At 29.2% G+C, this 279,168-nt stretch overlaps 2 protein-coding genes across 2 annotated transcripts; one reads left to right on the top strand and one right to left on the bottom strand.

Moving 5' to 3' along the window:
* Nucleotides 1–12,727: 12,727 nt before the first annotated feature.
* On the top strand, nt 12,728–14,119 carry LOC123303986 (trypsin-1-like). Its single transcript, XM_044886323.1, has 4 exons — nt 12,728–12,807; nt 13,228–13,547; nt 13,612–13,725; nt 13,789–14,119. Exons 1-4 carry the CDS (start codon nt 12,756–12,758, stop codon nt 14,083–14,085), a joined length of 783 nt encoding a protein of 260 aa, XP_044742258.1. The 5' UTR covers nt 12,728–12,755; the 3' UTR covers nt 14,086–14,119.
* Nucleotides 14,120–46,017: 31,898 nt separating this feature from the next.
* LOC123293439 (high affinity cGMP-specific 3',5'-cyclic phosphodiesterase 9A) lies at nt 46,018–234,138 on the bottom strand. The gene is made up of 12 exons (XM_044874266.1): nt 234,080–234,138; nt 171,898–171,970; nt 127,269–127,918; nt 76,006–76,172; nt 64,334–64,493; nt 58,872–58,986; nt 52,970–53,207; nt 51,832–52,218; nt 47,935–48,024; nt 47,433–47,872; nt 46,695–47,353; nt 46,018–46,571 (listed from the first exon to the last, which is right to left on the bottom strand). The coding sequence occupies exons 3-12, from the start codon at nt 127,420–127,422 to the stop codon at nt 46,018–46,020; spliced, it is 2,964 nt and encodes a 987-aa protein (XP_044730201.1). The 5' UTR covers nt 127,423–127,918; nt 171,898–171,970; nt 234,080–234,138.
* Nucleotides 234,139–279,168: the final 45,030 nt, after the last annotated feature.

Genomic DNA, 279,168 nt, shown 5'->3' with positions numbered 1-279,168 from the left:
ATTGATGCTATGAACAAAATTTTGGTATAGGTGTTTATATAATCACCTAATTAGTCCATTTTCGGTTGTTTGTGTGTCGTCTGTCGTCTGTCCGTCTGTCTTCACGATTACTCAAATGAACAACATAGGTCAGTGGGGTCTTGGGTCCGTAGTATCCCTCTTGTAAACCGTTAGAGATAGAACAAAAGTTTAAACGTAAAAAATGTTTCTTATACAAAAATAAAATACTTTTGTTTGAAACATTTTTTTCGTAAACATTATCTGTTTACCCGTGAGAGCGCAAATCATGCGCAAATTGTATAGTATGTATTGAATGGGTTTATCAGTTATATATGTGTGGCATGTATGTATGTGTAATGTGACAGAGTAATCAACATTGTCTATACATGGTATTTCAACAATTAACTCATTCAATTGTCTGTTTTCTCTTGTTTTATATTAAAAAAAACGTTGTATACATATTGAGAATTAAAATTTACAGTAATGGTCGAGGATATAAAGTTATGCTAGATATTGAAAATGTACAATTGCTCTCAATCCAAAATTTCGAAGTTTTTAGGTTTAATGGTTTTTAGTTATTCGAAACACATAAATCGACTCGGGTTTGATACATACAAATAAAGACGTACGCATGAACTTCAAGCCAAAACTAATTAAAATGGATGTATGAAAAAACCTTCAATTACAAAAGTCAACAAAAGAGCATGTCAAAAAACATCCCATTCTTTTTTATGGATTATTTCGTACGGGAGTTCTGGCGGGTTAAACGGAATTACGACGATGGCGACTTAAATTCAACTAACGAAAGTACACGAACAGACTACAAAAGTGCCGACATTATAATTTTTTTGCTTGGCCTTTACTCACATTATGAGAAAAATTTTCACAATTTCTCACAGGACTTGAAGAAAATGTATTTTTAAAAACGGTAGAAAGATTGAAAAAATCAAAAATTATCATAATTCAAAAATAAATAAAATTATATAAAGATAGAAAATGTTCAACCACATATGACAATTAAAAAATAAAAGTCATTTATGTTTTAATTGTAGCGTGAGGAAAATGCTCATAACGGGAGTGCTGGTGGGTTAATAGAGGAAAATTTAATATTTAAATTGAAAAACAATACTCATAATTACATGAGGCTAATTAATTTATCATGCAATATTATTATTACATTTGATTTTATAAAATAAATTCAGAATGGTTTTTGTTTTTAGTAAATTTATTTAAAACAAATTAAATTAATTATCAGCAATCACTGCCTATCTGGGTTTCATGTAAAAACGATTTAAAATGCATTTAATTTCCATATTATTAAATTTTGGTAATTTGTTTCATAATTTTGTGTTTATTCATTCTAAAATAAAAATCTATTTAAATCATTTATTTATTGAATAAAAACATTTTATTCAAACATTAATTTATTAAATTATCTCTGATTTAAACAATTAATTTTAGTCTAAGAGCCAATGGTCGGCAGTTATATGATATTTCAATAAAGCCTATTTTCCTGCTCGGCGGTACCTACGGAATAAGAAACGTTGTAAAGGTAACACTTTGACCAAGTTCCACGTTGTAATAAAAGAATCAAAAATTTATGTGTGAATTAAGTCTTTAATTTATTTATGGGATATGAACTGTTCCTAATGTACCTAAGATCATCTCCATCTCTAGGAACAGAATTATACAATGTATGTTATTGAAACATTGAAAGTCTCCAACTTTTCTCTTACAGGCATTCATTACTTTGAGCATCCAGCAACATTAGAAATAAATATAACTCGCAATTTTACGTTTTTTTGATGTGACTCATTCAAAATTAACCCAGCATACGTAAAATGTGACCCTGTTTCTCTTTTCCGGCATATAAAAGATAGTAAAATGTTGCTTTTATTAAAAAGTGGTAAAAGTTTTCTGGCCACTAGCTCTTAGACCATTTTTTTAATTGGAGAATACTATGAAGCATACTTTATTTACCAGTGTTATAAATTATAAAATTATTTTATTTAAGAAGTTAATTTGTTATAATACAGCGAAATTTAGCCCGAAAAATGAGTCGAAATTCTGATATGGATGACATTTTTCAATTTATGGAATTTCTTCAAACCTCAATTCCATTATTCCTTGAGAACGTTGTCCTAAAATAATATTCTATAAATAAGTTAGGTGAAAAGATGTTTCTTTTACAAACTACAATAAAAACACAAAATTTTTTTTTCGAATAAAATTCGCCGCTAGCTCGAAACCTACACCAAACACTGACTCGTAGTGTAATGAAATGAGTTTTTCAAGGATTCTAAGCGCCAAAATAAAAGCATTGCATTAAAACTGGACTGCATCTTTAAAAAAGCCTCGCTCAGAAACTACTATCTTTTGGTCCAGCACTCATTATTTTATACTATTAACAACTGTATAGTTTCTTGTTATAAAAATATTACTTTCTATGGGTGTACTAAGCACAAATCAGCTATCAATTAATTGCTATACAAATGTGTTAATCAACATAGTATATTTATGGACCGCAGACATTTACTTCACTTAGTCATTGCTAAATCTAAGCCGCTTTATCGTGAACATAAATATTATTCTGTAGTAGGTACTAAAGACCGGAGATTAAAAATAATTTTCTTCAATTTTATGCGATCTCCAGTCACCAGTAAAAGCATAAATTCATAAATAAAACAATATGTTATAGAATAATAATGCAATCATGTGACAATAGACTTGATAACCCAATTGTTCAATTTATGATAATCGAATTTTTCGGTGATTTTTTGCAACATTTTTTTGTAGTTTGTATATGAAGAGTTATTAAAAACAAAATATACAAAAAAAATGCACGGAACTTTCTTGCTGGACTATGCACTTAGCCTCATCAATAATTGCCAGTATTTCCAAATATTCTCAAGTCAATCATTTTTTGTCATAGAAATCCGGTCAAAGCTTAAGTAGATACGAAGTTTTGTAACGAAAAAGTTAGAGAACTTTTTTTTTATTATTATAAGCTTAGAATCTGTCAGATTTTCATATTAAATTTATAATAAACATATTTTATGTGTTCGTAAAAGTATAGATCCGGTACCTTTTTCTTATTTGTTAGGTATAAGTACGACTTATACGCATTTAAACAGCTCTTCATGGATAAGTAAGTGGGTATAGTAAATAGTTGGTTATACATTGATGGTTAACTATGAATATTTCGAAACGCTTTACTACAAAGAAGCTTTACTTTTAAACAGCTCATAAGATTATTTCAAATAGCATTAAGTAGTCATTACTATTTTAGACGAAGGAAACTAATCTTTATTGAATGTGTCTATTAATTTTAAAATTGAAAACCATACGCAGAAATTTGTTTTGGAAAAAAGTAGATACGGATGTAAAGAAATGCACATACAAAATAATTTTCCATTCGATTAATTTCTTTTTTTAAGGTATCCAATAGTAACTGTGATATCTAGAAATTCGTTCAGTAGCATCGTCTTAAAAACATAAAAACTAATCTGCAATTAATTGGTTAAGGTTGTTTTTAATGAGAATGTATGCTAGAGCAAATTTTATTCTCATAGTTAAGCAGGCCATATGCAACAATATACTTGGATTTTCCAAATGTTTCTCAAACGAAAGTCAGAAATCAAAATGATACGGAAATGGACTACTTTTCCATATAATTTTGTCGAAATAAAAAATTTTATTACTGGGCTAAGAAAATGGTTATATGTATATTCATTTTAAGTTTCTATCGTGTTTGATGTATAAAGAGAACAGCATGTTTTGTATAAGATGACGTGCCTAATTTAACCAACCTCTCTATGAAAAAAAGAAATGGTAAAAATTTATTTGATTTTAGTTTTTAACAATAAAATATTCATTTTAAGTTCAAACAATAAACGCAATAGTTTCTTTATTAGCGAATTACCGAAGGAAATGGAGCTATTGCTTTTGTACTGATGATGAAATTTTGAAAAAATTTCTTCAAATGTTCATCGACCCTACTTAATAGATATACCATATGTATCCGATTCGAATAAAATTTGGTATCAAGAAGTGTTTTGGTATTTGAAAGGTCAAGTTCGGTCAAGAGATGTGCAAAATATAAAATATCAATTTTTTTTTAAATAAAAATATTTTTGTATTTTTTGATCAGTTTTAAGCAAAAAAGTACTCTTGTGATTTTTTGTCTAAACAAAATTTTTGAAAAACTAAACGACGTAAAGAAAAATGTGTTATATTTTCAATCTCTGAAGAAATTCGCTTAGCAATAAATAAAACAATTTTTTTTTTTTGCTAAGTCCACTAAATTATATTTATTTTAAATAAATAAAAACAAATAATTATATATTTGTGACAATCGTTTCAACCTGTACGGCCATTATCAAACAATTGAAGTTCTAAACAAAAAACAGCTATTTATATACAATTTTTTTTGTGACAGGTTCAAACAAAACAGGTTAAACACAGGTATTAAGAATGCAATAAATGATTACTTAACATTAAAATTATGAAGGTCAAGATATTTTTTAAAATATTACATTTTAATAATAAAATGAAGTCGAAATTTCTTAATACCTAGAAGCCAACATTCTGGTCCAGTCTGGTCGTACGTGCGTAGAATAAGTCGTAGAATAAAGCACACAAACGAATATATCACAGAAGATTAGAAATTAGTTTTAATTTTATTGTTTTTATAAAATGGCTGAAAAAAGAATTCGCTTAGATAACGCAGCTCCTGCTCTACGAATTTTTTTATATATTTTTTTAGGTTAAATGTCTAAGAACATAAAATTTGTACCCAAAAAAATAAAATAAAACAACATAATGACAATGAGAGAAAACAAAAAGGAAAAGCAATGATGTGTATAAGGAAGAAAAGAAAATTTTATGTTGTATACCTACATATTACATAAATATCGAGAGTGAGAAATTGATTTAATGTTATAGAATAAGGTTTTAAACTTCCTAACTAATATTTTAGAAAGGTACAATCTAGAAATCCTTTGGTATCTCCAAAAGTAAATTCAGAAGAATATATATTTATTTCCAATTTTATTCGACTGTTCCCACATTGAGTTTTTTAACGCAAGCTGTCCGACTTAATCCATCCAAGATTGGAGTGCTTCCTCCTTTGATGTTTGTTCTTAAATAAATTTCCTCCCATAACAAACAAGTATAACCAGACATAAGTATTTACCCTACTTGCACAGAATTATTTTACGGGATCATTGTTTTCGAGTCATGCTTTGAAAGTAATTTCCGAGAATCAAGCCTACTGGCAATTGTACTCACAGTGAGTTTTGTCGCAGTGTTTTTTCGCTCCTTTGATTCCAACAGCAGTACATTGAAGTAAATTGATACGTTAATTAGTAGGAAAAACCGAGCGTTTGATTTACCATTTATTTAAATTGCTTTATAAACGTTAATAACTTACACATTAACTAATTTTAAAACTGTCTTCCAGTCTGCTATGATATGGACCAATATTTTATTAACCCCCGAACTACAAAAAGGGGGGTGTTATAACTTTGACCGCTATGTGTGTGTGTCTGTCTGTGGCATCGTAGCGCCTAAACGGATGAACCGATTTTAATTTTTTTGGTTTCGTTTGAAAGGTAATTTAACGGGGAGAGTTCTTAGCTATGTTTCAAATGCGAGAAATGGGCGACAATCTTCAAAATGCTTTATGGAAAAACGTTTTTTAATGGAGAGAGTGTTCTTATATGTGTTTCAAGTGCGAGTTTAGGGTTCTGTACCCGAAAAATTTGTTGGGGGTTTTTTAAATTTTATAAATTTCACTTGTCATCCTACGAGCAAACATCTCAATTTTATATACAATGTCTCAAAAAACGTGACAATAAAAATCCCCAAGTGCGAAAGGGCCCTAGCCGGCTATATTTTATGATTAGATTACACTCAAACATTTGCAAACATATTGCAATATAGTATACCTAAGAAATGAAAAACAACCAGTTTTTGCTCCAAAGTTTAGACCTTGACCTCAGTTAAAACATTATATATTTGTCTCACTCTTGTTGGCATGTTGGCACACACATTGCGATCAATATTACATAGAATTCATTCATACATATAATATCAAAACAAGAGAGCTACGATACGATATAGGCGATATAGCTCTACCACACACCAGCCAAACAACAACCTACTAAGTTTTCTATATCTGCTACCAAAATAATTTTGTATGGAAAAAACCTTGTTGTATACTTAAAATTACATAATGTTTTCTTCAATGTTTGTATAACGAAAATTTGTTCGTTTTAGCTTTTCATCATTTTCTTTTAAATCATTTTAGTTAGAAGGAAAGGAGTTTTTAAATATTGCTTAAATTAGAAGACTTTTAACTCCTTACATAAAAAAGATTATGGATCTTTTGCATCGTGTTATTCTTTAGGAATGATTTCTAAACTTAATAATATTCAGAATATCAAAATATAATCTTGAAAATATAAGTTTTACCGATAAACGTATGAACCGATTTTGATTTTTGTTTTATTTCATTTGAAAGGTAATTTTATGGAAATTGTTCTGAGATACGTTTCAAGTGCTAGTTTAGAGATCCGTGCCCGAAAAATTAGTCGGGTGTTTTTTAATTTTGTAAATTTAACTTGTTTAGACAACTAATTTCTTGAAAAACAAATTTTTGGTACTTCACTTTACTTTGGTACTCTTTAATTTACCTACTTACTGTTTTAATCACTTATTGATTTAGAGCAAATTTTTTCCCTAGGAACGTTCGAAAATGATTTGCTGCTCATGTTTATAAAAAATTATATTTTAGAGTTGCTTAGTTTTAGACCTGGACAAATAGAAACTTTGACGTGGACGGTGGAAGAGATAAGTGCCGCATTAGACAGTTTGTAGCAGGTGAAAACGCTGTGCATGACAGAGGGCATCCTGTGTGAGGCCTCTGTATGCAGTAGATGAAAGAAAATGCTGCGTAAGGAGAGTGCTTTAGTGTGGACTCCATGTCGGTAGGATTTTAAACTACCAATTCGCCATAATCAAAGTATACTAAAATGATATTAAGACCCAACTATCCGTTTCCATCGCAATAAAATTTGATCACATGTGGTGAAATTTCATAGTGCCAAAAAACTATGCGCAAAGTTTCAGAGCTGTATCAGCAAGTTCAGCATATAGACTCTTTCTTCATACCCACTTTACACACGACGCTTTAAGGTAATGAGCAGCCTTTCTCTCATATCAGAAAATAGAATGCCTATCTGTCGTCTGTCTGATACCTACTCCATAAGAAAAGCACTTTAAACGTCTGCAACATATTGATAAATTTCATTTTAATTTAAATTAATTTACTTTAATATGTTTTTTTTTTACAATAAAAGTTCAAAAAGTATTTATCTTAATTTGGGAATAAGAAGGAAGACATGAACAGTTATGTAAGTGTTATATAAATGTACGTCATATAAAAAGCTAAAAGTATAAAATAAATATTGCCTGTGGGGAAATTTGATATAATTTCGTTATCTTGACAAGAGTGTATTTTTATACTGAAAAATATATACTTTTCGCTGCTATTCTTATAATATTTAACACAAAAAAATTGTGAAAAGTGTGAGGGAAAAAATGTGGGAAACTTTTTAATTGTGTATTTTATATTAAAACACGTCATCAGGAGTCGGTTGGTTCGTGACGTTAATATTAAATTATTACTTTAATACTTGAATCTTAAATTCGTATTGTAAAATTTTTTTCTGTTTAGAAGGTTATATGCTTTAATAATCTGTTTTTAATATTTACATTATTGATTTTAAATAAGAACCTACATGCAAAATATATACCTACTTCTGACTAATATTATATTTTCTTTAGCTTGTTTTTTCTGTCACTTGGCGATATTTTCCTTATTCCTTTATCAAATTCCATGGTTTATCACTCATTTTCAAGCTGATCGTGCTGGCTGATAAAAATAGACTCAAAACAATATCAAATGTAACAATTAACAAAATAAAGAGTAATGGAAAAAATTACTTTCATCCATGATATTGAATAATTCTGATGGAAATTTATCGGGAACTTAGACAGTGAGTAAAATCAAATGTTAATAAATTTTCATTACAATTATAAAGAGTAATGTTTGTTAGGAGAATATATTTCAAACTGAACTATTTTTAAAACATGTTCTCCTAATACTAATTTAAGCAACGGACACAGGTTAGCTCTGAGTATCGCATTGCGGAATTAGGCACAAGTCGAGCTAGTATTATGAATTTTGGCTAAAATTATGAATGCAAAACTCAGATTTTTCACGAGGCTTGAAAATTTTCAACTGTTCCCCAAGCTTTAAATTGAAATATATTAGTTTTGTACTCTTCTTTACGTCTAGTGTAAAATAAACAAGGCATATTAATGGGAACTCGAACAAAAACACAAACTTTAAACTATTGTTTAAAACGTTTTCACTTCAAGACTTTCTGAATCAACTAAATAATAAAATTCATTGATTTTTCATTAGTTTATATTTTTTAGTGACTTGAAAAAGTCACCGTTACATAAAGACCAAACGTTGCATTTTAAACAATCTGCGTTATTTTTTACAATTTTTGGAAAAGAGTATAAATTTAAATAGACATTCAATTTGAAATGAAAGACTTTTTATTTTCAAATATCCAGTTTAAATGAGTAATTTGTTTCTTTTTTGCAAAGATTTCTATTTAAAATTTTGTTACACTCAAAATTAAAGTTGGTGAGACATTTTGGGAATTGCATTTGATAACACGTTTATTTTAACTGAAAGAATATTTTTTATTATTTTTTTTAATTTAAAGAAATTTAACAATATTTTACTAGTTAGATACTTGAACAACTGAATTTACATATAAAATTTTAACTATTGATTTAGTTTTTGACCTATATTCTATTATACATGTGAAAAGACCTTGAAAGCAGAATGCATATATAATCAATGAGATGAAAGTAAGTAAAATTTAAATACATGATCGCAAAAATTTTACATAAAAATAATTCAACTGAAAGTAATACCCATACCAGAACCAGCAAACAGTGTTAGTGACATTGTTTATCACTTCCAGACTGATGTGGATGCCTGTTGGTGTAGTAGCTTCAAAAGAATCATATCCATTCCAGTGAGTAGCTGGTATTGTTACGAGAAAATTGGATGTTGTAGGTACATACGATGCGGTGACGAGACCGTACAATGGTGATGTAAATAAGATAAAACAAATTACGTGTATAATCCACATTTTATTTGTATAAAGGTGAAGGAGCTACGTATAGTTTAGTGAAAAATCTATCTTTAACAAAGATATTGATAGACATGTTGTGATTAGAATTTTGAATATGTTCTGGTAGGCACTACTTACTTTGGAAAAGACATGAAGAAGTTAACACGAAACAGAAATTGTCACAGACGAACCCGCGATAAATTACTATGGTCTACTCTAATCAAAGTTAAGTCCAGTGGAGAGTTTATTAAGTTATAAGCACGATTTTTCAGCACAGGAGGATAGATTTTCGCTACAAAATTTAAATTATTTACAAGTGAAAACAAACAATTGACTGAGTTAATTGTTGAAATACCATGTATAGACAGTGTTGATGAAGAAATCGTTTGTTTTTTGACGTCACATTAATAAAAAAAATATCCACTTTTAAATAGCTACACACACACTGATATTCCCATATTAATGCATGCTATAAAATTTGCACCTAATAAGTGCCCTCGTGGGTAAACAGTGATGTTTACAAAAAAATGTTTCAAACAAAAGTTGTTTATTTTTTTATAAAGAACATTTTTTACATTTAAACTTTTGTTCTATCTCTAACGGTTTACAAGATGGGTCCTACGGACCCAAGACCCAATTGACCCATATTGCTCATTTACGAACTTGACCTCAGTTTTTAGGTCCTGAGTACGCTATAAAAATTTCATCTTGATATCTCTTTTCGTTTTTGAGTTATCGTGTCCACAGACGGACGGACGGGCGGACGGTCGGACGGACGGACGGACGGACAGCCGGAAATGGACTAATTAGGTGATTCTATGAACACCTATACCAAAATCTTTTTCGTAGCATGAATATTTTTAGGCGTTACAAACTTTGGACTAAACTTAATATACTATGTATATTTCATATATACATGGTATAAAAATGAATATTACCTAATTTATTGCGCATAAAATTAAGTTGAGGCAGTTAAGGTTTGTTCCTTACGTCGAGGATCTTTAAATACACTACTTTAATATTTTTGTGAAAAAACAAATTCTATTAAGTAAAAAGTCTATGATGATGTTTTTACTAAAGATGAATTATATCGCACATAATCTATGCATACAGGGTAATCTTTAAAAATTGCAAAAATTTAATATTTTAAAGTCTTATCGAATTAATAATACTTAACAAGACTTAAGGATTTAGAACGGGAAACTATTTGGTGTTAAAGTCTATTAATCAATAAATCATGTGTTTTTCCAAATTAAAAATTTATGCTACTTAAGTAAACTTCACAAACGAAAATAATATCAGAACGCATAATCCTAGATAAAACAGGATGTTAAGAAGATCAACAGTAAATTCATTTCTAGGAATTTTTCGATTAGTTGAAAAGAAAACCAAATTATAGAAATTAGTAAATTTTATTGCTTAATAATTATGGAAGTATATAAACATCGCTTTTCTAAGAAACAATACGACCGGTTTTGAAAAATGCTATTATTAATTTAAAAATAGTTGCTTAGAAAATAAAAAAGTTTAGAAAATAAAAATTTTTTTGTATTGTTTTATCCGCTGGGAGATTTTATAAAGTTTTAAGCGTTTTAAAATAGAAAGAACTGGAAAATTTAGTAATTTATGAGAGCAATTACAATCGGAAGTCAAAACCGACCGCCTCCTGAGGTAGTAATTAATTTTGAATATTATAAATCACCTTTATGATGAAAAATCATTAACAAAATACCTACTTAAGTGACTAAAAACTGTTGTGTTGTGCTCGTGAAATGTAATTTACAAAACTAATTAAAACGTAATTATCACTTTAGATAATCCGAGAATGAAATGTTTTCGTTCGTAGTCGTTCGTTTTTATTGAAAAGATTTTCTATCTATTGTACGTAGGTTGCTGTAGTACTTTGTTAAGCTTTGGTAAGTATATTTTTTGTCAGAATTAGCTGTTTAGTACATAAATCACACGCTTGTTGACCAAAAATAAATAAATAAAACTTTATATACATGAATTATTTGGCAAAGATAAAAAAGTTTTCTATTGAATGGGGAGAAGATAAAACAAAGAATTTTCACACTCTGATTAATAAAGATAGTAAAAATGTTCATTTACTTTCGTTAATTTTCAATTTTTTTCTTTGTTAGTTGTTTTATAGTCATGTTATTTTTGTCCTGTACCATGATTCGCGTTGGTACTGATAAAATCAAATAATTCCAATCCATAACTCATTCTCACTGCGGCTTCGAACAGGGCTGAAAATTTTTTCGTTTTCAATTTCGCAATGAAAATTGTCTGGTTTTCTTAAAAGAATTTTCCTTGTCAAAGGTAATATTACTTCATAACATTTCTAGACGTTCACATAAACAAACCTCAAGGTTTTCAGTAAATTTTTATAATTATATTTCATGTTTTAGAATGGATAACTTATCTGACTAAATCTGCGGCGTAAAACACTCTAGACAGATGAAGATAAATATATTTAGAGAGCTTGATAAGTATATCTTAAGTGGTTACTATTTGACTAGAAGTTTTTATTTTATAATGACAAATAGAGTTTGTTACCTTGGCCCCCTTCAATATTACAAAATTGCATTTTGTTGCAAACTTCAATCTCGTTAGACAAAATTCATTGCACCTAGATTTAACTCCGCAGAAGTATTATATATTCGAGAACAAGAATATCTTCTTAAAGGCTACCGCTTTATAGCCTCCATCTCACTTGCTCTCGCTTATACTCATTCCATAACAGACGATGAAGGGGTAGGGATTGTTTTACACATCGATTGTATCAGAATAGGTGACCATGAATTGTATCTCGTTCTCAATTTTACAGAAACCTTTATTTTACAATTCAAAATGATGCTCATTGAAAAATTTCATAAAATACATTCGATAGCAATAGCAAAATTTTATAAAATACATTCGATTTTTTTTATTTTTAATTTTTCTAAATATATACATTCGATAGCAATAGCAAAATTTTATAAATTTTATAGCTCATGAGTTAGTCTGATGTTTGAGCTATATTATTGTACAGTTTCATTCAAAACCATTCGCTAGTTTTTGCGTGACAGCGTAACAATCAAACAAATATACTTACTTTCACTTTTTTATTATAAAATAGGTATTTTCCAATAAGAATGTTAGACCTTTGTAACATTGTAAATATTTATTCAATGGGGAACATTTTTACTGTTATTATTATTACATATTTATAAAAATAAATTTTTATTTTTTATTAAAACCTTAATTTTAAATATTTAAGCTCTGATCTTAAATTGCTTCAGATTCTGAAAACGTGTACTGATAAGATTTTTCTAAAAATACTTTATTGTTTTTTAGACGATAAATTCATTTTGAAGAATTTGAGTTATTAAGCTATCAATTTTTTTTATTAGACGTAGTGATTTTATCTTTCAAGTTTCATGATAAATAAAATTAATCTAATCTCTTTTATTAATTTTATTGAATATAAATAAATACAAACTTTCTGTAATGCAAATATTTTACTCGAAAACGATTTAAAAGAAAGTTATCATGAAATTAATAGTATTCACGTTAATTGTTAGTGTTACATTAACAGTAATAAGTAAGTTTTCACTTATTTTAAGAATATCGTTTTAAAACAGTGTGATTAAGGAAACGCATTTTATTGATTCTGAGTTCAGGCATAGTTATTGAAATAAATACGACAATATTCTAAATGAATGAAACAATAAGACAATTGAGGAACTATTTTTCACAAAATTAGTTACATTGTTTCTCGAGAAACGTTTCTAAGACTTTGTTCTTGCATCGTTTTAGGTCAATTTTTTAATATTAATTTTTCTAAAACAGAATAATATAAAAGACAATTTAAAAAATACAAACATTTTATCTAATTTCTGACACGCAAGCAATTTAAGAAACAATTTTCTAATCGATGGATATTTCCGAATATTTTCTTCATATTAATTTTAATCGCAATAATAGTGGATTCAAATTCTTAACCGAATATTATTTATTTTAGCTGGAAAAAGCTTAAAACCGTTAACATATCCAGAAGGTAGAATTGTCGGAGGCAAAAATGTTACTATAGAAGAAGTTCCGTACCAAGTTGCATTAAAAGTGGGTGGCAGTCCCTGGTGTGGCGGTACAATAATTAGCGATATTTTTATATTAACAGCTGCGCATTGTTCCAAAGGAGTTAGTGAAAGAAGTCTTTCAGTTCATGCTGGATCCACTTTCCCGCATACTTATGAAAATGGTAATGTGCACCGAGTTAAAAGAATTTACGTTCATGAAAAATATTCTTCGTCGACCCTGGACTTTGATGTTGCTATTCTTGAAGTATGTTGCCAAAACATTTCACCTTTGAAACAAACTGTTTATTTACGATTTCGTTTTATTTCAGCTGGAAACTCCGTTACAATTTTCCAATACAATTAAATCACTCTCTTTACCTGGCAAAGATGAATTTCTTGAAGAAAACGAAACAGTTCTCATTTCTGGATGGGGAACTTTAGAGGTATACGCCTAAAAATTACTTTGTATTGAACGTTATTGCATTTTTAATTTTATATTCATTCAGGAAGGTGGTCAGTTAGCGACGGTTTTACAAGCAGTTGAGATTCCAGTTGTAAATCAAAATGTTTGCCAGCAATTATATTCTAATTTCTTGGATGTTACGCCAAGGATGCTCTGTGCCGGTTATATCGAAGGAGGCAAGGATCATTGTAATGGTGATTCCGGTGGTCCAGTCGTATCAAATGGAAAAGTACATGGAATTGTATCGTGGGCAAATGGATGTGCACGACCAAATTTCCCCGGTGTTAATACTCGGGTGACAGCTGTTCGCGAATGGATTCGATCAAAAATTGGATTTTAATTGAGTCAATATTTAATAAACCAATATTTTTCAATTTTAGTGTTTTTTTATGAAAATTATGATCTTTGATACAACGTAAAATCTTTGTCAAAACTATATGGTAGATTTTAATTATTTTATGAATTCTACACCATCTGGCTTTTTTCATCTGACTATTTTAATCTTAGAAGTATTTCGAAATTTCTATATCAATGTTTTATCAAACTTTAAAACGGCATTTGTAAATAACGCTATTTATTTCCGTCACAGAATAATTTTCAACTAATATCATCGAATCAAAACAATAAATGAATATATTCTAGTTGTCTAGATTTTCGTAATGACATTAAACTAACTATTTTGTTTGGGTAAGTCACCGTCGTTCAACTCTCTCACCACGACTCAATGTTTCACATTTGTTGCTAAGCAAGCATAAAGAAGCTTTCGTGCATGAAGCCTTAAGGGACCCAGACCAATAGCTTCCAGGTAATTATTCGGGTTTCAACAAAACGATTGTAATAAATCAATTTTCTATACTTTCATTTAGTTTTTGAAATAACAGTATAACAGTAGACTACTCTTTTGCATTCTTCCTTGTGTAGTCATTAATAGACCAATTAAAAGCCTGAAAAATGATTCTTGGCTCTTGGCTTGGTTCTTTGTAGGCCACATAATATATCAAATGTAAAAATCACTCCAAAAAAAATTATAGCCAATTACGATAATTCTTGTTCACGATTATTTCAAAAAGTAACGATTTAACGATTGTTTTTTTTATAATAAATTAATTTTTCAGTTTCATCAGGAAGAAACTGAATTTTATATATATTTTAAGGAGACACAAGGTTTTGTATATTTCTCTAAAATTTTTAAAACCGATTTTTATTTTGTCTTAAGTTTTACGAGAAAGAAATTTAAAACGAAGTAAAGTAGAATGAAAATTATCAGAATAGGCCCGAAATGTTTTTTGAAGAACAACTTTTCTTATTATGAATTTTCAGGATTACAATTTCAAAGATTCTCTATAAATATTAAACTTACAAAATACATGTTCAGGAGTTCATTTTTCTTAAAATTTATTTTCTACTATCGCTAGAAAATTTATCTATTTTATTATTGCTAAGAGGAATTTTACTTCAGTAGCAAAACTCAAACTTTTATTGTTTTCTTCAAAAAACTTAATATTTCAGTAAACATTAGACTCTGTTAATGGTTAATAGATAAATTGTAACAAATATTTCGTTTTTCGGGGCTAGAATAACAACTTTCTAGCCGGAAGTAAACATATACATGTATTTAGTTCTCTCCCTAAATATAATAATAAGTTCACGAACATAGGGTTTGTTTCGTCATACCGTTTCCCTTTGTCAGTAAGTACTGAAAAGTATGAAACAACTACCCACCCACATATATTTATACATATATTCATGTATTATATAACTTCAAACCACAATGATTCGCGCACGTTGTGTGACGTTCTATACGAACTTATTTTCATATAACAATAGTGCATCGTTATCAGATCATCGCCAGTTGTTTGTTACGAGCTTTATTATATTGGATAGGGAAGTTCAAGTTAAAAGTATTCGAGGAAGAATATCATAAGCTAACTATAACTGTGTAGTAGGTGCACTTAAAATCGCACTTATTTAGTCTACAATCCAGCTATATAAATTTCCTGATGAATGAACAAAGTAAACAAGAAATAGATAGTCTCTTTACCTGAGTAGGTGGTTTTACCAGCCATGTTTACCATGTTTAATCTTCCGAATATTTACAAGATTTAAAACTAAATACATATCTATATATACAAGAATGGAAGCTGACTGATCGATCATCGCACAGCTGAAACCGCTGGATCTAGAAGCCTGCAATTTTGTACACACGTTCCTTAAGTAACGTAAATGAGCACTAAGGAGGAATTTTTGGAAATTCTTCCCCTAAGGGGCCCAAAAGAGGATGTGAATTTTGTATATGGGAACTCCACGTTGATAATTTTAGAGCCAAATACAGATCAACGTATGTTATAATGTTACCAAGGTTTTTTTAATATACAATATTTATAATATTCAAAAAATAAACATTCTTCTCCCAAGCGGTGTGATATGAATGCATCTTTATAAATCAAAAATCTGAAACTATATTTAATCGTTGTTCGTTGTAAGAAGAGTTAATCGTTGTAAGAAGAGTTTTGGGAAAAACCACTGAAGATAGAAATTTGAATTGTTTTAGGTACCCTTTTTGAAAAATCGAGAAAAACGCAAAAAATTTTGTTTTGGAATTTGATGAAAATCGGTGGATGGGGTTATTTTGATCCAAAAAGTATAAAAATCAGGTTAATTTAATGATTGGACCTATAGAAAGTTACAATGTCAGCGAGTATCATGGGCAAAACTTCTTTTTCAAAAAAGTTAGACTTCCCCACCAAAAAATTAAATTTCATAAAAATGTGAAAGAAAAACAAATCAAAAGAAAACAACCTTTGAGATAATCTCATTCATAGAAAACGTATTCCAGTTTCCTTCTCTATGTGACAAAATCTGTATGGGTTGATCCCTGAGTTAACAGGCCAATTAATTTTGTACTTTTAATTGGAATTTATACTCTAGAAACAATATTGCCAAAAAACATTACTAGCAACATTAACTAAATACTGTCAATGTTCGACAAGGGAGACATGGGTCGACATTGTCTCATATTATGCCCATGCATCGTTTTAGTTTAATACGGTTGACTCTCCTACTAGCTATTTAGAAGTCATTTTACTTTGCTTACTATTCAAAAACTAATATATTATACATTTTTATTATATTTTGTATATACATAATGTAGTGTGTGGTGTTTTATATTTTTTTATGTAATATGCAAAAAAGAAATTTACTGCAGAAAGATGAATTTTATAGATTAGCGTATTATATTGTATTTTTTTGTATAAAGTCTATTATTTTATTTGCTTACCGTGTACGCTATTTACTGAGAAGGGTGTATGTATTTTAATAATAGGGTTAGTTATAGTACCTAGAATACAATGTATCTTGAATGATTTTATAGTTTCTAGGCAAGTATTTACTGGTAAGCCGTGAGCAGGTAGGTAGAGTGAACAGCGCTTATCAATGTGGCTTTATTTTCGAATAATCCAAAAATAATTTTTTTTTTTTTTGCAAACAAAATAAAATAGAAATTTTGATTCTTCTAATTATCTTGTTACAAACTGCAGACCATTGCATATCCCTCTATTATAAATGTGAAAGTAACGATGTTTGTTTGTTTGTTTGTTACGCACTACAGAATAAATTTGAATGAAACTGTACAGCAATATAGCTCATACATCAGAATAGCACATGAGCTATAATTTATAAAGATATATTTTTTTTAAATATTAAATTTATTCTGACATTTTACGGCTCCATCTATGATAATCATTTTAAACCATAAATTAAAGATTTGTTATTAATTAAAAATATTGATCATTGACCCGGATTAATTTATAATACCAGATGAAGCTGATATTGTGAAAGAACTGGATGCTCATAAAAGTGAATCTGTTCCTTGAGTGTGCTATAACAATTATAGATTAAAGAGATTTCCTTCATATAAAACCGGATGGAGAAAACTTATCGGCCTGTGATTGTTTTTCGTGGTACAGTATGATATTGTACCATGGAAAATTGTGTTCATGCATGTATGGCATGGCGTTAAGAAACAAATAAATGCAAATTTATATGTTTGATTCATGGTACTGAAGCCTCCCCTATAATAATATTACGAATTTTAATTAATTAGTTTATCTTGTTCATTTTTATGAAATATCGTAATTTCTGTTTATAGTGTATTGTTCTTGTACATTTATCGCTTCTTTGTACTAGCTTAGCCTTTTAAAATGCAAAAAATTAGGGGAAAATCCAATTAGATTTAGTGTTTTTTTATATAAGAAACCAATTTCTTATAATGTCTATCACTACCCAAATGGGAATTTGGGTAACCAACCAAGCTTTTACTGTTCTGGTACAAGTCTCAATCAATACTTGGCTAAGACTAAAACTATTTTGTCAATTACAGTCCAATTTTCTTGTTAACAGAAGAAGAATTGTTGTTATGTTATCAGGGATAATAGTTAGCAGCTTAAAATCTGTATAAGTTTTAAAGACGTAAAACATATAATTATTCGACCATGAAAGTTTAATACCGTCTTATGGCATAATCGTTTACTAAATATACATTCTAGTAAGTATAAATAATATTTGAAAATCCTACTACATAATTTAGATCGTCCTTTGTACGAACTGGTAGGTATATGGCAACATTCAAATGTAGCCAACGGTTAAAACGGAAAGTTTTTTATATGTGCACAGAGGCCGGGACGAAGAAAATATACCCTAGCTTGGAATATTATTTGAAACTTAAGCTTAGAAGAATATCTGACATCTACAAGGGGAAGTCTTGGTTTGCAAGCTTATCCTTGTTGTTACAATATGTTACAATTTGTTACAAAGGGCGGGGGAGGGGGTAAAGGTTGAAAAGTCGTTCCAAATGCGTTACGTAATTTAAGTACAGTCTCTTATAAATTGCGAATGATCACAAATATAACCTTAATTTATAAAATCTTTTCAACGCCAAATATTTGCTACCATGTTAGTAGTAGTAGTAGTAGTAAAATTATTTTATTATAATAATCTCCATAGTTGAATTGTTTGGGCATGTTTATTTTTTTTATCCATAATATTCTAATGTTAAGAACAAATATCATGCTAACTGAAATCCTCTATTGAAGGAACAATCTTTGGAATATATTGAACATAAAATATAAACTAGATATGTTTATCTTCAATACTAACGTGTTACATAATAAAATTTATGCTGTAAAATCTCATTACCACGAGATCTCATACACTCATTACCATTTACAGAGAAACGAAGAACAGTACTAATGAAAAACACAATTTTGTAGTATAATTTTCACCAACATAATAGAAACTTTAATTCATAAATGTTACGTATAAATATTGAAAAGTATATGAGGATGAATAATTACCTACCTTGTTATATATAATATGTATCTAGCACAAACCTGGAATATTTCATTAAACCAGGAACGGTAATTATAGTTTATAAACTAAATACATTATGTGTATTTTTAATCGCTTTCAAAATATATACACATACGTCAGTCAATAGAGATATAAAGCAACATTTACCACGCGAAAAGTACATAAACTTTTCTTTGAGATATTAGATACGGGTATTTTCTACAGGGAACATAATAATAAATTTGTCTCATTTTTTACATCGATTTTCTTACATATAGGCGTGAGTTTCAGCCCTTTATTGGTAAAAATTGCATAATAAAATGAAATTGTAATTTTATTCCTGATAATAATGTTATTAATATCTTACATATTTAAACGATCAATTCGTGTATAGTATATGTGTAAATCTTGGAAATGGCTTTAACGTTTTTTATAAAAATGGGTATGTAGGGGTTTTCTGTTGGGACGAAAAGTCGATCCAGCTAAGTTTCATGTTTAAAAAACGTCGTTTTATCCGTATTTTCATGAAAAACTGAAACATACACTGCAAAATATGACTCTTCCTGACATCTATTGGTGTATATCTTAGTTAACGAAATAAAGTGCATTACCGGGACATTCAAATTGGTATTTATGTGGAGTTTTAAACGGTTCTTATTTTAGTGATAAAATTTGTGTCTTTTTAACTTCAAAAAATAACGAGCAAAGCTCGGTCATCCAGATATTGTCTATATAATATGAGAAATTGTTGCTAATATCTGTAACTGGAAGTGTTCATTCTTAACTTATTCTCTTCATTTTAATTTTATACCTATAACTGATAAACACTGCCAAGTAAAACTTGATTGGTTTTATAATAATCCTATTAATTCTAAAGGTCTACTAATTTTGAGAAACTGTTGCCAAAGTCGTGCCCGACCATTTTTTTTACAATCGTTCATATAACTAGAAAATTCTCCTTGTAAAATTCTTCTCTACTTCACTTTAGATCCATATTCTTTACTAAAAGGAAATTATATCAAATATATACAAAATTTGATTGTTTAAGCTTACCAAAACTTTTTCATATTTTAATTGGTGTAATCGAGACTGAACTACCATGTATTCATATGATAAGATTTCGTATTATTCATACCAATAATCATAACTTGGTAACCACATTCATATGATAAGACTTCTTACACTGGTTTTAATACATAATATTTAACTACTAACAGTAAGAACCAAATTTGTATAAACACTTTACAAACAATATTTAAGATTAAACCATTACAGCAAATTTGTTCTTTCAATTTTGTATTTATTTTCTACACTAATATTATAAAGAGATAAAATTTGTTTGTTTTATTGTTTGCATGTATAAGATAATTTCTGAAACTACTGGGAAGATTTTAATGATTTAGGTTCCTCTTAGTAACAAAAATAACAAAGTATACATATTGTCCCCGAAATACAGAATAGTGGCCAAGAAGGTGCCATTTTTGCTTTTGAGATAACAAAAATTCGAAATAAGGCAATATATACCATGTATACTACGAGTTCGATTTCAAAATTATCCTAGGGCAATTAACTGTTTGTTCTACAGATGGAACTGGAAATCACTATGGTGACGAAAATGGATTAGGAGAGACGGGAAAGATTAAAATGTGATAAAGGAGAACTGACGATGGGAGGGAGTATCGTCTAGTATTTTATGTAGAATGAAAAACAGTTAGCTTTCGTGTCTCTATTTTATTATAACTATTTTGACTATATCTGTCTTTTGTTCAGCCAAAATACCATTCAGATATCAGAAAGTTGTACTCTAGTATACAGGCTCGCGTAACGTGCTGAGTCTGTTATTTTAACAAATGTTTCAACGACAGAAACCTATGCCCTGTGTTAGTCGCTTGAAGGACATCCAAATGAACCGATCATCTGACTATAACAATGACCTACATTGATCGTATCAGGATCATCTTTCACCCTCCGATAATTGCACCTGTAATAATTCTAGCACTTACCTATTAAAATTCCAAAGCATACCCCACAATCTGGTTTTGCAAACCACATTCGAAATAATTTCAGTCCCATCATTCTTTCCAGCAGAAATAATAATACTACCTAGTCTCGCATCGAAATTTTTGTTTCTCCTATACTTAACATACCTGGATTAATTTTCTGGTATGGATTAATTTATTATCCATTCATAACTATATCATTCTAAATAGTTAAAGCTGTAGTTCTACATATAAATCTAATTAAAGTATTAGTAAAATATTAGAAATACAGAGTAGCGCAGAGAATTGTGCAATTTTGAAAACGCTGTAAAAAGAAAATCAATCAATTTTTCAAATTATTATTTATGGAAATTAAGTACTGAGGACTGTTAATTGTGTTTTGAGGCAAATTGTATCATTATTGTAAATTTAATAAATTGTATCGGAAATCAGAAAGTCAAGTCCTTTTCTTCGATCATTCATTTAGTCACCAAGGAGTCGTGAATACCTTGCGTTACGCTTGAACTGTGTGTTACTAAGACGATATTAACACTCTGAAAATGCGACAGGTTCTAAACGGAAACCAATTTTAATTTTTAAATTATTGTATAGTTAAAATTAAAAAAAATAATAATTTGAAAATATTTAGGTATTTAATTTTACAGCGTTTTCAAAATCGCACACTCTGCTGTCCCATCCCGTACACCATAACAAAACACCGATGTATATTAATTTCTACCGTAGCAGAGTTCACCATAACAGTAGAAAATTTATATAAATTATTTTATATGAACAAAAGCCTTTATAATATTAAAGTTTTAATTTCATTTCTCATACATACGGGGTGTATCATTAGTCATGTCATGTCTTGGGAATGAATGTGAGAAGTCAAAAAAAGTAAATTACATCATCAAAAGTTTTTCGATCAGATAAACTATTAACGTGACCAGATTCTTACTATTTATTTTTTAAACTTCTCGATTAACATGAAGCACATCTTTTGGTAGATGGTGTGACTTATGATAGCCCTTGTATAGTAAGATGACTAATAAAGTAAAAACGAATGAATTCAACGAATAGGCGAAAACTTCCTCATCCAATACTATGTCAGTTGCTTGCTTCAATTAGGCAATACAAATTGTTTAAAAAACGCTATAAATAGCGCCTATATTTCATTGACTCAACCATTGAACAATTTGATAAAAAAAATAATCTAAAAAAATACATTTTCTTTTTAACATATTATTTAAACATCCAAATAGTACTCTCCTACTTTTGAACAAGCAACTTTGAATCTGTCTGATTGTTACAAATTATCTAACCAAACGGGGGGACCAACTTCAAAGCTGATTTAATTGAGATTAGATGTTGAAAATCTGGTCAAGCGTTTTAAGATTATGTAATATTTTCTTACTAACTTAGAAATCTGTTAAATGATAAAATATAAAGATTTTTAAATTATATTTGAAAATATGTTCTTATCCAAAGCTTCGATAGTATATTTTCGATAATGCTCCAATTATTTCCGGTGAAAAACGTTCCTTTCGTTGCATCTCACTTTGCGTTCGATGTAAACTTAATTTTCTCTACACCTTACTTAAAAATATTCCATCCGGTACAAATACTATTATTATATACCATATTTTAATTATTGTTACTAATTTTCTACATTATTAAAGGAGTGGTAGTTTTGCTATAGTATTCACCAAATTAAATGTGATATTGGGTAAGTTAAGTTTTATGTGTATAATATTTTTAGAATGATACCTGCCCGATTCGCTGGCCAATTTTAATTTTAAGAGTAAAGACCCCTGCATTATAAACTTTACCTTCCTTGTCCTCACCTAGCCCCTTCCATTACACTCGAAATACTTTGAATTATGAAACCTTACTATGTAGTCTTTGCTTTTAAAATATAAATTTAACAGCGGATTCCTTCCAATATCTTTATAAGTTATAGTATATATTTTATTCTGAGGTATGAACTATGTTATTGTAAAGTTTCATTAAAATCGATTCAGTAGTTTGTAACGATATATAATCGAATCAATGTATTTACTACAACAAATTCATGAAACAAAACCTAGGTTACAATAATGAAAATTAACATCAAACAAATCAGTGCGGCCGTATACATCGATATGACATAGTCGCACAATATATACTTCAAATATATATTTTATAATTGTTATTATATTTATGTTTAATAAATTTTTTATCAACAAATGAAATGGTTTCAAATCCTTGAAGCGAATCTAACGTTTGATATATTTAAAATTTAATAAGTGATGATATGATGATATGTATTGTGAGACGCTACTGTTTTTATAATTATGAAATCTGCTTCTTCTACCAATATTAGCTTTTGTTCATATTAGTAAACAAATGTAATCAAACATGCAAACATACCTTTATATTATAAAAGTGAAAGTTATCTTGTTTGTTTGTTAAAAAACTGAGTGAATTTGAATTAAACTTTACAATTATAAAGCTCATACATCAGAATAACATATAATAAAATTTATAAAGCCTATGCTAGGAAAAGAAATACGAAGCTAGGAAAAAATTATGGATCATTTCACTACAAGGTCATTTGCTCTTACCGCGGAAATAAGTCAAAAGTTTTAGAAAATATTGTAGCCCGACAACCACCTTAAGAATCTGGGTATCCTTTTTATTGCACAGATGTTCACCTTTAATCTACTATTATAATTATTCAATCTTTGCTACTTTTACCGCTTCATTGTTTTTGAGGACATTGTGTAAATTGACACATTGAACAATATAGTCCATTGATACAGAAAATCTGTAACTTGAGGACCAAACCTAGACCTTCATATCTGTCGAATTTTAATTGGATATTATTAATAAGAATCGCTTTTGTACCGGTAATGTGTGAAAGTAGTATAATAAAATTCATATAATTTTAAATTAACCCGTTTTTCCTATAACAAACTCCAATCAATAGTCACGTATTTTTAGTATCAATAGTATCAATAAAATGCAATTAGTTTTTAATAATAAAGGTTCATTTATATTTTTTAAATTATACGTTATCGATATTCATCATAACTTGAACAGTTTTTATAGCTTTGAGTATAAAAAAAACTATCCAATATGAGCCAATATTAAAAATTAATTATTAATATTTTATATTTAAATAAATAATTTTACTATGGAATTTTCACAAAATTTTCCTAGCTTGCTTGCTAAAAAAATAACGAAATAATATCAATTGCATTATATTGGGTTTATTGGCTCTAATGGTACCGTGGTTGGGTTCAATAAAGCCAAGGAATCGTCTTAGCAGGTCTGCGTTTTCCGAACTATGCACACTTTACGTTTCATTCGAGCCACGCACAATGCCCTAAGATTCAAAGTACATACCTGCTTGACACAAAGCTCAAAAATACGACTACCAGATTACGCTTTAATGAAGCAAGCCGCGCATTTTCAATTTATATTTTATACCCTTTTAAAAAATTTTAAAAGAATAGGGATAACAAAACAGCTCGTATGGGATAATGAGTTTAAGACATTGATTATTTTTTATTTAATAATACTGTCATAAAACTAGAAAATAATAGTCAATTAAAGAGATAATATTAAATTGAAAATTTAAAGAAACGCTCGACATAAAATCATTTATGATCAATTCGTTCCTAACTTCTAAACGGACAAACCGATTTGAATTTTCTTAGGTAATCGAAAGGGTTCTTAGCTATGTTTTAAGAAAATATATTCAGCTGTTTGAAGAACATCTGCTCTTTTCTAGTTGTTTAACGTTCGAAACCCTAAATTACTTGCAATATAGCTAAGAACACTCTCAATCAAATTATCTTTTAAACAAACAAATCAAAATCGGTTCATTCGTTTAGGAGCTGTGATGTCACAGACAGACAAGTGAAACTTATAACACATAACACCCCTCTTTAATATCTAAAATTATTTAATCTAGACCTAACTGATACACTTTGCTACAGTAATGCATAGGTAAGTAGGTACTTAGGACTATATACAGTAGAACTCCAATTATCCGAATTAATGGGGACCGGGACCCATTCGGATAATCAAATATTCGGATAATCGGAGTTTTTTAAAAAAAATTGCCATTGGAGAGAAAAAAAGCTACGTTTTGATATTGCACTATTTTTTTATTGAATTAAATGAAAGAAACATGATATTTTCACATGTTTTAAATATAAATAAAATGTACTTATGTACAAGTTTAGAAATAAAAATCATTGTTTTTTAAACATCTCTGTCAATGTAGCCAGGTCACGCATTCGCTTGACGGTGAGCAGTTTGCAAGTGGTCACACTCGGGCTGACGCTCCATCCACTTCAAAGCAGTCTCGAGGCCGGCAAATGCTTCACTAGCTGATGGTCCAGCGTCTACTTCAACATCAGCAGAAAGTTCTTCTTAAACTTCCACTTCAACATCTTCTCTCACACTTTCAACAATTTCATCGTCATTGAGAATTTGAAAACCAGGGTCAGACGTGTCACAAGCCATCCACTCTCCTACATCTTCAGCACTTACTTCTGTACAACCAGGAATTTTACAATCATTTTTCTTATTTCTTACTTTTTTTGGACAAATTTTTTTCTGAAAGTGATTCGGATAATCGGTGATTCGGATAGTCGGAGTTCGGATAATTGGAGTTCTACTGTAACTCATTTTATATATGAACGGGGGCACGATAATCAATAAAAACTTTATAGTTTCATATTATTATCAACATTATTGGAAAAGAGGCCACTCGATTCATACTATAAAAAATGTTAAAAACAACATATATACATGCTTTGTATTATTATGTTAGCATAGATATCAATGTCTTCTTAGTATATTTATTATTCTTAGTATATAAATAAAAATTTTTCGATCCGTAGAGAAAATCTCAAATTTAAAGGACAAATAAAATAAGAGAAGAATTGAAAAAAAATGCAAAAATCATTTTGTCCGGTGCTTGAAAGAACAAAATACATATTTCGTGTTCAACATCTTAAAAAAAATGTTTCTTCATCTTTAAATATCATCCTTAATGGATATTTTTCAATTTTAAGCTTAACGCGCAGTTATAAAATTTCCAACCACCCTGAGAAGATCAAGTTGTTAGGATCGATCATCACAATAGACTCTCAAAATACCATCCCTTTGAATATGCTAGCTAGGAGCGTTCTATTTTACTTCTTTTCCATGTATGTGCCTAGACGTATACAGTATTACATGTTGGCTAAGGACTTCTGGGATATCCGCTATATTTTTATACTTAGCCATAAACATTCCGCATCACTTCCGATATAGTTATATTCCACGCTTTGTAAATTTTGTATATATTTTTTTAATAATATTACTTATACTGGATCGATATCATTATTATTATTATTGTTATTATATAAAGTATAATATAAGTAGAATATAGAAAAGTTAGTTACTTTTGTTGTAGGAATGAATATTATAATACATACGAGGTTGAAAAAGCTTTTTCTGACTGTCTGTGTGTATATATTTAGTATCAAGTCACGCAATAGATGATAGTTTAGTGTGGTATAGATTTATATAAAACGATTGGCTTAAATGTGCACATGATACATACAAAGTACCCTACCTTGCTCAGAGACCTTTCTTAAAGAATATTATAGAAAATATAAAGTTAGTGTGAATACAAACTGTATTAGGTATGGTTCAATATTCATAAATGAGCAGTTTATTGATAGGATTTCATTTGTTTTCTAGAAAATGGTAGTTTCACTTTTACGAATAGTTGACCTTATGTTTAAATTGCAAGCAAAGTTGTAATTCATGTTAAAAGATAGTCATTGACCAAACAAAGTTTATAAAAGTTTGCATGTACTGAAAGGAAAGAAACACGGGACACACTTTTAAAAAAGTATTAAACATAACCAAGTCTTTCGACACTTGCAAATATTTTTTCTTGTTTTAAAATATTGCGCTGGCTTTATCGAAAAATATGAAAGATAGTTTTCTTTAATAAGACATTCTTTTAAAATTTTAGTTTTCTTTAGTACTAAACTTAGTTTTCACGTTATTTAAGGCTCACGGTCTATAATGTTTTAGAAATACACCTCAATAAATTGTCTATTAAAAATTGTATTAAATGTTATTTTATTTATATGCTATATTTACATAACTGTTCCATACAAATTTTTGCTACAAATTCTTTAATTTATCAAGAAGTATTTGTCTAGGATATAAAATTTAGTCGTTATAATGCAAAATTAAAAATAAGCATATAATCGAATATTTTTAATCAATATTTTATACATTCATTATAAAACTATTAGTGTTTAGAATTTCGTGGTCATTTTATCGTAATACCGTCTATTAAATGACATCTGCTTAGAAAAACTAATTACTATGGCTCAGCAAAGATTTAAATAAATAAGATAGCACATATAATTTCCGATTAAATGAAGTTCCTGAAGACGTTAATTCATGCCTATGGTTGAAAGATTGACAATACATATTGAAATTGGAAAAATAATTTAACCAATATTTTGGTATTCTAAAAGGAAAAAAATAGTTTTTTAATATTATCAGATTTTTATTTTCATATAATATTTTAATGAAATTGTTGTTGAAATTATATCAAAAATAATAAAAAACATTTGGTGTGACCTTACCCCACAACCTCTATATATATATACATATCGAGCTGAAATTTTTATAGCATGCTTAGGACGTAAAAAGTTAAGTTCGGAAATACTTAATGGATTATGAATATTTTACATTTTAAAAATAAATTAAAACTGTACATTTATATTATCCCTATTCCTTTATCCAGTTTTATGGATGGGGGATGGGGGACTTGCCCTTACTTATCCCCCACCCATAAAACTGGACATAGGGATAGGGATAATATAAATGTACAGTTTTTAATATCTTTTTAAAATGTAAAATATTCATATGTCTTTTCGTTTTTGAGTTGTTGAAAAGCGGACAGACAGACAGACAACGGACAATCGGAAATGGATTAATTAGGTGATTTTAAGATATTACCTCTACCATACGTCATACTTCATACACACATGGTATAAAAATTGTTCTCATCACCAGGACTTAAGTGTTTTCATCTTACCCAAAAAACTACTATAATCTAAATGTTACATATTTGTGACGCTTACATAGAAGTAACCAACCTCAATTTAAAAAAATACAAATTTTTTTTTTTGGTTTGTTTTGTTTTATGGCTGCATCTAACATCCATATGCTGTAACAAAGTAAATATCCGAAATAACTCACTAAAACTAGAACATTGTTATCACTGCATATTTTACTTTTTTTTTTTGCATCGCCTACAATATGTTACACAATAAAAATTATACTTGATGTTTTTCCATTTTGTTTAGAATAAAAATTTCAATAAAAAGTATAGTTTACACCACAAGCTTATATTGCACTAGCAAGTGAAATTTTAAAATTTAGCTATGTTTCAAATGCGAGCTGTGAGTTCCGTTCTCGAAAAAACTTAAAAATTGGCGATGGTCTTCAAAATCGATTCTGTTTGGAAAAGGCATGCACGATAATTTTAACATATAAATAATTACTATGGAAATTATTGGTCAAATAAACCTGGCTCAATTCATTTTGAAAAGTGAATTAGTAAAATAATTAAGTAATTCAAAAGAACAAACTCAATTCAAATATTTCAATTTCAATTAAAATATTTCCAAAAAGTTTGTCCCAAAAAATGATAGTATCTGTATGTATCCTTTTCATCTCATCTGATGTCCTTGGCCACCACTTTGATAATGATTTAAGGAGTGTTATAAGTGTTTATCTGCGCGTCTGTGTGTTTCTCAGTGGAATCGCAGCCACTAAACAGTCGAAACTCCTTGATTGAGAACATTAAGCTAAGTTGCCAAAAATCGGTTTACAAAGAATAAATTGCATTTGCCGGGAGTTTTTTTAATTTTGTAAATTTCACTTGTAATTAAAGCTTATCGCTGTACAAGACAGGAGTAAGAAAATGAGAGTACCTTAACGTATACCATCATGAGAAATGAGAAAATTCCTTTTTTATAATGTTTATTTTGAAAAAAAAAAATTTCTCGGTATTGACCAATCTGGTTTGAAATACATTGTATAAAATAGTTTCAACAATTTTTTGCATGTATACAATGTATACTTTTTGAAATTTTTCTCCAAAATGAATATGACATTACATATCATATTGATGATATATGAGATATGGTATATTTACAATATTTTCTATTCAAGTATTCAACACTGATACACATACACATGAAAATTACTCTATCTATGTTTTGTATACAATATTATATTATATTATATTATGTTGCATAAAAGGTTTTTAACAGACTTCAAACAAAAAAGAGGAGGTGCTTTTTCTATTTGAAGGCTGATGCTTCCCGTGCGGTCCCATTTCAATTTGATCCCGTTTTGCGAAATAATATTCATGAAAAAACCATATAAGTCTTAAATTTTCATTATGTATGTGCGCCACAAATGGGTGAATATCTCAATATCGCGCTAACCGATTTCGATGGTTCTTTTTTTAATGACAAATTACTTAGTGTACTTCAGATTCACTAAAAATCCAAAAATACTTTTAACAACAAAAAAAAGACCGACTTCAAAAAAACTATTTCGAGACAAATTAATATGAACTAAAAAGTAAAGAAATAATTGCTTATTCTTCCGAATAACAAACAATAATCAAAATATTTTCTTCTAGATCAAATTATTACGATAATATAATGTAGATACAATTATTGCTATTTTTGGAGTCGGTGTCAGCCAAGGAAACAAATGTGACAGAACAGTTTGCTACATTTACTTGGCTGACACCGACTACCAAAATAGCAATAATTGTATCTACATTATATTATTAGGAGAAAAAATATTTTGATTATTGTTTGTTATTCGGAGGAATACGCAATTATTTTTTTACTTTTTAGTTCATATTAATTAGTTTTGAAATAGTGTTTTTGAAGTCGGTCTTTTTTTTGTTAAAAATTTTTTTTATGTATGTGTAAGTTGTTACATTGTAAATAAAGTATGTATACTGTAAATAGGACGGTATATCCCTAAAAACGTGGTTAAAATTTTTTGACCTGTCAATCCTGTCACCTCTCTAGAGTTATTAGGATGAAGCATAAATCTTGTCGTAGATCCATTAATAGAATGAAAACTCACAGAAATTACTGCTACTCTAGAAGTAAGCCTCGTATCTATCTGTCTTAATTTCCTTTAAGCCACACAGACATCATAGCTTACAGGATTAGGTTTTCAATACCATAAATTGTTACAAAGGTTGAAATCAACTCGCAGCAAGATAGACTTTTTTCTATGGTTTTTTAACTTGGTTTGGGCGAAAAAGTCGCTTCGTCTATAAATCTGCCTGTATGTATGTATTGTGCTTCCATTTCGACTGAGCCACCACAGTATGTCTTGGTCTAACCACAGCAGTAAATGTGATTAAATACAACCTAAAAAAGTCACGCGTTAAAAAATATTCAGTTAATTACCAAAAAAGCGTGTCTGTAGTAAAGCAGTTTCGTAATTTCAAATTTCTGTCGGATAAAAGTCTATCATCGGATAAAAGTTTATCTTATTAGAATAACAAAATAGCAGATGTTAATCAAGCCATTTAAAATTTTGCTGGGCCCATAGCTTGGTAAGGGTTACTTTCTCAACATATTTCTCATTCAGTGTTCTTAGACTACCTAAGGTCCATACCCACATAACTTTCCAAAGTCCAAAAAAGCCATCTATCAGGAAATTTGTTTTTTAGTAAGTACCGTTCACCTGGTATACCTTTAACGTTATAAAATATTTCTACGACCTATCCTATTCTATATAAAGTTACATGAATGAAATTTAGGTTTTACACGGAGAGAGAGCAAGGTATCTATCTACTGATTTTTTTTAGCTCTGTGTAGAAATGAAAATTTATTACTATAATTCTATTTACATGATGCATACAGTGAAAAACACGATTAAAAAACTCAATGAACAGGAGAACTGCATTATTAAAGTCATATTTTTCCCTGATTATATATTTTTTATGAAGACACAGCTTTTATTTAAATAGGATTTAAGTCTTTTCAAGTTTTTGAAAACATAAAACATTTACATACAAGAGCGACAAGGAGGGCTGAAAAGTTGAGACTCAAAAAGACACGTTTTTGACTAAAACCCAATTTACATACCGACTTTCATTGATTTCTAGGTTAATTTGGAGAGGCTGTAAAGATGCTCAAAGTCATAAAAACCGCGAAAAACAAAATATTAAGGCAAAAAAAAGGCAAAAGTCCTTGATACTAATCCAACCTATTTACCAACCTTAGACCTTCTAGCTCAACTTGTAGCTCAATTGTACTGAGCTTTATAGCCTTAAAACCGTCGAAAAAAGCGATTTTTTCAAAGAGAATTCTCTGCAAATGGAAATCGAATTCCGCTATCATAACATTAATATTCTTTACATACGACCCTACATACCGAATTTCAGCTCGTTTAAACTAGAGAAGGTCGTCGGAGAAGCTCAAACGTTTAGGTGGAAAAATAATGTAACGGATTTATAGCACACACGCACCCTTCCTCTTCGACCTTCGACATAGTAAAGCATTAGTCTATATTTAGGTGAAAATATGACTAAAAATGATACCTACATAACAATATTTAATCATTTTTATAAAAGTTGACACAAAAAAATATAATCAATTCAAATCTAATATAAAAACTAACATGAAGTTCAGTTTAAAAATTTGTTGTAATTTTTTTATTATTTTGTAAACTTTTCGTCTGACCATGTACACACATTCAGAGATGTGATTGACAACGATTTTTCTGTTATAGACAAAAAAGAATATCCGCCATCGAACGATCAACTAATATTTTTTATAGTTTATTTTCTTGAAATATTGATAATATTATCAATGAGACCATGGTTTTGTGGTAACGATACTTGAGGCTTACGTCGAATATCTTCAGGATAGAATGCACAGAATGCATTCAGAATGGATTTTTTTTTTTAATTTTACTTTTCTAAATAACTTCTGATTTTTAATAACTCTTTTCTGATTCTGATCTTTTGTAATTTTTGATTACTGTTCATAGGCGGCTTTTATTAAGTTTATGATTTCTTGTTTATAATAATAACTAATAATAAAATATCTATTTTCACAAGCTTGTAAACGAAAGCTTGAAAAAAAAGTAAATAAAACTTTATTGTCATTCCTTCATTGTGCTTTTTATTCAATAATACATAATTTGTAACAAAAGGAACATACGCCTACCGCGTATTCAACGATACCTCTCGTTCTTTTATTTATTATAATTATTAGGTATCATGCTTGTCCCCAGCATGAAGAAGCCGTGTTAAATACTTAAATACACTGTAATGAAATATCAAGCCATGCTGATCAGACACTCATACAGGAAATTTGAAAAAAGGAACTCAAATGAAAATGTTTTTAAATTAAAATTGGACGCATACATATTTCTGCATCTACTATTTATTAACTGATGCATAAGAAATTGAATTATTATTTAATTCAGTTTTTTTCATTTTAATATACAGCTTTTGTTATTCAATTAAACTTGAAGAATATGATGGATGCAACTACTCGCATTTAGTTATATATGTTTAAAAACTATCAAGTGGATTCCAACTAAAACAAGATTTTTAGCTGAAACCGAAACTTATTTCGACATTTTCAAATTTGTATATTACTTCAGGCAACAGAGAATTTTTTTCTGCATTAAATTGCAGGAGTTATTTTTTTACTTAAATAGGTTAAATATCACGTACTGAATGTAAATGCACAAAATCCTTACAAAAATAGGCGGGGGAAGTGTCTCCATTTTAAGCAAAATCGTTTTAGGCTACATCTCAACAACCGTGCACTTTAGAATATTTTTTTGTATCACTAACCGTTTATGACTTACACGACTATGACGATTTACTTATTGAGTATTTGACCGATATTTCTTCTAATATTTGTTTAAACAATGAAATGATAATAACTTAACTTTTAAATATACAACAAAACATTAAAAATCCGTCCTATTTGTCAATTTATAGAAGGCTGAGTTAAAAATTCTAATTTTGGTACTGTCCGTCTGTCTGTAAACACGATAGCTCAAAAACGAAAAGTGAGTCCAACTCAAATTTTTATAGCGTGGTCAGGAAATAAAAAAGTGAGGTTGAGTTCTTAAATAAACAACATAAGTAAACTGGGTCTTGGGTTCATCTTGCCGCCATAAAAAAAATTATGCAAGCACTGACATTCATCTATTTCTATACGGGTTGTTTTAACAACTAAATCAGTTAATTGGATGTTTTCACTTGTTGTTTCACTTATTACGACTCATTTCAAAGTTTTGGCTTATTTTTAGCCAAACTTGGATGAAATCGAATATTCGATCGATCACTAATTCCTTTTATTTATTATTATTTATTTGTATTATTTCGCATTTCTCAATTGTAAATTTTTTGGTAATAACGAAAAATGAACCAAATATTACCTCCTCTTAACCATTATTTTGATTTTTCCAATTTTTCGGTCAAACTATGAAATCAAAACTGTCGTGATGTATTAAGGGTAATGATATAGTAACTAACTCAATAATTTCTATTATTCCCATATGAATATAATGATATAGTCACCAGTTTTAATTGCATTGTCAGCAATTACATATAAATATTGTTACAACTATGCATTTAATTTAGAAAATATTTGTCAAATTGTGCATACATACCATAGAGAAATAATTTTGTAATCTCCGAGGTAAAGAACTACAATTTTTCTTACTACAACATTCAATTAATTTTTAAAGTGAAGTATTTACTTAGTTATCTGTTATTTTGTTCTCAAAAACCAACCGTGAATTCATGGACATACCGCATTTAGTTGGTTAAATATATGTTTACGACAAAATACTGCATAATTTATATAATTTTAAGCCCATAAATTTTTGATTTGCTCTCCCCTAAACCAAAAATTTCGATGTGTTTTTGACACCCAATAATTTTGGGTCATTCTTTTCAGCAGCGATGTCAGTTTTTCGCTAGCTATCACTTATGTGCCTAATTCCAGGACCATGATTCCACATTCTTGAAACCTATTAGAGCTAGAATAATTTACCTGTAAAGTTAATCTGTAGTCGTCTTGCGTTAAAGACTCTTTAACGCAAAATGACACAATTATTGCTACTCTCCCCGATTTTGCCTTTACTCTTATGTCAAATACTATCCGTATACGAATTTTCAAAATCATTAGAGCCAATCACGATTTATATAAGCTAAATACTTGTCACCGGCGCTATGTTACCTCGTTATGGCCCTGCTGATTGCAATTATATTCAGTAGGACTTTCCAAGATCAAATAATGATAGGTTATTTTCCAAGAACAAGTACTCTTTCCATATCTCAAATTAAATTAAATTCAACAGGGAGTATTGCAATTATTTAAGAAATATCAAGGATAGAAAAGGTTTGTTCAATCTAGCGCACTCCATCCCGCTTCGACTTTTTCAAAATATTTCTAAAAATTATTAATCTTGAATATTTCAAGGTAAATTCGATTATTCGTACTAATGATGAATATTCTTTACCATAAAAGTGCTGTATCGGATAACATAACATTTTGTGCTTTAATTGTTTCTATTCTACGGAGCAGCAAATTCAATATTTTCTTTTTCTTTACAAAAAACACTTTAAAGTATGACTATAAATAAATACATGAGTAAAAAATGATTGATTATATTTTTTATATTTATTTTCTCTTTAATATTATTCACATTTGTAATTATCTATAACATTTCTTTCTGTATCTATGGTAAATTAAAACTAGACAGTCAAATATTTATTTAAAATAATAAAAACAAGCAGACAAATTGAAATGGAAAACTGAATGCATGAAATTACATGCGGTATTTTCCCTGGTTGATATAATGCATGGTATTTTTTGAGTATATTATGGATTTAATGTTGTTATAATACCCAGTACATTATTATACAAAAATATAGTAATGGTTATAAAAAACTTACTACTAATAGTCCAAGAGCTATGTTGACAATAGAGAAGTTGCATCTTTTTTTATTCTTATTTTAAAATTGAAATAGGATTTTCTAAACTAAAAATTCAAACGCTGGTGACGTCAACACATCGCTTTAGTAACGCCATCGCCCGATGAAATGATAAAATAATATGAAGAATGATGATAAATGATGATAAATGGTTTGTCTCTCAACTTGCTTCTAATATATTATAACTATGGAGTAAATATATATATGAAGTAAAGAAGCACAATCTTTTATAACTGTTTGACTCAAAAATTGTCCACGAAATATCATCTAATAAAGGAGCTAGAATGGCGCTCGTGTGGAGGAGTATATGATCTGAACTGAAATGTATGTATATGTATGCATTGTTCTTTGGAACACCAATGCCATCTTAATTTAATGCAGTTTGAGGGTCATTCTTTTAGCACGAGTGTGCTGCTTTATCTCTACACTCCATTATTATAACGTAATTTTCCATAGAAACAAGCCGAAAAATGTGAATTTTGCGTGATTCCGATTGGCTCACAGCCTCAACGAGTGCAAATACGTCACAACCAATAACAAGTCTTTTTTTTATTCAAAAACATTACTGTTTTTTATTATTAATTAATAAAAAATAATAGAATTATTAATTTCAAAAAAAATTCCTTTAGATTAATTATTTTTCCTTTATAAATGAACTTGTGGCAAAAAAATTTAATGCAACTGCTCCATTAAAATCTAATAATATGATAGACAAGTAGAAAAAATTTATGTCAAAAGTGAAACTGATTATAATGCTTGTGGTGACAATACCTTAATTATAATTTGTCTTACTATAAGCGAAAGATTATCTCAATGACGGATTCTATTAAGGTGGCCTACCTAGACATTGGAATGATACTACTTTCGGTTCTACTTCTTGGAAAAATCCTTTCAGGCAGCGACATCATTTTTTACAGCTACATTTTAGATTACATTAATGATTTCGTTTAAAGTATTTTTCTAATAATCTGAATAGATATAGACGGCTTATAAAATCACTTAAACTTTAATTTTGTACTTTAATTGCCTGGTAACACACCAAGAAAAATTTTTAACTTCGATACAGCTACGCAATCGGCATTGGTTACTTGAAATACTATCTATTTCAAATCAATAATATCTAGAAAATTTAAATACGCATTCTTCATCTTTTATTCAAAGTTTTAATGTTTTTCCCGTTATTAAGATTCTCCCTTGGCCTACGATGGTAGTGTTTGCACCGCTAACGCATTCTCTTAGTGTGAGTACTTCTTACCTCAATTTAATATCAAATTTAACCCAGTTACTAGTTAAATTAAATAAATATATATATTTTCTTTTGCAAGAATTTCTGAGACAGAGAATTGAAGTTTAATGCAAGAACGGTTTGATATTAACTAAGCCCTGCGCATCTAACAAACATAGATTAAAAAAAAAACAGTACACCTGTTCTAATACCCAATGAAAGTTGTCTCTTGTACTATATATTTAAACAAATTTTTGATAAGTAATTTATATAAAGGGGTTGAAATAAATGAGTCTAATGACCTTCCTGTAACATATCGTTGTATAATCAATAAAAAACCGTTGCTTAGAAATGTCACGCAAACTTTTAGATATTATGCCGTGTGACTAAAACCTAAAAGCGAAATGTTCTCATATGTCGAAGTCACATCTATTTCGATATAAGTAATTTAAATACAAACGGGCAGTCTTTTATAATTAGGTAAATAAGTAATCAGAGAAAAAAATATGCGCCTAATGAGAAAAATTTTCAGGTAAAAAAATTATTTCGCCAAGTTTCTAAAACAATTTTAACGTCAATCTTAGAAAAAAACTTATCCATTAGGCAAACTTGGAACGTACCTAGGGCCGCGAGTGCGTAGTTTATGGAAAACTACAATAAAAAAACAGAGGGTAATCACAGCCAATATGTTTTTCTATGTCTATCACTTCATAGAAGAACATAGATATAAATCGAATATTCTGCACTTTATACTTTTTTGACAAAAAAGTTATTTTTCTGTAAATTGGCGGTTTATTAATTTTTAAAGAATTTCGATCCCACGATCAAAAATGACCTTTGAGTGTAATAATAATCGATTTTCATTCGCACCAAATGAATGAATAGGGTGAAAGGCCCACAAAACCGAAACGCTTTTACTAGAATTATTATCGAACATAGGTCTACATGGTCCCAATAAATGGCTTCTACCTATCAATTTGTATAAAAATTTGATTTTTAAATCACAACAGACTTTTACGTTCAACAAACTAATTTAAGTGAAAAATTAACTTAAAGGTGTTAGAATTTTTAATAAAAAATTAATTAGAAATTTTTACAAAATTTAATTATCTGCTTTTAATTCTGAATACTTTTAACGTATGTATTTTTTTTTTTTTATAAATTTAATTATCAAGTTACTAATATACAAGCTTTTGTAATAATAGTAGTTCAAGGTTTTTATTTCCGTATCGTAACAACCTTGAACATTTTGTTAAATATTGACTTTCTTACGTAATAAAAATTTAAACCTTGATAAAAATCCATTAAAAAGCTCCCAACTTTGTAAAATTATAACATATTGAGCCATCTATTATGTAATAAATAAAACTACTTGTATATATGTTCTAGTCCACTCTCCCCTTCTGTCTATCGTTGTATAGTGCAGCAACACGTCGTTAGAGGTCTGTAGCAGTGTACCAATGAAATATCATATCATTCATAATATTCATAAATAAAAGAAATTCATAGAATAATCCTATCCTTTTTAAGGATGTTTCGAGTAAATATTAAATCGTTTTTATTGATGACTAGGTAAAACATCAATCAAAAATATTTAAAATTTATTTACCGTCGTTTAAACAGTTGACATTCAATAACGGGAAGCATATCTGAATGAACATTTAAAAAATCTAATGTTCAGAGAAGATGAGACTATTTTTAAGGATACCTTCAATTAAAAATTAAATCGTTGTTCATTGAGGTCTGGGTAAAACACCAATCAAAACCTATTTAATATTCAATCCACTTGGTTCTTCAATGGAACGGTGTACATTCGAAAAATGGATGCAAGCGATTTAAATAGCATATCATTTATTTGCACGACAGCGAATTTGGGGTTTTTTCCGCTAAAATGTATAAGTGATAGTCCGCACGAGTTTCATTCACAATTTTTAACGAATACCGAATTACTTTTTTCTTTCTGTATGATTTTCCGTGCCGCAAATTATCTAATTGCTTAAAGTTGCGACAAATATACATGTTGCACGCAAAGGGTGTATGGTTTTGACAAGTTAATTTGACGCACAGAATGGGGAATTATTGGTCACAGTTGCAGAGCAAGAATGCCTGAATAAATACGCAAAACACATTTTTTAATATTTTAATTACATTTATTATTTTTTACTTGATTTTTTATACATTTAAAATAAACATTGACTGGTTTTTTAAGATGATTAAGATACAAGGAGGATTTTTCTTCTTATTTTTATCTACATCTATATAATAATAGTAATAATGTTAATTTATCATCGGATTTGGCTTACTGTTTAAATATTATGTAAATTACGTAAATAATTTTTACTTTAACATAAAAAAATAATGACTATGATATTATTTTAAAAAACTATATACACAATTAAATATTAATAAACTTTGAAAAATTTGTACAAATAAAATTTCAGTAACATCTATTTTTTTTGAAAAATAGATAAATGTATTTTTGAGCTCTTGATAAAGCGACACAATCGCAAATAATATAGACCGAGTTAGGTCTGTGCGTACGTGATGAGGGATTTTATTTTCGGTGCTACAGAAGGGATTTTAAGAAAACTGTTGCTAAATGAATAGATGACACTGTATATGATCATCTTCGGTTTTTATATATCATACAAAAGAAATTCTCGCAAGCAACGATGTACGTAGCCTTAAGGCGAGAATTTCTTTGTTTTGTTAATTTATTGAGTTTGAATTTCACTTACATTTTAGTATGCACAGCATATATTGATGAAAAGTTATATTTGAACAAAGAATATTATGCGATTCTTTTTTTGAAGAATTCTTCAGTTTCAGTGAATTCCGATTTCTGTATCCGACTTTCATGTTTTAATGATAAGAGGTGTTTTTCAAATGTAAATAAATGACTATTTATATAGATTCAATAACCAAAAGCATACACATAAACGTTTTTTGAGTTTTACTGTATAATTTTTGTTATTAATCTTTACCAGTCCAATCTTTATTGTAATGACTCCATTGATAAATTTTTGATTATTGTTCCTAGTCAAAAACTTTAATACATTTCCCATGGAAATAAATTGAGATATTAATTAAATTTCTGTTTCAATTCTATTAAATCCCATTCAAAATTTAGAATAGAATTAAATCGGAATTGCAGAATTTGCGATTTATTTTAATGAGAAATCTACAGGAGTCTTTTTACTAGGAGTGTAAAAAAAAGTACATTTATCTATGCTTATTTTGTTTAAAACTTTTTATAGTATTTTTGTAAGTAATATCCATTTAATAACAATATGATATAATATGATCTGCTTTAGAGTAAAGATCTTTGAAATTAATTGTAATTTTAGCCGTTTTAATTAATTTACAGTTTTGACAAATGTTTGCATTGATAGTTTTTTATATTCTTATTATGTACAAACTAAATATTTTATGTACAGAAAATTTTTACATACATCTTCATGGTAGGAGATATAATATCTTCAGGAGCAATATTTTCAGATGAAAACTTTTCTATAAAATTCGAGTATAAATTTATAAAGAAGCAGTTATTTTATCGATTTACATTTTAAAGTGGTAAGATTTCAATGGGAAAATTCCATTTATCCCATATAAATAAATATTTGAAGACTATCTTGCATGGGGTACTTAGTTGTCATGGATATCATTGCATTATCAATATCGGATTTTGCTTTTTTACGACGTATTTCAAGTACTAGTGAGGGTCTATAATGATAATAAATTTTCTCCTACAATATGCATATTTTCGAATGGTCATATAAAATTTTTTATATTTATAAATACGATATGTAAAGGATATGCATTTGGAAAACGAAAAGTATATTTGTAGCGAGCAAAATCGCTGATAAGGCTCGTGTAAACTCACCTCTATCTTGTGGAATGGTTCAACTTTATTATAAGAGGTGATCCTTAATATCTATCTAATTTAGGACCATGAAAACGAAGATAAAATTACAATTAACTCACATTATAAATTAGAGCTAAGAATAGGTATGAAAATATCCTTTATGGAATTTTCTCTTTGTTTTCTTGTTTATAACGATATAAATTACATAAAGAGTCATAAGAATATTTGTTTTTAATAATATCGATTTCTCTTCGAGCATTTTTCTTTTATTTTATCACACATTTCAAATTCGATTTGTTTAAACGTACAAACGTACTACATATGAAACTATGATAATCATAAACAGAAAAGGTGTGAATTAAATTATTTCGAATAATGAAAAAACTTCTATTTGCACATTAATTTTTGAATCATTTCAAAATTACTCAAGTTAATCAAGCATAGACTTCTAGATCGTTTAGGCCCTTAATTAGTTCTTTGTTTTTGAATCTTAACTGGCTAAAATTGTTTTTAGTCGCTCAAAACTGAAATATATATATATATATATATATATATATATATATATATATAAATTTTTTTTTTAATATTTTGTACACTTCTAATCCGAGCTACCAAAAAAGGCCAAACGGAGGATTAGCTCAAAAATAAAAATCAGTCACAAGCACTTTTGAATGCTTGTGTATAACTGACATATGTTCATATTTCGCATTTTATTATGATATCGATGATGTATTCCAAATCAGGATACAAATAGACACGGCTTAAAAAATGTAATTTTCATGAATCTTTATTTCGACAATGCAAGTACCTTAATTTATTGTAATTACTGAAAAGTGTATTTGAAACATTTGCCTTAAAACCTTTCTAAAGGGTTATTTGAATTTTCAAAATGAAAAAAACGTTATTTGAAAATAATCAATAAACTCAAAAGAACTTTAAATATGCAAACTTTCAATTGTACTTGTAATGCTATTTTTGCAATATTGACTCTTGATAAAAGAGAGTCACTATTACACAGGAATAACATATCTCACTGTTACTGACGGACTAAGGTAGATGTTAGTATGTTACTACTATCCAGATATAATGTAGATGTCACTGCTGAAATTACTAAAACGAAAATTATTCTAAAAGTCTTCGTGCAATCGTCTTTTGGATACTTAAAGTTAAAATTCATGAAAATTAATTTTTGGCACAAAATTTAAAAAAAATTACATAAATATATCGTATCACATAACCTTTCTTTCCATCTTATCTATACTTAAAATTTTTATAAAAATGACAAATTTAGGGTGAAAGAGAAATTTTTTGATTTTAGTTTTGCAGAATAACATACTTAAATTTTCATAAATTATTTAGAGAATTTTTTTTGTAGAGACAACCTTTAATAATTTCACAGTTTATATTTTATTTAAATATTACACTCACAGTAAATACTAATTATATGTATTTTTTATTTAAATTCATTCTTTAACATGTGATCAGTGGTGACCAGCACCAAAACTGTATTTTTTAATTTTTTTTCTATAATTATAATTGATTAAAATTTTCTAAAATATAATATGCATTCTCATAGATTATTTAGTCCTAAGCTAAGTATATTGTCTATGATAATAAATTTTTAATATCTACGTTTTTTTCTTCAACTTACATTCAATTTTCTAACTTTTTTCTTATGGCAATCTAGTTTTTTTTTTATTTTATTTTTTTTTTTTGAATACAAATTTTTGTAAACATTGAAAATAATAATTTAAGAATACAATTTATTTATTTTTTCTTAAATACATTTTTTAAGCTTTGAAAACCATCTTTTTTTTTGTAATATCTACAGACAATCTAAATTTAGGTGTACTTAAATTATAATTCTTTTGACTAGATATTTTTTAACGGAAAAAATAAACAACATAAAGCTAAAATTCAAACTCAATACTAGAAAAAATGTTTGAACTAAGAATAGTTTTTTATTGCTTCGAAAGAAAAATAGTTTATAGAAATATTCTTCTTTATTATAAGATTTTTTGAGATGCTTTCTTTTCGAAGTAAAGTCATCTAAATGGAATTCAAGTGATCTGATTACGTCTGTACAAATCGTTTTTCTACCGTAGTAAACGACATGTGCTCAAGGAACAACACAGTTCATATTTTTCAAGACATGGTAATAAAAAAAGTTCTAAAAAAATGCTCGACGTAGGAAAGCACGATGACAATTAAACCAATTCAATGATTTTAAATTAAAGAAACTCTTAAACAAACAAAAATCTTATATACAAAGGCCGTATTCACAACAACAAATTTTAACAACAGTGCTAAGTTAAACACTCAGCATATCTAAGGAATCTCTGAAATATAATTATTCCTCAGATATGCTGAAATGCTATACCAGTATAAGCTAGCTTAGCACTATCGGTGTTACTTTGTTGTTCTGAACACCCTCATAGAAAATAATAGTGGAATGTGTTAGTAATTGAAACTAAATGATTATCTGTAAATCATAATGGTTTTCAACTAACGTTATAAATATCTATCTAAGAATAAATATAATGATTCAGATCTAACTTTGTTTTTACTTACTAAAATATTCATTTTACTAGAATTTTTTTTTTTGTTAAATATAATAATTATATGCGTTTATAATATTTTATAAATAATAACAATTATATTAATTAGCATCATCAAATCATACGTGGAAAGAATGTTTATAATTGTTATGAATCGTTAATTTTAATATATACATTATTCCAGACTAGTATTTCAATTTTTGTCAACATTTTATCAGAAAGTTTGTAAAAAAATTTGCTATGCATGCGATAAATTCCGTTTAAAACTTAACATTTGAAGAGGGCGTCACTTGTTGCAAAATACAAATAATTCATAGTTAGAAGTGGTGCCATCAGTGATTATACCAATTTTACAAATCATTTTAAGTATGAAAATGCGAATTTTTCGAAAGGGCTTTTATAATAGATCCTTAAAATCTGTAATTATACTGTAATTTTAATGTTTTATAAAAAAGCATGAGCTTTTCTAAACTTCTAAAAAACGTTATACACCTGCTACAAAGAGAGTAGCGAGTAATCACCGTATTCATTATAACCATGGATACTAAACGCCTTTATACGAAATAAGACAGACATAATGTAAAAGTTAAGTAGCGAAGAAAGAAAGGATTATTTTCTATTTATGGTTTAATTCCGAGAATACAATTATAACGAAACACACCACATGTGAGTGAAACATCAGGAATAAAACTGTTATATTTTAACTTTCTAGCAAATTTTTAGTAGCTGTTGACAATTTTGACTTCTAGACAATTAATTCTAACATTTTCCCCTGATAAAATATTGATATTTCAGAGATTTTTACAGTCAATAATAGTAAAATTTGAATCATGGTTTCGAAATATTTTCATCAGTTTGTGTTGTGATTTACCACAAATTAATACACAAAATTATGCTACAAATTCAAATTTTAGTATTATTAATTCAGGCGTAAACTGTAAAGTTGCGATTTTATGAAGCCGCTTGAAGCTAGCTTTTAGCGTGAAATTTGATCACATTGTATAATTTCGATCAGAGTGCCATCTAGATAAAAAGCAGCGATAAATTTGAGCGTCAAGCGTCAAGTTGACTTATCGATCTATGTTATTCCCTATTAACCTATTGGGATCAATAACAACCACATAGTTATATTGACATAATATGTTTTTTTATTATAATTATCAAATAATATCTAACAAGCGCAACTGCCTCTCTGAAGTATTTTAAAACTGGTTCATAATATCAATTGTATTTCAGTTCGATAAAACAAATAATAGCGTTAATTAATTGAAGCTGAAGTATTTTCAGCTTCTTCAGATTTGACGCTGCTTTTTATCTAAATGGCACTTTGATCGCAATTATATATATGTGGCCAAATTTGACGCTAAAAGCTAGCGTCAGCGTCACCATGAAATCGCATTTTAAGGGTATCTTAAAATTATCCTTAGTTATAATTTAACATTATATAATACAATATAACTAAGTATTTTAATATACTGTTATAATAAAATTCATTTTTACAAAACTTTATATAAATTGGGGTTCAAGTTTCGAATTACTATTACATTTTTTTTAATAGTTACTATTTTTAATTAAAAAATAATTTTTTTTTAAAGATATGACTTTTTAAAAATATATGATAAAATCAGTCGAAAACAGTAGAGTTTGCAATGTTCAGGTTTACTGTTTAAAGAGGTTATTAAAATATTTTTGTGCATTTTTTATGTATAAAAATAGATTTTTGTGAACTATTAAAAAGGAGCTTAAATTGTTTAAAATGGAGAAAGTAGTTAAGTAAATTAAAATTTTTGTTTAAAATTGATCCCAATAAAATTTTCAACTAATTTGAACTAATGTATAATTTTCGGTATGATAAGATAATTACGATATCGCATATCACATTCCAGTTATCTTTATTGTATATTTTACTTTAAAATATCTTCGATTGTGATGAATTTTAGTGAAAAAACTATAATAATTGACAATAATAATAATTAAGTGAAATGTAATAGCGATATCAAGAAGTAAGTATAGTGCTTCTGATTCTGATGAGATAACTTAATTCAGGTTTTTTTTAACAAAAAATTCCAAAATTTACTTATGTACAGCTATCACAGACAAAGGAGTTTTAACATTACAAATTTTAAATAATCAAATTTAATAACCCACAATACTTCTTACATTTCGTCACAAATTATTGTTGATCACGGCCTGATAAATACGAAGCTTGTCTACAATACGGATTTTAAAAAAAATAGAAATTCATTTTTTTCGTATCAGTTTCCAGAATACTTTTTTCAAGTAACGTAAGCTTTGATTGATACAAAATAATAAATTATGTGTTTTTTTAATGCTGACTTGATGTATAGAAGAGATGAGCGTCGAATTATCAAAAAAGTAAGGAAACTCTTTAGTGGCTCTACGTAAAATTAACGCTATCGTTCCGCATATTCAGTAATAGATGGCAGTATGCTCAATATAACTACCAATTTATGGCAGATTAAAGGACATATAAAAAACTATTGAAGTACTGATATAAGGATAAATATATTACTGATTTTAACTAATCAAACAAAAATTTTGATATGATTGAATTGATATAATAACTGAATATGTCGAATAGGTTTGGGTTTATTTGTATATCTTTTCTCAAGGCACCGCCGAAATATTGAACCAAAAGAAATGTTTAGTATTGGATAATAGCTCTGAGACTTTCGGCTTTACATAGCCCATATGACAAAGCTATGAGCTCACACTATAGAGTTCTTCCAATGGAAGCTAATACAACATAAATTTGTATTTTGCCACATTTGATAGTACGAGTAATCATACGACTTATTATTAGCTACTGTTGTGAGCTTTTCTTAAGCTCATTTTAAGTGCTTATTGAAATTGTTGAATGTCCTTACTGATATATTTAACGGTAAGAAAATCATCAAATATTCTGTTTATTAGACCGTGAATTTTTTCCAAAGTAAACATTTTAAGGTTGATATTAAACCGTTCACATTTCTTATCTGTGTTAGCTATATTGACTGCCGTAAATGAAGAATATAAAGGATTTAAAATGTAATTCACATTGTTATAAAAATAAAAATTGTTATTTAAATATTTAAATAAATTTTAAACATGCTCTTTGTTAATATCGTTATGTTTACAACATCTACAAAATATATATGAGGCCAAATTATATTTACGTAAACTATTATCTTGATATGAATTTTTACATATTTCTTGTCAAATATTAATCTTTGTATCAACATTGTCAACATCCGATGTTGTATCTTTAATATGTTGTATTAAACTTATTTTATTATTACCCTGTCCAGATGTAATTCTATTTTTTTGGTCAATTTTTTTACAAATTAATTCTTGTGTTGATGTGGATGTTGACGATTGTAAACCGGATGTAGATGGTGATTGTTGATTGTCTAATTTATTTATTGGTATATTTGATAAACTATTTACTTTCTCCGATGATAATATCGTACGCCATCCTTTTTGTTTATTTATCTTTGGTAATGTGCTTGCTTTTTTATCATTTTCATAATCTACATCACTACTTTTACTACAACAATTACTTATTACGTCATGATGATGATGATGATGACGTGGTGATTTTGGTGGGGGTATTGATGAAGATGATGGTGATGATTGTGTTTTTGATGAGGAATCGATACTTAATGTAAATTTATCTGTAAATTGTCGTAATCTCGACAAAAATGAACGATTATTGTTTACTAATTTAACACTTTCTTGTTGTTCTTGAGGTGAATGCATATTATTTTCATCTTTGTTTAATGTTCGTTCAACAATTTGAATTTCATCAAAATTTGTTTTTGATTTTGACGTTGGTATTGTTTTTATTTTTATTGAATTTTTAGTTCGTGTAATATTTAAATTATAGCACTCACCATCACTACTTTTACTTTTCACACTATTGTCCCTTTTACTTGTATTATTATTAATATTATTACAATCAACTTGTACCGTCGACTGTTGATACGTAATTGGTTCATTTATTTCAATTTTTGGTGATATTAATTTACGTGCTGACGGGGATATACAAATTGGTTTTAATTTAATTTCATCATTTTCATGAAAATCTACTGATTTTTCACTTGTCGGGGAACTAATGTCACTACTATATCGTCCACCACCGCCTGATCGATCAAACGATCGTCCATGATATTTTCTTAATAGCTCAATACTTTCATTCATATCCATTGATAGACGTTTCGATGTGAAACGACTATCAAAACTTAGTGCACCTGTAAATTTACCGCGTTCTTTATCACGTTGTACAGCGCGTGCCACTTCGGAACATGTTAATGTTTGAGTCTTCTCACGACTACCTTTACGAGAACCAGGATAACTTTTACGGCCGGTATTTGCTACACTGCCTTCTGTTGATATTTTAAACTTTAATGTTTTCTCCGAGACTTCAACTTCTGTGGCAGTTTCTGAATCTCCACTTTCGTTATCTTCAAGAACATCAGCAAGGTTTTGATCGTCATCTGAATATACAATATTATCATTACTTTGGTCATATTCTTCGTCTGTTGATCTAGACCTAAATGAATACACAAAATTGCTATAGAATTAATGGGAAAATTATTCGGGAAAACATTGAAATTATAATAAAACGTTACCTAGATCGAAATGAGATACTTTTCCTAGATTTTACACTATGATTTGAAACTGATTTTGGAACATTGACTGTATCACTACCAGAACTCTCATCCGGACTATTTGGATGTTGTAGAAAGTGATGAGAATGTGGTGGAGCACCAACCGATGACCTCGCTAAAGCTGGATGTTCAAGAAGTTCAGCAACGACACTCTTCCTATGCAATCTTTCTTCTTTGGTGGCTTCATTCAACCTTCGATAATAGTCTAAAGCATCTCGTACAGGTTGTACTATCAATTCTTGCAATTCAGTTAAAAGATCACCTAAAGCTTCGAACAATGGTAAGAGCACGAAACCAATAAAACTACATTGTGAAGAAGGTTTTGTTATTTTTTCACGATCCATAAATGGTGTTACGGGAAGACCTTCCAATTTTTCCGCGTCACTTTGTTTAAAGAATTCCTGGATAAAAAAAAACCGCATTGAAACTTTTGATTTCTTGGAATAATTTAAAGCTTACTTACGGTTAATAATCGATCTAGCCATGGTTCAGCAACATCCATTGGTCTTGCTTCGTTCGAAATGTCTGCCACTTTGATGAGAACCATTGTTAACTAAAATATATAAAAAGAACTAACTTTAATTTTTAACCTTTTTCTTTTTAAAAACCAACGTATAGTGTTGAGTCAACCGTCAAGAGGGACATTTTAATTTATAAATGGCCCCAAAATATTCCAAAAGTAAAATTTTATGATTTCACTTAAGAAGGCGGTTAAAAGAAAATAAATTTTTTAATCTACGATGAAAAACAATGAAAAACCACTTTATGTTATATATGGGCACATTAAGAATTTTTCTTACATATGATAAGTAAGAAAGGTTAATAAAAATTAAAAGTGCCCATAAAATGAAATTTAGGTATAGAAATACCTAAAATGTAGTAGAAAGCTTTTTACGTTTTTCGTAAAGAGATTTATATAACCACGATTGCTAACTTATTATTTGATCGCTTTTCTTTACTAGAAACTATTGACAGGAAGCAAAACTAAGAGCTGTTACTTTGTTATATTAAAGAAATAGATAAAAATTCGAGAAAAACATTTGACAGGATTTACCGTGTCCTGTAATCAGGAATTGCAATGTTGTCTTGTTCGAGCACGCGTCAACAATCCAGTTTTTTACCACCATCTATGATTTAGTAATAAAAATTTCTTAAATCAAATCATAAGTTTTATTTTCCGAGGAAATTATTTCTCTTTGCTATTATATAGTAATAACTATTTTTATACCACCCACATAAAAATTTGCTTTTTGATATATTGTATTATTTAAAGAAATATAAATAAATAGTAATACAATGAAATGTTTTCAGGAAAAATTAATATGTTGTCAAATGAAAATAGTATTTCACATTAAATTATTACATTTGCCACTAAAACATATAAAAAGTCTTTCGTTAAGAGTGGTACTTTTTAAAATTTGAAAAAAAGAATTCTCAACATATTAAAGTAAATTGTGCTTTATTTTGAAGCTTGGATAATTAAAAAAAGTTATGTTCTAAACAAAATATTGTTATGAACGGTATTGAAAAAACTGATGCACAAGATGGCTCCAATGGATCGTGTAAAGACGCAGATTTGTGAATTGTGCACCTCAGGTGTGTATTTGTCTTCGGTGCTACATTGTAACGGACACATAAGGTTCTAAGGTCTATGCTACAACCTACAAATCACACTCATTGTAATTTTGGATGTCAATATTCGTTAGATTATTACAGGAGCGTTATGCTAACCAACTACTGTTGGACAGAGTGATGTCTAAGTTTCAAATTAACGCAAATTGTATGTAACGGACCATTTACTTTGAAATGTTGAGTTGTTTTTTTCAAATTTTACAAAGTATCACTCGGTAACTCTTAATGAGACACTTTTTACAATAATATTTTATACTAGGTACTAACAAAAATAATAACAAATATTTTTATGTAATGTTTTAATAATAACGATTGTAGAAAATTACTTTAGGCAATTATTTTGGTTTATTTTTCTTGAAAATTTATTCTAATAATGACTTTAAATGTAAACAAAATGTTTCAAAATAATTAGATTTAGTCTTACGGGCATTGATTGATTTTATGCTATTTCATTTTTGGTTTTAACAATAATGAATAGACGGTGTTTATTTGGTTCATGAACATTCATGAGTTTGAAAAATATCGACTCTCAATATAGAGAAATTGAGAAATATCTCTCTTTGAGAAATATCTCTCTTTGAGAAATGTCTCTCATGTAGAGATATTTCTCAAGAGACATTAAAAAGAGTCATACTATACAAAAAACGGAGGAATTTTTGGTTAAGTATTTATCACTGTTATTGTAACAAGAGATAAAAAAAAATGGAGTGGGTCGAACTCACGGCAGAAGGGAAATTGACTTGCTTTAAAATGAAACAAAAATTTTATAAATTATAAGTATTTATAATTGATTATGAAGAATGGCAATAAATTGCCATCTATGAATGGGAAATAGAACTATTGTTAAATTTTAGTTCACGATCGCTATCTGCCAACGGGAAATAGAACCATTGTTAAACTTTAAAATAGGAGTGCCAGCTGTGGATGGGAAATGAAATTATTGTTAATATAAACAGTGAGAAGAAAAAGGGGCGAAGCTTCAAATGTGATGACGTCACGTATTTTTACCGATTCACTCTTTGTATTTCGTTTTCGTTTTAGTGTGTTAGAAGAAGTTTCACTTAAAAAGAAAATTTTTGAAAAATTGAATTAAACTATCAACACAAAAATAAGAAATTTCTTATTGTCCCTATCTGGTAATAAAAGGAAGACACAGGCCTCATCTTTGATGGTCTTTTATTCCTATCAGTTTTTATCCAAAGCAATCGGTTTATAAAATAATTTTATATTATAGATATGATATTAAATGTACATAAAAATAAAAATGGAAAAGTTAATGAAAAGGAAATTGTAAATAGTTTTGTATGTGAAAATAAAATAATTATTATAACTTATAGGTCCAGGGACAGCCAAAGTAACTGAAAATACTTTCAAAAATGGAATTTTTTCCTAAATCATTAAAATTATCAGATATTAGCTATTTATTCGATATTTATCAAATTATTTTTCCCCTAAAATATGTATCCCTAAAAATCCGCTTTAAAAAAATCACTAGACTTTGGGGAAAATTTCCTAAGTTGGTAACACTGTCTACTGGCCCTTGACTTATAATAGAATATGTTGGCTGTGCTATAACAGAAAATTGATTTATTTAGGATTAATTATTATTCGTTCTCCATTAAATAATAAACTTATATCTACCTATAATTACCAACTAAACATTTTCATTTTAATGTATCTACGGTAATATCATCTACTCACTACATCAAAACATGTTGGAAAGGTCACTAATTGTATTTATGAAGTATAAACTGAATTATTATTTTACATTTTCAATTTTAGATAATTATTATTATTGTAGGCAATATAGAAATGCTAAAAGCGTTTTTTTTGTTATGGGGTAGGCCGTGAACTGCAGGCCGAAAGGAGAGACTTCCAAAAAAAATTATTTTCTCGTTTTTTTGTCTTAAAAAGTTAGTTTAAGTCCAAAAAAATTTTATTGAAACCGTTGAAAAAGGTACTGAAACCGAAAAGCTATTGAAACCGTTTTTTAATCGTTCATTTAATAAAAAATTCAATGTTAAAGTTCAAATTTTTGCAAGGTAATAATATAAACATCTTTTATGAATGGTTTTGAATCCAAAGAGTTGATATATATAGAGAACGTGAGGGATCTGCTACCCTGTAAGTGGATGCGAAATGATAAATGAGAGAGAAGACTGCCAGTGAGTTCCCGTGTGTTCCTGTCATAGTCATATGTCATAATCATATGATGCATGAGATTTTGTGTCTGCTACATTTGTTTTGTGCAAAGAGGTTAAATACAGTTTTGTACTATTTTTTCTGAAGTGTTTAATATGCAGATTTGCATATTCTCCAATATGTGGTCGCAGTTTATACTAAGTACAGAATTTGTTTTTTCAATTCATTAATTCTTTAATTTGATACCAAACAAGCTATAATTAAAACGAAATTTGTTTTTCGATCATAACTGACCTCTAGAAGGCGCCTTATTAAATTTAATGCGACGCCACATACACAGCGGGCGATCAAGACGCTTCTAACGATACCTCATTAGTCAAATTATGATAAGAAGTTTAGAAGCTATTTCCGAACATACATACATATATCGGTCAAACACATAATCCTCGCCATTGTATAGTGAGGGTAAAAAAATGAAAAACGTAAAGTTTGATTATTTGAACTTATACTTTAGCTCCGGGATTTTGTCTCATTCGTCTTGAGTCACTTTGTACGTGTATAAATAAATGAAATATATGGTACTTACTAAATTTAAATGCGATTTATTTGAGTAATCAAATTCAGGTGTAATTTCCTTGAACTGTGCTAATATTTCATTATGCCGTGCCATATCTGTTGCTAATATGCATCGGATCATCCCTTCTCGTACATGTTTAAATGTCTCTTGTGAGAATGTTTTAAATATATTACAATCATCGTTCTCTAATATACGGAATGCAACACTACAATGATGATTCTCTAACGGTGATATATCATTATAACGTATTGCTAATTCTGTTTTAGCATTAATTTGATAGATATTATTATAACCAGGATGATCTAAATCATGACAAACGCATGATACTAATAATATTAATATTTCTAAATCGCCAATTTTTTGTTGTAAATTTGTTGCCCATATAATTGTGTACATCTGCAAAATCAAAAAGAAAATTATAAACTGAAATTTTCTTATTAGTAAAACAAATAGATATTTTGACTCTTCAGATTTTAGGGACTCGATGAAAATTTGGTTATGTGTGAAAGGATGTAAAATTTTGATGTGTTTTAAGAACAAAGCATCTTAGACCCATCAAGAAAATGCAAAGATTACACTGAAAAAAAATAAAATAATGACAACCTCATCCCGAAGTTGGCCGTTTCATATTGAAATAAAGTAAAAATACTTCAATTGTCTAACGATTGGAATAAGTACAGCTAAATATTAGTTTACAAAAGAATGGAATTGAATTTAAAATATGAATTAATTGATGCAAAATCCCTGAAGTTAAATAAACAAAAATATTACTTCAATGAAAGAGATTGATTTTAGCCTTAAAGGCATGCATTTTATTAAAGGAAAATAAAATTGTACTTAGTTGGAATATATAATCGTGTAAATAAAGCGAATCGATGAATTAAAAGAAAATTTGTTTGCATTTTCTTTAAATTGAGTATTTGGTTATTATGATCGCATATCTATCATGTCTAGTCCATATGTGATTGAGCCAACTTCATGAAGGTTGTTGTTACCAGTTAACAAAGAGTTTGAAATAAACATATTGACCATTTTTATAACATTCACCATATTTTTTTGTATATATGTAACAAGCAGCGATAGGACAGTTAGTTAAGCTGTAGACTTAGAACAATAAACTCTATGAATTATAAATAAAATGAATTACCATTTGTGCAACACAGAAGCAATGCCTAAAGTTGTGAAAAGGCACATCATTATAATTTTTATAAACTTCAAAAATAAATGTCCTTAACGTTTTTAATTCAATTCCAAATCGTGAACATAGTCCTAAATCTAAAAACATTTGTTGTAACAGTAATAATACTTCTTCATCCTCCCATGGTCGACAGTCAAATGTTGGCATTCTTATCCATTGTCGAACACGGTCTGACACTTCTGTATCACTGCAAAAAAAAAAAAAAATTATAAACAATTAAAAAATTATTTGAAAGGGTCGTATATTCGGTTTTTAAAGAAATTAGATCAATTTATTATTAATTCCGAGTCAAAATTGTGATATGACTTTATACGTTACAGAAATTCGAGAGGCTGATTTTTAGGTGACGTATTTGATCGAACGGCTACTTTTTAAGTTTGAAAGTGGAAAACTAATCTTTCGGTGTTTAAAAATCGGTTGAAACAGGAACAATGTTACTTTTAAGCCCATTACCCTTATCTTCATTTAGCCACCTATTCTTTCTTTCTACCTCGCAGCGAAGGAACTCCTGATTTTCCCTGGAAATACTTTTTCATGGCATGGCATGGCAGTTCGTTCTTTCTAAATAGCCGAAATAACTAATTGGTCTATCTATTATTCTATTCAAAATCGACTTTCTCACAGAAATAACGAGCACGTGACTAGTGTAGTAAAATGCATGGTAACAGCTTGAGGTATTCTGTTTATTTTTAAACTGTGTTTATAGAATTAGCGTCTCATATTTTTTTTTATGTATCAACATTTACGGATCACCGAGGAAAAAAATTGTTTTAACACTTATTAACACTTTGTACATAATGAAGGGATTTAATCGAAACGAAAACGACTGTAAAATGAATTTATCAACAAGAGAGCTAAGTCATTCGTTTCGTGAATGTAGTATACCTTCAGTTTTGTTAAATTTTTTTTTGAAATGAATAAAACCATAAAAAATTAATCATCCAGCGTTCATTTTTATGAAATGCACAATTTTTATGTATAAAATAATTGTCTGTAAATGTGGATTGCTCATAAATGTAAATAAACATTTCCACTCGAAAAGTCTAGAATTACCTTTTACATTGCATTTAATACTACAATATTGTGAATCGTTTTTCTTTTGTAGTTACACACATAATTCATTCCTTCTTTAATTATTAATTTCGTTTTTGTAATAAATAAAAAGCTGTTTTATAACATTTGTTATAAATTTTAATTAATAAATTAATATTTATTTATGTATTTAAAACATAAAATGATAATTCATGGTTTCCACAGAAAATAGTGAATCTGGAGTCCTTAAATTGCAGTTGACTGACTTTGGTACAAGTTCAACAGAATTGGTACAAAAGCTTTGGTGGTGTTGTAGGATATTATCTCATTGCAAAAACAAGTAATATTAACAAAATTTAAAAAACCCTCGCAAAGTTTTTCGGATACGGAAGCCTAAACTCGCACTTGAAACGTATCTAAGACCACTCCGATTAAATTACCTTTTTCCTTACAGTCTCCTCCAAATTGAACCGATTTTGAGGATTTGAGGGAGCACTCCTCCTTAAACTGTTTTTCACAGACAGACACGGAGACAGACAGACAGACAGATACACAAAGAGGTCTAACTTATAACACCCCTCTTTTTGGTTTGGGAGTTAAAAAGGCTTCTATAAACAATATTATTACCCCAACGGTAAGGAAGAGGAAACAAAAAGATAAAACTCTTTCATATTTGCATCAATAAAAATTGTTAGTATTTTGAAACACACTGTTCTTCAGTCATAATGGTTATTAATTTAATAATAGTTAAGCTGTACAAGATTTACTCAGACCAGTGAACACCATTAAAATTACTAAATCTGTTACTTGAGAATGTTCAAGTTTATTATTATTTATTTTACAGTTTGGCGGTGTAAAATTCAATCACTAACGTCAAGCTATTAGTTTAATCAGAACAATTCAACAATCACATCATACTGTGTCTTTCCTTAATTGGGAAAAGTGTCAAGTTTAACCATAACCATTAATTATTAAATATTATTTGAGTTTGCATATTAATTGTGAAATATCAACTTTAACAGTATTTTGGCCATTAAAGTAGAACAAATGGTTGACATATCTGAAATATAGTGTCAGATACCAAACTAGAAATATCCGAAAGTGGATATTTTAGAATAGAGTGGTTAATGTTTCCATAATAATTAATGAACAATGTAATGAACTTTTTCCTTAGAGCCCGCTCCAAACTGAAACGATTTTGAAGATCATCGCCTATTTTTAATTGTTCCAGGTACGGGACAACTCGCACTTGAAACATAGTTACGACACTCTTAATTAAATTATCTTTCAAACGAAACTATGAAAATCAAAATCGGTTCATCCGTTTAGGCTCTACGATGCCACAGACAGATGGACAGACAGACACACACAAATAGAGGCCAAACTTATTACACCCCTTTTTTTGATTCGGAGTTTAAAATAGTAGTAGGCACCAGCCGAGCCAACAACCATAAGCGTCCGGGAATGTGCTTTCCTACAAAATGAACACGCCATTTTTCTGAAATTGATAGATCAGGTTTTCTGACAACATATCCACAAAAAATTTTGTACTGTGTAGTCCGAAAACTCCAGGTTTAGATGAGAAAGAGAAAGTGATTCCTCATTTTATCAAGGGCACAAACTTGTGAGGGAGTTGTCAAAGTCGTATTCTAAAAAATCGTGTTTTTAAAATTAACAATTAAAATTAATATTTTTCGGATTCCCTACACAACACAAAAAAAATTTGATTCTACGAAAATATCTCGTTATATCATATTTAATAATTTTAATGTGCTATATCCTACTTTAGATTACAGATTATTTAAATATAAATATTAAGAGGAAATAAAAAACCAATCCAATTTCAATATTAATATGAAATTGAAACAATATTTAAAATAATCATATTATTTTCATAATAAATCGTATTCGATTAAAATGAAAAAATATCATAGAGCGTAAGTATTATTATCGATTTATATGTATTGAATACCATTTAATACCACACCACCATCAAACAGACCGAATTCAATAAAATATAACATTATTCATTTATTCAAACATTTTTTTTTTTGGGGTTGGTTATTGTTTTTTCATTCTGCTTTTACTCTATTTTTTTAATTTTAAATAAAATTCAATATATACAATACATATACAGGGTGATGGAAAGTAAAACTTATACAGGGTGTTGGAAAGTAATACCATTGGTAGTCATGGAACATACTATAATAGAAGAAAAGTCATGGGGAGAAAAAAACTGGTTTTCTAAATCGGACGGGAATAATTAATCAATACATAAGCACCTGGTTTTTTATTTTAAATAAATTGCGTATTATCAATTAACAAAAATCGAAATTTGCTGCAAATCCAATCAATCAAAGCGATACTTCCCGAGAATGATTCCCCTTCAATCACTGTATCTAAGTTAACTCGGCATTTATTTGTGTTTCATATAATATGAATTTTTGTTTTATTCCTAACTGTGATTTCTGAAAAACGATATTTTTATAATACTATATTTTCTAGGATTTTATTTCGAAGATTCGCTTTGTAAACGAGAAAAAATATATTTATCTAAATAGTAGTTGTATTAGTACACTAAATTTGTCAACGCTACAAAGAATACTTTCATGAATTTCTCATCTGTGTACATAAGTAAATTGAAGATTGGTACCGCTTCAAGATTAGACTAAATATTCGTCAGAAAGTAATCCTTGTTTAATACTTTTTCGTAAACTCAAAAATATCTTGTAAATTGTATGGATTCCTATCCGTTATGTGTTAAATATCGACCACTTTCAAGGTTTAACGCAGTCAACAGAGACGACGGTCAATGCTTCGATTATAATTACACATTATTTCCCAATTTGATTTGCAGAAGGTGACTCATTAAAAACTCTGTACTTCTGTTTTTGATACAGTCTGTATTTTTTCTCTTGTCATCTTGTATAGAGACTATCTATGAACGTGACAATAATGGCTTTGTATATAAACTTTTATTGTTTTATTATTATACTTTTGGTAAGCTTTAATATCTGGTATCCATGATTATTCCAAATGAAATTGAATTTGTATTGCTATTTTACGCATTGTTATTTTAGATAGCCATCTTGGTGTGGATATGAATATTTTATTAATTTTGAACGAAACCGTTAGTAATTATATTCCATATTTTTCGATATTCAAATTTCAAGCACTTCACTCGGCAAACTTGGAAATAATACAGAGAATTTTGATGTATTGATTATTCTACAATAAGAGGTAATATGTACTTGGTAAAAAATTAATTTGGTACTCTTTAATCTATTGAATTTAAAATAAATTTTTTTTAAACAAATTGAAAATTAAATTAAAAACTTGGATGAAAAATACATTTTCAAATCATTTTTACATAATTAATTTAAAACTAAAATTAATAAACATTTTTAGTTCTATTAAAAACATAATAATATTAAAATATAATTATTTCATAATTTTTATCTCTTTTCTGCATACAATATTTGCACAAATGTAACGTAGAAAAATAGTTTTTTTGACTAGGCTAAAGTTTTGAAAGCAATATATGAAATTTGTCTCAATAATTGGTTCAAAGACGATTCTTCCCCGTAACTTGAGAATTAGACATTGAATCTCCATCAATTCACACTAGAATAGAGAGATAATTCAACCTGGAAGAAATTGGCCCATCAAATATTTCGTCTTCAGTATTCATCTTTAAAAAAAAAAACTTTTAACAAAAAGAAAACCGACTTCAAAAAAACTATTCCAAAACAAATTAATATGCGCTAAAAAGTACAAAAATAACGATAATATAATGTACTTACAATTATTGTTATTTTTGAAATCGGTGTCAGTCAAGGAAACAACTGTGACAGAACAGTTTGCTACATTAACTTGGCTGACGCCGACTCAAGTCGGATTTCTTTTTGTTAAAAGTTTTTTTTATTTTTAGTGAATCTGAAGTACACAAACAAATTTCTTACTAATAAAAGAATCATCGAAATCGGTTGGCGTGATATTGAGTTATTCGTCCACTTGTTGCGCACGTATTTAATGCAAATTTAAGACTTATATGGTTTTCTCATGGATGCCATTGTCAGAACTGGATCAAATTGAAATGGGACCACAAGAGAAGCTTTCAAATAGGAAAAAAATCATCAAAATTGGTTCACCCAGTCTTAAGTTCTGAGATAACAAACATAACAAAAAATACAGTCGAATTGAGAACCTCCCCCTTTTTTGTTTGAAGTGGGTAAAAAAAAATACATAAAATCTCAAGTTTCTAATACGCTCTACCTGGCCTATCCGCTCTTACTCAACCCAACTAATTTGGCAAAATGTATAACCTATAAAAAGTTATATAAAGTATAATTACCTATAAAAAGTTCTATATAGGTAATGAATACCTTGTAAATAAACGGTTGTTAATTCATAAATCCATGAAAATAATGAGACCCAGAACAAAATGACTGGAAATGGAAATGTTTGAGATGGATAGTTTGGTCTAGACACAATACAATATTTCAAATTTGTTTTATACTTACGTCATCATATATATGCAAAATATTTTTACCTAAGGATATTACATTGTATGTACGTTTATACATATATTTAAACAGCCATGATTATATTATTTGAAGGGTGAATTATAAACTAATTAAATTAAAGCAGCAAGATTACAAGAAATGTTTACATAATAATTTATTTTATAATAATTATAAAGAAAAATCTGTGTATTGTTTATTATTTAATAAATCAGTAGTTAATTTTTTAATTAGATATTTCATTATTATTCTTTAATTTTATTTCAGTTGATTTGTTATGTTCCTATTGTACTTACCAGATTTGATAATATCGTTCTTTTACACGTTTCTTCACTGAATCACTTGTTCTACGATATTTTAAACGGCGGCATTCTTCTGTTGATATTGGTTCTGGTAATTGCTTATAGAAACCTATAAAAAAGAAAAACATTCAGTTACTCTTGATTTTAATACTTAAGGTACAAAAACTACACAAAGGGTAGGTACGACATATACCTCTTACGCAGTTCCGACATATACCTCTTAAAACCAAAGTTATGTTCTAATTTTCGTCCTCTCGGGAAAATAATAATGTTTTATTTACTAAAAAATGTTTCAATCAAAAGTCATTATTTTTATTTTTTACATTTTAAATTTTTTCTATCTGTTACGATTTACAAGATGAGTACTACAGATCCATGACCCAATTGACCTACATTGCTCATTTATGAAGTTACTTCTTACGCCTTAAGAAAGCTTCAAAAATTTCAGATCGGCATCTCTATTTTTTTTTTGAGCTATCGTGCTGACGGATGGACAAACGGAAATTAAAAAGGTGATTTTATGGACACCAATATACCAAAATTTAATTAGTAGATAATGTCAATATTCCTAAGCGTTACAAACTTGGAAATAAACATAATATACCTTGATATAATTCCTATACACATACAGGGTATAAAACTACCATTTCCTTTTCATGTCAAAAATTCGTAACATCAATCAAGTAAGTTATTCATAAAGTACAAAATCACAAAACTACTTACAAATCGATATACTAACAATAAACTTTAAGAAAAGTTTTGAAGAAAAAATGTATTGTAGGTCATTAAAAGCCAATTCAATAGATGTGTACAAAATGTTGCAGAAGTAACGGGAGTCTAGCACATCATGCCTAGAACTAGGGAGTTGCTGGTTGTAGTTAGGAAGCAGCAGTTCTTTTATTATGAATATAAAGAAGATTTATACATTAAATATACAACGTCTGAAAGTATTAATGCCTGTTATCAGGAAGAAGTCGAATAGTTTTATTATCAACTTATCAGTGATTTGAGATATTTTATCATTGATTATCAAATCATATCAGTGATATTAGATATCTTATATATATAGGAGACTTTCTATAGATATAGATAGATAGTCACTCATCACGATATCTCTGGAACTATAAGACCTAGAGACTTGAAATTTGGCAGGAATATTCCTTTTGCCAAGTAGAGGTCAGCTAAGAACGGATTTTACGAAATTCCACCCACAAGGGGGGTTGCGGGGGTGTTCATGAATAAAAAATTCATATTTTGCAATTATGGCTTTTAATAGTTCAAAACTTGGTCAGAATGTTTTAAATTACATTTAGAAGATTTTTTTAACCTTCGGAGGGTAGAAAGGTGTAGCGAGAAAGTGGGAAGGAATTATCGAATATTTACAAATATACTTAAGTGGGATATCAAATAAAAGAGCATGACGTGTACATTACAAAACTGTTATCCAACGCAAGGAAATGTGGAGGGAGGGGTGCAAGTGGGGATGTTGCCCAGCAAAGCGGGCGGGTAACAGCTAGTATCTTATAAAACAAACATTTCATATCAATGTTTAGCAGTTATTTGAACAATTAGTGTGAAAAGTTAGGTTTTTGGGATGAAATATGAATTTGTCTCGTCAAAGTATATACATGGTATTCTTTTTATGAATATCTATATAATAAATACACAACAGGAAGAAAACTGTGAGGCGAGAAACGAAAAGATAAGTTTATTTGTTGACCACTGTACATATCATAATATGGATAAAACTAACCTTATTTCGATATAAGTACATATTGTGTTGTACCTAAATATATATCGGGTGAACTTGTATAGATACCAAGAGAAAAAGAAACAAATTCTATGAAGGGTTCTATCATAATTTAAAAAGTTATAAATTTATTTGCGATTCTGATCCAGATGTAGTAGAAGAAGTTTAACATGTAACGTCAATGTGCCTCCAAAATCTTCAACGAAATAGAAGTTTAAGGATGGGACTAGAGAAATTTATAAGAGTGTTATTCGAAAAGATGATTTTTGTGTGCCTATCTGTGTTTTCCTGAATACCGACCGAATTAATTGATTTGTGGGAACTTGTTAAAAAATTGAACCAAAGAATCTTGTACAGATTTGCTCATGATATCGAAGTGTCGGAATTATTAGTTTCTTGGAATTTTGTGACGATGTTCTGTATCGTCACGTTTCGTCCTTTATCTCTGAAACGGCGGGAATAAGAGAAAATATTAAATAACGTAATCTTTATACACCGTATATATCAAATATTCGTTATTAGATTTATCACTTTTTTTTTTGTCGAAATGTAAAAATATATATTGATCACAAAAAATAATGTATTACGTTTTTTTTTCTAATATATGTTGATAAGGGTTCTATTTTTATTTAACACAGAGCCACTAGGTACAACAGCCTCGGCTAGGCATACAGGTATATTTTATTATTCTAGATGAATGATTTTTCATTCAGTTATGAGAGATATTTTTACTAGAATTTTCATATATAAGAAAATTATTATGTTAGTATAGATAATAATAATATAGGCAGATGGGTACTTGTTTCCATTCAATTACTTTCATTTTATTAATTTTGAAAAAAAAAAATCTATATTAAAAAAATAATGGGAATAGTTGTAAAGTAAGAGCTAGACAGAAATATTTTTAAAACAGCATATACAGTCAAACCTGGTGAGTGAGACGAGGATTAGAAAACTTTATAAGTGAGTGTAATTGCCAGGTCCCGTAATTTTAACGATATAAAAACCTCCGTAAGTGAGAAATAGGATCCTCTATAAGAAAAAAGTTGTTTGTACATCTTTTCTCTCGTGGACCTTCATAACTAAGACTGCCACTTGGCTATATCTCTATCAGCGACAGTCTCATAACTTCTTTAAGAAAGAAAAATTACTCTTGCACTTGCGAGAAACTGATTTAGGGGAAAACTTGCAAAAGTGAAAAACAGATTGTGGTAACTTATCCAAGTTTAACAGTAATGCATTATCACTTGCGGTACTAAAGCAAAATTCCAAGGCTAATTAGCAAGTTTTGTCTTACACAGGATTCATTAAAGTGGTTTGATTATTAGTTAAAATAAATAGAAAAAAAAAGGAAAACAAATTAATGAAATTTGCTTGCGACCTCTTTTTGTTTCTACTTCCTATATGAAGTAGAGAAATGATTATAATTCGCTAAATATTAATTGGTGTTTATTTTACAGCGTTTTCAAAATCGCACACTTCTCTGTCCTAACCTGTACACATCATATTCTAGACATGTAAATAGACGAATTTTTATCATCTAAAAAATTTCCTATTGTCCATTATACTAAATGAACCATTAATATAAATTCCTAGAATTGCAAATTTAGAATACGAAATCTTTCGCACGTATATTGAAGGATTTAAATACCAAAAAATATTCGTATGATAATAATATTTGAGAGAAATAGTTTTGGGCGAATTAGGTATATTTGTTAATATACTTAGGTTTATTTTAATTATGTAAATTTATTTGATCTAAGAATATTAAAATAAAATTTACATACATATTACAAAATTATACTAAAAACATGATTTAATTAAAATATATATAAAATTATGAGACCCATGCAGAAGAATAATAAACACACCGTTTGTTTATTAACAAATTTTTCCAATATGAAAAATTTAGTTTCATAATAGACCGGAAGCCAACACCTAAGAAACTTGCTGATTACATTACCGATGAGACGTTGTATATACATGTGTTCGGTATTCGTCTTGGACAATTTCTTGAATACGAAAATTATCCGAAGTGGGGAGTTCTCTTCTACACAGCTCAGAATTTATGATTTCGCTCCCCAGGCATCGAATTGCGATATATCCCTTTTTTGTTATTCTAAATAAAAGATTATCGCATTGAATAATAAATGGAATAATCATTTTGTCTAACATTCATTGTTGGATGTCTCTTGATCCGTCACTTTAAATTTACATTTATTATTCGATGACTAACAAAACAAAACAAAATATACACATACTAGCTAACCATTTTGAAGGTTAGGTCCCGTAAAAGCGAACGCTTTGCTATCGGGAATATTTTGATGTAAGAAATTACCCAACAGAAATAAATAATTTTTTAGACGTTGGATTGCGGTCCATCATCATTTTATTGCCTACGAGGGTGTGCCAGAAACAAAAAGTAAAATTTTTTTATTATTTTCCCCCAAAAAAAGTCAAGTCAACTATACCTAAAGCCAGAATGCAAAACCATTTATTCCCATCAATAACAGGAGGTAGAACTGCATACAAAGTTCAAAGTATTTTAATTGACTTCCAATTGAATTAAAGCTCTATTAAAATGACTTCTTAATTCCCAAGAGGTTGAACAAAAACTATCTAGCTAGCATATCGTTAAATTGTCCTTTTAGTTCTAGAAACAATGTGCAAAATAAAAAGTTTTAGAATATCTAATGAATAAACTATAGAAAAAATTGTCAATTGGAAATGTTTTCTGATCAAACTTTATCCTGTAATACGTAACACATATGAACGAAGATATGCATCTTTTTATGTACGCTTCAGAACGGTAGTATTAGATAAAGAATGATTTATTTTGCTTGGATGAAAGAAAAAGTTGCAATTATCTTTAACTTGTTCATACTTATTATTCATCAAGGGGATGAAGAGATAAAATTATGGACAAAAGATTGTGACAGGTTTCACTTGACGACGTTCTCGACCGATTGGCTATCATTTTGAAATGGTCGCTTCTAACAAAGATTTCATCAGTAATACTTATGAAATTTATTGGCTTCCAGAATACACACAAGTAAAGGAGGCTATTATAAGGCGATACGGCCATTAAGGTATAAATATTTTAGTGTAGGAATAAAATTTTCGGCATGCTTTTCACACGATGGTTCTCCAAATTTTTCGTTTACCCGCCAAAAATTTTAGTTTTTATGACTCCAAAATTATCGGAGAAACTAAAAACTGATCTTCAAGTTTTTTAAATGATGACTAAAGAACGGTTGGTTATGCGGCCACATCGGAATTTGATATAGAAACAATGCCAATATTCTTTGCAATTCTTGAAAGGAGTTGATTTTCACAGTCAATTGGTATTCAACTCGTAACTCCCTCAGATTGAAGCTTACATCTTCTTGGCTTGGCTGAATATGAAATCTTTGAAGTAAACTTCAGTACAATGTCAAAAAAAGATTTATAAGTAATAAGCTTGCCATTAAAATTGAAGGTACCTATTCCGCCTTGATTATTATACCGATAATACGAAATATCCTTGTTTGATAAAAATAATGGTAGAAAAATATACAAGAAATGATGCTTTTTGGATTTATGGCAAACTTTGGTTTCGTTAAAACTTCATGAAATCAAGATACAAATAAATTCTTTTTACCAACTCAAGTAAATCATTTTGTATTTCTATATTATACAATGAATATTATTCCAACAAAGTACTGACCCAACCAACTGAGATGCTCTGTTGTTTCCAATTTAGTACGGAAACCATCCACTTGTTGCTTAAGCTCTTGTAATGCAGGCGGAAGTACGTCACATTCGGTGCGCAGTTGCTTTTCCAGCTGTGTTACTCGTTCTTCCAATGCAGCAAGATCAACACCAACCTAAAACACATACATATAAACAACATTATTACTATGTGTATGCACAGGCGAATTTTTCAAAAGTTTCCACTCTTATATGTTGAAAACTTAATGGCAAATCATAGAACGTGGAACTTGTGTGGGATCATTTTAAGGTGGAATGAAAATACGGTTTCGTTTTTGATTTTAAATTAAATTGCACCCTCTTTTGCTATTTCTTGCCATTTGCTACAAAAAAAAACTTGTTTTCCATTTTTTCTTAGACATTAATTATGATATCTAATTTTACGGTTTTAAAAGGCTTAAAATATCAGAATAGTATATATAGTAGAGAAAAACATTTTTTTGGCAAAAATTACTTGTTTTTGGATAAAGAAATTAAAATTTACTTAGTGAAAGCTTTTAACCTGCAAATAATCGAAATCAGATTCCAAAAATTGAGATCTAGAAATAATTGTTTCAAACTAAAATGACTTTTTTGCGAAAAAGAATAAAGATCGGCTACAAAAAACATGTTATTCCAATTAAAAAACGAAGCTAGCACCTGTTTGGCTATGATGAAAACTTTTTATAAAAACTACGCATTGTATTTCCAATCCCCCTTAAATTGAGTTGACACGTGTTAGCACGTTTTATGACTTGCCATTCCGTGTTGGAAATTGGAAACGTTAAAAAAAATCACCCTGCTTATTGTATGTAGTTAAGTTTAAGGAGAGTGGCTGGCAGGGGGGAGCCTTGCAGGCGGTGTAGATTGGTTTCCACAATATATTTATATGAAAATAAAAACAAACAATATATTTATAAAATAACAAAGCAACATGAAAATGTAATAAATATAAAAACAATACTCATATAATATAATCATTGAATGTACGTGTAGAGAATAGTAGGTACACTAACAAATATAAAAAATGAGCAAATAATTATTAATGACGTCAAGTAGTCAATATGGCAGTCAAAAGCAGGCTTAAATCTTAAAAAATTGCAAATAGGTATTGAACTTGACCAATAAATGAGTAGGTTATTTTTTATTACACAGTTCATATCTTTGAATAGTATTGTAATAAATTACTATGGTTTCTTAAAATTCATCGATTTATTCAACGCCTTCTAAAACTCGATTTAACCTAGTATCGTAGTTCTAGTTCTAGTAAGATACCAGTCGTCGCATGGTAAAATGATTTTCCCAATAAAACTAGTAAAATTACAAGAAATCGTTATTATCTGTTTAGAAGAAACATTAGAACTGAATACCTGAAAAAGATCAGCTTCATCTCGTGATAAGACCATTTTTGGTTATTTAATATCGAAGGTAATTCGAAGTTAAACTGTTATATCAATTCATAATTTAAATAACAAATGTCATATTTGCTTGGATTATGGTGGCTTTTTGCAATGTTACAAATAAGTACTATCTTGATCCAATTGGAATTGCAAAGACTCTACGAGTTTAAGGATTTTCAACCAGGACTCCTATTCTGGCTGAATTTCTCAGCGCAGCTAAATATTTTTTTTACCCAATTCTTCAATTACAACATCCTTCAAATTATTAAAGCTAAGGTGTTAAGCCTTTTAAGAAGGGTGGATCTCCAAGTTTTACTCCATGCAACAATAACTCTTTTTTCTAGAAACAAGTTGATGTTATTTCATTTTAATTTATTGCAAGTGTATAGGAGCCATGCCTCATATTCAAGTGATAATTTTTGCATATAATACGATATTGTGATTATATTTTGATGTAATTTTATGGAAGTGTAATTTGAGTTTTTTATGAATATAAATTTTTAATTTAGCTAATTACATCAAATTAATTTCATCTAGTCCTTTTAGTTGACAATTTAAAACTATTTTAAATTTGATCTCCACAGATTTAATTACCATCAATATAAAAAATTTTGAAAACTATTTTGAAAAGCTTTGTTCACTTCCATATGCATAGACCAAAAGTCATAATTTTTTGTAAATTTAGCAAGAAAATTTTTTTAAATGTGAAAATAAAATCTACAAAAAAATCTATTCAAATAATTACGCCTGGCACATGATAGAGGTTCTATGATGAAAATTAAAGAATTGCAGAGATTGATGGTGAAAATTTTTGAATTTAAAAATTTTTTTAGTCAATTATATTTTTGTCATTTTAGGCAATAAAAGTGTGTAGTTGCTGCTTTCCCGTTGCTATCACCGCACCAGCTATTATTCTTATAATTAAAAAATAAAAACTATTCCAAATCATTTTTGCATGGTTTTATGGCCGAATAATGTCATTTCAATTTGCAACAGAGATCTGGTTGGTATACTAAACTTCAAGATGAATTTATTCTCTACCAAAAAAATATCCAATAAGAAAAGAAATATCCAAATTGATTGCTAGCTCCATACCAGTATTTACTTGCAGACGTTTTTCATTCAGATAATTTTATTAATAAATTTTATGCCTGTGAAAATGACAAAATAACATCGATTTGGTAAATATTCAATACCGAAATTTAAATTTAAAAGTTTATCAAATTTTTATCTGGGATGCTTGGACAAATAAGCCTTATTATCATGTCAAAAAAGTCTGTATACAAATATTTATTTTATTTCACCGAAATTTATTTTTATAAAGAAAATAAAAAAGAAACGTATAAAGATAAAAATAAAAAGCATTAGTATATACCCATTCTCTACTTTTTGGACAAATATTCTATGTTTGATGGTTGCAAAAAAAAGTAGTACAAAGTATATAATCTTTATGTATGTTTAGCGAATATTTCTTTTAAGGAAATGAAACTACGGGTTTTGTACTGAAGATGGCTTTGTGACAAAATTCGAATTAATACATTAAAATGATATTCATCGAATCACACTTGTTAGTGCTATATATGCTAAATAAATAAATGGAATCATAACAAAAAAAAGCCGTGGGGTGGGCCTGGTGAGACTTGTTAGTTCCACACGAATAACTTCCCAGTGAAATAAAGATTTATATATAAAAAAACTCGACCGAGACGAAAGTCGATACACACACACACATACAATTATTTTCCAAATTGTTGTTGTCCTGATCAATGCTTTGTCCTGACCATGAAAAGTAAAGATATGTTGAAAATTTCGATTTCGAAAATTGAACACAATACAATAACTTCCTATACTGGGAAGTTAATAAAAAAATTTTCTAATATCCAATGGTCATTTGGAAAATCACTGACATCAAGGAGTGAATAAGCTAGTCATAAGCGGGCATATCCTATTTTAAAAATAACAGCAGTGATTAATGTAATAACTAGATCATTAAAATAGCATGTTGTTTTTATTTAGACAGTTCATTCAAACTGTATTCTTGTAAATGACTATGGTTTGTTAATTAATATACCTCTAGATACTTATTCAACATTAATATACATCTATTTATTCAACGCTGAAATCTGGTAACCAGTGGCCGCATGCGGTAGTTCACCGGTTGCCGCATATGCAAAATGATTTTCCCAAAAGATATATTGCTATTTTTTTACAGATAATACGATAAGTTTTTAAAATATTCTTAATACAAAATTCGCATAGTTTACGTAGCTCCTGCCCACCAGTTTTTTTTTCATATATAAATATTTTATAAATTTAATGTAAAATAATACATAAAAATGATATAATAATATTTGTAAAATGTTTTCATTTTCTTGAAGAAAAGATATTTATTAAAGCAGAACCGTAAGAGTAGAATGTCCGTAAAACTCAATTCTTTACAGAATGAAATAAACTTTTAAGTAGATGTTTTGAATTAAACATTTTGATTGAAATAAACATTGCCTTGTGAATTGCTTATACGAAAGTTTGCTCATCAATTAAGAAAAATATTCAAAGTTGGAACTAAATATTTTACAGATATTGTTCAAAACCCACTTAATAATACCTTTATTATTTATGTTTTGTTCACTATAGCTTTTATTCAATTTCAAACGTCAAAGTCTTTCGGTTATATAATTGACGTTTATTTATGATACAATGCCGTAAACTATAAAGACAAATAACTTGTCGAGTAATCTTAATTAAAAGGAATTAAAAAAAATACACTAGACCAGGACCCGAACACGAACCTCTTGGATTCATACCAAGCGACTGATCCAATTCCGCGCCTGATCTATACGAGCTCTAGACAGAGAGTGTAATTTTTTCAACTTATCGAATTTTTATTTTTGTTTGTTTGTCAACAATAACTCATTTATATATTATTTATTTTTTGTTCACTAGTTTTCAAATTATTTGTTTCAATTCTCTTTAATTAATAATACTACCTAAATTTATGAAGAATTTCTTGGTAACGGTAAGAAAACGGATCTTGCCCTTCTAGTTTAAAAAAAAAAGTTACACGTCTGTTGTTACAAATAGTCTACGTATATAACAGCCTGTTTTTATGAAATTTACTATAACGGACATCATACCTTAAGTTACGACAAACAGTGTATATAATTCTGTTTGTCAATTGAATAACAACTTGTTGCTTCTTATCAGTTATACAATAGTGGACAATACGGTCGGAGAAAATATACACGACTGATTTTCCTGAAGTTTTGAATTAAATAAATTGAACAATGATTGTTAAGCTATGTTGCACTTTGAGGTTGTTTTTGTCTACCTTTTAAAGGTTTATAAATAAAATATGATAGATGATGAAGAAAACACAAAACAATCGTTGCCAATAATGAAGTGAAAACTCGAAGAATTGATAAAGGTAAGTATAGAAATTTAAAAAAAAAAACTTTTAATAAAAAGAAAACCGACTTCAAGAAAAAAAACTATTCCTAAACAAGTTAATATGCAATAAAAAGAATCATTTAATCGGTTTACCCAGTTGATAGTTCTGAAGTTACAAACATAACAAATACAGTCGAATTGAGAACCTTTTCCTTTTTTTGAAGTCGATTAAAAACATGAGATCTTAACCACGGTTCTAGTGTTTTGTTGATGGAAATCGAGTTTCAGCTTTGACGGTATTTTTCGACAAGTTGGTTATGATCCTTTCGACACAGGCAAACTACCTGTCATTTTTGTTAACATATACGAGTTATTACTTAAAATTTTAATTTGTTTTTGGGTATACATATATCTTCATCAATTTCTCAAAAGGTAGGCTCAGAGTCTATTTAAATTGATTAGAAAATGTAGAGATCAATTGAGTAAAATTTCAAAAAAATAAGGTGATTTTTTGCCGTAATATACCCAGAAATTGAAACTTTCTACTTTTTTAAAATTTCTGTGACTGACTGCTGTTCAGATAAAACTTATTCTTGAAATTGGAATCTCTTCAATTGTGCATAATTTAAAAAGGAAAACTAAAGAATAAGACATTTTTTCATCAAAACCGAAATTTTTGATCAAAAACGAATACAATGCTCAAGGAGTATGTTAACTACGAAATACTGTTTGATCTATAACAATTTTTAGAATTTAAGAAATATGCTTAAATATTACCAATTTTTTGTAAATATTTTTAAAATTTATGATTTTAATATTGTACCATGATAATATAATGGATACAATAAAATTTATATTAAAGCTTGTTTCTTTTCTGGGAAAAAAATTGAAAATAAATTCTTGGCAACAGTTATCTTTAGCCTACGAAGTAACTATACACAAAAATATCCTTTTGACTGACACGTAAACCGATTTACGCTCTGTCGCAATTTTTATTCCATAAAAATAAACTTGGTATCTGATGTTAAGGACCTAATTAGCTATTAGATATTTGAACACTGAAGTTAGTTGAGGTTGCAGAAAGGGGTCACAACATTTTGAATAAAATCTTAATATATATATTTCTTGTGTGCGTGTGTATGTGACTGAACTCCTCCTAGACGGATGGACCGATTTTGATGAAATTTTTTGTGTGAGTTCAAGGGGATTCGAGGATGGTTTAGATTTACAATTTGGTCCAGTACAACTGTTTTTGAGGGCTCCGTACCAAAAAAATGAAATTTCATTAAATGGTGGGAGCGCATATAAATCATATCACATTATGTATACTATGTGTACTATGTATTTTTAATAGTATTCAGGTATTGTCAATAGGCATTTATTAGAGCCATGTGCGAGCGCAGCGAGCTCTACTATCAAAGGTCAGGCCAAAGGTCGAAGGTCAGGCCACTCCAATAAATAGGAGTTAAATTGGGGTTTAGCGGGATGGGTTTAGCGGACAGGCTAAACGTAGTATAGGTATTCATGAATTGGAGTTACGTTTTTACGGGACAACGTCCGTCGGGGCCGCTAGTTTTCTATAAATTTTGACAATTAGGATTTTGTACAGAGATTATTAATTTTAATGTTTCTATCTCTAAGAAGGATTCGCATTATTGTAAGTGTAAGAAAGTGATTTTCTTTATAAAAAAACTGTTTAAGCTGGCAATAAAGCACAATTTAACGTCGTAAGTGAGCATAAATGGTATTTTACGATATATAAATAAGGAAAGAAAATTATGCGTAAAATTCATATTAAATATTAAATTATTAGGCATTTCTTTTGTATGAAAGTAAAAGTGTAGTGAACCAAAAAACTAGAAATTTATGTATATACGTGTTAGAAATATCTAACTCGGTCACAGGTACTAACATAAAACACGCATACTTTACGTATTCAACGCACGTTTATTACGTGCACAACAGGTATGTTCACATGTGTGCACTAGATGTAATAAAAAAAAATTCACAGAGTATGACTTGCGGAAGCTCAGTGATTTTCTTCAGTGAGTTCTAACGACAAGAGAGAGCACGATTTCTAACAACGACCTCCTTTACGTGTTGAGGAATTTGATAAAAAAATTACATTCTACAGGGATCTATCAACAATCTTTGCTTTTGCCACACGAACAGGTTTTCCACCACGCCTTTATACTGTATTAATAGTAACTCTACTCTTTATTTAATTAATCGTAACAAGTGAAATTCACAAAATTTAAAAAAAAACCCCAACAAATTTTTCTGGCACGGAACATTTCTAAAAACACTCTCCATTAAATTGCCTTTTTCCTAAAAACCTTTTCCAAACTGGGCCGTTTTGGACGATCATCGCCAATTTTTAATTTTTTCGAGTACGGAACCCTAAATTCGCACTTGAAACATAGCTAAGAACACTTTCCACTAAATTACCTTTCAAACAAAACTTTTAGCAATATCTCATCATCAATATCAGTATCAATTCCATCAACTACAATAGCTATATTATTTTGTAAAAAATTCATTTTTCAATAGTAAGTACATTTTTCCACATTACATGGCACAATTTTTTCATCTAAACCAAAAAACTTGTATTTCATATTTTGATGAGTTAACCTCAAATAACATATAAAGCATGTAAGCATATTTATGTATCTATTATGAATGACATTACCTTCCCTTTATGTTTGAATGTATACCTAAGGAAACACAACCTTCTAATTTAACGGTTGATATTAAGCCGATAGCAATAATGATCTTTAATAATCGGGCCTATTATAGTCAATGAATTAATTTATTATACAGAATGTTCGATTTACATCTAGGCATATAACTATCACGAGTGTGACACAGTACATGCGTTAAGCAATGCGTCTAAGTAAGAGGTATTATAGGTGTTATATGAAATTGCAAAAGCGACTTGTATCGTGGCTTATCTGTTGTAATTAATCTATTACAACTATCTCAACGCATATCGAAGCTTCAACACCTGTATATAGTACCTCTCAATTAAATGCATTGCTTAACGCATGTATTCTGTCATACTCGTGATATTTATATGCCTAGATGTAAATCGAACCTTCTGTATAATGTGTATCGATGACATAAAATATCAGTATCCAAGTAATGTATGGTTTTGAAAGCTTGTTTATATTCTTAATACAAAAATTTGAAAATTGATAAACAAAGGATAATAAACCGCGAGAATAGTTTTATAAAGAAAGATTATTCTCTAACTTAGTAGTCAGGATGCTTCGAATGTAGAAGTAAACAGAGGAATGACATTCTGTGTAAACAGAAGAAAGACAATTTTTGTGAGCACTTATAGTAAATTAAACATTAATTAATAAGTGTTTAATAGTTATAAAGCTAACATTCATTTTTTTTAATTTCGAAAAATTTGCTTGGACGTAATCTTTAACTTTAGTAACGCTCAATAACGCTAAGAAAGAACGTTCTTGGGAGAGCAGCGCGCTTTTTTTTTAATCTGCTTTTATCTTTGCTTAACACAATCGACATTTGTCCAAGAAACATCATTTTCGTAGTCCCACCTTTTGAAATTTTAGAATGTGGAACTAAGACTAAAAGTTTGACGGTCTCATATCTTAAAAAGCGTACCTCTCTCACTGGCACCCTATGTCGATTTTGTTCGACTACCAAGGACGACGTAAATTTTGAACTAAATTTGACAACATTGCATCGTGCATCTAATTAGAAAATTTCCATATTATGAGAGATTATCATCAAAGTTGTAAAATAGAAAATATAATAATGCGAAATATGAGTGAAAGCTTACTAAACATATAATTTTATAGCTACATACCGTATACTTTATAATTATAATAAAGCTTGATAGAAAAGCTTTCATACATGGAAAATTCAAAACACGATACATATTATTATTTTCATTAGTATCAAATATATTAGTTTTTGGAATATCCATTGCCTATGAAAATAGTTGTAAATATACAGAATGGTTCAAGTTATATCAGATTTCATTAAATGGTAGGTTTAAAATGACCGTTTACCATTTATATAGATTTACAGCCGGAAAAGCGTCCTGATCTATATGCGGGGTATATTTGCAATATACTCTCCTAGTAGTGTACTTAGAATAAAGACAGTGGAGATAGACATATTTTTTTCTCGAAACGAGGTAATGGCACAACCGTACCCCGGCTGTTGTTTTATCTAATCATAAGCCTTAAATCTTAGCTGACACGAGTTTTTTCTTGCGTTAATTTGCAGCTAAAAGTTAATTGCGAATTTGTCATTATTTTAAAAGAAATTGTATCTACTATTTTTCGTAGTCCTACTGTCAGAACTTGGACAGATGTGTGGATGTTGGCAAAGGCAAAAATGTGGGCAGGTCCTCTAATGTATCAATTTCCTTTAACATAAAATTGCCCAACCTGTTTAATAAAAAGCAGAAAATTCATATTTTTTAAGATAATGATACAGTAGTGTGCTTTTTGTAAAATTCAAAATTCTTCTAATTGTAGAGTGAATAAGACGGAAAAAAAGTGTCGATAGGGGAAAAGTTGGGAAACAGCACTATGAAAGCTTTTTGTAACGCGTTTATTGGACCCCAAGGAACATTCACCCAACTAAAGCTTGTCATAGAGGGCACGGGGCTCCGGCAGGGGACATTTGAAGTTTTTGAATGTTTTTTTTTTTTGAAATTTGGTTTGAAATTGTCATCAAGTAGGTATTTTGGGTCGGTGAATACAAATACGATGTCAGATTACACGTATCCCGACAGATGGGTTCACAGAATTGATTGCTGGATCGATCAGTCGATGTGTAAGCAACTATGACAAGGCAGAGTTGCTGTCCGTCATACAAAATAAAATATGCCTGGCTGCATTTTTGAGATGAAATAATTTTGGAGTGAACGGAACGAGGATTCGTATAAGAAATTAATCAATTTTTGGAAAGAAATATATTTATCAAAGGCAATTTTTCTGGTCTTTTGTTCAATTTTAATTTTTAATACTTAATAATATTTTTGATTTATTGATTGAATAAAGTTTGCATAGATGTATTATTTGCAAACTATGTTATTTTATCAAATCAACTTGATAATATTATGAATATTGAATTATGTTATACCAAATAACCTATAATTAACCTCAAAATATGTTTTAATTTAATAAACACGTAATCAAGTTTTGTTAATTATTATCCATTGAATGAAGTTTAATTAAGTTATATACCAAAACAAACAATATTTTTTTACAATAAACCTTATTTTAAAGAAAAAATTTAATAATGGATTTTTAATAAATGCTTTTGAAATAATATATAATAATAGTTCAACAAAAGATGGTTTTCTTAGCTCAAGAATATTAAAAGGAAAGGAAACTTCTTGCCACAAGCCAATTTCTTTTTGCTTCAAAAATAATTTTGTTTCAAAAAAAACAATTCTTGATTCAAGGAAAAATTTATTGTGTAAAGTGAGCGTTTTTTTTGTGGTCTAATGCGTCATTTGTAGTCACGTGGATATATTTGTTTCTGTCGTCACTTACTAAATACCCGATTATTATATACAGAGTTTACAAAGCAAAAATAAGCTCTGTAAATCATGTATTGTTCGACGTAACTTTTAAGAATTTAATAAGTTCTTAAAGCCAACACACATTACTTTGTGAAACTTGTTTGTTTGTGAGACGGAGGCCCTTTTCGGTTGAAAAACCCTTCAAAGCTTAGTGGTTTTCAATCAGCTGGTTTGACAACAAAGCTAAAACACAATAGATCACAGGGGACCCCATGGATCAAAGAGGGACCTGGTGAATACAATTGCTTCAAAATCACTTCACACCGATTTATTTGACCGATGGCACTAATGTTTCCGATCAATTCATGATAGATGAGAAGAAGTCATAGATTACACAATTATTAGTGAATAAATCCACATTTAAATTCATTTTGTCGATTTCATTGAAGAAAAGCATAATTTACAATGAACAAGTGAAAACAAACAATTGAGTGAGTTAATTGTTGTTATACCATGTATAGACAGTGTTGATGATGTCATCGTTTGTATTTTGACGTCACGTAAATAAAGAAAGATATCCACTCTTAAACAGACATTCCCATATTAATAATACATACTATGAAATTTGCACCTAATTAGCGCCCTCGTGGGTAAACAGTGATGTTTACAAAAAAATGTTCCAAACAAAAGTTGTTTATTTTTTTATAAGAAACATTTTTGAGATTTAAATTTTTGTTCTATCTCTAACGGTTAACAAGATAGGTCCTATGGACCCAAGACCCAATTGACCTATGTTGCTTATTTACGAACTCGACACTTTTTAGGGGCTAAGCACGTTATAAAAATTTCAGCTTGATATCTCTTTTCGTTTTTGAGTTATCGTGCTTACGGGCATACAGGCGGACAGACGGACAGACGGACAGACAACCGGAAATGGACTAATTGGGTGATTCTATGAACCCCTAAATTGTTTTCGTAGCATCAATATTTTGAAGCGTTACAAACGGGTTTTAAGCGGGACTAAACTTAATATACTATGTATATTTCATATATTCATGGTATAATAATAAACGTATTGTTCAACGACAAACGAATATTTCTAATCATATTATCGCAAAAGAAATGAAATACAAATAATAAATGTCGACTCGTTCATTCGAAGCAGAAATAAATAGAAGAAAGAATTGAATTTTTTTTCTATTTGATCTTGAATGCGTTTTTTAACAGATATATGTTTTGTTTGATCATTTGAAAATATTGGTTAAAATTTCTTACGTTGTAACCATTATGTCCTTTTGTGTTATAAAAAGACGTGAGAGTGGTAGAAGTAGTAGAAGATGCTGTAAATACCTCGTCCAATAGCATCCCGTTTGTATGAGCAGCAACCACTTCCAGTGTATACCTGGTCCGTGGTGTATTTGATGGTAGATCAGCACTTAAATTCAACAGGTGACCATCGATATCATATAATTTTAGTATATCACTAACACCAGCTTCTGCGGCACAACGAAATAATTCTGAAACAAACAAAAATTTATTTTAGTTTTTTATTAGTTAAGTTAAATTAGTTTTAGTTACAATGGGTTTTTGGAATCTTAAAAAATCAGTAATGATGTCAAGTAGCCTATGACAGTCATAAGCAGCAATAAATGTCTTATAAATAGCAGTGTTCAATGGAAAGATTGGATCATTCAGAGATTGAGCCATTTTTTATTAAACATTTCATTCATACAGTGTTCATGTAAATTACCACGGTTTCTGATGCTTCTATTTATTCAATGCCTGCTGAAACCCAGTTTAATAAGGAAGATATCTTGTTAGCTTTTTTGGCTGAAATACTGGTACAGTGTATCAGAGGTCGTGCTTTCGATTTTCTTCAAGGTCTACATGTCATCATAATATCTAATAGTAATGTCAAAAATATTAAAATTTTTAACCTTTATAAGTTTGATATAAAATTTACTCTTGAATCCATAAAATATAAAAAATTATTAAAAACTTGTAATCATTTGAATGCTAACACTTTCAACTCCTTTGTTAATTCACGATTCGGTAGCAAAACACAAAATTGTTAGAGGAAAACTACTTAATAATTATTAGATTAATAACTTGTTGTTGTTTCAAAAGACATTATCGTTATCGTGGACTATATTTTAATCAGTATAATAAATCATTCTTCCTATCTAACATTGCTGAGTAAAATGAATTCAAGGGAAAAATATAACAATAAACAATAAATTATTAAATGTGATACGATAAGCGAAACAAAGACCCCCAACGAAAATTTGCCTTTCAATACCAACTATAAAGTGGTACCTTAAACAATAACTACAGTGGCTACAAAAACGATGGTTTTTGATGGAAAGGAGAAATTTTCAAATAACTTGGGTGCTTAGAATGAGCTTCGAAATTCAAAGTATTCTCTTGAAAGGATCGCAAACAATTTCATGACTGACCAGAATATCAAAACATGACCTTACAAACACTAAAAAATTTTTGGTTTTTGAGATATTAACACTAAAATGCGTTTCCTAAAAATAAAAACATTCTTAATTTTTCAAGTGCCGAAAATGTGCTATTCTATTATTTTGCGTTTTGCCTAGATGTTAACGAAACTGATTAGCACGCCAAAGTAACCAAAGGGATGGTTACCTTAAACCGAAAAAGTTTTGTTATTGTTTGTCCGTTTAGTTGAAAACCGGCATAATATACAGTTTCAAACGTCAAAGCCTTGCGGTTGTATAATTAATGTTTATTTATGATACAATGGCGTAAACTATAAAGACAAATATTTTCAATTATCTTTAGTTCATCGATACGCTTTACTATGATTGGATAATTGCCAATATTCATTTCACTTGTTGCTTTTAACTATGTTTGTTATTCTTTTTTACATAAACTTTCTTTGTGTTTAGAAAATTTATGCACAGAAACATAAACATAAAATATTATTACGTATCATGCAATATATTCATTAAATCGTCATAAATTTACATAATCAGAATCTCTTAATACAGGTTGAATAAATAGTACAGAATATTAGAATGGTGAAAGTTCTATGTAATCGGCTCAGTTTGGAAAAGGCTTTAAGGAAAATACAATTTAATGCAAAGTGTTCTTAGATATGTTTCAAATGCGAGTTTTGGGTTCCGTACCCGAAAAATTTGTAGGGGGTAATTTACTGCTATTTTTTATCGGTAATTTACTGCTATTTTTTATCGGTAATTTACTGCTTAAATTATGATTCTGAAATAAAGATGACCAATTATATTTTCATAATATATGCGTGTGTTTACATTAAAGTTCTCACTATCAGGCTTAGCGAATCAGCCGGTATATTGAATAGATTATTTTGCTATAAGATAAATAAATTTTCTATTTTACACATTACTTAGATAAATTAAAAACTAATTAAACGATATTATAATAATAGGATGACCTATAATAACACAACTAATCATGTTTTTATTCTGCCCATCACTATTATTATTATAAAAAACTTTTTTATTTTAATATATTTTAATTTTCCATTAACATGAAAAACTAAACATGAAAGCGTAAGCGTAATATTTAATTGGTAAAGACAATCCGTGTGGGATATGTATAATACTAATATACAACTTGGAAAGCATCTCATTAGCCATCTTCTATCTTTCTATTCTATAAATATATAGGAGACTTTCTATAGATATAGATAGTCACTCATCACGATATCTCTGGAACTATAAGACCTGGAGACTTGAAATTTGGCAGGAATATTCCTTTTGCCAAGTAGAGGTCAGCTAAGAACGGATTTTACGAAATTCCACCCACAAGGGGGGTTGCGGGGGTGTTCATGAATTAAAAATTCATATTTTTCAATTATGGCTTTTAATAGTTCAAAACTTGGTCAGAATGTTTTAAATTACATTTAGAAATTTTTTTAACCTTCGGAGGGTAGAAAGGTGTAGCGAGAAAGTGGGAAGGAAATATCGAATATTTACAAATATACCTAAGTGGGGTATCAAATAAAAGAGCATGACGTGTACATTACAAAACTGTTATCCAACGCAAGGAAATGTGGAGGGAGGGGTGCAAGTGGGGATGTTGCCCAGCAAAGCGGGTAGTTCCCAGCTTTTTTATAATATATGAAGTAAGAAGAGTTTTTATGGAAGTTCTTATGTGTCATTCAAATAATATTATTACACGCGCATATATTATAAATGGCTAACGAGATGGTTTCCAAGTGATATATAAAATAGTTAGTACCCGACTGACTGACTGACTTAGCGGACATTAGATGAATACATATTATATACAATGAATACATATATATAAATAACAAAAACAGTTTCAATACTTAGCGTCTGTTGAGTATTGGGGTTTGAACTGTTTTTTGTTAAGTTTGTCAAATTAAAATCAATATAGTTTGAAAACTTGATTTTTGACTATCAAAATTTCTTGAAATCGAATTTTTGTTTGAAAATAAACAATGTTTGTTAGGTAACAGCCTAATAACCTGAATTTTCGTAAACGCCATGTACCTACTTTATTATATAAAAACAAATTAAAATGTCATTTATGTCTCTAGAGCTCAGAGAATTACCTAAAATATACTTTTGTTTATTTCCTTTTTTCCATATATTTTACAATTTCAATTTTCCAGTAATCCGTACCGATATTGAAAACCAAGATCAAAACCAAGAGAAAGGAAGTATATATTTTTGAAGTGAAAAATAACTTTTCTCGTCCGATCACTGAAGCTAAGCAACGTTGAGAGCACACTTAGTTCTTATCATTGTGCAAGATATACAAACATCCCCAGGTATCGAATTTGCAGGTATATTGCTGTCAATCGGTAATTTACTGCTATTACAAACATTATTCAATTATTTATTTCGATACGACTGCCCTAATTCTATACGTTGACTCACATTTGATCGGTTTGTGATATACTAAATATTACGCTAATGGATTTCAAGTTTTTATTATTCACATTCATATTTGTTCTGTTAAAATAAACAAATGTTTTTTTTTACTGTAAATTTCCTAAGAAATAATTATGAAAATGAGGTACTAACTGTTTAAAATCAATAATGGTTTTATTCGTGTTTGTAATCGTAAAAATTTGAATTACTTATTTAGAAACAGTTTCTAAAAAATAAAATCGATTTTTTGGTTAAAGTTACACTAAAAACTTTTGTTTTAGGGGGAAGTAAATTGTGATAGTAATAAAACAAATTTCTTTTTTTAAATTCGATGACATGATGGACTAGTTCACTCATAGTACGCAAAAGAAGATGACAAGAAAAAAAATGTTCGATGAAAAATTCCAAACCTTTTCGCCTTCACAACAGATAAAAGAATTGATGTTTTTTAAGAAGCGGTTTTCAAAAAAATATACTACATTAAAATTCGCTTAACTACATGCAAGCCACACGAGCCTGGATTATTTGTTTTTTGTTTGGAGTTAAATTGTTAGGTCGTCGGGCTTTTTATTATCATTTTATCGTTCAAAGAAATCTGAAAAAATGGTGAATCATATAGGTTATCCTTTTTAATTAGATATTTCTATATCAAAAAAATTAGAGAATGTAATAAAAAACTATCTAAAATATTTAGACAATCTTGTAGTTTATAATAATACCATAAAAATAAAAGGTTGTCGGTGATGTAAAAACAAAATTTTAATTTAATTATTAGTTCTTTGAAGATCCATTATTTGATGAACAGAGAAGACTTCAGTTAGAGTATTGATGATTGAAGAAAGATATCTATATTATCAAATTTATAAGCAGTACTTACACACAATATATTATATATTTTTGTAGTTGCGTGGTATTATAAAGCTAAAAATAACACATTATTTGACTACAAAGCATGTATTTGGTTTATATGTATGTACAGTGCAAATATAGGGAAACAAACATTTTAAATATAAATGAAATCAAATATCGAGCGCTTGCTACGCACGCTACTCCGGTGCCTTTTTCACATATCAGCCCCTTTTTACAAAATCACTACCACAAAAAAATATACAACAATCAAGCGGATAGATATTACACAAAAAAAACCGTTGGTTGGTAACACACATTGTTATTGTTTCTTAAGTCAACATTTGTTTGAACAATTTGAATACACTTTTTAGCGTCTTAAAAAACAAACGCTTTGACGGATTACGTTTTTGTGATACCATTATGAGTCAAAACAAAATAAGAATAGTTCATAAGCAATTAGTATTTAAATTACATACCTGTCGGAACAAAATAGAAAAAATACCAGCCAATTGTAATTTCGGCAATTGAAATATTTAATTGATAGATTTCCAACACATCACTGTTCAAATTGAATACAAATTTGTTGAACAAAGAATTTTCAAAACGATTTTATAAAACTCGTTGCACTAATACCTAGCAAGGCTTTCATTTAATAATGACGTAAAATGCTCAAGCGTAGTTTAATTCTAAACCATAACGATATTAGTTTTTTATTCCGTTTTTTTTTTTTTTTTTTTATTATTATTATAAAATGATAAAATCTATAGCCCGTATACATATTAATTTTATAAAATTGTCTCGATCCTGCAACGTTTTAATAATAATTGCATGATCGATACAGTGTAATTCAAAAGTCGTTCAATCGTTTAAATAGTAAAACTATTTAAACATTACTAATGTAGAACATAACTACTATTTTTAACCCCAGAGCTAAAAAAAGGGGTGTTATAAGTTTGATCGCTATGTGGGTGTGTCTGCTTGTGTGTCTGTTTGCCTGTGTGTCTGTGGCATCGTACCGCCAAAACGGATTCATCGACTTTGATTTTTTGGGTTTGGTTTGAAAGGTAATTTAATGGAGAGTGTTGTTAGCTATGTTTCACATGCGAGTTTAGGATTCCGTACCCGAAAAAACAAAAAATTGGCTATGATCTTCAAAATTGGTTCAGTTTATTGGCTTAGATATGTTTCCAGTGCGTGTTTAGGGTTCCGTATCCGTTAAAAAAGGTCGGGGGTTTTTTAAATTTTGTATTTCACTTGTTATACGGGAAAACTTAATTTTGAGATATCTTGAAATATTTTGAGGGTCGTGTCGGTATGCAATTTGAAACTATACGATATTTGACTGATTTCTGGAAACTATCTAAGATTATAAGATGGTATAATATAGAATCCAAAAAGTGTGTACTCTTAATTATTTCTATATTAGTTTAGGTATCTTTATAAGAGATAACATGGACCTCCTTTATTTTTATGCGTGGGCCAAATTTACCAAGGAGCTAGATTTGAGAAATAAGAGAATTGGATGAATATCTGAAATTCTCAGTGAGAATCTCTCTTTTCACACAATGAGAAAAATACTAGACAAGAATAAAGAAGGAGTTGGATTGAAAATTTTTGTACATCTTCTATCTATAAATATATAGGAGACTTTCTATAGATATAGATAGTCACTCATCACGATATCTCTGGAACTATAAGACCTAGAGACTTGAAATTTGGCAGGAATATTCCTTTTGCCAAGTAGAGGTCAGCTAAGAACGGATTTTACGAAATTCCACCCACAAGGGGGGTTGCGGGGGTGTTCATGAATAAAAAATTAATATTTTTCAATTATGGCTTTTAATAGTTCAAAACTTGGTCAGAATGTTTTAAATTACATTTAGAAATTTTTTTAACCTTCGGAGGGTAGAAAGGAGTAGCGAGAAAGTGGGAAGGAAATATCGAATATTTACAAATATACCTAAGTGGGGTATCAAATAAAAGAGCATGACGTGTACATTACAAAACTGTTATCCAACGCAAGGAAATGTGGAGGGAGGGGTGCAAGTGGGGATGTTGCCCAAAAAGCGGGTAGTTCCCAGCTAGTATAAAATATAACATAATAATTAAAACATTAACATAACAAGCGCAAAAAAAAACAATTAACTGAGTTAATTGTTGAAATACCATGTATAAACAGTGTTGGATACGAAATTTTTGGTTTTATACGACATGCAAGTAACGAAAGATAGTCCCTCTTACACACAAATTAATAAAAGTATTTATTTTTCGTCTTAATTCTTCAGTAGATATGGTATATGAGATAAACAAACAAACACATACATACTATATGTAACGTATATATTTAAAATATTTACAATACCTGTATACATTCAATATAATGTTTTTATACTATGTAGCATTAATTTAAACGTAAGTCTGGTTAAAATAATTTATAGAGAAAATTCCGACCGAAATTTTACTACACAACATTTTCACGCAACAACATAAGCTATAAACTGGACAATAATCTGACAAATGTTATTTTGAAGACGAAAACAGTTCTTGAAACAAGCGAATTTAAAATGATCCGAACAGCTATATTATTCTTTATTGTTAAATATTATTTTAAAATAATGCCAAGGACCGACTTTTGAATTACACTGTATTTAATGCATAAATAGTCTATGATGATGAAAAATTGATTCCTCTGAGAGAGGAGAAACGATGATTATGGAACTTTTACATATACCTAATTGCCTTTTTATATGGTTTCGTAATAATAATATGTATGTATACTTGATACATGTAACGAACGTAAAAGTTAATAGTATTACTTCGGTTGATGAATGTATTATAGAGTGGTGTTTATACGTAAGTAATAATATTTAACCACTATCACGCTGTTATTTACATTATAGGTTTTTAATATTATTAGTGGTACTCAAAGTTCTTTTCTGATACGGTCTCAAATAGAAAATAAAATAACTAACAATTTAAATTGAATTATTTTAAAAAGAATTGATGATCTCAGAATATAAAGTAAGGAGCCAAAAGTCGTATCTGTCAAATTTTCGTCTGGTGCTTTCTGACGTTAATATTCATCAAGAAGAATCCTCTGGAAATTTCACCATTTTGAAAGGCGTGACGATTTCATTGTATAGTAAAACAAAACAACCAGTAATGGAGTAAAAGGTGTGACGATTCAGCGTGATGCCGAGTTACGTGTCTTGCCAACTGCACGACAACTTCGTATGACCATATACGTATCTCTTAAAAGACGGCACTCATTATACTCCAAGTGGGCTTAAAATATGCCGTAAATTCTTCTTAAAAGGCAAAGCTTTGCCGCGAATTATAGTGAGACAAATTATTTGTCCAGTAAACTTTCTCTCAACGCAAATGTTACCATTCACGCGTAATTGCGTGTCTTGCTTGCTTCACGAAAAGTTAGTATGAGTATAAGCATCTCTTTGAAGTAAAGTAAACACAAAACTCTCACAAAAATTTACCAAATTTTCAAAAAATTATTCTTGAAGTCGTTCCTATAAGTCGATAAAAAGAGGGTTCACGGAGTTAGAGGTTATTCCTTATTCCGGGAATACTCAGCGTATGCAAAACAGTAAAAATGGTAATATATAAAAGTATATGTAAACGTGAATCAGAGAAAAAATTTTCTTTCTTATTAAATTTTTTAAATCTCTAACCAGCAACCATTTTTGACACAGCTAGTAGAAAAATAATTAACACTTTTAAAACAATTTTCTTAGTTTATATTATTGAAAAACATCTTCCAGCTGCCAATGGTATATAATAACAATTATGATGAAATTTATTTTCTTAAATAACAATAATACTATCATAAATTTATGACAAACGAAGTATAAGGAAAAATAAATATTATCGCCGTATGTACAAACAAATCAAAGTCTGTATAAAAATTAGCCAACCGGTAATTTTTAAAATAGTGTAATATTCCAACAACGATAATAAGTTTGTTTCTTTTGCATAAAATGTTTACACTCGATGCAAGTGGAATAGGACAGTGCTTTCTAGTGTATTATAACACTAGCCTTTTCTACTTACATCGAAGAAAAATAGTGTAAAAAAATATACGCAAAAATAACATACAGAATGAATGGCATACCAGGCATCACCACTTTAACGTTTTTGTTTACTTAACTTTTGTATGAGTGTATGTTGTGTGCATGCTTTCATAACGTGATTGAAGTATTTTCATAACGTCATTTTCAAGTTTATCGATAGTATATAATCATTATATAAATGGTTTCATATTGATTTGTGTTCTTATAAACTAATGCAGTCTGCCTTGATGTTGATTATAAGTATAGAGTATAGAGTATAGACTGCAACCTATTTTGAGTTTTCACTTAAAAAGTGTGAAAATTTATATCTTACTAGCTTGATACCCGCCCGCACCACTGGGCTAAAAAGTAAAAACACCGTTTTAAAGCCTCCACCTTTCTTGATCTCATTTATCCTTCTTTCATAACACTCGAAGGGATTGTTTTACACAGCTAAAATATATGCATGGTTTTCAATTTTGTTAAGTGTAAAATAGTCATAATTCATTGAGTATATCTGAAAAGATGGCAATGAATTGTTTGATATTTACTAATTAAAATTTTTACAAAAATCTTTAATTTATGGTTCAAAATGATGATAATAGATAGATGTAGTAGTGAAATGTCAGATTAAATTTAATTTTTTTTTCTTCAAATTAGCTCATGTGTTATTCTGATGTATGAGCTATATTGTTGTACAGTTCCATTCAAATAGGGATAAATAGGGATACAGCCTGTCTGATATATAATGTTCAATACGAATTTCGTATTGAACATTATATTTTCAATTTTATACGTTCAATTTGAAGTTTTATTACTTTTAAGACTCCGCCATTCACAAATTCATTGTTCTGCTACTAATAAAACAAGGTCCCTGTATTTATTATGTTATCGGGTTCGTAGAAATCTGAGACTGAATAATTAATGATCTAATTAATGAATAAGTGTTAAAATATAATTTTTTTTATCGCTGACGTTTGGTCGTGAATTAGATCTTTTTCAAGGCTCTATAACAAAATACAATGTAAAATATCACAAAGTAAATTTCATAATAGAAGTATGAATAGATTTGGATAAGGATATAAGGAAAATCTAGCCTCTGGTAATTGATTAATTTGGGTTAATATAAAACATATATTTTAATATGATTTTTCTAAAATAAATATATATAAGTTTAAGAATAAATTGATAAGTTTAAGACATTTGTAATAAAAAATGATTTCATGTTATTTAACGCCACCCGAGGTAACAGCAAGGCGATTTTTTTTGTACAAATTGTAATCCATTTACTCTTTTATACCATAAAACTGTTAATTTTTTTTTTATATAAGCATGATTTATGAAAAGTATTTTTAACTTCAAAGCGACAAGTTTTCTATCTCTTCTACAATACTATGTATCTCTCTACAACTGCAAAAATTATTAGTTTGGGATGATATTGTGGCATGATACAATGTCTAAAACTAAAAAAATGTTATTGATATCTTATACCGTTTTGTTTTTATTCCCGTTTAAAAATGTTTACAATTTATCTGATCATTCTTTACGTGGATGTTTTATCCACTTTTATAGCATTTTAGTTGGTTTTTTACAGCATCTTGGTGATAATATTACTCTAGAATAATTAAAAACCCCAATCGTATAGAACTAACACAGTTTAATTATTTAATATTATGTTTTCTCTCTATATAACATCAAATCGTATTAATTTTAATTATATCGCTAATTTACTTTATAAACTTACATCTTATTAGTACGATATTGTGGTGTATGATTACATATTATACTAACACTACTTCCAAGTTTAACACGATGCGTTGTTCAAAAAGTTTCAGTATGATTTAAGGGCGAATAATTTTACTGTAGCTATTATTCATAACTTGAATTTGATCTTGATTTAATACTCAATACAAAAAAAAAAAACATTTTTTCTTTGTATTCACTGTATTTCTGGTGAAATTTGGACTTGAAAACCATATGATACTATATTTTGGACGACATTTCTTTGTATATTTTTATGGACGATAACACCTTTTGACTCTTGCTTTTTATACTTAACCGAGCGTTTTCCATATATGTATAACCGTTAAAAAAAAACGCGTTTTCTTAAACGCTTATTAGCATAAAGGCCGCATTAAGTCCGATTTGAATCAAATTTGTTATCAAGAAGGGTATTTGAAAGGTCAAGTTCGTTAATGAGAAACATTGGCAGATAAAAAAAAGGAGGGCGGAGCAAAGTACAAAACTTTTTCAAAATAAAGAATATTTTTGTATTTTTTGATCAGTTTTAAGCAACTATACTAAAACAAGTGTTTTCGAAATGAAAATTTTTAAAAATAAACAATGCAAAATTCAATTTTAAGCAAATGTGTAATTTTTTCAATCTCTGAGGTAATTCGATTAGGTAATGCAGAGTTACGTTTTTTTAGCATCTTATTTTGTCGATTAGTATTGGTAAATGTTTTATCCTTGTATCGAACTTGCAATGAAAAATTTGATCTTAAAACATTTGATGATACAGAATTACTCTCCTTAACGGATATAGATTCTACTTTTTGTTGTTGTTGTGGGAATGAATTGGCTTAACTTGGCTTGTGAAGATGGTCTATCTGAGAAACCATCAAGTACGAAAGTGAGATATGCTATGTGTTTGTGTGTGGCTGAGTGCAAGTAAATTATATTGAATAACTATAAAATTATCAGCACCACGCAGAAAGCACGTGTAGTTTTAGCTTTTCTAAAGATGATTCATTGCAAGTACACTTGCCTGCGTATCTTTTACACATTGTATCAACATTACATGATGTATAAATTATATTTAAGATTATATTATTATTATCTTAATAGCAAACATTGCTACGCTGTTCATATAAAATAAACTGTATTATATTATACGTATTATTAGATATACTAGGAAAAACTATCAACTACTTTAGAATGAAGAAAGAAAACCTTTTATAATATTATAAATGTATGCACACCACACATATCATAAAAAAACTTGCAGAGCATCATCACTAAAGTCATATTACCCCCCATTTAATGATTCTTACCATTAGATTCTTACCACAATCGAGTATGAGAACTTCTCAGTTCCTCAAGCACCTTTTTTATACCACAAAATTATATTTTTAGGCTTCGTTTGAAGATTTATCATTTTTTTGACAATAGACAAAAAGCACATATCTTCAAAAAAAATTGCCTAAAAATATGGAAAAGGTGCTTGAGGAACTGAGAAGTTGCTAATACTCGAAAGTAACTTAAATGGCTTACTAATTTGCACAACTCAATTTGAGGGAGCTTAAGAGGTGTGCATAGTTTTAAAAACTTCGAAAAATATGTTTTTTTTTTTTTTTTGTATAAAATAAGTGGTAGGGCGCCTGGTAAGTTGACAACCCAAAAGGCAGATTCTTGACAATTATACAACCAACATACGGACTTCTAGCACAATTTAGGAGGAGCGTGTACTGGAGTTCAAAGCCATAATAACGTGAAAAAAACACTGCCTACCGAATTTGAGTTTCGTTAAAATAAAGGAGGGTAGCGCTAGGGATGTTCAAATGTAGCGAAAAAAAATCTCATCTCTACGCTTTCGATACAGTTCATAAGTTTATATTTTCGGGGAAAGATATGAGAAAGAATGATCTGTGACTGTGATGGTAGAGACCAATTCATGTTGGAAAGTTAACTTAAAGTATTAAAAATCATAATTTTTAATTTTAATTTTTTATTAAAAATTAACTGAACAAGATTTTTTACTTTTTTGCTACATATTCATAAAATTGAATGAAGAGAAAAAGTGTTGTACCTTGATGATGATGTATTGTTATCTATGAAACAGATTCAATATTAAGATAAGTTGATTTGCGAGAGCACAAACCAACCAAAAAAATGTTTGGGCACCGTTGTGTATCTTGCTTCAGAATAATGTATCAATGAATAAAATATATTCTGAATATTAGAATAATTGTTATGTGTTAACGGTCAGCCTAATAAGCAAAACTTGTAGGTTTTCAATGACTCAGATTTCATGTTTCAGGGAGCCCTCTTGGGTACAATCGTCGGAGACAGTCCAAAATCATCTGAGATGAGAATGACCCTTCCCTCGGATTTTAATTCGGTTTATCATGGATCATGCATTTGAATTAAGACGAGCTATTTTTTAATCCACTATATACACCTGGTAAGACTCTTTTGGCTAAAAGTGATTTCATATAATACATTTTTGGTCTCTGAAAAAGGATTTCAAAACACGACGTGCCACGTTATAGAACAGAAAGTCTGTTTTTTGTCTATTGAGTTAACGAATTGAAACATTTACAGGTTTCCACGAAATTAAAAGTATCGATATGCAATTATTAGTAGTAGTGACATAGCGAGACTTCTTCTCAATAGATACGAGACTTTTGGTATTAAAAAAATAAACCTCTTCAATTTTTTTGAAACCACACATACTTTAATATAAATATACCATAAATTATAAGCCAAATAATAAAATGTCACACTATTTAGTCATTTTTATAGAAAATGATAACATATTTGAGATGAGAACATTTTATCGACATTTCGTGATGCTGATGAAAAGTCAATTCGATGTCAAAACATATTTATCTGTCTATACGTAGAACTTTCTACACTATAGCTAATAAAACTACCAGCTTATGAACTAAACAACTTGAGTGTTTTCTCATACTTAAATAACATTCGAACAAACTTTTATATTATAGCAGCAAAAACGTACAACATAACTGTAGTCTAAAGCCAGACGTGATATTATACAGATATTTCGGAATGGCTGGAAATTCTGTTGACAGGAAGGTTGACAGATCGAGTTAAACAAGTTTTTCCTCTACGAAAATTTTCATAGCCGTGGACTTCTCCCGTGGGTCGGTCTGGTGCGACCCTTGAGGACCACACAAATAACTAACTCTGTATAATAATTAATAAACAAAATATAATTCGACTGATTCGACAGAATATTATGAAATTATTTTCGAATCATATTGCCGTTAATCTCGGACGGCACCTCAACGGTGTCGATATCTAAGACATTAAACTTATTTTTTAATGGTAAATATGCCTCATCAAATGCATGGCAAAAAAAGAAGTCTTAAGTTATGAAAATTTTCGTAGAGACAAAAATTGTCAGAAACAAATTTGACAACATCCTCCTTTTCCAGGCATGCTACATGATATCTATAAAATTGTACACCTGGCTCTAGACCTTTGTAGAAATGTAGTCATCAATTCTATTCCCATTCCGCCTTACATATCGTTCGTGTATTCCAAACATTTATTGTTGTGTATTGTGGATATGTTGTGTGTTGATTGACGTCATACTGTGTATATTATTTTTTTATTTTTAATGATTATTTATTTCGTAGTATTGTTTATTTGTACTTTTCCACATTATTGGAAAAAAGAAAATGAAAGAAAAAAACAAGCTTAAAATATTCCAAAAGAAACAGACATTGGTGTAAATAGCTACAATTAAAGTCAATTCAACCCTCAGTCCGTAACATTGCTACAATCTGATTATTCCATAATAAATGAAGACAATGATACATAGTGACTTTCCCTCCCTTAGCCCGCCCTCTTAACACCAACTTCCAATCCCTGTACAGAAAAGCAGGCAGTCTTCTTTTCGCTCCCGCGTCACAGGAAAAACAGTCTATGATATGTAGAAAAAACCAAATTCATTTGGGGGGAAGGTAGGTGGTTTGCAGTGAAAATTCTAAAGTTTTCGATTTTCACCATAAGTTGGAATTTCACGCCGAAAGTAAGAAACCACATCTTTCAAACATATTATATAGAAGAAAAGAAGTAGTTTTAGGGGCTTTTGTCTTATTTTTGGGAGATTGAGTCGTATATCTTAAAATTGCCGAAGTTTCCTGTTAATTTGACTTATTACGTATTAAATGGAAAAAATTCCATCATTCTAGCTAGCGTAAATAGAAATGAAAAGGGAAGTCTTGTTTTTCCTTTTTCCCCTATTTCACCCTCTTGTGCTCTATGCCCTTTTCTAAGGTCCCACCCGTCTCTAAACCGAAAATAATCCAAATTGATTCCGTGGTTAGGCGTGAAACCGTAACAAACAGATAGACAGACAGACTTACTTTTAAATTTATAATATTATTATAGATTTAAAAAGTCATTATCCTGTACCCCGAAATAAAGTTTTAAACTATTTAAAAAATTATATTACTTTATCAATTTTTGATTATACTTTTCGAAGTTTTATATAACGTGTCATCTATTTGACTGAAATATAATCAAGTCATCATCACAAAATATGATTTTTATCATTTCATCTTTATTATATTCCTAGTAACAAACTATTACTGATGGGTTATACCAAATGCGGATCCAGAAAATTTTTTGCAAGGAGAAATATTCAATTTTCATAAGCATTTTATATAACCAGTAATTTTAAACATTTTATGCACTTAATTCATATATAGATAATTCTCGGGCCTTTGATTATGGTCTTTTTTTTAACTTGATGAGAAACAAGTGAAATTTACAAAATATAAAAAAACCCCAGACATTTTTCGGATACTGAACCCTTAACTAGCATTTGAAGCATATTTAAAAACAATCTCTATTAAATTACCTTTTTTCTAAGAGCATTCTCAAAATGAACCGATTTTTAAGATCATCGTCTATTTTTTAATTGCTTCGGATACGGAACCCTAAACTCGCACTTAAAACATATAAACATAGCCAAGAACACTCTCCAATAAATTCCATTTCAAACGAAGCAAAAAAATTGCTACCATGTTTTCATCATATTTTCTGCTACTACCATCTTTTACTTAGTATTAAAAATCCTCTGCGATTAACTGTCTTATGTCGCATGGACCTGTAAGCTGTGATCTAAGAAAAAAATTAACATCTTTACTTTTTGGGGGAGCTATTGGTTTCCCGATATGAGCCGATATCCCCTCTCTCGACCCGTCTATGTAGTAAAAGATCAGTTCATACATGAATATCACAAACATTTCGCTGAATTTTATGTTTTCTATGATAATCGACACACTTTTCGAATACTAAATATTGTTCCTATAGTTCAATTTTGCTGATAAATATTTTATATTTATTTGTATGTTGTGAGAATATTAAAATTGGTCATAAATTTTCTCTTACTTGCAAGAATAGATACAAGTTTTTCATCTGTTAGTTACATTTAATGCTTGGTAAACAAAATTAATACATTTTTCATAATATTTCTTGCTTTTGTAAAAATAAAGAATATTATTAGTTTCGCCCCTTTATGCCTATCATCTCTTCAAAATTAAGCGGAGGCGTTATACCTAATTAACGATTTCGAATTTAAATATTGACAACTTTTAAATATTTTCCGTTCAGTAAAAATTATATAATTATTCTAAAAAGCTTAAAAAGGCAAGCTGTTTTAGCAACGTTAACATTTTAAAAATAATCATTTATTTGTTCAATTTCTAAACCAAGTGCGTTCGCCAAAACACCAGTGTGCAGACCGTCACCAAATTAGGAACGAGAAACTTACACTATTTATAATAGTAAAAAATTGATCTAGGAGATTGGGAAAAAAACCGAAACTTAATTCGATAAATCCTAGAATATTTATTTATTATCCTTGGTAATAATAATAAAAGCGCATTTAGCCCGCTGGCTAGAATACAAAAGCCTCACCTAATAACCGTCATTGGTTCCTATCTCTCGCTTTTTTGCCATTGACCACCCAAAAATAGACCAGATCATCACGCCATTTTGTTAGAGGACGTCCTCTTCTTCTGGAGTTACTATATGGAGTCCATTGAGTAGGTGGTATGGATAGTTCAGTTCTTCCGAAAGTCTGGCCAAAAGTCCTGCCCACTTTCATTTCTGCCTTTTGACACTATAACTACATCACTGATTTTTGTCTAAGACCGAATCCGTGTTGAAATTATTTTGTGTTTAATCAGGCATAGAGTTTGAGTGCCGTACAGAAGAACTGGTAGGATGCATGAGTCCATTACCTGTATTTTCAGACTCAGTAAGTATATCCTACTTAGGAATGAAATTGAAACCAGTAATTCCGCCAAGCATTGTTTATTCTTTGCTGAACTTTTTCGTCGTTTTTATCTCATCTTTGATAATACACAATACAATATTTTTGTTACATCTTGTACATATTATATATGCAATGAATATGAATATAAGTAGTCGTTGTTGTCACATTGCCACCTGATGCTTCCAGCATTCTTTCTACTTTTTATTTTTCAATTCTATTCGAATGTTTTTCTACAATTTTTCTTTTTTTTTTTTGAAACAAAAACAAATAAAATAAAAAATAACAAACAAATGTGAACTGACGCAGATAAACGTAGTAAAGTTACGGTAGGTAGGTATGTATATCTTTTTTATTTGTCTTAGGAAAACAATCATACAGAAGACATGACTGCTATACGATAGTTGTTGTTGTTGTTGTTGTTGTTGTTGTTGTTGCTGTTGTTATTTTATTTACAATACTGTGATTGTTTGTTTGTTGTTATTTTCCATTATCTAAATTTGATTGAGATTTTGTTATAACTTTTATATACATATATGGGACGTTCCATGTCAATCGAAAAACTGACGGTATCATGTTACGGAAAAGTAGACATAAACGTTTTCATCTACTTTAAAGAGTCAGTGCACCAAGCTGGCTTACTATTTTTAAAATTTATTTTTATCAAATGATATAGAATATGTGATGCCTTTACGTTCCCGAGCAAATAAATTATTTACAAGCAATTATTAGAATTATTTACGTTGTTTATTAAAAGTATCATTTCGGAAAATGAATTCATAAAGGATATTCATCCGTCTTCTGAATAATATTTTGCATTGCAAATTTTTTAGGTACCGCACTCTAAATTCGCACTTGAAACATAACTAAGGACACTCTCCCTTAAACTTCTATTCAAACTAAAGAACAAAATCAAAACCGGTTCACCAAATAATAAACAAATTAAGTTTCTTATCAAATAGTAAATGATCGTAGGTACTTTCATGAGCATCTAAATAAAAATTTCAAAATATTATAACTAATTTTTCTGCATATACTCGATTTTGAGACAACAATGTGACTTGCTTTAGGTGGAACATCCCCTACATATATGAGAAATAATTTTTTTGTATATTTATTTATTTACGTTGAATAAATTTGTATATACAATTTAATGGTCCGTCTCTATGTGAAATAAAGTGTGCATAGTTTTGTGGAATGTCTGATAACCTTGTTTTCTGCTACAATTTCACATGAAGTAGTAAGTTTTTAATGGAAATATTTATTCTCATTATTAGTGAAAAGTTTTATTATCGATTTGAAAAAATGTCAAGGAATCCATCAATATTTACAAAAATCAATCTCATTCAAATTAATTCTTGTTTTAAAATTCCGTTTTTATGAGTACATTCTTAAGCAATGTCTTAAGAATATGCTCATGGCTCGGGACAAATATATTTATGATATCAACGAGCTACCAATTTTACCTTAAACAAACTGTCGATACTTTAAAAAAATAAAATTATGTTTTATGAAATTATTATAGTTACTATTTAATATAAAGTGAACTTATATATTTACCAATTTTCCAATTTTAGTAGTTAGCTGATTCATTCGTACATAATTAAAATTTATCTAAATATCATCATCGTGGATAGGTTAATTAGGGATTAAATATTTGTTTTAACTGTTTGATAATGAAATTTAAATTTGTTTGGAGAGCAAATAATAAATTGTAAGATGTAGAACTGAATTTAAGGTTTTTAACGAATACCCAAATTAGGAAATTATTGGAAAATTGCAAATTTCTTCGTTGGACAGTTCCAAAATAAAACTTCCGGCCATATTTTGGTCAGCGGCATCACAGGTGACAGACACATCCCAATAAAAATACACAGGGTGATTCAAGTTTTCGCAACAGGACTTCATAAAATAGACGATGTTTTTTTATTTCAGAAATTTTTTCATTAATGAAAGAAAAATGATTATTTTGTAAATATTGCGTGCTTAGATATTGGAAATCTGACAATATAAGCGAAGCATTCCTCATGATTCATAGACTGTCTGCTCGTGATAGAAAACAAAATAAATTTTTTACAGCCTGCCAATGATAGAGGGCATATATACAGCTACATGCTACAGAAAAATGTATATAAAATAATTCACAAGTAGTTACTAATGCACAGTTAAAAATTAACATCAAATCTGCCATTCATTTACATAAAATGCAAGACTGTTCGACACACTATAAATTTATTGGCAGACGGTTTTCTAGTGTCCAGACTATAACATAACAATATTTTTTTACCAATTAACATTGGTTATGTTAAAATTTGTTAACGAGAAAACCGTCTGTCAATAAATTTATAGTGTATTGAACAGCTTTGGCTAATGAATGTTATTTTGTACATTTTTTTGTTGCTTGTAGCTGAATATATGTCCTCTATAATTGGCAAAAATTAATTATGGTAAAAAATTGATTATGAGAGTCTGTTAAGAATTCTATCACCCAATGCCGGGAAATTCCAGCGTCACTGACTTCATCCCAAAACAATAATAAATTTTAATTGTTTCTAAACAGCTTTTAGCAATATTCACAATAAAACCCTGTTTTTTTTTCAAATATAAACTTCCTGAGTCTTGATATTGCATACCATTTGATAAAGTCTTGTTGTTTTAACTTGCACCACACTGTATATAACAGTAAATGAGTGCCACTATATAAATATATTTAAAGCATCTAAATGGTTGCAAGTTGGCAAACATTTTTTAAATAGGCCATTTTTTTTGGTTAGCATATAAGAGACTATTTTTCTGATAAATTCTCTACGACGCGACATAGCTCCGTAATCGAACTACTTAACAATCAATATCCTAATAGGATAGAAACGTAATAATAAGAACACAATAAAATCGTACGGATTTATTTTTATTTGAAGTATAAAAGTGTATTAGACCATGAATATTGTGCAGAACAGACATGATCGGTAAAGATGTGTGAAAACTAACAGACGTTATAAAAAAAACATTTATATAATTTTTATTTTATTTCTAACAGTTACAGTTATGTAGTGGATACCGAAATCACATGAAGTGGTTTTATTAAAAGGTATCACTTAGTTATCGATCTGACGATAAAAAAAATTCATTCTTCATTACACTCACAATCATCTTGATAAAATCATCTTTTCGTTGGTGAATGTATTGAGTTAGACACACGTATCCGAAGATGTTTTTTTTCTAACGTATATCCAGATTGTGTATTTTATTTTATTTTTTCAATATAAAAAATTAAACGACCTTCATATAGCTGTTATATTTTTATCGGAGTATATTTCTTGCTCTTTTTTTTAGCTAGATACTAATAATCTACACAATTGTGTATTTATTGATCAAAAATTATCAAGATTGTTTCAATTGTTATGGAAAAATTCAGGAAATTAGAAAATATTCAAGGAATATCAACAGAATAAAGTTCAAAAACTAAAACCCCGACTATAAGTAAATCGTGCTCTTAAAAGTATGAAAACAAGAAAATATTTTCATCTGAAATTGTTATGATCAGTTAAATTGTCATTTTGTTAGAGAGTCGGGGTTTTAGTTTTCGAACTTTATTTTATTAAAACTATTTTGGGGTTATAGTTTTGTAGTAAAGTATTACAATATATATATTCGAAAAGTTCTAATTAAGCCATTTCATTTTATACCTAGCACGGTATCGATAATTATAATTTGTTTTTAGTTCGTGGCATAATGCCCTCTAGCGGGTGCCATTTTCAATTTATAACCGGCGGGCATCACATAGCCTATAACCAGCGAACGATCAAGACGCTTCTAACGAAACCTCATTTGTCAAATTATGAACAGATGAACATACATACATACCGGTCAAACACATAACCCTCGCCATTGTATAGTCGGGGTAGTAAGAGCATGATGTAAAATATAAAACCATTCTACGATGGGTGCTTATCATTACTATCATATTTTTATGGTGGAAATAATATATTTTAAAATTATAAATATTAAAAATAGAATAGTCGAAGGGATTGTAAAATATATCGATAACTTAGAAACTGCAGTATTATAGGTAGATTTTGCTATTCCACTTCAAATTCATTATAAAACCTTAAAAAAAATGAATGGTTTTGTTTGGTATTCTAGTAGGAAGATAATTGAATAACATTATGCAATCATATTGCCCAACACCTTGGCAATTATCAATTTCTTTAATATTCAACGGGATGCACAAAAGGCACTTCGCTTAATTAGCTTTTTTCCTTTTTTTTTGAAACGGCACATAAAAATTTTCAAATATCGATATTTTTACATCACTTGTTTAGATTGTAATAAAATGTTTCTTTAGTATCAATTAAATTTGAAAAACAGATTGGGAATTTCATAAAGTATGGGAATAAAAGTTAAACCAATAATGTTAAAACAAGAATAAAATTCTTTTAGTTGAAAAAATTACAAATTATGCATAGGTATCTCTGTGACACAAAAAAATGCACGAATTACATGTAGTACTAGATGTAATTCGTGCATTTTTTTGACACAGCCTGGACGGTTCAATTGGTTAACACACTTGGTATGAATACAAGAGATCCGGGTTCGACTCCTGGTACATGGGCATTTTTTTCAATTCTCGTTTATTAATTCCTTCTATCGTGGTTTGGACTACCCAAAATCACAACCCTGTTAGAGCAAGTAATCTAATTTGGCTATTTTCCATTTTATTTTGTGAAAATAAAATTTGAAAAACAGATTGGGAATTTCATAAAGTATGGGAATAAAAGTTAAACCAATAATGTTAAAACAAGAATAAAATTCTTTTAGTTGCAAAAATTACAAATTATGCATAGGTATCTCTGTGACACAAAAAAATGCACGAATTACATATAGTACTAGATGTAATTCGTGCATTTTTTTGACACAGCCTGTCAAAAAGTAGCTTTTAGTAGCTCTGAAAAAGTAGCTTTTGTTCTAACAAATTATAATTGAAAGTATTTCTATGTAGGTTACATGATGATTTTACAAAATAGATTTTCCTATTGTTTTTAAATTGATATATGGTATTAAAAATAGATAAACATTAAAATAGAATGAACAGTAATGTTTTTTTTTGTGGCAGAAAATATCTATATATATATTAATTAAAACAATTGTTATACACTTTTGTATATTTTTATTTAAATATTGTGTTTTTTTGTGTGTGTATAAATATTTGTTTTTATATGTAAAATAGATAAAATTTCAATTATAATAATGTTGTACAGTGGAACAAAAAATAATAAAGAAATAAAAATCTACACTAAAATAAATAAAAGTAAAAAATGTTAAAAAGCATTGCTGTACTCACAAGTTCTAAAAAAGTTAACGCTATGTAGAAACATAGAAAAAAACTATTCCAAAACAAATTAATTTGCACTAAAAAGTAAAAAAATAACGATAATATAATGTAGTTACACTTATTATTATTTTTGCTGTCGGTGTCAATCAAGGAAACAACTGTGACAGACGGTTTGTTACATTAGCTTGGTAGACACCGACTCCAAAAATAAAAATAATTGTAACTAAATTATATTACATTAGTGCAAATTAATTTGTTTTGGAATACTTGTTTTTTGAAGTCGGTTTTTTGTTGTTGTAATTTTTAGTGAATCTAAAGTATACTAACTGATTTGTCACTAAAAAAAGAATCATCGAAATCGGTTGCCGTGATATTGAGTTATGCGTCCATTTGTCGTGCAAATTTAAGACTTATAAGGTTTTCTCATGGATAGCACTGCAGAACTGGACCACATTGAAATGAGACCACACGAGAAGCACTAGCTTTCAAATAGAAAAAAATTCATCAAAATCGATTCATCCAGTCGAAAATTTTGAGGTAACAAACATAAAAAAATACAGTCAAATTGAGAACCTCCTCCTTTTTTGTTTGAAGTCGGTTAGAAAAAAACTAAAAGTAAGCTAAACTTTCTCTATTTTAGTCCTCATTGGAATTGGTTAATAAGAGTTTTTCTGATTTTTAGACTATTGTAGAAAACCTTACAACGTCATGAAAAAGTTGATTTCAAGATTGGATTTTGAATCTTTAATTTCTTATTGAAATGATGTGTCTTATTGATCAAGTACGCATGGTACTTGAGAGTCGTTTTTAGCGAGCGTTAATGCGTTTAGAATTGTGCATTCTAGAACAAAGCCGCGAAATGTTGAATCTTTAATCATTTTAGGACAAATTTTTTGATATTATTTTTCACATCCTTTCAGCAATATAAATAATAATCGGTGGACAGTTTTGCTGTTGATAACATCGCGCAAATATTACTATAAAGTATAATTGATATACATTGGTCTATTCTCAAGCATATTTGTCAACGCCGCATGAAATGTTGATGCGTTTATTTTCAACTTGTTTGATTCTATTTTTCTAGAACACACCTGTTATACTACACAGAAAAAAACATGCAATCGATTGCATTAACTCAAAAACATTTTCATTTGTTGTAATTTATTTTATAAAAATAAAACTTTAATATCGTTCTTCCTTGAATATAACCTCCAGTCTAGTAGGAAGCATTAAGTACAAGGTACATTAGTTAATTTGATTTTATAAAATCAATGATATTTTATGTTGTTTATTACAGTAATGCACGGGATATCTACTTACTTAATGTAAGCTATTTAAGTTCCGAGTAAAAATAAAAATTACTCCATTAAAAGCGATTCTTGTAATATATAAGGTATTTGTATAATTTTCATTTTGATTTGCTTTAAAATAAATCAATAAAACAACTAGGTACCTGGACTAGGAACAATCATATTGTTTGTAAGCCATTGTAGGACAGCTTCAAATTTGAGGTTACTAAGGTTCAAGTTCGTGCCCGAAAACTATTAAATTTTGTCCGATACTTTAAATCTACGAAAGGGTCGTTGTTCAATATCTTAATACATAGCTAGTTCCAAGGTCTTGGACTAGAGTAGGGTGTATTTGACAATCATTTTGGAAAGGTTGGAAAATTGAGGAGCTATTTATTGATCAAGGTCGTGTCTAATTTTGCCGGACAATGAAAAAAACGAGATAACCGTTGTTATTCCATTTAAAACTTGGCATATTCAACGTTTCTTACGACGACAGGGCATCCATCGTTGGATTTCTTACAAACTTTTTAGAATCGGAGAAAATGAGCTGTTTGTTCATTCTGTGACTTTTTCTTTTACAAATCACTCGCAGTGAATATTTACCAGTTTTAAGCTTGCTACGCAACCCTAAGATAGGAAAGTTTTCGGCTAGGAAAATTTTAGTTGAGAAAGAAGAAAATTTTTGTTTAGTTGAAGAAGTTTTGTTTGAAGTTGAAGAAATGACTACATCTGACCTGAGAAGTAGGTATACTTCATTTAGAGGTAAAGAGATTTTAGAAGTAAAATTAACTAGAAATGTTGTATTTTAAAATGATTTAGTAACGTTGAAATTATATTTTGTAAAGAATTGTTGTATATAATATAACAGTGCAATTTTGTAATCTGTACTTTTAATGATGAAAAATGTCCATGGAAAGTCGTAAACAGGGAAATGAATATAAATTAGATTTTTAATATTCTAGAATAAAACAGTATGAGATAGATAGCACACAAAGTAAAATATGAAAGTCAATTTAAGAAAATATAAATATAATGTTGAATCGTTCAGCATATTGTATCATATAGAAACTATGAAAGATATCGAGTTTATATATTGTTTGGTATTAATATAGTGTTAATTTAAGGATGACGTCTCAACTTAGTGACGTCTCAACATAAAAATATTAGCGATGGCGTGTTGGCTTTAAAAAGATTTTGAAGAGAGACAAAGGTAGGCTTATTTATTAAAAATAAGCTGTTTATTAATCTAACATTATTTATTTATACTCAAAACTCATAAAAAATTATGTATTATTACCACCTACGTTTTAACTTAGGTATAAAATGACATTAAAACTGTAAAACCATTTCTTAGCTTAAAAACGTTTCGACACTTGAAGCCGGTTGATATAGCTTTTTGCCAACAAGATGAGTACACTCATTTTTTTTAAAATTATTTCTTTTCTGGAAAAATTTATCAATTAAAATATAAAAGAAACTTCCAGTCAACCTGAAAAGAACGTACTTTGAAGCTACTATCAATTGAATATAGCTTCTACTTCAAAGATACTGACTATTTTTGATGAAAATGCCAATGTTGGTCCCTTCTCTTAATAGTTATGTAAATCGGTCGTTACTACAAATGGCTTGCAAGTTCATTTTGTGTCTGCAAGTCTAGAAAAACTTTATGATTAATTCGTAATTGTAATCCATGTTAATTAATCAATTTTAAGATCAGTTTTAATATGTAATATCTTTTGATATGTGCTACAAACTTCAGTATCAGGTCTGCTATCGTCTTAAATCATAACCTGCCAGACTTGTTTGCATATCTCGCAACAGCTGATGTACTCGTCTAATTCACTTGCACTCTTTTCTAGGGTAATAATTTTAAAATTAGTTAGAATAATTTTCATTCAAGATTACGTTTTCTTTATATTTCGTGCTTTGATGAGTTACTATATTGGTTAATCTTAGTATTTTCCCATAAATTCTGATATGAATTGTTTTACGGATTTGTATGGTAGCACATATATAATTAATTGTTTTTAGAAACATGTGCTCCATGTTCGAAACTTGTCTTATATGTTACAATGTTTAATGATAAAGGTGGAAGGTATACTAATCATCCTCTATAATAGTAATCTTGAATAGTTTAAACAACATATAAGTAGTTTATTTATATTACGTACGTACTTATATTATAGTGTATAGAGAGTTGGTAAATTATTGATGATATAATTATTACACAATCATTCAGCCGCATTTTAATTACGCTTGCTGTTTATTCGAAGAAAATATGCCCAAGAAAAAAAAAGGGACAGCGCTATTTTATTCTTTATATATATGAAATATATCAAGGTATACTAAGTTTAGTCTCAAGTTTGTAACACTTAAAAATATTGATGCTATGAATAAAATTTTGGTATATGTGTTCCTAAAATCACCTAATTAATCCTTTTCCGGCAGGCCGTCTGTCTGTTCGTCTGTCATCACGATAACTCAAAAACGAAAAAAGATATCAACTTAAAAATTTTTACAGTGTGCTCAAGTCGTAAAAAGTGAGGCCTAGTTCGTAAATGAACAACATAGATCAATTGGGTCTTGGGTCTGTAGGACCCATCTTGTAAACCGTTATAGACAGAACAAAAGTTTAAATGTAAGAAATGTTCCTTATAAAAAAATTAACAACTTTTGATTGAAACATTTTTTCGAAAACATCACTGTTTACCCGTGAGGGCGCAAATTAGATTCAAATATTGTACAGTATGTTTTATATGGGAATATCAGTCATGTGTGTGTGATATGTATGTATGGCTGGCTATCTCTCTTTACTTACATGACGTGAAAAAACAAACGATTCCGTAATCAACACTATCTATACATGGTATTTCAAAAACTAACTTACGTTATTTTTGTAAGATAACTGGCTTAATAAACCATAGTTATTTACAATGATACTGTTAAAGTCGCTGGAGAGTAAAGTAAAAAGTTTTTGTTTCTATTTGAATTTATGAAGTTTTGAGTATTTTACAAAGTGCCTCTATACCAATATTCTTATTACTGTATCAAGATAATAAGTGAGCTTGTTAGTAACTTGAAAATTGTTGAAACAACGTTAATAGATAGAATAGTTATGCTTGTAAGATTAGTGTAAAGCTCTTATCTTATCTGTATGCTTGCATCTTATGTAATAATCATTCAATGTACATGTCGATATGAATACTTATTTATATACACAGAATGAAATATCGAATTTATTAAATTTATCGCGCTTTTAAAGATATTATATTTATCTAGCAGCGTCAAAAAGAGCTTAATATGTTTGGGTGTAGAGATGAATGTTGCTTGTCTCTTGTTTTGTATCAACATATAAGATATGATAATCAGGCATGAAGATTGTCGACGGAAGTGAAAACTTTAAATTTTAGAATAACTGTTAAATTATATAAATATTTAAAATTTCATAATTTGTGAATTGAAATTATTAACTTGGCTAAGTGCTTGATAAATTTCCATATAAGTTTCGTTCGCTAAACTGAGAGTTTGATATTGAATAGTATGTATAAACGACATCAACTTTAGTAACAAAAAAAAAAACGACAAGCGTTGTGGCATACCTGGTAGGAACTATATTCCTTTCATACTTTGATGTATTAAAAATGTAGCGCTTAATTTTTTTATTTACAAGGTATTTTAATAGTAATATTAGCTTAAAAAAGACATATTTCTGATTTAGTAGTCAACCCAATATGTGCGTACATTACGTTTGGTTTGATCAGGATATTTATTATGACATAACATTTTGCTTTTGATTAAAATTCATAGCAAGCTGAATCGATTGAAAAAGTTTTAGATTCTTAGGTAATCTAGATGAAAATAGTCGGTTTTTGATGTTGTTTATTTATTGCACTTTTTTTTGGTTTTACGTACGATAAGGAATATAGTTCCAAAAATTGAATAGATTGAATGACGTTCAGATCAGACTTGCGACCCATTTTCCAGGCTGACCTCTTAAGTTGCCTTTGCCTTTCTCGTGAATTGTCCTGATTTGCCTCGACTGATGTAAAGTTGTCGGGCACAAATATTACTAAACTTCCAGTACTACAATTTGCAAACTGCACGCTACTCCTTAACGTTACGGCCTTTGGTACTAAGATGCAGATATAATCTTAATGCAATCGGTGTCGTACCGACGATTTTATATCAATTCCATAAGATCCTCAATAAATAATAATATTTCAGCTATTGTGTAACATTTGAAATGGTCGACGGAAAGTATTATAAGTCAGACTCCTCTTTAAGGTATCACAATAGGCTTTATAATCTGGGACAGTTACTTTTACCTAACCCAGCCAAACGTCCAGCCAAAAGAAAAATATTGTTGTTAATATAAAAAAATATTCTTGGTCATTTTCTAAACAACTGTTACTCAATCAACCGATATTTGATCCACTTTAGATAATGATTTCATTAAAATCTTATACGTACATATTATAGTGTAGTCAGTTAAGAACTTTACATTACCATAATAAACGATAGCTAAAGTAAGGTAAGTATTATTATCACTAGAACAGTGACATCTCAATCTCAATGATGATGAATTTTCAGTGATGCAATAAGTTAAACTACAGATAAACAACACAAAAAGGCAAAACACAAATCTTTCTCCACGAAATTGACATTCATAGTAATTAACACAACATTGTTTGTTTTGTTGGTTATGTTTGTCTCTGTTTAACGTTGTGTTTATGTCTCACCTAATAAATAATAAATTATTACATAGGTGAAATATAAATTTACTGTACAGCGTGTCTACTTAAGTTGGCTACTTATGAAAAACTGTTTTATTATGAGGTTTACGAAAAAAACACATTCTTTATAAACATCTCTGCTTTCGAAAATATTAATATTCAGCTATTCACTTTTGACATCGAATGTACAGGTTGTTCACAAATTGAAAAAGTATGCAAGGAATGTTAACGGCCGTTAAGAAATATAGACTATTAAGAACTGATAATAAAGGAAACTGTTCAAGAAATTACTCTCGAGATATGAAGGAGTGTCTTTAAAGAATTTTTAAAAGAATAATAACCTGGTTGGAATGTGAAGGTGGATACGTTGAGGCAAAAAAGAGCTGAAGATAAGTTTCCCGTTTAGGAATGAATTGATAACTATGAGAATGTTTTTACCACTTCCATTTTAAAATAAATTTTGCAAAACCTACTTATAAAACACGTTATCTGTTATCCCAATTAACCAGTCATCGTAGTTTAAATGTTTATTTGCTGATTTGACGATATGTAACAAAATAATTAATACAGAACATTCATTTCGCCTTCCCTTATTATCTGTTCTAAATGGTCTACATTTCTAAACCATCATTAACATTCCTATCGAACTTCTTCAATTTCTGCACATCCCGTATATTCGATGTCAAAAGTGAATAGCTGAATATTAATATTTTCGAAAGCACAGACTTTTAAAAGTTTTCCATATGTAGCGAACTTAAGCAAACACGCTGTATATTGTAGTATGATCAATTCAGAAATACACCCAATTCTCTTTGTAATGTTTTCCTCCGTTGATCTTGAAGTTCAAGATGTCCGTTTATGTAATTGATTTTATCACTTCTGCCTCAGAGGGACTTCAAGTATTCAAGTGTTAACAAAAATGAGGGGAAATATGCGAGATAACCACGTGGATAACAAATCTAAAAAATTAATTTTCATAGACCCTCAGTCTGAACTCCTCATTCGCAAACATGCCATTATTTTTTGCGGAGCTACAACGTCTACTTTCATAGAAATTTGGCAGAAACATCTGCAACGCCAAATATTGACTGACTGTTTCGAAAAATAGAAATTGCCCCCTTACGAGACTGAAGCGAGAAATTAGTTCTACAGATTTTACATTCTCATTGAATTTTACCCCTATTCTTCTCTACGTATGTTCTGTCAGTTTCCAAAAAACCAAAAATGGTGAATCAGGTGAATTTATTGATGATAAATTAATTGTAGTAAATTTTGTGCATTTTTAGTGACGATAAAAATTTCTTGTAAACCGAAAAGTTTTGTTTGTTTTTTTTTTTTTCTTTTTTGCATTTAAGCCGCCTAGTTGATTACCATTAATTTATTTTTAATTTAGTGAAAATTTTGTAAGCCGATTCTAAGCATTTGCACAGTAACGTTAAAGTAAGAATGGCATTCAAAACTATGAATTTAAAAATAATAAAAATTATCACTTTTTCCAAATTTCAGAATGAATTTTTCTACTAGAAAAGATTTATTGTAACAAAAAAAAAAAAAAAAAAAAAAGTGATATTCGAAATAAAAAATTTTTACTGTAATAGTACTCGTACATTAAATCAACAAAACTTTAACCTGCGTATGTATATTTTAGCGTTTCTCTGGGGGTACAATTTAAACATACTCATTTTGTTTAATATATGCTTCTATATGCTTAAAAATAAAATAAAATAATGAAAAACTGCCTTAGAAAAGTAAAAAAATAATACTGCTTATAATTTTTTACAAAACGGAGAAAAATATTAAATGAGTATTTTTTATCATACAGAGAGTATCCAACATATTTATTGTAGTAGAATTTTACATCTCGCTTTAATTTGATTCAAGAAATTTTAATCTAGAGTAAAATTACAAAAGATTTTGATAAATATTTGCACTTAGCCAAGCCGTTGATAGAGTCTGGTACGAGATAAATAGTTAAAAAAATAAGAACTCGACCGAATCGAAACGACTAAATTGAATATTATGAGATTATTTTCAGATCATATTGGCGTTAATATGCTCCGTTCGACATGTCAACGAAGTCGATATCATTTTTGTTCATGCGAAATCGATCCCGAAAAAATTGCCCGACTCGGCCGAATGTTATGAATTCTTTTCAGATCATGTTGCCGTTAATACTCTTCAATCGGAATAAAAACGAAGTTGATATCATTTTTTGTTTGCGCAATATCGATCAGGAAATAATTTTTTTTAAAACTTTCCCGACTCGAAACGACTCTATCGAATGTTATGAAATTCATTTCGCATCATAAATGTTGATGACGAAAAAAATGTTCACGGACGTGTATACACACACACACGAACATACTTCTTCTTAAAATTTGTGCTAAAGATTTCGAAAATCGGACCCACAACAAAAACTTCCTATGCTGGGAAGTTAAAAAAACCCTTGCCATGAGTTGTATATATTTTCAAAATTACGTTCCTAAAATTAATAATTTTACAAAATGTATATAAATATTCAAATAACAAAGTAACATATCTTGGTTATAATAATTTTATGACGGATGGCGTCATATGCAGGTGATATTTCCAGCAATGTCGAGACGACATCTCTATAGAGACGCCACTTTTTTAATTAAACATGCGTCAGTTATTCATGATTATTATCATCACCGATACAACCATCTGAACATTCGTGTTACATTTATGGTCCAATAACTAAATCTATACGATTGTAGAAATATCCCAGGAGTGTTTGTTAGTTCAGTATCTTTGAGCTTTAAGTGCAACATCCTAGACAAATTAGAATACGTTTGATATTTTAATCTAGCGTTGTATTTATCTGACGAAATTTTCTAAGTTAGTCTCTCTTAACCCGTTAACCACCGGACCTATTTAGACCGATGACGGCATAATCATCATTTTAAACCACTTAAAATTTTCTGGGCGAAGATTTTGTTCTCGGATATGTAGATAATATTTGTGACGTCCAAATTTTGTGGGCTGCACTTGAATGTCATGTCTTATGGGATTTCAATGCTTTTTTATGATTTTCCAGAGCTTGTATACGCATTAAATTTTCATTAACTATAAAATGTTTTATGCATACCAAGTTTTCGACCAAGGAATATTATTTTTGTAGTGAAACTTCTTATCAAGCACTAATCAAAAATGAAATACAGAAACTGAATCGGTAAAAATACGTGATGTCATCAGATTGGAATTTGACGAAACTTGAAGTTCTTTTTCTTTTCACTGTCTTTTATAAACAATATTTTCATTTTCCATTCATAGGTGACGTTCGGGTACTTAAATTTAATATAGTTCTATTTCAAATTTACAAATAGTGCTGGTGTACTAAAATTAAATAAAAGTTAAATTTTCCATTGACAGATGGCCATTTATTGACATTCTACATAATCAATTATAAATATTCTCTTACTTCGTGCGTCCCTCGACCCACTCAGTTTTTTTTCGATTTGTGTTTTAAGAGTGTAGAAAAATATAAGAAGAATGTAGAAGCTCTGTTTCACTACGGTTATTCATAACAAAGAACTGTAAATTTCAAATATAATACTTTTCTTTACTTTATTATATTAAATAAAGACTTGCTGTCAAAGTATGTTTTTATTGAATATGAAAACTCTTCCATTTCATACATGTATGATATCATGAAAATGTTATAATGTATGCTAATGCCCCCTGTAGCCATATTATTATGTCTGCAACAATCGTAAAATAAACGCCCCTTATAAAAGTACATTGACTTGTCGTCGACCATTATTTTTAATGTCTCTGTATTTATTTTTCACACCAGGGCGTATGAAAAAAAATGAAAATATCATAAATTATTATTCTGTAGTAAGGCTGTAAAATGAAAATTTACATAATTTTCTTGGATAAAAGAAAAATAGCAGGATGATGAGATTATAAATATGTAATTATCAGAAGTGAAAATAATATGTAAGGTTTTTTGTAGAATATAACCCTTACAAAGGAATACAACGTCAATTTTGTCAGCGATTTTGAAGACTTACAAGATATTTCGGCCAAAATGAAGTATAGATTTTGAACTTCGAAAATAAAAAAGTAAGGTGTCCGAATTCAATACTTTTGTTAAGTAATCGAATACATGAAGGATTCACTTCTAGCACGCTAAAATGTTGGCTGTCTCTGATTAGTTGACAGCAATTCCATAGGTAACCACTTAAAAAGTACTAATGACAGACTATAATAAATGCATTTGATCGCTTTTGTATTTGAGGGACCGATAACTGTTCTTTGAATGTTTGACAGTTTATCTCCTCAAAAAAATTTGTGTTTAGAACTGGAGTATGTTATAACAACTTAGTCACTAATAACCAATGATTTACGTTGAGCATGATTCATAAAATAACATACAATGATCACCATAAAAAAAAAATATTTTTTTTAACTTTTTTACAAAAATTATTATATTTAATTAATTCGAAAACAAAACCACATTTACAATAAGTGCCTTCAACCTACTTGCGTTCTGATAAAATATTCTCATTTCAGTGCAAATGCTGTCATGTAACAATATTTTCCGAGAAACTCTAGAATGACTCAAGGAACTTAAGGATAGCACTAATTTTTTTGTATGTAATTGTACGTAATTTTTTCTTTCAGCATGGAAATATAATTGCAAAATTTTTTTATTCAAATACAAATTCAATAGAAGAACAAAATTCTACAAAGAAAAAACTTCAATATTAAAAAAAACTTGACAAACAACTAAAAAAGAGTGTGATAATTGTGAAACGAACAACTTTTACTAAATGACATTTAATCAAGATATCGTTCACAAAAAAGTTTAATCATACGTCGTATCTAGAAAAGTAAAATGGAATTATATTTCACGACAATTTCAAGATAATTTTTTTAATTTCCACTATTAATACAGGAAAATAAGCTATTGGTTTTGTACCGACAATGTATCTTTATCAAAATGGTTCGAATCTTCATCGATCTTTCCTAGAAGATATTTGATTTGAATAAAAGTAGATATATAAGTTGCTTTAAACCAAAAGTTTAATCGGGTTTAAAATCGGAGCGGGATGAAGAGGATTGAGAGGGATGTTCAAGAATAACAAAAATTTTGACTATTCGTTAATTAGTAACTTCAATTTCTAGATTATATTGATTAATATTCTAGAAATTTTAATAAATTTTTTCTACATTTTATAACTTGATTTTTTTTGATGATGTGATGTACTCTTTAACGCGATAAGTTTTCATTTATTCTTTAGTTTTAGAATATCTCATTAATATTAATGCATTAAAAAATTTTTTTCCGCAAAAAATTCACTTAGTTCACGCAGGTTCTGCGTTACGACTTTTTTACTTTTCATTTTTTAAGGAAAATATTACAATCGACTTAATAATATTATGACATCTTACAATAATGATATTATTGAAGAAAGTACTTTTCAGAACAAGTTCAGTACATGTTTTCATCCTTTATTGTAATAAAAAGTAAAGATGCACTTAGAACATGTATTGTAGTGGTTATTTCTATAAAATTGGAGAATATATATCCTTTTATACCAAACATTTCATCCCTATATCTCTATCTCTATATATTATAAATGCGAAAGTAAGCATGTTTGTTTGTTTGTTACGCTTTAACGCTAAAACTAGCGAACGGTTTTTAATGAAACTGTACAGCAATATAGCTCATACTTCAGAATAACACATGAGATATAATTTATAAAGATATAATAATAATAATAAAAAAAAAAAAAAAAAAAACATTAAAAATTAATTTAATATGACATTACCATAATTTACAGGTCTCTTTAAAAGTAGTCATTTGACATTACCATAAATTACAGATTTCTGTAAAAATAGTATAAAATATTTCACGACCATAAATAGAAAACCGTACATATATTTTACATGTGTAAAACAATCTGTAAAACAATCTTTGCCAATATTTCGAGTGTTATAGAAAGGGGATAGGCGAGAGCAATCTTTATCAATCTTTACTTTTCAGCCCAGCGGAGCGGGTGGGTATCACTCTAGTATAATATAAACTTTCCTTTTTCTGTTGAACATTAATGATCGAGCTATCATCGAGTTCGCATAGGGTTTTTACAAAAACCTTTTACTGAGTCAAATTTATTCATTAGGATGATTAAGTAAGCTCAGAGATTAGAACGCTTTTTAGTTTCCGTTCAACTTCTTAAAGGATTATTTTTGCTTTTGCTTGAAGTTGACTCTGAGTTACACTGATCATTCAAATAGAATTTTACTTTACTCCCTAATCTACGAGACTTTTTTTTATGGTACCTCAGCTGAATTTTTCAAAACCCCAAAATCCAGCAGTATTTCGTGGGTAACACAAAAACTATACATTCAAGCAAAATAAAATTGGTATCATTTTAAAGCACATAAAATAGCAAAGAATTTCTATTGCTCGAAAAATTAGCATTCGCGGCTTTATACCACATACGCTAGGAAAAATAATATTCTGGCCGTGGGTTGAAGCCAAAAAAGCTTCCCGGAGCTAAGAGCGATCAGGGAGAACATAATTCCAGCGAAAGTATCGAGAAAATTCGATGTTATCGTTCTGCAGGTACCTAAAGTATCTAAATAATTCAGTTCAAAAATTAACATTAAAATTCCAGTGCAAAATAAAATACTTTTATACTAAAACGTACCCATTAGGTAACCTTTACCCTGATAATTGCGTCATCAAAAAATTGAATGTTGATAAAATTGATTGTAAATTTTTTATTTATTTTGGTTCTGTATGTACAGTTGTAAAAGATCAAAGAAGTATCCCTTCTCTATAACATCTGTATTTACAATAAATGTATCGATTTCCTTTATGCTAATTTTGTTTAAGAGCCACTTATTTACTATACCTTTTTTATATATTTATCCAACCCTACACATTATTAGTATACAGAGTGAACTTTTTTAAAATTTTCGCAAAACAATGCTTAAGCAATTCCGTCTGGTACCACCTGCTTACCATTGGCATTTTTCCTCCAAGATTATTTCACGTACTTTGTCAATTTTTAAACCTCCGAACTAAACAAAAGGAGTGTTATAAGTTTTACCGCTAAGTGTGTGTGTCTGTCTGTCTGATTTTTTTGGTTGTGTTTGAAAGGTAATTAAATGGATAGTGTTCTTAGCTACGTTTTAAGTGCGAGTTTACAGTTCCGTACCCGAAAACACTAAAAAATTATCAAAGTTAGAGTGTATATAAAAAAAAGGTTAGCTAAGTCACAATTACTAGCATCTCCACGTTGGGTTCGCAGTAATTGTAAGAATGATGATCTATCATTTCATTAAATTTTCTCAAGTGTTTTATATTATTATAATGTATTATTATGAAATTATGAAAAACATATTATTATGAAAATTTTGTATACAAATTTGTATATAAATATTTAACTATTAACAACAAGCTTATATTTTAAATGGATACTGTGGTTCTTTGATCTTCTAATTGTATAAAAGGATATACATACCTACAATACGCGGTTATATTCATTCATATTTATTACAACGGATATCTTAAATATAAAAGATTATATATAATATTTATTTGAAAATGTATACGTTATTGTGCTTGTAGTACAAAGAAAAACTCGGGAGCAGCATAATCCCGTAATTAAAGTCATATTTTCTCGCATTAGAGACTGTATTCTTACTGTTTAATTTTTTTTTATTGTAACGTCATTTTTATCTTTTCATTAATATATATTATAAATATTTACATAAAAGGTTTGGCAGGAGGGCCGAGGATAAAGAGGAGCATTGAAGATGAACAAAACCTGAAAAAACGCGAAAATCATGATTTTTAGATATGAAAATTGGGAGAGGAGGCTGCCAAATTGAAACCACCAAAAAACTTCAACTTCTTTGATGAAGGTAACATACTAAAAAATATTTCATGGAAAGATTTAATTGATACATATTCTTCAACCGATAAAATCATTTTTCACTGCAAAACTTATGTATTTGGAATTTTTTTGACCAGCTAGAAAGTTTCTTTGATTTTGTCTCTATTATTTTAATTTTATTTATCGAATAAATGAAAGTATCTATTTAGAATTTTTTACACAATTCAAGAATTTTATCAAGAATTATTTACGTAATTCGAGAATTTTAATTAAAATTGGTTATAAATATAATTAATATTCTCTTTCAATTAATATAAAAAATATTGTACATTTTATTTCTGCCCGTTTATCCAAGCCGATGCATTGAGTTTTTATTATTTATTTGGTGAAATGAAACAGTAATTGCTGTGGAATAATTCCACCGATATATACACATTTGACAAAAAAACGCAGGAATTTACATCGAGTATATAATTAGCAAGGCTCTGCATTTTTTTGACATTGAGTAGCTACATTATTTTTCATGTTATAAAAATTTATATCGATTTAAAAAAACGACAAAAAGTGATCCGAAAACATGATAAAAATGAGTTCAATTTTGGAAAATAAGATCCGTGACAAAAAATCTTGAGAAGAAAAGTTGACCAACCACTTCTTAGGAAGTCTAAGCAACACAGTTTCTTATAGCAGGGGCTTTTTTAAATCAGCCTTTTCTTTTCGATAGGTTTTTGTACATGAATGAATCCTCCGATAAATAAATCCAATCATAAATTAAGTATCGATTAAAAATTATTTACACAATTCCAGAATAACATTAATAATTACTTTCAAAATTCGAGAATTCTATGAAGAATTATTTACACAATTCAAGAATCTTCGACTTAATTAAAATTTGTTATAAATTAAATAATATTTTCTTTAGATAAATATCAAAACTATTTAATGGAATTATTGTCTGTTTAACAATATCATACCTACAGACTAACTTCACAAAACATGTAGTTTGTATTACATTTAAAAGCATTCTAAAATTCATTAGCGACTATTTCTTGTTGAGAAGAACTTACGTACATAACAGCAACTACATAGAAAACTACAACTACATATTATAAAAGCATATACTTTAATTTTCCACAGACTTCTCTCACCCATCTTATATTCTAGAAACCATTCCATTGAATAAGTTTATGTTACCAAATTATTAAATTCAATTCACAATCCTTTTATAATATAATTTGTACTGTATAACTTTTGATAAATGAAACTACTGATTGGATGATAACTTCACCTGCTTCATTAGTTTTTTCCAGAGAGAATTTTTTTCTTGTACAAAAAAAGATATCAGCTACTTTAATGCTGTCCCGAAGTGGATAATAGATTTTCAAAAATATACTTTTTCGATAGAAAACGAAGTATAAGAAATTTTTCTGCAAGTAAAATAGCCGTAAAAGTATGAATGAAGAGTGGAAAATTCAAGAACAAGTAATTTGGTAAAATATTTACTTTCAAATAAATACAAACTATTTCATACTTTTTTGTTTTAATTGAGCTGAGGCTTCAGTGTAAACGATTAAGCAAATAGAATATCGCAGTTTTATTCTACTATATACAGAACTGTATCAATTGAACTGTATCAAATTGGGTATTTTCATAATTTTACAATCCATTAAATAGTTATATTTTGTTAGTTTTTATAATTTTAATAATTATTGGCAAAAAAAATTTTTTTTTATTCATAAATATTTAAACTATTCAATAATAAAACCAGTGGAAACAAACAATTGACTGAGTTAATGGTTTAAATACTTGCATTATTTTTCCATAAATTAGAAGAGTTTAAAAAACCAACACAATTATGGCGGTCTTTTGAAAGTATTTTTTGTTTTTTTTTTTTTTTTTCGAGAATGTTCGCAAGACAGCAAGTTAAAACTACCTGCAAATTTTCCACTCTCCAACTTTTATAGTTTTGAAGAAAATAGACACCAATCCTAATTTGCGCCACCACAGGTAAACAGTGACGTTTACAAAAAAATGTTTCAAACAAAAGTTGTTTATTTTATTAAAGGGGACATTTTTACTTCTACGACTTTATATGTAAATTTTTGTTCCATCTCTAACGGTTTACAAGATGGGTTCCTAGGTGATCTATATTGCTCATTTACGAACATAGCCTCACTTTGTACGTCCTGAGCACACTATAAAAATTTCAGCTTGTTATCTATTTTTGATTTTGACTTATCGTGTCCACAGGCAGACCAGATAGACAGACGGACAGCCGCAAATGGACTAATTAGGTAATTTCATGAACACCTATACCAAAATTTTGTTCGATGCAACAATATATTAAGGCGTTACAAACTTGAGACTAAACTTAGTATACCTGGATAAACATATAAACAGGGTATACAAATTGCTAAAATTTAAACGGATGGGTAGCATATTCCGTATGTGTGCATATACTATTCAAAATTATTATGGAGTTATTAATATTAATAAGTTTATTAATATTCATAATAAATTATTAATAGGACATTATATATAGCCATAGTTATGCATATTATAGTTCGAAAACGTGCGCCGTTTTCGGGCGGTTATTTAAAGACGGCTATTTATTTTGTTTTTAGTCAGATACCTACGGATGAAATACGTTTAAAACGTGAGAACGGTTGCGTTACCTAACGCAAGATTTATTCCTGTAAAGCAACCGAATACTGTCACAATAAAATAATTTAAAAACATTTTTTTTAATTATAAGCATAAAAAATCAAGTCGTTCGGAAATCAACTTTTTCGTGAAATACTAGTGCAATTATTATCCTATTTATTATAAGATTATATAATTTGATCGGTTTATTTTTTTACATAACAGTGTACATAAGTAGTTCAATTAAAGATGTTACAAATAAAGGAAAATGTAAGAAACCACTCGCATTTTGCTAAAACCTCAAGGAATTTGTTTCTTAGATGTCAAATATCAATAGTAACGCATGAGTTAGTGGCGCCAATCTTTCAATTTTTTAATAAACAATTAATTGTTAATTCAATTGAATGGTTAATGTTAAAATTAACAAAATTAATAAATAGGCAAGTTGAATTACGTATATGTTATACATGTATAACATTTTTTGATTCTATGACAAACACTTAACATTTACGTCATACAAGTTGCCTAATTACTAATTATTTAAGAAAACTTTAACATTGATCGTTCCATTGAATTAACAATTGTTGTTTATTAACAAATAGAAACATTTGTGCCACTAACTCATGCGTTACTATTGATATTTGACATCTAAGAAACACATTCGATAAGGTTTTAGTAAACTGCGATCGGTTTCTTGCATTTTCTTTTATTATCCGATTTCTGTAACATCTTTTACTGTTCTAAATATAAAGTTCAATGTCGAAAATGTAGTATGTAACACAACAAGTGAAGTAAGTTCTACAACAGTTTTAATAAACTTATAAACATAAGCTAGCTATTCAATACTTACAATATATATAAATACTATTAGAGCATATTTTGTTACAAACCAACATCTTACCATCCATATTATGAAAATTGAATTATTTACCAAGGTGTGGTGTCTAGGTCCACGTTCTAAAAATATCTTCTACATTACTCTACTCTTAGCTCTGATATCAAAATATATAAACTTATATTATATAGTGATAAGAAGAATTGATAAAGACATTATTGTTGTTTTACCTATCGTCTATGTAAAACAGAATGTCCTAAAACGATCGCCTTGGCAGAAAATAATTTGAGAATTTTTTCTATTAGGATAAGCTTTTGAACGATCTTGAACACGTATGTTTGCTCAGGAGCGGTTGGACTCGTATGCCACCCATTCCTTATTTTGTCTTTACTTGTGCTTTTCGGTAGCCCAACAAATTTTTCTAGTTGTGAAACGGAGGCCTTTATTATTAATCGGTGACGCTTGAGCACTCTGTATATTGATTAAGATTATGTATCAGCACCCTGTATATTGATTAAGATTATGTATCATCATATGCAGTAATTTTCATTTGAAATGAGAATTTTCATATATCTCAAATTGATTTTATCCCAATTGGATAATTTTGGTTGCTTTTTTGGAGAAATTTTATCAAACAATATACTATCTGGTATATAAGCATAATATTGATGAGAGTTCGGAATAGTAAAACTACCTTTATCGTATTTTACCCCTATATAAGGCAAAATGGAATGCTCACTTAAGCTTTGCAGTTATAAACATTAAAATCACACTATTCTATTCAAAAACAATAATCAGCCATAAACAGGTAAGTCATGCCACATCTCTCAAGGTAGAATACCTTAGAGCGAAATAAGTTGAAAATAAGGAGCGACTCAATTTACTTGGAACATTCTTTAAATCAAATGCAAAAAAAGGTTGATATTTGTAATAAGCTTAAAATTAGTTTTCAAAGAGAGATAGAAATTACCTAAAATGTTCGAACAGTCCCCCGTTAGCCTCAATGTGCAAAGTTCATCGGAATATTTTTTCTTCAAGTATCGAAAACAAAATTTGAAATATGTTTAATTTTGTAATTAAAAACTTAAAAATCTATGCAAATAGGTATGAAACATAGAGAAAAATAGTGCGATGGTAAAATATAATATACTTTTCTTTTTCAATTTTCTCAATAATAAACAAATTTTTGCAAAATTAAAATATACATATAATTAATGAAACCTCATCGCGTTAATTGTATATGGGATCAAAACAAAGTTTCAGCTTCTTTACCTTCCAAGTAGCTAGGTTAGTAGGTATGTTAGGTTAGGTTATATTGTCGTTCCACGAAGGACACACTTAGAGTATAGAGCCGATTGTGATACCAGATACGTGTTTTACCACCTTTTCTGCAAATAATTCATTCCCTAAAGATACGCCTTAAAAAATAACAAAAATATTTTAAATTATTAAAACTGTTTTTTGTACTACGAAGCCTTTTATGGCCCATAGCCTGCAGTGTCATTTTCTACATAGCTATAATATAGGAGCTGATGTGGTTTTTTTTGTTATGAATCAATATTTTAATTTAGAATGGCAAAAGTAAAAAGCTTGTGTCTACATAACTAAATAGGTACGTAAGAATGAAAAAGCAAATGATAAACCAAAAGATCAATAGCTTCGAGGCTCTTCATTTATGTATTTATAACAATTTATTTATTTGAAGTTTTAATAAATATGTATTACAAGATTTATCAGGGAAATTAAAATATGACAATATTTACCGATATTGTTTGATATTAATAAAACTTGTATATGCATGGTACGTTTTATGGAGCTTATATTTTCAATGTTGTAGAGCATGGAAAGCAGCATTCATGACCATTACCATAGGATGGAGGCATAAAAAAGTAAGCTATAAGTATAGATCACAGAACATAAAACTTTTCACATTTTTTAGAAAGAGAGTGATTTTTAATAATTTATGGTTTCATTAAAACAAATTATTTTTCCTTAAAAAGTTTTGTAAAAGGTTTACCATTTAAAATTATTATCTTTAAACTTAACTTACCGATTTATGTGTAAGATTTCATAATTTTTTGGAAGAGCATTTAGCAAAGTTGGTTTGTTATACGATATACCCGTCACATAAAATCTCCAGATTTGCTTGGGGCATTAGAAAAATGATAAATTGCAAAATAACCCCAAACTTAATAACACTCAAATTTTTAGATCTCTTTTTAATCACTGTTAAATTTGAATGCGGGCAAATGCAATTATAGTAAACTAACCTGAAATAAAAAAAAAACTGAATTTTGCTTTAATTGAACATATATGGTTTGTTTTTAATGGACTTATACGACGGACTCTTTTACGCTAATGAAGAATTATATGTAATAGTTCGATTCTTACAGGAATGCGTTTCCGTGGCTGCCGTAACCCATGGCTATTGTACTCGTGACCAAAAAACAACAACAAATTTCTTGGTGAAAGTGGTGAAAACAATTAAAAGTTATTAAATTAATATTAGAAGAACATGTTCTAAAAATAGATTCAATTGAGATATCGTTACAGTTTCTTAATGATGTCTTCAGTATTAAGAAAATAATATTTATAAAAATTGTTACATTCATTATTTAACTCATTTTAACTTAAAATATAGGCATATTTTTTCGTTAAATTTATCAATTATTTGTCTACCCTATTTTTTCCTAAGCGGTACAATTTTAGTCCGTGAGTATATTTTTCGTCAGAAGTCAACTTGATAAGCTTGAAAATGAGGGGTGCATTATGGAATTTGATAAAGTAGTAAGACAGAAAAAACATGATTTAGAAATAATATTTAAGGATTAATTAATTAAGTTAATACATTAAAATTTGAGAGCGCTTAAACATTCGCATTCGCATCACTAGTAAACACAGGTCATAGAATCACATCAGTTTTTTAATTATAAAAACTTTGAGCTTTATGAATTATGTGAGATACAAACGTATCGATACCGTTACTGATTAGATATATATGTAGGTATGTATTTCTTTTAGTTGTTATCATTGCAACGTAATTTTTTATTGGATATCTGCAACTCTTGAAATAAGGATACACCTACATAGTGCCTGAAAATGTATACTAATGTATATAATAATAGAACCACAGTATGTATATCGAAAAATACGCGGAAAAACGCAATATTGCTGGAGAAACGCAATACTGCTGTCTTTTCAACTCAAACCAATACCATTACTTTCGTAACAAAATTTTGACAGCAATTTCGATTGGTTAATAAGTCGTTGTCTAGATCTGTCCATACCGTATGAACAGGTAAGTCAATAGAGGTAGCCACATCTCAAGGAAATGACTGAAAACCAAGTAATTAGTAATCGATAGCTAAATAATTAAAGAAATGTCAATATAAACCGATGCATTTTTAACCCTGACGAGGACTTGCATAGGCATCTACGAAAGGAAATTTTAAAAAAAAATGTGCCTTAAAATTCACATTGATGCCAAAGTGGTTACAGTATACTACAGGTGCAATAAAAGAGTCCAGAATTGAGACTCTTACACGAGAACCAGGAAGCCTGTAAAAGTGCTTCTTAAGTTTCTCCCTGCACTAAATTATTTTAATATTTTTTCTAAGCAAGTTTTTTCTTGAATTTCCACTCTCGCTTATTAAGTTCATACGAAGGCCACATTTACGAGGGACATCTTACAATAACACTTTAGCTGCAGCCTTACAGAATAGTTTTATTTGCCTACACAATTAAAACGAAAATAAAAATATAAAATTTTCCAAAGTTATATTTTCTTGGTCAAATGATAGCAAACCCACATAAGCTTTGAAAAATCACTCTAAATCCAAAAAAAGTTTGATTCAAAAATATAATTTCAGAGGAGGTTTAATGGTACTTAAATTCGATGGACATATACAAGTACCATGCGAGATAGATAGATCTGGAAGTTAGGGGTAAAATAAGTCTAGCATTCAAAAACACACCTTGTAATCGATATGTAAAGTAGATTATAAAACAAACTTGAATATCAATTTAATCCCAATAGAATTTGTAATGGAAACTGTTTTATATGCGATATTATTATATACTTTATTCTATATTTATACATTGAAGAAAATATGCATATAACATGCATGCTAAGAGCATCAAGAGACGCAACCTAGACGATACGATGCGCAGTGGAGTATTCATACAAAATTTCCGGACAAAATAAAATGAAGAGCTTTTTATGCTCAAAATTGATTTAAAAGTCTATTTAGTTGCAAAAGTACCTTTTATTTGGAAATCACTTCATCAAATCCGTCTTCAAATCCAATTATTTCATTTTCGTCACAAATTATTTTAATTTTTTGCTTATGATCCACTTTTTTTCTTATCTATGCTTGCTTTTTGCTTCCACGTAAAATGATTTTGGAATTATAAGTTACAATGTTTCACTGAAAAACTACTGGCTACTTTTATTTAATTTTTCCTTAAGCTATCTTAATCTCTATCCTTATCTAAATTTTAAAAGAAAAGCCGCATGTTCGCTAAAGATTTTTTTTCAGAAACATATGAAAGAATACTTAAATTTTGCCTTCCACGGAAAAATTTTGCCGGATAAAAACCTGGCACATAAACAAAAAACTTTGAAAATGATAAATTTAATGAAAAATGTTACCTGTTTTTAACAGAAAATATGAATCACAAATATTTAATTATATTAATAGAAACATTAACATTAAATGCTACTAAGTTAAGCACAAACGTTCGTTTCAATATAAAAAAAAATCCTTACTTAACTGCACTTACAAATACAATAAACTTAAATTGAATGACACGGTAAATCGAGAATAATAACTCTCATCCGTAAGAGCGGGTAGATTGGGGCTTACAAAACAGGCGGGAAGCGAGGTTGAGATAACTCAAGTGACCTGTTTGTGATGGAGTGGTTATACAACTTCACCAAAAAACATGTTTTCTGATTTTATCCGGAAATTTGGTATAAATACTCCACTGTACGATCATACGATGATACGATGTTATTATGGTTTGCTGTGCTTTTGAATCGATGTTGAATAGATTTGAAAGCTTTAGTAAATGCATCGCTAACATCGACATATGTAGATATTCTTAGATACCTTATAATATCCATGTATCTCTATGTCTTATTCTTCTTATATCTCTTGAGTTACGTTTGATCTAAGATTACACAAACATCTTTAAGTGATCAAGATGTAGATTATACGTGATGTTTACAATACTTAAGTTTTCAAAGATAATATCTCTTATTGATCATAATTTTAAGAGTATTTTTACGTTACTTAACAGGAGACGTTCATAAGGAACACCTAGAGTGTAAAGGCATGCTCACATTATTAGTAACATAGACGGGATCATCTTGAGAGAATACGTCATTAAAGTTAACATTATTTATAACAAATACCACAATGCAAAACCAAAAAATGAGTGGATACATTCACAAGAAAATTTACTCTAAAATAAAATGATATTTTTTTATTTTTACAATATCTGGTCGCCACACTTATCTGCTCCACGACGTATAATTGAAATTTTTTGGTACAATACGCGCGTGACAATTTTATTTACTATATATTTCATCTTCAAGATTTTACGAATAGATTGCGTAATTGCGTTGTTAATTTTGTTTAGTATAGCCTTGTAAAAATAACTTTTTAATTTTTAGGAAGAAATACTAAATTTTTAAAATGAAGCTGCGGTCTAAAATTTTTTAATTTAACTTTTTCAACTCCAATTTACCTAAGATAACACAAAGACAATATTTTCACTAATATTGAGGACTTTAATAACCAAATAAAAAAATAGTATAGTTATAAATATTTAAAATAATTATTACCAAGGAATTTACACATTTTTTTAACTTAATATTTAATAAAACGAACGCTATTTGACGAACAACTTAACAGAAAGTCTAAGTAATCCTAACTTTAGCCACATCTTCAAGGGGCAGCTCTTTCTAAGTCAATATCATTATCCTGTTGTTAACTTTAGCCTAAAAATAGAAGTCGTTCTAAACTAACATGACTGAAGTCAGGGAGTTTTAACTCACATTTTATATTATACTCATAAACCGAAACATAACTGTCTCAACCGTCATCACAATATATAAGTCCAAGAAATTTTTCCAATTTACAGTTGACACCAGCCATCATCTAGTGGTCATCTTGTTTGGTTTTCAAAATAGTCTTAATGCATTGATCAGTGTTTTTCAGTGTCCAAGAGTGCAAAGGACTTTTTTTTGCTATAACATAGTTTTATTTTTAACCCCCGAACTAAAAAAAGGGGCGTTATAAATTTAATCGCTATGTGTGTGTGTCTGTGAGTATGTGTGTCTGTCTGTGGCACCGTAGCGCCTAAACGGGACAATAGATTTTAATTTTTTGAAATTTAATTGATTAATTGAAAGGTAATTTAACGGAGAGTGTTCTTAGCTATATTTCAAGTGCTAGTTTAGGGCTCCGTATGTTTCAAGTTAAAAAAGGACCCCCCTGTATTTTTAATAATGCAATATTATTATATATTATCACATCATACATAATAGTGTGTGTAATGTAACATGATCGATAAATAAAAATTAAAAATAATGGATAAGTAATAAAAAATTATATATTTGGCAGGTGGAATTATTACTATTGAAATATCATTCCCAAGTATTCCCTACGAATATGACAGCTACTTTTTTATAGTAACCTTGTTGATAAAATAATAATAACATGCTTCCTTGTACCTTATCTTAATATATATATTTCTTGTGTGTGTTTGTATGTGACTGAACTCCTCCTAGACGGCTGGACCGATTTCGATGAAATTTTTTGTGTGAGTTCAAGGGGATTCGAGAATGGTTTAGATTCACAATTTGGTCCAGTACAACTGTTTTTGAGGGCTCCGTACCAAAAAAATGAAATTTCATTAAATGGTGGGAGCGCATATAAATGATATCACATTATATTACAACTTACTATGTGTACTATGTATTTTTTATTGTCAATAGGCATTTATTAGAGCCATATGCGAGCGCAGCGAGCTCTATGTGTACTATGTATTTTTTATTGTCAATAGGCATTTATTAGAGCCATATGCGAGCGCAGCGAGCTCCACTGCCGAAGGCCAGGCCAAAGGTCGAAGCTCAGGCCGGTCCAATAAATGGGAGTTAAATTGGGGTTTAGCGGGATGAGTGTAGAGGGACGTGAGTGGCATTTATTAGAGCCATATGCGAGCGCAGCGAGCTCCACTGCCGAAGGCCAGGCCAAAGGTCGAAGCTCAGGCCGGTCCAATAAATGGGAGTTAAATTGGGGTTTAGCGGGATGAGTGTAGCGGGACGTGAGCGGGACGAGTGAGCGGGACGTGTGTACAGGACAACGTCTGTCGGGTCCGCTAGTAAGTATATAAGAAGCAAAATTAAAGTAATAATTTTATTTAGAAATAACTTTCTTCTATATGCCAAACTTATTGCAGCATACACCTCTAATGAGGAAGTAAAAAAAATATAAAAATAACATTTATTAAAAATAATATGTACAAAAAAAAAAAAAATCGTTGTTGTAACCATATTAAAAAGTAAATACAAAACTTTTTTTTTGTAACAAAAAATGAAAATTAAACCAATGTAAAACAACGACGAACAAAAAAAAAGTTGAAAAGTGTAAGTTGAATCAGAACAAAAAATTAACAAGAAAAAAAAAACATACGTTATAAAGAGAGAAGTGAGTATATAACTGAGAGCAGTTTTGCTTAATTATGAAAATAATTAAACAACATGAAAAATATTTGTAAAATATATATGATATTTTTATGTAGGTATCATTTTTTGGTTAGGTTCAGTTTCAAGAATCCTGGATATATGAACATCCTGTTATGTTTTTAATGAACCGTTTTTATACCATGTATATGAAATATACCACGGTATACTAAGTTTAGTCTCAAGTTTGTAACGCTTAAAAATATTGATGCTATGAACAAAATTTTGGTATAGGTGTTCATAAAATCACCTAATTAGTCCATTTTCGGTTGTCTGTCTGTCGTCTGTCTGTCTATCATAACGATTAATCAAAAACGAAAAGAGATATCAAGCCGAAATTTTTATAGCGTGCTTAGGATGTAAAAAGTGAGGTCGAGTTCGTAAATGAGCAACATAGGTAAATTAGGTCTTGAGCCCGTAGGACCCATCTTGTAAACCGTTAGAGATAGAACAAAAGTTTATGTGTAAAAAAAGTTCTTTATAAAAAAATAAACAACTTTTGTTCTGATCCCTTGAGAGAGAATTTTTTGGATAAAAAATAAGTAAAACTATCTGAAATTGTTTCTGCGCACCAAATTTGTTTACCAAACCGAAATTTTTCCAATTCGTTTACAGAAATTAATCTTGCCGAATCTTATAAATTACATCGAAACCGTACTACTACCGAGCTTTCAATAATTAAATACAAGCTTGGTGGATTTTCGATGTTTTTCTATCACAAAGAGAAAATTTATCAACGACAATACGAACTCAAAAAGGGATGAAATGATGAAAATTATTAAAAAAAATTACTGTTGATTTTGTGTATGAAAAACTTTATTATATAAAACCTTCAATGAAATATTGAACGGTGGTTGATATCCCTCTCAATAGAGTAAATATTTATTTATTTTATATTATATCTTTATAGATATACGTACAGAGTTGGAAAGAGTACCGTGTGATTTTGAAAAGCTTTAAATAAAAATTTCATAAATTTTTACTGGTTATTATTTTATCACCTTCAATTTAGTAAATTCAGTTAACGTGTATTAATCTCTAGACAGTTGTATTCCTAGATGTAAAAAATTCGTGGAGGCGAATCTTGAAGTTGTTCATTACTTATCGCATGATTGCCAGTAGCATCTGCATGTGACTCGAATTTAATTGAATGAATGGCAAAACGTAATAAACGAAAGGGAATCTTTACTATAATTCACTTAGTATACTATTAACAAAATACCATTTACTTAAAATCACAGTTAATTTTCTTTTCCACTTAGTTTTCTTAAATGCTTTTTTATTTTTGAAGGGTTATTTTTACACTTTTTTCAAAATCGCACATTTTTCTGCCTTATCCTATTTTATGTTCAAAAATATACAATACAAATATTTATTAAACATGGATTCAACTTTTTGGATATTTCTACAGTGACACGGTTCTGAAAATATCAAAGAATTTTTTTGAAAATATTAATGCATGATGATTTTATTAGAAAAATGTAGCTACTACAGTCATTTAAAACACTGCATTAAAAAAACCGCACAAAAAATGGACATTAGCTCCAAGTAGTCGGAAGATAGTATTTGGCAGGTAACATACCAAAAAAAAAAAAAAAACAAACAAACAAAATACATGGTTTCAGTTTTTTACTGCAGTCTCATTCAAATATACTTTAGAAAACCTTAAGGATAATATTTACAATAATATCAATTTTTTAAACACAAAGCGTAACAATTCTCAGAAAACATTCTATATGCTTTTGTTACAATTCCACGCACAAAAAATGTCTGTACAATAACTTTGATGTAATAAACCGAAAAAAAAATTTATGTATTAATTTTTATACGGGAGAAAAATTTTTCGAATATGGTTTGAATTTTTCAATGCTTTAATTAAAATTTAATATTTTAAGTAGATTTACGTGTTTCTAAAGTAAGAATATATTATATACGGTAGAAAGTTTTTCCGAAGAAAGTTATTGTATATAGAAATTGTTTAACGAATAAATTAAGAAAGCCATTCTTTTCAATTAGGATAAAGTAATTTAAATAAACGTTCAATTTGTTAAAATTCAAATGATACCAATTTATTCATTAAGTTTCTGGACTAAATTTGACACAGGTGTTCCCTGAAAATTTCTAATTTATATTACCTTACTTAGGTATAATACCCACCTTGCCTAGCGAGTTTTAAGGTTTGTTTAAGTATAATCGGTAAAGAATCTTAGTTAAATACCCTTAGAAGATTAAGACAGGTCGAGAAAGTATGAGTAGAAATGGATGGTATTTTTTGATTTTTGAGGTGAGTTTGATGAGTTAATACCTCAAATGTCACCACAAAAAGCGGTCTCCATATTCTGACTCGGGCCGGTATTTACAGTTTAAAGCTATCGTGTGATGTTTATCCGTTATTTGTAGCGACCGTAGATTTATCAAAATATGAATACAATAAATTTTACAAGGATTATGCCCTCTTTTTATTTATCCATTTTTATTTGTTTGTTTGTTTCTTATTTTGTTTCTTGAATCAATTTTTTTTTGGTTCTAGAGTACACATTTTGTTCATTGCAATACCTAAGCCGATTTAAAATGTGGGCTGGGTTTAGCGGGCAAGTAATAAGTATTAATGAATTGCAGTTAAGTTATGAATTGCACAGGACAACGTCTATTTATTCTAATTATTAACGAATTTCATTTAGTTTTTGTTTTGTGGTGACTTTTTAACAAAAATATTTATGCACTTTGTTTCATCCACCGTATATTATTCCTTTATTTTTTCTCTTTTTGTTTCATAGTTACATTGTCTGAACGGTGAATAGTGTTTTTTGTAGTTTGTTGTTTTTAGAATTTAACGTATGATGGTTGACATCATGTCATAATATGATCCATGTAAAATAATGTTATGATATTCATCAATCGAAATACATTTCAATTCTTTTATATAATGGTTGGTCTACAAAGTAACAAAACTGACATATTGCAAAATTTTTCCATGTATTTTTATCATTTTTCAATGTTAGATAAAACAAATGCATTATGCGATTGAAGTGAAATGATTTAGTGTTTCCTTTTTTTTTTTGTAATCGGTTTTACAAACCGTTTTTGTATTATAAACTACTATACAAGTAGTGGTTGCTATGTTTCGATAAAAGAGTGTATATCTAAAATGGTGGTAGATAAAGAAAACTCAGTGGCGTAAAGGCAAAAGTATTGGTAAAACTATGTAAAGATGTGCAATATACCAAGGTCTGTCTTATCGCAGATAGAAATATCCTTCAAAATAGGAGAGGAGGTGATAACATATTTTTGCTCTATGATTTTCTTCTACAAAAATGCTGAAAGATTTGTAAAAGCTACTATTATTGCAGAAAATTTGCGGATTCGTTCCGTAATCATCGTATTGAATGCTATGTCTCGTATTAATTGCAATTAATATAAGACGCATGATTATTTCATGATTACTTGAAAGTCTTATGACAATCGGTTTAAATTTAGGAAAAAATAGGCTGGGAAAATAACGCGAAAAACATTCTGTCGTATTTTCGAACGCGAGGGCTTAAAACTTCAGAACCAAACCTACGTGTATGCATCCATTTAAACTACGTGTGTGCATCCAAACGTCAATGAATAAAATAGACAACTAACAGGCATATACAGTGTGTCGCATTTTAGATGAAGACAGCCTCATATTTTCGTTATTTATATAAGTACGCCTCTCCTCGGTTTTTGAAACAGTATATTTTAAACCTCACCTCGCGTCGCTTTCTTCCTCGGCTACGAGGCACGAAGCGAGGCAAGGCTAATAAAGGCAAGGCAAGTCTTTCTAATAATTTTTTCCGATATCTCTAGCCACCTCTGACACTAGGCAAAACATTAATAATTGGCCGTATTTGAGTTTTAATTTTAGATTTCGGTTAAATATTGTTACTAATGTGACCCATGTCCTTGTATGACTATGCAAAATTTCAAATCGATATTCCTTTATAGGATATTTGCCTTATTTATATAACGAAAATATGAGGATGTCTTCATGTTAAATGTACTGTAAAAGCAATATAATTCCAGAGTGAAAGTCATCACTTTCTAATCGTTATACGCTAGAGATGATCAGAAATCTCTCCCCTTAATAATCCCTTTATGGAAAATTATTTTTCTGAATTCAGGTTATACAGTTATTTGAGACCAATTTAGAACACGACTCCCTTTCTGGATCTTGAATATACATAGTAGGAGGTATGATTAAAATAATAACATTCCTGTAATAAAATTCCATACATTCATTGTCTAAAATCTTAATACAGAAAATGTTAAACTTACCTTTAATTTGATCGTCTGGTGTATTTGATTGAAATTTAGCAACCTCAGCTTTTCGTCCAATTACAAAATGTACAATACGTGTACATGGTATCGTTGATGTTGGTGATAATGTTGATATGGTGACCGACCGCTGAGCGTGTGGTAAACGCTCCATGTCCGGGACGGCCGCTTATAACCAGCGCGCGCTCTATCATCGCACAATACATAGTATTGATAATACGTTCACCATTTTATATTGGTGAACATATTGTTGCAATAATATTAACGCTAACGATAATTTTAACATAATTATTAACAACGAAGACGATGATAACACATTACTTTTTAATATACACATGACAGAGATAGCAGATGAACTTATTAACGCTGTTGAGGATACATTCTTAGTGATTATTGTTAACTCTCGAAACATTCTCAACAATTCTTGGCTACAAGTAATTGCGGATTATTTGATGATATGTATCATTATGAATCTTAGTTTACATCCTCATTGTCCTTGTTCCACATATTATTCTCATAATACGATAGAATCAGTGTTGTTTTGTGCTGGTGTTGTTTGCTTTGAGACGGATTTAATGAATGATGCTGATAATAATCCTCCTCCTTTGGTCCTCGTTATTCTGTACGTTGTTACATTGAATATTTCATGCCTGGAATATTAAAATTAGGTGTTAATTTTATAGAAATTTGATATACTGCGTTCACTAAAATATAGGTGTCATGTTTACTCCTTTACAAAGAAAGAGACGAAATTCAAAAATAATTTTTTTTCTTTTTAATGATTTGTTGTTGTATTTTGTATCAACCTTTCATTATTATTTCATATACAGTAAAAATGCAAGAAAATAAAATAGGAGCGAATCAGATTTTTACGGTTGCATAGAGAAACTTTAAGTGAACGAAGTATTGTTAGATGTATTATTTAGAATTAAATTTATTATATCATGACTATTATAGGAAATGTCACAGTGGGGTGGAAGATTGCCATGGGGACATGGACTTACTTTAGCCAACCTTTCTTTGACGACCTCTCGGACCTAAAGTCCTTCGACGTCAAAACCCTCTTTCGATATCGGCTCTATGGTTAAAGTGTGCCCCATCCCGGTACAGCCACTCTAATCTATAATCTATCGTTTTAAAGAGAGTATTGTTTGAAATCGACATGCTACTTTCTTTTGTTATTTTTTGGTAATGATTGCCGGATAAAAGTTGGCGGAATTATAATAGATTAGCAGCCTAAAAAACTTCAGAAAAAACTAGAAACTCGATATGGAATAATAGTGAATAAACGAATCCGTAGAGGAAAATGCAAATGCCTCGTCATTAATATTTTTCTTTTATAGGTATGCAAAAAATTGGTAAATAAAATATTTTACTTATGTATAAGAGATTATGTATAACATTAAGATGTAAGCCTGATAAATTATGATTATGCGCAGAGCGAACGAATAACAATATCTTTTCGTTTTAAGAAGTTCGATTGATCAAAGAAATTCATGTGTCTTCAAAATACTGCTGATTAAATTTTTTGAAATTTTACCAAATAATTTCCCGAGAATAGTTTAAATTTAATGGAATAAAAACGATTTACCAAAAAATGAAATGTTGAATAAAAAAAAAATTATCAACAATTTCTTAATAACCTTCTGTAACTATGTATCTGTTATTTAGAAAAATGTGACTAGTGATAGTATGAAGGAAAACAAGTTCTTGAAACAATTTTAAAATCAAAAGATGGTGTAATTTTTAAGGTCACTCTGGGGGATTTGTCTAAAATACAGCACAATAATTGGAAGATCTGACCTGCAGCTAATAAAAGTAATTATTTTTCAGTTTTTCCAATAGTGTTTCAACATTAAATTTGTGTTTTAATGTTCAAAATTCTAAAAATTGCTGACTATTCTCACCAATCTGCAATATTGTAATTCTTTTAAACTTTTTTTAAGAATAAAATAAAAACATATCAATTTTCTGTCTACTTATTACGATTCACAGCTCATCTAAAATAATATAGTTGTCTAAATGTAGAATGAAACATGCAAATAACATTCAGTAAAATCATTTAGTGTAAAATTGGCTTTACAATCAATTATTACAGTGAATTACATTTTGACGTTAAAATTGCTTTCCCTACTATATGAATATTATTATACCTATGTATGAATTACATGTAGATTGTAAAGGTATTATAAATGAATACGGCTAAAACTGATGAGATATCATTATATACACAGGATGAATATTTTAATAGATCTCCTTTAAAATAAATCTAACTTTGATCTTTGGTTGAAATTACTTGTTTCCTATCATTGGTTCGCCTCATGGAAAAAACTCATTTTTATTTCAAATTTGAAATGGGTAAAAAAAAAATATTTTATCCAAATTTTTATTTTTCTACACTATAATATTTCAACAGTACAATTTTCTTACTTAAAGAAAATTACTTTTGAATAATTCTATTCGAAATATACAGGGTGGGTCATTTTAATCTATAATGGCTAATAGCTCGTTTTGTAGTGAATCAATAAAAAATAACTTAAACAGAGTTTGATGAAGGACCATCATGATCTGACATCAAATTAGATCGGGTTTCTTTAACAGTCACTTTAGATCTTAAACGGTAAGGGATAGAATGGCACTTTAAATTAGAAATTTTAACTTTTTAATTTAAAGTGTAAATAATTTTTTCTGGATATATCTTTCGTAGGAAATGCGACTTAAAAATATGTCATTATTGCATTTAATCGAATACACGAATGTCATTAAAGAAAAATTTAACGTGAGACATTATTCAGTTCGTTTATAAGACTTAACCTTCCTGAGAATGAAATATAATTCAAATAATTGCTAACAACCCATATTGTTTAGTAAATTTGGTCATTTTAATTGCGTCTTTCAAAGCGTTAATTATCTCAGAAAGATTAGCAAAACAAAACTCTAATTTTTTTAATTAATAAAGTTTTTTCTTGGTGTAAATATTGAACATTTTCATACTTTCAATAATAAGTTTTCAATATTTCTCAACAATAATCGAGCGTACTTATAGGAAATATAATGCTGAACTTCCATCACTTGAAATTTAACTTAGCATTTTCAAATTCCGAAATAATTGTAGTTCAAAAAGAGATCAAATTTATTTAAATTAGAAAATAAATGCGAACAAAATCCTCGCGAATTATAAGAAAAGAAGTAAATATTTCAAGGATAAACTAAAATTTATAAATCTGTTTTTTGCTGACGATATTTAATCCACTTCGAATATTATATGCTCGTAAAGAATGTATAGATTTACGTATAAATCACTTTTTTACATTAAAAAACATGATGTATTTTGTAAGTTGTTCAAAAATAATCTAAACAAATCGTTTATCCGATATGTGTGCTATTGAAAAAAAAAACACCAATCCCTTGTCAACCTTCATCAAACTATCATAAAAAAGTCATATTTAAAAAATCTTCTGTTTTCTTTCTGAGATTGTTCTTTTTAAAAACTCTTTGAAAGAATGAAAACCAGTTGAGCATATAATAATTTTCTTTAGTTTTCATACCTTGTGTAATATGAAAGTCTTTGATTTCGGTTTTTAATTTTAAATAGTCGTTAAGATACTTAAACGACATATACGACTAAAATTAGTTTTACAGGAAATGATGTGAAGAGGTACTTTTCAACGAGACAAAGTTTAAAAAAAATTGTAGAAGCATTTGTAATCTCTGTTAGCTGCTAAAAATTTTAAGTAAAGGATATGATCTACACTATTTAGAAGACATTTTTGAACATCTTAGTTCGCGTTTTTGCTATAAATAGAATTTTGCAAACAAAACCAGATATTAATATTAAAAAACAAATAAGGGATGCTTTGAGCCTAAATAGGATGTATTTGACCGTTTAGTTAACGAAAAATTAATATAAAAAAAAGATTATTTTTTTATGAATATTTCTCATCCAGAAGTGAATTGTACTACAAACGACAACGTTGTTAAATTTACTTCTGTGCTGTGACTTTGTGCTGCTTGCTATACTTACTGCGTGAATAGATGCGTATCAGTGAACTGAACCTGACGATAATTTTCATAGATTTAGATAAGCGTATCCTTAAAACTATTAGAAATTTGTGTTTTTTCATACTCTGATAAGAGGATCTATCGGCTCAAAAAGACGGATTGCCTTTAGTCTAGCATTTTGAAAATTTTAATCGCCTTTGCTCAGTGTTCGACTACCTAAGAATACATCAACACTTTATAACTGGTTGCTGAGGTTCTACTGTAAACGATTTAAAAAGATAAGTAGATAAATCCTTTGTGTTGTGGAAATAACGCCAGCAATTAATTCAAAACTTGCCGTGATTTTATCTTTGTTTAATGCAGAAAGAAGCACACTTGATGATACGGATAACAATATCTTACGGTTTATACTTTATATATGTAGGTAAATTCTGTGTTATAATATATTCTATATTCTAAGATCAAAATTCTAGTCATTAAACATGAAAGTCTAAACACAATAAAAAATAAAAACTTCTTATATGTACTTCATTATTTTATTCAGGGTATATAAAAAGGCACTTATTTTTTCGTAAATTTTACATTAAATAAAATGTTCATCTGTAGATATAGACTTCTATGTTTGCAATTTCATTCAAAAAAGGTGTGTCGTACAAATAGTACAGGATGGCACGCCAATATATAAATACATAGAAATATTATCAAAGATAATAAATGATAACTCTAAAGCAGGCGCGGACGAGTTATTCAAAGTCAAAGCCACCATAAGTTTATTGTGTGTCTCTTTATGCAAGCCCGCATTGCTCATACAGGAGAAAGCGAGATAGGTATACGACTCTTCTACCTATCTCAGTCTCTCTAATAGTAATGAGATAGGTAGAAAAAAATATTGCCTCTCTGTCTTACTCGTATTATTGGTTGGCACTGGTTAGGGGTATCAATGTCTTACTCTTATGTTAGATACAGAAGTCTGAGTGGCTTCTCTAAGCCACGTTTGCCCATGGATACTCTAAAGATAATAAAGGATATTTCAAATTAAATTTAAATTTTTGTCCCAATTTCCTTAATCAATTTTTTGCATTATATAAATACGTATTTCGACTACGAAGTAGTCATCATCAGTATGTAAAATCTTTTTGGTTTTTCTTTTGTTTTTTTAATTTTCTAAATTTTCGTCAAAAAATTTCGTTAAAAAGATGTCATGTATGCTGTTGAGGAAATCGATTCTTCATCAAATTTTTAACAGTACCAACTGCTTATTTGTGAATATTTTGTCTTTTGGGATACTAATAAAGAGCTCAAAATATTTTGAGAGGGCCAAGCTGTATAGGGTTTAGGTTGGTATAGCTTTCCTACTAAATAATCTATTATAACCAAAGGAGAGTATATGTATGTATCTTCCATGTAATATACACAGCGAACTAAATATATAGGAAAATTGAATTTTCTTTTTACACGATTACATAGGAAAGATATTTTGTTGTAGTATATTATTATTATATCCCATGTAAAATCATTTGAAAGGTGGGTTTCTACTACTCTAACCACTAGGTGGATGGTAGTAGGTACCTATAAATGTTCATAATAAATAGATGATATACACACATATACAGGCCAATTCAAAAAATACACTGACACGTTGCAGTCATGGATTCTTTGCTACAAATACAAGCAAAAAATTCTATATGAAAATATGACCGAAGATTTATCATTTAAGAAAAAAACGACAAAGTGATCCTTTGATGTCAGGAATCCATATCCGAAGATAGTCAGTATATTTACTAACTTCTACTCAGTTGGTTAAAGCGTATGGAAGTATTGCCTCAGTTCGTTAAAACGTAAACAATTCCGTACACTGTATGATAAATTTAAACAAATAATTCAAAAGATAGTTGTAGGATACATCAAAACAAACATTCGATTCAAGGATTGGAAACGATACCCTTCGAGATTGCAGGTGTCAGAAATTTGGCATTCCATGTCATAATCTTCATCATTCGTTGAGTTTTTTCAAAAAATGTTTCGAATAAAAGTTTATTCGAAAGATATTTTTATAAGAAACATTTTTGTTATTTTATAAGTTTTGTTTTATCTTTAATAGTTTTAGAAATTAGAAATTACAAACTTCTCTGCCCCACCCTGTATCAATCAATAATGAATAGATATACACGTATATACAGATAATATGGTAATACAAAATTCATGTACCTACTATCATACATACCTCTAAACTTTTATTTCAATTGAAAATACTACTACGGGATTTGTTTTTTTTATTATATTGTTTTAACTTTATGGCAGAAAATTATGTATTTCATACCGAAAACTAAAACAAAAACCTGTGAAACTCACCGTTACCATTGCTTAAATCATTGAGGAGTATGATTGAATTCAGAAAAAGAAGGGCTTATTATCATGGCTTGAAACTTGTGATTCAAGATTACAACATTACAAGATCATAAAAACCTAGGGTTACACGGCCACAGGAATTAATACAGGAAACTATGGCTACAAAATCGACATGTGGAAAATGCGTTCATGAAGATAAAACGTTTAAACATACGATGTGCGGATGCCTGTCTGTTGAAAATTGGTAAGAAAGAGTTGGAAATAAATACCTTAAGAGATGTCGACGTGTTTTAAAAACAAAGAGCCACAATAGGCAATATATGATCGAATGAGTAGATATGAGCAGTATTTATCGCAAAAGTAAAATTAAAGCCTAAACAAGGGAGGTTCTGAAGCAGGTATTTATGATTCCACGAAAATGATATTTATCACAAGCATAGTTATAGAAAGTCGATTTCATTGAAACTATTTTTTTTTTGTTATTCTACCGACCATTTAGCAATTTTTATATTTGCAGAGACTTTTATTTACTGAATTAGAAGAAACTTATTGGTGTGGCATGTAAAAGTAATTTTCACTACAGCTTAATAAATTTTGAACAGAATAATAAAAGTTTTATTGAAATTTGGAAATTTATATTGAAAAGTTATTATGATTGTGTTTCAAGAAACTGTATATTTTATTTAGATTATTTATGTGATAAAACTAAAACAATATCAGCCTTTCGGAATAATAATTCTAGACTGTTCTACAAACCTTGAGCTATTGGAATATCAACTTAATTTTTATGAACTGTTAGTCTGATTTTTAAATCCGCATTCACCCAAATGAGTGATTTTTTTAAATTATAACTCTTGGTTAGTTTAAGCGGTTCCTAGATATGTTAGGCGACTACTTATTCAGCAATTTTGATACATATTCATACGAGAGTGGAAATAAAATGGGATTTTCCTTGTCTACTTTAAACAAACAAAAAATGACTGACAATCTGTTATTTTAATTTAATCAGGATAGTTTTATCAAACATGTAATCAAAATATAGAAACATGTCTTTAATAAAATGACTAGACTCGAATCTACGAATTTACGATATCTGATTTTAATCCTTCATACTGATAATAACTTTGGTATTAATACACCTTTGAATATGCTCATAGAAACTTTCAACACCATATTGAATAATAAGAAGGTATTCGAATAGTTATTTTAAATAAATGGTCGATTTCAAATTGATCATAATAAAATAACGGTGATAAGATGAAGTATAAGCTTAATGCTATAATTTTGTAATAATGTAGATAAAAGGGGAGTGTGGAGTGAATGGCACCATCTAAGGAATATTGCTAATAAAACTCATAATTTCTGTAATTTAAATTTTTATTTATTATGAACGTAAGCTGTACTTATCTGATTACCAGAAAATAACAGAAAAATCTGAAACCTAAGTAACTTTTGGAGAAATTAAAAAAATGCTGAATTGTGTCTTTCGTTCCAATTACCCGAACGTTCGGGAAATTGCCAATAAACGCCCCATTAGTCGATTGGGAGCATTAAATTTTAATCAGTCTAGAGTAGTATTATCTTTGATTTCAGTTAGTCTCACATAAATCTTATACACCAAAGAATTAAACAACAAAAGGAACATTTGGTGACAAAATGGTCTCGTTTGTCCAACCACTATGGGAGCAGGTGTAGATAGCTCGTAGTGGTCCATCTTTTTCCAGCTGAGGCGAGTATCGTTGACGTAGAAAAATAAAAAGAGGTGGTATGAACATTCCTGGAGCACTCATGGATTATGTTAACGTCACTTTTTTCCTATTTCCCACGAAAATTTAAATTGTTATAGGTACGAGGTATAAAAAATCCTGCGATGGGGCAATGAGATCCATACACTTCGTAATCCATCATAATTTCAAAAGTCGTACCTTAAATTAGATAGATGTAGAGATATGATTAACATAAATACAATATTAAACGTATGTATTTTAATGCTTACCTGGGACGTTATTATTTTGTATGTTTTATAACAGTGTAGCAAAAAACAAACAATCGTCTCGTCCAACTGAATGAGTGGAACTAAGTCATTGTATGTTTTAGGCTAGATCTATTAAACATAAACGAAGACACTCAAACTTCATTTACATAATTACGGGCATTAGGGAAATCCATTTTGGACTCACTCCCCTTACCCGCGGGCTCTCATTACCCAATGTTCCCCTACTCATTATTGGTATTTAACAAATTTTATCAATAAACAAGATGTATAATACACAATATAATCCATCTATCAAGAGAAGATTATTAATCATTGAAGATGACAATATTCAGATGACATAAATTTTAACTAATTTCATTTCATGGTATTACAATATTTGATAACACAAAACTGTTATACCGTAATATAATAATGCTATATCAAGTAGATAGATATTTTGATAATCTAATCTTTATATACAGGTTAGTATAATATTGTTTTGGTACGAAAACACAAAGTACGTTTTTGGTTCAATTGATAGATTAGTTAGACAGAAACATGCTTTCATCAATTATTACTAATGACTTTGTAATTCTTTGAAACTTATTAAAATCTAGTCGCCCTATTAGCTCAGTTGGTTAATGCGTAACCAATTCCATCCGCGGTATGCTTAGGGTAGCGGATTCGGTTACCGCCGTCGCAACAAAATTAATTTAATTAATAGTTGATGGGCTGGTGTAGTGCATTTTTTATGCATGAAAAAGATGCACTCAGCCTCTGAAATTGAGAAGCTCATAAATGAAATTATCAGTGGAAAGGTGGTAAAACACATATATGATATCACAATGGGCTCTATATCCTAAGTGTGTGCTTCGTGGACAGCCAATATAACCTTACCTAACCCAGCCTATTAAAATCTACAATAAAATAAAGTTCAAAAACTAAAACCCAGACTCTCGAACAAAAAAGTGCTCTTAAAAGTATGAAAACAAGAAAATATTTTCTTCTGAAATTGTTATGATGAGTAAAATCGTCATAACAGTCGGGGGACCTCTAAGATTAAACAGTTTTCTACGTAGTAGAAAAGATGTCCTCCGACTGTAAAGACGATTTTACTGATCATAAAAATTTCAGACAAAAATATTTTCTTGTTTTCATACTTTTAAGAGAAAGTATTATAATATATATTCTAAACGCCCTTACATTTGCTACCAAATGCGCTATCATTAAATCGAAATTTGTTTTTCGATCATAACTTTCGATCATGTCCTTTACAGAGCGTCATATTTAATTCAATGTGACGCCACATACCCTATAACTAGCGGACGATCAAGAAACTTTTAACGATACCTCATTTGTCGAGTTATGATAAATAGTTTAGAAGCTCGGGGGGAACAGATGCATATTAATACGTTTTAAACTATTTTGCGGTTATATTTTCAAGATAAAGTATAAGAATATATATATTTTGGAAAAGTGCCAATTACGCCCTTTAGTTTGATGCCAAACACGCTATCATTAAATCGAAATTTGTTTTTCGATCCTAACTTTTCCTCTGGAAGGCATCATAGTAAAGGAGACATGTGCGGCATTTTCCAGATACAAAACCTTATACGAGTCTAGTTGACTTTATTAACGGTCTAGATTTGGTGTTAACGTGTACTTTCATTTACCTATATGTCGTATCAACATTATTTATTATACTAATTTTCATGATTCGATTAACTAACTGTTATCCCAAGGGTTTCTTTATAGTCTCAAGATACTATAATGTATCAACATATAGGAAATTCTATTAACATTACTGTTTCAAATTTATCCCTTATTTTTCGAAAACAGTAATTAATTGATATTGATCAACATCCCGATGTTGAAAGCTATTTAAATTCTTCATAAAAATTTAAGAAATAGATTGATTGACAACAGCTTTATAGTATCTAGCATCCTCCTTCTATGGAAATATTTACACTGTTTTTGGAAATAAAATTTCTAACCAGTTATGAATCCATAATGTAATAATCCATCGGCGAACGTTTTATTGATTTTATTATCAGTGTGGCCATCTTTTATTTTCGATATCGTGAAGTATTTTTATAAAACTATAAGCTTAAATAAAATTTTTTGTTCGAAGATGTGATCATTGAGACATTTATTCTTTTCGGACAACGAGAGGAAACTAGATGAAATGCTACAGGATACTGCCAATTTATATATTTTAGCTGTCTTTTATGATTTGAAGTACACGGATTGCTATAGTCATCATATGTGGGAAGGAGGTTAAGGGTGGTCTTTTTTTTGCCGATTGCTTTCCTTTAAAAATTTGGAAATTCAAGCACATGGTCGCGAATTCTGGAGAGTTGGATTATCTTTGTATACACCGTAAATGGATGAAACAAAGTAGATGAAAAATGGATCGACAAAATTATGCGCTGTGCATATTTTCAAACATGGATTCCCACTATATTCTACATATTTACAATCCTTTCCATGATATTTTCTTTTTTCCTGCATAATATGCACTGCCAAATATGCATTTTCCAGAAAAATATGCACTAAATTATTTGGCAAGAAATTATCGATTGACAAAAAAAGATAAACGAAAACATTTACATATAGATGCTCAAAAACCTTTTGGTTAGTCTTCAGAGTAGGCAAGTGGTCGACCTAGAAAACTGTCTCCTACGAAAAACCATATATCGTTTATGTCTGTCTATGTCAATAGATTTATATGTGTATAATAAAATGAATTTCGATGTTTCGAGGTCGATATCGTCATTTATACAAGCGGTACAAATGAAGTATATTCAAACAGTTAATAACGTCTGCCTATCTAAGTGGCTGTAACTTGAGTAGTATCATATCAATGGAATATTTTTTATGATTTCTACTGTATACTTAATAGGCGTCTTTCCTATGTAAATAAAATGGTTTGATCACAAAAATCTATTTTCAAAATAAAGAATGAACAGTAAAACCTACTTTTGGAATAGAAACTGATATCTTAGAAAAATTATGAAAAAAGGATCTTGTACTATTAAAGAATTTTAACAACTTTAAAATTCAGTACATGGATGACTTAGGTACTAAAAACTATATATATATATTCCTGTCTTCATCAAGCTTTGTTCTTATAAAGTCTCACCTGTCGACTAAAATCAAGAATGTGAGCGATATGATTATCTAGATACCAACGTTCATCTGCCAGAAAGATAAACCGGTCAGCGAATAGCCTACACCAGGTGCGTCACATTTGTGTTAGTTGTACTTCATAGTGACCAAACAAAGCATTTTATGGTAGCTTATACCGAACTTCTGTATTCCCTCGAAATCCGAACTTCTGTATTCCTTCAATCTGTTTCTGAAAAACAAAGACACTTTTGATCATGGGTTAGGTTTTCACAAAGTGTATGTTCTGAATCTGTTTTTGCTTCTTGCAAACATATTACTAGGGTAACAAAAAAAACTGCTCTTTTGGATTTAAAAATATTACTAAAACAGTTACAATTGAACAACTAAATTTTCATCACAGCTCCACAAAAAATGGAAAGGATTTCTTCTTGTGTTAAGACGAAATCTGTGTTAAGAAAAAATTTGTGTTAAGAATTCGCTGTCCAATATCATGACACATAGATTGATTTTATTGAAAGGGAATTAAATTTTAAAACTTATTTTTTATGCCATTGTAATATGTCCATCATTGTTGTACATTACAAAAAAAATCCATTGTTTAAAAACCAATCAATATGTCTAACAAAATGAGAAATCGATAACCGTATAATTGAACATCAAATAACATAAAATTTCGAATACTTTCGAAAATCATATAGCTACAACAAAAGGCAGATAAAAAGCTTAACAATGATTGAAATGAATAAATATTTCTCCATGCTTTTTCATGCATGCTTAAATATTTATTCAAACGGTCAATCAAATTGAAGAAAAATAAATTATTTATAAAACTCTGTACAATGTTTTATAAAAAAAAAGTTTTATCTATTTCCAATAATTGTGTTATGTTATTGATTTACGAAAAACGATACAATCAACAATGTGTTGTAGAAAAATAGTTAACAATGGAGAACTTTAAACGACATTATTAAAATCTAAAATGGATTACTATTGCCTTCAATTTCATTATTTTTCTCGATTTTTTATACTGTGAAATTAGATACTAGTTCGAATGAAGGACATTTATCTATATAGTCGTTTATACAACAGACAGATACATTGATGATAAAAAAAATATTTATATTCGAAGAACGACGGTTGATGCTTTCGAACGAGCGGTAGCTTGAAATAAAATGAATGCTGAAACATTATCCACTTTTTAACTAACTTGAACTCACAGTCTCATTGGATGAGACAAATCGAAATTATAATTCTGACTGGACGCACGCATTCATTGATTAGAAATTAAAATTTAAAAGTTCTTCTAAATGGCCAAAATTATTGTGATGGATTGACCCAAATTTCCCATTACCTTTTTGACCTCTTGAACACACAATTTTTTGGTAGACATTTGCCTGGCTTTCGTTTTTAATGCTATTAAAAAAACATAAATACATTTTAATCAATTTTAAACCAAAAGATGTTTGCGCTTCCTCCAATCCATAATTTTTGTGATAAAAAGACGAAAAAATTTAATTTTAACGATTTTTAAGTTTGAATTGCTGTTTGATATGAAAAAATTTTTCATTTCTGTTTCTGTTTTTTAATATCAAGTTAACATACACGAACTGTGATCAATAGAGGTTAATCCTGATGTCGAATTGGCAATATTACCAATAAAAATGTAAAACACGACTTGATACTTTGACAAAATTTGAAGGTGAAATTAAATTTGATTAATAAACGACGAAGTTATAAGCAATCAAAGATTGCATTCAAAGGTTGCCCATTACCTTTTAGCAAAAGAAAGTTTTATATGTAATCTCTATGGTACAAACGTATGACGTCACTAGTGGGTATCTTTCTCTTTGTTTAATTGGAAATTTTAAACATTCATATCTTGCATACTATAAAATATTTTTAAAAACCAACTTTACTTCTCTATTCATTAGAGAATTCTTCATCAGAAGTGGTAAAAAAATTTAGTCCGATCCCCTATTAGTACGACTTCCATTTAGATAATTTCACGACCATTTTGTTGAAAACTAGGTACTGGGCGAAAAAATCAAAAGAGTACTTTTTGTTTCAAATTGGTTTCAAGAAATTCACAACAAAAGTTAATGTTAAAAGGAAAGTAAACAAGTAATAATAATCCATCGAAAAAGTTAGCTGAATTCATATTCAGTTTTCCTAAATGTCATTTGAATAAAAGTCAAAAAAATTTTTTTGTTTACGTCTATTATTTTTGCTTTGAATTATTAATATTTACCAATTTTAAACAAATAAGTACTCTTGTGATTTTTTCGCCAAGCGCCTAGTTTTTACGCTAAAATTAATGCAGTTCCAAGTGCATAGTCCAAACGCTATTCGTAAATATCGATGCAGAGTGGCATCGAACACTCTTTTAACTAACAATACCCAACTTGGGTTATTTAACGTTAAAGTGCTCAGACTAGCAAACCCTGTATCATTTTTTCTAATAGAACATTTTTATTTTTAACCGACTTCAAACAAACAAGGAGGAGGTTCTCAATTCGACTCTATTGTTCTTTTTTTTATGTATGTTACCTCAGAACTTTCGACTGGGTAAACCGATTTTTATGATTCTTTTTCTATTCAAAACCTAGTGCGTCCCGTGGGGTCCCATTTCAATTTGATCCAGTTATGACAATGGCATTCATGAGAAAACCATATTTGGTTTTTTATTTGCATTAAGTATGTGCGCGACAAATGAACGAATAACTCAAAAACACGCCAACCGATTTCGATTATTCTTTTTTTAGTGACAAATTAGTTAGTGTACATCAGATTTGCTAAAAATCAAAGACTAAAAAAAACAAAGTTTGTTTTTTGTTCAACTAACTAGTTAACATTTTCTACAAAAAAAAAAAAAAAAAAAAACTTTTAACAAAAAGAAAACCGACTTCAAAACTAAGAATAATTGTAACTACATTATATCATTGTTATTTTTTACTTTTTAGTGCTTATTAAGTCATATATATGAAATCGGTTTTCTTTTTGTAAAAAGTTTTTTTTTTGTAGAAAATGTTCAGTAGTTAATTGAACAAAAAAAACTCTACCGTCATAATTCTATGTGGGTCCGCCTCTGATAACCATCTCCATACGGTTAGTGTTTTCTGTTCTTTTTTTTATGTATTTTTTTTGTCCATATATTCAGTCACGTACAAATTTACAATGCATTGTTGTATCATATTTCCTACACAGTTTTCATCCACACTGCTGTTTTCGATACAAAAAAGTATCTACAACATAGGTATGGACATTTATATAAATTGAAAAGCGTTCAATTGTTCATCCCAATTTTAATTTTTCAGATGAATGAGTATCCTGAGTAAATCCATATCATATTATGTTACATATATAACATAAGGATACTTGAAATTGTAATGAATTTAAGGATAACAATAAATATCTGTGGTAGGTACTATGATTTTTTGTCAAATTAAATTTTGGTTTAACGAGTTTTGTTTTTGACAGTATCTATAAACTTTTTAAAAATAGTTATTGAAATCCAGGATCAAAGGATATTCTATAAAAAACGTTTACATGTTGAATAGTGATTCATTGTAATGAAGTGTGATGTTAAATAAATACCGAGCAAATAAACTACTAGGAGTAAAATATAAAACTTCCGAGTAAGCCAGTCGAAATAGCTTTCGTTATCACTATAGAAAAATGAAAATGTCTCCATGCTATAAATTTCAATATTTTGCTCTAGAAAATTTTAAATTTCATGCTGATCGCTGTAATATTGGCATTGCAACAGGTGCATTACGCATAAAAGAAAACATATTTTTTTCGAAATTGGAGTTTAAAATAATATTTTTTTTCAACTTATGAAAATATGATAAGCCCTTCTCAGAAATAGGATAAACTCGATATAAACATTTAGCTCCAGGCACGTTTTTTGATATAAAAATTTCATCGTAATCATTTACAAAAAATATAATTTCGTTTTTCTACTTTTGTTTATTAATTTTTGAAGAGCAAGCTTCTTTAGCCGCGTTTAGCAATTTTACTATAATAATTTTTTAATAGGGGGAAAAAGTTGGTAGTCACCATGGTTTGGATTGTCTCCTCGGAAACGACATGCATACGTGACATACTACTACATTGAAAAAACCGAATCACTGGTCGCTCAATCACTATGGCTCGCTCAAGTGAAACAATATTGAGCACAGTCAGTACTTCGATGGGAGATCGATTAAGAATATTGTGTGCTGTAGCCTTTTTAGTGAGCCATATCGGAAGACACATATATAGCTGATAAAGAAATTACCGTTTGCGTTGCTCAGTCGGGTAAAAAGGGATAAGAGACATGAATTTTAAATCTGTTTTTAGACTGTTTTTATTTACTCCCCTAATAATTTTTACCAGACAAAGCCATAGAGAAACGTGGCCAAGCTTAGCTGTGATGTTATGAATTCCAATTTTCAAATTTTAAAATGCAAAAAATATTTACTTCAAAGTTTTAAGTTTTCACTTCTGTCGGCAGTCCCACTGATTGCCCATCTTATGTTAAATTTAATGAATTTGTTTTTAATAAAAAGCCTTATCATCTCTTTGTTCAGAAATTAGACTCCGGAGTACATTTTTACAAGAGAATTTGAGAAGTTCCTATTTTCATGAAAAGAATCTCACGTTAAATTTTCGGTATATTACAACATAACGAGGCTTAAAAAAATTTGACAAATATTAAATGGTAATAATTTTTACATATTTTTCATGTTCGCCAAATTAATTCCTCTGAGACTATGCATATACATAAATTGTAAAATTGACTGAAATAATCAAATATCAATTGATTTCGATTGTTGTTCAAAAATAAAATCTGATTTGATTTTCAATCATAAAAATATACTTCTAAATAAAGTAGTATTGAGAAAACCAAAATTTATTATGTGTTATTTGTCATCATGATAAAAATTTAACATGATATATTGATTCAGTACCTACTATAAAACATATCAAATCGGACAAATTTAACAGAAAAAATTGAATTGCAGAATACAGTCTGCCTGTCTTTGCATAATGCAAAATTTAATGTGGATGTGTGGAATTTTATAACGAATAAGGCCCATGAAATATTCATAATTGGTTTGGGGTCGAGAAAAATATGTATTTATTGTTCTTTTTAAAAGAATAGACAACTTTTTTGAAAAACATTGCCGTAAGGTTAACTACTACATCAAAAATTTGCCTTCGACCCCGTTTGAAATAGGGTATTCTACTATATTTGAAAAAGTACTTCAAAATGTTGATTTTGCTAATAAAAAGCCCCAAAAAATTTATTTGGGAAAAATACACACGCTTTCTTGCCAAAAACATAAATTAAATTTTAAACTGACAAAAAACCACGCATTCAATTTGGTGACGTAACATCGGTATCATTATACGAAATAACACTAATATAAGTTTGACAGATATATTCATAGACAACTAATTATAATAAATATTTATATTATTCTTGGATATATTATACCCAGTTGTCTACACTGAACTAACTGATGGTCTATGGTTCATACTGATATGACATCACATCAGGCCTTGACCGCGTTTTAGGTCACGTGATATACAGTTTAAAAATTACGATTTTTAATTTTAATATTATAAAAGGAAAATGTGCTTTTATGACTCGAAATCAGAATATTTAAGCATATTTTTACATAAATTTTAACGTTTTTCCAATTTCATAATTTATTTTTCACTACCTAAAAGACCCTATTATGAAGTTTTTGGAAAAATATTTCTTACAAAAGTTGTCTCTTCTTTTATAAAGAACTAGCTGTTACCCGCCCGCTTTGCGTGGCGTAAAATATACCCGCTTTGCTGGGCAACATTCCCACTTGCACCCCTCCCTCCACATTTCCTCGCGTTGGATAACATTTTTGTAATGTACACGTCATGCTCTTTTATTTGATACCCCACTTAGGTATATTTGTAAATATTCGATATTTCCTTCCCACTTTCTCGCTACACCTTTCTACCCTCCGAAGGTTAAAAAAATTTCTAAATGTAATTTAAAACATTCTGAGCAAGTTTTGAACTATTAAAAGCCATAATTGAAAAATATGAATTTTTTATTCATGAACACCCCCGCAACCCCCCTTGTGGGTGGAATTTCGTAAAACCTGACCTCTACTTGGCAAAAGGAATATTCCTGCCAAATTTCAATTCTCTAGGTCTTATAGTTTCAGAGATATCGTGATGAGTGACTATCTATCTATATCTATAGAAAGTCTCCTATATATATAAGATAAGATGTTTCTATAAATTTTCATCTACTTTTATCAGTTATGAACATTAGCTACTTTGTAGCTCCTCTCCTTTATGTAACATCTACAATTTGTAATTCTGCATTACTTCAATTTTCAGTTTTCAAAATCACAGTCTTTAACCATTACAGTTTTTCTGTCAAAATCTCCCGATTTATATACAGAATATAAAAAAAAATTAAGAAACTTTGTATATATTTTTTTCATCTTTTTTCTATTCAAAACAAATCAAACGTATCAAATTGTATTATTGAAACTTTTTGAATAAACAAATAAAGAATGTATCCAGCTTTCGTAGAAGTACAGTAAGCTTTTACAATATTAACAGTAACATTATAGCTCTTTCTTATCTTCGCATATTACACAGGAATTGCTCATTTCTAGAATTCCGTAGTCAAAAGCTACAAAAGAAAGATTCATAACTTACATAAATAGCCTTTTTGTGTACTACAATTTTTGCATATTTTTTTATTGCTTTTGACTATTATTTGATTAGTTGTGATTAAAATTTAGAATCATAAAATTACGTAATGAATTTTCGGGTGAAATGGCCCACCAGGAATCATGTTGAAAAGCATGTTTCTATAAGTAAAAGTAAATTTAGGCACCCTAGCGTCAGTTTTGCGCACTACAGGTGAATAAATTTGAGAATACGAATGTCACAACACTTGATGTCTCCTCCTGCTGTAGCAAATATGCACGGAGTTGCTGGATACTAGGTTTGCTTAAGCCTTCGTAGCGAAAAATATAAAATGCGTGTCGAAATAAATCGTAGAGCTTCGGAAATTGACGAAATTATTTCTGTTCGACATTTATGTAATTCGCTTTGAATACTTATGCATAGTTAGTGTCCAGCAATGCCGTACATATTTCCTGGTGAAAGGGTGTGCCATTCATATTCTCAACTGTACTCACACATACCGCCGAAAACTAGCGCCATGGTGGTTAAATTTATATTATATTTTTCAACATGATTCCTAGTCATACACTCCATTTCACCCACAAAATTTTAGCATGGGCTTGTATTCTATCAAGGTATACAAGGTAATTCAAGTCCCAATATTGTGAAGTTTAAAATATTGATGCTATGAACAAAATTTTAGCCTAAGTGTCAATAAAATCCATTTCCGGTTATACGTCTGAATGTCTGTCTGTCTGTTAGTCGCCACGACAACTCTAAAAGAGATATGGCGTTTGTTTCTAAATAAAAGTGTGAAAAATTTTGTTAAATAAAAGACGCAAATTTTAATATTATTTTAAAATTTTACAATTTTTTACTAAAATGTTTTTTTCTTTGATTTTTTTTTAAATTATAAAATTGATTCTAGTTATTGTTTTAAATTCTGTTTATGCTATATTTGAATTCGGCTTAGGTTCGAAATCGATTTTCGTTTAGCAGTCATTTAAAATACACAAAATTTAAAATACTTTTTATTTTAGTTTTCTGAATGTCTTGAACAGAATTTATATTATAATAAAATTCATCAAATTTAGCAAACATAAATTTCTTAAACGCTGACAAATTTGAATGACTTTCGAAATAAATTTTTATGTCAACTTTTAACCATGAATAATCAACAATTGAATATCTCACGTACGTAATAAAAACTATATCCTGTTACATACGATGAACTTCCCCTAATGTTCATTTATGTTTTATTTTTTTATTCTTTATATTTTTTATAATTCAACAGAAAATATAATTTCCTTTATATACTCTACATGCTTGAAGTTTCCACACATACGAGAAGTCAATTCTCTTGTGATTTATGTTTGTCTATACGGAAGAAAGTGTATATAAAGACGAGATAAAATTCGGGAGTACCGCTATTATGATTCTGACAACCTTTTAAATATATTTCTGTACACTCTGAAACAATAAAATGTTTCTAATAAACTATCACTTCATTTTTATTAAATAAATCAGTTATTTAATAAAAAAAATCATCTTGTCCGCTTACCAATTTGGAGAAAATTTAATGGGATTGAAGAGAATAATTTGTCCTTCATAAAATCATAAAAATCTGTCGTGGCGAGTCGCAACCCTTCCAAAAAACGATGTTTCACCCAAAAAATGTATATTTTTGTACATGTCTCAAAAAACACACTAATTATGAAAACTTTAAAAGAATAAAAAATAAGCAATTTTTCCTCCTAAATGGTTTATCCCAAAAGGTTGCTCTAAACAAAACAACCAAATGGGATCAACATTGTTATAGAGAAGCAATAGACACTTTCTGCTCATTTTTCAAGAGTTAAAAAGAGACGAAGGTGTTTAATCTATCGATTTTGCTAATCATTTTAAATAATTTTAGTATCACAACGAGGATCCTATGGTCTTACCCCAGTGTCTTACCCAAAGGTGTGTCTTACCCCAGGGCAGCCACTTTTACCTAATCTAACCAAAAAGAATTTAATTTACAGATGATTACATTTGGATCACAAAACTAGTGAGAACTAAATCAAGGTCGTAAAATTTACTTCGAATTGCAATTCTAAGTTATAAAGCAGAAAAATTTGAAACTAAAATTTAAAGTCAAAGTCATAGACACAGGTTATTTCCCATGACAAATTTTGGCTAAAGCATTTTTCTGTAGCTACCGTGTTTTATTTTGATTAAATGCAGTAATGATATATTTTTCCTAGTTACGATTTTCAAGAAATGTTTCATATAAAAAATGTTAGTTTTTTATGAGAATCAATTTTTTAATTTAAATTTTTATTCCATCTAACTTTTAGAATCTAAATTGGCTATTAAAGCCAGTCGGACAACTACGTACAATCTGATGTCAGAACATGATGTCTCTCTCCCATCAAGCTTTTGTTTAAGTCATTTTTTGAAAGGTTAACTACAAAACGAGTTATTAGCCATAATAGAATCAAATGGCCCAGCCTGTATATAGCAAAATATTCCTCTTATAGTATGCCGCTAAAATTCAAAAATGAGGTTGACCTTAACAACTTTCTCTCACAATTTGTTTCGTTTTTCTTATAAACAAAAAATCTTTAAATAAAATAATTCGTTCAATTTAAAAAAAAAATTTAAGTTTTGAAAAGTGAAATTTAAACTAAAAGTCGTTAAGTAAGTTTCACAAACTTCGAAACACATTTAAGTTATTTTTTATATCTTAAATATAAACAGGATTTTTCGACCCTTCTTCTCTAAAAGTAAGCGATCTAGAAAAGCATAGGGGTATTAACTGGGATAAAGCTACCAAAAAGTTTTTGATTTCGTATACTAATAAATAAACGCATGCTACTTTCAAAAACAAGAAAGTTTTTCATATGTATTGTATATATAAAAACGTCGTATATATAAATAAGTTTTTGATTGAAAGTTATATAGCTCAGGTAATTTAAAATCACAATTGGAAGTAATTTTTTTTCTTCTTCATATTACTTCATGCTTAGGAACTATCGTAAAATATCATAAACAAAATCAAAACCATAACCATTAAAGTATAAACGTAGATTTTCAGCATACAAATTCTCACACAACCTTCATAAACGTAGATTTTGGCATCCAAATTTTGACCTTCATACATCTTCACATACAGGTGGCATAGAAGATTGTAGCCTAGCTGTAGTGCATTATTTACAAAGAGCCTAGATTTTGCTTTTTGCTAGAACTTGTTGAATAGGAAACTGAGGAATATTGTTGAGCTACTTTCTCATTCTACGCCACTTTCTTTTTTATTCAACGCTCTGTAACTTGACTGCAGAGCAAATCTACCTAAAGAAGTCTATATGCTAGAGTTACATATGGATAGTGTATTTGTGTCTTAAGAATCATGCCTTAAGTTCTATTTGAAGAAATAAGACTAATAAAATATTCCTTTATAGAATCAAAATTATCTTGATAGGCCTATCGTTATTGTTTCATTTAGTAAGTACTTAAATTTGTTTATTGTTTATTTTTCCTCAGGAGATTGAAGATTTCAGGAGAGAGAGTTCTGCCACAGAAACATGGTAAATTTTGAGAATACGTAGTGGAGTTCATGCTTAAAATTATGACAAGGGAGTATTTCAATTCGACTTCATGTTTGCTTGTCTTTGTACAAAAGAACAGCGCCAATTATCACCAAGAACAGACAATAATGCAGCTAAAGCTAGCCACTCACTTTAGGATTCACGATTACTACCCGACACTAGCCCATCACGGTTTCGATTCGATCGCAATTGGATATCAAAAAAATCAATTGAAAAATGTTTCTTTCATTATATTAGATCCGCGTTTATTTGGTGGATGTAATTTGAGCCATGCATATCAGTGTGAGCGATTAATGTAGTCCATAAACTTTCTTTGATCGTCGCGGATGAAGTTAGTTTCGTTGAAATTTTAAAACAGTGCGGCGACCTATCTATTTCATTCTCTCAAACCGCGGCCGAAAAAAAAATTTCCCTTTTAAAAACACTCGATGTATTTTGGATAAATAGATTATATTAAAATTTCGTGAAATTTTCTGTTTAATTTTCAGTTCAACCAAAATTTAAATGGCACAGTGTAACATGGAATCATCATTGTAAGTATGATGATTGTATATCAAAATTTAAAATTGAAAATATGCCAAGGAAATAGTTTCGATACTCCGTAATATAAATCAGACATCGATATACACACAAAAATTAGTGCTTGGAATATAAAATCAGTAAAGCTTTTCATTTCATGTTCAATACACAATCAAAGTATAAAAATATAATAACCTACATGATTTTAATTAATATTTTCTACCAATTAGTAAAAATAATACAAAAATCATATTTATGTTATAACTGGTAAAAAAAATTCCATAAAGAAATTTTTATTACTCGCGTATTCATCACACCAAAACATCTAGTAAAAAAATTCCATTATAACATTTTAATTACATTGGTAACAGTTCGTAGTGTTAGATCGTGGGCCCAACTATGAAAGATAATTTTGTTGAGTACTTTTGTTTGGAATTTTGCCCTTTTGTTTAGGAATTATAAGATTAGTAAGAAAAATTAATTTTAACTTTTTGATTTTTTCTTTACCCTTTATGTTTAAAAAAAGTAATTGTCAACATAATATATAAAAACAAAGGATAACTGAAAACCAAGTTGAAAAATCTATTCAAAAAACTTCATTTCATTTTCAATTCCTTTCGACAGTTAGGTATAATCTTCCTACCATTTGGTCTTTTTCATAAGAATTATCAAAGATAATAAATGAGTCTGGAATTTTTCGAATTAAATTTCGATTTTTCCCTTATTTTGTAAATCAAATTTGTATTATATAAATACGTATTAAGACTACCATGCAATTGATCTAGAAAATTCTCGAAAAACGAAAATCCACCCAGCAAGCTCGGTTTTTATGAATTTTAAAACTCAAGCCAAGATGAAAAGCTTTTGCTTCATTATGGGCTTACGGTCCAGAAGCGCGTTGATTTGTTACCAGTTTATTAAAACATATTATTGATACCCAATAATCAAGATGAGAGCAACAATTTCCTCATCCCTTTTCTGTGGTTGTTGGAATTATTATTGACGGTGTTTGTTTGATGACGATGTCAAATCAATCTGACTCGAGTTATTTTTTTCTACGTTCATATTGTGTATTGGATGATTCATCAGGAGATAACTGTTTGAAGTTAGTGTTATATAAATATTTTAAAATTTGGGAATCAAGGAAAAGCCAATGAATCTTTATAAAACTGTGCGACTTCATTGTTTAAAGCTAACTTAATGAAGTTAAAAAGAAAAATTTGTGCGAATGATACCTCTAGTGTTCTTAGCAAAAAGTGTCATTGAAACATATTTTGAAAAGTCAATACTTTCCGAGTTATTGGCTATTGAAATTCGGAGTATTTAATGACTTTAGAGGAGTATTTAATTTGACGTTTTTTGAATAAAGTATATCGTACACTTTTTAAAGTACTATAAAAAAACCATGAAAATGGAAAAAGTCATTTGCATGAAAATTGACGGAGTTATAATGAAAACAAAGTTCATCGGACGTTTATTTTTATGTTTTATTCAGCAAAAATTGATGAATTTACCACGGGAAGTAGAATTCATGCTTGCCGCTTTCCAATTAACTTTACTTAGGTACTGGCAACAGGCTCGAGAAGGGATATATATTTTTTGTAATATTGCAACTTAAACGCTGTTACTTAAACGCTCAATTCTGTTGAGCTTTTGTTTTTGAAATTTTTCAATCCAAAAACTTGTATTGAAATAAAATTAAATCTTTCTGCATCATTCTGTACAGAATATTAGTAATGGTATTTCAGTTTGCTTTTTAAATTTCATACAGAATTTTCTCATTTTATTATTAGAAAGTTGAGGAAGTGGTTTCAAATACCAACGTAAATATCATCAAGTACTTGTGAAAATATTATGACTTTTCTTTTGTTAAAAGTTTCTACTACTAGGTATTTGTATACGATTCTGACATGTAAACTATGATTTTGACGAAAGTACTACTACAATGCATTTTTGAACTTTTTATTGGTATATTTTATATATTTAAATGAAAAATGAAAAAAAAAATGTTTCTACGTATTTCACTTAAAAGGTAGCACGGCATTTAAAAGAAACTGCAAATGCTAGAGATATTTTCTTTATTTCAATTACGTTAAACATACAATTATTGGAAGTAAAATTATCAAATTTTAAATAATAGCACACCTAGGTTTTAAAAGATGTATGAGCGTGACAGCAATGTTTGATTTAAAGGTTCAATTTTCTTTTATATTCAAAGAAAAATGTGGTTAAAATTTCAGCTTAGGTGCAAATTTTTAAGAAAAAAATCATTGAAAATCGATTTAAAATACATTGGATCTTATGGTGGAATCTCAAAAAACGACATATTTTAAAAGTTTTTGATAATTTTCACTTGGAATGAATGAAATCAAATTTAAAAAAAAAAAAAACAAAAAACTTTTTAATAGTAAACATATGCAAAGCAATGGCATAGAAAAGAAAAAACCAAGAATATAAGGGATGTAAGAGCAGGGTAGATTTAGGGTTGAAATTATTTTTATCTTATTTTCAACTTTGATGATGAATTTTTTTACAACTTTATGAATGTAGGCGAAAAATAAGAGTAACATTTTTCGATATGTGCCTTGGTTTTCGAAATATTGAAAGCTGAATAATTAAACAAAATTTTCAGTTTTCGATATTTTGAAAATTACGTCAGATATCGAAAAATTTTATTTTACTTTTCGTCTTATATCGTCAAGTTATAATATAATTTATCATCAAAATTGAAAATATATATTTGTTAAATTTGTGGGAGGTGAGAGAGATAAACGTGTATTCAAACATGCATACCGGTCTAACACGTAACCCACGCTGTCGTCGGGGTAAAAAGATGCTTGTTTGTTTTAATAACGTGGAAAGTGAATTACAGAACTGGCTTTCAGAAATAGAATAACCTAGTTTTATCCGTCAACTAACAGTAATCTCAATTTTCGATATAATCTATGAAATCAATATTCATTTAAATTTTAATAACTACCAACATGTTTCAAAATGTTAATAATGTGAAATTAATTGTAATAGTATGAATATGTAATAGTACCTTCGATATAATTAAGGTGTGTGTGCATATGAAATAATTTAATTTTGAGTACCGTCATTATTAAAATTTATGTAATATCCATTTATACAGAATGAACACTAAAAATTAAATTCAAAAATTTTTGTTTCTAAATACTTATCACAATTCTTGCTTCTGTAATTCTAGTGAAGCCGGCGAGCTGCCTTAAAATGGCATACAGGTGTGTGGCATAAGCGTCAAAAGGATCTAGAAGTTCCGTTTACGAACTGCAAGCTGCACTTTATATTAAATATAGGATATATTAAGAAAGAATAATCTTAGAAGAGGTAGATTCGCATTTGTGATACCAATAGACAAATATGATTGAAGGACAATCATAGACGTTCCGCAGATCGCATATCACTTCAAAAGGTTCAGGCAGGCCTAACGAGTTGGCTAACCAGTGTATTACGATTATTGCAGGAGCTGTGGCAAGAGGGGGCAGACAAAGATACGTAGTCCGATCATTTTTGTCACTGCCCAGTTCTTGACATGAGGAGATAAATCTCTTTGATTTACTTACCAAGCCTAACCTAAGTCTAGTTTGTCCACTATTTCGATTGACTTAATTCATTTGGGCAAGTGATTCCTGTAACTACGAAGTTTGGTGATACCAAAGTGACGGTTGTAGTTGAAAACACAAAATATTTTAGCTGGAATAGAAAGTAATTTAGTATCCTGTACAGCTTGGTGCAGTTGTTGGTAACGTATTATGTTACACAACATTTAATTCAAAAGTTTTATTTTCATTCAGAAAATTTAGAAAACAAGAATAGCTAGACAACCTGTAAATAATATCGAAATTATGCTGGTAATGTTTAGTAATATTGATAAATATCTACGTAAATTATCTGTTGTAGATAATGTTCATTATTAACAATTAAAATTTTTGATTTTAATTTATGATAATACGATATTTAGGTATCTATTACTACATATAGTCGAGGAAATAAGGAATTTGATCCAGGAAAACACTTCGCGCTAGAAGATGAATGTACTCAATAAAGTTATTTTCATGCAAACTTGTGCATTTTTGATTTACGTCCATAAAGTGGGACAGTAGTACGCCACTTCTGGATACCACATTCTGTTAAGTAATCATTTAAAAAAGCTATTGGACTGTTATATATTGGACGAAATTTTCGAGATATACGCATTTGAAAAATATAATGCGAATTTTTGCCAAAAATTCGATCTTGACGAAAATAAATATTTTATGGTACCGGTCGAGTAAAATTTACTTAATACTTAATGAAGTAAAACGATACATCCAGATTTCTGTTAATTCATAATCCGAGACATACCATAAAAAGAAATTTTTATGGTTTGATTTGCTGTTTCTGACTCTCTGTAAGTAACGGCAAAAGTGTCTAGAAATTATAATTTATATTGGTATAAGGACATGACAAGTGATTTTAGTTGTTCAACTGAATTTAAAATCAACAGTTTTTGCAGTTTTTTTTCGTATATACGTACTAGTAAATGTAGTAAGCCGCTTTCAGATGCCAAACGTATACTTTATACGTACATTCTTCAGATGCCATACGTTCTTCAACAAAAGAAAAATAAAAAAAATCAGGACGTTGTTGCTAGGCTCTAATTCTCTAGAGGTAAAGAACTTTTGAGTTTTTAGGCTTAATGAACTCCAGTAAAATTAAAAACACTAATATAACGAATGATTGAATGTAACAAACCCATATGAAATTGGTATGAAATAACATGTGTTTTATTCATGTAAATTAGGTGTTAAAAATGTATTTTCAACATGCATTTTTAATTTATAAACCTTACTAGCAGTTATCAACCCGCTTCGCTGGGCAATTTTCATGCCATTGAAAACAATGGGGGAATAAGCGAGGACAAGAGAAGTAGTGAACGTTATAACGCGGTAGTCTTTGCATTTAAAGATGAAATTTTCCAGCGAAGTAGGCGGAAAGCTGCAAGTATTTGAATGAATATGTCCAGATTTATTTGGACAATCTCCAAGTTTTCCCAAATTTTGAGTTGGTAGCCCCAGTAACAGTTCAAACACTTGGTACTTTTAAAACCATTTAATGAAATTATAAAATAAAAACAAGGTACTTTTAATTCCTATAATTGAAGGCATTTTTATTCCCATAGGTATAGTAGTAGGTAGGTACTACTACCATATGAAATTTGTTCTTTTATGAAAACAAAGGATATGGGAAACAAAAGAGAAATCGTATGACATCATCATACTACATACATTTCTCTGCATAACCTCTTAAACTATTAATTCATAACGAAAAAAAAAAGTAGTAGTATTAAATTAAGTATAAGTATCGTAGAAAATTCTGTATATATAAAATATATGTGCAGTGGGAAACCTATACACAAGTGTAGAAAATATAAGAGAAATACTAGTACTGTGCATCGTAAAAAAAATAAACGCCTTCAGTTAAATATAGAAGATATAAATATGACCTGTTTTTTACAAGCATAAGAAAAAAAATCGATGCTAGTTATATTCTGAATGACTTTTCGACTTGTCGACATATTTATTATTACATCGTTATTGTGTATATGTTTGTTGTACGATAAGTCTTTAAAACATTCAGGGTGACTATTTGAACTATAACAGTATGGAATAGACTTGTCTTAGATGTAATCCCTAAACGCGAGTCCAGAAAAGGTTAATCGATAGAATATATCAAAACATATTTTTCTAAATATTTTCAGAGAAATAATAATTTTGATTTCGATATGAATAACTTTTAAGAACAGTTTTGCCTCTAAATTTACAAAAATAAAGTGTTCTTCAAGATATCCCCAGAATTTTCTCGAAATAAAATCTTTTCATACAGCTTTTCAGGCTATATATCTTCAAGCGTTAACCCGATCTTTGTATTTTTGGGTCAATATTATTATATATTTTTAAAATTTTATTCACTTCTGAATGAATTATTTATTTTTTTTTTTGTTATTTTCACGATTTTTCCCTAAGCGTTCTCTTAATAAAAATTGTATTAAATTGGGAAAATATTTTTCGATTTTGGAACTATATTAGATTTTTTCTAATTTTGACTCAATTAAAAAATTAGTTATTAAGACACAAAAAAATAGTCGGATTAAAATACCCTCTCGTATAAAAAATGAAGTTTTTTTCCCACTTTAAACGGTACCGAGTATTTATGTGGAAATCGGATATGGGCATTTCAGTTTTTGGTTAGGTTAGGTTATATTGGCTAGCCACGAAGGACACACTTAGGCTATGGAGCCCATTGTGGTACCATATATGTGTTTTACCACCTTTCCGCTGCAGCTGATAATTTCATTTATCAGCTCCTCAATTTCAGAGGCTGAGTGCACCTTCATGCATATAACATAACATGCACTACACCAGCCCATTAAATAAATTATGTTGCGACGGCGGGAATCGAACCCGTTACCCTAAGCATCCCGCGGATGGAATTGGTTACGCCTTAACTAACTGAGCTAATAGGGCGAAAGTTTTTACTTGGGACGTGATAAAATAATTTATGAACTGAAAAGCCTAGTTTAAAATTTAAAGTTAACTCTATCTTCATTATTTTACGAATAATCTGTACGAAATTACTGCATACCATATACTTCTTAACACTTTTATCTAGATCCTGCAGTGCTTATATGAGTAAGAAGTGTCTACTTTAATATGAAGAAACAAAATTGAGTTTTCTTGTATTCTATAACACAAATAAATTATTTTATGATTTTAATGGAATAAAATTACAATTTTTATCTCAACCGCATTATAGCATATTGGAATATTTATTTTATATTAAATATTGTTATAACAAATAATAAATTTTGTGTTCGTTAGACGGCTGACTTTTTTTTTAAGTCACAGTCTTTTGACGGTATCAAATACTTTATTGATTTTAATATAATGTGAATATTTATAAATAATTATTCTTTATTAATGTTTTTTTTTTTTCAGTTTAACAATGATTAAACCCACTTTTTGCCATTGACTCATTGAACAGTTCAAGTTACCGTAGTGCTCAACGAATTAACGGTTTCCATGAGGTCTGAAATTGTATATCACACAAATTTTTCATGGAATACCACTTTCACAATTTGTTTAAAGTTAACAAGGATTGAAACGTTCTTAAAAACATTTAATTATTATGTGATCTCTAAACGGTTGGTAAAACAAGTGAAATTTACAAAATTAAAAAAAAAAAACCCGACAAATTTTTCGGGTACTGAACCCTAAATTCGCATTTGAAACATATCTTAGAACAATCTAAATTAAATTTCCTTTTTCCTTAAAGCTGTTTCCAAACTGAGCCGATTTGGAAGATCATCGCCCATTTTTAGTTGTCTGGGTACGGAGCCCTAAATTTGCACTTGAAACATAGCTAGGAACACTCTCCATTAACTTTCGAACAAAACCAAAAAAATAAAAATAGGTGCATTCGTTTTGGTGCTACGATGCCACAGACAGACAGACAGACTGACACACAGACAGTCACACACACATAGCGGTCAAACTTATAACACCCCTTTTTTTAGTTCGGGGATTAATTATCTCAAAAAGTATGGTTGTTATTATTTTTGAACCTTTAAAATTAGCTGAATTATTTGTAATAACCTATTTACGTATATCGTCTTAAGAGCTTTTAAAGCTTACAAGAAAATATAAACGCCTACGGAGGAATTATATTAAGTAAAGAGAATAAATAGTTGAAACAAGAATTTGTGTTGTCTTTGGTTCGAAATCGATTTTGCATTAAATAAAATAAATTTTCAGTAAAAGAATCATTTTGTCCTTCATTTTAATCTCTGTTATTATGTCATTAAAAACGTTAACAACAAATATCAGAATTTCCTCAAATATCAGAACATCAAACAAAGCAAAATAATAATGTTTTTTCAGCAGATCTGCAGATATAAACTGACGACAATCATTCATTATTGAAAACTACAAATGATTATTCTTTCTAAAATACGAAACGTCTACATTTTACTTAAAATGATTGACAAGTGTGTGACATAAAACCACAATGGAAAAACAAAAATTTTATATATTTGCAATACATAAATATAAGTAGTCAATAAAATTTTATACAAACACAAAGTAGAACAACGATTGTAAAAAAAATTTAACGATTCAGGAAAATATTTTATTACAATTTTATGTATTCATTTAATGATAATATGTTTTGTTGATAATTCTACAGAATGCACCAACAAGAACTTATACGAAAAGTATTATTTATAACTATGATATATGATTTATTATGCATTTCAGAGGTTTCAGCAATAAATATTACTAACTTTTGTTGATAAACACTGAAAAACTTCCTGAAAACTATTCACATGAGGAGAATGGTTATATTTAAGTGTCCTCAAAATTTAATTTCACAGTTATCGAGGGTGAAAGGATTCCAGCGCTCCATGAGTCCCAGTTCTATTAACTATTATTTTATGAATAAACTTTAAAAACAAGTGAAATTTTCAAAATTTAACATCCGTTTAGGAGCTACGGACACACACACACACACACACAAATATCCCTGGACGCTGAATGTGTTATTGCCGGGATGCTCCCCGTTGAAATGTTGGCTGAAAAACGGAAACGTCTTTATCAACGAAAGAAGATTTATAAAGTTAACGCAGCTCAGAAGAGACATCGAACAGCCTGCACCGATGCGATGGCGGACACTATGGGATGGAAAGTGGATTCATCGCCTAATTCCACAAGTGTACACTTGGATAAACCACGAACATGCTGATGTCGACTATTACTTGACGCAGCTTCTGTCTGCACATGGATGCTTTATAGCTTCCGAAGTTTAAAGGGCAGGTGGAGGATGCAGAGCATGTTTTTTCGATTGCACGAGATTCTTTCACCATCGAGGTAATCTAAAATCAGTTCTGGGTCAAACTATAACCCCAGAAAATTTAAGTGAAGGTATGCTATCAGGAGAAGTTGAATGGGTAGCCACCTGTAGCTATGCAGCAACTGCTCTGAAGGAGCTGCGCAAGGAAGAACGCAGCAGGAACACTTGGTAGCGTAGCAGAAGATTATTCAACGTATAACTAACTGAACTGGAGGAAAAAGCCACCGCTTATGCCATCCCACGAAGTAATACCTAGTGGTTTTACCATGGGAAGGTTAAGTTAAGAGAAAAGAGGAGGTTTTTGGTCGGTGCTAAACGTCTGAGCTCGACATACTACGCCGTAAAACTAGCCACGATACGTAAACGTATTTTTCTGTCTGTAAATTAAAACTTTTCATGTCATATTTAAAAAATTGTACTAAGCTGAAAAAAATGCAATACTATTCACGTTAAGAAAATTGGACATAATCAACTATCTCATCTAAATATAAATATTTAGAAATAAAGTGACATACAGATAAAAATTTGTAAGAACCTGAAAAGTTTAGAGTACACACATACACTTTTATAAACAACTGCTTCAATAATTTTACTAAAAATTTTGAAATTTGTAACGGAGTAAAAAAGCAAGATTATTTTGCAAAATGGTTAACATTTTTACTAAATAATTTCAAAATAAAAGTCTGGTAGTTTTTACATAAAAAACATTACGGTATTTCTTGCAATAGTTTTCTTTAAAATTACTAACAATTAGTAAATCCAAGGAGTAGCTGTAATTAGATGAAAGTTGGCTTACTAGAATTGCTTTCGTAAACAGCGTTTTCAAATAATTGGAAAGTTAAAATCGGTCCTATTGTAAAATGACGAAGTAAATGGTCACACTGTAGGTATATCTATCACAAATACTTACAAAGCGAACATAATTTTTGAATACTACAGAGACAGAGAATTTTTCCAATATTATCTTTTATATTTCGTGTTTGTTTTGTTATTTTGTTAATGCTATGTCAATTTTAGGTTAAAAGAAAAGAATTCATACATACACAATCACTTATATACCTACACCCACCTTCACATATATTATATAAGCGAGAGTGTAATACCAGAAATCAAAATTTGTATTTATGTGTTTTTTGAAACCATTTTTAAAATACCATAATGAAAATTAGTCTCGCTTAATATCAGTGTTAATACCATAGAGCAGGCGCTAGATAGAGTTGAGTGTGTAAAATTCGAGGACCGCATTTTGTCAATTGATTCTTGTTCAACAGAGCTTTTAATGTTGCTTGCTTTTTATTACTAAACAGCAATTCCAATTGAGAAACTAAAGAAAGGACAAAAGTGTATCTTGTATCCTTGGTATTACATTCTACCCGATCTATACTACACCAATAAAAAATATAAATTGGAATGTTAAAAATTTTTACGACTTTTTATTTGAGAATTAACGGGAAAATGAAAGTAGGTATACAGTAAGAGTGCTGTCAAGAGGGATACAAATGTACATATTTTATTAAAAAGTGGGAAATATATAAATTTTATACACATTAAATTTTGTTTTTAGTGGATAATATAATATTTTTTAAGGGCTTTCATATTTTATAGATTAATTTTATTTAAAAAAAATTCATATTATTTCATAAAGCATATTTACTTTTATTGGATAATTAAGATCAAAAGATTTCAAATTTTTTTTCAAAGTCGAAATATTAAAACAAATTTTGTAGTAAGGGTAAATTATTTAATAATGTCGGTATATATTCACAAAATAAGTAGTTTCTCTATCATACAAAGGTAATGAAAGTGACTTTAAATTGTGTTCGAGTTCGACTTTTACGGGCCAAAAGCGATAGCCAAAAATTTTGTTGAAACAAGGATGATACAAAAGACAAAGGATATCAATAAAAATTCTTGAAGATGGATTTTTTTTTATTCACGAACCCGTCAATAGAATGACATTTTGAATTTTTGCATGCAATTCCTGACCTGAGTTTGAAATTTATTTCTTTCAAAATTGATTTCGTAAGATTTTGTAAGGATATTTTGAAGGCGTCAGATATTTTTTAAATGATCGAATTCTGGTTATATGAAAGATGGCATAGCTCTCAAAGCCACCGTTTGCCGGCATTCAATTAAGCGTAGATTAAGTTTTTACTCATTACTGATCGAAATTTGGAAGACATATAATTTGTTAAATATTTTTTCCCGTGTTAACTGTTTTGATTCTTTTTGTAATCAAAAGAAGGCATTCATTTAAATTTTTCCGATCCGGAAGCTTTTAATAGTTTTAAAGAGAAGTAAAATCCTCCTTCTATATTATGATATAAATATAATTATGAAATCTAATTAAAACTTTTGAAAGCGTAAAGATATGAATTTATAAACTGTTAATTATATATTTAGATATTTTCTTAACTGCACAAACGGCATAATATATCTAAAAGAAAATGTGTAGGTAGATTTAACATTCATAAAAGATCAATATATCGAAGCTTCCGTTCCATGTAGGCAACAATATTGACACGGGTAAAGCCGCAGGTGGAATATAAAAGGAAATAGTGTATAAAGTAAATACAAGAGTACAGGGAGAAAATTTCGTATTTTGTTTCTATTTCGCCGAATATAAATGCAGCAGCGCTGAAATTCACCTAGGCTTACTGTGTTGCTTTGTCATCAAAACCCCTGTTGTCATTCGTAAATCTTGGCTTTTAACTATTTCCAGCTCTTAACCGATTTAACCATTGTCTCGAACATTGCCGCTGTATCTTAACACCCATTAAGAATCTTCTTACCTCAAGGGTTTTTAACACCAGTTATCTATTATCGGACACACACAGCATATGTTTTATCAATCTTTTTTTCATCGCATTTTAGCAGGAAATTTTAAACATCACATTTTCCTTAAGAGTATGTTAAGCAGTGACACATATCGACCCTGTTTCATCGCATTTTACCAGGAAATTTTAACTCCGCAATTTTATGACTCAACTCGTCATCACAGTTTCCTTAAGAGGATGTTAAGCAGTGACACATATCGATCCTGTCTATTCTTGCTTTTATATTATAATTTCATTAAAAATATTATACATTTAATTGAAGCGAATTTATATATAAATATTTATTAAATTATCATTCATTGAACTACAATAAAATAATGTTTGAAAACTAAAACCCCGACAATTACAGAAACACGCTCTTAAAACAATGAAAACAAGAAAATACTTTCATCTGAAATTTGTATGATAAGTAAAATCATCATAACAGTCGGGGGACCTCTAAGATTAAACAGTTTTCCACAGGCCCGAAAACTGGTCCCCGTACTGTAATGCCAATTTTACTTATCATAACAATTTCAGATGAAAATATTTTCTTGTTTCCATACTTTTAAAAGCGCGTTTGTGTAATTGTCGGGGTTTTAGTTTTCGAACTTTATTTTATTTAAACCATTTTGGGGTTATAATTTCGCGAGAAAGTATAACAACATATATGTATTTGAAAAGTGTTATAATAGCTTTATCTAGAGGGCACTATGTTCAATTTAATGGGATGCCACATAGCCTTTAACAAGCGGGCAATCAAGGCGCTTCTAATGATACCTTATATATTTAAACGAGCAATTCTTGTATATATATATATATATATATATATATATATATATATATATATATATATATATATATATATATATATATATATATATATATATATATATATATATATATATATCAACGAACTTGGAAATGGCTCCAACGATTTTCATGAAAATGAGTATGTAGGGGTTTTTTGGGGCGATAAGTCGATCCAGCTAGGTTTCATTTATCAGAAATGTCGTTTTATCCGTCTTTTCATGAAAAATTCATCAGACATCTATTGGTGTATAACGTAGTTAATGAAATACAATGCAAATTATAACATAACAAAAAGGAGGCGTTTGAGTAGTCTAAAGTGAAAAATATGATTCTTGCTGACATCTATTGACGAATAACCGAGCGAAGCTCGGTCATCCAGATGGCTCCAACGATTTTCATGAAAATGAGTATGTAGGGGTTTTTTGGGGCGATAAGTCGATCTAGCTAGGTTTCATTTATCAGAAATGTCGTTTTATCCGTCTTTTCATGAAAAATTCATCAGACATCTATTGGTGTATAACGTAGTTATTGAAATACAATGCAAATTATAACATAACAAAAAGGAGGCGTTTGAGTAGTCTAAAGTGAAAAATATGATTCTTGCTGACATCTATTGGCGAATAACCGAGCGAAGCTCGGTCATCCAGATATTGATACCTTATTTGTCAAATTATGATAAGTATTTAAGAAGCTAGGTGGGAACAGATGAACATACTACATATGAGTCAAACACATAACCCTCGCCATTGTATAGTCAGGGTAATTTTTGCTTTTGTATCATTGAATTAAGAATTATGGTGGTGAATGGGGATTTATGTAAAGTTTTTAGAATTATTTATGTAAAATGTGTTTATTTCATACAATAGCCATAACGAGACTAAAAAACTTGCACAATATTTATGCTCACAACTATAAATTACTCTCCGTGTTACTTTTATAATTCAATTATTATCTAATTCTATAGAGTTAAAACAATATAGATGTTATTTATTCAATTTATGCATTGCATGGAGTATATATTATTATTTTAATTAACAAAGCTTTTTGCAGCTACAAATACCTCAAATATTTTTATTATTAACTTTATTAACAATCACAAATATGTATTACACGATGGAAAATAAATAACTAACCAAAATAGGACAATACGTTGTTTGCAATGTAAAGGCAATATTCAATACAAGTATTCGACCTCGCCAACCAACCGAATTACGCTGAAAAATAAGAAAAACCTCGAAAATTTTGATATAATTGTTTGCCGATTTTGACCTCGAAGGACTAGTTTTTCATCAAAAACTGTTATATTTTTAAAGAAGGTTAAATTTAAAACAATTTGAGATCAAGACCGTTGTTATAGAACTGATGGGAGATACAGCTTTTCAAAGTTTGTCTATTTTTTCAAGTTATACTATCTTTCGCAATATTTCATCGTGTAAGCCGTCAGAGATAGAACGAAAGTTTAAATGTAAAAAGCGTTCCATATAAAAATAACAAAGTTTAATTTGAAACATTTTTTCGTAAATATCACTGTTTACCCGTGAAGGCGCAAATTAGGACCAAATTTTGATGGTCTTGTGGAACATTCTAGATAGATGAAAAAAATCTTTGAAAATATATTTTCGCAAATTTTCAAAAACCAGTGATGTTTACAAAAAAATGATCCCAACCAAAGTGGTTAAATTTTTTATAAGATTTTCTTGATTTAAACTTTGTTCTCTTTACGGTTTACAAGATGAAATTTTGCGAAAAATCGTAAACTTAAAAAAATACATCAACTTTGAAAACCTGTATCTGTGAAACCATTGGCCCTATAAAACCGGCTTGATCTCAAATTGTTGAAAATAAAACCTTCTTTAAAATAACTAGTACAGTACAGAAAAACCAGTACTTTCAGGTCAAAATTGGTAGAAACTGAAATAAGGTCAAAATTTTTGAGGTTTTTCTTATTTTTCAGCATGATCCATTCGTTTGCCGAGATCGAAAACTTGGATTAAACATTGCCTTTACATTAGAAACAACATACCAAAAAAATAATAAAAAAGTATCTGGTATGATAAAAGGTTTAGTTGTAACTTATTGGGGCGTATATTTAGAAAAATACAAAATATGAAAGTGTAAAATTCCAAATTAAAGACAACCAGGGAGATATAATAATATCATTTTCATGAACTGCCATAGAGACTTCATATATTAAACTCGGTTTGCAAGATAGAGACGAAAATCAATTTATTAAAGCTTATTACCTCTTCGATTTTAATTAATTTTATTTTAATATTCAATTTCTATTATGACATTCAGTCTAGTTTTATAATTTGATGTTTAATGTGACAAATTGAGTAGCAGGCATAGACCCAATTTTCAAATGAAACCTATTAACAATATTATTCTTCAATAATTAATACCTACCTAGTCAATAGCGAGTTTCGAATTTCTTATGCATATCAAGAGCTCATTATGAAAACCAGCATCATGTAATTTATTGGTAACAATGAAGTATGTTTGATATGCCCTCAAGTATAATACAAAGTTCTCCATGTAAATCAATAGTTAAAGGGTTATATTGCTACTTATGTGTGTAAGTAAACCGCTTCCTACCTGAGAATCAAAACAATGTGACGTAATATATTAAGAAGCATTGAGCCATTATAATGTATATAATTATTTACAAGATGATACAGATAATATTATCATTATTTACAGGATGAAACTTTAACAGATAAATATAATTCTATGAACATTTTTATAATTAGCTTTTCATTATCTTATCGATTTTAATCGATTAGAACTATCATCTTGAGTTTTCACTCCGAACTTATTAAATACAAGGTAAACTATTGGTCACATATAGAGTTTGTTGAATAGAATTCAATAAAACAAAGTGAGACAGACAATAATTTTGAAACTTTTCTGCCTGGAAAAACTTTGTTTGAAAATATCTCCAAAGCGAATTCCATCAGAAATTGAAAAATAACACATTTTTATTCTTCAAGAATTTTTATTTCAAAAACTAGGCGCCTAGAGAAAAAATCACAAAAGTACTTTTTTGCTTAAAACTGATCAAAAAATACAATAACATTTTTTATTTTGAAAAAATTCAAAATTTTGTACTTAATGGACACACGCACCCCTTGTTTATTGGTATATTTTTCTCATTAACGAACTTGACCTATCAAATACATAAACCCTCCTTGAGACCAAATTTCAGTCCGATTTGAATAAAATAGACATTTTTGAAACCTTGGTGATAGGATCAAGGAACATTTGAAGAAATTTTTCAAAAATTCCACCATCAGTACAAAAACAATAGCTCTATTCGCTAATATTAGTTGCAATACCAATTGGAAGAATGTAAAGTTCTCTAAAAAAAAAAAAATAAAATTGCTACCAAAATTATCGCATTATGTTTGCAGGAAAACGCACTTTAAAACATTCATTTTTATTAAAATTTAATTCGTTTAAATATTGTACGATTGTAGTTAAATTTGATTATAGACAAAAATGTTCATCTTAAAAATGAAAAAACACACTGGAATGAAATATGGACCAAATTTTAAAAAAAATTTGAAGACATTTTCATGAGGAAGTGTTAAGTATAAATTAGTTCATACTGACGATGATTTAATTACAGTCGAAATCCATTATCTTTGTTATAATGTAATTGATATTTATACTGGAGTTTTTTCATTCATTTAAAAAAATTATTTCAATCTTTGAATATATTAAAAGTTAATCTACAAATGCATACGCGTCTAATATAGTTGTAGGTACTCGCGATATATTTAAATTTAATTCAAATCCTAATTTGTATTTATATATTAAATATTATTATATACATCTTCATTAATAATAAACATACAAACACACACAATACAAATTAGAACATAATTTTGTGATAATGTAAAACAACAACTTTAAGGGTAAATAAATTACATAAATAAATCATTGTTTTATGTGTGTGTTTTGTATTCAACACAAACAAACATATAAATACACATATTCAAACAAAACAAACACACACAGACACCAAAAACCATACAATAGATGAACATTTTCATGAATGTAATAAATAGCATTTAATAAAATAATATAAGCAATATGATATAATAAACCTTTTCTTAACGAATTTCCTCTTCAAGAAAAAAGATCGCTGCTGCTTTTATTGGAGTTGTTTATAAAAAAAAATACTTGCATTCTTTATTCTTACATACTCCTTTAAAAAAGCTTGTAAATCGAGTTACGGAAACGGTCGAAGAAAAAAATAATCGCCGTGAAACGTCATACACCGTAGCATACCACGGTTTTTTTAAAATAATGAATAAATTCTTGAAACTTTGTTAGTGGCTTCCTTTTGACGAGTCTACCAAACTTTTCTCTACGATTTTTTTTCGAAAAGACTGCGTTTTCAAATGAGCAGGATGACGTCATTTGGAGTTATCATTTTGAGAAAAAAGGCAGGGATTTTGTCAGACACTATAGTCACTTAATAATTTTTAAACAATTCAGCAGAAGTAAACCATATGTACGTATTCAAAAACAAAAATACTTAAATACGGCATGTTCGAGGTGGTAGATCGATACAGTATTTTTGTCGGCCAAAATATTTTATTGTGAAATAATTATTAATGTTATCAAGTGGTCATAGTGTCCGACAAAATCCCGGCTGCGTTTTTTCAGAACGATAACTCAAATATGACGTCATCATGCAGATTTGAAAACGCAGCTTTTTCGAAAAAAATCATATAGGAAAGTTTGATAGACTCGTCAAAAGGAACTCACGAAGTTTCAAATATATATTTATCAGTTAAAAAACTCCGTACCCTACGGTCTATAATTACATATGCTTAAAAAAAATGAATGTTTTAAAAATTATGAGGAATATATACTCATTTCGTCACGAACATCACTTTATCTTTAAGGTCAATTTGTAATGTACGAATGCTTTTTTAGAAATTAAGCATTTTTATTATTTTTTAAGGCGTTTCGATACGAAAATGTTACCATATAAAACTGACATTTTGTGTGTCAATTAATGAGTATTTAATACGCTTTCTGAACAAATTTCAAATCGATTCTCTGTACGGTTTACCATAAACTAATTATTTAAAACAGCCCTTTTACATGGCGGTATTTGGAGAATGTGATGTCGTAATAACTGTCGGTTTTTTAGTCAAAAAACTTTTATCATTATTCCTCCAGTTTTAAGCTTTATAATCATACCAAAATTAAGAATTGTGCATAAAAATGAAAAAAGGTTTTTTGGTAAAAGCACTGACTTTCATTGATCGACAATTTCTCATAAACCGTACAGAAATTAATTGATAAATAAAATTTCAATTTTTTTTCATTATTATAAGCAACCCAAAAGCCTGGAGTTTGATCTTTAGGCATACTTCTCAATTTAAGTTTACGAATTCTCTGACAAAAATCACTTAATACTTAAAACAGGTTTCTACTTCTTCATTCTTTTGAGTTAACTTAAATTATTAATTTTTAGAATTTCTGAATGACTTAATTTTATCAAAATTATTCATAAAAAATTCGCTTTATTTACACAAGTCCCACGAGACGAGTATAATATATGATATTGAGTATTATAAGGTATGTTAAAACTATAATACAGTTCATTTTATAAGAGTATAATAAATAAGTGTAGTTAATTATATTATATTCGTCCTAAAATACATATATTATTATATATTTTTACTTTTGCTTAGAAAATTTTATGTAATTTATAAGTGTGCTTTATATACCTACACCTACAATCTTAATTATGTTTTGTGGTAAAATTCTTTAGGACCACGCATACAGAGTGTTTCAGAGGTTATCTCCGTTACATATGCTGTAAGAGGTACTACTGAGGTGGGCAAGCGTATTCTAATATATTGTGTTTAATGAAGAGGGGGGGGGAATAATCTGCCGGGGGAAAAGGCAATGTGACCACTGGTATATCGACGCGCAGCCTTAATCGCTAATAATAAAAGTTTCAAATTTCGAGAGGATATTGATTTATACTGCGGGTATCATTAAACACCCCTAAAAGGGTGAATTAGGCGATGAGGTTATAAATGTATTTTTATATAATTTATATTTCTTTACTTAACCGATTTTTAAAATTTCTTCGTCTATAGAATGCTACACTATCAGCAAGTAACATGGGCTGAATTGTAACATGCAAGTAACATGCGGGCAACACATCAGATTTCAATAGATAGCCTAATTAGTCTAGTTTATCCTGGAAATTATGGTGATAGAAGTGTTACCACCTTCTTTTTTTGCTAATGAACTGAACCATGCTGTTTATGTTATATTTTACTAAATAACAATATTCACCTTATTTTCATACAATTATTATGTTATCTTACAAAAGATTGTGTATGTTGTTTATGTGAAAATATACAAACAAGTTGTTGAACACTGAACAGTTTCATATTTCTGTTACTGACAGGCTTTTCTATCTCTCATTTATTATTATTTCTCTTAAATTATTCAACTTGTGACTAATATATCCAATCTATTAAGACTTTATTCCATTTACCAAAATGTAATCAGGATGTAATTAAATTATATTTCCTAAATGTATGCATAATCCACGATTTATTCCAATATTACAGCCCAAATAGAGGGAAGCATCGACAAGCTGCCGCGAATATTACCTCGAAGCGTCCTTGGGAGTAAATTGTCAGAGACGTGAGACTATTATTCGCAAGAAATACATTTATAACTTCCATTAATGCAAGGCTTTTTCGAAAACGAGCAAATATGGGACCGACAGCAATTTGCCAATACATATTCACAATATCATTGTACCTACATTATTGCTGTTAAAATATAAATTATCTAAATATTACATCCTCAACGGTTGGCAATCCATCCTGATGTTTGATGGTGGTAACACTGCGACATAGGTTGAAACAGACCTAACCACGAACTCATCTATACTCAAGCCTATCTGCATTTTAGAGGATACAGCGAATATCTTGAAATAAGATCAAAGCTTTTCAAATTTGTTAACAAAAGTTGGGGGGGGGGGGGATATCAGTGAGTAAAAAATGGTAAGGCTAGCTTCTAGCATGCTACGATAAGGCTGTGGTCTGCGGTCTACGTGTTTATGGGAAAATTCTCACAAAGTAAACAATATAGTTCTTGATGAAAATGAAAACCGTATATTTATTCACAAAAATAACATGCAATTGCTTGCATCGAATAACCTAAAAAGGTCGAAATTTTATAAAAAGGAGGATACCAATGAAGTATGGAAGTTGTCATGCATAAAATTTGTAAAGGGAATGACGTTTAACTTATTTATTCCCAACATAATATGCTCTGAAAAGTTTCCTTAAGGTTTTAGGTGTGATATATGGGCACATATATAGCAAATGGTGTGTGTTATACGTTTTAACCACACTACATTTGATATAACCGCAAGACAACGAGATATGCACTTAAGATGAAACAAGTACCATAATAATTTTGACACAAATATGAAAACAATTTGTGTTTGTGAAACCACATCAGAAAAGAAATTTCGACTTTTGTTGTGCTGCGGGGGTCGAGCGCTGGTAGTTGGGGCTTTTGTTAGCATGGCAAGCCTCTTTCCACTCAACTATAGATAAATATAGACTTATTTTTATATTACTTTCCTTGGACAAAGCAGTATACACTTATTCTGTAATTCTTTTCCTGTGATCGGAATCAAAATCTAAAGGCAACTCGAACGGATATCCATGTCTAATCTGCTGCTCCTATAGGACTTTTCGTTTACAGAATGATTCTTTTTTATTTCTGACAAATTTCAATCTAGAAAGACATATCGCATGTCTTCTACCCTAGTCAAAAACGCTGTATGATAAAGATGAAGATTCTTAAGGCGCAATTCCACTGAGGCAACATGTAACATGCGGCATTGAAGCATGCTACACATTGTCTTTCAATAGAGATAGAGGGAACACAAAGCGACAAAAAATATATCTGCTTGCCGCATGCTACAAGTTCAACAATCTCGTCGTCTATCCAACAATGAACGGATCGGTGCGGCCTGTAGCATGCAACATGAAATCTGGATAAATTTAATATAAATTTGTGCTACACTGTCGCACGCCTACAATAAGCAACACTTGACAACAAATATCGTGCCACATGTCGCCCAGTGTTGCTTCAAAGTTGCGGAATTGCGCCTTGAGATTGAATAGTTTTTTGACAATTGTGCGAAACAAAAGCAAATCGATGAAAAAGCCTATTACAGCAGCTTACGTTCAGTTAAGTAAAAAATTTTGTTCCTAGTACCTATCGTTAGTGTTATTGGATCTTTAATAAAATAATAAACGTTTTATTTCCATGGAAACTGAAAATTATTTCAAATTAACAGGACACATAGGTATTCAGTCAAATATTCCTTTTTTTTATTGTGTTTTAACCAATTCATTTTCACACCTTTCCAAGATCTATAAATCTAAATTCCAAGAAAAAATAAACTGAACATGGAGTGATCGGAAATCATCAATCTGATTAATTCCATCTTGAATTCTATCCAATTGATGAAATGTCAAGTGTGAACGAAACAAAATTTATTTGGATAAATTATGAACAGTAAACATTGTAACTGATTCAAATATCTAATAAAGAAAACATTTTTTTCCGACCTTAAATTAAATAACCTGATATATTTTTATTTATTATGTTCATGGTTTTTTTGAATCTGAATAATACTTGAATTGGTTCCGTTATTTAAAAACAAAAGCAAAAAAAAATCATGTTTCATGCGTGGGAGAATTCAAATGATAGTAAGTAAATTTTTAGTAGATAAGCCCTTTTCATAATTAAATCTTACTCTTTACAGGAAAGCAGTGGTACTTTTAATCTTGATCCACTTTAACTGAGTAATTTTTTAATTGAGGAGATGCGCGTTAATGGTGCCCCATTAAAAGTTGGTTCTTTGTAGACGTAGTTTACCGTTTTATTTCATGCCAAGTCATTTAAATAAAAATCAAATTAATACATTTATACTAAATAAGTACAGTGATATTTTGCTCCAAGTCTTTGTTCTGATTAAAACATTGGTTCCTGAAGGTCTTGAAACTCAATTCCTGACTTCTTGCATATTATATTTTGTATATTTTTTGTATTTCTGTTACTTTACAGTATCGCGTTTCATGTTCAACTTTTAGGGTAGAATGGGATTTGAAAAATTTAAATTATCAGAAAACCACTAACTGAAAACTTTATAAAAACCATTTTTATATACTGCAGTTGAATCGCCTCTGCTTTTTACAGGTAACAAAAAGTAAAAACGGAAGTATATTGGAAATTTAAAAAAAAAAAATCGTTGTATCGCCGATTGTTTTCAGAAGCTTCAGAACTAACTGCGCATTTTTTCTTTAACAGGCTACATAGATTACAGCAAATACATTATAAATGTTTTTAATGGATTTGACTTTAATATATCGCCACAAGATTATACTTTTACGTTACTGGAAAGTATGAAAAATTGTTTAAGTTGGATAAATTACATCATTCCAGATATTGGCATACATAATACACAAATGTCTGGAACCGTATCTCATGAATCGTTGTTTTTAATTAACAATCCGTTATTTATTTGCTGCATTCTTATTTCATTTGCAATTTGGCCACGATAATTAAAATTGTGTTTCTTGATGTTTTATTAAATATTTAAAAAATTGGCACTTTTAAAGATAGTAAAGTAATTATCGTACTAGTTATCCATAATTGTGATTACGATACGAATAAGTATCGATATTAGTGTAATAAAAATGAATAGTTTTTTTTTTTTTTTTTTTAAATGTTGTGTTTTGTTTTTCTGGATTAAGCTCAAATTTAATACAAGTGAATCTTACCATTGATAACTTGAAAAGTTGCTCCCAAATTTAGAAAATATTGTCGATGTCATGAAATTTTTCAAGTTGAACCCTGCAAGAAAAAAAAATTAAGTAGGTATCACTAAAAAAATAAGTATTAAGTAGCTCAACTCGCTTAAAATGGACACAGGCTTAGACGGGCGAATTAGAATTGAAATACATATCTCTCAAAGTCTACTAAGAAATTTTAGCCCACATTATATTAATTTTACATCCATACAACATTATGGGTCTTTAGTTTCATGTAAAAAGTCTCCAATTTAAATCAGTAGATAGACTTCTCAAGCAAGAATGTCGGATAGCTTAAATATAAATAATATAGTGTTAATTTATGTATTTTTGACACGCACTTGAAATAAACCTTGATTACATTGTAAAATTTTTTTAAGGAGGAAATGACTTATTGACAATTGACCATTTTAGTCATGACATCTGATGGTTAAAATCCTAACCATAGTAAAGTTGCATAAGTTGAGGTATATACTCATAGGATTCATCCTATAGTTCAAAAAAAACAAGTGAAAGCAAACAATTAACTGAATTGTTGAAATACCATTTAGAGAATGGGTGTAATATCAGTGCTTACATTCCTGTTTTATTAATTAGAAGAGTTTAAAAAATTTACACAATTCTGGTGACAATTCGGCCACTATTTAATTTTTAAAAGAATTCTCTTGTTTTTTTTGTTTTTCGAGAATGTTTCACAAGACTACTAGTTGAAACTACCTGCAAATTTTCAACTCCCTATCTTTTATAATTTTGAAGAAAATGGATACCAAAGTTTTCTCCTAATTAGCAACCTCACGAATAAACAGTGTCGTTAATGAAAAAATGCTTCAAGCAATATTTGAATTTTGATAAAGAACATTTTTTACATTCAAACTTTTGTTCTATCTCTAACGGTTTATAAGATGTGCCCTGATTTCTTAGCGCGATAATTTTTTCCCTAATCGTAATTAAAATTTCGTTTTCCTTTTACTGTTCTTGAGCCAAGAGAAACATTGGTTCTGTGTAAAATTACCAACGTTTTAAATAAATATCAGGATTAAAGAATAAGAAAAAAGAAAACAAAGAAAATTGACGTATTAAAAATTGCAATACATAATATCTTAATGAATTCTTTTGTTTTATTTTATGTCAACAAGATGAACTTTTTTTGTACTTGGTTGTCTATCTTACACAAAAATTACTACTTAGAAAATAGAGTAATAATAGCAATGACTTGACGTCACACCTGGTAAATTCATAAACCAACAGACTTTTTTGTTTCAATTTTTTTTATTTTTGTCATACATGTTTTTTATTCCATCTAAACATTTAGTACAACTATCCATTTAATGTATCAAGAATTCCAATTATTCAGAGTGGATTTTAGGTTAGAGGCGAAATGTGTTTCAATTTAACCACTATCTCTATTCGTGGAAATCTTCTACTCATTCTGTGGTTTTTGATTTTACTGAAAAAAGGTATTCAACCATGATGAAAATATGTATTACTTTTACTAAGGTATTCAGCCTACAAAATGGATCGAGACTTCTTTCGGAATAGAACTTTTCATTTACAAAATGATTCTTTTTTGTTTTCAATCAGGTAAAGACATATCTTATATCTTCTATACATGTCAAATAGCGCTGCTTGAAAAAGATAAAATATATTTAACTTTCCTAGGTGGAATAATTTTTTAACAACTGTCCGAACCGAATCAAATCGATGAAAAGGTCTATCGAAGAATTTCTCTAAAAAAACATTTCTAGCCTACTTCGATAAAACTTCTACTACTTCAAAAGCTACAAAAACTGGATCTTGCTGCCAGTTTAAGTATATTTAGTAGTAGTATTTAAGGGCGAAATAGACTACTAAGCAAAAGTGTACGTATATAAAGTTTTCGGTCCTTTTTCGAATTTAAATTTAAGGTTAATAACATATCATGCTCACACACGACGGAAGTAATTTTATGAAAAATTTTTCAAAACTAAGCGTTAAAAATTTGGGTTAAAAGGGTATAATTATCCCTCAACAAACATATATATTAAACTAGCTGTTACCCGCCCGCTTTGCGTGGCGTAAAATATACCCGCTTTGCTGGGCAACATCCCCACTTGCACCCCTCCCTCCACATTTCCTTGCGTTGGATAACAGTTTTGTAATGTACACGTCATGCTCTTTTATTTGATACCCCACTTAGGTATATTTGTAAATATTCGATATTTCCTTCCCACTTTCTCGCTACACCTTTCTACCCTCCGAGGGCTAAAAAAATTTTTAAATGTAATTTTAAACATTCTGACCAAGTTTTGAACTATTAAAAGCCATAATTGAAAAATATGAATTTTTTATTCATGAACACCCCCGCAACCCCCCTTGTGGGTGGAATTTCGTAAAATCCGTTCTTAGCTGACCTCTACTTGGCAAAAGGAATATTCCTGCCAAATTTCAATTCTCTAGGTCTTATAGTTTCAGAGATATCGTGATGAGTGACTATCTATCTATATCTATAGAAAGTCTCCTATATATATAAGATAAATGGTTTTTTCGAGTTACTCTAAAAATGATGTCTCTAATTCTCCAAACCAATTTTTCTTGTTGAAAACAACTTATCTCTATTACATATGTTTTAGTCTTGTATAAAGCGGTAAAAACGGATTTTTGTCGTTATAAAATTGAGGTAGAAATCTTTTTGAATAAAAACTGTAATCTTTTAAGTCTGTGAAATATGTGCATTTATACGTAAACATGTGCAAAGTATCTACCATACCATAAGCGTAGTATCGTAAGTAGCTCGTAGCACTATACGTAGGAGTAAGTAGCGCTACGTTACCTAGTATAATATCAACATTTTTATTTTAAATATTTATAATATAAGAATATAATAAAAAATGCAGACAGATACAAGTAAAAAATACATATCACACACTATTGTCACAGAATAAATAAGTATAAATGTAATACTAATATGTATTCATATCATATTTACGACCAAATATACCTTGTGTTGTGTTAAAATAATTATTTCGAAAATTTGATTTAAGGTGTCTTTTTGGTTCATGTGAAAATAAAGCCGCGATCTAATTGATTCAGGTCTTCGGGTATATCAATTCGCTCTGGGAAGTGCCAGTCAATATGTTCTTTGGTGATAGAATATAAAATATTAGCTCGACCCGGGCGGAATCCGCGACTAAAAACCAGCTAGAATAATTATATATAAATAAGTAATGTAATATCTTTCTATTTATAGGCTGTGAGTCTACTTCATCATTAGCTAGTACGATAAACTTTAATATGAGAAGTTATTCATGGAAATTGATAAAGGAATAAAGACGGTTTCGCATGGGCAGGAAAAATAGGCTAGAAAAATAACATATAAGATAGGCGCCTAATTAAATAGGACCAGATTACCGCAGAACTGTTGTTTATAAACTTTGAGTGTTGTTTTTAATTAATCAAATACACAAAATTGAGTAATTTACGGATTATTAAAGAAATAATTTTAACGAACATTGAAAACCTTCTCGTTGTTACCGATTAATTTTATACAGTTGAAGAAAGCTTTCGAGTTAAAAAAAGCTATTGCTTTTGTATTGACGATGTAATTTTGAAAAAATTCGAAGAGTGTTCAGACTACTGAATTACTGAAACTTTACTGTATTGTATTTTATAGAATTGTTTAACATTTTTCTATAAGATAAAGTTAACAATTTATTATTTTTCAACAAGTAGAAGCATTTGCTCAACTATTTGATAAGACAAAAGTAAGTTATTTGTCAAAAACGCCATAGTTTTTATACAAAACCCCATTTAACCCGACTATCAAAGAGTGGTTATGTTTTTCGTGCGTATCTTGTATGTAAATTTCTTTATTACATCGTATCTTGGCTCAAATAACTGAATGGATTTCAACAGTATCGTTATTGGACTAAGAGCCAGGCCAAAAAAAATTCGTTGAATTTACTAAAGCTGATCAATTGAGGATTGGTTATAGTAGTTGTGTACACACACATACTGCGGTCAGTCAAGCGATCGATAGAACAGGAGTCAGATATATGCTATCGAGACGGTGCAGTTTTACGTGGTACTAAAATGAATTTACTAAAGCTTAAAATTATTATACAGATTGTACATTGCATATAAGTAACAGCTATGATTGCAAGTCAGTTAGGTGTTAGAACAGAGCTAGTCAGTCAGCCCTTATTTATGAACTTTGTAAACTACTGGAATTGTTTTTTTTTTTTTTGCAAAATTTATTTAACACAGAGTTTTTTAATTTTTTATTTTATTATTGAAAAAAATATGAAAGCAGTACATTATTTTCCTCCGCTTTGTGGCTCATATAAGCTTGAATATTTGAACCTCCTTGAATATTTGTATCGAATTACCGAACATCCTATATATTTTGTTTATAGGAAAAAAGCTGGTTATAATGTATTTGGAATATATGTAAGGATGTTATATGTGGTACACCAATTGCTTACAATACAGTTTACACACTTCAGGGATTCGAAATACTCACATCCATTCTATCCCTATGGACAAATACAACGATATAAGAAAAATACGTGTTTTATTTAGACATTATATTTTTATTCTTGTATACATTTATATATACCTACGTTTTGTTACGTTATACATTTCAATATAAAATTATATATTTTTATATATAATTTTATAACTGAGGAAGTATTATATAAATGTTTGTATTTATTCCATACCACCTGTCCTTATCATTTCAATCTTGTGTAATGAAAATAAATATTTAACGACAATAACAATAAAAATAAAAATAAAACATCTAAGTGCATATTGATTTATGTAGTAAACAAAAAAGAAAATGTAGAGCTCAAAATGAATAATTCCGTTCAAAATTCACCACTGGATTTTTTAAGATCACATTGTTTACTTCGTACAAGCATGTATAGGTAAGAAACAATGCCAGTTAATAAAATTATTATTATTTTTCAATCGGTCGCTTCTTTAAGAGTTACTATAGCTGGCATGTTAGATATGGACACAATCTTAAGACGAAAATGTTCGGATTGACGTTTTCCCAAGAAATTTTTTATTTTTAGAATACTTTCTTTCATTTTAAGATTGTGCATTCCCCACATTCCATTAAAATTGGATGAAATAAAAAAAAACTTTTTAAGGGGTAAGCTTTTATTGTACTAAAAAGTAGAAAACAATTTTATCTACGAGGCACTCATACCCGACTATTTGTAAAAGCTTGAGGCACTCAATTTATAATATCAAAAATGAATAGGAATGCCTCATCTACTCCACATGCCTAATTAAAATTCTATTCATACTTGATATTAAGCGCCTCAAGCTTTTACAAATAGTCGGTATAAGTGACTCAAAACAATGTATATATGATATGAAGCGACGGGAAAATCAGGAAGCCACAACCTTACCATGAATTGTCATCCAAACTAAATGTGTATGTAAAATTTCAGCTCAATCGGAAACCGAGAAGTGGATCAAATTTGACCCGCAAGATTTGATTACAGACAGGTGAAACTAAATAAAAGCTTGTAAATATTCTATTAAAATTTTCATATCTAATATGGCAGCATTTCACGCCATAATAAAGAATTAAAAATATTATTACTAGAGGTAATTATACGCATTTATGACTGAAGTTTTCAAAAAAAAAGGTTTATAAAAGCTAATATGATTTTGTAAACGACTAAAAAAATAATACGTTTCGAAATAAACTAATTCGAATTTAGTAGGTATAAGGGGTCATTCATTAATTATGTAAGCTAATTTTGACGATTTTTGAACCCTCCTCCTCCTACGTAAACCTACATAAGATTTCTTGACTCCCCTTCCCAATCTTACCTAAGATTCAATATTCGCTTTTCCGACTAGTGAAACGTTGTTAGAAAAGGATTAATTACACTAAAACTCACAGTTTGACGTAAATTAATTAATTATTTTATTCTTTAGCACAGAGACTTTAGTTCGCGATGTACATACATTATTTTTAATACAAAAATTCAACTCATAAAATCTTACGTAACAATTAGCTTAACTCCCTTTTATAAGGACATGACTAGATTTTTTAAGCCCCCTCCTTCCCAAAATTGCTCCGAATAACTTACTCACCAATAACCAACGAGTTACGTTGACTATGGTTTATAAAACAATATGCAATCTTTTTACTTTATACGAAAACAAAACGACATTGACAATCACCCTATAGCCTACCTGAATTCTTATAAAATACTCTCATTTTATTAAAAATATTGTCCAATAAATAGCAATAAGTGTCGAGAAATAACAGAATGATTCACGGTACATTGTACTCTAGGTATAACTTCCTATACTACAATAAAAAGGATAAAATAATATGTAAACAGGAAGCTTTGCAAGTTAAAAAAGCATTAGGTACTCATATGAATATTACTTAGAAATAAAGCATTCATTCATTTTATTTCATATGCTTTTATTAAAACCATTAAAACATTTTTATACAATTATAAAACTAAAATCATCAAATTGATTTAAATTTTTCGATTTTTAATCCCTTAACAGGCATATGTTATATAGGGCCATAAATTTTTTCCCAATAAAATGTAATTTAAATAAATGTTACAGTCAATTAAAGTTTTTATAAATCAATAAAAAGTATTTTTTTAAATAAAAAACTATTAAATAAAGTGAGCATTCAAAATCATATATGTATGTATAACAAATGTATGTAATAAAAGCTTTTAATTATTTATGTGTAAAAAGCTCACATAAGCACTTTATATTTTATGTGTAAATGTTGTACAATATATTAAAGTTTAGTTGTAAAAATATCAAACGGTCTTTTTTATTACAATGTTAAATAAAATAAGATATTTCATGTTGAAGTTATATCAAGAATATAAGCTTTTAAGCACATTCGTTTATATTTAGTCTGCTGAATTGCGATGTTGTGAGCCAAACAAAGTATAAAGCTCCCAAAAATATTTCCAGCCTATTACGCAAATTTTTTTAACCAGTTTCAATTTTTTATCAACATTCAATTTTCGTAACAAAAGAAAAAAAACAGTCGTTAATTTTCGAAGTGATTGAGAATTATTGAAGCAGCTTATAAATCTTTTTTTGGAGAGATGAAGACTTTTCTATATTTTCGATACTTTAGATAAAATTCAATAATTACCAGTTCTGGCATTCTGTTTCCACTCTTCTTAAATTTTCTTTTCTCTCGATCTATGTTTGAAAGCTTCACAAGAGTTGAATTTTGTCAAAGCTGAAAAATTGAACGTGAAGAAACAGTGAATTTTTCAGCTTTGATATGATTTTTTTAGCGATTTGAGTCCACATACTCTAAATTTGATATAACGTTTTGAATAGTCACAGAGCTTTGTCAAACATAGACATTATATACCTGATTTTAGTTTTAATTCTAAGGACAAAACTGTATGAATAAGAAATACCTTTGGCATGAACTAGAATTTCATAGAAATCTATTCTGACATAAGTTATAAAAGTATAACATACCACAAAGTAAAATAATAATGTAAATACTGGTTTGACGCTTTTTTCCAACTTTAAATTTGTTTTGACTTTTCTATTCTTATAAAATTGACGTAAAACATGTACTTTTACTCTATTAAGTCCTCGAACTTCTTGATTTTTTATGATGTTTTATTTTTCTTAACTTCAAAGTGCACAAAACAGGAAAACCATCCAGTTGACGGTTAGAAATCTTTGCCATATTTCTCAATACAAAATATGTGTCGATCTGGTCAGAGTCTCGTTATACGATTTAAAGAAATCGTCGGAAATCAAAGGCATATAAAACAAAATATGTTTAGCTTTAAAAATCTAATCCGAAAAAAAACTTTGCGAATATAACTCATGAGCAGCGAAGGTCCATCACAAAAGTATTATTCCCCTCAAAGTTGTGCCATCCTTGTTGTAAAGTTGACACAACAACAGATCCCTTGGCAATTTGGAAGTTGTTTTCTTAGCATGAGCTCAAATTTCATACAAATTTGTAACTTCCCCCACTTTCATATAGAGGCTCTTTCTAGAATGTAGAAATGTACAAAGCCTTTAAAACTGCGAAAAGACAAGATTTTTTTTTTGTAGAATACTAGACCAACCTATCGACTTTCAACTCTCTTACTCAATTGGGAGAGGCTATACTATAGTTCAAACCATACAAAAGTGGCTTAAATGGTTTTTTCTCTAAGAACCCCCGCCAATCTTGTTGAAATGAATCTCCGATGGTAAAATAATGATCTGCCTAGAAAACCACCTTAATGCCAATTTTCCCTAGAAAACCACCCTAATGCAAGATTTGAAGTAAAGATAGCTGCTAGGCATGCCCAAAAGAAATCTATATAAAGACATTTTTGTATAAAAAGGGGTTAATATAGCTTAAAAAAACCTTATGTCATTATTTCTTGAAGTAAATGTGAATGAAAATCATTCGAGTAGGCTACATCGTTGTTGGAAGGAATCACAAAAATTAATATCAATGGCGTCAACTTAAATATTCGTCCTGTATACTATACGTTGTTTATTATTGTAGTTACTTAGTTATTATACTGTTGATAAATCTGTCATATGAAAACATGTTTTTAAAAAAGCCATGTGTAGTTAAATTTAATATAATTAAGTTGTATTATAACTCTGTGTTTTAAATTAAATGATGAGAGGTCAATTACTTTAATAATACGCGGCAATAAAAGGGTCCTGACCCAACTAATCTACTGCATCTTATTATTATTATATAAATAATAATTACATTATGTTTTTATTAACGAAACTATCTTATTTATTAATAAAAGTAAATAAACATGATTTAAATACCAATGAAATCGGTACATTATAGTTTTGTAAATATTATGATTGTAGGAATATTGGAAAATATTAACCTTCAATTGGCTGTTTAAAAAAAAAAAAACTAACTAAGATTTACTCAAAAAATTAGAAAACATACACCTTTGAGTCATTCATTTCATTTTGGGCGAAATTGACCAAAATTTTAAAACTTCTTAATATTTCCTCTACATTAAATAATATTGTTGCCTCTTGTCAACCTTAAATAAAAGATATCAATTATTAAGCATCCTATTATTAAAAACTTACTAAAAAAAAAAATAATTTAAATAATCAAATACCCAACAGCGTTAAATAAAATGTGAAAAAAAGAAATCAGTGCAGTAGTTTACATAGCAACTTTAATAGTCGGGGCTCTTGATTGAAAAATTTGAGGTAATGTCTAGATTGTAATGGGCCCTGACTGTTAAAGTTGCTATGTAAACTATTAGACTGCTTTTAGACTTTCTAGTGCACTACCCCCCCCCCACAACCCCCCACTTCCCTATACTATATTAAAACTTAAAACATATTATTATTTCCAATTAAATTTAAACATATAACTTCTGTATATTTTTGTGATACCCTTTGAATTTCCTTTACTTTGATATCCTACTCGATAGGTTAGGTTAGGTTAGGCTAGGTTAGATTGGCTGTCCTGAGGTGAGACACACTTAGACCATAGGGTCCGTTAGTGATACTGAAAAAGGTTGGCCCATCCCCGGCCACAACTCCATGAACCATTTGGAGCTGTTTAAAAACAGCAGGAGAGCTATGACGTCGACGGACTTCAGGTCGGAGAGGTCTTCAAAGAGAGGCTGGCTCAAGTAAGTCCATCTCCTCATGACAAGAGCTGGGCAGTGACATTGTCTCCTCCTCCTCACCACTGTGACAGCTCCTGCAGTAGTCGTGATACACTGCCAGGCTCAAGCGTTCAGCATGCCTGCCGCCCAACCAGTGTCCTGTAATAGCCGCAACAACTTTGCGAACAGAGGCCTTTGGAAGTGATATCAGTTCTTCGGAACGCCTGCGATTGTACTCAGACCATATCTGTCTTGTAGTACCACAAGTACGTTCCTCCCTCCATCTAAGATTGGCTCTTTTTGCAAATGGAACTCCCGGATATTTATTGATGCTTGTGCCCGGCAGCATTGTGCCATTTCCCAGGAAATATATTCAAACGTGCATCTAAAAACAAGATGCCTAACTTAAGAAACCAGTAAAAATATGAATGATCCATTGATTCTCTTCAAAGAAACAACATATAAAACTTTATATATAGACTTTTATCAGGACCTAATTATTCTTCTACACGTACTATGTGTCATTTATAGTACCTGTAGAAGAATAATATTAGGTCCTGATAAAAGTCTTGTAATAAGTTATTTTCACTCCAAAATGTTTCTCGTAAAATTACACAAGAATAAAAGACGTCCGACTTTTTTAAGCACATCCGGCTTCAATACACGTCCCAAAATATATACCAAATATTTATTGAAATAAAACTTTTTCATTCAAATTTTCATAAGTATAAAATTGCGTGATAAATTTTAATATAGTTAACGTAAATTTAACTAAGAAAATGTAGTATTATACAATACACACACAAAAAAAAAAACTGAAATTTCATTTAATATTATTTGATAAAAAAAAAGTAAAATATTTATTATTAAAATGTTATTTGTAACATAGATTTTGGTAGTGAGTATGGGTAGATGTGTGTATTTAGTGAAAATGAAAATATCATTAAAAATAAAATATTTATTTAAAACATATTTGTATGAAACGTAAATATTACAAACAGTTTAAATATCATAGAAATATTACAATATGGAATATAATAATAATAATAATAATAATATGTGAATTTATATTAATATTTGAATGTTTATTAAATATTGTACAGTTAAAAAATATTTGAATGTTACACCTCTTTAAAAATATAAGGTATAGTGTCGATCTACATCTATCTGACTTAACTAAATGAGACATATTTTGTATGAAATTTTATTGATTTTTAAATACTTTATTTTCCTTATACTCCTACCATAGTTTTTCTATCGAAACGTTTTCATGGCTATTTTAACCCCCGACCTACAAAAAGGGCTGTTATAAGTTTGACTGCTTTGTGTATGTGTCTGTCTAAACGAATGTAGCGCCTAAAACGGAAGTACCGATTTTAATTGAAAGGTAATTTAACGGAGAGTGTTCTTAGCTATGTGCGAGATTAATCTTCCGTACCCGAAAAAAACTAAAAAATTAGTCATGATCTTCAAAATCGATTCAGTTTGGTATATTCAGCATGATATATAATTTTGAATAATTACTATGGAAATGAACGGTATTAAATAAACCTGACTCAATTCATTTCGAAAAGTTAAATGGTAAAATAATTAGGTAATTGAAAACAATAATTCAAAAGAACAAAGTCAACAAAAATTTGTCCCAAAAAATGATAGCTCTCTAAGTATTCTTTCTATCTCTTCTGATGTCCTTGACCATCACTTGGATATTGATTTAAGGAGGAGTTATAAGTTTGTTATAAGTTTAAAGTGTTTATCTGTGCGTCTGTGTGTTTCTCAGTGGCAATTTTATAGCTAAGTTTCCAAAAACCGGTATACAAATAAAAAATCGCATTTGTCGGGGGTTGTTTAAATTTAGTAAATTTCATTTGTATATAGTCATTTAAAATTAACATATCTACTGTTTCCCTATGAACACACATAGGGAAACACGGTGGCACATGAAAGTCCTTAAATTAAAAGTATTTCTATGAAGTTCCTGTAATCTTTTATATAGATCTGAAAACTTCAAGTTAAATGTATAAATATTCTCATATGCCAAAGTAATATATTTAAACAGTGATTTGTATGGAAATCATCTTCATGGGTATATATAAAAAGATATCATCTTGACGGATATATACACGCATACGTATGCAATATTCGATTTGATGAGATCCTATAAATGTTTGTTTAGATAATATGTCCGGATCGGTAAGATGATCAAAGTAGTATTTTCTCTAACATATGATACAAAAATTGTTTTTCGATTTTCAATCCTAACATTCTATTTATAAAACCTTTATTTGTATAGGTTGTTCCAATAAAAACATGATTGTCTAATAAATTAGAGTGGTGTGTCTTTTGAATAGTGTATTTGAATGGTTTTTAGAAACCATTTCAAATTATCTGAAATTGTTTATAGAGCAAATAAAAAAGGGTTACTTCGATGTATTCAAATTACATGAACTTAACTTAACTTTCATTAAATTAACCGGATTTTTATACTTTTTGGATCAAACTTACCCCATCCACCGAGTTTCATCAAATTCCAAAGCAAATTTTTTTTTGCGTTTTTCTCGATTTTTTTAAAGGGGTACCCCTTAAAAAAATTGCAAAAAATCGAGAATTTTTATTTATCTCCTATTTCGATGAAACTCAGTATATAGGGTAATTTTGACCCAAAAAGTGTAAAAATCGGGTGCATTTTACGACTGGTTGAATAGTTTTTGAGATACGGACTGAAATCGATCAAAATATTGGGATATCTCAGAAACTCTGCATCCAATCATTAAATTAACCAGATAGTTATACTTTTTGGATCAAACTCACCCCATCCACCGAGTTTCATAAAATTCCAAAGGAAAAGTTTTTTTTTGTTTTTCTCGATTTTTTCAAAATTTCTTAAAAAAATTGCAAAAAATCGAGAAAATATTTTCATCCTTGAAGAAAGGATTTCATAGTAAAATATTCCTACTCCTAATAGCGTAGAACTATAGAATTCTTGGAATGAAAATTAATTATGGAAAATGTTATTCAATCTAATACAAAATGAAACATATTTCTTATTTAAAATAACAGCAAATTATTATAGAAATTACAGTTTACAATCAGCTTTGGTGGATATTACCTTTAGAAACTTTCAGATTGAGTATATTATGATATTTATTTTAAAATTGGCAACTTTTTTACGGCAAATTACTCTGGACCTTACGTCAATGAGCTTTGACGACTTTAATTCTTTCTGAAACGAACGCTATCAACACCATTGAAGTCTCTCAAAATCCCAAACATTTGCCAAATTTCCAATTGATATTTTGAGTATCGTCGTTGTTCAAAATCTTGCCGTAGACACAGTATTGCATAAATATTTAACGCACCTCAAAACAAAGTGATGTCAATCATATTATTTATTTCTATTTCCGAGGTGAAAATAAAAACTTTTTAACAGAACTTAATAAATTTGAAGGAAAATATAACAAATATGTGAAAATTATTTAAAATACTAACAATATGTAAAATTTGGCACAATTTTCAAAAACATTCTCTATATATTATCTACACCATATAATCGAATTGAAATTGTATTGTAATCTGCTTATAACAAACAACAAAAGACTAAAACGTGGAGAAGCAGGGTACGGTGGGAAAAAAATAGAAATGAAAATATTTTCCATTTTATATTATTAAACTGATGTGATATAGAAGATTAAATCTATCTATACGTAAGGTGTTTCAGAATGGCTGGGCATTATTTTAAGTTCGTATAAAAACATTGTTTCTATTCATTTTCTATGTAACCCAGCGACTAACAATGGAGCGGAGGGGTTATTATAAGTTTAACGTGTCTGTGTATTTGTGTATCTGTGTGTCTGTTTGTGGCACCGTGGCTCCTTAACGGATGATTTCATGGAGAGTGTTCTAAGGAATCATCATGTTCGACTTTAGAAATCCGTACCCGATAATAAGTCAAAACCGAATGATTTTCCGAACGGATGAGCAGATTTTTTAGAAGATAATTAACTATATTTTTGATCAAATAAATATTTAAAAAAATTAAAATCGGGTAATTCGTTTAGGGGCAACGATGATTTAATTTAAGTTAATTATCAACATTCGATGAAAATATGTTCATAGTGGTCCTCACTTCCTCTAAAACCCTTTCAATGGCTTAAGTCATTTTCCCATTCGGTATTATTATATTGGGAAATGGTTCGCAATACCTGCGAACAGAAATTTCTCAAACAGTGCCTACATTGACAGTTTTATTTATCACCTAAAACAAGTAACCATATTCAATAATTTTTAAATATTGAATATAAATATTTAACCTTTAGTGTCTCGATAACTATTTTCGGACATATGTTAACAAATACTTTTTTTTGAATTTTTTTTACTTGAAAAACGTGCGCCTGAAATAGTGCCATGCATTTCTGTAACACCCTATATTTAGAAATACATTTATTTATTTATTTCAAATTCAATATATGTAATATGGTGTTCTGTTTTAATTTAATAAAGAACAACACAACAGAAGTGAAGTGCGAGTTAGGCTTCTGAATCTAGGATTCCATACTCATCAAGATATAGTTGACAGAATTTCTATTTTACAATATTGCCCTTCTAGTAAACTCACTGAGAAGAGGATAAAGGTTACATATATTTTCTGCTTTAGAGGAGTAAAATCCATAAAAATTGTGCAGCAAATAGGGAAAAGAATCAGCTTGTAATTAATAGCTTTAATATTTCAATACAAGCTAAAAAAATTTCTTTTGTTTTTGAAATGCAAGCGCGGAACCACTTGGCAGAAAAAAAAGCTCTAACTTTTTACCAATCCCAAGCGAAAAATTTTTGAGGTAAGGAGTTCTAAAAGCTAACATATCTAAAATACAATCTATAATACATAATGTCTTTATCGCGAGAGGTAGCATGTTTATTTTTATACAATTTTCTTTCGATTATTTTAATCAAATCAACTACATATAGTTTTTATACGAATTGAAATCGAATTAGTTTCTATCTGAACAATGTGATATTAAAAGTTAATACATTTCGATTATTCAGTTGATGTATTCTAAAAATATTTGTCTTTATTTGTAACACAATATTTTGATTTAATTTTGTCTAGGTTTTTGGTTAACCTTAAATTTGAAAAATAAAATGAATGTATATTGGAAAATTTTTACCTCTACACAGAGTTGATAATTTGAATCGATAAAATGGAAAGTTTTGTAGAATAACTATGGACTAACTATAACTATTTTTTAACTTGATGACGTCATCACAGTCCAAAAAATTTAATTTTGCTCTATCACATCCAAATTTTATTCAATTTTGATAAACCAAGTATGTAATCTCACTTTATTTGGGTCATACTTTTCAAATTTGAGATCAAAATTAACTTAGCTCTAATTGGTTTCAAGAATGTGGAGGCCTGGTACCGGAATTAAGCAGATAAATGATAACTAGCGAAAAATTGACATAATAGCTGAAAAGAATGACCCAAAATAAGTGGGTTTCAAAAAAAATCCAATAAGATCAAATTAGCCGGTGTTATCAAAAAAATTTATTAAAATTATAAATTTATGACGTCATCAGAATCCAAAAAAATTTAATTTTGCTCTATCCCATTCAAATTTTATCCAATTTTGATAAACCAAGTATGTAATCCTACTAAATTTGGGTCATACTTTTCAAATTTGAGAGAAAAATTAACCTATCTCCTATAGATTTTAAGAATTTGGAGACTTGGTCCCGGAATTAAGCACATTAGTGATAGGTAGCGAAAAATTGACATCACAGCTGATAAGTATGACCCTAAATTAGTGGGTTTAAAAAAAATTCCAATAAGATCATAGGGTCAAATTTGCCTGTGTTATCATAACTACATGTTGTCGAAATACGTGTTTATATAATACAAAAATTTAATTTGAAATACTCTAGTATTTCAAATTTAGTTCTTATTTATTATCTTCGTTTATATTTTTATCCTTGTAAACACCTTGATTTGATTTGCAGGTCGAAACCAAAATCTAGGTGTCTCCCTTTGAAATATAATTGTCCTATCTGTTTCAATCGATTTGTCTCTCTTTATAATGAATGAAGATAATTTCTATGACAAGTTTTTAGCAGATACTGCTGAAAAGATATCTTTATACTTGAAAGTCTGCGTAAACTATTTTTTTACCTTCACTTTGCCATCCAAAATGAAATCAATGAAATAGCTGCGGATATCGACTGGATATCGACTAGGTATAGACTAGATTCTCTTTAGTCGTAATAGAAATCTCATGAAGAATGTAGAAGTGATTGTGTCCAAGCATTTTCATTTTAAATTTGGACTTGAAATAAAAATTCATTTTTAAGCCAAACTTTTATGTGATCTTCAGAATATTTTGTTGGTACAAAAACTTCAATCAAAAATATAATTTTAAAAAGATAAATCTAAAAAAAAAAATTAAAGGAATATATTTTCTACAAAATCGACACAATAATTTATATTCTTTTTGATCAAATTAAAAAACAAAAAGTAAAAATGTAAAAACTAAAAAGAATATTCCTATGTTGAGAGATGAAAATTTTATATTTTACGTAGGTAGAACATAATATGTATGTATATATGTACAGGTCGAGGCAAAGAAACGTGCGGATTTGAAAAAAAAAAAAAAAAAAAAAAAAAAAAAAAAAAAAAAAAAAAAACATTGAAATTTTTAAAATATTTTTGTATCTTCTAAATAAGTAGGAGGCGAAAACGAAAATTAAATAAATTGAATTTTTATAAAATTATAAATTGTATTTTTAACAACTAAAATGAATAAATTCTAAGAAGATAAATCCAACTGCTGAGTTGGATTACTCCATGGTTAACTTTTCTTTCGCAATTCCTCAGAATTTCAAGTAGCCTCTTGTCAATTCCGTTTTTACATAATTTCAACTGCCGGCTTTTGATTTTCATGGTACCGTTTCTCGTTCTCTTCTGATACTCTTCTTATCAAGTCAGCTCGCAAAAGAATGGCCGCAAGTTGTTAGATCCGACTAATTTATAACTTAATTTATGCAATTTTATTACAATTATTTTATTATATTTTAAGATTTAAAAAAAAAAATGAGAAAATTGAATGTGTTTGTTTACAACATTTTCAAAATTGCACACTTCTCTGATCCACTTCGTATTTATTCATATTTTTTTCGTGTTCATTATTTAATACAAATGACTATATTTTGTTTACAAGTACAGCAACAAAAACAAATAACGGAAGAAAGTAGCAGTAACAGAACTGAACACATAGATGAGAGAAAAATAATAATATAAAACAAACTTTTCGTTTTATCGTCTCATAAAATTTATTATTTTTTAAAAAACAAAAACGAAGTTATCCTGTTTATAACTTACTTATATTTTGTTGCGTTTTCATATAATATTCTATAAATACTTTATCTTATTTATTGACATGGTTTTGATGAAAAGTTAAAAACATGTCTTATTTATTGGTTATATTTTATTTATTTTTTAAAGAAACTGGTTTCCTGCTACTTAGGTGTTAACTAACTTAGGTGTTAAATAGGTGTTGACTACCATCATATTCATGACTATATGTATAAATAAATTAAAAATTTAAAGAAATTCTCGACATAAATGAGGCCTGATCGATCGTTGTGGTATCGTAGCACGTATACGGATGAGGCGATTTTGATTTTAACCCTTGAACTAAAAAAAGAGGTGTTATAAGTTTGACCGCTATGTGTGTGTATCTGTCTGCCTTCCTGTCTGCCTGTGGCATCGTAGCACCTAAAAAAATGAACCAGTTTTCAATTTGTTTGTTTTATTTGAAAGGTAATTTCATGAAGAATGTTCTTAGCTATGCCTATGTTTCAAGTACGAAGGGTTCCGTACCCGAAAATACTAAAAAATTGGCGACGATCTTCAAAATCGGCTCAGTTTAGAAAAGGCTTTAAGGAGTAAGGTAATTTAATGGAGAATATGCTTAGAAATGTTTCAAGTGGGAGTTTAGGATTCCGTACCCGAACAATTTGACGGGGGTTGTTTAAATTATATAACTTTCACTTGTGTTTGTTTTTGTTTGAAAGATAATTTGATCGAGAGTGTTTTTACAGTTAATAAAAGAGAAATATAATGTTTGCATGTCCGAATTGTTTAAAGGAAACATACTTTGCGAACAAAAATCAATAGATTTTTCTAACATTACCCCAGTTTACCCTTTACCATGGTGAAATTTTGCAAATTCAAAGTCCGAAGATCGACAATAAGGCGAAAGAAAACGCAAGACTCCACTTTTTTTCAACCTCTCATTTATGGTATCAACTTGATGTATTCAATTGGCAATGCTCGCTCTGATGCCTAAACTGTAACTGTAAACTAAGTTAGGCCTAAGACTAAAAGTCCAAGTAATTGCGGGGCTCAAGAGTACAAGGTACAGTATCATGTTATATTAATGAATAAATCAGTTATGAATTTGAAAATCAGAAATAGTTAAATTAAAGCAAAAGAAAGTACCACCTGTCGAAGAATGGTGTCGGCAAAATATTTACGGTACAATGAAATATTTTGCCTGTGTTCTCGGTACTTTTGAGGCATAGTCGCATCTCTTATGTGTGCAGGTTATAGACCTGCTTTGTCTGAAATTCACACTCTAATTCTTTAGTTTAGTTGTGTGCTGTCTTTAAAAATGTATCGGTTAAAATGACTCGCCTTGCACTAGCAAACATTTCATATGTAGGTATGTTTGATTATTAAATCAATTAAATAAATAGCTCTTCATAGAATCTCTGTATACTGTATGTATGCATTTTCATATAATATCTCTCTATATGAATTTTCCGAATTAATTAATAGTCAATTAACATATGCCAATATAAAGCTCCATAGGCCCATAATGAAGCAAAATTTCAGTTGTTCTTTTTGTATGTCTTTTTGAGGTTTAATAAAGGTAAAGTTTGGTAAGGAGTTCGAACTTTAAACTAAGGAATTTGTAATGCATGGTATATGCATGAAAGAGGAGCACTCAGCCTTTGAAAATAATAGAGGAGCTGATAAATGAAATTATCAGCGGAAAAGGTGGAAATATATATCGTATAACAATGGTCTCTATAGCCTAAGTGGATCCTTCGTGGACAGCCAATATAACCTAACCAAACCTAATCGAATACGTTTAAAGAAGATTATTTGGCTATACCATAAACGGCTAATACTTACTATAATTGGCTATATTATACCGCATATTGAAAAATGTCAAGAAGGTTGAAAATGAAGGTGTAAAATAAACTCATTTATCAACCTTTTCGATATTTTCAAACTTCTTACCAATTTTTGCCCGCGCATGCTTTTATCAATAACGTTCTTTTAACGTATAAACAACAACCGTCGAAAAACAAGAAAAATTCTACATCCAAAAATCGTAAAAAATTTAAATTTCTTTATTACGAAACTTATCTTTATCAATTCTCAAAAAGGAAGATAAAAAATATAATGAAAAATTTGCTTCATCAGGGTAATAAAAAAAGTTGAAGTTTTTACTATGGTCTGAGTTAGAAATTTATGTAAATCAAATTTTTCGTGTTTTTTGACAATTTTCTTTTACTACCTTGAATAAAACAGCAAGGATTTTGCTAATTTCAAAAAGCTTGAAAATGTGCAATTGTAAAAAAAAAACTCTATATCTTTTTTTAACGTATACGGTTAACCAAAATAGGCATCAATATCAACATGTGAAAACAAACAATTGACTATTAATTAGTTGATATACCATGCATAGACAGCGTTGAATACTCTATCACATTACACATACATACATATCACACATACATAACTGATATTCTCATATAATACATACTATACAATTTACGCCTAATTTGCGCCCTCACGGGTAAACAGTGATGTTTACGAAAAAATGTTTCAAACAAAAGTTGGTGAAACAATTAACGGCTCTACGGACCCAAGACCCAATTGACCTATGTTGCTGGTTTACGAACTCGACCTCACTTTTTACGCCATGAGTACGCTGTAAAAATTTCAGCATGATATATTTTTTCGTTTTTCAGTTATCGTGTTGACAGACAGACGGACAGACAAGCGAAAATGGACCAACTAGGTGATTTTATAAACACCTATATCAAAATTTGGTTCATAGCATCAATATTTTTAAGCGTTACAAACTTGGGACTAAACTTAGTATACCTTGCATTTTACATATATGCATGGTATAAGAAACACTAAGATCGATAAAATACTTACTATAAATTCCCAAGCCACAGTTTGAATTTCAAATTTAATTAGTTTCTAAGTACTTTATCAATCCTCAAAAAGGTAGAAAAGAATCATGGTAATTTCGCTGCATTATAAGCTCACGGTCAACAAACATATGTGTAATATTTTAGAGCCATAGTCAATCGTAACATACATTTACACATACAAACAAAATAAAGCCATAACTATGTTACGGTATAATAAAGTTAGTTATTGTTAGTTTAATAAAACTCATTAATGAATGATTCTGTATGTATTCTGCATGTATGAATATAAACCATCATTATATTTGGTTTACTTATTGAGTACATATAGATAATATAAAGCACAAAGCTAATAACAATATAAAACAAACCGTGATATATGGGCATATAACTCTTATGGTCCACATCACTAACTTCCTAAATCATAATAACACTAGGTTGTAAGAGGAATGAAAAATAAACATTCCCTTCTATAACGTCAGATTTTCTTGCAAAACTAACTTCAAAAACGCAAAAAGATATCAAGCTGAAATTTTTTCAATCGTACTCAGAATCCTTCTTGTAAACCGTTAGAGACAGAACAAAAGTTGAACTATGAAAAATGTCAATTATAAACAAATAAACAACTTTTGTTTAAAACTGGCAAAAATTAGTTCCATTTTTTCCAAAAACTATAAAAGGGAGGGAGTCACAAATTTTCAGGTAGCTACAACTAGTAGTCTTGTGAAACAGTGTGGAAAAACGAAAAATAATTCTATTAAGTACTCGAAATTGTCAAAAACCAAATAAATGGCCATAATTGTGCTGATCTTTTTAGCTCTTGTAATTTATAAAAAAATATTGCTAGCAATGAGATTCAATACTTTCTATACAGGGTATTTCAACAAGTAACTCAACTGAGTGTTTTCACTTGTTTTTTTAATAAAACTAAAGGATTTACTGAAGTATTATGTTTTACATAAAAATCTTCAAGAGAAAAGTTCTAAATTTGGTGCTTCTACTCCTCTAGAATTTCCTTCCAACGATCCATTTTGACTGAGATAAAATCTTTGCTTTATAGAAATCTTTATCCATTAAAATTTCGAATTCATAGAGTAATTTATCATTGAGAACACCGTTAAAACGGAAACATGTTTTATAATTTTCTATTCTATTTTTCGGAATAAAAACAATTACTTTAAATCAGAACCGCCATATCACTGAGCTTTTATACAGGTTGTTTTATAAAAAGAAACAATTTAAAAAAAATGAAACAGTGTTTTGGAAACTAACAAATAAGTAGCGAAGTTTCATAAAATGATAAAATATTCTTTTTGAATTTGAAATATCTTGAATGAACATTAATTTTAGGGAGGATTTTTGACAGATGTTAAGTATTTTGAATAAAATTGCAACTTCAATAAATAATTTCAAGTAATCGCAAGTCAGTGCAATACATTGGTCAGAGTGTCGCACTAATAGAAATCTTGTTTTCGACAACTTCCACAATCTTCGTAGTGTATTTTCGAAGTCCTTTCTTACAGTCAAATAAATATTATCTTAATTTTATTTTAACTTAAAAATAAGAAAATATTTTAAATGTAGATAGGCCTTTCATAAATTGACACACGGAAATATTTTTGACTTATGGTATACAAATTTATAGAAATATAATTTGATTCGCATACAAGGAGTATAAATATTTATATTAAATTTACCTTTCGTTATTCGATTAAATAACGTAAGTAAACTTTACATTGCACTCTACGAATGATAGATTTGTAGAAAATCGACTATGATAATTAATTTTAATATTTAGTTAAGTTTTTGAACGCGTGGGTGAACATAATAGGTAATTTTATGCTGTAATCCACAGTGTAGGCAATGCAGGCAGAGAACTTGCAATAATAGCAAGTAATTATTTTCTTGAATTAAGTATTCAAATATTTTCTTGTTTATAAGAATATCAACAGACAAGTTAAAATGTTTACTTTAGTTCAGTAACTTTTTTTTCTTTATTCCGTGTATGGTCATAAAAAGGTTGATACAAATAAAAAACGACTCAATCCAGCAGCCTCTATTTTTGTAGTAATTTCTTGAACTTTTTGTATACTTTGAACACTTCAGGCGGAGCATATTATATTTAATACCTTGTTGTTTGAACATATTTTATTTTTGATTTTCCATAGTAGTTTCTAAATTGTATGTTATAGAGTACTATTAACTTTGTAATAAAATTTTATCTTATCTGGTCGAACATATTGTGTGCATTACCTATTCAGAACCGATTCACGATATGGTACACCAAATGCATTTATAAACTATAAATAAACACAATAAATTGCGTCTATGCATCTATATAAAGTGTATATTTTTAGAGGCTATTATCATTTGTGTTACAGGTTAATCAATGAACGGAGATGGAATGAAAGCAGTAAGAAGGCGATAACAACGATGCACCATTTTTTTCGTTCTACCTCGGAGGAGTCTTATTCCAGCATTCGCTGGAATTCACTACCAAAACTCCAGCTTCTGCTCCATGAACCCTTTAGGACTGTTTAGGGGTAGAAGTTAGGAAATCATTTCTTATCGGATGCTTACGTTATACAAAGAACACATCCTCCAAGTTTCAGGCTGTGTGTTGATCCGTCAGCTAGGATAAAGCATTTTATATGTACAGCTTAACTTTTAATTAAATTGCATAAAGTCCTCCCAGATTCTAAGCTATATTTATGTACGAGGTTTCAAAACTCGACGACTTCAAAATTCTCTGATAAATCTCTGTGCCGCGTTATTGTAATTTACACACTAAAATTTTTCGCTTTTTCATTAAGTCGTCCTTTGATTTCTTTGAGGACACACAAAATCTCAACAATATACTTTTCAACAACCCTTCAGTACTGAAAAAATCATGCTAACTAATCATTACAAAAATATTGCATAGGTAATATTAGTATCTGTTCTCATCCATAATTGTATAACAAAATGCAAGATTAAAAATCGGGAACTTAATCTCAAATATTCTCCAGATGAAGTTGAAAATAAACCAACGAAACGTTGAGAATAATTTTGAAAATTTAATATTTTATTTTTTTGTTCAAGTTCTCGATATTAAATCTTGTAATTAGTATCAAGGATAATAAATCACCAAATAGCTCGTAGGAAAATATTAGATCTATTTAGGCGATATTATAGTACATAACATAATAGTAGCAAACCAACCGACTGACTGTCTATGGACCATACATTGTTTAAATATTGTATCGAATATTTAGCAATATCAGCGAAAAGGTTAGTTTGTTTATGAAATTCTTGTTTTTGAATTATTTATTGTAACAAACAAATAAAATTTTTATTGGTTTATAACCATGAAAACAGAATGTTGATTATTAACATTTTATTTATAAAAACCCAAACCTAAAAGCATATCTACACACAATGATAAAATTAACCACTCATCCAACGTTTAAAAAGTATTCAACAGTCAATTAAGACAGAGTTAAATAAATATCCATTCCGTAATATCTAATATTACTTTGATACTTTGTCGCTGGTAGCTGAGTTGGGGAAAGCGTAACCAATTCTGTCCGCGGTATGCCCAGGGTAGCGGGTTCGAATTCCACCGTCGCAACAAAAATTAATTTAATTAATAGTTGTGATGGGCTGGTGTAGTGCATGGTATATGCATGAAGAAGGAGCACTCAGCCTCTAAAATTGAGGGGCTGATAAATGAAATTATCAGCGGAAAAGGTGGTAAAACATGTATGGTATCACAATGGACTCCAAAGCCGTGAAAGCTGAAAATTACAGTGTGCCCAGGTCATAAAAAGTGAGGTCGAGTTCGTTTATGGGCAACATAGGTCAAATGGTTCTTGGGTCCGTAGGACCCATTTTGTAAACCGTTAGAGATAGAACAAAAGTTTAAATGTAAAAAATAAACAACTTTTGTTTGAAACATTTTTTCGTAAACATCAGTATTTACCCGTAAGAGTGCAAATTACGCGCAACTTATATAGTATGTATTATATGGGAATATCAGTTATGTATGTGTGACATGTATGTATGTGTAATGTGACAGTGAAAGCAACACTGTCTATACATAGTATTTTCACAATTAACTTGTTAATAAAAAGTTTCGCTTTTTCAATAGACTTCATAAATAATATTCTATTTAAAAAAAGTTGATCATTAGCCTTTTAAAAAGCCACAATTTAAAACTTTTATTTATACAAACTAAACAAACAGAGTACAAACATTCCTCCAAAACATTTTGTGGTGTAATAATTACATAATTGTAATATAATTGAACATTATAGTTCAGAATAGTAAATAAATAATATAAATAAATTGCCAATAAAATCGAATATAATGATTATTAAAACTTTATAAAGGTTAATCACCAGGGGTTGGGGTATTTTAAAAACACATACATGGTAATTACTACAATGATTTATTGTGTAATGATCCATATACAAATGGTTAAAATAACAATAATTTATTCATTTATTTTTGACTAGAGTAATACCCATCCGCTTCGCTGGGTTTAAAAGTAAAGATTGATAAAGATTGCACTCGCTTATCTCCTTTCTATAACACTCGAAATAATGGTAAGGATTGTTTTACACAGGTAAAATATATGTATGGTTTTCTATTTTTTTAAATGTATAATAGTCGTAATTATTCATTGGGTATATCAGTAAAGATGGCCCTGAAATATTTTATATTGACTATTTTTACAGAAATCTGTAATTTATGGTAATGTCAAATTACTACTCTAACAGAAATCTGTAATTTATGGTAATGTCAAATTAAAGTAATTTTTAAATTTTTATTTTTTTGTATTAATATATTTTTATAAATTATATCTCATGTGTTATTCTGGAGGATGAGCTACATTGCTGTACATTTTCATTAAAAACCATTCGCTAGTTTTAGTATGAAAGCGTAACAAAAAAACAAACAAACATGCTTACTTTAGCATTTATAATATATAAAGAAGAGATAGGGATACACGGTATTACAAAAATAAAATTAAAATTAGTATTTAAACTTACATAAAAATTTCCTTGTGCGACCCGTGTCTTTTGCTCTAGAACTTTTTAAATGTGCAGTACAAAGAAAAGTTGGCATCATTCCGAAATTTCCAAATTTTATTCACTTTCTATCGGAAAGTTCTTGTAAAGAATCCGAAATTCCAAATCCAAACTTTTAACAAATCTATGCGTTTCGTAGTCAGGGCAATGTATTTACATCACTTTAAGATTGATATCTGTGTGTTTATGTAAGTGCGTTCGTGTTCAATTTTTCTTTACTGATTCTCGTGGATGAAAAGAGATAAATTAGGACTTTGAGATTAGATAGTAAAATGTAGTAAAAAGTTCCGTCGTTATTTTTTCCGGGTCTATATTTCCAAGTTTATTTTTTCTTGTCTATTCTTTTCGTCGCTAATTTTTTCTAAATTCTAAAAAATTTATTAAATATTTATTTATTTTCTGACCACTTGTTACGTAAAACTCATATTGGCAGAAATATTTACGAGTGCAAAATTTTACCCACTCATACAACATTTTTGTTACAAAAAATAATTAATAATAATATTTACCTGAGAAATTAATAATGTGAACCATAGGAGCCGCATTCACATGAACAGCTTGTTTACTATTAAATTAATCTTTGAATCCTGTTTTCAGACGTAAGTGTTTTGTTTCGAAGTTCAATAAATTGTATAGGTTTGGGCACTGCTAAAGAAACTAAAAAAAAGCTAATACATAAACAATTTTTTGATATTTAAGGAAAGTTACCAGTTGTTATTAAAGCCAAAATCAAAGTAAAATAAACCTACCTAAAAATACTCATTTCTAAATAAATTTTCACTTAGTATTATTAAACTGCTGTCAATGCATTTTTAAATCGCAAACAGAGGATTACTAGAACTTACTGTCGGATAAAAAATATGAAAATATATAAAAATAATATTCCACAATTTTTCATTGATAATTTGTATATGTCTAGGGAGGGAATACGTATAAAGCCTCCGCACACTTTTAGGACTTATTTGCAACAATTTGTGAAGTAATACTTTCGTAGACTAACAACACGAGCAAAAGCGATAATGAAAGAATTTTTAATCGTCCAAGGCTATAAATTATAAATATTTTATTAAAATTCGTGACTTTGAAATTCGAAGGTTAAAATTGTACGAGTGCAGGCACATGTTGTTACGTGTAGGACCAAAGTTTATAGTGTAACAGAGTCGATTATTTTATTATTAAAATTAGAAAAAATAGATTACAGATTTGAGGGGGGAGGGCTAATAAAAATTGTCTGGATCCATACTTCCATAATTTCATAATTTAAAATGGGTAATTAGCTCAATATATTCCTTGATCGGTGTTGCTAAACTTTATTCACAGAATACACAGAAGGATTTGTTGATACAAGTTTTGTTGAATCAATCATTTTTTTCTATACCCAGAATTTAAAAGTCAAAAACATTCTTGGAGCAAGAAGAAATCTACTTGTGGCAAGAAATATTTTTAGTGGTAGAATTAATTTTCATTTAACATTTTTGTATCGTGATAATCATTTTTTAACCCCCGACTAACAAAGAATGGTGTTAAACGTGTCTGTATATCTGTATGTCTCTATGTGTGTTTCTTTTAAACATAGCAAAGAACACTATCGATCAAATCAAAATCGTTTCATCCGTTAAGGAGCTAGGATTCCACAAACTTATCATGAGACCTGATTTTGTGCTAGAGGTTTTTGAAATTTTTAATTTAAATATTTTCGTGTAAAAGTTTCGCCCTCACAGACTTTTGACTGGTTGCATATAGGTCCAAAATTGTACGGCAGCTTTATACCTAGAATGTATTGATAACTTTATAATATAAAACTTAATGACAAATATAAACAGACTTTATTTATAAAAGAAAAGAAAAGAGAAATCTTAATCCAAGCATTAAAATTATATCCTTTAATACTTAGTTATTCTCTCCCATAGCAAAACAAAATAATCTTAAAAGCTTCTTTCTTTCATTCTTGTGTGCTCTTGTGTGGTAACATGAAAAAAATAATATAAAAAACTTTTTAAAGTAAGTAACATTCCATTATTGTTTGCCCACCGCCCCCCGAATCAAGTAAAAAACAGTGTATAGAAAGAAATACGTACAATAGAAGAAAAAAAAACCTGTTAATACTTGTGACTTCTTTAACAATTTTCGAATTAAATTCTTTCTATTCGATACAAGATGATTTAAAAGCATTTAAACACTATTGTTAATTGGTTTGAAAAAATGTTGGATAGAAAACGATTAAAAATTACTGCAATTTTCTTTTTCCGATTCTATACTTGTAGATATTACAATTCTGTATATTTTAAATTTAAAGTTTCGGATAGATATCTTTCTCAGTGTTCTGAATAAATAAAATTTTGAAATATGTTTAGCAACTACTTTCTTTTACCTAACCTGACTGTTAAAAAAGCGCCTAGTATCTACTCAAAGATCACCATCTGGCAATCTTTTTCCATTATTAAAATCCCTATTATCAACTTCTCTTATTTCACTTTTGGCACTGCATGGAAAATATTTTCCATCCTCTGTTCCTCATTCAAAACTGAGAAAGTATCTGAACGTTAGTAGGTAATACTGCCTGAAATTTTACTAGCCCGTTTAGTTGGCGGCTTTTTTCGAATCAAAATTGTTGCTTTCAGAAGCATGTTGTAGTCTATTCAAAGCAAATAACTGAGTAGACGGTATCCCATTGTATGAGCTTTTCTAGTGGCATACATACAACGTTTGACGCTGACACCAAGCAAATTCGAGCATACCTGGGGACCTGTAGTGGCTGTGGTAAGCCCAAAGTCGCGGGAAGGATGGCAAGAGTGACTGAGATGTTTAAGCTGCTCGGGCTCATCGCTTTTGTGTTCAACTCCCTAAATAGCTCAGAACGACTTTGCCTCAGTATAGCTCTGCACTCTTCTACGTTGTGTGTAGTTTCATCTAAACTCAACTCGGTTGGCAGTAACGCTGAACTACAAGTGCTGTTAGATAGGGTGCGAACCTAACCAAGGTAACGGTCCGGACGTGCTAGGGACTTTGGTAGTAGAGACGGAGGACACACTAGAAGTTCTAGCGTATCCCAGTGACCTGCCCTATTGGAGGGGTCTTGGAACAGTCTGACCGTGGGGGTGTATCTCAATGGGTTACAGGTACCTCTCGTTTGAAAAATGCCGAATAACTGTATGAGCTCTCCTTTGGAGCACTCTTTAATAAATGAAATTTGTGGGAATCGAATAATTTCTGTTATTCTTGATCGGTTCTAAATAGTTTTACCTTCATTTCTGTAATTTCTGTAAAGGTGTTACAAATAATAAAAGTTCCTAAGCATTTTTCTTCACCATAAATTTTTTTATGGAGACAATGCTACACATTTTATTATGGAGAACAATGCTACACTTATAAACTTGATTATCTTTTTGAAGTCATTTATTTAAATTAAGTACGGATCGCACATTCAACAAGTTCCAAAAATATGCGTGAAAAATTAAAACCGGAAGAAAATATTTTCCTATTTTTAAAACGTTAATAATTTAATAATTTTATTATTTACTTATATCAACATTGTGGCATGACAATATTATATAAAAGAGAAAATTGTGTTTTCTTGACAGGTGCTGTTGTTTTTCAAGTTTTTAAATAATTAAATGAAACACGCAAAAAAAAAAAGAAACATAAACAAAAACAATATGAATAAAATAAAATCTTGTGAATTCAATGACAAATAAATGAATTAGTGCGTTTTTATTCTCTTGAAGGTTATGGAATAGGATTCCGTGTAACAAAAGAAAAGTGATAGGATGGTCCATGTTTTGGTTCGATTTTTTAATCTAGTGGTTGGTTATTTCACCACTCAAAACTCGAAGATCGTCTAACAGCACGTACAAGAAAAATTATAACTTGGCCATAATTGTTTCAGCGTAGGCGAAGATCGTTTAAGAATGGGCCAAGCTTGGGAATTATATTTGACCCCGTCTCAAATTACCGTTCAATGGTAATATCTTATTAACGATTATTACCGCGAAATTCGACGGTCTGGATAGATAAGGTCTCAGTCTTAAATTAATTGGAAATGATTACATCGTGTCATCAAGTTAATATATTTTACCTTTCTTTGAAAAGCAAATTATTATTATCCAAAGTGATGTTTCTTTGAAGAGTAAGTTCCTCGCGAACGCATTCTGCCACAAAAATCTGAATATAAAAAAGGAAAGGTGTGATGAAATAATTTTGCTGAAATTTATATGGAAAAATATCGTTTACACAAAGTCCAATAAAATAGAACATATACAACATTTGAAATAATACCTACTTTAAAAATAGCTAAATAAAACTTCCATTCATTGAAGTGAATGTAGGTTGTTGGTTATTTGATCCAAATAATTTGTAATCAAACACACAAATAATACCACCATCTAGAAAATGAGAAAAAATGATGATGAACATTCATTTGTACATACAGATTGTGTTACAAATCATTGGGGCGAATTATGATCCCAGCTAGATTAGATATTGTTCAGGGGCTTGACCCCCAAATGCTGATATTAACTATAAAACCTATTGTGTTACCGTTTATTAAAAACTCAACTTAATTCTTCGCTTTAACACATTTTCATCTTTTAGCCAAGCACATAATTTTCTGGATTCCAGATCATTTTGAAATTCTTGCCCGAGGGTTTAAATCCTCCATTTTTAATGTTAAACCTGTCTGTCCAGTTTTCTTTACAGTTTCTTTTATAAGGATCCAGCTCAGAGTCCAGTATCTGTACAGAAAAGACTTTTTTAGGCTATGTAAAGGCTCTAATAGGATTTGTTTTGCGTCTTAATATAGTCGTTTTATGCACAAAATCATTCACACAGAAGATCGCTGTAAAGTGAATACATTATGAGACTTTTGGATCACCATTGAATAACAGGATGAAGGTCAACTTGAGTGAAGGGCAAAGCTTCCGTTAAGACTTAATCACAGTTTTAGTCTTATGAAACTTTGATTAAAAATGGTCAAGGCTTTGCGCAATACTCTCCTATTACATCAACAAATACATGGTGCAAAAAGTAATCCGCAATTTCAGATACACGCCCATTACAGTATAGTATTGATGTTGATGACTATGCGAAGGTTTACATTCTATTCTAGATAATGAAACACTTCGATAGAAGTAAACAGAAGATGTTTAAGAAGTGTAAAGACGGAATATGTAGCGATCGTAATAGGATGCTGTGTCTGTGTATCTATAGAAAAGTCATACCGTGGTCGATAATGGTTTGGCGTTATTAGCTAGAGTACTTGAAGCATCAATTCATTTTTAAAGTCGTGTAGGAGATAATAATTCTATAGAATTATTTAGTAAAGATTGGAATATTATAGATAAGAGATTAGACAACTCTCTAAACCAAAAAGTTATTAATTCTATATAACTTTAAAAGCAATTTGAAAATTTGATTCTTCATGAAGTATTGGCTCTTCGTAGAGTACTTATTTAAACACACAGCAAGTACAACACAGTTCCAACAACTGTCCTTTCAAGCAATAGAATTGTAAATCTGAACACGAATGGAGTTGCAGCGGTGTTGTTTTATAGAATTATTAGAAAGAGACTAGCAAAAGATAACAGATATAATGGTTGTCGATAATTATAGGACCCCACAGTGAGTTTTTTTTCTTTCGGACAAAAACGTGGCACGCCAAGTGTGAAAAAATTGTACGTGTCTTGTAGCGTTGTTATTTTATAAAATTATTAAAAAGACGCCAGAAAAAGAATGAAGCGATAATGGTTATCGAAAATAATCGGTCCCTACACTTAGATTCTCTTTATTACAGGAAAGATCATGATGGGCCATGCTCTCAGAATATACCGTCAATTTTGGAAAACGATGATTCATTCGATATTGATATTGGAATATTAGAATGCACTGATCTGAAAAAATCGTGGTGTCTATATCCACATCCGTACAGGTTTTTCCAACCACCTGACCCATCATGATCTTTCCTGTAAAAAAGATAATCAAAGTGCAGAGAAAAATCATTTTCGATTAACGCTTCATTCTCTTTCCGGTGTCTTTTTAATAATTTTGTAAAATAACTACGCCAAAAGTTACGTACAATTTTTTCCACACCTGGCGTGTCAAATTTTTGTCTGAAAGAAAGAAAAACCCAGTGCGGGATCCTCTAATTATCAACAACCATTATCTCTCTTATCATTTGCTAGTTTCTTTCTAATAATTCTATAAAACAACATCGCTACAACTCCGTTCGTGTACAGATTTACTATTTCTTGAGGTACGTGTATTATATTCCGGTTAAAAAGGAAGTAATATTTGTCGTTGTGACAGTTTGTCAACAATCTTTTGATCGCATCACATTAATAACATAAAAATAAAATCTATATAGAAAAAAATGAACATTAAAAAAGAAAAACGAATAATATTTATGGAAATATTTTTATAAAAAATGCTATCTATGTAGAGACGTGAAAATAAAATTTATAAAGAAAATTTTTTTAATCAATTTTTAATGAAAAATATTTCGAAAATTTTTCAATTATATTAATTTTTTTTATATATATTGTTTTAATAATTTTTATTATTAGAAAATTTTTTGTTGAAAAAATTAAGTAAAATATTTTGTGCTTTTTTACTATTGAACAAATTAGTCAAAAAATTCGAATTAAAAATTTTTGATTAAATTTTTTAGTTTAACAACTGTATGTGTGTCTGGTTATCTGTCTGTCTGTCTGTCTCACTGTCTCTCTGAGGCATCCTAGGACTTAAACGGATGAACCGATTTTGATTATCTTTTTTGTTTCCTTTGAGAAGTAATTTAACGGAGAGTGTTCTTTGAACTGTTTCAAGTGCGAGTTTAGGATTCCGTATCAAAAAAAAAAAAAAAAAAAAAAAACTAACAAAAGGGCAATAATCTTCAAAATTGGTTCAGTTTGGAAAAGGTTTTAAGGATAAAGGTAATTTCTTAGAGATTGTTTTTAGATATTTTTAAAGTTCGAGTTTAGGGTTCCCTACACAAAAAATTTGACGGTTTTTAAATTTTGTAAAATTAACTTGTTAAATTATTCAGACTTTTTAGTATCGTTTTATCCAAATTAAAAATTAGGAAAAAATGTGTTTCTATCAGAGAAACAAAACAAAAACGTATATATGTCATTTGAAGTCTGAGGGCAATCAAAAATTTGAACGAGCCACATGATAAATACCCCAAACTACCCTTTTTATACAAGTCGCTGGCAGCAAGACATAAAGAACACATACAATGTACCATGTGGTGTAGAAATTATGAAAAATCACGGATAACTAACTTTCATCCCTGTTTCCGATATCAAGAAACAGTTATCCTTAGAAGAAAGAATTAATAATATAGATCTCAATATCAATAAACACTTAGAGTTATTTTATTAAAAGACATTGAATACACATCGTTAGTTCAAGAAGATTGGTCTTTAAAAGAAATCGAGCTCACAATATCGAATTGCAATATCCCCTGTATTTAATAACCATATACACATGGAAAAGTGGTCCATAAGATACTCTGCATTCTCAGCATAATTGTTTTTTAAGTTGAAAGAATTCATTGTTAACATTTTTAAGGGATACACATATTTAAAGAAAAATTAGTCATATTTTGTAGCTTGATATTTATTAAACTGAAATGGGAACTAGTCCTATCCATTGTTTCCGTTTTTCTAATTGAATTATTTTACCCCTTGGAGAAAAAAAGAGGAATTGGTCACTGGGAAATAATAATAAGAAAAAATAATAGAAACTAATAGTGTCAAGGAAATTAACTGAGTTAATTGTTGAATGACCATGTATAGACAATGTTGAATACGGAATCGTTTGTTTTTTTATCATGTAAGTGAAGAAAAAACACATTAAATGATATTCCCATATAATATATACCATATAATTTGCGCCCTGACAGGTAAACAGTGATGTTTACAAAAAAACATTTCTAACAAAAGTTGTTTATTTTTTCATAAGAACCTTACACTTAAATTTGTGTTTTATCTCTAACGGTTTACAAGGTGTGTACTACGGACACAAGACCCAATTGACCTATGTTGTTCATTAACGAACTCCACCTCCCTTTATACGTCTTGAGCACAATATAACAAATATTTAGCTTGATATCTTTTTTCGTATTTAAATTATCGTGTCCACAGACAGACAGACGGACAGGCAACTGGAAATGGACTAATTAGGTAATTTTGTGAACACGTATAATAAAATTTTGTTCGTACCATCAATATTTTTAGGTGTTACGAATTTGGGACTAAACTTAGTATACCCTGATATAATTCATATATACATAGTATAAAAAAATAGCAGAGATCTGTGAATAACAAGACCATTAAAAGATTTGAGTATTTTTTTCGGACAGTTCATTCATTCATTCATACTTTGGAACTGTTTCTATTCTTATAAAATATGATGTTTTCTTAATATTCATCTATTTATTCAGCGCATGTTGAAATCCATTTTAATCTTGATCTATTTTAAGATGCGTCAGAATCACAAATGATTTTCCCTATAACTGGTCAAATATTTCGTAAAATCGTATATCATAATTAAGGATAAGATAATAATAATAAGGATATTTTATTATGATATCGAGTCAAGATGGTTATAAAGTTTAAAAGTTTTGGTATTCTACTCCACCAAGAGAAATACAATGTTCATAAAGTAGCTTATTTTAAAGATTGTACTTATTGAGTATTGCACTATTTATATCATGTATTGTATGGCCATCTTTAACAAGGGACAATATTATTTTCTGTTGTTCTGCACACATTTACGAAAATCATAAAATTTTATTACAGTCCATGGGCAATATTAATTAGAATCAAATACTAAACAAATATGAATTGTACATGGAAACACTAATGGAATCGATTATTATCGATGTTCGAAAAATATGATAAAAATATACTGGAAATGTGTAACTATACAATAAAGACCGTGAACCCACAATGAAGAAAATTCATACAAGTTTTTTTTGTATGCCATTTAGAAGACGGATAAAGGTAACGTCATTTAAAAAAAAAGCTGTTTTAAGAGTGGCTCGAGTAATATCGGGATTGTGGTAATCATATTTATACAAAATTTATAGCAATAAATTACCACCTATGAATGGGAAATAGAATTATTGCTAAATTTTAGTACACGAAGCGCTACCTGTGAATAAGATATAGAACTATTGTTAAATTTGAGAACATTCCACTTTCGTAAAATTCCAATGTGATAACGATACTTTGGAATATTATCAATTCACTCTTTGTGTTTCGTTTTTGATTAAATAATTAAAAAAAATGTAAATTTTAATAAGTCAAATACATATTTTTTTGAATTAATTATTGCGATCGTTGAGATAAGAGACATTCACATGTTCCAAGAAGCGAATTAACTTCAATACACCAAATTTTTTTTACTATGGACAAACAAATCGAACTTTTTGCCTTTTGTTTGTACGTATTGGTTTTCTTTTTTCATAACGTCAGGCAAAAATCGAAACACAAAAATCAAAAAAATCCTATTTTCCCAAATTCCACGGTTTAAATCCCATTTTTCTGCATTATAAAACATATCTCTATCGATCTTCCAAATGGCAGACAAAGAGAATCATTAAAAGTTTACTTCATTATGAGCTCACGGTCTAATATGTTTTTAAAAATACGTAGGATTATCGTTATAACAGTTTTAAATGTAAAACAATATTTTTTTATTTAATTGTAAAATTGTAAATATAAAATATTATTTTTTAAAAATTTTATTTTATTCGATTTGTATAAATATGGAAATTTATTATTTTTAAATATTGGTAGCAATTGGATAAATTCCCACATTTAATTAAATAGAATAGATACCAAAATTAATGAATGGTTGGAAATATTACCTATATGCTGTAAAAATTAACGTTACCTAAATCGTACGTCGTAATTTTATTCCCATGGAAAAATTATTAAAAACTAAGTGTCGATTTTAGTTTGTATTGTTGTTGTACCCCAATATGTTCGTCGGATCGTTTTGATCAAAAGTTCTCAGGGCCACAAAATTTTTAAACAAGTAGTTTTCGATATAACGCGTTATATAACTACAATGTATATGTAGCTATGATCACCCGTAGCTCGAAAACTATCTGTTAAACAAGTTGACCGTGAGAGCTTTTGATTAGAACGATCCGAAGAACATTTGAATAGTGGTTTAAAAAAGTTTCACAGAAAGCTATTTTCGTAGTCATATAGGTACTATAACTATAATATATGTGTAGCTTCGATCGCTCGTAGCTCGAAAACGGCCGATTAGAAAAGTTTGTGGTCGGGAGACTTTTTGATCAAAACGGCCCGAAGATCATCGAGGGCGGTTTGAAGGAGTTTCAGTGAAAGCCAATTTTTCTCATTGGTCATTGAATAAAACTATAATATATTCGTAGCTTTAATCACCCGAAGCTCGAAAACTACTCGTTAAAAATTTTTGTAGGCGTGAGAGCTTTTGAGAAGAATAATCCAAAGAATATTATAGGGTGGGTTAGAAAAAGTTTCACCCATTTTCGTAACTAATATTGCAAGACTCTTTCTTGGCCTCCATTGACTGTTCAGTGAATAAAATTTTTAATTTTTGACTATCCACTTACAAGCCGACTAACACAAACTAAGTAATTAATATTTATATGCTTATAATATAATAAAATATTAATTTTTATCGATTCAAAATAATAAAAATATGACGGTAATAATTTATTTTTATATAATAAAACACTTTTAATGAATATAAATTGACATTTTAATTGTAATTATTGAATGTATTACATAGAATATTTTCTTGTGTGGTCTGAATATAATGAATCAATCAATAAATGATATTGATTTATCACTGTCACTCATTAACTTACCGACAAAGTTAAGAAGGAACCTTATTATTTAATAAAATAAGCATCGTTTTTATAATTATCTTGAACATGTTGTGTCATCTATTTACGGTAACCATAACATTTTGGACTAGTCACAATTTCATTATGGTGGAAGATTTGGGAATATTCAATCTTTATGTAGACCATTAATAAAAGGCTTTTGCCCACAAAGAATAAATCGGTTAAATAAAAGTTTCTAATGATTAATCATAATATGTAAATAACAAAAGACAAAATTAATTGTAATAAAATTTAAGAACCATTAATATTTTTAGATAATAATTCTAAAATTTAGAATTATTAAAAGCTGGTATCATCTATTTTTCAACGTGTTTTCTTTCTAGTTAAGAATATTTGATGTTTTATTTATAGGTAGGTATTTGCTTCAAAGAAAAATAAAATGATATTACTTATAATATTGTTTGCCTTATATGTTTGAAATGACGTCAAAAACTGTCATTATTTTAATTAACATATTTCCTAATTAAATATTAAAATATTGTACATAAAATTTTAATGTTTAGAGGAAAATAATCATAGAAAGAAATATTTGTTGAATTGATTTCTTAGAATAGAATTTCATTGAATGATTAACTGAAGTAACTGGCTTTGCCCCAAGCATTTTGGAGTGAGAAACTTGCGAGCATCAAGTTTTCATCCAGAATGCGAACAGGAATTAGGGAATTTATGATTTTTTTAAGCAAAATATGGAAGGAAATACCGTAAAAGAGAGGACGAAAATTGAAACTCAAAATAAAATTGGCCAGAAATACAAACCATATATGAGATTTAAATACTAATTACAAAGATATTAGATAGAGAGATATTAGACAGATTTGTTACGTGAATGAGCTTTTGCTAAAGCAAAAAGAGTCATCGATATTCCCTCCCCGTCAGTTAACATGCTGTAACTTTGTGTTGGATATTTTTGCTCCCTAATTGATAAAAAGTAATGCAAGAAGTATAAAATAAGCCAGATCTCACTTTTCACATAATGGCAAGTATTTTAAAGACAAAGAATTTTCTTAACTTCTACAATTTACTTGAAAGTAGCTATTGATTTGTTTAACTTTGAAATTAAATTAAAAATTTTTTATTTAAACACAATATCATGTAATGAATAAATAAATATAAAATATTGTATTACAAACTTTTGCAAAAGTCCTTATTTACAAAAGCTGAAGTGAAGTTAAAACTTTATCATAAATATATTTACAATAAATGTGTACAACAGCTGATGTTCGTCTCTCAATTCCGTTAGCACATGTTTCCTCAATTCATTAGGAACACAATTCGAGGATAATTAACATTTTGTAAAATTTATGGTGTTATTATTAAATGTAAACAAAATTAGTATCATACGTTACCATGCTAATTTTATATAATGGACGAAGAGAATAAGTATAAATTTGAGTAAAATCAAGAGTTTTAAACTCCCCATCCACCGAGTTTCATCAAATTTTAAAACAAAATTTTTTATTTGCGATTTGCTCGATTTGAACCCGGGGCCCTTTAAAAAAATAGCAAAAATTTGAAAAAATTTTTTTATCTCCAATTTCGATAAAACTCAATATATAAGATAATTTTGACCCAAAAAGTACAAAAATCGAGATTTAATGACTGGTCGAATAGTTTTTGAGAAACGGACTAAAATCGATGCAAATATTGCGATATCTCAGAAACTCTGCATCCAATCATTAAATTAACCTGATTTTTATACTTTTTGGATCAAAATTACCCCATATAGTAAGTTTTATCAAAATAAAAAACTCTTATAATCAGTAAATATTTCTTAACAAATCTATTTGAACATATAATTCAAGAAAATAAGTAATTGGCATGTGAAAATCAAAGTACTGCAAGTAAATATATTCGTGAATCAAGAAAATATATTCTTGCCTAAATGCCTACATTTTTTTTAGATGTACTTCTACCTCAATTAAAATTGAGATTATCAGAATGTCCGGTGGAATAAATGAATTAAAAAAAAAAAAATCGATACATCGCATCGTCTGAATCCGGATTTTGAACTTATAACACAAAATATTTTTGTTTGTTTAAACCTATTTATATTATAATTTATAATAATATTTTACACACCATATGTGCCATAAGTATGGCGGCACATGTGGTTATTAAAAATCATATTTTATTTTGATTTTTCATATAAATTTACTTTTTGTACCTATACATATTATGACTGACTAGAGCGATAGTAAAAAAAATAATTTTTTTTTTATTTTCGTAGAATGTTATAAATTGTGGTATTCATAAATTCTAGAAAATTAAATAAATTTTTGTTATTTTTATGTCGGCTTATATTAAAAATTATTTATTATATTTTTTAACCCGTCTGAAAATTCAAATTATTTCTATGAATATCATCGTTTATATTAATTATTTTTTAAAAATTATAATGCTTTTGTTTAAATTATTATAGTGACCGTATATCACAAAAAATAATTTTGACTAAAATTTGTACAAGAATTCTCTTTCTGGTCGTTCTAGTGTACACTGAAAAAAAAATTAAAACAGTGACAACCTCATCCTGAAGTTGGCCGGTTCATATTGACATACAGTAAAAATACTTGCAAACAGTTGCCTAACGATTGGAACAAGTACAGGTAACTATTTGTATTTACAATAGAATAGGATTGAAAGTAAAATATGAATTTATTGATACAAAATCATTGAAGTTAAATAAACAAAATCATTACTTCTATGAAAGAGATTGATTTTAATTTAAAGTCATGCATTTAATTATGGAAAATAAAATTGTACTTGGCATATATAATCGTGTAAATAAAGCGAATCGAAGAATTAAAAGAAAATTTCTTTGCGTTTGCTTTAAATAGAGTATTTGGTTATTATGATCGCATATCTATCATGTCTAGTCCATATGTGATAGAGGCAACTTCATGAAGATTGTTGTTACCAGTTAACAGAGAGTTTGAAATAAACAAATTGAACAAATTTTTATAACATTGACCAAATTTTTTGGTATATATTCTTAGTTCTTATCATCATGTAAGCAAGAATAACGAATAATTGAGTATGATTGCTCGATCGTGGCAATGACCGTGGCTCGAAAGTGGCGAATTAGTTACTGCCTGCAATGAGTTTCACCAGAAATTCAGTACCAAATATGAATGACCCCTTACCTTTCAAAGACACAATATTTCATTGAATTAATACTCTTCGAACATGAAGTTCAAAAATTATTATTGAACCAAGGATAATTCACCCAAGGAAATTAATTGTGTTTTGCACGGGAACAGAACCATTTCGCTTGATACTGATTATTCTGGTGTCTGTTTTTGCCATTTGAAGTTTTGCTCCGTCTTTGATAGATTGTAAGATAATGAATTCGAAGATGGCCATATAGAAAAATGCACTAATATACCTTACCGTTGGGAAATCAAAAAAGAAGTTAGCTCGAGGACATACCTGTAATAAAAAGAATCAAATATTATAATAAAATTTGTTTTAAAAAATGTATAAATTAAAACTAAAACATGTAAAAAACAAATGAAGATAATGACAGCAGACTTAAGTCATTACTACCCACAATAAATTATCTGTTTCCTTGTCTTATACAAAAGAACGTCCATAAAAACTTTTCTTACTTCATACATGATAATGGCCAATGATTTGCTTTACAGATTGTATGTTACGTTACTTTTAACTCTAATGTGCAATGCGGAGATATTCTCATAAGAAATAAAGTTGTACACTCGTAATAAAGTCTCTCTTCTCTCTTCTCTCTTCAACTATCTATAGTACTCTTACTATAGTCGTTTCTGTTGAATAATAAAATTCATTAGCTTTGAGTACTCAGTAATTAAACGGTCGATAATTTTTTTTTAAACTCAGAACAAATAAATCAATGTTTAGATAGTTTTTTGAAAAAAATCTTAAATTTAATTTTTGTTCTAGAATTAAAAAACTTGTTTAAAGCACAAGCTCCTTATGCTCTCTATGTTAATTATCTGAACTTTAAATAAATTTATCTCGAGTAAGAAACGATCAATCGACTTGAAATTTTCAGTGTAATTCTATTATAGATAATATCCATAGTAGAGACAACAACCTTAACATATTAACAAGTAAATATTTTTGGGGTTCAAGAGACTATTTACTTTCTATACTTATTTTCTTGAATAAGGTATTGAAATCGTTAGCTGGACAAATATTTTCTTGTTATAAGAACATCAATAGAACAAGTACAAGTAAACGTGTTTACTCCAATTCAGTAAATTTTTTTCTCTGTATCTGAAAAAATCCACTTCAATTAACCACATAAAACCAATTATCTATTTACATTACATTCAAGTTCCCAAGAGATACAAATAGTTACCCCCTTGTTAAACATAAAATTGTTAAAATGTTGTATCATTTAAAGAGCGACGCATTGCGTTCATAAAAATATGATTCACACCTTTATTTCACTAAACGAGTTTGATAATTGAATTATGAAATTATTATGAACACGCACCAACATTAATGTATTTAATACACGATCGAAAAAAATAAACGAAATAAAACATGCGACCATGTAAACTGCAAATCGAATACGCACACCCTATTAAAAAAGTAAACAAATCGATTTGGTTTTACAAACAATTTAACGTTTGACATTTTAATTGTGTATTTTATTTTCTTAAATAAAATTATTTTTTTCATGAAATTAAAAATTAAAATATATACGAAAAAAGATGTCAAAACTATACTGAAAGTAGTTCTAATAAGAGTTCTAATTCAGGTTGTTAAATTGAAATTAAAACAAAACAGTATAAGATATGTACATGGTACCTGTTATTTGATACTCAAAAATGCCTATACTTTCTTGGTTAAATTCAATTATGTCCATAATTTTTTAACTATTTAATTTTATACAAAAGTAGAACAGAAACAAGTCCGTTTAAATAAATAAATAAAAGACTTAAAATTGACCAAAGAAGACACCTTGTACAAAGTGACAAAAAATCAAATTTTTACGAAAACTAAGTTGGATAAAAATAAAATTAGTAAAATTATACAAATAATTATGATAAACAAGTGAAAACAAACAATTGATTGAATTCATTGTTGAAATACCCTGTACAGAAAGTATTGAATGTCAGTGCTTGCATTATTTTTTTACAAATTAGAAGAAATATTGCAGCCTTTCGGCCAATTATTTGATATTTGAAAATTTCGAAATTTTTTTTCGTTGTTCGAGTATGTTTCACACTCCCTATATTTTAAAGTTTTGGCGAAAATGGACACCAAATTTGTATCCTAATTTCCCTCGCGGGTAAACAGTGTCGTTTACCAAAAAATGTTTCAAATAAAAGTTGTTTATTTAAAAAAAAAAAACATTTTTATATTTAAATTTAACTATATATAACGGTTTACAAGATGAGATTTACTCACTTGTTTGTCCTGAGTATACTATAAAAATTACAACTTGATATCTCTTTTTGTCCTTTAGTTATCGTGCTTCCAAACAGACATACAACCCGACAACCGAAAATGGGCTAATTAGGTGATTTTATGAACACTTACCAAAATTTTGTTCGTAAGATCAATTGTTTAAAGCGTAACTAATTTGGGGCAAAACTTAGTATACCTTGATATATTTTACATATATACAGGGTTTAAAAATCAGAGGTACTTTTAATATAACCCGAATTACTGCAACGAGTACGATGACGGTGATAACATATTAGATATAAAATACAAATTTATTTAGCTATTTCACGGTATAAGTTCGTGAGAATTATATAATTTATGATATTTATACTTATTATATGGTAAAGAGTAATATTGTTACTAAGAATAATGGAACTATTACAAATACCAGAAAATGCATGAAAGTCTGGGCCCAGCTGTAGTATTTAACAATTATTTCAGAATGGAAAGCATTTTTTGCAACGAAAGTTTGTATAACCGGTACAGTGACACAAAGAAAGTCACATGCATACCTGAACCCGAAACGCATATACACTGCTCATTTTGGTTAGTTTTGTAAAACGTTATCCGTTTCTCAACACCTCATTTTTTATAAATTTTTTATTTAATTAAATTCCTAATGTATAAATCCTCAACTAATATTTATCAATTCTTTAGCATCCTGAACAATTAAAAATTTTCCAAGGCTATTGAAAGATAATTCTACGAAAGTTTTCATGGTGGAAAAATTCTGTAATGAGAAATACTAGGCCTGATTCCAGACTTGAAAGGAACACATCAATGCAATTCCTTACAAACGTAAACATATAATGTCTATATTAATATTTAGAATACCTATTATTCAACATACAATAATGGAACAAATTTAATTCTACACAAATTTCGAAGAACGAAAATAATAACTGCATTTCCATTTGTCAGTTTTAATCCTAAAATTATAGAAACCATGTTCGTTTGTCAATTAGTCATATAGGACGTTGGATTATACAAGATCATACAACCACGATATTTTGAAAGCCACCAATCCAAAAAAGTGTCTTAAATCTTGAGTGATATTCTGTATCTTTGGTTCTAATCACAAACTCTTAACGAATGTTTTCTATCCGAATTCAATACCGAAAGGTATATATAAACTACCAAATCGTAGACGTCATACAATTATTTGCCATAGAAAAAATTTGTAGCGCAGGAGCTGCGTTAGCTAAGCGAATTCCGTCAGATATTGAAAATATAACACATTTTTCTTGTCGAATATCGAATATTGCATCTTAAAGTTTTCAAGAATTTTATTTTTTCGATAGTCATATTGACGTTTATTAGGCTATTAGGTAGAATCGATGAACATTTGAAGAAATTTTTACAAAATTCCATCATCAGCTGCAAAAGCAATAGCTCTATTTTCTTCGACAATTCGCTAAACTACAATAAATATTTGATAATGGTTGAAAACAAAAAATGGAAGGAATTTGTAAAGACTTTAATTTCAAACAAGTGGAAGGGTTAACATTTGAATTTGTAGAAAAAGCATATAGAAAATTTTTGTTTCAAAAATTAAACTACAGTAGATTCTCAAAACTGTTTTATTTCAGTTTTATCAGTGCTTTTTTCTACCTTTTTAAATAATGAGAAAGAAATACCAAAACATTTTTTTGTCAAGCATATTATACAGAAGTTAATTGTCTAGGCAGTGTCTTTGTCTAGGTCAGCTCAATGTTACTTGTTAGTTTTTTTAGAAGCTGTCTCGAAATTATATTGCTTGTTTATCCTAACGAAGATAGTGATTTTTCGTGTCAGTAAAAATAAAGAAAATCTGTGTTTTTAATCTATTGCTTACAAGTTTAAGAAAGAGTTTTTTGTAAATAACCGGAACAGACCAGGGAAATTTACAAAATTTAATAAACACCCGGCAAATTTTTGGGTGCGGAACCCTAAACTCCCACTTGAAACATAGCTAAGAAAATTCTCCTTCATTAAATTACCTTTTTTTAAAGCCTCCAGACTGAACCGATTTTGAAGATCGTCACTAATTTTGGATTTTCGGCTAAGTAACTCTAAACTCGCACTTGAAACATAGCTAAGAACACTCTCCATTTAATTACTTTTCAACCGAAACAACAAAAATCAAAATGGGTTCATCCGTTTAGGTGCTACGATTCCATAGACAGGCAGACATATAGAGCGTTGAAACTTATAACACCAAACGAGACAAACCAAAATTTCTATCCAATACTAGCAAACCTTTGCAACAATGTGTTCGGATTCCTTAGACGAAAGTGGTGGACAAATGCCTTAGTTATGGAAGACCTTGACGACCTTCCCATTCGCGTACAATTGTAACAATGTCTAATTTTTTTCCCCTCTCAAGATAAAACATCATTATATTGTTGTAATGCATGGTATGTATGTAGACATGTATGCTATGTTAGAGAAAGAAAATAGGTACATTGTTATTTAATGCTCCAATTGTTTCCCGAACTTCAGTCTTTGCTTGAGAGATAGTAGCTTTTTATGTTATATACGTGAATAGCAAACAAAATAAACAGAAGAAATAAAACTTTTTTTAAAATAATTTAATGTAGATATCTATCAAGAAGAGAAACAAAAAAAAAAGTTGACTGAAATTAACGCTTTAACGCTCTGTATGGCAGGAAGTGAACATAAATAAGTACTTGGTTATTTAAATTTTACAGTAACGCAATATCCATCTATATTAGAGCTAGGCGGCGATCACACTAGCTTCAAAACTAACAGGTTTTTAAAGTTCATTAAAGCAATACAATTATGTATTAAATAGAGCTACAATTTTGCTGCAACGTCACGAATTTCAGTACTTGTAACAGCTTTAATTCGTGTTTTCAACAAAAAACCATAAATCTAAACATAAAATTGTTTGAGATGTATATAAAAAATGTCGAAGAAAAATTTAGAAAAAAGACTCTTTTTATGGTAAACTTTATCGCTTCTATTTATTATCCATGTGCTCAACCCTACCCCCACATAGGGTGAAAAAAGAAGCTTTGCAAGATCTTCTGACAAGTGACAATTACAAAATTTAAACAGCCCTCCAACCAAATTTTTGAGTACGGATCCCTAAACTCGCACTTGAAACATATCTAAGAAAATTGTCCATCAAATTACCTTATTTATTAAAGCCTTTTCCAAACTGAAGCGATTTTGAAGATCTTCGCCAATTATTTTGGTTTGGCGGGTATCTGCTAGTATATATTATATGTACGGTTTTCATATTAAATTAATACAATATTGATTTAATTGTTTAGCAAATATAATTATAGTTAATTTATTTAAATTAAATAAACGTGTAACAATTTGATTAATTACATATACCGAAAATAGTTTTGCTGAACACAATAATAATAAAACAAATTCTTAATAAAAAATATCAATAATTATTAAATTGTTATTATTATTAATAAATAATTATATTGTTGAATTTAATAATTATTGATAACCATGTTCGTTTATCCTCAAGGATATTATGAATATAATAATAGTTTTGATCAAAGACCTATCTTTAAATATTTAAATAACAATTTAGGAGTTTGTTGTCTATAAAATATAATATTCAATATTATATTAAATATTTAAGGAAATGTCTAGTCACATGCTAATGAGTGAATGAATAATAATTGAAACTGACTTAAGTTTTTTGTTTCCCTACAGTATTGTAAATAACTTTTGATTTATTTCCACGATACATAGATATAAACCAAATACATGCTTTGTAGTCAAATAATATGATATTTTTAGCTTTACAATACCACGCAACTACAAAAATCTATAATATATTGTGTGCAAGTACTGCTTATAAATTTGATAATATAGATATCTCTCTTCAATCATCAATACTCAAATTATACTCGCTTCTGTTCATCAAATGATGGATCTTCGATGAACCCAATTAAATTAACATTTAGTTTTTATACCATGTATATATGAAATATACATAGTATATTAAAATTAGTCCCAAGTTTGTAACGCTTAAAAATAATGATGCTAGGAAAAAAATGTTGTCATAGGTGTTCACTAAATCACCTAATTAGTCCATTTCCGGTTGTCCGTCCGTCCGTCTGTGGACACGATAACTCAAAAACGAAAAAAGATATCGAGCTGAAATTTTTACAGCGTACTCAGGACGTAAAAAGTGAGGTCAAGTTCGTAAATGAGCATCATAGGTCAATTGGGTCTTGGGTCCGTAGGACCCATCTTGTAAACCGTTAGAGATAGAACAAAAGTTTAAGTGTAAAAAATGTTCCTTATCAAAAATTAAACAACTTTTGTTTGAAACATTTTTTCGTAAACATCACTGTTTACCCGTGAGGTCGCCAATTAGGCGGAAATTTTATAATATGTACTATACTTGATTATCAGTTATGTGTGTGTCACATGTTTGTATGTGTAATGTGATAAACAAAATCAACACTGACTATGCATGGTATTTCAACAATTAACTCAGTCAATTGTTTGTTTTCACTTGTTATGTATATCATCAACAACCTTATATTTTTATGGTACTATTATAAACTACAAGATTGTCTAAATATTGATATAAGATTGATATAAGAATATCCAATTGAAAAGGATAACCTATATGATTCATCATTTTTGTAGCCAATTTTGAACGATAAAATAATAATAAAAAGCCCGAGGGTCTAGGAATTTTTTGTGATTTTTGCAAACTTTATTAATCATCATTTTATTGAAATCCCTAGTATTATCCACTCCTTGCATATCTCCTTAAGGGAAAACAAACTATGTATAAACTCTATGTATAAAGCAATTTTCACAGCTTTTATTACGAATGCGCACTAGTAAATGCAGTAAACGCAACTGCTTTCAAGTGCCAGGCGTACTTCATCCCTACCTAATTTCAATAAGAAAATCAATCTCCAGAACCCGGCCGTCTAAAAAGTAACTTTTTCGTGACGATGCTAGAGTTTTTTTTTTTTTTTTTTTTTGAGATAAATACACAGTTTCAAATACGCTAGCGTGTGACTAGTTATGACGTACATACATAAAATATATTTTATATATTGTCTGTAATGTATATCACGTAATTTTTGATCTAATTAAAAAATAATCACGTCGTATAATATAATATAATAAATTGTTATATAAAATATTCTTCATAGTTATTAAATGTATTATTGTATTGTGTTGTTTTGTACGTGATCGTTGGAAATAATTGTATATATATTATTATTTAAAATTATTTAAAAGGATGAATTTGTTGTTTTTTTTATATGTTTTATTTATACGGTTCTTACTTGTTAAATATAATAAATAATAATAATAATAATAATAATACATGAACGTAACGAATTTAAACTTAATTATTTAAACACATATTAGTTTAATTTGATTGGTAAAAATGATATAAATATAATAATTTAAAAATCAGTTTATATAGATTTTATAAATTTTTAGTCGTTATCACAAGATGAGTCAAATACGGATAATCAAAGAACGATAACAGGCGACACTTTCTTTCCAAAAAAATTGGCAAAAAATTCTTTTTTTTCAAGTTTATTACTCCCATTAAATCGATTTTCATATAAGGCTTTCACTGTTTAGTAATGCAAGTGTATAACTTGCACACTTCTGTACTGTCGGTAAAGAATCTATTGTTTGATACTGACAATAGCCTGATAGATACGGTACACATTGTAGTTATTACCCACTGATACATAATGTATCGTAGCTACTACGCCAACGTACATCATACGTCTTCCGATTTTTTCGGATTACCGTATATAAACTCTACTTACATAGTCCCTATAACAGACTAAGCATCTATCATTTGAAACTGATAATAACCTGATGGGCGCAGAACTCCATACAACACATAATAAAACATATAGTCGTTGAATTGATATGTTTACGGTGTAGGTCTGACAAAACGGCTCATGAAATTTGTATGCCAGTATGAGCATTCAATTTCACTAATATTTATTAAACATTTCTGTAAAAATTAGCCAGTTGATGATAAAGTTTCATATCCTCGTTTTTCCAACATGTTGGGGGTGGTGGTCACGCCAAACGGCTCAATATTTTTGAAGGCTATTATTATTCTCTTTATTATTATATTCATTTATCTTGCATTCTAGAAAAAAACCAAATGGTTGTATATTTTTTCAATAGGTCGTTTTATTGACATGTATCTACCCCCATCGGTACTGCCTTTGCCAATCGGACTTGGCCAAGTCTCCTGCACCACGTAGCTTAAACTATGCTAGAGTAATATATTCTTGCAAATTCTTATAAATGTAGTCAGTTTCATTGAAAATACAGAAAGAAAAATACACACAAAAAATTAATAAATCTATAAAACGACATATATTACAAACACGACGACAATCATTATATAATATTTAACAATAAACAATTGTATACCGTCAATTTATCATCCGTAAGTAAACTCATCTTTAAAATCACATTGTTTGTTGAATAAATTCAGTTATTCATTTATTAGGCTCGAATTGTCGTTTATCCAAAATCTTACAGGACGTAAAACAGGAGTAAACAACAGGAAAGAGTATTTGATATTTACAAAATATGATATAGTATACAGTTTTCCATTGAGAGGTGTCATTTTAAAGTTTGTACCATTTTTGTACTATCAAGGTTTGGTTATACTGGCTGTCCACGAAGGACACACTCAGGCTATAGAGCCCATTGTGATACCATATATGTGTTTTACCATCTTTCCGCTGATAATTTCATTTATCAGCTCCTCAATTTCAGAGGCTGGGTACATTTCCTTCATGCATATAGCATGCACTACACCAACCCATCACAACTATTAATTAAATTAATTTTGTTGTGACGACGGGAATCGACCCCGCTATCCTAAGCATACCGCGGACGGAATTGGTTACGTTGTACTATCAAAGATATCGATGTTATTTTTGACAATGGTGAAGTAAAAACTTTCCAAGTTGTGAAATTGATACGATAAACGCTCCAATCGAAGCACACGCTCCAATGGTGCACAGAAAAGAGTTGATGTAAATAATTCTAAAAGAATTTCAGTACTTAAGAATTATTCGGACTGTTATTCGTGAAATAAAGTGGCCAATGTGCGGTAAAATGATTCAACCCATTTCTCAAAGAACGCAAATTAATTAATTTTAAAGTTAAAACGACACTCCTTAATGTGAAACCCTGTATATGACGATATAAAATATAATTTTAAAGATAATAATAATGATCCTTATAAATCCCTATTTTGAAGATTTTAATATTATGTATAATCCATTGGTACAAGGGTGGAACGAGGAAGGTACAGAATCATTTTACATTATCAAATATAATTCAATTCAATATGAAGGATACACTTATTTATTATTATAAATACATGCAAAATTGTTGAGAAATGAATTCAAGTTTGAAACGTCGATAAGTTTAAGGCTGTTATGTACAAATTTTAATATTCTTTGATTGGCGTGAACCATTATAATTTTTTTAAGAATCCTCTCTAATATTTATTGGTGGGAAAAAAATCTATAAAGAAAAGAGGTTTTCAAGGTAAGAACGATTGAAATTACAATTGAATTTTAAACACTGCGATTAAACCCTTTACTCGATCGATTTGAAACTTGGATATGTTTTATGTACTCATTCTTGCCCTGAATGCTTTATTTTTCGAAAATGCTGTTAATTTTCTCAATTTTCGTTTTCCTATCCAGGTACAGCGGAATAAGAAAAATTGACAAAATTATAGTTTTAATAGGTCAAGGTAACTTTTTTATTTAGCTTGATCGAAATTGAATACAAAAAAATTTGTTTAGAATTTAAGCAATTTCCTTAAGGGATACCGCAGAAAACATCTTTTTTGCAACTCTGCAGATAACATCTTTTTTGCAAATATATATAAAATTATTTCGAAATAAATTGTGTTTTTTTGATCATAGGTCGATTTTCTTTTCTTATCGCCCGGAAAAGTATATGAATCCCCTTATTTTGAAGGAAATTCCCTTATTATTTATTTTAGGAATTATCTCGAAAACTACTCAACTTATCGTCAAATTAACTGAATATATGTGTTTCTTTAGGTTTTTTTTTAATTGAATATATTTCAAAAACATAAACAAAAATTTTCTGCTTTTCAAAGTTTCAATCATAAAAAATAATACCTATAATATTTGTTTGTATCAGGATAAAAATCATTCCTGAAGGTTAAAACTTAAAAAGCATTAATTTGAATTTTATTGTTGGCAAACTTACCAAAGTTTTTGATACTGCTTCTCTGCCATTATTTTGTTGCAGAACAATAAAACAGTAATTTTTCCTGATTTTATATAGAGAAAAAAACGCTTTATACAAACAAATATACTACAAAGAAAACTACCGGATTAAATATCTACTTCTCTCTACGTTATACTTTTAATACAAAATATACATTTTATTAAATTTGATATACTTCTCAAACCTTTGGTCAACAGCTATTTCTATACAAATAAACAGTAGAAATGAATAAAAACTAAATGAAAACAAGTGAAAACAAACAATTGACTGAGTTAATTGTTGAAATACCATGTATAGGCGGTGTTGATAACTCTGTCACATTTCACATACATACATATCTGACATATTTAACTGATATTCTCATATAATGCGCAAGTGTTGATGCGCAATCGTTTGTTTTTTTTGACGTCATGTAAATAACAAAAGATATTCACTTTGATATTCCTATATTAATACATACTATAAATTTTGTACCTAATTAACGCCCTCGTGGGTAAACAGTGATGTTTACAAAAAAATGTTTCAAACAAAAGATGTTTATTTTTTTGTAAGGAATATTTTTTACATTTAAACTTTTATTCTATCTCTAACGGTTTACAAGATGGGTACTACGGACCCATGACCCAATTGACCCATGTTGCTCATTTACGAACTTGACCTCACTTTTTACGTCCTAAGCACGCTGTAAAAATTTCAGCTTGATATCTCTTTTTGTTTTTGAGTACAGTACCTATACCAATTTTTTTTTTTGTAGCATCAATATTTTTAGGCGTTACAAACTTGGGACTAAACTTATAATACTATGTATATTTCATATATACATGGTATAAAAATATGATATATATTTTACAATGTGCGAACATGGAACCAGAGCAGAGTAAATGATAAAGGAATATTAAATTTTAATTTCAAACATGAAGAGCAACCTGTTTGTAAACTTTCATTATATAAAAGTGTTTTTTAAGATGTCTATGAAGTTATTTTTAAGTATAAATAGATTACACACTTTAGTACAAATTTTAGCATACAGATACTCACACAGTGGTAAGCCTGTGAATACTTTAGTGAAGTAAAAAATTAAACGATTATTTTTGCCTGTTTAGATTTATTCAGGCAAGCTTGGTAATTTTTCAATTTTTTCCAGTCTCGAAATTATTGAAATATCGGGTACACTTTAGAAGATACACCCAATTATTATCCATTTAACTCTTACAAAATGCTTCTTTTTCTGCTTTGTGGTTTCATGATATTCATTTGGCATGTATAATACATGCTTCAATTCTCATTTCCTATAGCTTTAAAAGCTCGAAAGATACGGTGCTAGTTCACCCTTAAAGTAAATATTTAAATCAACAAATAATATTCCAAACGAAATATACATACTAGGTATATTTCGTATATAAAATGCTTGTCAATTTTATTTATTTTCTGCTTTTTATTAATTCATATCTGATATGATTTCGTTTTACTTTTTTTTTTAGGTTTTTAGCAGTTTTAATCCCATTCTTAACTATTCGCATGTTAAATGCTTCTTAACGCCTTTTATAACAATTCTTACGATATTTGTTCTATCACTTTTGAAAATAGAATACCACCTACTAAAGCAGAAGCGAATCAGAGCAAGTGAAATTGACAAAATTTAAAAAATCCCCGACAATTTTCGGGTACTTAACCCTTAATTCACACATGAAACATAGCTAAGAACACTCTCCATTTAATTACTTTTCAAACAAAACAAAAAAATTCAAAATCAGTTCATCCGTTAAGGCGCTACGATGCCACACACAGACATACAGACAGACAAACACACATAGCGGTCAAACTTATAACACTCCTTTTTTTTAGTTCGGTAGGTTAATCAATTGTTTTGATTATTATAAAACAGGTTTCTCCAAGAGTTCATAATTGTTTTTCACAAATTCCATATTTATCCTTTTGTTGAAAAAAATCCCAAGAACAACTATTTTTATGTAGAATAACTTAATATTTCAAAAAAAATAGTTAGATTAACATTTGATTTCACAAATAAAAATGTTTATTTCACAAACTAGGATTTTATTTTTACCAAACCATTTTGCGTTATAGTTTCCAAACATTTTTGTAAAATTACCACCGAACTTTATGTGGGGATTTAATGCATTCTTACTCATCCTTTGTAAAGGATCTAAAAATATTAGTTTAAGGTCGATCAATAATTCGACACGATTTCCTTTAGATTGAAAGATATTAAAAATTTTTTGAGAAAATATTATTCCATTTATTCTCTTGCAAATAAAATTCAATTAATGTTATTTTTCGAGTCATAAGAAAATAATGAATGAAGAAAGATACTTCATAATAATGGAAGGAAAAAAAAGATTTTAAATAACTTATGTTTCGATACTTCAACATAAATTAATAAATATCCATTCTGATTCACCTCGTCATTTAAATATTGCCGTCTTTCGTTGAAATCTTAAGGGATTGCCTTTATTAACGTACCTTTATGTATTTGTAGAAGAGAAAGTGTAGTACCGCAGATCAAAATTTACATTTTAAAGTACATATTTATTTAATTTTTAAATAACCGACAAAAACGTATGATCCTTGGTACAATATACCGATTGTACTTGAAAGTGCTCTCTTCAACGTTTAACTATTACAATTCATTCCAGGTAACAGCATCATATAATGTGTCACTGAAATATTGAAAATTTTTTTTTTACAGGCATCTTCATTTCGAAGGTTCTACAAACAGCTTCAATTGCAATTTTTATTGACTCAAGGGTAATGAAACTTTTTCAACTGGTAACAACCTTACATTTACCAAAGGAGATATAATTGTAAAATTTAATGTAAACTTACTATCATGTATCTGTGGTACAGTATGCCGTTTTGTCCTTTGAAACACTATATATTTCTACTTTACTTGCAAACAAATTCGCATGAATGATCATTCTCTACGTTGCTTTCCTACTCTACATGTAGTTGCTACCTCATGAATAGAAATGTTTGCCTTTATCCTTGGTACAACATTTTACCCTATATACGTAGATAGTCTCTTCGACTTCTGTTTTAAACATCAGTTTCAATATTCAATTATAATTCAAATCTTCATCTTTACAAGTAAAATTAAATTAAATATTATTTATAACTTATATTCACAATTTACTTAACGTCTGTTTATATTCATTTTTCTATGTCTAGGAGTCAGAATCAGAGTCATTGCGTAGGGAATCACGAAAACCATATCCAACTTTCTATTTTGAGATAACACACTGGCAAATTTGATGCGATCTTATTGGAATTTTTTTTGAAATCCATTACTTTTTGGTCATTCTTTTCATATGTGATGTCAGTTTTTCGCTAGCTATCACTAATTTGCTAAATTCCGGGACCAAGACACCATATTCTTGAAACCTGTTAGAGCTAGGTTAATTTTGATTAATTTGAAAAGTATGGCTCAAATTCAGTAGACTTACATACTTAATTTATTGAAATTGGATAAAATTTGGATGTGATAGAGCAAAATTAATTATTTTGGATTCTGATGACGTCATAAAGTTAAAAAATTCGATTTTTTTGATAACACAGGCAAATTTAATCCGATCTTATTGGAATGTTTTTTGATACTCACTAATTTTGGGCCATTCTTTTCAGCTGTGATGTGAATTTTTCGATAGCTATTCCTTATATGATTAATTCCGGGACCAGGACTGCACATTCTTGAAACCTATTATAGCTGGGTTAATTTTGACCACAAATTTAAAAAATATAGCCCAAATTCAGTAGAATCACATACTTGGTTTATTAAAATTGGATAAAATTTGGATGTGCTAGAGCAAAATTAATTTTTTTGGATTAATTCGATTTTTTTTATAACACAGACAAATTTGATCCGATTGTATTGGAATTTTTTTTGAAACCCACTAATTTTGGGTCATTCTTTTCAGATGAAATGTCAGTTTCTCGCTATCGATCACTAAATTTGCTAAATTCCGGGGCCAGGACACCACATTCTAGAAACCTATTAGAGCTTCATTAATTTCCATCATAAATTTGAAAAGTATGGCCCCAAATTTACTACTCTTACTAAAACTTACTCGTTAACTGTTTAATAAAAATTTGAAACTAAAAGGGCGACTTAGGACGTATTTAGACAAACCAAATACAGCAAATTTATCAAGCATCCTTTTATGTTGACTGCACCAAAGACATATGAAGGGCATATACACCCCGAGAAGTACTGCGTGTAATATCTAGAGCAGGGCTTTTGGTTTATAAATAGGTATAAATTAAACGGATAAATGTAAAGAAAAACAATTTCTTGATCGAAGAAAATTATCCAAACAAAAACATTTAATAAATTTATATTATACAACAGCTCAAAGTTAAAATGATTTACATCTATAATACTCTAAACATCAAGGGAATATAATACAACAAATTGTGCTCTATGAATGTTTCAACAAGAATATTTGTAAAATTTTGTACAAAATTACAATTTCAAATACATCATACAGTAAAATATATAGAACTCTATACAAATATATGTATCAAAGTGGAGTAGAAAATACTTGAGAAACAGTTGATTTTTATTATATGCATACTTAAAATTTGTTAACTTTGACCTATATTACAATAAATTCAAAATACTAATATTTTAAGCCAGTTCATAGCATGTTAAATGTGTTGAGATTCTGATTTGGACCTATGGCAATTGTAAGAATCACTCCAACGGACACTAGTCTACTACGACAATTATCAATCACTTTTACTATTTATCCAGTCAAATTAGTACTTAAAATATAAGTAAACTTACAAAAATTCCCATAACGCTCACATAATCGTCACCTAACACTCGACTCCTACAAACATATCACATTGAACGTTCACCGCCTGTCATTTAAAGTTAAGCAACATTGAGCACACTCAGTTTTAGGTTTACACAACACTGTGTAATTGCTTTTTTCAATATTATTTAAGTTTAAAGTTTTCACTTCCGTCGGCAGTCTCAATGACTGACTCTCTTTTTTTTCTTCAGATTTCAGTTTTATCTACTTTCTCCATGTAAAGCAGTCTATAAGACGATATATTAGTGCAGACGTGTATATTTTTATGTTAAACGTAGACTTTTTACTAGTATTACAGAAGAAGTGTATAAAACATCCTTACATACTGTCAGTTGAAAACGTAAAGATTTTCAATATGAAAACGTTGTACGTTATCATATATTCATGTCATTTTAAATCACCATCATACTGCAGCTTCTCATATCGTGCTTTCAACCAGAAGCATAGGTAAAATAGTAGTAAATATATTTATACTATAAATTTAAAAATATCCAATCTTATGAGAGAAAATTTATTGGCATGAAATAAACAGGAAAATATTTCATATGCAGAAAATAAATAAAATAAATCATTTATGTTTTTCAATCAGTCTGAACTCTTTTATCGGGAGGTTGTCAAATTTTATAAAATTTACAAGCTGTTACACTTCTCATCTATTTTCATGCACTCATAATGTGCCACTGCGAAGCGTGAAAGGATTCAGCTAGTTACAAATAAAAGTTTAATATATTTTAAATGGGTTAAAAAACAACAATATTTTAAATCTAGAGCGACCTCTGTATAGAAAAATATCTTTAGTAAAGTGCCATCATTATTAAACCATAGAATACAATTTATCGAAATTTAAGAAGCAAATAATCTTTAAGCAGATTAAATACGCCAAAATACAATAGTCAGGAAATTGCCTTGGCGGTCAATGTTTTTTAGAAAAGGAATCAGAACACTTTAAAACATAAAGATTCGTTGGAAACTCTTGTCGAATGTTCTAGTACGAAAAATTAACTCTACATATATTACATGGATGTTAAAATCTAACTAAATAAAATTAGTAACTATTTCAAACTTTATAATATTTCATCGTTTTTTTAAATCTAATAATATACACATTTTGTATAACGTATAGTCCATTCAAACGCTTCTATTAAAAAATTTCCACAGGTGAAGTATCATTTAAAAAGAGTCTACCGTTAAAGCATAATAATTAAAAGTTTCAAGACTAGTTTTATACGACTCCCTATTGGTGGTTATTCCACAAATGGAACTTACCTTACCATATATGATACATACATGAAACAAATTATTGTCACCAGAGAGTAAAACTTTTTAATATCGTAAATATTGTAAATTAAAAATTTTTTTTGAACCGTATATTATTTTGAAAACATAACTCCGTGCATACTTTTATCACTAATATAAGAACCATTTAAACTGTCTCCACACAAATACCAATTTGAATATCCCGGTAATGTACTTTATTCCGTCGCTAGTAGATGTCAGGAAGAGTCATATTTTGCAGTTAATGTTTCAGTTCTTCCTGAAAACACGATTTAAACGACATTTTCTAAAAAAGAAACCTAGCTAGATCGGTTTTTTGCTCCAAAAACCCTCTGGATACTAATTTGCATGCAAATCGTTTCTGAGATTGCTGATATACATATTAATTGATAAGAATTGCTCTTTTAAATATATAAGATTACTAAAATCAAATAATCTTCTCCTAAAATCAGTTCTAGTTGGAGCTCATTTTTCATAAGGAACAATTTGAGCTAAATTTGAGAAATCTTTGTTGGAAAAATCTTTTATTATGAGCCTGGGATATATCTTTACCCATAATTAATAATTACTGAGGTTTTATTATCGAAGTCTTATTATTGAAACTTCTCTTGTCTTATTTTGAAACAGTCCTGATACTGCAAATAAAACACTGCAAAATAATTATTGCATAGTAATGCATGTATCCACTCACAACAAGGATCTTGCAAAAGCTTGCTTGGGTTCATACATCACATTAAGACCCAAGCTTTTATCACCATTACATTGACACACTGTATAATCGAACTTCATTAGAAATTTTCGAAATCTACGTTCATTGAAATATAAAATCCCTTTTGGAAATGATGAAACGGATCCTTAGAATTATTTATGAATAAGAAAGTTTCATGTATATAAGTCATCAATGTATGAAGTGAAATATAATCAGTGAATAGCAAGAATGTAAGAATATGGCTCAGTGTACAGTATCCAAAACAACCCTAAATATTAACAGAAAGACTACTTAATGGCATTTTAAGGCTTCTTGATCTTGATCTTGCTTTTCTCGTTACTAATCATTGTATTCTCCCTTAAACATCTTGGATACATACAGGGTATATCAATTAACTAATTGCTATGTCATTTAAATTTTCAACTAAAATAAGCATTTCATTTTACAAGGATACGATTTTTCCACTAAAACAAACGAATAATGCCAGTTTGCAACATTTTCAAAATTTTAAAATGTAAAGTAAGTATCCATCATAAGTTTACTTAATCTCATTAGTTATTGTTAGAACAATGTTTATGCTTATTATACAAGATATGATATAAATACACACCAAGAGCCAAATTTCGATCGTGCCCTAGTCTTCTTGCTGTATTATAAAGAATGACCCAAATTGAGCTTCCTTTCCTGGTTTGTATGTTTAATTTATTTCAATTCCAATTCAACAATTTTTATTTGGCATTTACTATACCAATTACATATAAACAATTGAAAAGTAGTCATTTTTTAAATTAAAACCTGTGATTTATTTCAAAATTCATACGGGAGCAGGGCCGTGATCAATTCTGTTTTCCCCTCCACCTACTTTGCACACAACGAACACCGTAGTTAGCAGTTAGGACAAGGACAAAATTCTGGCTCTTGGTGTATTATAGTTGGATTAGAAATTGTAAACATAAGTAAAATCTGACTCTAATAATTGTAACTAAAACTAAAACCTTGCAGTCGTTACTACACATGTTTGTGACGAGTAACTGTGTAAATGTAGCTAACCTAGCTAATAATTAACTAAATGAAAACTTTACCATATTATAATAATTTATGGTACATAAACAGGAGTCGTGTGAATAATATATATGGTTGGATAACAAAAGTGTATGATGTGTTTATTTAAAACAATTACGTTTACTCAGGAAATCGGATAAGAAAAATTTAAATTGTTAGTCATTTCTAAAGGGATAGCCGATTTTGATTTTGATACCATGAACTGAATTGATTATGCCCTAATCAACTGAGCTACTAGGGTAGGGTAGATCGGCCTTAGATTAAAAAGTTTTCCACAGGACAGAAAAGGAATTCCCTGACTAAAATGACGATTTTACGTATTATAACAATTTCAGATGAAAATATTTTCTTGTTTTTATACTTTTAAGCGCGTGTTGTAGTCGGTGGGATTTTATTTTTTGAACTTTATTTTCTTTAAACTATTTTGGGGTTATAATGTATATATTTGAAAAGTGCTCATGAAACCCTTTCATTTGATACCTAGCCTTTTTTATTTGATACCTTCATTTGATACGGTATCAAATGTGATACCTCTATAGAGGTTACCATATTCAATTTAATGTGATATCACATAGCCTATAAAATTAAATTTTCTTTTGCGACTAAATGTGTGTTATTTACTACCGACCCAAAAAAGAAAGTACACAGTCTCATTTTAAATACATGTTTGTATAAACTATAAACATATCCATACATATAATTTTCTCATTTGACTGTAGGGAGTTTAAAACTAAATTACTACATATTATATGTATTCATGACTTCTTATAATTTAAATCAAATAATTAACATGGATTATTTAAAACTTTATAGAGTACACCAAAAAAAGTTTCTACGAGAAAATCTGTGAAAACGATTTTTATGTTAAATCTTAACGTTTTATCTCTTTCAGTGAGTTTATACAACAGTATTAAATGATTAATACCTTATTATAATTCACTATATTTTCGGCAAAGTGTTTATCAGTTCAAGACATTTTAAACGTACAGTCAAACATTTGTTATGCGAATGGAAGACAATATGAGCACAAGTGAAAACAAACAATTGACTGAATTGTTGAAGTACCATGTATAGACAATGTTGATTACGCAATCGTTTATTTTTTTTACGTCATGTAAGTAAAAAATGATAGCCACTCTTAGAGAGCCGCATATATAATATATCATAGACACACAACTGATATTCCCATTTAATACGTATACTATATAGTTTGCGCCTAATTTACGCTCTTACGAGTAAACAGTGATGTTTACAAAAAATTATTCCAAGCAATTTTTTTATAAGGAACATTATTACATTAAAACTTTTCTATCTCTAACATTTAACAAGATGGGTCCTACGGAGGCTCATTTACGAACTCGACTTCCCTTTTTATGTACTGAGCACATTATAAAAAATTCAGATTGATTCCTTTTTTTGCGTTATCGTGTTGTCAGACGGACAGACAGGCGGGCGGACGGACGAAAGGACAACCGAAAAAGAATCTTATGAACACCTTCCCATACCAAAGTTTGTGAGTAGCATTAATATTTTTATGTGTTAAAAACTTGGGACTAAACTTAGTATACATTGATATATTTCATACATGGTATAAATACATGATATAAAAAGACAAAATATAAAGATTGTGTTAAATATTTATTTATTTTTAACCTGTACATATAATGTAGATAATTAGAACGAATATATTTACAAAATTGGTTGCAAATATATAAAATAATTTCTTAAAACTTAAAGTATTATATAAGAAAATATATAAATTATATCTCTAATTATAAGTAAAACCCTCTATTTACATTCATTTTCATTTCGCTTCAATTAGTTTTTCTTGTCAAACAGTGTAGTCTCAAGCTCAAGTTAGCCTAAAGTAAAATTGTCGGTCGTAGAAAAAACATTGCCTTCAAAGTAATTAACAAATCATTCCTATCTTTCCGTAAATATAATTACTCAAAAGGAACGAGATATTCGTTGAGTGTGAAAGGTTACCTTAATAATATCATGAGTTATAAATAACTTATGAATATTCCCGCAAGCGATGCTTAGTTCTGTTCTTTCTGTACGCAAGAAATAATGAATACAAAACATACATCCTTTAATTGAAGTAATTTAGTTGAGATTCTAAGAACCAAGCGACCGACATTCCCGATTTCATTAATGGCTGAGCATGATTTTGGATACCAGCACGATGGATTTTTTCAATTAGCAAATTATCGTCCTTGTAAAATAAATAAAAAACGTTTCATCACTGTGAACTGCAAAGCTGATGAGCTTAGTAATTAATGGTTGTCGAATAAGAACTCATTCTAGTGGATGGAATCTACGAGTCAATGAATCCATATGCATGAGTCATATCGATAGAAAGAAATAAGGATTACGTTTCTATATCAAAGAATCTTTCTTCTTATTTCAGGCTTATCAGATTGACGAGTGGTCTATTCTTACCAAATCACCCAGGATATTCAAATCAAAGAATAATTTCAAAGTTGAAATCACAAAGTTTTCAATGTACACATCCGGTGGTATTAGTAAGTAGTGCAACGTAACCAAATTATAAATTTAGAGTACATTCTAACCATTAATTTTAACCTCCGTATACAGAGACTGTAACTAATTTCATTGTAGGTCAGAACAGAAAAATTATGAAATTCCTCCTCAAACGATTGAACCGATTATTATACGGTTTGTTTACTTGATGATTAGGTTAATGAAGATGTTTCTTAGCTATATTTGATTTAACACGAATTTCGCAAGAAAGATAACTATATACTTTATTTTTTAATTCTGCAAATTGCGCTAGTGTCAGTGCGATGAATAAATGTGTTTCTGTAACGAATTGTTAATCTTTCGATGTGCACACAGAGGTTCTGGGCGATCATATACAAATTTTTCCATATATTTGCATAAAAGATACTACAAGCAAGAAATCTGGTGATAAGCAAATAGTCAACACCTATATAAAATTATTCAAATTTCATTAATATAGTTCGGGCGCTCTTTTAATATTCATATCTTGAACTTGTTGATTGTAGTAGAAGGAATTTTCCAGGCTTTCAAGTTATTTTGTTAGTAGCACAGAAAAACAAAAAACAAAACAAAACAAAACAAAAAGAAAAAAATTGATACTTTCGGAGAGTTTTTCATTTGGAAATGGACAATTAGCTCTAGCGTTTCGGCTCGACCTAATATACGACTTGACTGCCACTTGTTTTCAGCAAAGTAAAGTGCCAGGGAGGCTGCACAAAAGAAAGAAACATGACATATTCATTATATAATCTTATATATTATTTCTCTAGTCTGTTTCCTTTATCAAATTCCTTGATTTACGTTTCATTTTAAAGCTTATCGTGCTGGCTAAGGACGAAAAATAGCCACAGGTACCGCACTGAGGTATTCCACACGAGTCGAGATAGTAATAACATAATTTTTTTTGATCGATCCAACGGATATGAAAATATTCCAGTGGTGGCTTACAGTCTGACTAGATAGGTTGACAACACGTTTCTTAGCGACTGTTTTAATAACCATATTCAAATTTTCTTTTAGTAAATATGTAAATTATGTTATCTTAAGTAGCTCGAGTAGAAAAAAATATATAAATTTATAAAAACCTTTTTTTAGTTGACACAGTATATTATTATTTTTTTTTAAATTTTGCTAACAAATAACTGTCATTAGACGAACAAACATACAATAGTTGTACCTACAGACTACAGTTAGTTTATTTTTCTATTGTTATTTTAAAATGTCATGTTTTTCTTCCAGAGCTCTGTCTGTCCTAAGTGACTACACCGTCATTATTATTTTTGTTTTATTTCTATTATTATTCAGAGTTATATAAAGCGAACATGTTAGAAAAACTATGATCCATTATGATAAAGAGAATTTATAAAACGTTGAGAGCTTAATTTTGCGGGTATAAAGTAATTAATAGAACTCTGTTTTTGTGAATTTGGATAGTGAGGAAATCTGACAAACATAATAAATTAATTATTTATGCAAAAAAGGGCCGACTTTTTTTTGCTGCTATCACGTTCTGTAAAACCTGATTATAAGTGTACGATTGGAACATTAAAACCAAATCTATTAGAAAAAAATGGTCGCATTGCCTTGAAAATTAAAAAAATTAATTTCTTAACTCCCGAACTAAAAAAAAAGAGGTGTTATAAGTTTGAACGCTACGTGTGTGTGTCTGTTTGTCTATCTGTCTGTGGCGTCGTAGCGCCTAAGGGGATGAATTGATTGTGTTAATTTTTGTTTCGTTTGAAGGATAATTTAATGGAGAGTGTTCTTAGCTATGTTTCATGTGCGAGTTTTGGGTTTCGTATCTGAACAAACTTAAAAATTGGCGATGATCCTCAATGCTTAGTTTATAAAACTTTAAGGAAAAAGTTATTTTTATGGAGAATGTTCTTAGATATGTTTCAAGTGCGAGTACTTATAGGGTTCCGTTCGTCGGGGGTTTTTAAATTTTGTAAATTTCACTTGTTTTGTAATTAATATTAGTAAGCTTTGTACATATATACCTATATTATATACACAAAGCAAACTTTATTAATATTTCTCAATTTTAAGATGAAATATTTTGAACAATAAGAAATGTTGAGCTTTGTGGCCATTAAAACTTTTGTTTCAAGTTTAGGAAAATTCTGTCGAAAGCATTTTCCACAAGCATTTTGGTAGACTTCTACATACTTTACAAATTGTTTATACAAATATTTTAATTAGCATAATAGTGTTAATAAGTTTAATAAATTACTTACCTTAAGAAATTTTACATGTTCGAAGTATAGAAGCATATTTTGTCGTCCAAAATTTAACTCTGAAACAAAACAAAAATATATATAGGAGTTAAATAATCAATTTTTAAAGTTGAAAGAAACAGAATGAGCAATTTTTATTTTGTAAAAATTTAAGATAAAACATTTTTGTTTAGAAATTTCCATCTGTTTTTCACATACATTTAACACGAACTCATTACACACTGATCAAACACAACGTTGTCTCAGAAAAGCAAACAAGGCATTATTGTGTAAAATTGTTGATCCGTATGTGATGACATCGAACAAAACTTGTTGCTAAACTTGTATAAGACATTTTGTATATATCTGTCCGATTTGGAAACGAATTTCATAGGGTTTTTTAAACCTTAATCACTTAATATATCTGTGAATTTATTCCGGAACTAAAGTGGCACCCACCCGCTTCGCTGGGTTTAAAAGTAAAGATTGATAAAGATTGCTCTCGCTTATCTCCTTTCAATAACACTTGAAATAATAATGGTAAGGATTGTTTTACACAGGTAAAATATATGTATGGTTTTCTATTTTTTTAAATGGTATAATAGTCGTAATTATTCATTGAGTATATCAGGAAAGATGGTCGTGAAATATTTTATATTGACTATTTTTACAGAAATCTGTAATTTATGGTAATGTCAAATTAAATTAATTTTTTAATTTTTTTTTATTAATATATCTTTATAAATTATATCTCATATGTTACTCTAAAGTATGAGCTATATTGCTGTACAATTTCATTAAAAACCATTCGCTAGTTTTAACGTGAAAGCGTAACAAACAAACAAACAAACATGCTTACTTTCACTTTTATAATATATAGAGATTTTCTTGAAATAAGATACAAATATTACAGTTTGTGTCACTGTGCTCCATATTTCTTTAAAGACGCAAAATATTCTAAAACGAATTATATTAATTATTTAAATAAATAAACTTGCTTTTCAAAATAAAATGTTCAATGCAAATGGTTAAAATTAAAATAAATATTCATTTTTATGAAATTCTACCTTTTATTTATTGTTACCTGACTATACAAAGAAGGATAAATAAAATATTTCAATATTTTAATTGAGATAAACTGTTATTATTTAATTATTTTATTAAAAAGTATTTTTAATTAAAGAAAAATACTTGAACTACTTTTTAAATCCTTTATTATTACACTACCAATTATTATTATATAATATTATTTATTTTTAAAATTTGTCAAATCACTAATTTTTAAGATAAATATTAAATATGTTATACTTGTAAAATACACCAAAAACAATAAAATAATTTTTTAATGCAAACGTTGGGATTGTTTGGTCGGAACTTTAATGCAGTTTATTTATGATTCACTAAATATAAACATTTTTAGCGTATAGTATACTGAAGATAGCATATAATATTTCAACAGAGAACATGATTTTAAAGGTTTAATTTTTTTTTAAGTGAAAACTTTTATAGTCGTGTTAAACGATATCTTATATACACAGGGTGGACCATTTTGTTTTATTAGGGCTAATAGATATTTTGTAGTTAACCAATCAAAAAACTACTCAAACAAGAGTTGCTGAGTTTCATGGGAGACATTATGTAAGTCCGTCATAGTCAAATTAGATTTTAAATGGTAAAAGATACAAAACACTTTAAGTTGGAAAGCTGATTCTTATGAACAATCTAAAATGGTCATCCTTCTGAGGGAATGCGACTTAGAAATATGCCATAGATACGAAAAACTTGCTTGTGTCCATATGACTTTGACCTACAATTATCGATAAACTTTCAGCGCATTTACTCCGAAAACTGACGATTTTCGAAAATATGGTTTCGATGAAAAATGTTAGTTTTTTATTAATTTTCTAATTTAAAATGTTATTCTATCTCTTACTATTTAGGATCTAAATTGACTACTAGACCAACCCGGAGAACTAGGTCCAATCTAATGTCAGAACATGATGTCTCCCATCAAACTCTTCAACTTTTGTCTGAGTTATTGGTTGATTGGTTAATTAGCAAAGGAGCTATTAGCCATAATACATTAAATGGTCCATTTAAAATTTATAATAAATAATATTTGGTAGCGTAAAATTTTGGTTTATCAGATGATCAATTTTACCAAATGATTCTGATCTTTGGTAACTTCTCATTATTGTTCATAGTTCATAGTTCAATTTTTATTATTTATAATTGTGTTTTATACTCACGTTAATAATTTAAATTACCAAATTATTATATTTTAATTGTTCATACTATAATTCATGAAAAAATTTAAAAAAAAATTCTGTTTTTCCAAAATTTTAAGTTTTTACTTCCGTCGACAGTCTGCATGACTGACTATCTTTCTTTATTGTTTTCAATGAAAGCCAAATACCCGAAAATTGGGAAAAATGAGAGGAGGTAAAATAGTAAAATTATTCTCAACGTAAGTATAACCCCTAGACAACACTGAAATTCTAGTGAGTTTTTTGATTCAAAGCACTTAGGTGTTTAAAGTTTATAGTTTTTGAAGCGTTCTGATAATAAAAGCATTTTATTTCGAGGCATCTATAGGTTTTATTTCTAAACACTTTAAACGTCATCTGAACTAAAATATGCAGTGTATCTGGTAACATATAGCTAAAACCTATGGTTCCAAACTTTTTTCCCCAAAAACCAAATAGATTCATCTAAGTCTAGGGCTGTTTAACGTAGTTACAGCAGACTATAACGCAATGATTAAAATACAAATAATTATGTAAATGTTTTAACCCCATTTTATTATTTTATATTAATTGAGTATTTAAAATAAATGTACAAATTTAGAGATTATATATTGTTTCCGTTGATAAAAGAAACAAAATGTAATGTGTATTTTTACTAATGAGTTGATAATATTCATAAACATACTTAATAATAAAATATTTATACGATGATTTCATGAAAATTTGCATATCTATTCGAATTTCAAATTAAAATATTTAAATACTTTAAATATATTTTTAGTTCACATTTTTTTTATTTCATTCTCTTTCTGTTACATTTCTAGCGCCATGTTTCATGAACTAATTTTATCTTTAAAGTTATTGAACTACAAGAAAATGAAATACATATATATTAAGAAAACGGATTTTGTCCATATTACTATACGAAAAAGAACGATCTTATTTTAGAAAAAAAATTTGGAGGTATTTTACAGTTTCTTAAAGTGAAATCTGTGAAATTTTATAAATAGATCTGAATTCAAAAGTTTTAATCTTTGATGGGCAAAAAGGTATAATTCTGGAATATTGTGGGATACAGATATAGATTTGCCAAACAATATCGAAGCAGCCTTCTCTCAAAAAATTTTATAAATCTTGATTGAAAGTTTAGTATAGAAGTAATTTAAACTCGTAAATGATAATTTTATAATTTTTCTTATACAAATCTCTAAAATCTGATTTTTGTATAATAGTTAAATAAATCCATGTGAAATTTTATCAGTCAAATGAAATTGAATAATGAGTCTTCAATTACTTCACGATTTGCATATATTCACGTCGTTGAGTCATCTCAATAATTCTTCAAGCTTTTAATCTCTGAAAAAAATTTAATAAATAAAATTAAATAAAATCATTAAAATGATTTGAGCATTTTTAATTTTGATGTTGAATTAAAATACGATTCTGAATTCGATGGTGAACTTAAAATCCACTCCTGTTACAACGAATAAACTTAATTTAATAGAATCAAATATAGCTACTGAATTTACAAACGCAAGCACGTATATATAATAGAATTTTTTTTCCTTCAAGATATACATATTTATAAACTAAGAAAAATAAGTAAGATAGGTAGTGAATGAAGTGCCTACCAATATATTATACAGAATGTTTTTTTTTTCAAACTTTCCACCCATGAAGAAAAGAGAATGATAAACAAACAAACAAACAAATCGAAAATACGTATCTGCTCATTTTAAAAGAGAGTAAATTTACAGTTTTAAGTTTATTAATGTGGGGCCGTTTTGAAAGGAAACAGGTAAACTATTTTTGAAATTATGTTTTTTATCACAAGTTCGGAAGGGTACTAAACAAAAAAAACTGTTGAATACCGTCCGACCGACCAACGCTTTTTTTAAAGCTTATTTTCTTAAAAAATGAACTGTATTTTCTAGGAGGTCGTTGTCTTGTGATTGCGGTGGCCGCATATCATGCTATGGGTCGTCAGGTCGAAAACATGCCCATAGATTTTTTATTATTTTAGAAAAAGCAAAAACTTAAAATGCATAAATTATAGCATAAAAATAGAATTCCTACCGGATGTACCACGATATCTCTTGCTTTTTTTAATTTTTTTTTATGGAAGCATACTTTTTTAACGGATTTTTGTGTTTTGCTTTTTTCCTGGATCTCAATTTTTGACACCTGATTTTAATTATTTATAGGTTAAAATGTTTCTACAAAGAAATCATTCATTTAAGTACTGAAAATAATATTTTTACTTTGTTGAAAACTTTTAAACATACCAAACTAAAAAAATTATAAAAATGTTTCAACAAATGTTACTCTTTTCGACAAAAAATAAAATACGTAGTGCTATTTAAATCCTAGAATATTATCCTTCCGTTTCTATGTGGTTTTGTCTAATCTATATGTAATTGGCTAGATATTGTTAACGTTACACAAAATCTCTATGCATCATATGCTTATGACATATGACTATGATAAGCGCACATAGGAAATAACTGGCAGTCATCTCTCTCATTCATCATATCTCACCCACTTACAGGCTAGCATATTCCTCGCGTTATATATGTATAATATTCTATGATTTAAATGTACTGTTTGAGAGAAAAAGATGTACTGTTTGAAGACAAACTCGTAGAATAAAACTAAATAATATATTTTCATTTCCCATTAAAATAAGCTATTCGTTTCCAAGATATTGTGGTGGAAACTTTTCATAAAATTTTATGGTATAAGATACCTTTACCTATGGTAAATATGTAGAATAATTTCAGTTAATACACTTTATGATTTCTAAAAAGAAGAAAAAAAATCCCCGTGGACATTATTAAAATTGTTATTGCTCTTTGAGTTTATCAAATGAAATTGTATTATATACAACAAGCATATTAAATATTTTTGATATGATATAGATATGTATTAAAAAGTTAAATTTTTAAATATTAATCCCTATCTACAGGAACATAAGTGAGGCTGCAATTATGTGTGTAAAACAGTCATTTTCCTGTTTATTCCAAGAAATGCCATATTAGCTTCTTATCAGTTATTTTTATTGCTCTATATATTATGGTAATGACAGATTAGAGCGCTCTAATTTCTCATTTTCGAATGGAGAAGATGAACAAGGAAATTTTGACTAGAAAGGGCAGCTTTGTCCACGATTTTGTCATAATTAATATAAAAGAATTCTATAGTCGAACCTAATCTTGGAAAATGAAAATCATAAAAGTTGAAAATAGATTGAAAAATGGTTCTGATTTTGTAATTGCGAATCACTAAATAAAAATATGACCTAAAAAAATGGAAAATAAATTTTCGATATGTTATCTACGCAGATCACTCGCTTGTTTCAGTTTCTCTCATTTAATTCGAAACTTATTAAATTTTACGAGAGAGGTTTTTTTTAAGCAACAATAACCACTGATATTTTTCTAATGAGAAAACAAAGTTTTATTTGATGCAAGATCGTTGAATTGTTAGAAAACCGAAGCGATATACAATAATCATTACCAGTTGTAAATATGTAAAAAAATTTGAATCGTCTACGGGAAGGAATTACCGCTGTGGCTAAGAGACCGTAACTGTGATAATATTATATTTTGTGTCGAAAATTTTTAATCAAATTTTGAAAACCTATAAATTTGTCGCCAAATCACCATTTTTATCCAAGTTGTAATTATTTTAACATTTTGTTAACTTGAATTATTCAAGTCTAAGAGAGTGTATTTTGATTCAAATACCCCACAATTAAAAATTTTCTTTTTTTAAATCTGAATTAGATATACTTAAAAGCATTTAGAAATTTCTTTTTGGAAATTGATTTATCTTCAATTTGTGGGAATCAACATTTTACTCAAAGTTATGAATTGATTGATTACAATGATATATTCCATTTCTACTTTGTGATAGATACTAAGAATTCATTTAATTAATTTTACCACAAATATTAATATTCAATAGAGACCAATTACTCATACAATGTTGTCAATAGTATTGTATTCTATTTTATAATAATGTATTACGAAATACAAATTGTATAAAATATATCTTTCTATAATAGGCTTTTGTATCGATTTATATATTATGATTTGTAATTTCAGATAATGATTTTGATAAATTACAGTATGGAGTGGGAACTAGGGATTCCAATAAAACTGTATAAATATATAAATAATAACAAAGTTTTCAAAAATCACAAAAAATTCCTAGGTCATCGAGCTTTTTATTATTATTTTATCGTTCAAAGTTGGTTGAAAAAATGATGAATCATATAGGTTATACTTTTCAATTGGATATTTCTATATCAAAAAATCTAGTGAGTGTGATAAAAAACTATCTAAAATATTTAGACAATCTTGTTGTTTATAATAATATCCTAAAAATAAAAGGTTGTCGATGATATAACAAAAAAATTTTAATTTAATTTTGAGTTCATCGAAGATTCACCATTTGATTAACAGAGACAACTGTTGTATAGAGTATTGATGATTGAAGAGAGATATCTATATTATCAAATTTATAAGCAGCACTTGCACACAGTATATTATAAACTTTTGTGTGGGTTTTGCGTGGTATTGTAAAAAAATATGATTCAAGGTTTATACAACTCTGTATACAAAAAGACGCTATCAAGGATTTAATACTCAAAATATTCCTAAATACAAATTTTATCTTTTTAAATTTTAAACAAAAATTTTAAGAGAATGAATTACAATAAATTTACCTTTAAGCAACTTTTTTACGAATACGTATAAAAAAAATAAATATAATTTAGAAATAATTTTAAGTATCAGCAATTTTCATTCATCCCCTTCTCCTGCCAACAACAAAGTACAATGTATCTCAAAACGAACATGAATTCAGGCGACTTATATATATATATTTTTTTTCCTTCTTTCGCCCAATAAAACTTTATATATTCTCACAAAAGTAAAAAAAAATAACAAAAATTACTCTTAAGAGTTTGTATATAAAAACACACGTACAAGTTTACAAAAAATATAATTGTACTGAAGTTTACAGTTATTCTTTTTCTCAAAATAACTCAAAAATGGAATATTTTCTGAGAAAAATTGAAAAAATTAAATTTAATCGAGTTATGAATTTAACGATAGCTTTTCAAAAACTTTTTTTTTTTAATTATTCAATTAATTTCGATGATAATTGCTATCAGTTGGTCTCAACCTTGAAGCAGAATTGAACACAAATATACTCTTTTACTCAGAATGGACTCCATAGTATTGAGAAAAGTCGCCGACAAGAGAATTGAGACCTTAATGAGTGACCTCAATGAGATAATCCTGAAATTTATTTTAAGGCAATACACAATTCTAAAATAAATTCACAAGAATTAAAAAATCACGATAAATTTTTCGAGTACAGAGCCCTAAACTCGCACTTGCAACATAGCTAAGAATATTGCCCATTAAATTAGGTAACTTTCGAACGAAACAAAAATTGACTCCCATTTTGACATTTATGTTTTCGATGGAATATCTTTTGTTTTTGTAAATAAACTGTCTCTGTTTCAATACAATTATTTAGTATAGTAGTATCTGTTACAACCATAATACATTACTAAACTATTATTTCAAATCAAGTGAAAATTGACTGTTTTCGGAATATTCTCCTTCGTATATACAAAATTACGCAGCTGGGAGAAAAATTTCAACTTCTCAGGTCATCGGAAAGTATTTTAGGTTCTTGCCTATTTTTAAATTCCGATTATTATCCGTTAATATCTTTATAACAGTTTGATCTGCATTACGAAATTTGGGGCTCCAACTATTCCAAGGGACTGACTAGATTATATATGTTTTTTACCACCTTTCCGATGATAATTTCAATTATCAGCTTCTCAATTTCAAACTATTAATTAAATTAATGTTGTTGTGACGGCGGGAATCGAACCTGCTACAATAAGCATACCGTGAACGGAATTGGTTACGCCTGAACCAACTGAGCTAATAGGGCGAATAAGGTATTATTTTTTTTCTAAGGTATTATAATTTTTTAGGTTCTTTAGTACTCTTATAAAATGTTATGTATTGTACGTATTTATCCTTTTCATTATACCAACACAAAACAAGGCTTACTCGAAAAATCCTTACAGGCATATCACAAATAGAATCATATTCTCTTGTGTATTTTTTTTTTTTTTTTTTTTTTTTTTTTTAAATGAAAAGAAGAAAAAAACATGGGTGAATTTTTATAATAAAACTTCTATATGAAATCATCTCTCAACTTTTTTATTTATATTTGTGTTTATTAATCATGTGCCCTTGATGTTTTACACACATTTTACTGTATGTAAATTATAATCGTTGGCTACACATTATTATTATTATTATTATTATTATTATTCCTAAGAAAAGCATTAAATTTTTGTCCTCCTCATTTTCATCTTTTTTGTTGTTGTTGTTGTTGTAGGTAGATAATATATTACAAGTCGCAGTGGGGGTGACCTATAAAAATTAGGTCAATAATTTCCTGATAAGGAAAATCACTTAGCTAGCCTGTTTTTTTTACATGGTCTTATTTAACTTGCAATATTTATATGTATATTTGCATGCCTGTATGTTTGTTCGAGACAAATCTTGAAACTGAATTTTAAAGCAGTTATTCTCAAGCAATTGAGCTGAAATTTTACATATACGTTTAGCTTGTACATGGTTGCTAAGTGACGTCACTCAAAATTTAATATCACGGAGTAGTTATTTTTTATGCACTCCTTTGATATGGGTACCAAATGAAAGGGTTTGCGGAGTAAGTTTTCAATGCTTCGACCATATTTGATATGCATACTTTTTAAAGTTTGAAGTTAAAATTTAAATAAAAAATACCGTTTAAAAGGCAATATTTTATTGTACCTACTAAAAAAATGTGGAACTACGAACACCCTGCTTTGTAAAAATTCGGACAACTTCACTTTTTCATTTATTATTTAATTATCTTAGAATAACAGACTGACTAATATGAACGCACAGCCAAAACATCCGGTGCTAAACTCGCAAACTGAACTGATTTTAAAGATCATTGCCAATTTTTAGGTTTTCCGGATACGGAACTCAAAACTCGCACTTTAAACATAGCTTAGAAGACTCTCCTGTAAATTACCTTTCAAACGAAACAAAAAATATCAAAATCGGTTCAACCTTCGGGCGCTACGATGCCACAGACAGACAAATAGACACACACATACAGGTCTAACTTATTACACCCTTTTTTTAGTTCGGGGATTAAAAATAGCATTTTTGAAAATTTTGAAGACAACAATAATTATTAAAAATGCTATTTCGAAGTAAAATAAAAATTATCATAGTGAACCAGAAATGTTCTTGAAGGAATTCGAATAATTTTCTTAGTGTCTAGATCAAAGTACTGGCTATAGATGTAAGTTTCGATCTAAGGACGAAAAGATATGAAAAAAAATTTGATTTCCAATTTTATGGTGAATACAATTATTTTCTATAAGAGAAAACTTAAAAAGAAAGAAAGTAAAGAAAGCTACCCCACGCTTAAATAAAAAATAATGTTTACAAAATCTTCTTCACTTATGTCAATTTTAATGACAAATTATTATTTCTAAAATGAATTAAAAACATGTTTATAAAAATTCTAAAGAATTTAAAAAGAAATATTGTATAATATTTTGAGGAGAATATGAGGAGGATAATTACTCCGGATATTCTTTATATATTACATTCGATTTCGAAAATTTTTTAATAAAAATTCAGATCCGTTCTTGACTGAAAATGATTATTTTAACAAACAATGAAAGAAACACAGAAAGTAAGTCAAATTTTCTATCCCATCTTGCAATACAATATCGTCTATAAATGGGGGTTTTGTGAGTTGTTTATACATAAATTTTTGTGTTTGAATTTTAGCATGAAACTAATTATTAAATTTTAACATTATTGCACTAATTAGCACTTATTAAAATTTCATGTATCACAATTGTATTTCAATCATTTTCACGTCGTGATAATTCATTTGAAGTCTCATTATAGAAACGTGAAAATTTAATGCTTTTATTTTCCTATACATACATTATATATGAATAATTGATACATTTAAAATATGCTGCATGTCATAAACATCGTAAATAATTGATACAGAAAATTATATTTTTTCATATTTAAAATGTTTTAAAGTGGATGGCTCATAAAAATTTAATGTATACGGAAAATTAGAAAATATGTCTATTAAATATTGTTGCTTTTACTTAAAACATTCGAATACGTTAAAGTTTTTATAATGATTTCAAAAATATTTGATTCACTCTAAAAGCATTGTCCGCATATTTTTTTATGATAGCTCATTTCATTATTCAGTAATTTTAAAACATAGTTTAGAAGCTTTTGATACCTCAGTAGGTATTTTATTAAAATCATAATCTATATTATGCAAGGATATTTCCCAGATATTATATAATATCTGGGAAATATCCTTGCATAATATAGATTATGATTTTAATAAAATACCTTCATGATATGAGTTTCATGATAACATATATAAAAAATGTCTAATTGCCTTTTGTGAAGGAATAAAGTAGTTTTAGATTTCTGATCATTCAATACAATTTCTACTTAACTAGAAACAAGTACATAGCTAAGAACACTCTCCATTAAATACAATTTCAAACAAGCAAAAAAATACAAATCGGTTAATCCGCTTAGGCGCTACGATGCCACAGACAGACACACACACATATCGGTCAAACTTATAACACCCCTTTTTTTAAGTTCGGGGGTTAACAAAACAAGATCAAAGTATATGACCAATGTTGATTGATTGTGGATTTTTGTAGGTATTGTAAATTCATTCACAGTAAACCACTGAATTGAAGAAATTACGACTAATTCGAAATTACTGGATTGAAATAAACGTGCATAGATACTTGGCTCATAATATTCTTGAAATTTATTTGTAAAAAATATTATATGTCATAATACTTAATTGTGTAATAATTTTAGTGATAAATATAGTAACAATAAAACTAATAATTATGAATCAATTTTAATAACAAATGCAGATGACGTTCTTGTAAGTAACTTTTTTCCTGTGATTTATTATATTATAAGTTTTATTGAAAGCATTCTTACTGGTACATAACCTATAAGTATTATAAGTATTATATTCGATATAAAATCGTCATTTTCAATATGCAAGGAATTCAGGAGATATGCAAGTATTGAATAATACTAGGGATTTCAATAAAACTTTATAAATACATTTTTTGATTAACAAAGTTTCTCCAAAAATCACAAAAAATTACTAGGTCATTGGGCTTTTTATTTATTTTTTATTTAACCTTTTCAATTTTCAATTTTCATATTTCTAAACAAAAAATCTACAGAGTGTGATAAAAAAACTATCTAAAATATTTAGACAATCTTGTAGTTTTAAGCAATACCATAAAAATAAAAGGAAGTCAATGATATAAAAACGAAATTTTAATTTAATTATCACTGCATCGAAGATCCATCATTTGATGAACAGAGACGACTATAGTAAGAGTATTGATGATTGAAAAGAGATTTCTATATTATTAAATTTATAAGCAGTACTTGCACACAATATATTATGTATTTTTGTGGTTGCGTGGTATTGTAAAGTTAATAATAACACATTATTTGACTACAAAGCATGTATATGGTTTATATGTATGTACCGTGCAATAAACCAAAACTTTTGTACAATACTGTAGGGAAACAAACACCTTAATTCAATAAATATTTACGTTATAATTAATAAATATGATAAGATTATGTTTAATTTTGTACTAAAGATATTAACTTATTCGAATTCGTATTAGTTAATTAAAGAATATTTAATTCGTGAAATATATGACGCATGTGCAGAACGCGTGTGCGTAAATCTCCTCACGTGACTTAGATTACCGTATGGTTGACGGGAGAGACGATGGATAGAATTTTCTTAAACCAAGAAAATACTGGAAAAATCAGGTTAAGAACATATATTCTTGCAACTGTATGTAATATTTCAATGGAATAATAATAACATTTTATAATAAACTCTGTAACAAACTAAACTAAACTCTGTATACGTACGTATGTATGACTATTAGTTGGTATATATTCGAACCTTTTCTGATTGACGTTTAATTAAATTAAAGTTCATAAATTAATGTAATAATAAGCATAAATGCATTCACTCACTCACTTCATGTTTATTACTTCTATCTATCTATCCTATACATTCTATTTACACAAATAATATTAAGTTGTTTAACCTTCTAATTACATGAATTTTTGTTTACTTTATTTCGAGAACGGTAGAATTAAAATGAAAGTAAAAAAATTCAAAAACTTCCCTATGAATAATTATAATTAAAAGTTTTTGAGAATTATATGCCTACCTACAAAAGTCTGCCGAGATACAAAATATTTAAAATTACGAATTGTATATTTTCTACCATCTTGCTCAGTTTGGAGAGAGAGTTCACGGGGCTGCGCAAAGTTTAAAAGACAGAAATACAAGATTTTCCAAAAAATGTATCCACTTTTTCCTTTTGGAGAAAAAATTTATAAATGAATTTTTGCAACATTAACATAACGCGATGAATATCCAAAATTTTTGTATGACCAATTGCGGTGTTTACAAGTGTTGGAAAACTATATATGTTGCAGAAAAAGTTTATTGTTAGTAAGATGTGACTCTTTCTAGACAGAGTAAACTCTCAAGAAAAACATCAGTAAAAGTTTATCCAAAATTAGTAAACACATTTTTCGAAGAGTTAACAATGTCTACTATGGCTTAACAAAATTTTATTCCCTGGGAAGTTCGACCGAGACATATTTTGTTCTGTGATTGTGTGTTTGTTTTGATTGATATTTTGTTGAAAGTTGAAATGTTACTGAAAATTTAACATTTTGAGTTTTGTCAAAAATTACAGTTTAACTAATCGTATACAACGATTCGCATTACCTAAGTGTATAGAAATTGTTGTGGCCTTAATATAATGAATTATAAACAAAAACGCTTAACACTCATTATACCTAGCCTAGTCTATACACCGCACCTATAAATTTGACTTAAACTGGAACTTTAATCTGTGAATTCTAATTTCTCTAAAGCGTAAATCGAGGGTCAAATTTAAACCAATATTTTAGTATAACACAATCTAAATGGTAAACCACAAATATGCATGTCTATTCTGAAAGGTATTATTTATAAAGTTTCGGATTTTACGCAAGGTCAAACATTTACGTACACTGCTATTGCAAATCAATTTTGGTAAATAAATATATCTTTCGATATTGTGAGATAGATTTTGTACAACATCATTTTCAGACAAATTAAGAGAAATAATAAAGCCATTTGTGTAGGCGGCGATGTTATAACCTCCTCTAGCAAAATTCAAGATTTTTCAAGGACAATATTATTTATGGCTAATACCGGTATCCATAGACATTTTTTGTTTGTTGCGAAATTATTCTTTTGAGAAACAAAGTATCAATGATAGTTAAAGTAGTTGCCGTACTATGGGCATAGTGTCAGAAAATTATAAATTTTTGAATACTTTTTAAAAATTACCGTCAAAATTTAAATTCGATTGTGTCTACAAGGAAAAAGCTAATTAAATGGAGAGTGTTCTTAGACATGTTTCAAATGCGAGTTTAGGGTTCCGTAACTGAAAAATTTGTCGGGGATTTTTAAAATTTTTTACATTTCTATTGTGTACCAATTTATTGATGTTTTTTTGGCAGAAATGAAAAACTGCTATGCCAACTTTGAGAAATTTTCGGACTACTTTTATTTTTTCGTTTCTGATTTACACCCATGAACGAAAGATGTTTAACTTAAATTATTACAATAATCATAAAAATTCTTCGATATACAAACTAAAGTCGCTCCTTTAATTTCAGTCTTGACTGGCTAAAGAACGAGATACTAAAAAGAGATGATGTTTATTAAATAAAATACAAAATTGAGAGATACATAAAACATAAGAAACATGATATAATAAAATTCATTGGTAAATTATTTATTACAGGAAATAATTCATCAGTTGATAAATTTATTAAATAGAAAGAAGACTGATGAGATAAAGAATATTTATACAGAATGTCATAAAAATAATGGGCGCATATTATAGTACAACACGTTTCGGAATTATTTCTATGATTACACTGGGCAAATATTAATTTTTTGTGACGCCTTGTATTTGAAATACTACAATGATTAATAAAAGTTATAAAGCTTTGAAACCATGGTTATTTACACGTCAGCAATATAACTAATTTTGAAAAATATTTATCATATGTAACACATATATAAAAATTTTAAGAAACACAAAATCCAGTTTGATTCTCTTAAACGTCCTAAACGATTAATCGATTTCAATTCTTTTTGAATTGTTTCTTAACTATCATTCAAGAAAATCTGCTAAGCCGTTTGTAGATCATTACTTTCCTATTTGATCTCAGGAACAGAATCCTAAACTCAAATTTGAAACAAAGCCTCTCTCGGTTAGTCCAGTAGTATTGCGCTGTTAGATCCAAACGATCAGCATACTATCCAACAGTAAATATTTCTTTAGATCACAGTATGCATTTCACTTGAAGAAATATAAAAATGATGTACACGCTAGCATGTGACCGAACACGGAGGTTATGTATTTATGTAGATATTCTACTTGACTAAGCTGAAGGAACGAACATTCATAATCATTTCTATGTAAATCATATTTGTATACTGCGTTCTTATAAATGCAGACAAAAAAAATTCAACTTTAATTTAATATTTCATATCCCGCTTAATAGTTTGTTGGTGATGGTTATTTGTGAAACCAGTCGACGTCTCGCCCACGAAATTTCTAAGCATTCACGTTAATTGGAATATGACCATGATTATTATCATTGTTTCAATTTAAAAATAAATATTGGTTTGAAACAGGGTTCATGCTAGTGACCATTTCAATACTAAAGAAACAAGCCGTGGATAGGATCAGTTGCGACCCTTGAGGTCCACACTAATAACTTTTCAAATAAAACAGCTCGACCGAATGTTATGAAATTCTTTTCGGATCATATGTTAATAAGTTTGGGTCGACATCTCAATGAAATCGATATATTTTTTTTTTTCGCTCGATTTTTTTCCGATTTCGATAAAACTCTGTATATATAGTAATTTTTACCCAAAAAATACAAAAATCGGGTGTATGTATCGATTGGATGAATAGTTTCTGAGAAAATCGCTCTATGTGTCCAATTTTGGATTATATCTCAAAAGCAACGCATCCAATCATTAAATAAAACCGAATTTTTGATTTTTTGGGGCAAAATTATCTTATATAATGAATTTTATCAATATCGAAGGAAAAAAAAATTTGGGAAAAAACCCTTTAGAAAAAATCGAAAGAAACGGGAAATAATTTTTGTTTCCGATTTCGATAAAACTGTATATAGGGTAATTTTTTTTTTAAATGTAAGAAGTATGTCTGATTACCTTGGTTGAACAGATGTCCATAAATTGTATCATCTCCTTTACCTTATTTTATGAAATTCCAACCAATAAATTTAATTTTTTTTAATATATCTTTATTATATCATTATGGCGCATGTGTTATTCTGATGTATGAGCTATATCATTGTCAAGTTTCATTCAAATTCATTCAATAGTTTTTGCTTGATAACGTAACAAACAAACAACCTTACTTTCACACTTAGAATATATAGGGATAATGTAGGAATAAAAGTTTAAAAGTATACGAGAAGAGCGTGGTAAACAACTTGTGAGTCATATTTTATTGCACAATCATTTAATGAAACAGGCAGTCATTCACTTCATTCACTTTAGCTATCACTTTGGCATTATGTTAATTGCGTGGTTTCGATCCTCACACGAGGATACTTTTCTAGAACGTGTTAAATTCAAATATTTTATATAGAAAAATCATTCAAACTATGCACGAAAAACGTTTACCAACTTTTTTCATATTAGAGTACAAAAAAAATCAACACATTTTCACTTGCTAACAGAAAACAACATTACACCAACAGAAAAATTTATTTAGTATAAAAACATGTTTATTCAATTTTAGTTTAATATTTCAAAAAGCATATGAATTTTATTTTTATATAATAAAGTTTTTCATAATTTTTATGACTGACTCGACTATGTTTGTATGTTGTATAGTATTCTCAATAGACGAAATAATATAAATAACATACACGAAGCAATTCAAATTTTTATTATATAACAGATATACTGCTGCATATTATTCAAAGACTGACGAAAATGTACATTTATATGTAGCAAAGAACTTTACGAGTTAGATGGGTGTGTTTTGAAAAATAATATGAAAAATTTCTATCACAAAATGCATCTAAATGAGAAAAAAAACTCATGAGCAGCTGAGCTTCGTCACTATGGTCATATTTTTAACTGGATAGGTTAGGTTAGGTTGTATTGGCTGTCCACGAAGGACACACTTAGGCTATAGAGTCCATTGTGATACCATATATGTGTTTTACCACCTTTCCGCTGATAATTTCATTTATCAGCTCCTCAATTTCAGAGGCTGAGTGCACCTCCTTCATGCATATACCATGCACTACACCAGCCGATCACAACTACTAATTAAATTAATTTTGTTGCGGCGGTGAACCCGCTACCCTAAGCATACCGCGGACGGATTTGGTTACGCCTTAACCAAGTGAGTTGATAGGGCGACGAATAGGTACACTGAAAAAAAAATTTTTAATACCAACCGATATGAGGTTGTCTCAACCTCATCGCGAGATCATATAAGGCGAATCATAAAGATCATAATAGAATTTCCTCTGACATTACATCGATCTGCTAGAAACGCAATACATAACAGACCTGCATATCCACTTTTAGCCCATTTTAACTTCAAGAAGCTACTAGAGGCTTTCAAAAATAACAAAAACCTCTTAAATGGTGTTCTAATAGGTAAAATACTACTTTTATTTCACATACGCACATTTCCTCGTTGATCTACGGTAGTATATATAGGTCTATATTTTTCTGGAAAAAATAACTAAAAATAAATGTATGTTTCGAGTGCCTTCCAAAACTTTTTTCTATTATTTAATTTTGTTTTTTTTACAAAATTAATATGATATTATTAAAAAAACTAAATGTGTGTTCGTTCACTTAGCAGGTTTGATTAGCAAATTGATGTTTTGTAATCTTTTTGTAATGTTGCACAAAAGTACACTCACTTTTCTTTGGTGATGACTTTTCTCGTCGAAATTTACACAAAAGATTTGTATATGCATCACACTTTATAATATAATTTTGCCAATCTCTGAAGGATTTTCAGAGTCTGACAATTCTACAACATAATACGAAACTATTTCATACATATTTCCCTATTTTCATTTTTTTTCCGACTGAGCAATACAAAGAAGTGGTAATGTGCTTATCAGTCTATGTTTGTTCCTATGTGACACACTAGAGACCAAACGCGTTTCCGAATTTTTAGGACTCTGACTTCAATCGATTTGTCTTAACCTTGCGAGTGCTATTGAAGATATGGCAATAATGAAAATCAATATGGCGACCACCAGGCGCTATATTGTGAAAATTGAGGTGTGTTTCTATGTGGCACACTAGAAACGAAATGCGTCGGCCGATTTTGATGATTCTGACTTCTGTCGATTTGTCTTAACTTTGCGAGCGATACTGGAGATATGGCAATCATAGAAATTCCCTACTAGATGACACTACTAGACTGCAGAAAAAGAAAAAAATGAATTTCGGCGAACTATGTCAAGTTGGATATCATTGAATAGCTATTAAATAGACAAATCGATTAACTTAATAATCATTAAAATCGGTCCACGCGGACCAAACATACATACATAGGCTGAAAATGAAAGTCGACAAACTATGCTTTGCGAGGCATCGTTGAATAAGTATTTGAAAATTCTAACTAAAAAGGGTAAAATAAAAAAATTAATTAAAAAATCATAAAACCCAACTGAGTTCAACATAAACTGAAAAGAAAAAAAAAGTAAATTTTAATGGGTGCCGACCGAAAAATGTTTGGGAGTAGGTTTATTCAAGCAAATTTGTCTTTTCTTACTATAAAAACTTTTCATTATAACGAATACGAATTTTTTTTAATAAGTACATTATTTTTGTATCACAGCCTCTATCTTTAGGAAATATAAAAATCTAAAACTCTTGAAATAATATTCCGTTACTTATCAATGAGAAGAACAATCGTAAAAGGATAATTAGCAAAATTTTTTTTTTGTTAAATCAAGATTTCCGATGAGTTATAAAGACAATAGAAAAGTTTATTATAAAAACGATAGATTTTCTTGTACAGGATGATCGAAGTTACAGGATAACCTCATCAAATGAAAATAACGTCAACATAATGTTACTCACTATACTTTTAGCCGAGAAGCGTCTTTTTCTAGATAAGGGCAGTTGGAATTTTTGGAAGAAAAACGATTTTAAGGCTAAGGAACGGCTGAATAAAGAAGGATTCCCTATGGTTTAAACCATATGTGAATAAATTACGTAAGCCAGAAGATATGTGGGTGTCCCTACATCCTGTTTCGAAAAAACGATCTCTACCGCTACAGAATTTATTACAAACTAGCTGCCCCGGCGAACTTCGACATTTTCTAAATATGAGAACTAACTAGATCAATTTTTTACTCCAAAAAATCCCTGCATACCAATTTTCATGAAAATCGTTATAGTCGTTTCCAAGATTTCGTATAATAGTTGCCATTCCTTCAATGTGGATGAGTTAGAACGTTACAGCGTAATTTTTGGCTTTTTGTGTCAACCCAGTGATTGACAGACACTGATCCAGGGGATAGCCATGCCTTTCATGAGGTGGAGGTTATCACGGGTAGGTGATTCGTTTACCCTTTTGGTTACCTGTGTGATATCGTTCATTCGCTGATACACGAGTTGGCCATACCTGTACAGAAATCCAGTTCGCACAAGTCAGCGGAATTTTTGGCTTTTTGGTTAACTCCAAGGTTGCGTTCATTCACTGATCCACGGATTGGCCATGCATTTATTTAGGTCGAGTACGGTGACACAATTGTCGTGAGTATATTTTGCCAGGGAATATTTTGCTCGGGAATATTAATGCAAGCGACTATTTGCAATATTTCTAAGCAGCCGTTTTTTTGTAATTTAAATAGGGAAAAATTGGCACTCCGAAACTGTGAATTTTGGCTCGCAACTCAACCTGTCTGACAACTTTAACATTTTGAAAATGATTATTTTCGAAAATAATTTAATATCATAACATGCAATTTTCTATTTGAATAAATAAGACATTTAGACTATAAAATGAAAAGTTTAACACGTCAAACATTGAAATGTTTAGTTTTGGAATAAAAATTTTTCAAACAACTCATACATTTAATGAATATCACATATAAATACAAAACTTTAATTAGGACATTTAGAAGGTAACAAAAATAATTCTTCTCCAATAATAGTTTTACCGTATAGTGAGTGTTTGAATTGTGTGTAATGTGGTTTATCAAACGATTAGCTTTGGGTTATTATTTTAAAACGTTTACAATAGAAAGCAGCTTTGAACTTGTAAATTAATTATGGTATAGAAAATTAATGTAAATATTGGTTAAAACATTTTCACTCAAACAAAAACTTTGTAAACTTTTGTTTTTATATTCAATAAACTTTTATATTCATTTACGCAAAGTATATAAAACATGTAATGCTTTTAAAAGTTTTATTATTTATTATTAAGGTTATTTGGTCATTACTGTTTGTATAGTTTTATGCAAGATGGAGTAGAAGTGTTTGTGATTTTGAAAACGCTGGTTAAAATAAAGTTCGAAAACTAAAAGCCCGACAATTACAGGATCGCGCTCTTTAAAGTATGAAAACAAGAAATATTTTCATCCGAAATAGTTAGCTATGATAAGTAAAATCGTCATTATAGTCGGAGGACCTCTTTTCGGACCTGCGGAAAACTATTATAAGAATTATAAGATTTTTGCACCCGATGCATCCGATTTTTGTACTTTTTGGGTCAAAATTACCTTATATACTGAGATTTATCGAAATTCGAAATCAAACAAATTTTTCGATTTTTTGCAATTTTTTTAAAGGGTTTGAAAAAATTGAGAAAATCGGAAAAAATGTTTGTTTGGGAATTTGATGAAACTCGGTGGATGGGGTATTTTAGATTCAAAAGTAAAATAAACAGGTTAATTTAATGATTGGGCCTACACAAAGTTACAATGTCCGCGAGTATCATGGGCAAAACTTCATTTTCAAAAAAGTTCCCCACCAAAAACTTAAAATCTATAAAATTGTGAACAAAAGGGAGGATAAGTGAGGGCTATAACGTGATAGTCTTTGTATTAAGAAAGGAGAAATTTCCCAGCAAAGCGGGCGGGTATCTGCTAGTATAATATATACAAGTACCTATATGTATGTGTTTGTTTGTTTATCTTTCTTTAGTTACATGACGTAAAAAAAAACAAAAGAATGCGTAATCAACACTGCTATACATGGTATTTCAACAATTAACTCAGTCAATTGTTTGTTTTCATTTGTTCTTATAAAGTTCTCAACATTTGGATGACATAGCTTGAGATGGGACGGATCATTGCCTAAATTAATTTTCATAACGATATGTATATATTATTCGCAAGGTATAATATCACATACACATACCGTTGTATTCTATTTCACAAATATTTTATAAGCATAATTTAAATAATTTAATTATTTTAAAATAGTATTATCTTCATACATTGAAGCGGAGACAAAACCCAACTATAAACATAGATTCCTCATTTTAGAAATAATACTATAATAGTGTATATGTTTCTAGTTATTCTAAAGTTATGTCAAACTGCCTAGGAATTCAATGCTGCTGTTATTATTATAGAGAGCGAGTTAAATGAGAAATATGTCGTGTTATGACAGTTGAATAAAGGAGTCACAATAGACTATGAATTTTCTCATCTCTTGTCTGCTTGTCTAATACATGGGGGGTAGGTATAAGATGTACCGCATTACCTTCCGTACGTGTATATACAAGAAGAGCAGAGAAGTGTGCGATTTTGAAACGGAACCCTAAGCTCGCACTAGAAACATACCTAAGAACACTCTCCATTAAATTACCTTTAAAACGAAACAAAACATCAAAATCAGACACACACACATATTTTTTATTTGGATGTAAGAAATGACTAGAAATTAGAAAAACAAAATCACCCTTCAAAATTGCATTGTAGTATCATTTGCGCAAACAAAAATTTTCAAGGTCAAAGGTCTCGAAAATAAGTTTTTTTCAAATATCTCGTAAACTATTAAGTTTATTGCAGTTTTGATTATTATTTTGGCATTGCAGTTTGAGTTAATTTTACATGAAAATGGTTCTGTACAAAATACCCGTCGCAGCCATAGGTCTCAAGATATTTTGCTAAAAAAATATTTATAATAGTTAGAAAATTTATTATTATTATCAATTGTGTTGATATTTACTTTGGGGAATTCCATATTCAAATTAAAACAAGTGAAAACAAACAATTGACTAAGTTAATTGTTAAAATACCATGTATAGACTGTGTTGATTACACTGTCACATTACACATACATACATGTCACACGCACATAACTGATATTCCCATATAATACGGGTAAACAGTGATGTTTACGAAAAATTGTTCCATAAGTAACATTTTTTACATTTAAACTTTTGTTCTATCTCTAACAGTTTACAAAATGGGCCCAACGGACCCAAGACCCATTTCACCTTTGTTACCCATTTGACCTATTGTGCCCATTTACGAGCTCGATCTCACTTTTTATGTCCTGAGCCCGCTGTAAAAATTTCAGCTTGATTTCATTTTTCGTTTTTGAGTTATCGAGTTGACAGACGGACGGACGGACGGACAACCGGAAATGGATTAATTAGGTGATTCTATGAACACCTATACCAAAATTTTTTTTTCGTAGCGTCAATATTTTAAGCGTTACAAACTTGGGACTAAACTTAATATACTATGTATATTTCATATATACATGGTATAACAACAAATGTTATATTTATATTACATATATTTATTTTTGCATAATCCACTTTTTTCTTTTAATTTTTCAAAAGAAAAATTAATATTGTACATGTATTCGATCTATTTAATCATCTTCAGAAAATTAACATTAATTAATTATTTAGAAAGTTAACATTAAAAATTTTACAGGTTTATGGGTATACTGTTTGCTTATTATGTAATTACAGGTAATAAACAAGTGAAAACAAACAATTGACTGAGTTAATTGTTGAAATACCATGTATAGACAGTGTTGATGAAGTAATCGTTTGTTTTTGGACGTCACGTTAATAAAAAAATATATCCACTTTTAAATAGCTACACACACACTGATATTCCCATATTAATGCATACCATAAAATTTGCACCTAAAAGCGCCCTCGTGGGTAAACAGTGATGTTTACAAAAAAATGTTTCAAACAAAAGTTGTTTATTTTTTTATAAAGAACATTTTTTTCATTTAAACTTTTGTTCTATCTCTAACGGTTTACAAGATGGGTCCTACGGACCCAAGACCCAATTGACCCATATTGCTCATTTACGAACTTGACCTCAGTTTTTAGGTCCTGAGTACGCTATTTCATCTTGATATCTCTTTTCGTTTTTGAGTTATCGTGTCCACAGACGGACGGACGGACGGACGGACGGACGGACAACCGGAAATGGACTAATTAGGTGATTCTATGAACACCTATACCAAAATTTGTTTCGTAGCATGAATATTTTTATGCGTTACAAACTTTGGACTAAACTTAATATACTATGTATATTTCATATATACATGGTATAAAAACAAGTTAACAACTGGTTCAATATTTTGTTACAAAAACATATTTTTTTACTAAAGTAAGATTTATTTACATTGAAGGTCAAGTGAATAAAAATTATTCTAATTATTTAATCAATTTGTTTTTTTTTTTTTTTTTTAATTTGTAAATATATCGATACAGGTGTAATTTGATTTACAAAACCTTCGACAAAAGTTTTCCTTTTTTTGGTTTTTTTGTGTAAGTAGCTATTATAAGTAAATATCAGATTAATAAAATTCATGTAATATGTAAGTCGTATGTGAAAAGTTATAAACATTAGGAGATGAAGATCTAAACTTGTATAACTTCCAATGATCCTGATATAGAAAGGTAAATTTCTTCTTTAGTTCAGGTTGGTCGTTTAACAATATATCATATTCTCAAAACTTTTATTTTCCTCGACTTTAATAAGTAGTAAGATTCAAATAATTTGTATCTAACTAAAATTAACTTTTGTTAAAAATACAATTTACAATTAACTTTAAAATTCAAATTATATAATTTTCTTAAATACTTTTTTATGTATTTGAGGATGGTAAAAACAATTTGAAAGTTTTGATGCATTTCGGTTCTCTAGCGTTTTCAAAATCATATACTTCTCTGCTCCACCGCGTATGTATCGTCTTGACAGTGAGGGTATGCTATGTGTATGTATCTACATATTTCTATGTATAGCAATTATGTCTGTACAAAAGTAAAACTAAACACGATTAATTTAGAACTTTTCGGTGTTTGAGTTCTAAGAAAATTCAGCCCAGTTCGAATTTTCTGCATCGAAACGTGCTGTACAAGAATGTCTGTCTTTTGTTATTTTGTCATTTTCCTTCATAAAATGTATATTCTACCTTACACGTACTTAAATTTGATAGGTCAAAATAACAATGGTCAGTCAAATAAACTGGAATAATGAATGATCTAGGCTTTTGAGTGCGATGATGTCACCGCCACAGGACTTTCATAAACAGATTAGTATATTGCTTTCAATCGTTTAAGTATTTATTACAAGTGAAATTTACAAATTTTAAAAAAAGCCGACAAGTTTTACGGGTACAGAACCCAAAATTTGCACTTGAAACATAGCTTAGAACACTCTCCATTAAATTACCTTTCAAACACCACCAAAAAAACCAAATTGGTTCATCCGTTATGGCGCTACACTGCCACAGACAGACAGACACACAAGCAGGCACACACATAGCGGTCAAACTTATTACACCCATTTTTTTAGTTCGGGGTTAAAAACTGAAGTATAGGTACCCATATTGATTTCTCTTTTGGATGAAAATCCCACAATAACGAACTGTCGAAAATCCGTATTATTTAGGACATCATAAAATTGCAGATAATGTTAAAATAATGACAATTTTCCACTACACTTATAGCAGGGAAGGCGTCCTTTTCTAGATACATGCTCTAGAAATTTTGTACGAAAAATAATGATTTTGTGAAAACTTTGTCAAAACGTCTGCTAAGAGAATCCGATTTCACAGTAAGAGCAAAGGAGGCTTCACTTAAACGTCACTGACTTTATTGCAAAAACAATAACATTATGTAATTTTCCATGCTTGGTATATTGTAAAGCAAATTTCCAATTTTTCTAAGCAGGCGTTTTTTCAATATTCATACAAATATGCTTTTTTCACTAAATTTTCGTCCTTTGTTTAGAAAATTACAGTTTCCCGGCTATAATTATATTGAGAAATTTTCGTTATTTTAACATTATTCAAAATTTGATGAAGTCCTGCTGTTATAGTTAGTTTAGACCACCGGACTTTCGTGGTTTTAAAGTTTTGAAATAAATGTTTGTCCATAATTCTAACAAATAAACAAATCCTATTAGATAAAATACATAATATAGTGAGTGATAATAATTTCACTCAGCAAATACAATATTCGGTACATAGTGATTACTACAATTAGATGCATCACAGTTTATTTAGTTGTTTTAATTTTGACGTTGAAGTGTTGAATTTAACATAAATGAAAAGCTTTTATTCGAATAACTGACACATAAACTAATTGGAATAATGAATATCAGAAAATAGTTTAATCATTTATATTTAATAATTAAATATCTACCTTTAATTTTTAAAAACGTTCATTACCACCTGGACGTTGTTTTAAATCAAATCGTACTAGTATAATTTGATCCACTGTCCGATTTCCAATTGAGCTGAAATTTTGCATACATATGTAAATCGTTTGCAATGCGTTTTCATGGTAAGTATGACCTGATTTTCCCATTACTTCCACCATGTTTGACAAACATGCATTTCTAGTTTTAAAAATACAAATAAACAAGTGAAATTTAAAAAACCCCCGACATATTTTACGGCTACGGAACCCTAAACTCGCATTTGAGACATATCAAAGAACACTTTCCATTAAAATACCTTTTTTCTTAAAGCATTTTGAAGATCCTCGCCAGTTGTTTTGTTTTTTACGGGTACGGAAAAAACTCTAAACTCGCACTTGAAACATAGCTAAAAACACTCTCTGTTAAATTATTTTTCAAACGAATAACGATAAAAAACGATGCCACAGACAGACACACACACATAGCGGTCAAACTATAACACCTCTTGTTTTTTAGTACGGGGGTTAAAAATACTATTGTACTAAAAATTAGAAAATAATTTCTCATATGAGTCACTCATACATTACTACTTGTAAAAACTTGAGGTATTCCAAATCATCCTTGATATTTCAAATTGGCGCGACTTGTTTTTACAAATAACTATGCATATGAGTGACTTATTAGAAAATTATTTTCTACTTTTTAGTACTATAAAAGCTTGTGCCTAAGACGTATTTTTAATTAAAATTTTCATGACGCATAAGGGAAAATCTTATTCATTTGAGTCTGATTTTTATATTTATTTCAACTAATCATGAACTTACTAAACTAATTTAGCTATCACAGCATTAGTAGCCAAGATAGATAAAGCGTCTGGACCGGATATTTTTAATCCCTTTTTTTCTACTTTTTATTTATTTAAATTAAAAACGAAATGTTTATCCATTGAAACGGATAAACGGTGCCTTGGATGCACTTATTGGCTTTCCGAATGAAAGTACTGAGAAACAGATTTTCTAAAACCACAATTTATCTACTCCAGAAAAAAATTATGGTCAAAAATCTTTTCTTGTCAGGCTCTCAATATTATACAAAAACTTTTAAATAAATTTGATTCAATTTATTTAAATTTCATGATTCGCTTCGGTTAATTTAAATACCAGATAGACGACAATAATAAATGTACATATTTTTCAAATTTACATGATCGGATATTAGTAATAGTATTATTATACGGAAACAACAAATGATAAAATAAAAATAATAATACAGGATTTACTTCAAATAAACATATAATACGCTTAAATTAGGATTAAATTATGAATTACAATAATACTTAGTATCTTGAATAAGTTCAGTATATTCAATGCTTATAATATAACATTATAATTCAACTTGATCTTTTCACATGGGTATATCGGTGAGTGTAAGAAGGAAAGCATTATGATATCACAGTGTAATCAAACTATGATTTTATATTTACACCTAATGTAAATAGTGTACACGTTAGAGGACAAAAAGAACACACTAATAGGGCAAAGATGTAGTACTTACAATTAAAATTTATATTTGCGCGTTTATTAAAATATCACAATCAAAATTGTTAATTTTTATGGCAATGCTATTCCTCAACATTGTGCTTTGTTTTTGAGAGTTCAAATATAAACATCGATAATAACGTATGAACTATAATACAATTTCATAATGTACGTTGACTCACACCATAATCTACCTAGAATCACAAGATAATGTATTCAGAATTACCCGATGGCACCGATTATACCTAAAGGAACTCTCTTTAACATGTAAACAGTTGTAAGTTGAGTAAATCAACACGTTTCTGTTAAAGACTTTCACTACTTTGAGAATTTAGTAAGACCTTCAAGTGAATTTAGTAACACCTTCATTATAAATTATTTTAAATAGAAATGAAAGAATTTTTAAAATCGGTCAAGTAGTAAACTCAAAAATGAAGATTTATATATATTTTCAAACAACTCTCATACCCTATCTCACTCTTTTAGGGGATGAATTTCAAACTTCTTCCTCTCGAAATTTCAAACTTCTATCATTAGCGATTTAGGTGGGCGTCGATATATCAGTCGCGACATTGCCTATTCCGCCTCTAGATTATTTCCCTCTCTGAAATGATTCTGATTTTAAACAATGTACAAAAAGAATAATTTTGAAAAAAAAATCATCAAAATCGGAGCTGTTATTGAGGACTCCAGAGTAAAAACATTCATTCATGTGACTGTACAAAAAGAACATATTTAATATAAATTGTGTTTATCAAATGTTAATATGTTAATCTTATTTAATATTACTAATACCCGCCACCAATTCCGGTGTTATTAAAATATATAGAGAACTTTATACCAAGATTAATATTCTTGTAAGTAGAGCTAACAAGATAAATAACTTTCTAGTCTAAATTTTTTACAATCTATTTTGTACCGATTATATTACGAATTTCCCGAAAACTCCAGCAGACGACGGGTACACCGTTTACCCTGGGTACCATGTACGTCAGAGACCAATTCTGATTCACACTCGCGTTCAGCGACCCCGAAAACCTCCATGTAGTTTGGAATCATTTTCATCACTATTTACCGAATTGTGAATTAAGTATATCTATTTACGGTTAATTTAAAATGCATACTCTTTATGCTATTATCAATTTAGGTCACAACATTTCTTGACGTTCTAACGAATCAAATGTAGAATCCGCATTCAAATACGTCTTACTGTTCACATTTTTCGAGCTTTGACTATTTTGGGTGTTTCGTTTATTGAAGCCCGTTGCTTCAAAAGTTTGCATTTGGATCATCGTACATTGAGGTTTTTGAGCAAGATGCCAAAATCTGTAATATTTCGTATTATGGACAAATTTGACCAAGATCCAATTGCCATGAGATTAAGCGAAATCCTTATAATATAAAAATTTAGTTCAATGAGAATTTGTAAAAATACGTTGTTAGAAATCTTTTTCTTAAGTATGCTATGCACATAAAAACTTCTATGTATGCAAATATTATTAAAATGCAAAAATAAATTTGTTAAAATCATGTTATTATTGGAAGTTTAAAGTTAGTTGAGTTCTAACTGTTATATAACTTCATCTAAGAATTGCAACTTTCTGCAATCAATATTAATTCTTAGTAGCAATATAATTCTTAGAAAAGAGCAAGAGAAACCTTAAAAATTTTTCTTAAACAAAGTTAAATTAATTATCTCAATTTTCAATCAGAAATAAACTAATGGAAAGCCACAAGACTTATTTCGTTTGAGAAATCTTTTACGCAAAAGTTTTATGAAATCAGTGCATCTAACACAAAGTCATTTTCAAGAAGTGTTAATACACGGTTAAATAGAGAGTAAGCTGAGAAGCAGCTTGGTGTAGTGAGGTGGTGTGAGGGTAAAGTGAATTTCCGTAGGTGAAGATTAATATTATCTGTAGTTTCCAATTAAATTCAATGTACGCAATGGTAACAAGAGTTGAAACTCACTTTGTCAACATAATTACTCGCTATAGAAACTTCTGACCGAAAATACCGCTACATTATCAACAGCATATCAACTTCTCAACTTGCTTGTCGTTCCGTAGAGTATTATTTACTCCATTACAGTAAAAGAGGTGCATGCGAATGTTAATCCAGGTTTAACTGTAAAAAAACTAATTTTGAGAGCCCAACCTCCTTAACTTTAAAGTTTACTTCAAAACAAACTTTAATTAAATTAAATGAAAAATAGTTTAAACATAAATAATTTATAATGCTTTATCTTTTTTAATAACAAAAACTCTCGAATGTCAATCCAATATCCAATAATATCATTTTTATATAAAATTCAATCCGGTCTATAATAGTATTGTTACAGCAGTAGTTCGTTACTTGTATTCAAAAACTGAACGTACCTGATGCATGTCAGAGGGAGGTGAAAAATATTGATAATAATGTTTTCACGTTTCATATTTCCGGTTATTATACCATGTATATGAAATATACCAAGGTACACTAAGTTTAGTCCCAAGTTTGTAACGCTTAAAAATATTGATGCTATAGGTTGTCTGTCTGTCGTCTGTCCGTCTGTCGTCACGATTACTCAAAAACGAAAAGAGATATCAAGCTGAAATTTTTATGGCGTGCTCCGGGCGTAAAAAGTGAGTTCGGGTTTCTTAAATGAGCAGCATAGGTCAATTGGGTCTTGGGTCCATAAAATCTTGTACACCGTTAGAGATAGAACAAAACTTTAAATGTAAAATGTTCCTTATAAAAAAAATAAACAACTTTTATTTGAAACATTTTTTCGTAAACATCACTGTTTACCCGCGAGAGCGCAAGTTGTATAGTATGTATTATATGGGTATATCAGTTACATGTGTGTGACATGTATGTATGTGTTATGTGACAGAGTCATCAACACTGTCTATACATGGTATTTCAACAAGTAACTTAAGTGAATTGTTTGTCTTCAATTGTTTTTATCTGAAAATGCCAATACAAATATATCATTAACAGAATATTTATAACGCTCCCATAAAAATTCAGGTCAATCTAATTTTCGGGATATAATGTTTGGTTCTTTGGAATAGTTTGGCTTTTTGAGCAAGTACGCCAATGTTCACTAATTTTTGCGGTAAATGATCATTTAAAATCCCTTGATCACATTAAACACAGTTTGTGGCCACTTGCGGGGCTAAACTGTGAATTATTTCATTTGAAAATTGTGATTATTAACACAATACCTTGTTCGCAATAATGTTAATTGTAAAAAAGTTAATCGGTAATTGAGCTTCAAAAAAGTTTTCGTCATGAAGAAAATTTATCACAGATTCAGCTTATGGAAAAAAAAAACATTCCAAAGACGTTTCAAGAAGCAAATATAAAAAGAAACTAAATTTTGACGTTTAAACGTTGATTGAAAATGATTTTTGACGTTTAAACGTTAAAAACAAGTCAATTTGACGTATAATATTTTGTATACATTTTTGTAGAAAATCGATCGTTCTTCTCCTGCATCGTTTGGACATGGTGGCAGAAATTTTTCAAGTCGGTACATTTGTTGATTACATGTGACGGACTATCGATGCAGTCAGGAAACATACGAAGTATTATTTTAAATGTATTATGTGTAGTTCAAGACATGAATGAACGGGTAAAAATACTTTAAGAGAAATGTCGCTAACACAATAAATTATATAAAGTGGAGAATATATATAATAAAAGAAAAAAAAATTAACTCAAACTATCAAGAGCAGGAACAACATTTCAAAGATGAGTGACTTCTGCACACAAAGTTTCTTATTATATGTGAACTATAAGCAATTTAATAGAGTTTTGTATACAATTTCTATTATATGCACAACTAAGAAAAGTTAAATTTTTTGTTTTTTATTTTAATTTGATTACAATGTTTGATGAATTGTTTAAAACCAAATTTCTAGATATTATTTGCTCCGTGTGAACTAGGAGCTTTTCGAATTCGATGTAACAACTTTTGTACATTTTTTCACCAACACCAGAAAAGGTAAGCAAACTTTTTGGATACGCTACTTGTGAAAGTGTGGAAAAATAATTCCTTTATAAAATAATTCAAATTATTTTCCCTGCTTCCAAATTTTCTTCGAGATCTTAACATTGCCAGAGAAAGATGGGATAAACTGCTTTAGAATCAGATTTTCATCAAGTACAGCTAAAATCCAATCCAGTTGAACCTGGCTTCAAATTAAACGCTCTGCATTGAAATTAGTCTAATAGTTAAAGAGCTCCCATATTATAGATTCACGCAAACTAAGTGAAGTGAAGACTCAATCAACTGATGGTTAAAAAGATTCCAGGAATAAGGCTTGTGAATAGGGGTTTCATAATGTGGTAGAATGATCCAGCATCTATTTTGCTCAGAATAATATCTATGTAAATCAAAAAACACTTAATATTTTAAAATCATAAATACTTATTGAGAATGTCAGGTTATGGACATTTTTATTTTCATGTGAAATTACAAAATTTTAAAACCAATGTAAAATGTGACAATTTGAAAATGAGATTTTCAACAAATTTTATGTTATGTTTGCATGAATGGCATGAATGACTGATTGTTTTTATTCCCAAAGGTATGCAGGTGGATGCATATGTATTTTTCAAATATTTTGAATTTTGAAATGGTACACAATCTTCAGTTTGAGGCAAGTTCTGAGTGGGTTTTTTTGTTTGCAAAAGTTATGTGTGGGAAGTAGTTATGAAGTTAGATCAAGAGAAATGAAAGCTTTAAATTGTTAGTCTTTGTTTTAAAATTTGAATTTGTCAAACAAAGCGAACGGGTAGCAGCTATTAAATTATAAGTCTTTATGAGTCACACATTAATACTTAGAAAAGCCGTTCAACGCCATTACATGTCATTTTCTTAGAGTATATCGTTGAAACTACATACGCTATGTAATTACCACGACTACGTGAATAATTTGTAGGTGTGCATGTAAATATGTACATTAGTTATACGTGCATACACATACGTGTTCACATTAACGTGTTATTCTATATACTTGCGTACTGCTAATAGGATTCATATAAAATGATAATTATTATGAGAATGTTTCAGAGAACTATGTGAAAAAAACATATACATATAAAATACCACACATCATAAATTACCTACAGCTAAATAATTGTGCAGTTATTTATTAAAGAATCCATAAACTTCATCATATATGTATAGGTTTTCTGTCTATGTTTACTGTATTATAGTGCTATGAAAATTATACTCCGTGGAAGAAAGACATTTGACTCGTATGAACGCGAAAGATATGTTGATACAAACAGGAGCAGCCTCTTGCAACATGCTTTTGTGGAATATTATAGGAAATATGTATATTTCTAAAATCCAGGCAATCGCAAATAACAAAAAAATTTTGTAATCATTTTATACATTTTCGAAAAAATGTTTCAAACAAAAGTTGTTTATTTTTTGTAAGGAACATTTCTTATAGCTAAACTTTTGTTCTATCTCTAACGGTTTGCAAGGTGGCTCCTACGTACCCAAGACTTAATTCATCTATGTTGCTCATTTACGAACTCGACCTCACTTTACGACCTGAGTACGCTGTTAAAATTTCAACTTGATATCTTTGTTCGTTTTTTGAGTGATCGTGATGACAAACGGACAGACAGACAGGCAATTGGACAGTCGGAAATTGACTAATTAGGTGATTTTTTGAACACCTATACCAAAATTTTGTTCACTGCATCAAAATTTTAAGTGTTACAAACTTGGGACTAAACTTAGTATACCTTGATATATTCCATATACATGGTGAAATTAAACACACAAAAAAACAACAACAGATCGTTGTAGATGTTAAAATTCTGGATCTTAGTTTGTTTGATGTTTACGTAAAAATGTCACAATCCGATTTCACCCCCAAAATGCCAGGGTTTTCGTGAATTAAGCAATGGAATTTCAGAAATCAAGTTAACAGAAACTCAAGCAATGTTATCGTGCACGTTCTAGTCCTTGCCGTATTGGCCAGAAATTATTACTTTAATATTACTTTAAATGCAGCAACATGCGTTTATAGACCACATTTTAAAAGCAGTACGCACTAGAACGTATCTAATTGCAGTAGCTAAGTTGTCTAATGTTTCAAAATTGGAACAAATTCTTTCAAGCAAGTAATACAGTTACAACCATGTTTTGCATATTTAGTCAAACAGCAGCTAAGAAATCAGCCTCTTACGTATGATTCAAAGCGCCTTTAGAGATTCCTAAACGTGCGGGAGTGTATTTGAAGGAACTTCGCATTTCAAGTTATCTTACGAAATACACTTTAAAGTTTTCAATAAATTGAGAAAAAGCTATAGATTTAAAGAATCACATTAGAGGGTTAATTTTTTATCGAATCGAAATAATGGTTGCAACAAATTTTCATGTATTTCATAAATTATAAACAGATAGAAATCCATTAAAATGTCTAAATCGATTTCGTTATATATTTTTATGCAATGCAGATAAGTGTGATATTGAATTCCAATAATTTTACAATCAATATGTTATCACGCAAAATAAATTTTCAATATTTATGTAACAAATGTTTTTAAAAGATTTTACATTAATATTTCATGCATTTTTTTAAAATGTTTATGTAAATGGTTTATTTCTTCCATATAATAATATATCTTATGAATTTTTAACAAAATATTTTTATTTTTCTGTGACATGTTAAAATACTCGTTTTAAAATATTTATACTATCATCTTAGATCTGTTAAGGTGCAGTACTATACGTGTACGTAGAAAAAGATAGAGCTATAAATATATACCGTTCACTGTCTCAACCTAAAAAGAACAGCATCGTTGTACTAAATTATAAAAATATTCTTACCAAATCAAGGAGGTACAATCTTCGTGATTCAAAATATACACAACTATGCCCAATATACATACATGCATAGAAAATGAGACAACATAAAATTGATATGCTTGGGCTCTGTTCGAAGAATGTGTTTGAAGAAACTTAAACAAAATGACACAATGACAATGTTAAGAATAAATCACAAGTGAAATTTACAAAATCCTAAACTCGCACTTGAAACATATATGTATAAGAATACTCCATTAAAATACTTTTTTCCTTAAAGCATTTGGAGATCGTCACAAATTTTTTAGTTTTTTGGTTTCGGAACAATAAATTTGCACTCGAAACATAGCTAAGAACACTCTCCGTAAAATTAAGCGCTACGATGTCACAGGCAGACACACATACACACACACAGACACATACACATAGCGGTCAAAATAGGATTATTGTTAGTTTTATGTTCTTAATAATTTTTAGGAATTTAAGGGAAACGTGTTTCAATATTATGTCCTATAATATTATTAAACAGTCTAAAAAAATCGGCGTAAAAAAGTGAGGCATTATCAAACAACCCTAAATATCATATTTTTTCACATTTCTTATCAAAATTTGAAAAAGTCTTAAAATAGATGGCAAAAAGTGAAATTGGAATAATAACTGGTCAAGAAAGTAGGATGATATACGCATGTTCAACTACTAATTTGACAGATATTAGACAGAGAGATCGAACATACTTTTTGACGTCATATACTATATGTTCCATAAGAACTCCATGCTAAATTCATTTTTTGCTAAAGAAAAATCTTTAATGGCTTTTCTCTTGGTTTTTTATAGATATTTGATAAAAAAAATTTTATCTGTCCTTTGTTACATGAATGAGCTTTTAATAAAGCAGAAAGAAACATCGATATTCTCGTGTCCTAAAAACTAAGCCGTATTCTACAAAGCATTGTAGTTATGTTGGCATTGCAGTTAAGATGTGTTAATACCCTCGTATTTATGAAGAAGGAAACTCAAGTGAGAGTAATTAATAAAATATTATGACCTTAAGGTAGGTAAGTAATTGTCAATAATAGGCATCATTCAATATAATTAATAATAAATCAATAAAGCTTATACGTACTTCAATTCGGAAAAACAAAAACAATATGTTAATATTATCTAAGGATTCCATATTATGTAACATTACCATATTATGTAAGTGTTATAAGTAATCCTACTTATATACAAACTGTTTAATATTCTTATAATTAAGAATATAACAAAAAAAAAGTTTAATTATTTGAATTTATATTGGGTGTTTGGTAGTACAAATTTAAACTCAATAAATAATTTTAAAAAAAATAATAAAAAATAATTTTATTATTGGTGTATGACTACAAATTTTATTATATTATTTCAAAATTTTTCAAACTTTCGTTCATTCTCAAGATATTTAATGTTTATTTGTTTATTTTGGGTATTCTGGCGAATGCAATACCTAAATTGCGTCACAGCGTTCCAATTCTTCAAGGCTGTGATTAAAATAAGTACATGCATTTGTAAGCAAACAACATTTCAGAGAAAAAGCAAAATTGTACAAAGTTAGTCCAGTAAGATAAAAGAAACATGGAAAAACGAATTTTATGATATGTTATCGATGAAGTTTACTCGCGAATTTCCCCTCATTTTAGTAAACTTCGTGTTTCACGGTATTTTAAAATGAGGCTGTTTGTGAAATTTTTTTGGATTAAAAACTAAATAGCCATAATGTTCTCGTTCTAAAAAAAAATTATTAGCACCAAATGCGATGGGTTACTCTACATTAATTATAAAGTATTTTAAAATAAATACCTACTCTCTTTTTTCGTAATTATAATTTAATAAAAATTAGTTTATAAACTCAATAAATTTAAGGATTAATTCACAAATGAAATCATATAATAAATATATTTTGATAATTAATATAATTTATATTTAGTTAAAATTATAACGTTAAAATTATTTCCCAAAATAAATTTTTTTTATAGTAGGGTAATGTGTAGTACCTTGTACTCCGAGCAATATTTACTTGGAACAATGCCACAGTTTCTCAACAGATGAACCACAACGTATTGAATCTGAGATCAACATGCTTTACCAGTTGCATCTGTACAACTGGTAATAGATACGCAGTAAGTGTTACAAAAATTATCTCGTGGGTTAGCAAGTAAAGGTTAGCACAACTGAAAAAGGACTCATTTAGTCCGATTTAATAAAAAGACGAGTTGAAACGGTTAATACTCAAGTGCATTCATGCTTCCAACGATACTTACAGTTCCCTAAAGAGAACTGTCAAAATTGCGCGTTGAAGAAAGCGCCTTCAGGTACAATTGGTGGCGGTGCTCCTAGGTTCATTACGGTGTGATCCATCATGATTAGTTTTTTATCATCATGATTTGGTTTTTATAGCTGTTTAGTATTTAAATTCTCCAAAACAAATGCATAGTGCGTAGTTATACAGACACTAGCGACTATTTTCTTTCTTGAAAAAAAATTTCGCGTTAAAGAATATAGTTCCAAAAACACAAAAATGTTAATTTTGATCCCAGGTACTTCACTCTCCCCTACTATATATAAATAACATTCTCTTCTGTGCCTTTTATATATATCTACATGTAAGTGGTTGATGTGCCCATGGGAATTGCAATGAAAAATGATGGTTGCTTATGGTAATATGATAATAAAATTATAATTAAAATTTTAAATAGTAATTATGGGATACAATCATTTTATTGCGAAAATATTAATATTATTACTGCAGGTATAAACGTGAAACAAAATATTACCTATATCTAGGGTTAGCATTTATATTTAAATACATTAGGGTTTAAGTGTTTAGTAATGTTCTGAAAATATAAATTTCTCACTTAACGGTCTGCGAAACCAATATATTATAGAGTCTCTAAGTACATAAGTGGCAGTTTTTATTCCTTTCAAACATCATAGTGGAAGCTAATTTATTAAACATGTCCATGGTCAACCGTACTTTTGAGAGGACACTCCTCTTTAAATTTGTCACAGAATTGTGTGGCAAATTGAAATGTCAGATGAAATGTTAAGGAGCTGGTGATTCTTATTTCTAATTGATCGAATACAATATCAATTTGGTTACGCTTATTTCATAACTAATTATCCCCAGAAAGTAGAATTCAAACTTGAAAAAAAATTATTTTCATTCCGGTTCATATTTCATCATCACCACAGTATGAACAAAAATTAAATCGACAATACGACTAAATCCACATAATTTATTCTTTTTTCTTGTTGATTTCCTAAAAAGTATTTAAAGTTTTCCTGTGACTCTTACCATTAACAGAAACTGAATCCAAAAGTCATTGAATATTGAGTATTGAATTATTCTGAAATTTAATCAATTTAAAAAAATAGACCCCGAAAACACTGTGAAACTTTTGTTTTGATGCGACAATTTTCCATAAATAAAACCTATGGGAAAAGCTTCGAAATGGTAGTTGTTAATAAATATTAAAAATATCAGCTATAAAATAATAGCTATAAATAGTTTTCAGCTTTTTTATATGAAATATATTAAATAAAGCTACAGGGATATGAAGTGCACAGTACATAAATTGTAAAAAAAAAAAAAATAAATAACATTTTCTTCTCTGTATCTATATCGATAAATATTACACGCTTTACATCGAGCTGAACGTTTATTAAATTTATTTTAAAATGATATACTAACCAATAAAAAAATTATGTACACATTACGTGACATAAGGGAAAACGAAATATTCGTTGTAATTTTATAACACATAAAAATGGTCTAAGAGCCAGAGGCTGGCATTATTTTTTCAACAAACTCTACATTTCGTCTCTTATACTTGACGAACATGAGCGTAGGACTCATTTATATGACAGACATTCCCAGCTCATATAAATACAAGCAATTTAAAAATTCTGTAAATTGTGTATTTTTGAAAAAATACCTGCCATAATTTTTAAGAAGTCAGGGAAGAAAATGACGCACGGCGTGCCAACTACTAGCTCTTATTTAATTTTTTTTGAAATCCACTAATTTTGTCGTTCTTTTCAGCTATGTCAGTTTTCTATGTCAGTTTTTCGCTATTAGACCTAGGTTAATTTTAATAACTTAACTTAACTTAAATTTGAAAAGTATGACCCAAATTTAGTAGGATTACATACTTGGTTTATCAAAATTGGATAAAATTTGGATGTGATAGAGTAAAATAAAAATTTTGGATTCTGATGACGTCATAAAGTTAAAAAATTCTATTTTTTTGATATTGCAGGCAAATTTTATCCGATCTTATTGGAATTTTTTTTGAAACCCACTAATTTTGGGTCCTTCTTTTCAGCTGCGATGTCAATTTTTCGCTAGCTATCACTCATGTCCTAATTCTGGGAGAAAGACTCCAAATTCTTGAAACCTATTGAAGCTAGGTTAATTTTTATCTCAAATTTGAAAAATATGACCCAAATTTATTGGGATTACATGCTGAGTTTATTAAAATTGGATAAAATTTGGATATGATAGATCAAAATTAAATTTTTGGATGTTCACTAATTTCAGGTCCTTCGTATGATAGGTTTATTTATATATGTCTTTTCTGGTTATCAGATTCATCTTATACCGTTTCTTACACTAAAATTAAGTCTCGAATAATATGGTACTGAATTTGTTATTTTATGAATCAATGTTACAATTAAATTCGATTAATAAAATTGTACCACTTGATCGAAATGTATTTGTGTGAATATGTGTGTTCTAGCATCAGCTCCAATTTTCTTTAAAAGCTATAAAATTCAATTTAGATCTATAAAATGGAGATCCTCAATGTTTTTACAATTTTCCGCTACAAAGTGAATAAATACATTTTTAATCATCTGAAATTTGCATCATTTTTGAAGTCATTGTACAAAACCAAATCCACTTCTAATACGTATTTTTCGAACAATGCCATGAAATTTATTATTTTAACCAATATCCTCATTGGTCGGCCAGCTGAGAATAATAAATATCGTCATTGTTCGTTTCATGAACTGATTTTAAGGCTTCTCCATCGCATATGAATGACCATACAATGAGTATTGGATATCAATATAAATAGACAACCCCGTATGTAACATATTCATAATATGTATAATTTTGTTGCAAATCCGATGTTCATTGTCCTATTATCTTATTTGTGCCTGAGAAATGTAATTCAGAAAGCTTAAACATTTGTATTATACTTTCTTTGTTATAGAAATATAGCTTCAGTTTTAATTTCAATTAAAAATATAATTTTAATTTCAGGAAAACTATAATTGAGAGAAAAACAAGTGTATTTTATAACTTATAGAGTTGATTACTTATATACCCTGCATATGCTCTGCATTTTGAATACTCAATGTTCTGGAATACGCAATGTTCTGGAGCATTTAGTTTAAGACGCCTGAATTTTCTCCCTTACTCTTTCAAAAACGTACACGTAATGCTAGTAAGTGAAGCCACCAAATTTATGCCGGAAAACTAAAACTGCATTCTTTTATTATAAAACTAAATCATTAAAATTACAGCCACAATATTATGAGTTGAAAACTAGTCTTAAAATTATTTCAAGGCCAGAAATTTTTGAAAAATTGTTAGTGCGCAATATAAGTGCAGTAAACACAACCGCTTTCGGGTGCTAGGCATACTTCGCCATTACCTTATTTCAATAATAAGTAACTATTTCCTTACGATACCAGCTCTTTTACCAAAACGTTGCAGTTAATAGAAAATATTACATATGAGGGGCAATATTAAAAAGATATGATTTTTAATATTCTTTCACTTTTTACTACACGGCGCTTCCCCTATAAGTTCGGCGCATACTGCTAAGAGCCGTTTCACAAATATATAGCTACTTTTAGTACAATAGAGGGTAACCTTCACCCAGCTGATAACCATTATCTTTCTTCTGATTCCAATTTCGATTGGTTAATACATCGGTGTAGTTAACTATATTGACTTACCTGTTAAATTGATTTCAGAAGAAAGATAATTTAAGTACGATAATAATGGTATAGGCCTGCCTGCAAAAAACCGTTAAGGAAAAAAATACATTAATATATAAATAAATAAATAATTTAATTAAAATAGAACACTTTTCGATAGACAAGCTTTTATAGACGTATTTATCAATCAATAACATTTCATTAAAAATTTGTCTCACCTGGTTATCAAATGAATGTAGGTCAATCTTAAACCACCTTTTAGTCTATTTCAAATATCTTATAGACTAAAAGTGATCAAGAAAATCAAAAACCTTCAAGCATTTATTGTTTGTTAGTTTTTGAATCGTTAAAACGTAAAATGCGACAAATGTATAGTTGATTTTTCAACAGGCATTAACATTGAATAAAATAATGATGATAGTGATCACTAGTGGTAGGCATCGATGATGATATTACGTAATACGTGTTACACATACGAGACATATTGTTAGATGTAATAATACAATATTATGGACCCAAGTAACGTGTTTGTATTTATATACAGTATGTTTTAGAAGTCCTAAGCCACGCTATAACCAAATATATAGGATGGAGCTTATTACAGAAAATTATTTCATATAAAAGTTGTTGAGCTTTATGTGGAATATCTCAAAAAAATCTAAAATTCAACTTTTCTCTTCAAAGTCATCTAAAAGTCAACTGAAGTTCGTAACTGCTAAATGATAGAAAGGCACTTTAACATCAAAAGTTGTGTTAGTTTGAGCAAATAAACACAAAATTTCTTCCTTACAGTTTTAATAGGCCTTTGTGTCATATTTCTTTATAATTTTGGTGGCTTGTGCATATGAAGTTATAAATCGTTAGCAATTTGCAAGGTGATTCACAAAACGTCAACGACTACAAAATGACAGCTCATTAGCTTTGATATGAATTTACAGCTTTATCTATGGCACTAGCCGAACATTAACTTATTCGAACGTTTATAAGTATGAAATTATTTAAGTGGGTCATCTTACGAACAGAACCATCTTAGACGCAGGTACATCACTACACATTTCTCTTTAAATCGTGATTAAGCACTTATGGAACATCCTCTACGTATATGTATGTGTGTAAGTACATATAGTTTGTTTCATTCCATTCAATTTGATCAATTTATTGATAAAATAACAATAATATATTGTGTATTTACTTAAGTTAATGTATTTTGTGACAGTTTATTGGATAAATCTATGTTGATGTATAGGCTGGATCCTGTAATCATTTATGGTTAATAACGTTCTTGGAACACTAAACTCGATCGCTATTTCTATATGTTCCAAGAAAAGCCCCTCTAAATTGAATTTCTAGAATTTACCACAGGTAAAAGTTCATCGTTTATAGTTTTATATTTTTTTCTGATGTCACCATTTATATTCAAAATTAGTTATGAAATGCATTACCCGAGGTGACAGTTGCCTCTAAACCTTGACGAATCTCTCACCTAAGAATATAAAGCGAAATCTTAAAATCCATCAAGCAGTTTAGGCTACAAAGCGTATCAAAGAAATATGCACCACGCATTCATACACACGAAAAACATAACCCTCCTCCTAATAACGTAAAACGTAAGCAAATTGGCCAACCAGAGTTATATGATTGGCTTAGTTTGTTTGAAACTTTCGCTTACAAACTTTAAACAACAACGATTCATATGGTCAAGGTTCAGGTCATAATCAAATTTCCCTCAAACTAATCAACGGTTCCTTTTCTTCTCTAAAGCGAAGTCGAAAACTTTTTGAAAACTGAGTTAAATATAATGTTGTAACGAAGTCTGTTATAAGATGTCCAAGCAATTTTCTTGGGAAGGAACTTAAATTACTCAAAAGAGATTTACACTTACTCGAGGATTAACACTCTGTATCTCTCATATTCGAAGTACATTAAAGTCCTAATAGATAGGTTTAGCGTGTAGATAGGTATACATATATTTATTTATATGGACAGATTTGATGGATATTATATGAAATTGTGTGTAAGAAAGAGACATATGAATTACATGATGTATTACGACAGAAACAAACAATACCGAATGGGTTCCGAATACTATTAGACCGTAGGCTCTTGATGAAGCGAAATTTCTATTATTCTTTTTGTCTACTATTAAGAAGGTTTATATTGGTAATTTTTGAACTAAAGAAAACTGTAGTTTTATTACTTAATTTATACATTATAGAATTGTTTAAGGGAGAAGTTAAGAAAATGCCTCCATTTTCAGTCAAATAGGCTTGGTATCTATGACGAATCTTAGACTTATGATATGATGACTTATGAGGAGTCTCAAATTTCCATTCTCATCGATGCATACAAAATTGCCTTTTTATGAAAATGGAAACAAAACTCGAAAATAAAAAATAAAAACTCGATTTTCATAAATTCAACAGTCGATCGGTCCACAGTAAAATTGTCTTATTTCATCGTCATTATTAAACTTACTTGCAACAATTTTCCAAAGAGCCGATACGGAAAATTTGGCTTTATTATGGACTCACGCTCTATGGATATATACATAAAATAATCATGTTTATGTTTCATTCATCACAATACATCATTTATTTATTTCTATATGTTTTCATATATTTTATATTATACAATTCTATAAATGTATGTTCGTATATATCTAGGAATATTTTATTTTGGAAAACATAACAATCGAATTTTCTAGGGACCAAAATTGTAGTTATGTGAAAATTATAGTTATGTAAAAAGAATTAGAATCAAAATAAACTTTCTTCGAATTCACTTAATACTATAAAAGTAAAATATGGAAGAAAGTAGCATACAAGGACTACCAACTCTTGTCATGAGGTGTCTCCTCAGTTGCCTATTATAGATTCTAATGATGTCGAAAAACAGAATCCATAAAAATGCATAAATGCGACATTACCCTCACGACAAAGACTAATTTCAATCACAACAAAACCTCCCGATCAATCAAAAAAACAAATAAAAATATTTAGCAGACACGTCGTGCCTTTAGACTGATCTAGTTTACCTTCACATGCAGGAAAAGTGAGGCTGTTGAAAATCATTCAAAACCTTCATAATCTTTGATTCCATTCGAATCTGAATTATATAATATGATAGTTGAAAGTGTTTTTCAATATAAGTGAAATTTACAAAATTTAAAAACTCCCAACAAATTTTTCGGGTACGGAATTCTTAACTCGCACTTGAAACATATTTAAGAACAATTTCGTTTCAATAACCTTTTTCCTTTAAGCGTTCTCCAAAGTGAATCGATTTTGAAGATCATCGCCAATTTTTTTTGTTTTTTGGGTACGGAACCCTCATTTTGAACTTGAAATAAAACTTAGAACACTCTCCATTAAATTAACTTTCAAACGAAATAAAATCAAAATCGGTTCATCCGTCTAGGCGCTCCATGCCACAGACAGACACACACACACACTCATAGCGGTCAAACTTATAACACCCCCTTTTTTTAGTTCGGGGGTTAATATAAAAATGACTATTTTTTTTAAAACTTGATTTTTTATTGAGTGCGCTGTTTTGTCTTACTTATCTCTATTTCCAGAACTTTATGAATTTCTGTGTATTCTATATTCACGCATAAAACAACACGATACTTTTACCAAGAATTATTTATTTACTCATAATCATCCCCGATGCGATGCTTTTATGGTTTCTTTCATCTGAGAGATTAATTCGCGAAAACAAGGCTATTAATAAAATATAACTTTATGAAATACGAATCCTGTTGAAAATCAAATACACACTTTTATATCATATTTCAAGGATGACAAATGAACCAATTGATTTCTTATACAGCCTGATCATATGTCTACGATTGGCTATAGCAATTATCCTACCATAGATACCAAACCTGTTCGGTTGAAAATGGAGGCATTTACTTAAGTCTCCCTTGAACAATTCCAGTAAATATAAAACATTATGTTTAAATTTTTTGTCATGTATTCCAAGTATTTAAAAGTAGGTTAAGAAATTAAAGAAATAAATATATTAGAGAAAATGCATTGTGTAAGCACCGAACATTTGAAGATGTAGTCTAGAATTATAGCCACGATAAAAATTTCAGCTTATGATTTCAAATAGAAGTATTTGCACTTTGTTAAATAATCCCATCGGATTTGGGATAAAAATTGTTCCCAAAATTAAATCCTGCTACCAAAATATCAGAAGAAAAGATGACAAAATACTTCAGAGCCAAGCAAACTCTATGGTTGACAAACTCAACCCAACCAACGCGTAATTATAGCAATACTCCGGGTCTATCAAATTTTTGGTCTATTTTTTTCCGATTACCAATCGTATATATTATTTCATAAAATGCTTCATTTAAGGGATAACGATTTACGGGGATACAGGCATAGCACCTCCATACATCGTAAAAATAACTTTGTGTAATCATAAAATTTAATTTCCGAGAAAACAGGCATAGAACATTATACATGGAACCAACAACAAAACCTATAATTCTTCTTATTTTATACCTACACAAAACAGGAAGTAAGGTATAAAAGGTGAAGGTATTATAGTACTAACATTAACATTTCGTCCCCGGATGTCATATTTGACGTAGTCTAGGTATATTGTGTGGGGGCTATAATAATAATTTAGTGCATTTCATAAAAGAAAATAAAAGCATGGTAAAAATTTTGCTTTACAATGCTTTCTATTATAACTTAATTTATTGTTATCATTATTACCATTACGGTTTTTTTCCTTTGAATTTTCTATTATAATTGCATAGAAACGTGAACTATAGAAAACTTTAAAGAATAGAAAGCTTCTTTTTACAAGAATAACTGAACATGGGCGTCTTCTTTAATAATAACTTCATAAAATTGTATCAAAGCTTTTATATCGCATCTATCTGTTTCTTCTTCATCACAAAAGAAAAAAAAAAATTTTTAAACCTGTAGCTTTGTGGTGTAGATTTAACTAAGATGTTCATCATTTGATTTTACAATCACGTGTAGCCAGGAAGAGTAGGAGGCAAATAAAACTCTATATTTTATATAATTTATAAAAATTCAAGTCTTAATCGTCCTAATTAATCTGGATATTATTTTCATAAGTAGGTTTTTTAGTCGAACAAACCTTGCCTTTAATTTTCTGAAATAATATTTTCCATAGCCCGTGCTTGTACATATTTTCATCAGAATGGTGCATGTAGTAAAGTTTTCGGCCAACATGAACAAATAGTCAGGTGAGTTATAAAATTTATTTACAATATTAAGAAATGGTGCTAATGTGTTTTCTTTCATCTATTTTTGAAGTCAAAACTTCTGCGGGCGCATTAATTACGATCTTTGGTACGATAAAATCTTATGGATTCGCGTCATCAATGCTCCTCATCATCATCAGCATGTTTTTGGTAGGATGTCTATAGCTATACTCATAGCGCTTCAACAAAGGTACAGTAGCTTGGCGGCAGAGCGGTGAACTTCAACCCTGGGGGCAAACATTCGAGCCCAGCTTAAGAATCTTTTTTTTTCTTTTTTTTTTTTAATTTATAAATTAATTTATTTGATTTATCGCA

The sequence above is a fragment of the Chrysoperla carnea genome, chromosome 1 (assembly GCF_905475395.1).
Source record: "Chrysoperla carnea chromosome 1, inChrCarn1.1, whole genome shotgun sequence".
Taxonomy (NCBI): domain Eukaryota; kingdom Metazoa; phylum Arthropoda; class Insecta; order Neuroptera; family Chrysopidae; genus Chrysoperla; species Chrysoperla carnea.
This window is presented reverse-complemented; position numbering and strand designations above follow the sequence as displayed.

Bases quoted from the DNA above. Each gene is read 5' to 3' on its own strand.
- LOC123303986 (XM_044886323.1), top strand. From the start codon at position 12,756: ATGAAATTAATAGTATTCACGTTAATTGTTAGTGTTACATTAACAGTA. The intron at 12,808-13,227 runs GTAAGTTTTCAC...TATTTATTTTAG, and splicing joins TGTTACATTAACAGTAATAA to CTGGAAAAAGCTTAAAACCG. The intron at 13,726-13,788 runs GTATACGCCTAA...ATATTCATTCAG, and splicing joins CTGGATGGGGAACTTTAGAG to GAAGGTGGTCAGTTAGCGAC.
- LOC123293439 (XM_044874266.1), bottom strand. From the start codon at position 127,422: ATGGAGCGTTTACCACACGCTCAGCGGTCGGTCACCATATCAACATTA. The intron at 76,173-127,268 runs GTAAGTTTAACA...TGTTTGTTTCAG, and splicing joins ACCAGACGATCAAATTAAAG to AATTATTTCGTTGTGCCGCA. The intron at 47,354-47,432 runs GTAACGTTTTAT...GTATTCATTTAG, and splicing joins AGTATCTCATTTCGATCTAG to GTCTAGATCAACAGACGAAG.